The 258,206-nt window shown below is 39.7% G+C and overlaps 3 protein-coding genes and 1 long non-coding RNA gene across 21 annotated transcripts; 2 read left to right on the top strand and 2 right to left on the bottom strand.

The window, feature by feature from the left end:
* The first annotated feature begins 30,875 nt into the window (after positions 1 to 30,875).
* Positions 30,876 to 97,409, top strand: VWA3B (von Willebrand factor A domain containing 3B). 13 transcript variants are annotated; one of them, XM_085557510.1, is made up of 28 exons: positions 30,876 to 31,023; positions 34,581 to 34,665; positions 36,286 to 36,507; positions 38,075 to 38,169; positions 40,494 to 40,744; positions 42,972 to 43,131; positions 55,279 to 55,448; positions 57,313 to 57,437; positions 63,802 to 63,918; positions 65,643 to 65,839; positions 66,450 to 66,604; positions 68,321 to 68,459; positions 69,856 to 69,987; positions 73,061 to 73,159; positions 74,122 to 74,304; positions 75,710 to 75,837; positions 76,935 to 77,041; positions 77,675 to 77,860; positions 78,653 to 78,689; positions 78,770 to 78,929; positions 83,168 to 83,286; positions 86,058 to 86,108; positions 87,307 to 87,526; positions 90,968 to 91,088; positions 91,867 to 91,991; positions 93,156 to 93,293; positions 93,849 to 93,946; positions 96,999 to 97,409. In XM_085557510.1, the coding sequence occupies exons 2-28, from the start codon at positions 34,626 to 34,628 to the stop codon at positions 97,186 to 97,188; spliced, it is 3,765 nt and encodes a 1,254-aa protein (XP_085413636.1). In that variant the 5' UTR covers positions 30,876 to 31,023; positions 34,581 to 34,625; the 3' UTR covers positions 97,189 to 97,409. The 13 variants fall into 13 exon arrangements, with proteins under 13 accessions (XP_085413636.1, XP_085413648.1, XP_085413645.1 ...); XM_085557522.1 differs by lacking the exon at positions 30,876 to 31,023 and adding an exon at positions 32,129 to 32,274 and having other exon boundaries at positions 36,289 to 36,507; XM_085557519.1 differs by lacking the exon at positions 30,876 to 31,023 and adding an exon at positions 32,129 to 32,274 and having other exon boundaries at positions 63,805 to 63,918.
* A 20,189-nt stretch (positions 97,410 to 117,598) lies between these two features.
* On the top strand, positions 117,599 to 146,941 carry CNGA3 (cyclic nucleotide gated channel subunit alpha 3). 3 transcript variants are annotated; one of them, XM_085582678.1, is made up of 9 exons: positions 117,621 to 117,757; positions 125,726 to 125,857; positions 129,467 to 129,583; positions 130,998 to 131,177; positions 132,776 to 132,829; positions 136,539 to 136,670; positions 138,711 to 138,818; positions 139,709 to 139,815; positions 143,011 to 146,941. In XM_085582678.1, the coding sequence occupies exons 2-9, from the start codon at positions 125,757 to 125,759 to the stop codon at positions 144,414 to 144,416; spliced, it is 2,205 nt and encodes a 734-aa protein (XP_085438804.1). In that variant the 5' UTR covers positions 117,621 to 117,757; positions 125,726 to 125,756; the 3' UTR covers positions 144,417 to 146,941. The 3 variants fall into 3 exon arrangements, with proteins under 3 accessions (XP_021402351.1, XP_085438804.1, XP_085438812.1); XM_021546676.4 differs by lacking the exon at positions 132,776 to 132,829 and having other exon boundaries at positions 117,599 to 117,757; XM_085582686.1 differs by lacking the exons at positions 132,776 to 132,829; positions 136,539 to 136,670.
* Positions 146,942 to 147,857: 916 nt separating this feature from the next.
* On the bottom strand, positions 147,858 to 153,323 carry LOC146768753 (uncharacterized). Its single transcript, XR_014956157.1, has 2 exons — positions 151,610 to 153,323; positions 147,858 to 148,318 (listed from the first exon to the last, which is right to left on the bottom strand). It is a non-coding gene; the product is annotated as an uncharacterized LOC146768753 (long non-coding RNA).
* Positions 153,324 to 154,964: 1,641 nt separating this feature from the next.
* Positions 154,965 to 208,421, bottom strand: UBE3A (ubiquitin protein ligase E3A). Of its 4 annotated transcripts, none has more exons than XM_085582655.1 (14): positions 208,281 to 208,421; positions 204,447 to 204,536; positions 198,581 to 198,648; positions 190,216 to 190,336; positions 186,805 to 186,849; positions 176,799 to 177,109; positions 172,452 to 173,707; positions 164,286 to 164,430; positions 160,444 to 160,649; positions 158,134 to 158,298; positions 157,598 to 157,753; positions 157,431 to 157,504; positions 156,816 to 156,959; positions 154,965 to 156,613 (listed from the first exon to the last, which is right to left on the bottom strand). In XM_085582655.1, the coding sequence occupies exons 4-14, from the start codon at positions 190,233 to 190,235 to the stop codon at positions 156,493 to 156,495; spliced, it is 2,643 nt and encodes an 880-aa protein (XP_085438781.1). In that variant the 5' UTR covers positions 190,236 to 190,336; positions 198,581 to 198,648; positions 204,447 to 204,536; positions 208,281 to 208,421; the 3' UTR covers positions 154,965 to 156,492. The 4 variants fall into 4 exon arrangements, with proteins under 4 accessions (XP_085438781.1, XP_021402371.1, XP_021402373.1 ...); XM_021546696.4 differs by lacking the exon at positions 204,447 to 204,536 and adding an exon at positions 190,932 to 191,078 and having other exon boundaries at positions 208,281 to 208,419; XM_021546698.4 differs by lacking the exon at positions 204,447 to 204,536 and having other exon boundaries at positions 208,281 to 208,419.
* Between the last annotated feature and the right edge of the window lie 49,785 nt (positions 208,422 to 258,206).

Genomic DNA, 258,206 nt, shown 5'->3' with positions numbered 1-258,206 from the left:
GGACCGGGAGGTTTTCGTGCCTCAGAGGCGCGGTGAGACCCTGTCCTGGAGCTAGGGCGTGACACCACGCGTCTGCCACTCTTGAGGAAAGACGTGTGCCTATCACTGGGTGACACGCGTGGCAGTAAGGCCTTCGGGAACTCGCAGAGTGAATTTGCAGTGGGGGAGAAGGCGCATTGTTGTACATGTGAGGTTGGTGTCTGTCCAGTGGAGGTTACACTGGGAAAAGGGTCCGTGGAACTAGTGCTGACAGAAGCTGTGATACTGGGTGTGCCATGTGGTGATGCTCCCAGTAAGAGATGTGGGTATCATCTGTCCAGGAATGGTAGTCTCAAAGTCATCTTGGATAAAGTGTTGGAAGCAAAAGTCTGTAGTACGGTCTGTTCATTGAAGAACTGCCTTAGCTTTTTAGAATAAAAACCTGTATGCACCCACGTGCTGTTCTCGACTGCTCATTTCACCACCTGATCAACACGTCACACTGAGTTTGAAGTAGTTGAACACATCATTATCTGTCACAACAATATAACCGATCTTGGTAGTGTAATAGAGTCAGAATCTCTAAGGGACTGACTAACAGCCTAACTAAAAATAGTAACATTTGTTATGGCTCTTACACAGTCATAACATACACTGTTCTTTATTGTTAAAACTCCCTAAAGACACCTTGAAAGTCTGGAAGTGGCTTTGTTGAGCTACGGCATCAACTAAGTTTATTTTCAAGGGAGAAATGGAACATTAGAAGTACTGGGTCAAAACCTTTTCCAGCAATAGTGATTGTTTCCAGAAGACATGAGGAGGGACTAAAGGCTTCTGTGTAATTACTAATCTTTCCAAGTTGCATAGCCTTTTGACTAGTGCATTGAAAATAGCTTCATACAAATCAGTGATTTATGAGCATGAGTCTCTGTTCGTATTTCTCAGAACCACCCAAACCACAGTAAATATAAACCTTGATCACTGCTGTGAGCAAAAGCCCACATGTTCTGTGGGGGTTAGGTATGTACATCAAAGAGCACAATCAAACCTAAGAACTCAGATAAACAGCAGTTAGTGATGCTTTCTTATTACAGTGGACACTGTAGGATTTTGATTTTACCTTCTTAACTGGGCTTCTGCTGTACATGCATTACTCTTCTGGGAAAAAAAAAGTCAGCTTATTTCTATTTCTCTAATTCACTATTGCACAACCAAGCAGACAGACTTTCTCGTAATTCATGCTGTAGAGCGTCCTACCCACTAAAATGAATGGGAGCTCTAACGAAACTAAGATTTAAGCATGGCAAAATATGTCAGGATATAAATGAGAAAAGAACGATGAGTCCTACTGTTATGGTATCTAGGAATCTTCAACCTTTCAGCATTACAATACGGGCAGTTTTTATTTGTTCTAAATACAGAATGTCTTTTGAAAAAGATATTATGAGTAGAAAACAAACAGCTCACAGTACATATTCTCCCTTTCATCTTTGTCCAGAAATCCCACTGTTTTCTGTGCAGGAAAAACCAATACAGTATGGTCCAATGTCTGTAAATAATAAAGCAAAAAAGCATTCCATTAATTTATTTCTGCTTTAATCTGGGGTATATTATTTCATGTGTATTTGAGGCTCTTCAAGTTGCTTCATTTATACATGCAGTACATGTAAATACCAACATTTGGATACTGCAGTGTTGCTTGAGCATGTTGAACAGTTTAGAAAACAATTTCTATACTAGAAAAAGCTTCTTAAAATACACTATGACAAGACGTATTATGGAAGTGTATTTGTGTTAATAAACAGAAATTACATACAAACTTAGGCATTGAAGTTCAACAGCTGATGCATCAGATGAATGTGTTCTCTACAGGAGAACACATCAGAAAGACTTTGAAACCAAGCTGTACTCTGATTCCTGCAGCCACTGTCAGCTTTGCTAGCACAACTGCTAGAATGGGGTGAAGTTAACACCAGAAGAGTGTGGTGGTTATTGCACCCTCAGTGAAAAGTTGTGTACCTCCTATGTTTACGGAGCTGTGGTAGTTTAAAGTATTCCTCCTAAGCACACCAAAGTGCTGGCATTCAATTATCATGTAAGATATCTTTGTTAATAGTTTATAGTCTTATTTTTTGGTTGTTAGTTTTTTTTTTTGTTTTGTTTTGTTTTGTGTTTTTTTTCTTAATTCCTGGGCAAGGAACCAGAAATGCTAAAATACAGATGTGTGGTTTCTGTCACCTTGATATGGAAGCAGAAATTTCTGGGAGAATGTCAGTCTGGTTAGCTAGAAGCTGTAGCCTTTTCAACTGCTGATACTCATTAGAGATTATCTGCTTGACAGACTACAAAAGCAATAATCCATTGTTTGAACCACCTTGTGACTCCTGCAGGGAATTACTTCTTCTGTGGAACATGGATCAAATCCAAGTGATGTTGCACTCAAATAAATGAGAAATTTTTGTGGGGTCAATTTCCGAGGATTCAGAAGCACATAAACTCTCTTAAATCAGCATTGAGGTTTCTGTCATGAATGGGTCTTAGGTTTCTTTTTTTTGCTTTTACCAAATGTTGTATATTGTTAATTGGTAGAAGATAAACCAAGCACAGGAAGAAATGGGGATAGAGGAGGCTGTTGTGTAATCCAATAATCTCTTCTGCTAGTAGAGTTGTACTCCTAGTAGCTTGTTTATTAGTATTTTTCAAATTATTTTTAAATAACTTAAAAATTTCGCCTGGAAATTTTGCACAGGCTCTGCTCTTCACTGCCAAGGTTTTCTGATATCCAGGCTATCCCCACCTCTTTTCATTTATTCCTACTTGTTCCTATATGTATAAGCCCAAGTATTCCCTTTCCATCTTTAAGGTTTGCATTACTTGAGCATTTGCTGGCTGGAGACATATCTCCATCTACCTCTGCTTTAACAAAACTTGATGTATTAAACTCTTTTAACCTTTCTCTACAAAACCACTCTTCCACATAATGCTTGTTGCTGTTCCTCAAATTGCTTCATTCTCCTCCACGTTATGATGGATGACAGAGAAACAATGCTCATACCACTATGAGCCTGCTAGGAAAAAGATGTCCTTTTGGAAATGTTTCAATGAGCTTGAACTGCCAAAATGACTTTGCATCAGTTCAGGACTCTCCATCACTTGACTATGTTTTTGAGTACCCTAGAGCAGGGTTTACTAGCCATTGGATCTGTGGTGTGTCTTTTACTTGCCAGTATTGGACTTGTAGATGCAATATTTTTCTGGCAATACTGCTAGCTGTAGTATTTCTGTTGTGAACTGGGATGTGAACTGTTGCTGTGGATACACACCTGGAAAGATGCATGAAATAAGCATTTGCCTCATTTATTTAACCACCAATTCAGGTTTCCCTACCGGTACATCAGTGTCTTTCAAATGCTCTGTTCTTATCCCTCTCTCCTGTAGTGATCCTAGCACCAGTCAGAGTGGGCTGGGCTGATCCGGGATGACCTAAGTAGTTGTGTCTGGCATGTAGGTTTAATATATAAAAAGGTGAAGGCATGGAGGAGGTGGCTAGGAATTGATGTTGTGTGGCTTTAGTACAGCACCTGTTACTTGACCTAATGCATTTGCAGGCTCCTCATGGCCTATCCCATGCAGTGCTGTGCACTGGGTTGTAGGGAGTTTGGGAGACAGAACACAAATGACTCTATCCCACCTCAAAACCTGACACAGCAGAAAACTTCAGTACCAGGTTATCTTTGTGCATACGAGTGCTGTCAGTGAAGGGAACTGCTCTGGCTGTGTTTTTGTTAGATGCCTTGTTAATATGAGCCAGACTTTCCAGATTCACTCCCCAAGGGTGCAGCAATACAGCCCCATTTGCTGTCAGCAGAGTATTATTGCTTCTCCCAATGTTTAGCAGCCTGGCACAATTTCAGGTGTAGTGGATAGATATTTTGGTGTGATGGCAAGGTGTGTGACATTTATTCCACCCATACTCCACACTGATTCAGCAAAGGAACTTTCTAACACAGTCGTCCTCTCTATTATAGTCTAGTAGAAATCTGATTGCTGACATGGTACCACAGTGTGGTACCTACGAAATCATGCTAGATAGATGCTAACAGTATGGTAAATCCTGTGCACTGAATTTTCTGCCATAAGAGCAGGCATCTTGTGCTAAAACATCCATGACTGCAGAAGTAATCCACTGATGCAATAGAAAAACAGAGAAAGGAGAAAGAAAAAGAAAATAAATGGGCCTGAACAGAATGCTGATAAACCAAATATCTTGTTCAGCCCAAAGATACACAGAACTGCATCCTTAAGTTCCTAAAGCTTTTCTGGGTATTGAAACTTCACCAGAAACCTTTCTTTTAGTAAAATTGGATTCTACCAAAATAGTGATACACTCAACTATGTGCTATATTTTCTGATGAGCACATGCAACAGCACTGCTATGATGTGCCAGTGCTGAAGGGTTTCTGTGCTTGGGTGAAAAGATGTTAGTTCATACCCAGACTGAAGTGCAACACATTTTCATGGAGAGTTTAAAATCAGCCAAAGCACTTGATCATTTATCCAGTTGTCTCCATGCAGATTCAGAAGCTCAGCCACAGATATCTTCATCTGAAATTCATGGCCAGAGTTTATCAGACCCAGATTACCTGCCAATGCTCACGGAACCTATATCATAGGAGGACATTTTTTATGAGGACTGTTGATTTCAATTTGCAAGCTGAACAGAACAATAGATGAAGCATGCAAAGAGGGCACACATCAAATACAGCAGATTCCGGTTGCTGCCTGGGTCCCTCATCCTCAAAGGAGACCAAAGTCAGAGACATCTGTTCATGAAGATTACCTTGCAGGATAAGGTAAGATGACATTTTGATGGTAGTATTTGATTAAATGCCTTAAAAATTGAAAATGGTTCAATCTGGTTTTTACTGCTTTCTGTGCATGTGTTGTGTCTTCTGCTGTGTTTTTAAAGTTTCAATTCTGGAGGAGCTTGAGTTTGATATTGCCTCATTCTCATTGCCCTCTAGACAACACTGAATATTTTCTCCATCCTAACTGAGTCATATGCTCTATAATATGAAGGATAAGTAAGAGGATGTCTGGACTTTCCTGTCCTTTCAGGTAGCCTAGGTTATCATTAGTACTGGCATTCTGTGTAGAGGCTCTCAGATAGGCACTTCTCTTTTGCTCTGCTATTGTCTCATTTCTGTTTCTGGGTTGGATTGTATAAATGATTGCTCTTCATTCTTGTCTGACTTCCCCTCTGCTGCTGTGGGTAAGCATCTCTTTCACTTCTGCATGTTATAATAGAAAAAAACCAAAAAATATGAGACCAAACACTGGGTTAGACTCTCATGGTACAGCCTTGTGTGTTTGAAAAGATTGTCCCTTGTATTCTGTTGCTGTGAACTGATCAACATCACTTTAACATGTCTCCAAGTGCTTATTATCTCATCTCTGACACTGGCAAATAAAGCCTCCCAAGAAGCACTACAGAGATATTTATGGGGGAAGGTTGGCCCCAATACAGACTGTACCAATATGAACATTCAAGGCTCTGTTCCCTCAGCTTCCATGTTTGTGATCTCTTCACCTTCTTTTAAAGTGTGCTGTGCAGTCATTTTTGTGCTATAAGGCTCCAGGGGAAGTAGTGAGGTCTGAGAAGATGAGATGTAGAGCTCATGTCTCTTCCCTTTCACCCTTCAGAGGAGACACCAGCCAGGCCAGACAGAAAAAAAAAAAAAAAAAAAAAAGGGCGGAAAAGGAGAGAAGTGGCATGACACTTGAGTAACAGCATGGGGCTGAGCAAATGGGATATAGCTAGGAATTTGCTGCAGTTCCCAGCGCCACCTCATCCTAACAGGGCTAGCATGTTTCAGTCTACTGCAAAATTTTATCTAGTGTCTATCAAATCCCAGTCTGCATAAGATGAAATTATGAGACAACCCAGTCTTTTGTTATACAACAGAGTACAAAAATATTCAAAAGACAAAGTGCTGCCTTGAATGAGGAGCTGTGGTTGGTTGGAGTGCCAAGGAAGCCTAAGTTGAGGCTCCCACATAACTAGTTACTTTTTTTAAAGAAATGTATTTTTAATAAGAACCTGCTCCTCTTCTTCCAGGTGCTGCATTCCCATCAAGCAACGCAGAAGCTGTCAGTCTTGCCTGTCCAAACTGAGGCATAGATGTCTGGGCACGCAACAGGGTGGAGGTGGAATTTCATCTAACAGAGAGAACTGAGAACCCAGAGAAAACAGAGCATTTTGGAACTGACATTCTCTCTGGAATATTAAAAGACCTCATGCATGCCTCAGGGATTATATCTGTATGGATGTGTGTGAGAGCTGCTTGCCTGCTCTTATACTTTGAGCTACCAGGCTGCACGCGAGCTCTGATATGAAAACTGAAACCGTGACAGTGTGACACTGTGTGTGCATTTACCATAACTGTTCTCTCTGCCGGACTGACTTATCAACACAGCTGTGAGCTCTTGGTTAGTGCAGCTACCTGATATCCAGACCAGTCTGGATAATATCCAGCTGGCTCAGACCATAAGCAACTGCATGCACACCGTGCATGGGCACTTTTGCTTAGCTGCAGTAGACAGTTCCCACAATGGCTATTGCAGCAGTTGTACACAGACACAGAGTGAATTGCTAGTCATTGCAGTGATAATAAACTCTTCCTGTCACAACGACACTCTTAGTATACAATTTCATAGTACATAATCCTTTTTGATTGTTCAAGTCAAATGTAAAAATGGCATTGTATTGAAACCAAAGGAAAAAAAAAATTAAAACCAGAGCAAGCTCTAAACTGACATATTTAAAATTACTTTGAAATGAAATTAAGCTTTTGAAAGACAAATGGGTTTCTTGTGGCTCCAAGAGAAACAGTAAGCAATAAAATCCAGACTTACTTGTGCATAAATTATTTAGGTGGTGAATGGAGAGGAGATGGTCATAGAGGGCTGAGCTGAAGAAAGTACATTTGCAAGTTCATGAAAAGCCCATGTAGGAGAGAGTTCTGCAAAAAAAAAACCAACTGAATAGTATGACTCAACTTGATCCAGATAAGGTTTTCCTGGGGGAATAAAAGACAAAACCTTTGATCTTGGTTGCTGTGATAAAAAATTGAGTAATAAATAATGGTTCTGTTAATGTCTTAATCATAGCTTATACATTATGTTCTCTTGCCAACATTCCTTTGCTTCTTATTGTACTTTGACACAGTGTGGTTGTATGAGTGTATCAAGTAAACTCAGTAGATCTTCCAGAGGAGGCTTGTCTCCTTTATAGCCCACCAAAATTGGATGTGTAAGAAAAGAGGGGCTAGATGAAAAGCAGCCAAGGGAACTTCCTTGCTGGGGATTGTGGAGCCAGTCATTAGCCTGCTTTCCTGGAAATACTAGTAAGAGAAGCATCCCCAGGGAACCTGACAGATGGATCTGGAGAGTAAAACTTCTTGCCTAAGCAACATCTGCTGATGTTGGACGTATCCAGAAAGCCACACCACACTTAAAAATGAAACAATGAATCTGCAAGAAGAAAAAGAGCAAACCAAGATAAATTAGCTGCAATAACCTATATTTTAACCATAGCCCTGCATGAAAAAGTTGCACAGCAGAAGTCATGCCACGTAGAAAGCAAAGATCATTCGGTATCATAATCAAGCCTGAGCCAAATAAGGGCTGGCCATATCCTGAACTTCCAGGTATTAAACTCTCAATCCTGCTCAAAACACTCTAATGCCTTCTAGTTTACCTGCACATTGCTCCTAAAGTATGGGGAAAGCAAAACACTTAAGAATTTTTGTAGGTGAATCTTTGTTAGATTCTTGTCTGGTTTGTGAGTCTTTTGATCTTTTTAAAGCCAGAAAACTGAGATACAGAATGGTTACCCTGATCGAAAAGCAGGAAGAAAGAACACCAATGGTTTGAATAGAAAACATACAAATTGATAAAAAAAAGGTATAAGGAAGCGTATTTTTGAAACTATTATCCCTAATAAAAAAACAACAAAATCTAGTGCTACAGTGATGTTCTTTGAATTTCCCACACCTTTTACTACATTTCACCTAGCATATTGATCTAAAGACTGCGCAGGCTGTCGTACTTTGCTCAAAGATAATAAAGACACAGTATCCTGCTCCAAGATGAAAAAGCTCTGTGTCTGCATGTAGCAGTTTAAGGCTGGTTCCATTAGTGTCAGAAGCACCTCTGTACTGTTTTATTCGCTTTTATAGACACAACTGTCAATAATTACTTGGCCTTCTGTTTAAACAGGAAAACACCTGGGCATTGATAAATGAGTTGGTATCTTAGTAGTGACATGCATAGGAAGCTGTGTAAGTTTCTGGAGGACAAGTGAAAACTAAGTTATTTATAGTTTAACCTTTCATTTCTTTTCATGCTTCATATCTTTGAAACCAGTGTCATTTTTAGCTCAGCAAAATACAGAGGGACCAGTTTCATTTTTGCAAACCTACATATTTAAAGAAGGATGTTTAAACAGTGCTGGCAACTTTGTATTTCTAAATGTTAGTGTTCTGGTTTTCATCTAAATAAAGGAAGCAGGATTTGGAGTCGAAGTATAAATTTGTAAGCACAAAGATACAGTTGGGAAAATATGTGAAGAAAAAAAATGCCAATTAAAAATATCTGTGTTAAAATTGGACTGCAATGACTGCTGCAATATTGCTGTTACCGATGCAGTTGCCATAAAAAGCAGAGTACCAGGGCCAAGTACAGAAGCAAGAGGAATTAACTTTTAGCTACTCCAGCAGGGCAGAGCCCTGTGAATCACACTAGGAAGCCTAGATCAAATCCTCTTATGTAAACATCATACGGAGCTGGCTCAAATCCCCTGCACACCCTAGGAGGACTGCTGATGTGGCATTCTCCAAACACACATTTGCTTTGCGTAATTGTGGGCAGTTGCTCTCGGGTGCAGGAGGCCTAAGTATGAGCTTTTATATCGTCTGCTCAGGAGGAGCAAAAATAAGTGGTGGAAGGCAAACTCTGAACATGGCTGTGGGCTCCCAGGGCCACCCCATACACCTCTTGTTGTCACTGACTTCCCCAGAGACAGGATATCCTCCCCCTACCACACCAATATCTCAGGCCTGGGTCCAAACCCTTGAAGAGCCAGGTGGCCTGTCTCAGTCCCAGGTCCTCCTGGATCTCCAGTCATGTCACTGGTGTCCCCCTGCTTTTCTCAGCAGTTGTCCGCTTCAGGGAGGAATGCTGAGGACCCATCTCCTGTTTCACACCAATGTTTAACTTGCTGAATCAGGACTCCATGTGATGATTCAGACCTGGTTTCTGGTGACTAATGCTGGACACTCCCTTCCTCCTAGGCAGTAGTAGCTCCTTAGTGCTCCCAAAATGTTCAGCCAGGCAGCTAGAGGACTGGAGGCCAGATGTTCTGCTTACTCCCACTGAACAAGTGGTGTCTGTTTTTATACAGCAGTGTCAATTTTTAGTCTGAGCTCATTTTTTTCTTTTCAATCCGTGCAGTTATATGATCAAAAAGTATAATCCCTGTGGACACAGGGATTTTTCTGTAGTTTACAGAACTGATTTTCTTGAAGAAAGTTTGGGTGGGGTACTGTGAAATTTCTGTTGGTGTTCTTTTCACTCAGCTGAGATCAAATGTGAAATAAAGCAAATACCTTAGGATGAACACCTTGTTGTAGGCATGGTTTTATCTGTGTGAAGCTTTCTTCTTCCAGGTCATTTTATCATTCACACATAGAAGTTTAAGACTTAGAGAACCACTCTGAGTAAAAGCTCTGGCACAACTTCCATTATTCTCTTCTTACCCATCAAATACATAAAGTGTGATATTATATAAACATGGCAATTTCCCACAGAGACAAACATACAGCATCACAGCCAGGTGCTCTCTGCAAGTTTTCTCTATTTTGTTCAGCAAGAATATGAAAGCATTATCAGTTTGATAATTGTTGTGATTTCTGTGGTTGAAGGAAGCTCACCAGTCCGCACAGGCTCTGGTGTGAGAATGCCTGAATTCTTGATTCTAGATTATCAGTGAGACAAAAATATTTGTTCTATCAGCCAGGCCCATCCATTCTATGCAATTTGTCTTTTCAAGGTTTCAGTGCAGAATTCAGTAGCATCCTCTGAGAGGTAAGTCTTAACTAATGCTCTAAAACATCTTCAGAGACCTTTTGGCTTGGTCAGCATCTTCCTCCTATGGGTCTTCCTGAATGTGTTCAGTTTTCATCTCTTATATTAAATAATTTCTCATCCTCTGAAATATCTCTGGTATATGCATGAATATGAAAGGTACTCTGCAGACCTTTTGGTAGTTTGTGCTCTGTCTTAATTTGTCAATGTCAATGTAACTAGATGATGCAGAGTCTCAGTCAAAAACAGTAACACATTCATCTCCTGACTGCAGGAAAGTTTGCTGCTATTTTGAATTACCTTTCTTATAGTAATTGCAAAGCTTTGACTCAGTTGTTGATGAAGTGGCTGAGTAGGGCTTTTTTAAATAGTTCCAATATAGGAAGTTCAAGATTATGTGGATATGGTCAGGCCATTTTCCACCACCCAATACCTCCCAGATAACCACTATGGCAAGAAAAAAAAAAAAAAAAAAAAGACAAATTGTGGTATATCACTCGATACTACACCCCAATGCATACTCTGATCCTGGCAAATTTAAGATAAATGGGTTGTATTAGAGCAATAGCTCCTATTCTTTGTCCTCTGTGAATATTTCCCTAATACATAGCAAAAGTGGGATATTTCACAATTCTTTGCCATGCCATGCTGTGAAATGTTTGGCTGTTGTCCTTAGAACCTGGTAATGTCAATCACATTTTTGTTCTTACCTAGAGCTCAATTTTTAATGCCACATGAAGCAGCATCCTGACAAGGAGAAAACCTAATGGCAGAGCTGTAGTTTCAAATACTCCAACAGGTTCATTTAGGCATACTATTACACAATGACCTAGTTTAGAGCTGTCATGGGGTGGCAATTAATCTTTGTCACTCCATACTCATTCTAGAAGCACCTGAAGCCTAAAGAACTGGAACCACATCTCTTCCTGCCAGCTTTCTGTGGAGGGGTTCAGTTCTGCTCCAGAGCACATTTACTCGCTTCAGTAGCCCTGAACACCTTCAGGGTCCCTAGATGAAGGCAAATCTCAGTACAAGAGCAATAAAAATACTAATCACAAAATGTAATCCACTGAGTTTACACAACCCCAAAGTTGATGGGAGATTAATTTATTTTGAAATCTGCATCAGCCAGTCATTAGTAGCTCCCAGTGTTATTCAAGCAGTACATTTCCTTCCCCTATCGACTCATAAGTATTTTCCATGGGTCATATTTTCACCAAATCTCAATTCTTTTCAGCTGTTGACTTCTGCTCAGAGCAGCAGGTACCTGGGTAACTCTTCACACATGCTGCTCTGGTTGTTGGGTGCTGACATCCCTGCAGCTTCTATTTTTCTGGATGAGTTTTTCCTCTATATGGGCAACTCCACCTCCTTTGGCTTTTGTCTGTGCATCATCTACAAATACCGTCTGGCCCAGGAGGCCCCTAAAACAGCTTCTTACACCTGACCCATGGGATGCATATGAATGCATTGCAGTTGGGCCTCTTCCAACTCTTTAGTCATGTCACTAGAAATGTTTCCTTGAAATGCTGCATCTGGTCTAAATGACTAACCCTGAGGCTGGGAATTCACAGCTGATACCTTTAAAAAAACACCCTAAGTTTCTGCCTCAGTGCTTATACAGCTCTGTTGCTAACTATCTTCTGCAGCTAACAAACTATGAGTTGCCTTTGTGCAAACTCTTTTCAAAGTAAATGTTAACACAAAAGACTCTAATAGTCTCCCACTGAGCACACAGTCTCGGAGTATTACTCACTCTAAATTCAATACACAAAGTTCTGCCTCCTTAAAGCTATCTTCTGGCCAGGAGAGGGAAACCCCCAGCAAAGCTTCCTCAATTCAAGTAGCCACCCTGTAGAGGCTGCCCTTTTGCTGCCCTTTTTGCTGTTTAGTCGCAAGTTCCAAGGAGACACATTTCTGCATTTTTCCTTCCTGCACATCAAGAAAAGATTTATAAGACTTTGCTTTGCAAGATGGTCAGCCTACACATGAAAAATTTTGACAAAGACTTTTGGCCTTGACACACTGTCAAGATGCAGTCTTGCTTTCCCTCTCCCTCAGGCCCTCCTACTCAAGGCCAACAAATTTCTCTTTAGAAGGTGCTTTTCCTATTTTGAGCCCACTGCATAAGTCCAAAGTACACCATGGACTCCAGGGGAAGGCCCAGCACGGAGATCAGCAGTGCCCTCCTTTACTGTCTCTGGCCTCAGAGGCAGCAATTACAGTATAAAGCTGCATGGCGTGTTATTAATAAAATACTGCACCATCTTTTGGAGGAAATGCTGTCTGGCCTAATATTTTTAAACTACTTATTCCCTCACTTGTCTAGGAGAGAGTAGGCAGTGGGTGTTGCAACCTGGAGGCAGCTGAGTTGCTAGAAAGGTAATGGCTGAGTTAAAGACCTGCTCAGGTTTTTACAGAGGAAGGCTTAAGTCAAGTCAGGGCAATGATGGGAGACTTACAAGAGTCTTCTAAACTTGAATCTGACCCCTGAACTGTGAGTATCCTGCAGAGTACTGCTTTTAGGTGACCAGGCTTGCTGCTAATACACTTTTCTCGGTAGACAAACAGTAACCAAGGCAGTTTGCCAAACTGCCTTGTCCTCTTTATTAGAATGAAAGAATATTGACTCATACATCTGCCAATTTGTTTGCTGCGTGGTCAAAGATTCATTGGGTGATCTAAGGCACTGATCCAGGTGGGCTACCAATACCTTTGGTATTGGCAATAAAATATTTGTTTAAGTATTTGTCTCAAGTAAAATAGATGTTCTTATGAAGATTAACATTAGAATTGTACTTAATTGTAGTTTTGCTATCTTTTTTTACTTCTTCACAGGAAAGAAAGACCTAGAATAATTTCTTATTGTGGCAGTAAAATTTCATTTTAACTTTCTCAGCTCTTTATTGTAGAATTACTTCCATATAGCATTATGGCTGATGTGTAAAGGTAAACAACATTATTTTATTTTTTCTGTGACTTACTGGACATAAGTCCACATTTATTCAGACTTTGTGGAACACAGTGATGTGTAGGAAAATTATAGTTATCAGGCAAATGAATATTTTAGTTCATTTAATTTATGTTGTTTATCTACCTCTAAAATAAAATGCAGACTTATGGGGCAAAAGTCTTCTCTCATGCCTATGGCTTGTGATCTAAGATTCACAGGCAGTAGACAGACTTTTTATTCCTTTATGTCTATGGGAGAACTAGAGTTATTAATGCTGGTAAAATAACAGCTGCTGAATGTTATTTCCATATGACCTAACAATTATAGCACATGCCATCCCCTGATAACTTAGTTTTTCTCCTTTACAGTCCTCACTGTGATGGTTTCAGATATTCAAATTCTTTATCCTTCTCCCAGTGTATCAGATGACTCTAAACAGTCAGTGTGGTCCAATAGGCCCTTTACAGAAGGCTCTGCTTTTTTTTTTCCCTAATGGGGGAATTGCTTAGTAAGCAGGGCCTTCTGGGCTCATAACTAGAAATACTGGATGCATGTCCTGTCTCTGTGCCTGTCTCCTTGCTGAAGGAAGGCCATTTAAATTCCTTTTTCCATAATTCTGACAGTGAGAGTTACTGAATCTTCATTGCCAAAGATATCTGAGATCTGCCCAGCCCTCTGCTGTACCTCTGAGGCTATGATGCTGAACCTCCTATCCCTGTGATGTGACTTCAGTGCTTTCCTTTTGCAGAGGAGGGAGAAGGGCCTTTGGACACTTCTGATCCCATCACACCCAGTAATCCTTCTACTTACCCAGCATACTGTAAATTTTTATTAACAGTAAAGGCTCTGACAAAAGAGGAACACAGAAGGTTATACAAAAAAAAAAATATGATCCATCTATAAAACTTTATTTTCTAAGTTGATCAAGAGATCAGTTGTCAACTGTTCTTCTTACTCCTTCTTCCAGCTACTAGACACTCCTGCAAATACTATGTAAAACCAATAAGCAATTAAATGCTGTATGTTGCTAAAGAATTGATATATATGCATGTTTCAGTTCTGCAATCTGTTCCTTTCCTATGAATCCAGGCATGGTGAACAAAATCATATATATTAAAAATTTTACTATATTTTAAAAATTCTAGAAGAAATCACTTAAATACAACTATTTGAAGTGGAGCAAATTATGCCAGCGACAACAGGAGATTGACTTTTTCTAGGTATTCATGAAGTTATGCTTTCTGATGGTCTTACTCTGTTAATTTTCCATAACTCAATTGTCCCACTAATATTTGTGCTTGACTGCTGAACAGCTTTTGGTCATCGGCTTCTTTTGACTAAACAGATACAGCTGAAGTTCTCCCACTGACTGAATTCTTTAATTGGAAAAGACTCAAGACAAATATGAGAGACCACCAGATCCCTTCCTGTCATCTGTAAGTAATTTTCAAAGACTACAATGTTGTAGGCATGTCAAATTTTAAGTAATCTCAAGAGGAGGGAGGGAATATCCTAAAGTAAATACCAGGTAGTATATGTTACCTGTCCTGGGAGGCCAGCATGCCAATTGAATCAAAATTATGCTCTTCATTGGAAAACTGCCTGCAGCTTTAATCAGCTTTAGCTGATTTTTTTTTTCAGAGTACCATATTTACCAAGACATAGGGCAACCCTGAATGGAAGATGGCCTCTCACTGTCTGTTTTAGCAGGTAAAAAAATCAATTATCATTGTGTGTTGAAAATTCCCTTAATTATCATTGCAATGCAGACTGAGCCCACCTCTGACAAGCCATTTCTAATGCCTGATGGAGACAGAAGAATTAATGTGGAGCAGGAAATATGCTGGTTGTAAGGGCTGGGCTTGTTCTCAGATGAGACGGTGGTTCCATGCGAAAACAAAAAAAAGTTATCAAATAAAAGTACTTTTTTAAATTTTGGAGGTCATTTACAGGAGAATTTCTGGAGATAAGTGTACAGAAATGACAATAAAGACTTCATCAGTGAAGAGCACGTGGTTTTGTGCCTATAATACATGGATGATGACATGGATAATGACCTGTAGGGCAATAATGTAGTTTATGGGTTTCTACAACATAACCCATACAGTGGTGGACATAATTATATCAGCAATTAAAGTGTACCTTACAAATAGATCCTAGGATCAACAACTGTGGGAAACCACAGCAGATTTGGTATCTAGTTTGGTAACCAAATTGTAAAAGGAGCCATGAGTTGCAGATACTCCTTGGTAGCAGCAGTGCCTTCAGCTGGCATTTCAGGATGCTGTTATAAGCATTACTACCCTTAGAAACCTTTTGAAATGTTCTATAAAATCACAAAAGTAATTACATTTTTGTCCAACCTTATCCAGGAAATGAGGAGACAGTCATGCTTTTTCTATACACAGCCAGACAGATCCCATGCAGAAGAGTTGCCTTCTGTCTTGAAGCGCTGCTTTAATATCTGGGCAACTTGTGATTGCAACATGAATTCAAAAGGTTGGTTAGAAGTCCTAAACATGATTCATTCATCTCAAACTCTACACATACTGAATATTTCAGTACTGGAATTCATTACAGAAATGACTTATTTAATTTAGTTGATTTATGATGTACGCTACAGTTTCTTTGGGAATCAGATTAATGATGAAAAAAAAAATCTAAATGTCCAAGTTTCCAAGGTGAAATTCTTTCTCTTTCCCTTCCCTCATGCCTGGTTTCAAAATCTGGATGAAAAGCCCCCAAGTCATTAAAGGTATAGAGAACCATAGAATCATTACAGTTAGGAAAGACCTCTAAGATCATTGAGCTCAACCATGTTTAGCTAGCAACAGTATTACTGTATGTAATAACAGGTCTGAATAGAAAGACTACTCAATTTTTAAAAATTTTGCAATTCTTCTGACAGATCCTAACTTCCTGGAAAAGTCTGAAGACATCCTGCAGATGTAAGGTCCTGATTGCACTCATAACCATGTGATTGCCTGAATTTATCTGTAGCATTTAGACTTCCAGCTTACAGGAAGTTTGTTGGGGGCCATTCCCAAACATTTCTGTTCACTCAGCCAAGCAGAACATAAGCAGTCCTCTAAAAATAAGAAAGCTGATATAAAATTATTTTGTTTGGACCTGTATCCCAGTATTGCACATAGTTAAAGTGCTCAGAGCCACATGAAAACACAGCTTTGAACCACAGGAGAAAAGTCATGGCTCAAGGATGTATTACACATATGTGAGGACTACGCGGATGACTTGACAGCTTACAGATGCTTGGGAGGAATACGTTTCAGGAAGGCCAGGGCTGTAGATCATTGCCTGGCGTCTCTTCAGCTCTGTAAACTGTTCTCTCCAGGATCAGGTTTCAGAAAGGAATGCCGTCACGGGAGATTTTACCCGATGACTAAAACTGCTGACTTTCCAGTGCGATGTTTAACCTCCCATTCCATGCTCCACGCTTGCTTTATTTACTAATCCAGTCTGTAGCTGTGATGTGGCAGAAGAATGGGGATAAACTATGCCTTGAGAGCATATGTATGAGTGGAGAAAGTACCACCATCTCCCCAGCCATTGTACTTGTATAAGCCCAAAGAACTTGACTTTCTGTCAAATTTTGATTGTGGTGTGAATTGTCACAGTACCCTCTCTTCTGAAACAGCAGGAAAAGCCTCATCTGCAGTCAGGGAGAGAGCATGAACAGGAATTGGACCTCATCTCAGCTGAAAAACTAGCTATAGAATAGAGCATCTCAAGCTGCAATATATCTTCTATTTACATCCTCCATGGTGGGAGGGAGGATCTGGACAGGGTCCACTGCAAAGGCAACAGCTGCAGGGAGGTTTTATAGCCACGTGGTTCTACTAGACATGGCTTCCTGGTATCAGGAGATTGATTTAAGACAATTCCTACAAAATAAATTCTTTTCGTGTATTTCAACAAACCACCAGTCAAGGGTAAAACCTCTAACTGCTCAGAAAGACCAATAACACTTAAAGGATAACAGTTTCTTAATGTCATAGAAATACCAAGTTTCTTAGTACCTGCTTTTTTGTAGCAGCAAAAATATACCTCAAGATAATAAAGTTCGAAATCGGAAACCATGTAAGCATTGCTAGCTTGTGCTGTGGACTTGGTTCAGTTGCTGTCCATGTTCACATGCTCTTTATGAGTGACAAGGTTTTATCCTTAATCCCAGCTAAGTCATGTGAATCCCAGCTAAGTAATGTGATTTTATGAGATTCTTCCTTCTTGTCCTTCCCCTCCTATCAGAGGTTGATGTCAGCAGCCATCATGGAAGAATTTGAAATGGTAGGTTTCCCGAAGCCTAAAAAAAGAGAAAACAAGCCAACCCACCTTTAATGTGTATATTCATACACATACACACCCATACACCACAGGTCTGACTGTATGAGATGGTGTGTGTGAGTGTGCCCTTGTGTATCTCTCTACTTGTGTGGAGGGAGGGTAGGAGAGACACATTTCACCATTTTTGGGAAGGCAAGGATTTCATGTTTGGCAAGGCAGTTCCTGGCAATGCCAACCCTCTAAAAAAAAAAACCCATTAATGAAGGCTTGCAGATACACAGCCAGTTTGGAAAAGCCTCAGCCTGCTACCAGACCAGGCCCTTTAGGAGTCAGAAGACTTATGTCTGGATCTTGCAAGCATTTGATCCACTCAAGATGTTTTTCACGTGGATGGAGGTGGTAGTCAGTAGAGAGCCAGAGCTACTCAGGAAGGAGCAAAAAAGCTCCATCTCTTCAGGCAAGAGATTCCAGCACCCTGATATTGCACCTAGTTTTCTCACTCGTGGTGGTAGTTTGCATCATACTTTGTGAGGTCAGATGCTAAGGATCCAAAAATTACGTTCTTCCTCATGAGTAAGCTTTAGCATGATCGGAATGACTCATCAGGTTAAAGGGTTGTAAGGTCAAGCCGTTTATGAAAATACTCTTTTAAATATTGACTGAGTTTTCTGAGAATGATATTTTGTGTAAAAAAGCATGAAGAATTTAATCTAGTAGGTATTTAATATTTAAGGGGGGTTTTTGGTCAAGATTTGTAGGTCTATAAGCTGTAGACTTTCTTATTTTTTTCTTATTTTTTCTATATGTAAATAAGGTGTAAAGCAAAAAAAAACACCCAAAAACAAAACAAAAAAACCCAAACCAAAACAAAACAAAACCAAACCAAACCAAAAAAAAAAAAAAAAAAAATCCAAACCCAACATAGATGCTAGAAAATACTCAAACTATCCAGTATATTCAGACTTATTTAATTAACTTGTCAGGCTTGGTTTTTACCAAGCTAATTCTGTGGCTATGACAAATTGTATCTTCCAGATCTGATTATTCATTAAACATCTACTGTGAATTTCAGCTTCCCTCATGCTTAAAAAACAGTACATGTATAATGGGATTAAGAATTAAAATATGTTTCTTAATTTGATTTAATTTATGACTTTCAATTACAGATTTTAAATTCTAAAGCTGCTGCAGAACACATCAGTTAACTATACTAAGCTAATTAACAATTATAATAAGGTTTTTTTGTCTGCAGCACATATATTTTCAGACCTGAAAGAAATGACTGGATTTCTTATTACTGATGCTAGCTTAAAAGCTTTGGGTTTTTTTCAGTGGTGGGCACATTTTAATCCATTTTTGGAGTAAATAATGAATGACTGAATATTCATTGCATTTATCAGAGAGATTCAATGATGAAATTAAACGTCATTTTAGAGTATTGTTTTCCAGTGTTTCTTTGAGTCACATAGTGAGGTCATGGGATGAACAGTTCCTTGCTGTACTATAGGATAAAAACTTTGCTGTCCTGTGGTTAGGGAGCAGGATTAGAGTTGAGGTTCTTGGTAGCTTCTGCTCAGAAAACCCAGCCTGGCCCAGCTCACACAGAAAGCTACAGGGAGGTTCCCTCATGTTCCTACAGATTCTGGCTTAAGTGGGTAAGAGCTGTGTTCCAGTTGGTACATTATTTTCTTATGTCTGTTTCTCTGGAAAAAGTGTTTTCATGCTTTCCAACATGAAGAGGACATATATATATATTACATATATATATGTCACATATGAATTTATTTATTTATTTATATATTTTTTTTAAAATAATGAACTATTTTCCATGTTTGACTAATTTTATTTTCTCCATTCAGAGCTATAAGAGAATGGTAAGTACAATCTTAGGTAAAATTTGCATAAGAAATTATTAGCAGCAAGCAGCCAACCACCATTTCATTATACTCACAGGAAACCCCTTCACTTCTCAACAAAACAAAAATGTAAAAATGGGACTCTGTGTGCAAAACCCAACATTATTGCTGCTGACTTCAGCTGTGCTCCTGTCATTTATGACAGTTGTGTAGTTTGCACAGGTCTTCACAGGCTGAGAATATGCAGAGAGAAATGCAACATTTTTTAAAATGCCATTAAAGTAATAAGAAAGAAGCTGGACACAATGTTATAAGTTTAAAAAAGAACACAAGCTTCCCAGTGTCATTCTGACAGATCTTTTAATCTGGAAAGGAAAATAACACCTGGACAAGTTGCCAGAGGTTGCTTTTCCTTCATAAGTAACTTCAAAATACAAATGAAAGACTTTTCTAAGAGATATTTCCTGCTTCAACTACTGGTACTGGGCTGGGAAATGCATTAATTCAAGCAAGTGCAACAGCTTGTGTTAAGAAGACCTCATCAGCTCTAAAATGAACTGAAAATCAATAAATGTTTGTATCTTATGAACCAGTCAGGATTAAGATTTGATGTCAACATGTCAATGGGTTACACTTCTTACAGTCCTTTTATATGTGATTTCTATGAGGATTATTATCTCCTTTCTCTGCATAACACCTTCCTCCATGGCATCTTCTTGTGCATGGAGGAAGCCCCTGAGGCCATCTCGTCTGCTTGTAATATGTTTTCAAGTGTCTTTTCTGCTGTGGTGCCTGCAAGAAAACAGCTGCTGTTTAACAGTTTGAGTGAGGTAGCTGTAAAACAGGAGCTAAAGTAAAAGCAGAGAAACTGTGATACAGAGGGTTTTTACACATTTGTCAATATTCCTCTCTCCCGAACAGTTATGGTGCTGTTCTCTTAGAGTCTGATCTACCAAGGGCAACTTAAGTGCAACACAGAGCACTAAGAAGCTGTAGGAGGTTCTTATAAACATTAATTAAATATTTTAAACCAATTATATGAACATCCAGATCCAATTAACTAAGGCTGATTACATAAGCAGACATTTTGCTGCTGATGGTGTTTCCTCCCTGCTTGGCAAAAATAGCTGGAAAAGGTTTTTTTCTGATTTGTAAAAATACTTTGTGCCACTGCCAGTTTCATAGTAATATGAATCCAGTTTCACAGACTCAGATGGAAAGCTCGGTTGAAGCCATAGTAGGCAACAAGCCCTGACTAGAAGTAAAATAATCCTTAAATGCTAGGTGTTCCTCAGTGACAGATTGAAGGGACTGCACTTAAGGCATTGGCTGGCATTCATGATGATTTCTGCCTTTCAGTTTTTGAGGAAAGAAATGAGTTCTGCAGTTAGGGATGGTTTTAATAGAGAAAGATTCAAAAAACCTTTCTGTATTCTCTGCCTGACTCTGGTGACTCCACGTGTGCAGCTGCCCAAGTCATTTGACTTTGGGCAGAAGATAACACCTGCCTCCTCATGCTGCCATGAGATTAGCCTCACGTTTGTAAAGCACTTTGGCAAGATTAGAAGCTAAGTGTTATTTGGGAGCCCTATGCTCCTGTTTCTGACACCACCCCAATAGCCAGGGCTTCAGCCATGTCTTCTGCAAGCCCATGGCAGAGGATGCAAACAGCCTCCACCATAGCCACTCTTTTGAGGAAGCCACCTTTGTGAGGCTATGCTGTGCTTTAAAATTATGGCTTAATTTGCTCAGCTTGTCTTTGTTAATATGTAGCTGTATATATTTTGATGTCTTCCATTCTCTGGTTATATTGAGGAGGTTTTTCTTTTGAGAAGCAGCTCTGATCAGCGGGAATATGAAAACAGAAGTAGAAGGGCAGAATAGTTTTACACTTACTGTCATTTTTCAGATGTGTTACTGACCTGCCTCTTCTGCTTTGGGAAATGTGAATTGTCCTTCCTCTCTTTTTCTAAGCATCTATGTGTTTGCTTGTGCTTGTGGGAAAAGCAGCAGGGCAATGACCTAATTCAATGTAAATGAAAGGGATTTCCTAGCAAAGGATGGTAATTGGCACAGTACTGCAGGTGTGTGAAAGCACTGAATGATAACTTGGGACTACTGAGAGAGGAAAACCTCTGCTGTAACAGAGCTACAATCACCTCGCACTTTCACTAATTGCCAAGAGCTGGAGCTCTAAAGTGCCATGCTATTTTTTATATAAAATCTATTAAATTGCTACATCATAGCCATTTTCTCCAGCTGTTCCTATCAGCCCTCATTATCACCGTCCCTCAGTAGCCAGTTTCAAACATGAATGCAATTCCTGCAGCCTTCCATACATGAAACTCCAGTGTTAGAGGACACTGTAAAATATAAAAAGGAGAGAATAGCTCAGCATAATATAATGAAATGGGCTGTAGTTCTGGCTGCCCCTCTCAAAATTAAAGGAATTATCTTCCAAACACAATGCCTTGCCTCAAAGCAGACTCTCACATACCTCTCTCACTGACATTCTGTGTCATGGGGATGCTGATGGTCACTCTCGCTTATATTTTCAGCAGTCATCAACTGTGCAGGTTTTCAGAATAGATAATACATATTGTGTTTTTGTAATAGTTCTTCATTCTCAGGTGTGAACATCTTCTAAACATTTATTTTATCTCTTACTAATTCTATCAATCTCTTCCTTTCCCAAAAGGTTCTGACGGTACAGTTATGTGTTCCAAGTATGAATTTCTTCAGTGTGATAGAAATCACAGGACAAAATAAACCAAATAATTGAAACAAAAGATTTTGTTGGAGCATTGAAAAATAATTCTGTTTTTCTTGCTACATGTGCAGATCCATCCAAGCACAGAGGGGGCGAAATATGTTTTTGTCTTGCTCACGGATCCTCATTTGACCCATCAGTTATGACCTCTCAGTTCAATATGTTAAATCAAAGCTAAATTCTGGCTCATCCTGGATTCTGGTTACCAGGATGCTGATAATATTTTTCAAAACCAGATACATTTTGGCAACATTTTGGTGCTGCTTGTTCATAGTTTGTGTCCAAAAGTGGAATGGGATCTGTGTACAGCAGGGAGATTTGTTCTGTTTCTTTGAGACTGCTCTGGGAAGACCTGAAAAGGGAAGACTGATGGAATCTCTGGGAGGACACTTTACCAAGAAGTCAAAAGAGGGAGAGCAGGACTTATTATAGCAGCTTACTGAAGAGCTCCTTATTTGCTTTTTGAGGCAAGAGAATTTTCTATGCTTACCACTGTGGCACTGTGACAATACCAGAAAAAGAAAGGTACTCAGCAGTTGGGTGTACCTGTCCTATACTTATTTAAATACTTGTCAAAGCAAATGATTTCACAAAAAGATTATAAACTGTAAGGACCAACACCCTTTTCCTAGTTACCTGCATATTAGAGCGCATTTGTACTCACTTTTATGGCTAAACTCAAAGCTTTCTTCAGCATTGAGACCCTTTATTTTGCTGACACAGACCACAAAGTGTGGATACAGCGTGCAATGACAGCCTTATATAAATATTCATTGCAAGATCACTTCAAGACAGACAGAATTTAAGAAGAAGAAAATTAATAGAAGAAAAGAAGCCCCAGTATCTCTTGGTAAATAAATATCCTGGTCTTCAGCATAGTCTTTCAGATAGGCTATCTCCTAATTTCCCTCCTGAATAGTGCTTTGGATAGTATTTGAGAAATTATGAAGGATAATGAATAAATTGATGATAAACTTCTAAGAATGAAGAAACAGGACATAAAGTTATTCATTTTATGGATGAGTAACAGCTGAATCACAACAGAGGCTTGAATTGGCAGACCCTCTGAATATCTATTCCAAGTGAAATACCAAAATAAGAAGTCATTTCAAAACAAAAAAATAAACTTGAGGTTGCCCATGGAAGTAGACTTTTTTATATTTTTTTCCCCAGGATAACATTCTGAATGACATATTTGCTTGTCCTTTATAAATTTTCCCCCAACTTCTTTGAACAGCCAGTAGTTTTGGCTCTTTACTATGAAGTGACGTGATAAGCTGAAGAGAAGGAAACAAAAAGTCCTGATTTCCTCAGAGTTTTTGTACTGTTGAGAAGCCAGGACTTGGAAGTCCTGGAAAAACCTTCACATAAGCATCTGTTTTGGAACCTGGAGCTGAGGTATCGTGGGATAATTCATAAAAAGAACACAGACTAATCATGAGGGCCTTGTCATTTAAAGGCTCCAAGTACTTTTTTTCTGCAATAGCTTCTGCTCTTCTCCACATCCCACAGTGCATTCCAAGGCTACTATGATAATTGGAAGTATATTCCTGTGTGTGAAGTGGACTTTAATTAGCACCTAAGGGGCACATTCTGGTGCTGTGACTCACGTGGCATGGATGTCCTTCTGAGTGGCTCCATCACAGCCTGTGGGACTGCTCATGAAGAAAGGTACTTCCTGGCCCAGACAAAGGCTGGCTTGGAAGCTCTGAGCCACCCAGATGGGACAAGAGGCTCCACTGGATCTCCAGCACGCAATGCCATGGCCCGGGGCCCTATAAAACAATAGTTACACTAACACTTCCAATTATTTTGCTCAACTAATAAGCAATGTGAGTGGCTCCAGATTTTAAGTCTGTGAGCAATGTAGAAGCACTGTAAAAATTGGGATTGAAGGCAGCTTTGTAACAAGCTAATAACTTTGACTATTACGTGAGTCATCTGTAAAATGGGCCCTGAGTTACAAAGACACACACCAACTGTGGGGGATATCACGGAAAATTAAAATTAATGTGACATAAAACTATTTCATTTACAATAAAAGTACTGCAGATGGAAGTGATGGGAAAAGTGGGAGGGGCAAAAATCCATGACTAGTATAGTTATATCCATACATCTGCCTCCCAAAGGCAGGTTGCAATTTCAGCTCAGTATCAGCACCTCCTGCCAGCCATGCAGCAAGACAGCTGTGAGCAGACATCCCAGCTCCTGCTCTGTGGAATGAAGCTGGCAGCCATGGTGAAAAGGAATAAAAGGCACTGGTTGAAACAACAAGCCTAGTCGGCAGGATCTTCAATCATGATGTAATCAATCTCTTTTTTTTTTTTTTTTTTTTTTGTTGTTCTTGATGCTATTAATTGCCTTTTCAAAGCCTTTGCAAAATGCACTTTCCTGATGATAATGAAACATCCTTCCAGAATCCATTCTCTGGCTCTTTCCTTATTCTAAACCCACATGCATTGAAAATCCTGACCTGGAGGACCATAGAGCAGATGTCACTGAATACAGTTTCTTTGATGGTTATTACAGAATGATGCAAGTCACTGTCCTTTTCATGGACATCCTGTGATAATCCAGCAGGAAGAACCAGGGCCAAGTTATAAATCACCTGGGCAGTGTCTCAATTGCACTATCTCTGAGAGGCAGGTCCTGCCCATAGTGACACCTTGGGATTAAAATGTCAGCAAGTACTTCATGAAAGTTGTTATCTATTAATTATTTCACATCTCTGTAGAATATTTATGAAACTATGCTGTAAAGAATTATTTAGACTTGAGAATTATTATATTAATTGTGCTTAGACTGTAATTAGAATACACTGAGGTTCTTCTACATCTCTTCTAAATGAGCTCAATGGTAGTCAAATATTTTTAAATCCTTTAGAGTGAGGAAAGAGATGAAGTTATTTAAAAACAAAGTCCTGCCAAAGAGTACACTGAGTAACATGTCCGTCACAAATGTAGTAAGGAAATATATGAAAATATATTTCCTTACTAAAAGGAAAAACTAAAAGGTAAAAAACAGGCCTTAATTGTTTAACATATTTCTTTCCAGTATTATCAAAATACTGTGCAGGATTTTATCAACACCAAATCTATCTAATGTTGTTAAAAGACAGTAAAATGCTTTAAAATATGGCATTAATAGGTTTATTGTCCCCTGTTGAATCTAATGTAAAAAATACTATGTGAAAGTCTAGTTATCTGTCAATGAGACGAAGCCTCTTTTATATCTTGCATTTTGGAAACGACACCACTTTTTTCTAAATGAAATAACTGTCCAATATATAAGCTGCTAGGTAAAGAACTGTCACCTATGATATATTGCTTTTGACCAAACAACCCTTAGCATGAATGAAGGTAATTATTTTGTTGTTGAAAACACAGGTCTTGGTGTAAACACAGTGACTGGGTATAAATATTGCTTTTGGGATTGGTATTTCTAATCCTCTCAGTGATTGTTGTTGGGCTGATGCTACATTTACAAATGGAAACAAATCTTTTTAAACCCCTTTTGTCATCAAGCTTTGCAATCTCAGCTTAAGATTTAGGCAGCATCTTTGAGACTTTGTTTTGGCACGTAACTCCCAGCATGTCGGGTCTGGCAGAGCTTCAAGGCCCTTACACAGCCTCGTCCCATCCTCCCTGCTGCCCTACGGAGGCTTGGCGTGGACGGGAATGGTGGGAGCGCGGTGAACAGCCGAGTTCTCTGCTGCTGCAGCACAGGGAGCTGCGTCTGCAAGCAGGCTCCTCTTGCCAAGGCACAGGAAGGGGTGTCTGCCCGGCCTCCTTGCACAGATCAAAGCCCACTGGTGGGACCACACCTGCCCATCATTCCCACCATTTCTAATACCGGAGAGAATGCAAGCACTCCCTCCTTTGCAGAGGTGGAAACTGGCACACTCAGCATGGGCAGCCAGAGCACACGTGGGTGTGGGGAGATGGCTAACTCATCTCTCCACTGACTTGCCAAGGAGGGCAGGTGACTGGCCCTGATTAATCACCCATGTCATAGATGACTGAAGTCATATAAGGCAAACCCTTTCTTGTAGGCTTAAGTGATCAGCAATTGCCACCTGCAATTCTCACCTCCAGTTATCCCTTTTGATAACACCATGATACTATACTCTGCATGAAAGTAATACTACTTAGCTTAAATAATTTTTCAAGCTGATGGACTGTCCTTTGCTGACAAGCAATGGCTGACAAGCAATCCACATCAACTTTACCTAAACCGGAAAAAGCTGGGTTTGCAGTTTTCCACAATAAAATTCCAACCTGGTCTATACTGAAGCAGTTTACTGATATAGGAGTCTCATTTGTATATTAAAATGTTGAATTTATTGTTACATAACATTATATATCCTGCAGAATGGTAGTGGGACATTTTTGCTTAGCTCCCATTCCTCTATTCCTCCCTCCTGTTGTTCTTGTTATCATCTGTGCCTTCCTGTTGCTCACCATCACACTGTGTCCCCCTGCAGCAGCCATTGCTTTGGGGTCTTGCCCTTATTTTCATTGGCTGGTGCTTCTCTTACCCCATCTTTTCTTTCTGTAGTTTTGGCAGTAATACGACAATATTACACTATTTCTTGTCTTGACTTGATTAGAAATCTTAACATAACCACTTTGATTTGCTGTTGCAGTGAAGATCCCCTGTTAGCTGCTATACAAGATGGGCAATTTCTTATTAAAAAAATGCTTTTAACAATTACTGGTCTTCTTTTCTTTGTAACAAGGATTTCTAGTCAATTACACATTTCTCTATAGAAGGCAGATGATGTGACAGAAATGTACGTAACACCCTGGCACACGCTTAGGAAAATAAAATACAATGGAAGAATTCCTTGTGCATTCATGATGATTTGATTTAAATATGGTTAGTGGGGTCACAGCAGAGGCAGAGTTCAGTGACTGCTCTAGATATTTATAAATAAAACCACCTGACTTTCATCAAGACTGTATCATTATAAATCAATGTCCTTTGAGTTAAATGCAGTCTTTAGATATTATCAAAAAATTGTCTCCAACCTGGCTGGAACCCCAGAGACTCTAAGGTATCTTGATAACTTTGTCACACATGACCTCTCTACCCTTTCACACGTGATACTGCCAGAAAGACTTTGGAGTTTTTGAAGGCAAGTCAATCTGTTGGTTTGCACAAACCACTGCAGCATTTTATCACTGCTGCTCCCTAGTCCTTATGATAAGCCCAACCTTCCCTTACTAGGGGAAATTGTTCATTCTCCATCTTGCCTTGAAAGAATGAACTTTTAGCTTTAGCTTATCCTAGTGTATTCAGCTTGCTAAGCTATTTACTGGCTTTTAAATGTGTTGGCAGAATATTTGTTTGGCTTTTGAACTCTTCTGGTACCAAACAATTGAAGCATCTTCAGCGTAAACTGCCACAGCTGTGCCCCAAACATCTCTCCACATCCAGTGTTTTTATGATGGTGCAAAATGAGTGTCTCAACCCAAAGCAAATTTTAGTAAGGCTTTTACATGCTTTTATTTCAAATACATCATAGAAAATTTCCCCTCCAGTGCAAATTAATCTACTCATGCATTCATTCATTTTCTCACTCCTCCTGTCTCTCCATTTATGCCTCATTATCTTCTTTCATTTCTACCTTGCACTTAACATCCCTACTCCTAAGAATAGAGGAATGGGCAGGACCTTCTTGGTCAGTCTGCCCCCTTTTATATTAGCCTCTATCTTTTAAGCAGCTTATGTTCCACCAATACTCTAGCTTTAAGTCTGTTCCAGATCTTCAATTTTTTCTCACATTTAAGGATTTTGTTTTGTTTTCTAAACTAGAGTTTTAATGTCCACCTTAATCTCCTTCATTTGCATGTTGTACTAGCATGGAAAAAACCCAACAACCTTATTTTCCCACTTTTGCTTTCTGTGCTTCCCGGCTTCTTTACCTGTATTGGTATTACTCATTCCTTGATAAACTACTATGTTTCAATGCCCTGTCCTGGGGATTCACAGACCAAAGGATATTAGCAGGCAGATGTTAGTAGAAGTAGTCAGGGACTTTTTACACATGTTAACTAGAATCATCCTGTTATGGGAAGACAGATAGGAAAATGTCATGGCAAATAATGAGATAAATCCTCACTGGAAATCAGTTCTTTCCAGCCTTCTTAAAAATAACTCCTCAGGTCAAAGACAAGCTCTAAGTAAGAGTGGCTTTAAAAAACGAGAAGAACATCACTGACAATGGACTTGGGGAAGAACAAGAGTTTTGAGCCTCATTCTCCTTTCAGTATAGTATCTCGAGTACTGGCCTGGTGCCTGCTAGCATGCTTTTGATCTTGTGCAAGCAGGCTACATGAAAATAAATTAATGTGATCTAGGTACAGCAATATCACCCCAAGGCAATAAGGAATCAGCACTATTTGTATCTTTCATCCTCCATTCCAGAAGACACGAACACTGGGTGGGTACCTGGGAGTAGTAAACTTTGATTTGCAGTGCCTGTCTTAATAACAAATAACATTAATAACTTAATAACATGGAGCCTTGCAATATTTTCATTATTTTTTAATTTTCAATTTTGACTGATCTGTTATGCACTATTCCAAGAAGCATTGCTTCTTCAGTGAGAAGGTCACCTCCATTAATACCTGGTCATAATACATGTGGTGACTGGAAGACAGAAAGTCATAGGGATGGAAAAGTTCCAGTTTGTAAACACTTCTAGTTAACCATAGATTAAAAAAAAAAAAAAGTAAAAAGAAGAAATTTGAAAAAAAACCCTGAAGAACGGTATATGCATATTCAGCAACTATGCTTCTTTCAAGATTGCACTGGTACATTCAGGAAGTAGCAGTGTATGACTAAGTAGAGGAGACATGCACAGCTCAAAAACATGGGTGGGCTGGTGAGGACAACCACTTGCTGGCTTCTGTTGGAAATGCAACTCTCTTTCCTCAAGGCCTGACACTAGATTTTTAAACATGGGCACTAGACATTTGCAAGTAATGCCCAGCTTTTCATTATCACTATATGGCTAACAGTTTAGTCCTACAGCTATTATAGTTTTTTAGACAGGACCAGTTCTTCTATGGTTGATTTACCTCTGGTTCTTAAATAATCTGAAGAATTTTTTGTTAGAAATTTTTTACAAGACTCTTGAGGGGTGAGAACCACATACACTTGAAAGGAGTATTTTACTGATTTGATGATATTTTTATGCGTTATATATTCTGTGCTGATCATCTGTTTTCAGGTATATACAGGGTTTTTTTTAAGAGAATCACTGTAAGCAATGTATAAGGACAGCATTAACCCGGGTCCAGTCCATCTTGTTTTTGTTCTTTTCCTTATCCCTTGCAACTGATTCCTGTTTCTCTTTGAAAGGGAGTCAACAGGAAGCATGACACTTTGGGGAAGGATGTGTGACAGCATAAAACTTCCTGGTGAAGCTTCATTCTTTGTACTATCATAGCCATAAGCATCAGTGCCATGAGTACCCTTACCTACTGATCCTGTGTACCATGAAAGTCTCTTTCTTAATACATGCGCAGTTAGATTAGAAGTACCACATACACTGCTTTGCATGGATGAAGAAATTTTGCAAGCTTATGTTAAATGTGGTATTAGTTATCTAAAAGAAATAAGTATTATGTTAAAGAGTTGTTTTTTTTTTAATGAAAGACAGAAGAAGAGTGTATTATATCTTTATTTTGGTTGTAAAGGAATCATCATAAAACACAAGCCAACAGTTTCCTGTTCTAGCACCACTACAGAGAAAATGCTGAGAGTGCTGATTTTTATCCATAAGAAAAAGTGATCAAATATATTTACTGACAGGTGAAGTACTCGAGTCAGAACGAAGTCATACTTGCTCATGCAATCTCAGGATGCATGTTACAATGACATCATAACGTTTCCACCCATCAAAATCACTCTGTCATTCAGCCTAAAGGTCAGATGACAGAATGGCTCCAGATTTAATTTTATCATCTCAATTGACAAGAAGTCAATTCCCACTTCCAAGTTACTTGGATCCCCCACCTCCTTTATTATTCAGCCTTGCCTCATTGAGCAGGCAGCATCTGGAGAATACATTCTTCATTTTCACAAGTTACAGAGCTGGCAATGGCCAAGTCAGGGCTTCTACATGAACAATGTTTATGAGATATGCGGAGAGCATTTTATTTTCCTAAGAATTTCACCTAAGAGACAAAAGCCAATTGATTACAAAGCCCGTGGGAGCCAGAAGTAGCTTTGCATTTGTCAGCCTTTGCCCCTGGGCTTGTCAGGCAGTTCTATAAGCCCTGGAGTTCAAAGCATTCTAAGGAATGTTTTCTTGCAACATATTTTGTTTAGCGCAGCCAAGCCTCAAGTGAAGGTTTTTGGCACACTCTGTGCAGGGAAAGTTTCAGCACATATAATCACTTTTTAAAAAAACTTGTTAATTACTACATTTACAGACATTTATGCATGACAATGCATGGAGCTTTTCTGTATAGTGCATAAAGAATTACCTGAGTGAGGAATATTGAGTGATGGTTAAAAAATTCGCTGGAAGCAGCATAACAAATCAAGAGAATGACTAGCTTGATTTTTGGGCATCTACTTACAAATCCATTGCACTTATACTTTTAAGAGAAATTTTTTAAGCCTTCCCCCAAAAATATGCGTCTCTACAGAAGCTTCTGCTATGGCAGTCATGGTGTCTGAAAGGATTCTGAGAACATACAGTTCTACTGTTTTTAATGATATGATGGGAAACTGTTCCATGCCTGAGAAATAAATGCCTTTTGTATACCTCAGGGGAAGAGTTGTGCAAGCCCAAATCATTTGCCATGCCTAGGCTAGTCTTTAAACTCTTGGTATGAGAAACTGGAGCTCCAGAAAGTCATGTTCCCATCCCAACTGCATGCCTTATAAGGAACTTCTCTTGCCTGTCACTGTTCACCAATCCTGGCGAGTTGAAGCCAATGCTTTGGCATGCTGCAGGATGGCCTGTTGATGCATGTTTCCATCTGAACATCAATACATAGGTAAGGCTGATCCATTGATTCTATAAAGTGACAGATCTTTTATTACTCTGTGATTGCATAGTAAATGAGAGCAAAACAGGTAACATGTAAATCTCAGCCCTATCTGTCTCTCAGCTGGAAACTGAACTAACAAACATTTACAGACCAAATACTGCAAATACGTATCTGGGATTCTGGGTTTCTTACATCAACAAGAACTTTTTAATACCAAGTTCAGGTTTATGGTGCACATATTTTAAAATAGTTTTTATTTTGGTTTCTCCAGGAGAGAGGTGAAGGAGATGGGCCTGTTCAGCCTCGAAAAGAGATGACTGAAAGGGGACCTCACTAGTGCATATAATTATCTAAAGGGGGAATGCCAAGAGGAGGGAGCCAGGCGCTTCTCAGTGGTGCCAATCACCAGGACACAAGTCAAGGGCTAGAAACTGATGCACAGGAAGTTCTACCTGAATATGAGGAAGAACTTCTTTACTGTAGGGGTGACCGAGCACTGGAACAGATTGTCCAGAAAGGTTGTGGAGTCTCTCACTGGAGATACTCAAGAACCATCTGGACACAATCCTCTGCAATGTGCTGACCTTGCTTGAGGAAGTTGGACCACATGACCCGCTCTGGTCCCGTCCAACTTGATTGATTCTGTGATTGTGAGAGCACAGCAACTCCCCAGCCACTGTATACTGTTCCTCTGGCTTAAAGAAAGGATACGCGTGGCTGCTCTTGTTATAAATATTGTCAACGGCTTAGCCTAAATTAAGAATTAACGAGACCAGAAGGCTCGAATGCTCTATACATAGATTTCTGTAACTCTCCAAGTTGGCCTGTGTATTTCTGGCTCCCCAAGGAATGAATGCACGGCGTTGTGCAGGCGCCTGTTGAGGATGAATTTATTCCGCATCGGTCTCGCCGCGGCAGCAGCGGCAGGGGAAGGGGCAGGGTGGGGGCAGGGGAAGGGGCAGGGTCAGTGGTCCCGGAGCCGCCCGTGCCCGTGCCGGTGCCGGTGCCGTGCCGGTGCCGGTGCCCGTGCCGGCGCCCGTGCCGGTGCCGGTGCCGGTGCCGTGCCGGTGCCGGTGCCGGTGCCGGTGCCGTGCCGGTGCCGGTGCCGGTGCCGGTGCCCGTGCTGGCCCTCGGGCGGCTCGGCCCTCGCGCTGTCCCTCCCGGCGCGGGGCGCGGCCGGGCCGTGCCGTAGCAACCGGGCGGTGTCCGGGCTCCCGGCGGGCCGGGCAGGCGGCGGTGAGGCCGGGCTGGAGGCAGGTGAGGGCGGCCGGGCGGGCGCCGCCGCGCTGGGGGAGGAGAGGAGCGGCCCCGGTCCCGCCGCAGGTCAGCGTGGCCGGGTCCCGGCGCTGGCGCAGGGCTGGCGCCGAGCCGCGGCCCTTCAGCCCGGAGGCCCGGCTTCCCTTCCCCGCCCGTTGCCGTGCAGTGTTTACAGGGACGCGGCCGGTTGCCTCAGATGGCCGCAGCGCCGGTGAGCGATCTGGCCGGGGCTTACCCTGGTCCTTGTGCCGCTCTTCCCCTCTTCCTCAGGCCCTGCTGTGGCTTGGCTATGACACACCTCTGCCCTTCTTGAAAAGGGACCCCATCAATGTATAAATATCTAAAGGGGGGCGGGTGGGGAGGATGTGTGCCAGGTTCTTCTCAGTGGTGCCAATCACTAGGACAGGAGGCATAGGGCAGAAACTGATGCATAGGGAGTTCCACCTGAATAAGAAGAAGAACTTGACTGTGGGCATGACTGAGCACTGGAACAGAATGTCCAGAAAGGTTTTGGAGTCTCCCTCCTGGAGATATTCAAGAGCATCCTGGACACAATCCTGTGCCTTGTGCTCTCGTGTAACCCTGCTTGAGCAGAAATTGGACCAGATGACCCACTGGGTTTTTTGCTGACCTGACCTATTCTGTGATGCCATGATTCCGTTTCCTCAGTGGGCAGCCACCAGCCTCAGCTCCCTGCACTCCTTTTATCTGTGTTTCAGCGCTTCAGGTGGTGTGGGGCAGCTTCTTGGGCTGTGAGGTGTGTGGGCTTTCCCAAGACATTCCTGCCTGTCAGGAGCAGCCCAGTGGAATGACCTCAGCAAACATTGCCATCCGCACATGTTACACTCCGAGCCAGTGGTGGGTTACGGCATTAGCAGTTTGTTTGAACTGGCCAGAGCAGAAAGGGCAGAGGTGCCCAGATGAACTCTGGCTCACCTTTTGAAAATAACCTGTTTGGATTCAGATCTTGGGTGGAAGGTTACCCCAGCAACCATTGGTTTTGAGCTCACTGTTTCCAAGACTTAAGGTAAAACTCAGTGTTTCCATTGGAAGTTGCTTCATCTGCTTTCAAATGCTCCTTTTCATACAGACCTAGCATTTCATGTCCAGGTGTTGTTCACAAGGAACACAAGGGGGTGGTGCCAGAGGCTAAGGCAAAGGAAAATCTGTTGCCATACCTTTGGGCATCTGGAAAATGAGACAGCGCCTGGGATTCAATCTCTGATGCATGCTAAACTTTGTCTTAGCTATTACCATAAGAGCACTTTTTCTGTAGAAAGAAAAATGGCACCAGCCTTGTGGCTTGCTGTGTCCTTTCACTATAGCATTGTCTGCCCCTGATGCCAAGGCTAGTCAGGAGTTGTGCTGCACAACACCTGGGATGTTAAGGTGCAGAGTCCTGCTTTTTTTAAGTCTTCTCTGATCTTCATGCTGTTCATGTCTTTCTTCATGAGCAGGACAAAGATTGGAATGGTTTGTATGTTTCCATACGGGTATTTAAACACATATAAGAGGAATAAATAGTGTGTTCCATTCTGCAGTAATGAAAGAGGGAGAAGGCTATGTCTTTGGGTTAAATATTTTATCCTTTTTTTGCTTTACTGTGGGAAAACCTGCTTAATAACAACGACTAACAGCTGTCCTGCTAGTGATTCATAAAGTATCTCTCATTCATTCATCTTACTTACTAAAAGAAAAACCAAAGCATTGATGTCTCAAAGCAATACACTCAGCCACTGTATGCTACCTTGCTTTGTCTAGCATTTTGTCTTCTTTTCCTCTCCTGTGTCTTATTCACACTTGGGCTCTATACCAAGTTCACACACATAATTCCTTTTCTTTGTGACTCATCTTGTAGTTTTATAGGCAAAGTTATGAATCTCTGCACAAAATTGCATCTCAGATATTCCCAGGTTTAGTCACAAGTTGAATTATAGCAAAGGTAAGGTATACTGCAAAGTAATAATAGAATATTATACAGCTGGCTGACAGTATGCCAAAGCACCGTGCTCATTTTTTCTAGCATATTGGCTCTTTTTAATGATGATTTGGGGTGAAGGAAGGGAAACAATATTACCGATTTCCTGATTTCCCACTTTTAAGCTTGTGGATCCCTGTCAGATCTGACTTCAGCCTTTCTTGAGATGAGGAGTAGTTATCATTTTTATGTTATTTTTTTGCTTGCGGAAAACCATGATCTCATCATTCTTCAGTTTATTATTGGCTGGGCATGTGGAACTGGTCGCAAGTTCATATTGACCTGTACATGACAATATTTTAATTTTTTAAAACAATGATTCCTCAAGGTTTAAGAATAAAGCAAAGAGGAGCTGCCAGTCAAGAGATCTGTCATGACTGCTAATCCATCTAAGAGACTTGCCTGGAGTGACTGTGAGTATTTCATCACTATTTTTGCATAGATTCTATGTTCTCCTAGAAAACTTCCAGTTTCCTTTGGAACACTGTGGTGTGCATGCTGGCTGTATACAAGCCGTTCTGAAGCTGTGCCACACTTACCTGGGCTGTGTATGAGGTGCTGTGCTGGCCATTATGTATTTTTGGGGCAAGAAACTGGGAATGACTGCTCAAGTGATTATAAACAATGCCTGACTGTATTCAAAGCTCGAGCAGCTGCAAACCTACACCTGCCTCTCTCTAGAGTTAACATCTGTCACTGCTGCTTCTGCACAGAGCAAAGGGGGGCTGGTGAAATGCCAGCCTCTACAGTCATGCCAGCCCATCGTCCTGCTGGTAGGACTGGTGGCTGTGAAAGAACTCGTGCCAGTCCACACTTTATAGAAGCCCTCTGTCACTGAAAGATGATTTCCGAAGATAAGAGTCATTTCCTTTATGTAGTGGTAAATGTGGAACTGTCTATCTAAGGAACCTTTGGAACTGGGTTGGTTGTTACAATACTTGAATTTAGCAGGGAGTTCTGATATATTCCATACTAGGCTGAAGGTTATTTTGGAGGCATTAGAGACAGAAGTACCTTTCTTTGTATTTTGAGTTGGTTTGATATATGTAGTACATTTGCAGGCAGTTTACAGTATGTGGGCAATGGAGGACTGGGACACAGCAGATGATGTTGGTACTGGGGAAATGTAAAGAGATTTCCAAAGTCCACAGAAGGTAAACTTAGATACAGCAAGGGTATTTAATCAACTAGAGCCTGCTTAGCTCATGCAGAGTATTTTGGGAATGAATAGGAAATACCAAAGTCCTCCTAGAACCTCTATGCTGAAGAACAGAGGCATTATTGTTTGTCATTGCTTCCATTTCTGCCTCAGCAGTCTGGGTCTGAGCTGCTGCTGCTGCCAAATGCAAGTAGAACTAACCTAACAAACCATACTGCTGTGCTCAGGTGTGTTCCATGTCTTGTAGAAGTTAAAAGGAGCCGGGACCTTCATGTCCATGATTTCTTGTGCATGCACATGATCCATCACAGCCCAGAGCAGGAAACTGACAGAACAATAATTTAAACTTGAGGCAAATGATGTGACCTGAGGGAATGTTACCGGCCTTGCAGTAAAGTCAGGTTCTTCTGAGGACAATACTATTGCTTATGGGAGTTCAACACAAAATATTTAGGAAATACTTTTTTATTGCATAATGCTTCTAATGTGTATGTAGTGATGGTCTGACAATCTTTGAATGCCTATTGTGTGTTCTGATTTCCAAGACTTAGGAGAGATGTCTTAGGAGTTGGAAGAAGTGCCATTTGGCAAACTGGACTTATATTTCAGGGCTTGAATTTCAACATACAAAAGACATTTAATAAATTGAAAGTGAAGGTATGTGGATGAATAGAAAGATCTAACAGCAAGTAGATGTGTAGGACTGAGATCAGATTTCCAGATTAAGGACATTATTCAGTATAAAAAAAAGAAAACGAGGTGAGCTATACATGACCATGGAATACAGGTAAAGAAAAGAGAAATTAATCTCATTTGGTTTTGAAATTGTTTGGTTAAAATATAAATGTAGTGTTTCCCTCATTTTTCTTTACAGCAGATGGTTTTGATTCAAAGCACAGACAAGATCCTGAAGATTCCCACAAGGTCCACAAGAAGAAATCAAAAGAGAAGAAAAGGAGACTGGCAGTTGGTCAGTGGAGAACAGACGTACAGTCCCTTGTTTCTTCTTCTAAATGGCTTCAGTGTTATGGTCTCAAAAGAAACAAATTGTCTCTGTCCCAGATTTTGTCCCAGATTGGATTCCAGCACAGGAAAGGTATAAGACAAATCAATAATAGGATAATAAATCCCCCAACTTTTGACAGTCTGGAGAACCACACTCATTCTGCATGCCAGTGTATACAGTGGAGATTTTGACATTGTCTCTTATGATAATGGCAGAAATAGAAGTTGTGTCCACAGATGCTGACATTGCCAGTTCAGAGAACTGAGAAATTCTTCCTTTTGATATGAGAAGGACTTAGGGTCTGAGAATGGCTTTCCTTACTCAACTTTACTGTTTCTTTACCCTAGGCTGCAGGTCTCATCCTCACCAATATAGTTGTAGCTTGGAAATAACTGGTGCTGCTGAGACTGTTAATCTTTTTCTTGCAAATAACACATGATAAGATCTCTGTCTCCTTTCAGATGGCAGACATAATGTATGCAATGCCGTAATCTGTGGTCTACTATTGATCATCAGGGTTAGAAAATGTGCTTGGGAATAGGATATTATTTCTGGGTATCCAGCCTTAGGGAAAAAGTTAAATTTAATTAAAATTCAGTCTGATTTTCATGCAAAATTAGACTATAGAAAAATGTTCCTTTGCAGTTATCTGACAGCTGGAGGGAAAGAGTTTGCTAATAATTATTAACCACTGCCATAATGGTGCTTTGCAGAGCATGCTAATATATTCTTTTCTTTGAACAGCTTGCTGCCTAAGAAGTTTGAATTGTAATGTATTGCCATAGTTCTAGGTTGCATAATTTAAGGTTTTGGCTGGCTTGTATCCATGAGGCATTCAAAGATCGCCAGTGCAGTTCCTGATATCTTGTATGCTGCAGATGAAGAGGAAGCTGTTAAGCAGGGTTAAAATTGTTACAGTGTTAGGAGCAGAATGTACTAGCTTGGCAGGGCAGCATGGTGTACAGATAACTGCTTTATGACGCTAACTATTCCCACCCCTAATGTTTTCCTATCAGTGGAGATTCTGGAGAAGATTTCTAGCTACTGAAAAGTGCAGAGTGCAGCCTTTTCCTTAGATGCACTGACTTCTGCACCCATTAAGTTGTGTAAGAGAACAGCATTATCTGTACCAGATTTTGTATTTGGTTTGACAGACAAATATTTGCAAGTCCTGTTGTGAGATTGCCCAAACCTCACAATACTTAAAGTCCTGTGAAGCTTTTTGGCCTATAAGTAATTAGATGTGGGTTTTTTCCTCACTTCTGACTAAACTGGGAGGAAGCAGCAAAAACATGGCTGCTTTATGGGAGGAAAATGAACCAGGAGCCAAAAGGGACTGCAGCCCAGGCAGTGCCCTCACTGAACAGGATGCAGTCCTGCATCAGGGCGAGGTAATTAACCATGTCTAGGGTCCAGCCAGGGAATGCAGCCAAGGACAACAAGAGGTGCAGCCAGAGGTTGAAAGCCTCAGGTCCCCATCATAGATATAACCAGAAAATAAAACAAAAACAGAATATCTCTCAAGTTTCTTAATGCCAGGAGCTCAGTACTGATGCATGTGCCTCACACATGGATGACATACACATCAGCTTTAAAAATACCTGTTTGAAGTAGTCCTGAAGATTAGCAACTTGATATTTTGTAAATTTTACTATAGATTATGTGACCACCTTGGGGAAACCTGTGGCTTCTCGATATGCAGATGGTCTGTTTCCTCAATACAAGAGAGCACAGGATGGCAGCGTGTATAATGTAAGTGTGGCTGACTTGTGATACCTTCCCTATGCACTTAGAAGTTATCACTGTAGCAGAATGATGAGACTGAAATGCTTTCCTGTGACAAAAAATATATTCATTCTTTGTGAGATCTTTATATTTTGATAATTTTTTTCTTCTGTTTTGTCAAACTGTTAGTGATAATTATCAGTGGTAGAAAAGTTAGATATCTTTTTCCCTTTCTAAGTCTTAGTCTCTTGCCTTGGTGCAGCATTGCAGTAAATCTCCAGACATGATTGCAGTTTCTAAGCAACATCTACCCTGTCTTGAAAGAGGGAACCCTTAGAGAGAAGATGCTCAGAACCAGTTTTAAAAAAATTGTAATCAATAAAACAAATGGGGATGCTGAAATAAGGAGACATAATGTGCTGTCATTGCCAATGCAAAGCAGTGCTTTGCTTAGTGCCAGCAGGTCACAAAAGCCTCAGCCTATTCTACAGTGACAACTAGCTGGATCTCTGCCCAGGCTCATGTTCTAAGGAATGTCTTAGCAACAGCTGCTGGCAACCCCATTGTTAAGAGGATGGATTCTGATTGAAGAGATGTGCATGTGAGTGTGGAAGGGAGAGAGTTAATTTATAAAAGATTTTACAAAAGCAAATGGCTTGTCATTTTTTCTGATGACTAGAATCACTTCTGATGGCATCACTTCTGATGCTTAAAAATGGGTAAAGAACCATTTCAGGGAGCCTTTCTCCCTCATTTTATTCCCATTAATTCAGTATGAAATATCTACATAATGTCTTTTAATCTTAGGACATGTTGTGAGCAGCAGGAAAGGCATTTTTGCTACTATATAAAATCTATTCAGATCTCTGTTAGGATATTGAGTACAATGTTGTATAGAATTACTACATGCTTAGAGGAAACCATTCAAACCAGAGTAGGTACTGAGAAGAGCTGGTAGGATGAACTGCAGTGGAGTGATGATCTTATAAGAGGGCTTGGTTGATGCTGAAATGTAAGCCTGAAAGAAGACAGAAGAAGGGTAGTATTATTGCCTTTGAATGCTACAGAAAGGTAAATTACAGGGATAGAGAGAAACTGTAGTTTTCACTGCTAAAAGTCATGATAGCCCAAAAATAAATGGGTATGAATTAATAAAATTAGGCTGGACAGTCAGAGGTTTCCTGGCCCTCAGAGAAATGGAAATCTGCACTTGCTTACTACATGTGAGGGAGTATTCTAAGAAACCTGCTTTATTTTAAGTTGGGTCAATGTAATGCAATAAACTTCTTTGTATGAATTTAACTGTCATAGGAGGAAACTGGATTTCTAAGGGCTCCTTCCCAGGCTGACATTCCTTTGGCAGACTGCCTGAGACTCTGTATCTGGGAGGCACACTACAGGGCCCAAGCTGATATTAAAGAACACAGAAAAATACAAATGAGAGGGAGAAGTGTGCAGACTGACACACAGAATATCTTCTCCCTGAGAAATGTTCTTGTTTAAAAGCATTTGTATTTCCAAAGTTTTGCACTTAGTCCTGGAAAGGAAATTAGTGGTAGAAGGCAACAAGTAAATCAGCTCACATGGGCCAGAGATAATTGGGGAAATCTGTGATGTATTTTTAGATCCACAGGCCATGGTAAATGTGTATACACTTATTCATAGGGAGGATGTGCTGGTTTTAATTTTAGTATTGAATCTAGACTTGACGTTACTGAAAAGATATGGGAGGTTTTAGTTGTTGATTGCAGTTATCTGAACTAAATTTGCCTAAGCACCTACCAGCAAATAGTTAATCTGTAATGCTGGGCATTGTTAGTTGAATAATAATACAAACAAGAAATGTTCAACGTTTTCCTTTCAAATGCTAAAGACAAGATGGAGATTGAAGTGCCCTAGAACCAAACCGTATGCTGCCTTGTATTGCTGTAAAATTTTTTTAAAAACCAGTCAAAGTTCTAGTCTCAGAAGGTACAAAGTTTTTGTGTCCTTGTTTGTTCACCCATCTGCTCTGCAGCCCTTTCTACATCCTAGCCTGTGTTCAGCTCATTCTAATTGCTCCAGTTTTGAGACAGACAAGTCAGACAACCCACTGGCACTGTCCCATACTCACATAAAAAGATTATGAAAAGCAATTAGGACAAAATGCAGTGCCTTTTCTTTATAGCTTAGATGCATTTGTTAAGTATTTTCTCTTGAAACAGTGGAGGGAAAATGGGTTGTTTTTACTGCTACCTTAGCTGGCATATCTGACACTTACAAACTAGCTATGCAGCTGTGCAAAGCTTGGGGCTGCATTTGTATTATTTGTTTTGATGTTCAATTTCCTTCTCTCCCTTATTTGAATAAAGCTGACGGCCAAAAAAGAACTGATTCTTCATTTTGTGGATTGTCTAATTGGAGCTATTGAGCTATATAAGCAGCGAATTGAATGGTTAACCAGTGAGAGCCGGCAGATATTTGGAGTGATTCAAGAACAGTGCATTGTCATTGTGTTGGATTTTGGCACTGCAGCTCCAACTGAATTTGATCTGTGTCGGGATGCACTTTCTATGGTGCTTGTGGAACAGGTGATACAAATTTCCAGATTCAACCTCATTCGGTAAGGAGAATCAGAATCATAGAATAGTTTGGGTTGGAAGGCACTTTCAAAGGTGATTTCATCCAACACCCCTGCAAATGGGCAGGGATGCCTTCCACTACACCAAGTTGCTCAAAGCCACATCCAGCCTGACCTTGAATGTTTCCAGAGATGAGGCATCTCCCACCTCTTGGGGCAACCTGATCACGTGTTTCAGTGCCTCATTGTAAAAAAATTTGTCTAGTCTGAATATAGGTTCTTTTGGTTTAAAACCATCACTCCTTATCATATTGCTACAGGCCCTACTAAATAGACTCTCCCCATTTTTCTTCCAAGTACTGAAAGGCCACAATCAGGTCTCCCCAGGCTGGACAGTAAAGTCCATGTTGGCCCATTGCTGGAGAATAAAAAGGAGTTCCAAGTTGTACATGTTTGGATAAGGTGCTTTCTGTACTGGAAATTTTCATGGTTCATGTTATGCTAATATCTGTAGATTTCCCTCATGGATTCCCACACAGATTTCCCACGTAATTTTTCTGGCAATATAGCCATGCTGATTTTGCCACTTCTGTGTCACAAAAGGCCACTGTTACCCTGAAGAGCAAATAAAGGGTAACAGAACACAAATACTGACACATCTACAAATTCAGAAGGATTTGCAACAGCAGTAATGCCCTTCAGATGTTGCAGTATTAGTAAAACAGTGAAGTTCTATCTGACCACCTATTGCTTTCTTGTGTCTTTAAACATTACAGGTTTCTGCCTTGCAGCTAAATGTGCACTCCCCCAAGTGCCATAGGCACAGGCATAGTCATTTGTATTTCTGTAGATTTCCATGGTCACAGAAATCAGTAGCAGCACAAGGAAACAATAGTAGATTTCCATAACAAAAGAAGATTTCCAAGCATTTGTTCCCTAAGAGGAATAAATTAATTTGCATTTAATTAGAAGAATAGAAGCAGCTATTCAAATTTCACCTAGCTGCAGAAATTCTCGTACATGCATGAGAGTTTGAATGCATAAACTTGGGTTTGGATAGATGAGTGGAAAAAAATGATGCACAAATTAGGTAATAGAATTTTAAAATTGGCTCCACAATGTTAACTTGCAATTACATGGTGATCCTTCATGTTGTTTTATCCAGGCATTGTCTTATAGATGTGATTTAGATGCTCTATCTTAATTCTCTAGATTGTGATACCACTGAGATTTGGAAAGGAGAAAAATAAAATCACAGAATGTTTTGGGTTGAAAGGGATACTATAGACCATCTAGTTCCAACCTCCTGCCATGGGCAGGAACATCTTCCACTAGACCAGGTTTCTCAAAGTCCCATCCGGCCTGGCTTGGAACACTTCCAGGGATGGGGAATTCACAGTTTCTCAGGGCAACCTGTTGCAAAAGTAGATATTTTCCAAAGCAGATAGCTTCCATAGTTTTTGAGAACAGAGAACTTTTTCTTTAAAAATGAACTGCAAAGCCAAGTCAAAATTGGAACAATAATTATGTTCATCAATGTGTTTGTTTTTGCAGGAGGGAAACAAAAGACAATATAGCACATAAATTACTATTTTAAAAGAATTTTGGGAAATATATTTGTCTTTTAGATTTGCAGGAAACTCTTCAAAATAGTTCTTGATGGAATGTCACAGATACTGGAACCAGTTGGTTTTATAGTTCCTTTCTGCCTTTTTATATACATGTACACAGGCAAAAGTGCTGATTGGCTTTGTACTTCTGTTCTTCCATTAAGACTACTGTCATTTATCAATTGAAACAAAAGAAAAGCCTAGAATCACAGATTTTATTTTTGATGGCTAGCTAAAGATCAGCTGTACTACAAAAAAAAAAGTGTCAGTTAAACTGCTCTGACACCAAGATCATGGAGCAAGTTGTGGAACAAGACCTGTGGAATACACTTTTCTTTTGCATGCACATATTTTAAAAACCGGATAGAGTTTTTATACGAAGAGTTATGAATCAGGAACTCTTTTTAAAAATATTTTCTCTCATGATCTTACTTTGGAAACAGTTGTCTCAAAAAAAAAAAAAACAACTTTATAAAATTACAGTAAATGGTTTCAGTTTTTCTCTGCTTCCTTTATTGCAAGTTTAGATTTAGTATCTGTGGTATAATGTAATTCTTATTTAAGAATATAGAAGAATTGTAACAATAGCATAGTTCCAGTCTCTTGTTCTGCCAGCATGATTCCCCCTATTTCTGATTTATAGTTAATCTCATTTTCAGGGCTGCTCAGGATCTTATGAAGTGGCAACAGAAATGTACTCCTGTGTCTGAGCATACTGTAAAGTCTGCAGTTACGTGGCTCTGGAAGCTGGACCATATGACAGCTGTCAGCCACACCAGCTCTGCTGAAGCTCTGCTGGAAGCCATGGGTGATGAAGCGGTAAGCTCATACATCTTTTCAGAAGCCCAAGTAAATCCAAGAGTGTTCAGTGCTAGGTTGGCTGCTGTGATTTGCCCTGATCAATGTTGCAAAGATAAATATTCATGACTGAATTTGGAAAGGATTTTTTTCCCTTCAAGTGTAGCTGCATACTATGCTTAAGGATTGTCTTTTTATGTAAATGTACTGTATTTTGAATGCAGAAATTTGTTTATTTTCTTTTCTAGAGTACTCAGAATAAATAAAATTCAGTCATTAGGGGAAAGAGAAAACATCTTCCCTTACACTTTCTTTGCCATATAAGTTTTTCAGGGCTTCAGGTTTATGAGAAAATAGCAACATTATTGGGGGCAGAGAAACAATTTTTATTTTGTTATGTATCCAACTTTCTTATGAAAAGTTATATTTAAAATTCAAAATAGTGAGTACGGAGATTTATGAAAGTATTAGCTTTTTCATCAGCCAGGTGTAAGCTAGACTTTCTGCCAGGACAGAGACAAAGCATACACAGTTATTCCTGCAGTTAAATGCTGTTCATTTTTAAAAGTACTCTATTGCTTTACTCATTAAAATAGAATCACAAGAAATGAAACATATATGCCATCACTTGAGCTAGTAACTTAAAGCTTTTGTTTTTCTAGAGATATTTTATGACATTTACTTACAATGTATATTCTTTCAGTTCTCTAACACCTGGATTTAAAGGAAAATTTGGCCTACTGTCTGTGGGGTAGAGTCATTGGTTTTCACTGCTATTAACATTCATCCCTGTGCACAAATCCAATCCTAACTCATGTAAATCTCTTTCTGGAACACTGTTTGAGGGAGAAGATAAATTTTGCTTGAGTTACCTTCTGGTTCCCTATGCTTCTGGATTCCCATCCAGATAAGTCCTGATGTATGGAAACTAATATTAAAAATGAGCTAAGGAGCAAACTGTTCACCAGTGAAATTTTTTAAATGACCCCTTCATAATTTTATTATTCATAATTAGAATTTTCAATTTGCAGTATTAATACTTATTTCCTGATGAGTAACTAAAAAATTGTACTTAGATTTCAGTATTGTCTGGATGAAAAAAAGTCTTATTGGACATGGTGGGTCTCTGAATAAACAGAAATTTAAATCTGTCAGACAATAAAACTTGTATTATTATTTTTCCAGATATTGGTGGGCCAATAGGCAATCTAGGGGAGTTAACTGTGGCAGGTGCTCAACATAAAACAAACTTCAATTGCACCTAAACAGAGTCATTATCATTCATAACTGACAGTTCACTTAAGAGGCATGTTCACTGTAGTGCAGATGGGGTTTCTTTAGGATCCATTCAGTCCTAGAGAAAACTTGCTTACTTACTGAGCAGCCATGAATAACTCATTCCCAAGGACTGGCTTCGTCCACAGAAGTTGCTGCAAAACAACAGGGTTTTTTGTTTTTTTGTTTTTTTTTTCCCTAGATATAGCTCTTCTTGTCATTCCTTCAGCTGGTCTTTTCTTCCCATATGTGGTGATTCCTTTGATTTTCTTTCCTTATGGCCTGTAAATCCCAAGCTCAAGATTAGTCTGTCGTAATGTTGCAATCCTTTGAGCTCTACCTGCCACAAATGCATCCACAGTGTCTAGTCTCCTGTTCTGTACAGGTGCCACTCCATGAAGTGTGGATCACTTATCCAAAACACCTCCCCACCAAGATCAAGACTGAGAAGAACGTTCATGCTGTTCTCCTTTCTGTCCTTATATAAAGTTTGTTTGCTTGTTTAAATGTATAAATTACACTTTTCAAAATATGAAGGACTCACTTGAAAGGTTTTAACCTTTTCCCACTAGCCTATGAGGAACATCTCCTTTGTGGTACGTCATTGCTGGGATTGTAGTTAAACAGAGTAAATTATCTGTGGTTCATAATTTTTTAAAATTTTCATGTGGGGGTTTGGCTCTGTTTCAGCTGTGCCCAATAAATGTCAGCATTTTGAAAGTTGCAGAAGCAGGCAGTGATTCCCTTGAAAAAAGTGTGAAAATTTCTATTCTTGTTGAATATCAAGTTTATGAATTAATTGCAGTCTTAGAGAGGACAGAGAGAAGATGTGAATCTGAAGGAAGACAGGGAAAAATGGTTGTGCAAGTATGCACGCATACCTCTGGGCCAGGAGCCTCTTCAACAAAAGCAGTAGGAACATGGTGTTGTCCAAGGACTGGGTCTCATCTGGGAGACCTGTGTGCAGGCTCAGATAGCCCTTTAGCTGGAGGAGGCAGACAGGAAACTTTGTAAAACTGAACTAAAACACAGAAAGGTGCAAAAGTTAATTTTTTCTTTCTGTATACCTTTTTCTAAAGCTAATAAGTATTTTGTTAATCTTGTATAATAAAATCCATTCATTATCTCTTTACCTTTATGTCTTCGTTAGACAAGACAGGAGTCTGTGAAAGAGGGCAAAGCCTCCTGTGCAATGGAGAACGGCAAACCCCCCTCCCTCTGAATTACGAGGATCTTTAAATTAAAAGGCTCTCAGGCAAAGATATGGGAGTGGGAGTAACAATTCTTTACTAGGAGAAAACTAGACAACAATTTAAAAGGAAAATGCAATCGGTACAAACAAAACTAGTGAAAGAAAAAGTCTAGAACCTGAGGAATGCCAGTATCAGGTTTTGCTGGGACAATTGCTTTCCCTTGCAATAGTTGATGAGTTGCAGCTGAAGTGGTGATCTTTAGAAGGGTATAATTTTCCTCTGAAGATCTGGTGGCAGTGGGGGCCGGTCTTCCTCTGCGCCGGGGTTGCCTCTGAGCTCCGCTGCCGTCGCCTCTGCGCGCGCCGGCTGCTTCGCTGCGAGTGCCGCCGAAGAGAGAGCGAGAGGGAGCTGCTTTCCCCGGGAATCCCGCGAAGAGAGAGAGAGCTGCTTCTCTCGGAGTCCCGCAAAGAAGAGGGAGAGCTGCTTCTCTCGGAATCCCGCGAAGAGAGGGAGAGAGCTGCTTCTCTCGGAGTCCCGCGAAGAAGAGGGAGAGAGCTGCTTCTCCCCTCTGGGTGGGACCCCCTTCATTGAATCAGTCGAAGGTGTATACACAAACCATTGTCTCTGAGAGAGATAACAAAAAACCTGTCCAACCGGTTCGCCTTCGACAGATGGCAAATGGAATACAAGCTTATCTTACAACCCAGGACATTATCCACCCCTTATTCTATTTCCATCTGCACACCATGAAATCTTACACCCAGTTCTCTCTTAAGACCAAGTTTCCCTGTGGTACACAGCGGGTCTCCCCATCTTCCTGCATTACCCACCAAGTGTAACCAGGTCCTTGAGCAAAGACAATCCCACGAATGGGTTGGTCTTTGCCTGAGGTGGGATTAATCCAAACAGTTTTCCCTAAAATACCTTTCATATGTACTACAGGGACCTTATCTCCATCTACTGCGTGTAAGGGTTCTGACTGAGCAGGGCCAGCTCGACTGACAGACCCCCGGGTGTTGACCATCCAGGTTGCTTTTGCCAGGTTAATTTCCCAGTTTCTAAATGTTCCCCCACCAAGTGCCTTCAGGGTAGTCTTAAGGAGTCCGTTGCACCGTTCAACTTTGCCGGCAGCTGGAGCATGATAGGGAATATGATATATCCATTCGATACCATGTTCTCTGGCCCAGGTGTTGATAAGGCTGTTCTTGAAATGGGTGCCGTTGTCAGACTCAATTCTCTCAGGGGTGCCGTGTCTCCACAGGACTTGCTTTTCCAAGCCTAAGATGGTGTTCCGGGCAGTGGCATGAGGTACAGGGAAAGTCTCCAGCCATCCAGTGGTGGCTTCCACCATGGTCAGCACGTAGCGCTTGCCTTGGCGTGTCTGGGGCAGTGTGATATAGTCAATCTGCCAGGCCTCCCCATACTTGTACTTGGACCACCGCCCACCATACCATAGGGGCTTCACTCTCTTGGCCTGTTTGATGGCAGCACACGTCTCACAGTCATGGATAACCTGGGAAACACTGTCCATGGTTAGATCCACCCCTCGGTCTCGTGCCCACTTGTAGGTGGCATCTCTGCCCTGATGACCTGAGGCATCATGAGCCCATCGAGCCAGGAACAACTCCCCCTTATGGTGCCAATCTAAGTCTATCTTTGACACCTCTATTTTTGCTGCCTGATCTACCTGCTCGTTGTTTCGGTGCTCCTCATTAGCCCGACTTTTGGGGACATGGGCATCTACATGACGGACTTTCACCGTCAGCTTTTCCACCCGAGAGGCAATGTCTTTCCATATATCAGCAGCCCAGATTGGCTTTCCTCTACGTTGCCAGTTGGCCTTCCTCCACCTTCCCAGCCAGCCCCACAGAGCATTGGCTACCATCCATGAATCAGTATAAAGGTAGAGCTTTGGCCACTTCTCCCTTTCAGCAATGTCCAGAGCCAGCTGAACGGCCTTGAGTTCGGCGAGTTGGCTCGATCCACCTTCTCCTTCGGTAGCTTGTGCAACTTGGCGTGTGGGGCTCCATACGGCTGCTTTCCACTTCCGGTTCATCCCTACAATGCGACAGGAACCATCAGTGAAAAGAGCGTAGCAGGTCTCTTCTGCTGGTAGTTGGTTGTATGGTGGAGCCTCTTCAGCCCTTGTCACTTGTACCTGCTCCTCATCATCAGTGAGACCAAAGTTTTCACCTTCTGGCCAGTTCGTAATTATCTCCAAAATCCCAGGGCGATTCAGGTTTCCAATACGGGCGCGTTGAGTGATGAGGGCAATCCATTTGCTCCATGTTGCGTCAGTGGCATGGTGGGTAGTAGGAACCTTTCCTTTAAACATCCACCCCAGCACCGGTAGTCGGGGTGCCAGGAGGAGTTGTGTTTCTGTGCCAATTACCTCCGAGGCGGCTTGAACTCCTTCAAAGGCAGCCAAGATTTCCTTCTCTGTGGGAGTGTAGTTGGCTTCAGACCCTCTGTAACTTCGGCTCCAGAATCCCAGTGGTCGGCCTCGAGTCTCCCCAGGCACTTTCTGCCAAAGGCTCCAGGACAACCCATGGTTCCCGGCTGCAGAGTAGAGCACATTCTTGACCTCTGGTCCCGTTCTGACTGGGCCAAGGGCTACAGCATGAGCGATCTCCTGCTTGATCTGGGTGAAGGCTTGTTGCTGCTCAGGGCCCCAGTGGAAATCATTCTTCTTTCGGGTAACCAGATAAAGAGGGCTCACAATCTGGCTATACTCAGGAATGTGCATTCTCCAGAAACCTATGGCACCCAGGAAAGCTTGTGTTTCCTTTTTGCTGGTTGGTGGGGACATAGCTGTGATCTTGTTGATGACCTCAGTGGGAATCTGGCGCCGTCCATCTTGCCATTTCACTCCCAGGAACTGGATCTCTCGGGCAGGTCCCTTGACTTTGCTCTTCTTGACGGCAAAGCCAGCTTCTAGTAGTATCTGGATGATCCTCTCACCTTTCTCAAACACTTCTGCCGCTGTGCTCCCCCACACAATGATGTCATCAATGTATTGCAGGTGTTCTGGAGCCTCACCCTTTTCTAGTGTAGCCTGGATCAGTCCATGGCAGATGGTGGGGCTGTGTTTCCACCCCTGGGGCAGTCGGTTCCAGGTGTACTGCACGCCCCTCCAGGTGAAAGCAAACTGAGGCCTGCATTCTGCTGCCAGAGGAATGGAGAAAAACGCATTAGCAATATCAATGGTGGCATACCACTTTGCTGCCTTGGACTCCAGCTCGTACTGGAGTTCCAGCATGTCCGGCACAGCAGCGCTCAGCGGTGGAGTCACTTCATTTAAGCCACGATAGTCCACAGTCAATCTCCATTCTTTGTCAGATTTGCGCACAGGCCAGATGGGGCTGTTGAAGGGTGAGTGGGTTTTGCTGACCACCCCTTGGCTCTCCAGCTCCCGAATCATTTTGTGGATGGGGATCACGGCATCTCGATCCGTCCGATACTGCCGGCGGTGCACTGTCGAGGTCGCAATTGGCACGCGTTGTTCTTCCACCCTTAGGAGTCCTACTGCAGAGGGGTTTTCTGACAGTCCAGGCAAGGTGTTCAATTGCTTAATGTCTTCTGCCTCTACAGCGGCTATTCCAAAAGCCCACCTGAGTCCCTTTGGGTCTTTGTAATATCCGTTCCGGAGGAAGTCTATACCTAGGATACACGGAGCATCTGGGCCAGTCACTATAGGGTGTTTCTTCCACTCCTTCCCAGTCAGGCTCACCTCAGCTTCCACCAGAGTCAATTGTTGTGATCCCCCTGTCACACCAGCAATGGAAACAGGCTCTGCCCCCACATGTCCCGATGGTATCAGAGTACACTGTGCACCAGTATCAACTAAAGCATCATATTTTTGTGGCTCTGATGTGCCAGGCCATCGGATCCACACTGTCCAGAAGATCCGGTTTTCCCGTGCCTCTCCCTGGCTAGAGACAGGGCCCCTCTAACACTGGTTATCATTCCTTCCCTGGGCATACATACTAGAGGTCCCTTCAAGGGGGTCTGACAGATCGTACCCACAAGCTTGGTCACGGGAGGTTGAGGCTACCTTCACTTTGGTGGAACTCCCCCGGTTAGAGTTTCCCTCCTTGAGTTGACGGACCCGTGCTGCCAGGACAGAGGTGGGTTTCCCATCCCACCTCCCCATGTCTTCCCCATGGTCACGCAGGAAGAACCACAGATTAGCCCTTGGGGTGTACCCTCTCTCTCTAGCTGGGGATTGTTGGGTGCTGATTCTGGGGCCTGTGACTCTCACGGGTGCTGTATTAACCTTCCTTATCTCCTCCCTCATCTCCTCTTTAAACTCCTTAATCACAGCTGAGATATGAGCCTGCATTGGGCCATTAATCATACTCTCATAATTCCTAAGTTTGTTGGCAACAGAACCTATTGTCTCCCGGTGGGTGTCAGCATTGATCGTTGCAATGAAGGTGGCGTATTGAGATGGCCCAAGATTTGCCAGACTCTACAGCATTTGTCCCGTACACCTGACCTTGTCAGGATCATTATTGTGTCGTCCATCCCTCCCAAAGAGTACCTCCAATACTGCCACTTCTCTCAGCTGTTGGATCCCTTCCTCGAGGGTCTTCCAGCGCATTCTATGATGGTGCTCTTGCATTCTCTCTCTGTGGATAAACCTCTCCCTGACACTCATTAAGAGCCGCTCCCAGAGAGAAAGGGACCCTGGTTCCCTTACAAAAACCTGATTTATACCCGAGTCCTGGGTCAAGGGTCCCAAGTTCCTTGCCTCACCACCGTCCAGCTGCACGCCTGTACCCATAAGATCCCAAACCCGGAGTAGCCAGGTAGCATAAGCCTCACGCCCTCGTCGCACAATGTCTTTATGCAGATTGCGAAGACTTTCGTACGTCAGGGACTCGGTGATGATAGCAATCTCTGGCTCCCCTGTGGGTTGTGAGGTTCCTCCATTCCTGTCCCTATCTGCAGGGTGCTCTGCTTTCACCTTAGACTTCCTTGTTTCTACCGGGGCCACTGCTGCTGACCGTGACTGCCCTTGTGGTTCAGCTGGAACCTGGACAGTTGTAACATCTGTGGGTTCCACAGCTGTACTATTAGACTGTCCCTCCTCAAGGCAAAGGGCCGGTTTCTCACCAGCTGGGGAAATGCACTCCTTCAGCATCTCTCGTATCTCCTTAACCAGAACCCTCACCCAATCTGGGCGGTTCATTTCTGAGGTGGGCTGTGGGGCAGGGTCAGGCTCTGGAGCAGCAGCATCTCGAGTCTGTGGTGTAGGTGTGAGGGTAGTTATCCAGGTTAATCTTCCCTTATCTCTGAATGCTAAATATAACAGGACTATCAGCAACACCACCCATTGTATGGTATCATTAGCACTTATAAAGGATCTTAACCCTTTGAGAACTGGTGGAACAGACCCAAAAAGATGGTTAAAAGGTTGAGAGAAAGTTTGCCCAGGTGCTATTTCCTCGCAGTAGGTACCGTTATTAAAGTAACCCCAAAAACATACAGTTAACGTGTGATAGCTATGAATCCATGTACCTGCCTTCCAGAGGAAATTAAAGATCCATGAATTCCTCACCCAATTAACCCAGAAGCCAAACTTGATAACAGACACCGTAGCCTTAGTCATAGGACCCATTTTTAGATAAGGGTCTGCAAATGGGAAAAGTATAGCTACGATCACATGCCACCCAAACCAAGGTAAACTAGACCACATGGTGATGCTGAAGATGTTTTTACACACAACAAAACCAAATTACTTAAGAACTGTTAATCCTTTTTCCCTCTCAATGCCCTCGGGCCCCACGTTGGGCGCCAAATTCTGTCTTCGTTAGACAAGACAGGAGTCTGTGAAAGAGGGCAAAGCCTCCTGTGCAATGGAGAACGGCAAACCCCCCTCCCTCTGAATTACGAGGATCTTTAAATTAAAAGGCTCTCAGGCAAAGATATGGGAGTGGGAGTAACAATTCTTTACTAGGAGAAAACTAGACAACAATTTAAAAGGAAAATGCAATCGGTACAAACAAAACTAGTGAAAGAAAAAGTCTAGAACCTGAGGAATGCCAGTATCAGGTTTTGCTGGGACAATTGCTTTCCCTTGCAATAGTTGATGAGTTGCAGCTGAAGTGGTGATCTTTAGAAGGGTATAATTTTCCTCTGAAGATCTGGTGGCAGTGGGGGCCGGTCTTCCTCTGCGCCGGGGTTGCCTCTGAGCTCCGCTGCCGTCGCCTCTGCGCGCGCCGGCTGCTTCGCTGCGAGTGCCGCCGAAGAGAGAGCGAGAGGGAGCTGCTTTCCCCGGGAATCCCGCGAAGAGAGAGAGAGCTGCTTCTCTCGGAGTCCCGCAAAGAAGAGGGAGAGCTGCTTCTCTCGGAATCCCGCGAAGAGAGGGAGAGAGCTGCTTCTCTCGGAGTCCCGCGAAGAAGAGGGAGAGAGCTGCTTCTCCCCTCTGGGTGGGACCCCCTTCATTGAATCAGTCGAAGGTGTATACACAAACCATTGTCTCTGAGAGAGATAACAAAAAACCTGTCCAACCGGTTCGCCTTCGACAGATGGCAAATGGAATACAAGCTTATCTTACAACCCAGGACACTTTAGTATTTGTCTAGAATTATCAGTGATGCTAGGACACTTGGTCCTGCTTGCTCCCAAATAAGTGGAGTCTGTAACTATGGCCCCTGCCTTCCACATGGAGCATCTCACTCCTCTGCAAGATCCAAGAGAAGTTCAAGAAGGCAAGGTGCTGCTTTGTTAGTTTGCCTGACCCAGCCTGAAACTGGGTTGCTGCTTGGGAGAGACATCTTCCAGTGTTGAGGAACATACCAAAAGGTCCATGAGGGAGGATGCTTGAAATGCAGAAATTATTCAGGGAGCTGGAATACAAATCAGTATCCAAGGCAATAGTGGAAATGTATGAGCATGCTTGTAGGTGATACTGAATTTGCTTTACTACTGTAGGTGATACTGAATTTGCATACTGTGTTACTTTACTACATAAAATTATGTGAGTGCACATTTCTTCAGTGCCATCCCAGACTCAAATAGTTCTCTGTTGTGGCACACATCCTGGCATTTATAGCATATAGAATATTCATATTAATATTAATAGAATCATAGAGTCACAGAACGGTTTGGGTTGGAAGGGACCTTAAACACTGCTTAATTCCAAGATTACTGTCATGGGCATGGATACCTTTTACTAGATCAGGTAGCTCAAAGCCAAATTTAATCTGGTCTTGAATACTTCCTGGGATGGGGCATTCCTAATGTCTCTGGACAATTGTTCCTGGTGCCTTACACCTTCATAGTGAATAATTTCTTCCTTGCATCTAATCTAAATCTACCATCCTTCAGTTTAAGGCCATTCTCCCTTCTCCTTGTGAAAAGTCCCTCTCCAGCTTTCATGCAGGCCCCTTCAGGTCCTGGAAGGTGCTATAAAGTCTACCCAGAGCCTTCTCTTCTCTGGCTGAACAGCCCCAACTATCTGTCTGTCTTCATAGGAAAGGCACTCCAGCCTTGTGATCATCTCTGTGGCTCTCCTCTGGACTTGCTCCAGCAAATACATGCCTTCTTATATTGGGGGTCCCAGAGCTGGACACAATGCTCCAGGAAAGGTTTGATGGGTGTGGAGTAGAGAGGTAGACACACTTTCCTTGCCTTGCTGGCCATGCTGATTTTGATGCAGCTTTGGATACAGTTGTATTTCTGGGATGCAAGCGTATATTGCTGGGTAATGTTGAACTTCTCATCAACCAATACCCCCAAGTCCTCTGTACAGCTACTCTCAATCCATTCTCCACCCAGCCTGTGCTTGAGCTTGGGATTGCCCTTACCCAGAAGCAGGACCTTGCACTTGGCCTTGTACTTCATGAGATTCACTTCATTCCTGTCGCAAGGCTGTCCAGGTCCCTCTGGAAGGCATCCCTTCCTTCCAGGGCATCAGACACCATACCGCTTGTGCCAACACAGTGGTGTTGGCAAACTTACTGAAGGTACAGTCAGTCCTACTGTCCTTGTCACCAACAGAGATGTTAAAAAGTGCCAGTCCCCTTACTGACCCCTCAGGAGCACCATGGAGTTCCACTTGGATGTCAAGCTGTTCACTCTGACTCTTGGAAAGCAACATTGAATCAGTTCCTTATCCACAGAGTGTTCCTTCCACCAAATCCATGTTTTTTCAATTTAGAGACAAGGGTGTGGTGCAGAACAGTGTAAAATGCTTGATAGAAGTCCAGGTAGATAAGAAGGTTACCAAATTGTCAGGCATGGTTTGCCCTTAGTGAAGCCATGTTGGCTTCTTATTTTCCCTGTGCCTTAGCATAGTTTTGAGGATGATCCACTCCATAGTGGGCACAGAGGTGAGTGTATTAAAATGTATTTTTCAGTTAAACAATGTTTTATCAGTTATTTATCAGCTGGTATGTACCATGATATAGAACTGATATACTGCATATATTGTCTTGAAAGTTATCATGGGATAGCTGTTTGTTAAATTCATTCTTAATGATGGTGAAAATTCAAGAAACATACTCACCTGAGGATCATTACATGGATAGGTTCAGGTAACATAAAATCCCTCATAATGTAATATTTAAGCAATAACTAAAAGACATTTTTTCGCTTCTCTCACTTCTTGAAATAATATTTTCAGAATCTAAGTGAGTGTGGTTATAGTAAAACTGCCAAGCTCTCTCTGTTTTGGGAAGTATAAAAACTACAAATCATCTGTAAATACCAGCAATAGCATTCAAATAATCACAGAATCACAGAATACGCTAGGTTGGAAAGATCCTACAGGATCATTGAACCCAACTCCTGGCCCTGCACAGGACCATCCCCAAGAATCCTTGAACTCTGTCAGGCTTGGTGCTGTGACCACTGTTCCAGTGCCCACAGTACCACTATCTGTGTAAAAAAATTTTTTTGATATCCAACCTCAACCTTCTCTCACACAGCTTCATGCCATTCCCTCACTGGTCACCATGAAGAAGAAATCAGTGGCTACTCCTCCTCTTCCCCTCATGAGGAAGTTGTAGACTACCATGAGGTCTCCCTTCAGTTTCCTTTTCTTCAGGCTGAACAGACCAGGTGACCTCAGACACTTCTCATACTTGACAGCTTGCTGTCAAGACCCATCTTTGTTGCTCTCTCTCGGATGCTCTCCAATAGTTTAGTGTCTTTCTTATATTGCAGTGACCAAAACTGCACACAATATTCAAAGTGAGGTTGCACTAGTGCAGAACAGAATGGGAAAATCCCCTCCCTTGATTGTCATCTTTCCTAACCTCAGAATACATGCTGCCCGTAAAACTAGGGTATAAAGTTCCTACTTTACAGCCCTGGCAAGGCACCAACATAGCATGTCTCTTGATTAAAGTGGCATATGGCACAGAGCCTTTTTCTCACTAATGATGCAATTGTCTTTCCTTACATCTCTCTTTGGCTTCAGTTAATGTCTGTGGAAAGAGGCTTGCATTGAGCAGAATCAGACCCAGGAAGTGTGGGATAGGTTCTTGTCTCACTTGAGGGAATTTAGTGTGAATTACTAGCATAAATGAGAGGAAGAGCCAAAGGTGTGAAAATCTTATAGCCCAATTAATACATCAGTTTTACTAAATTTTCCCACCAATAATGAGGACAGGACAATGCTTGAATAAGTATCAGAAATTTATGTAAAACAATGTCTTCTAATTACCGTTTTTTTTCTGTTTAATGACAGGTTGAAGCTGTTTATTACTTTGCTGTGGGGGATGTTCCAGTGGACACAAAGCAGCTACTCCTTGAGAAGGTTTCAGATGGCTCCTGTCCAGTCAACACAGTGTCTTTCAATGCCAGGGAAGATGAAACAATTATTTTTCTGAAGGAGTTGAGCCGTTTGACCTCTGGCAGGTATGACAAAGAAGGACAGTAAAGATTTCAGTATTCATGAAATGGTATTGGGACATACCTGAGTATAATCCATGAGGAAAATGAGACAAAGCTGTTCAGTAAGTGATCTGGGGATATGGAAATAGTCTTAAGAGATATGACTAGAAGGCAAGCCCTACTTAAACAGTCCAGCTTTTTTTCTGCTTATGTTCTCACTGGCTTTCAGAAAAGCTATTCTCTTTTTAAGTCCAAAATCATCGGCTATCTGCCTCTGTCTTGAAGTCTGGAAAAAACTGTTCAGGGGAAATGGTCACAACATAAACTTAAGTTTTTGTTGTGTTTCTTTGTACATTATTACAAAGCATTATGTTACTATGCACAAGCAGCAGGAAAAGATCTAGAGTTTTGTTGGGTGAAGTGCCGTAGAGACATGTACTGAAAAGGAGGTGCCTAAATGGGCAGCTCATGGAATAACAGAAAAATGACGGGGTGTTATTCTTCTGGTTGTGTGGAAAAGCAGCTCTGTAATGTGCTCTCTAGCATCCTTTTCATATGGTTGGTGGATATTAATCTATTCCACATGGATCTTTGTCTGCTTTATCCTGGGAATCAGCCATGTGGTGAGAATCAGCCTTCAGTAGAAATGAATAAGATGACTTAAATCTTGATTCTGTTATCAAAATAAGGAAAACAAATGAACAAATACAAAACCCACAAGACCAAACTCATGCTTAACAGCAAGAAGGCAGTAGGAATCAGTAGGTGTTTCTCTGCCTAACGGAAGTCACCATACAGTTACAGACTTGTGAATTTGCTGCTAGCTTTTTTCTGTTTCACTGTTGTTTGTGCAAGAGTGGGAAGCTCTCCAACAGTAGAAATCTCCCAAATGACAGCAGAGCAATTGGTAAGATGGCAGCTGCTTAGCTCTTTTATAGCCATCTGTGTTTAGAAATAGCTTTTAGGAGATGGGAGCGTCTGCCAAAAACAAGAATGGGAAAGTGTTGCGTTTGCTGTGGTCTGATGTGTGTTTAAAATAATTGTGGTCATTTAGAAGCATGGTACCTCTGTGGTACCAGGTACATTGCCAGTCACTATCTCTCATTTTCTTTTGGCAGTGTTTATACCTTCTTTTTTAAAGGAAAGTGAGTGTTTCTTGCATGGTGTAGACAGAGGCACAAAGGGTTGTGGCAGGGAGCTGAGAGGAATTTTTTTTGTTTGATACTATTCTCACTGTCATTTTTTTGCACGAGTCTAACTTTCGTGCAGACTTACAAGGCCTGTTAATAACTTGCTGGTGGATAGTTGCCCAACAACTGTATATAAGTTTAAGTCAGCTTTCCCACAGGAACAGCCAAGTTAATGGGCTTTTCATGCCTTGAACCTGTTTCTAGTGTACTTGTATTTTAGAAATGCATGTTTTTCCTTCTCTGAGAGCTTCCCTGTTTTGACAATGAGGATAAATGAAGTCTGCTTGTCATCCTGATTTGTATGTCCATAATGAAATAAATGTTCCTGCTAGGCTTTCAGCTGGGAGGATAATCTGATGAAAAGGTGTTAGTGTCATCTCAGACATCTCAAATTACATGCCTGCTCAGCCTCTTAAAAGCATTAATTAAAAATAGATTTCCAGGAAATTGAAAAGTAAGGTGCTTTGCAGTTAGTAATATCAAAAAGGAAGAATATTCTACATGAGAAGACTTCAGAAAGTACATAAATGTATATTAAAAGTTTGAAAATAAGAATAATCTTTGTAGTTGAAGCTTTAGATATAATTCTGTAGTTGTGTGCATGAAAAACATCTCTTTAAAAATTGAGAAATATTTATGTATTTTGTGTACTGGTTGAAACTAATTTTGTACTGGTTGAAACTAATTTTGTATTACAGATTCCATGCTTTTGCTGAGAAGAAGAACTGTAGAGATGCTACTGGACCTGCACTAAAATATGAAGAGGATAGAAAAAGATTAACTGCCCTGAACTCTGGAAAAGTAAAAGGGCAAATGCCACAAGGTAGACAATATAAACCCCAAGATTACACTGATATTATCAGAAAGATATCAGAACAGAAATGTAGTTTAGTAATTTGATGAGTGTAAAATCAAAAGAAACCTGTAGGTGTGGGTGGGGTGAGGACAGGACTGCTCTGGAAATGTAAATTCTCTGTGTGGGAAGGAGAGGGCAAGGAAAGGAGAAAAATGAAGAGACTAGAAGATGTGCATGTGAGAATGAAAGATAAGTGGAAAAAAAGAAGATAATTTATTTAGAAATATGAAGAATGGTACTTGTGTGCTTGTGCCAGTGACTTTGTGGAAATGTATGGAGAAATAGTTAAAAGGAAGAGGAATAGTGTGGCAGACCATATGATAAACAGCCAACATAAATATAGGCCAGGTTCATCGTTAATATAAGAGGATTAAATCAACGTGAGGTTTACTTCCTTGTCCCAAGAATTTGTCACAAAGACAGGCAAAAAGCACAGTAAAGTGACCTTAGAGAAAACAGTGCAAAGTGGTGGTGGGAGGCCTGATAGAAAAAATACCAGGAGGAAACAACCAAAATAAACAATTTCATTGGTGGGTGGAGCTGGGCAGAAAGCTCAATGTGTTTCATATTAGTCACAGTGCTACTTCCTCTGAGTAAATCTTAAGTGGGGGACTGGACTGTGGTTTCAGCCAGGGTGGGAGGAGAGGGGCTTGTGATGTGAAGTGAGGCTTTGTGAGTCAAATCTGATGTCTTTCTCAGCAGGTGAGTAAAAAAAAAATTCTTTTAGGCATCAGGAATTGTAAGATGTCTTTATTCTAGTAGCTCAAAACACCTACCCCTACTCTCCCTTTTTGCTGGGGGCATTAGTGTTGCCCCAAAGGTAGAACAATGTTATCCTCACTGTTAGGGAATGTATGGCATAAGGTGGATTTGGTGTCTCATGTAAGGCTGTTTGTCGATCTTGGACTGACTGGCCCATATTTGGGTTGTAATCAAGTTTCTTGCATACTAACCTATCCTTCACTAGGACCATGATTATAACAGCACAAGAGAAAGAACCATTGTGGGGGGACAGAAATAAAGTAGTGAGGTGTCACCTGCTTTTTTGAGTTGTGAAGGGACACTCATGCCTCACCCATGCAGAGTTTAGAAATCAACAGCAGAGTCTACTTCAAAACGCTGTCGTTTCATACTAATGCAGAGCAGTATAATGATTGCCTTCAGACTGGTGTGAGTGCTTTCTTGCTGTACCACATTTGGGGGTGTGCATGAGGGGAGCTGCCTCCCTCTTCCCCTGGGGCAGTCAGCCTGCTTCAATAGATGAGCCTGGAGCTCCTGTATGACTGAAAGTACTTCCTCACCACTGTTTCTAAAGCTGAAAGCTGAATAGCTTTAATCGCTCAAAAGGGCAGTAGTCCCCTTGAAGTGCATTGTCGGTTGGGTCTTATTGCTATTATGGCAGCCAATTGGAGTGTTTCAGTCATATGCAGAATTTTAAGTCGTTTCAGAAAAGAGAACACATTGAAGACATTATTCTGGTCTATGTCTGATTTCTCTTGTTTCAGAGACTCCTTCAAGGGTGTAGTAATAGGGCAATAAAAATAAAAGTGTCGATTACTCACTAATGGTCTCTGAAACTGGTTCTTGGGCATGTGGCATAAACTATGCAAGGAAATAAATAGAGAATGAACCAGACATTTAATCCTTCAAATGTGGTGTTTCTAAAAACTAAAGGGAGGCACAGGAATATTTTGATTATGTTCCATTTTTCACCACAAATGCAACAGCTGGAGGCTGAAACTCATAATGATGTTATATGGACTGGAAAAGCTGTTTTAACGACATCTTATAGTTTCAGGGTATCCACTGAATATCAGCATTTTGCAAATACTGGATATCTTTATGTTTATTCCTTTTCATCTGCTTAACAAAATAAGTCAGAACTATTTAAAATTTTAGATAAGAGCTCAATTCTCCCCTCTTTTGCATCTTGAGCAGACATTTAGAAAGCAAGTGTGATAAACTGACAATTTTTTACACTCTTTTTGAGTGGGTGCTCAAGATCAAAACAGGTGTAACTCATTAAAGAATTAGGGTCCTTATGATGGCAGCCTCAGATTTACTTCTGGCAGAGAAATGCTTTTACATAAAGCCTTATTTCACCAATGTGATTATAGCTCCTCATTCAGCACTAATTTTCCTGTTATCACTTCTGCCTACATTCTTTGTGCAGTTTGTTTATCTGCAAAAATCTGTAGAATGAAGTGATCTTGTTATGTAGTTAAAATTATAAGTGGAAAGGAGGTGACATTTAAGTTGGACCTTGAAGGCATAGAGGGCAAGGAATGGTGGAAGCTGTGGAGAAAAGATGTCTTTCTGGAAAAGGGCACATTTGTGTCATCTGCTTGGAGTAACAGGGCAATAACTGCTACATAATGCTTGAAAAGTAGTGGTGCTTTGAACTAGATCCTAAAATGAATAGAGAGTCCTCAGTGGCTGACACAGAAACAGTAAATTTCTGTGTAGTGGTTTCTCTGTGGTGGAATAGATGAGCTGGCATGTGGAGAGAACATGCAAATGGACTGAAATCAGGATTTTACTGATCTGATAAATCCAAAGTGTCTGACCTCCTTGTGAGCAATATAAGGCTCTGTTCTTAGATGTGCTTGATTTTGCACATTTAGAGAAACTTGATAGGGAATATTTTACATTGTTGTGTGTAAAAAGGAAAGCATAAGAGTGTCATTCTCCTGTATGACATTGAAGTCAATGAATTCTGCACTGTTTATGTACACTGATGTGAGAAAGATTGATCCCTCCCTTTGGAGAGCCAGAATAATGACTGAAGAGTAGCTACGTTGCATGGAAGCTGTCGCAAAGATCATTGCCTCTGCTTTTTTCTTGTGTGAGCTTTGTCTAGTCTTAGCAGCCTAACCTTGGCCTGGCAAATCTCTTTGCTAATATGTAGAGAGTGATGCAGAAGCTGTTCTGTGGTACCACATGGGATACAAAGTTCATTTGCTTTGTCCATTTGCCCAGTGGAAAAGGGGCAGGATTGGGCTGCAGTGAGTTTCAGTGCTCTTTGATCTGGCAGGTATGCAGGTCAAAGCTGTGGACTACCCTCTTATGTTTCTTTGTGCCTTCATTCATCCCCCTCTAAGTGGAGATTTTAAAAATCAATGCTTAAAGGTGTATTGCTGTGTTCTGCTGCCACGTGGAGGCTGAGAAAGGGACTGGCAGTGAAGAAAATCAATTTTCCTATCTTCCCTTGCCAGCAAATTAATTTTCAAAAATATATTATTGCATTATATTTGGATTTTCTTGCTTCCATGGTTTAAGTCAGATATTCAGACAAGTAAAAAATGCTTCTGTTTTCCATTATTTGCTTTTGCTATTGGTATTTGCTTCCTGTTTCAAAGATATTGTAGAGATTTTGGATATATTGTAGGGTTTTTGTTGGGTTACTTTTTGTTTTTTTAAAAGCAGGATTCTTTCATTAGCAATATGGAAATCAAATCGGTTACGGTGACTTGTCAAACTGGATAAGTTTGTTTGTGGATAGGTACATGTGGAAAAGCTGCCTCTTTTGAGATTGTCTGCCAGTTAACTGGGAAATGGAAATGAGGACAGTTATGAGTTTCCATGTACGTGTGCAAGTGTGGTTGTGTTTTTGCTTAGGTCTAACATCTTGCTTCTCAGTTCACGGGTGTCAGCAAAATGCTTCTGCCCCTTGCCACAGGCTCTCCCCGCAACCTTTCTCATCCTCTTCCTCTTTTCTAGGCCCTCCCTTCTCCAGAGCAGAAACACCTTTACCTGCAGGCAGGGCTTTCTGGGAACATTACCCAGGATGAGGTGCTCTGCAGGGTCAGGGTGGCTCTGGGGAGAGCCAAGGGAAGCTGACTGTGCTTGGCACAGGCTGACATGTGCAGCAGGCTGTTCAGGTCAGTCCCCTAGAGTGTGCGCCTGGTGGCCACCCTCCTGCCATTGCAGTGGGATGGGTTTTGAATCAGAACTGGGGCATCCCCAGCGGTCTGGCTCTTACACTGCCACCCAGAGCAGCTGGGAAAGTGTTTCATGGCAAGGGGAGCCAGGAGGGCCCTTTCTCTCCCTGGATAAAATAATTTTTTAAGACAAGATTATTCCTGGGACATGAGTGCCTGAATGTGTACAAGAGGTAGTGGCTTGGAATGGTTGGGAATTGCACACTTCAGAACAGTGACGTTCTTTAGTTGGTGGTCCCTAAAAAATGGCATACCTGAAGTGTGAGCAGAGGGAATTTAAACAAAGTGTTGTGCATGCTTACTTGGTCATTTACCAGAGATGTGCTTTGAGGGGTGGGCCACAGCTAAGAGCCACATCTGGAAGATCTTATGCCTTGCATGTAGGTTTTGATTTTCGGGGTTCCGTTTTGAAAGACAGGCCACTCCCTAGCTCTAGGGGAAAAGAGGCTGAAGCAGAGGTGCTTCTGAGCGTCCTGTGTAGAGAGAGAAAGCTGCTGTGGATATCACTGCTTGCAAGCTTCTCTCCCATTTGAATCCAGGGAAAATGTCAGAAAAAAAGGTTTTAAGCAGCTGGAATTTCACAGGCAGTTCTTGGTGCCTGCATTTGTCCTGTGTAGCAAGTGACATCAAGCACACTTGCTTTGAAAGGGCATGCTGTGCTGCAAGCATAAATGAGGACAAAATATCTTCTCATGTAATACCAATTCAATTAATCTATCCAATGTAACAATGATCCTTTAAAAGTGATGAGTCCAAAGCATCAATTTAAGGGGAAATGAAGCAACACAATGATATAATCATTATTGTTTTAGAGGTAAAGTACACAAATTTCTTTCAATATTTTCAAATGATTAAAAATATTCTAAAATATTTAAAATAGTCATAAAATTAAATCTGTATGACAGTAATTGACAGCTTGTGGAGGGTATCCAGATTTAGTTGGAGACAGCACCACTGAAATTATGTTCTTCACAGCCTTAAACATAGAACTGCGTTTATGTGTGGTGTGATTGCATGTGCTTGCATTTCTGGGGAGAGATTGCTTATGAAATAAAAGTTGAATTATTTCTGAAAAATTTGAGAGAATATTTTTCTTAAGTTTAACAGTTAATGATTACAGACTGAGGGTTTTTTCCTCTCTTTTGTGTTTCATGTTGTGGACTGATCTGCCTTACTGAAGCTTTTTGTGATTTAGGAAATATTGATCTTTGTTCTAATGGCTGCAGCAGTTGTTTTGAAATGCAGGAAGGTCCCAGGAGATGGCAGTGTACAATAGCACAATTCAAAATATTTGTTGGAAACTGAAAGCATTTCACAATTAAAATTGAGTTCTTATTTGTATAATTTATTATTATTATTATCATCATCATAATTTTTTAAATTATTATTATTAATTCCAGAAAGTTTATCAAACAACTGGCAGCTTACTTCAGTAGAAGTTTGCATATCTTAGCTTTCATACAGTGAACCATCACTGTATATTATCTGAACCACTGGATGATAAGATACAGTTGGCCTTGTTCAGCATTTTTATGTACAGTTCATTAATAGGCTGTGATCTTCAATAATTTGTAGTCTGTATTTGTGGTTATGATAGCTGATGATTCAGTTTCTTTTAGATCTTAATGTAATACTGCACACGGTTTCTCTGCATTGTCCAATATTGCAGTTTAAACTGAGCGTAACTTAACACATTTTTAATAGCAATCCTGTTGCTTAGATATACAAGGTGTCTCAATTTTATTTTAAGAAATAAATACTTATTTTAATTATTTTCATCATGGAAGACGTATCTGTTGAAATTAAGAAAACCTTATCTCAATTCCAGCTTTGGATCTTTCTAATTTTTTTGAAAATATAGCCTGATGGTGAAATTTTTTTGTAGCATTTGTTTATGACTGTTGATGATTGTAAGGATGAAAATTAATTTATCTTTACCAAAATTTCATTAGATAGTCATCAGGGAAAGAAAAAATTTAAATAAAATTAATCATGTACTTTAGGAAATGGAAAGACTCAAAATTGCCTTCTCTTTAAAATATCAAAACTGGGCTTACTCTTTGGAACCAAGTTTTGCAATGAAGTTCAGGGGGCAACAAGTGAATTTCATTGTGGATTTTCCTTATTATTTTCCAGGAGTGCTAAAATGTATTTGCTTCCACTGTGGGGACAATCTGTGGACAACTTTGGATGTTAGCTCCAATATACTAAACATTTGTCATATCCCGGAGCTAGGTTTGAGGTCTTTTTTTGAAGTCTATCAGAGAACAGCATTTGTCACTGCAACAGGGCCTCAAGAAAACAAGGTTTTATGGCAAAATCTGGGTATACCAATGACTTTGTTGTGATTGAGGAGTTACATGTGAAATTCTGTTCATTATTTCTTGCAGTAGCTGGTGTCTGTGAAGATGTGTTTTTGATCTGGAAGGAGCTGGAGGAAGCTAGGAGTACAGTGAGACAGGTTCAGGAAATGTTATCAGAGTCTGACCAGTCTGCTTCTCAGGAAGGTATAATTTATGTTTCTTTCAAGACAGCTACTATTATATTAATGATCAACATCTTTTTGTGAACAGTTTTGATTGCACATCAGTTTGGGGATGATTTTCTCCACAATGTCTGTATACAGGGTATAGCACCTATATGTCTATATAGCACTATAATATTATCTAAACTTAGGATTGCTTAAGACTTTCCAATACAAATATCTGTTTACTATGGCCTAAACTTGCTAAACTTTAACAGGTCAGGCTGAAACACACCATTATTAGTTTACCAGTGACTAGGTTTAGAAGTTACCTGGATTTTAGGATATGGAGATTATTTGTTGGGTTTTTTTGTGATTTCTTCCTGTCTGCCTGAAGCAGTAAATCTTCCATTTTTTCTACACAGTACTGGAGAAATACCTTATCCCTCTCCTATCACAGTCTTCTTGGGATAGGCTCCAGCCTGATAGCTAGTTCATTCCATATAAAGGGAAGAAGCAGAGAGGTTGCATTTTTGTCAAGGGTGGAGATCTGAAAACAATTCAGAATAAGTACTCTGAGAACTCCTGTCTTAAGAAACATAGAAGAACACCTACATTTGTTCATTCATCCCATAGTTTCTGCCATTATGTTTGGCCTAGAACATGACTCAATTGTTGTTCTGCGCGTATTTATTTGATTCAACCCTGTTGGAGACAGAAGCGTAGCTGGTTTCTGAAGTTCTGTTCTGGAAGGCTTTAACAAGGGACAGTGAGAAGCTACTCAGTCCTGCAAAAATGGAGATGGTCTATGTAAAGCATGTGGAAGAAAGAAAACAACAGTTTTCTTTTCAAAGTTTTGTGAGCACATTTGTGACACTTGTTGTTCTAAGGACCACAAGCAATCATAAAGCAAAGGTTTCCATACAAACAGGCTCTGATTGTGCACCTGCCCTGATGTTGGCTGATCTCTGTGTGTGTAAGGGAAGTAGATGCCTCCATAGGTTTATTTACAGGCTCAGGGTCTCACTACTGTGGTCATTGTAGCTTCATCTAAACTGAATAGACATTTATACCACCTTGGTCCACCAAAGTTAAAGTGTGACAAAATAATTTCACCCTGCTATGGGACCCACTGCCTTGTCATTTGGTTTATTGGGATAGCGATGAGTCAGTGGAGAATCCTGTATGCCATTATTTTATCTGTATTATCTGTACACTATACTGGTGTCTAGAGTTGTGCAGTGCCCTACCTTAAGATAGTCCTTAGAAAATTTGTGAAACAATATGATATTGTAGTTTGCCTTTTACTCTAAATAGCCATCTCTAAAAAGATTAATGTTAACCAACGATCTTGACTGTATTTTCAATTATATCTTCTGTTGTTTCATTTTATCAAATGAATCTCCTTGAAGTTAGGCATCTTATTCAGGAATACTTTCTGGCATTTTGTAATTCAACTATTAAGAAAATTTGTTTTATATGTTGATCTTCTCACTATTGTCTTTGCTCCCTGTCTTCTGTAGTTTTTTTTTTTTTCTAATTACAAAGGAATTTGTTGCAGCAAGTTTTCTGATAAGAAAAAACCCTACAGCCAGAGTATAGACTATTAAAAATCACTCAGAAATATCTGTTCACTCCAGTGCTATCAGAGCAAGTAGAACAAGTTTGTCATTTTTGATTCCAGTATCAGAGTCTTGATTTGAAAATAGCTTATCCAAAATGAACCATATTTTACAGGAGATTTTGTTTGTTTATTTTCTTTATTAGCAAACAAAGGTGATCATCCCTTATCAAAAGATATAACTGACAAATATTTGACTTCTGAGAAGTGGTTGCAGAAGTATGGCTTGAAAGCTCAGAAGCTCACACTGTACGAGGCACTTGCTGATAGTGTTTTTCGCCATGTAGATGGACCTGTTGACATAAAAACTAAACCAGAAGATGAATGTTCACAAACTGATGCTGTGAGTGTTGTTCATTTTCCCTCATATCCTATGAGTTGTTTGTTTTTTCTTTTAAAGCTTGAAAACTTGGTTGATGGATAAATTGATAATATAGTGTACAGCATTGTTGTTGGTATTATTTGTTAAAATCAGATTATTAATTATTGAGACAGAATAAGAATGTCTCAAAGAGCTTTTTGAGAATGACTGCTTTAAGGACTCGCTGGTTCACATTCTAAAAGGAGCAATGAGAACTGGCTTAAGCAATGCCTTGGTTTTCTTTGTATTTCTGTGGGGCAAAGAATTCTTGTTATGTTTAGAGGATGTGTTCATCTCAGATGCTGCACTGTCCTCTAGTTCCTTAAGAAAATTTGGATTAATTTGTCTTCTATTTGTTTTTCTCAAGCTTTACCATTGACTGTTTGGTGAGCTTCTGTTTTTTGCTAGCTGAGAGAATAAAACCACTTTGTATTGAATCTTTCTAGGAGCAAATTCTGTGAACACTATATCCCATGTTTATTTCTTCTCCTGTTCATGTGCAACAAGCATGCATCTTTGAAGTTTGTTTCCCACATATTAAATGCACTGCAAAATAATATGTTTTCCACATGAAATGTGTTCTTTTTTGGAGGAGACAAAGAGGAAGATAATTCATGCAAGATACTGTGACAAGTTTGTACATACCCTCTGGAAAGATGGATCTGTAGTTCATGTATATGTTACAACAGAAAAGTATAAGCAGTATGAAAAGAAAATGAGGACAGCTCTCAGACAAATGGAAGAAAGGTTTGTGTTCTTTCACATAAAATCCGTTTGATCACTTTACATGAGCATTGAAAAGTTTGACATATACTATCATAATAAGTTGAAGTGGTTGGTAAACTGACAGCAGCAGTACTAAGCCAAAAGTCTATTTTAAATCAGAATCTTTTATGTTAGGTTTCTTAGTAGCCATAGAAGAAAACTGATAAAGAGTTTGAACTTCTTTTCTTCTGAAACACAGGTGTGAAAGTCAGTCAGCCCATTTTTGAATTACTGCTAAACGTGCCAAAAAGTATTGGGACTATAAGGTGGCAGTCAACTTCAAGAATCATGAATAAACTTAGTAAACATTCATCCTGTGTACCTAGGATCCCTTGTGACACCAAGAAGCACAGCTTGGCTTGTGCCTGTACTGAGGGTGGTTGTCTGCCCTTTTTGCAGTTTTGTATTGAAGACAAATTTGAACAATCTAGATTAGAGTCAGGGCATGAGCTATTAAGTAATGCACATGATCAGAAGTTCACTGCCCAAACTAGCTGCCTAATTTACATTTCTGCAGCCATATGGACACTTAGGTTTTGTATGACATCTACAAAATAGTAGGAAGTCTAAGGAAAACATGTTGTAGAACAGAAAAAAATAAATGTTGCCTTCTGGTTTGTGTATTAGGACAACAGGATGCCTCACTGAAAAAAGCATGATGCAAAGCTTCATTTTATTGGTGAATTTTTAATTTTATTGCTCCTTCTCTACCGAAAATATAATAATCTGATTATATTTAGCAAGGTCAAACAGAATTTTGTTATTCCTTCTAGTTTATCTTCATCTTAGTGTATTTAGGATAGCATTTACATACTGTCAAAGGAAAATTTGAGATAAACAGTTTTAGTGAGTATGAATTTTTGAAATCCAAGTCAATATTGCTGTTTTGTTTCATTTGAATGTTAAAAAGTCTTGGTAGACCTCATGAAACACTTTGGGTGAAATAACTAATGACAAAATATCTATCAGTAGCTACTGTAGCAGTATCCTTATATTTCCATGATATAATTTTTCTGAAACCTTCTGTGGAGATGAATATTTTTCCCAGGGCCATGATGCTTGTGTGTTAAATGTCTCTGTTTCAGGGTAGATGAGTATTTTATAACTCTCAAGGGAAATCAGATTTGGACTTGCTGCATCCATTACTGAGGAAATGTGCAGAGCAGTATGTATGCATGCATTTAACTGGCTGGCACATTCCAGTCCCGTTTAAAATGTAAATTGAACTCTGTATTTAAGGCTCAAGGTCCACAAACCATTGAAGCATCTGTGTTATATTAAGGCTTTTCAAAGTGCTTAAGTTCCTTGGAGAAGAGAATTTAGTATAGGCTTAAAGGATTTACTGAAATGAATCTGGAAAATAGCTACAGGGGCCATAGTTATACCACTTGTTACATGTTGCTTTCATGTTGGATTTCTGAGCCCAAACTACTTGATAACTGATACCTGCTGTATTGTTATCTACTGAAATAAAAAACTAATAAAAACCTAATAAAAACCAATAAAAACCTAAAAATGTCTTGTGGTGTAGGGACAGGGAACTGATTCATCAAGGGCTTCTGACAATGACTACTAACAGATGCTTTGGGAAAGAGAATAAGAAGTACAGCAGTGACAAAAAGATCCTACCTTTCAGATTCTGATACACAGAGCTCCAAAGGTTACAGAACAGGTTTTGATACTTTTTTCCTCCCCCAGGATTAAGTGGCTTCAACAAGGAAGCAGAGGGCTTTTTGGGAATGTGTTTGAAGATGATGTCTATATTCTTATTGATACATCCCAGTCTATGAACAACAAGCTGCCACTAGTGAAGGAAAAAATATTTCAGCTAATGCAGGTATCATAAAGGGATGACTCTGAAGGCTGAGGAGCATTTTAGAGTAAACTGATCTTTTCTGGATGGTTGTTACTCTACTTTTTTGTTTATTTTATAAAAAAAGTTTTTCAAAACCAGCAGCTTTATAAAAATATTAAGATTTTTCTTCAAGTGCTCATTTTTTTTTAGTTAGGAATTTATATTTTCCCCTCATTTATACAACTATTTGAAAAAAGTTAGAGAAAATATTAAAAATTAAAAAGGTTTAAGTAGTTCTTTCCGTCAAGCCACCTCCCTTCTAAAAAAAAGATAAACAAAAAACCCCCAAATTGAAAACAAGCTATGCAATGAAACACCTTTTGGCATTTTCATTTTTACTTTTAAGCAGTGTTATCCAATTCCATTGGCTTGTTGTGATTTGTTATGCATGTACTAGATTCAGTTTCATACTCCTACAATAGAGAGTGTAGAATGTTTTGAACTTCCTTGCATCTTACAGCGACTCAGCACTTTGCACAGGAACTGGCAAAGTGCAGGAGTACCTCAAAAGCTGTGAGTGCTGGGAGACACACCTAAGAAAGTATTTTCTTGTCTAGTTTTAGAGGTCTACAATGATGTCACCTAGGCCTACATTAATATTTCAGAGATACGCTTAATTTTAAATTTCTTTAGTCCAAGGAGAAGTAACTGAGATGAAAATTCAGTCTGGCATTGATAGCAATCATTGGTAGGACTAAAAAAATTAAAACTATAGCAGAGAGGTTTTTGAGCTAAGTGCTTAAGTCATAGGACATAATATCTTGTGGTCCTCTAAGCAGATCAGCACTAGAAATATATTAGATACTGTGCCAGAAGGTTTCACAGGAAGCTACACAAAAATAATGATGAAAGGGAGGCAAAGACTTCAGGCTCTGAAAGTTTGTCCTCACTTGCACAAATCTTCCCTAACGTAAAACTTCTGTGCAAAAGTAGCTTCAGCAAATTCTTGATTTTCTCCTGCTGTCTTAGTTCTCCTTTCCAGTGCTCTTGATATGATTCTTGTTCTCCTCCTCTAAATTATATCTTACTTTATTTCTGATTTCAATTTCCTCTGGTAAGCAGGGACAATCTCTTTCCACTGATCATATCTGGTTTCTTCTCTCTCTACACATTTGCTGTTTAAATTGTTTGAGAAGTACGAATATATGGAGACTTACTTTGGGAATTTCAAGCAATCTTAATAGCTGCTGCAAACAATAAATGTCTCTGGTTTTATATGTCTCTCTGGACACCATAACTTTTATATATGTTAAAATAATTTATTGCAATCTTATAATTAATTATATAATAATTAAAATAGTTGCTATTACTCAGTATTTCAGGATACAAGTATTCTTTCTTTTAATAGTAGGTAAAATTCAGATGATGTCTCTTGCAGGAACAACTGAGACACAAGAAGAGATTTAACTTTGTGAAATTTAGTGCCCAAGCAGTGGCATGGCAGGAGAAACTTGTTGAAGTTAATGAGGAAAATTTGCAAGATGCTTGGCTTTGGATAAAAGGGCTTGAGGTAATATGGCAGCTAATTATTACAAAGAGTTTGTAATAAAATGTGTTTGTTTCTTTGTTTTTTCTAAGTTGTGTATGTTTCTCCACTTTCTGTATGGCTAGGGTGATTTTGCATAGACTAAGTCTTTGACTTGATTAAGCTGACAATATAGATGATGGATAAAATTAAGTAGATCTGAATACAATGTGTTTGTTAGATCATAATCCTTTAACAAAGAACATGTTTATGAAATTATATTAATTCAACTTGCAGCTTCCTATGTTTAGTAGCCAAAATGTGAGCATTGGCCAATTTGAATTCCATAGGAATCCTGTAATCACTCAGATCCTGCATTTAAATTTGTCATTCTTGCTCCAAGGCTGCTGCGTGGATGAGAGCTGTTGCTGGCTAACTTACAGCTCAGAGGTGGTACAGAAGATCAAAGCCAGCAAACTGGACTAGCATTTCTAGTCCCTTTTGATGGATAGACAGCCAACTTTAGGTGCCATAGAAACATGAGGACAATCATACTCAGACCAAACATCTGTCTACCCAGTATTTGCTTTCTGACAGTGGCCAAAATCTGAGTGTTTTTCCCTGAAAAAAAGTAGAACTGCTTGTAGTGAGTCACAGTCATCCACCAGATTGTAACTATCAGGAGTTTTAGGACCACTTAATATGAAAACTGTGGACAGCAATGTTATGCACACAGGACTAAAAATCAGTCACGCAAAGTTATAGAGACATCCTACATTATGTTTTCTAGCACAAACGCTCATGTTCATGTAATAAAACTCCTTAGCGTTATGACAACTCTTCTTCAGATTTAATATGAAATTCCTGGGGATGAGGCAATTGGGTAAGCAGCATAATACCTTTGAGACTATAAAGCAAGATCAATAACTTAGTATTCTCAGAAAGCAGTAACAGACCAACACACAGAGAAAAGGAAGTATTAGTGTGGCCTCCCTAAGCAGCTGAACACTGAGCTTATTTAGCCTTATTTTGCTGCCCTCTTTGAGGCTTGAAAACTTGTCTCTGTTTAAGTCATGTATGTTGTACACCATCATGAAAGTTCAATAATACTTTGAACTGCCATATTTTGATACCATCTTGTATATGCATTAGTGAATGGCCTTTCCCATAATTATTCATAAAACTGTGAAATTTTATTTATAAATTTCATTATAAGTTCAAATCTAGGTATCTGAAATGGAATAGGAAATGGGACAAGAACAGGCTACTTTCTTTCAGAGATGACATGTGCTGCTGACCCTTTACCTCTTTTAAGCAGGTATAAGTCTGAGATCAAAAAGCTGGCTTTACAGTGAAGGTGAAATGAACAGAGGATTGCTCTGGAATCTTATTCTGAGTAGATCTGTTGATCCCATTTTATGCTTTTTGATCCCAAGATTATGAATAAGTAAGCTGAGCTATAAGCAGTAAATAACTGCTCCTTAAAAATTCTTTAGATGTGATAACATTTAAAATTTTAGTGGTAGTACTGTTATATAGTTGAAATATGTCATTGTTGTTTAAACACTGATAAAACTGGTGTTTATTTTTAACAGTAGCATCTGAGACACGTAAAATGAACAGCTTTAACCATAAGGTACAGGATTATTTTCTGCACATCATCAGCATCCACCCTATGTTCTGATGATTTAAAAAGAAGTGAAGGAAGCTGTTTTGTTTTAAATCAGTTTGGCCAATTTAAATCAGTTCAGCCAGTTTACACTGTATCACTTGGATAATGAGTGATGTGTCTAAAACTTTAAAATTACTAAAACATCAGGAGTATTAGGTAAATTTAACAACTTTGGCTAGTTCTTTCTTACAAGTTAGTACTGATAAGGATTGCTTGTGAGTCAGAAGATAAGATAATTAAGTAGATGAGCTATTCACATTGCCTGGCCCATACACTCTTATGCAGCCATACAGAGTAACTGTCTGAATGCACCTTTTATTCCATTTCACCTGATTTCCTTTGCCCTGGTGGGAAGGACTGGAAGAAATTTTAACACAGTTCATAGGACTGAAGAAGTAATGCTATCTCTTTGCATACTTTTGCATGTGTGGGTCAATGTTAGATATTTACATTTATCTTCTGTTATATATGTGGATGCTGAATCTCTTCTTACACTGCTACAATCCTCACTGCCCTCCAGAACAGTACTCAGGTGTTATATAAGCATAAAACAGACTCTTATCTTTTTAGGGGTTTTGCTTTGGTTCCATTAAAAGACTAAAATTTGATGAAATGGTTTTTCATACTGGTAAACCTTACATGTACCTTTTGTTTGGAAGGTTTTGTACACAATGTTTGAAAGGTGGATAGTTGAAGATATGAAATGTAGGACTTAGGTTTCTAGGCCATGAAATGCATGTCACTGAATTTAGTGTAAAAAGAAGAAAGGCAGATCATGATCTCTAAGTATGTGAATGACATAGGAAAAGTGCTAATATTAGTGCAATGAAATTTTTAGTGAGCACAACATTAGTTTGCTGGGCATGTTTTGTTGCTATAGCTAACTTTTTTGCACTAAAATATAAATGATACTTACAATAATGTGTGAAGGGGGTAAATGGGAGATAGTCTGGAAAAATATGTTTGTAAAACCAAGAACTCCTTTACCAGTTTTGGTGAAATAAAACTGTGCAATTCTTTTGAGCAACTTTTCAACTGTTAGCTTAAGTAAAATATGTATTTCAAGGGAGTGTGATGAGTTAGGAAGCAGGAGCATCAGTGGTAAAAAGAGAATGAAGAGAATGCATTTTGTGTCTTACATCTTCCTATCTGTTTATAGCTTTAGTGATTGCTTTTACTTGTACAGCTCAGATTGCTGCTGCCAGCATTTTATTTCTGTGTGTTTGCATAAGTACTGAATACCAATCTGGTACCAATTTATTTTACTTTGATACTTGCTTAGCTTTTGTTAGCTACATGGCATAAATGATTTCACCATTTTATTAGTCATTTTGGTTCTATAGTATCCCTTAAATCAGTATACTGTCATTATGAATTTAAGAACAGAGGCAAAAAATTGTTTGTGTTTATAGCTATTTCTTGGTCTTTTTCTCTTTGGTTTCTTAGGTTGGAAGTTCCACAAATACACTCAAAGCTCTCCAGATGGCTCTTGCTGATACTGACACTCAGGCTATTTATCTCTTGACTGATGGGAGACCTGACCAGGTATTTCAAAATGAGAAAACAGAAAATGCAGAAAAGAGATGTCAGCAATTGGAATTATGAGATGGATGTCATGCCTGCAGTGCTGAGTGTTGTGGAGTCTCTTGGATGTTTATTGGCATTGTTTCACAGTTTTTCTAGCTAAGAGCATAAATTAATATTTTACCAAAGAATAATTTGGCTTCATGTACAATTCATATTCTTATTGTTAATATTTTTATTAAGGTCAAAATTAGTGAATAAGTGACTTCTTTTTGTTAATAATGTATTTTATACCTTTTTAACAGTTAAATAAAGGAAATGGCTGATATTACCTTTCAGTATTAAAGTTCAACCAACACAACAATTATATTGCAAACATTGCTTAATTTGTCAAGATTTTTAAGTATTTTGAACAACTGAAATGTTGTCAGAATTTAGAGAACTGAGTCAATAATTTTTTTCTACCAGATCCTTCAGTATTTTTGGAGACGGATGATCTACTTTTTCACCTAATTTTTATTTCTTTATGGGAGGAGGAAACTAGCTTTCCTATTTTCTCAGCCCCTACTTTGTTTCCTAGTATTAACTCAACTCTGAACTAATTTGGTTTCTTCAAAAGATCCACACTCATATACTTCCAAAAATATTTTTATATAAATTCAGTGATATTAAACACTTATGTAGTTTAATTTCCTAAACGCTAATAATTTATTTTAAAACTTCAGAAACAAAGAGTACTGACTATATTACAATTTACATCATGTGCCTTATTGCACTTATCAGTCTTTCAAACTCAGTTTTAAATTAACTTATTTAGCTAATTTCTGATGGAAATAGCAACCTTTATAAAGTGGATGCTTTTAACTGATCTATATCTGTCTCTGAGCAACAGAACTACAGATTAAATTCTTACAAATTCTCCATATTTTGATAAATATGTTTCTAGATGCCACATTTTTAACATAAGTTTTTTTGATTTTCAGCCCCCCCAGATAATTTTGGCTGAAGTCCAACTTCACTGTAAAATTCCCATCCATACTGTATCCTTCAACTATGATGATATAGAAGCCAATAAATTTTTGTATGAACTATCTACTAAAACAGATGGACGGTTTCATTATTACAACATTTATTTGAGTGATCCTGATACTACAGAGTTTATTGTTGTGAGTATCTGAAAATAAATAGATTTGCTGCTTCATGCTACTTTGAAGAACCACATGACTTGCATTACTGGGATTTCATATTACAGTAGATTACTAAAAAAGAGAGGGTTAACCCTAGTCAGATTTGACGTGATATGAAAGCAATAATATGATTGTTCTGCTTGTGACATTTTTCTAGATGACAGTAAAAATGGCTAAATACAAATACAAATATACAAAGTACATTTGTAGTGCTATTGTTGCACACACATTCTCCCTCTCCTGATGCCCCCCGCTTGAAAACTAAAACCTAAAAGTACATGTAGACCATGTTTCTATGGAAGAAACATGTGATCTCTGCTGCTTCAGAAATAAGTTACAGTTTAAAATAAAAATATGTTTTGTATTCTTTTAATAAATAAGAGAATGCAGAGCTGAATTTGGATCATAATGATTCTGTGGATTTTGTTTCAAGTTTGATCTACAGTAGCTGCTTGGAAGAGATCTAGAAGGCGTAAGATGACTAGAGTAGCAGTCATCTATCAAGTGTGACTAAGCAGCTCAACGATCCCCAACAGGAAATTTCTGAATAGACTAACAGAAACCCCCTTTTGAAACATATTCTTGCTTTTAATTAAAATTAACACTCATTGAATTGGTTGCATAGATTTCAGAAATGGTGGTAGTTGAATCATGAGAACAAGCAGTAAGAAGACAGCACTGGGAAACTTGAACTTTACAAACACGAATTAGAAGGAAGATGTGACAATAATCCAGCACTTGAAAAATGTCAGTGTACTGGGCAATTTCACTGATTCTGCTGGTGTGGACTGTGTGACACTGCTCATGTTGAAAAAATGAGGACCAGAGTCTGTGTTGTACATCCACAGACTTGGACATGGGAGCCTGTGGCCCTGTGGCAGCTGTACAGGGATCATTGTTGGAATTTCCTTCCTGTTTCCTCCTCTAGCCTAAATCATTCCTAGTCAGCTCCAGTGTTCACTTGAATAGTATGTTTTTTTGCTTCCCTGGGACTGGGACACTATGGTACAGCTGAGATCTGTGGAATGACAGGCTACTCCCTGTAATGTACATATCTTGTATTTTATTTATTTGCTTACTTGTTTTCTTGCTTGCTTGAAATGAATGGAGCTAGTGACCTCATTACCTTATTCAGAAATACAGCTGTTCATATCTCAAGGGGTAACTGGCTAGTTAGGGAATGCTTGCCATTTTCCTAGAAAGGAAGAATAATTTGAAAGGCTATAAAGCCGAGCACAAGAGTCTACCTGAAAAAGTATACAAATTTTGGAAGCTGTCCTGAGTCATTATTCGGAATTATTATCAGAACTTGCATCATTTCAGTTCAGAAATGAAACATATTTTGTAGTAATTATACTAAAACATTGGATTTTGTTTTTGTTAGAATAAAGACATACATCTTTTGAAAAGAGAAATTGATCAAGGAGAGAAAGATCTAGAGAAAGTGAAGATCTTCCTTGAGAAAAGTCTGATGATGAATTCTTATAGTGAAGAAAATTATCCAGAAAAGAAGTATGTTCCTCATTCTGTTATTATGTTAATAATAGGTTTGAACTAACTCTTATGTTTTTCCTTTTTAAAAGGTGGTTTTAGCTTTCTTACTCTTGGGAAGTATTTTTAACAGCCAAGCTAATGGAAAACAAAAAATCTGGAAAAATTGACTAATACTATGATGCCTGAAACAAAATTATCTTAAATGTACCAATAGTCTCAACATATTTTGAATATTAAATCAAAGAGGGGAAAATATTTTTTTGTCTCCAACACACAGTAAAATTGGTCCCTCTGACCTGGAGAATTAATGAAAAATTATTGCCATCTAAGTAGAGCTGGCTTGAAACCCCATGACTAAATGGCTGCTCATTGAGATATTCTGATTGAAACATAAATTGTGTACAAATATACTTGTGTATTTATTTGTGCAGTGATATTAAAAAACATTAAAAATGCATTAAAAGAAATCAGATTTTATGACAGAAATCTATTTAAAACAGTAAAAGAATTAAAATAAAGTAAAAATTATTAAAAGTGGACAGTGTTGTGTTATGATTTCATGTGTGAAAGGGCAGGTAGGATGTTCAGTATGAAAATATTTCTAGGTGCTCATTTCAGAATTTGCATAGTTTATTTTATGCTGGGACATAGATATATATGTGTGTATATATATATAAAAATATATATGTGTGTGTATATTTATATATATGTGTATATGTATGTATGTGGCAGATATTCTCATTGCTGATGGTAGTTATAACAGAGCATTCTGTTCTTATTACAAATATATGAGACTGTTATCTTAAAAGTAATGAACATATTTAAAATGAATGAAGAAATTACATTTAAATAATTTAAAAACCAAAGAAAATTTTAACCTGCTTTGAACTTTCCTTTGAAATGTGTATTAGTATAACAGAAAAAATATTTTGCACTGTTCGAAGCATTTGAAATCAGTGCTTAAATTGCCAGAAAACTTCAGCTTAGTGTTTTTTAAACGGGTGTTATATATTTGCAGTAATTTTTTGTTGTCACTTACAAGCTGTAATCACAAGCAGACACACTGTCTGTGTCCCTGTTTCTAAACACTTTGAAGAGCTGAGTACTTCTCTTAGGAGTAGGCCATGCTGTGCTTCAGAAGAACCATCAGTGCCATCACATGAGCAAACCAGGCAAAGCACTGCTGCCAGTGCAGCCCAAAGAAAGAAAGCATTACATGCAGGTAAGACTCAAATGAGGTATAATTGTCAGCAGAATGCATTCACTAATTTGAAAATATTCTGTTGCAAATAGCAAAAATCATCCCTCGTTTGGGAACAAATTAATAGTTTGCTGACTTAAGTAATCATAATTTTGAAAATCTAAACTTCTATTCATCTCTGCTTTTCAGCCATCCTACTTATTTGGCCCAAACAGACATAGAAATGTCTGCTCATTTGTGCTTTGTCACAGGTAGTTATTTTAACAGGATGTTTTGAAAGCTCTGTAAACAGTTTTTTGGCAGTAGATATTAAACCCTAATATCTTTTTATTCTAAGTACATAATTGGCAAGAATGAAGAGGTGATATATATAGTACCAATTACAGCATTACTTACACTAATGTTTTTCCTTACTGCACCTGTAATACTACATTTCTCCTGGAAGTGTCCTTTGTATGCAATCTGAAACTAAAGCTGAAGTAAAATAAACCCTCATCTTTGGGGAAAATACAAAGTACAACTTAGTGTTGAAGTAGTTTTCTGTTTGATGTATTGTTTAGGTAGTCCCTTAAAAACTGAATACCAAAGAGGAACTCAAAAATCTCAGATATGTATTTGAGCAGTAAGTTAGCTCTTCCTTTCTTTCCCTTTCAGCACCTACAGATCAAACAAAGACAAGTCTGCTGCAAATCCAGAACTGTGATATGAAATCTAGGGAAGAAAGCCCAGAGGAAGGAGTGTCACCAGAGGAAAAGAGTTTTTCTGTCAGAAAGGGTGTGAAATGTACAACCATTTTCAAAGGCAAGTTGACAGAACAAGAAGCTCCAACTGGGGAAGATGGTAAGGTTTCTCCCATTACATTTGTAACTAATGATACCTCATTTGAGGCAAAACTGTGCAGATCTGCAGTACAAAGGACTGAAACTCAACAGAAATACAGAGTTGGACATGAAGTTGGGTATTGTGACAGTGTCCTTACAGCTGTGGCCAGACTCCTGCCAGTTCCCAAACTAGCTGTTTACAACTAGGTTTTCAATGGGGTTTAGAAATATATCCAGATAGTTAATTTCTTTCAGTAATTAGTCCAACTCTGAACTTTATGATACATCTTCTAAGTCATTCTAAAACCTTACCTATGACACTTGAAAATGTTTGACTTTTTTACATTTCAGCATCTTATGTTTAGTTTTTAATATATATTTTATAGAGATTTTCTTAGTGGTGTACCTTAAATTAACTACTCCTGGCCATCTCATTAGTAGTAGTACTTGGTGTCAAATCTTGATTGGGGAATAAGCTAGTTAATCTTTGGTCTTGGTCAAAAATAAATAAACTGAAGCAAAATTCAGTTTAAAAAAAAAACTGCCTTCCTATTTTATAAATTTCCTCTCTGGCTGATTAGGGCTCATGAGACATATAGTAGCACTGTTACTATTGATCAAGCACCAGGAAGGCGAGGAAAACTAGTTTTCACTGATTAATTTAGCAATTGAAATGTTGTACAGTCATTGTGCATGATGCTGCTTGTAAGTACAAATTTAAAAAATGGTGCTATTATATGGCAACTTATATATGCATACTCTTGTGTGCACAAAACCTCTGAGATAACAAAATGCAAATGTTTTCTCTTAGATCTGAAAATGCAGAATGTGAAAGAGGCATCTAAAAGGTATGTGCATGCATAGGTCTTTTCAAACCTTTCAAATGTATTTCTCCCTTGAGCTACATCTCATAGTCTCTCTTTTCTAGCTCTCTAGATGTCTCTTCTTCAGCTCTTTGGTTAAAGACCCATGGCTTGGCTGCTAGGCGACTCACCATCATGGATGCCTTAGCTCCTACAACTGTCCTTCACAGTACAAAATACATCCCAGTTCTGGACAAGCATGTTGTTTCTAAAGTATTTGATAAGGTAAAACTCCTACACTGTTTGAAAGCTAGAACAAAACTTGACAGTGTTTTCAAAAAGTTTTTTAAAATTAATTTCTATGAATATCATCATAACATTTTCTGGGATTGTAGATTGTTGATGTGTAGTAACTGTGTCATGCATATCTGAATGTTCATTCTTGCATCAGTAAGATTAAACTGATAGTTAATAGTATGTCTTGCATACTTTACCCTTAAGTTCTTTTACAGTTACCAGCTGATGTCAGTGTGCAGCCATTGGGTGATTGGCAGTTTCTTAAGCACCACATCCTCCACTGATACTTATTAGCTCACTGGAGGATGTCTATTATCCCATAAAATCATCTGGAAAAGGGTGCTGGTGCACATTTTGTGGATTTGTGCATTCTCAACTTTTACATGGGACTGCTAAGATATTTTGAAAAGTATTGTCATTCAGTAATTAAAATTAAATTTTGAGAGCTGTAAGACTGTTGTAAGATTGTATACAATTTTTGGGGGAATTTTGTATCATAAAGTTTAAATTGCTATTTCACTTACAGGAAATCCATTTAATGGAAAATTGCTCTAATTTTTCTTGTGTAATGCATCCTACAAAAGTCCTATGAATATGCTGCAGCTCATTTCAATTAATAAAAACTATTTCTTTGAACAATGCTCAAAGAAAAAGCTAAACTTAAAAAAAGAAAAGAAAGAAAGAAAAAGGGATATGTAATAGAATGTGATATAGAACTAAGTAAAAGATTTGTAGAAAATGTACAATTTTACATTTAAAGTATTCATGTTTGTTTCTTAAATTTAGGAATGGGAATTTTTGCTAAAGCATGCAGACTGTAGAAGAAAAACCAATTCCTCTCTTTGGTAGAACCAGTTCCCTCTTTTGGTAAAACCAAGTAAAAATCAAGATCTGTGAGGATTTTTTTTAAGTGTCATTTTTTAAAAATAGAATTAAAATAGATGTCTTTTCATATGAGAACATTTTTAAGGGTACATTTAACATTTCAGATGTAAAATACCCATTTAAAAAAAAATCAGACATTCAATAGTTACAAAACTGTGCAAAACAATCTACCATAAATGTCAAACAAAAGACATTGTGAATTTCACAAAACTCTTACATCTCATTTGTGAGTCACTTCTTTCTCCATCTTCTTCTGAATATACCAAAAAGATCCTCTTTCTTCCATGTTTCTCAATGAACAGCCCTTTGAGTCCTTTACAGACACACCTTGCAAAAAATAAAGCAATCTGTAAAACAGAGACTTTCAAAGACTGTCTTTCTTTGACAGTAGTCTAAACTGTGATTCAGCAAGTATGTGTACAAGAAGTTTTTAATAGCAATTCATAGGAATTCCTGGTAGTCTAGTTCAGGGCTGAATTAAAATCAGTGTTATTTGAATTAACAGGTGCTGTACAGAATCCAAAAAGTGATCCATGGACTTTCTTTAGATTCAGGGATGTAAAGGCAAAATAATAATTTTTGTAATTTCTTCATACCTACTAATCTCCACTAGTTATAATAAGACCCTCAGTTTCTCAAGCAGTGGAGAATTATTGTTCTATGTGTAAAGGAGTGGATTTTTCTGGATCTGAAGCTGAGTATGGAAAAGAAAAAGAAGGTTGGGGGTTGCACACAAGATGAAAGCAGTAGAATTTTTGAGCTACAGAACCCACTTGACCTCAAGCTTCATGCCAGCATATCAAGAAAATAAGGTGAGACTAGACAGTGAGCTTGAATGGGAGACTTTCAGGATCTTGATTATTCCAGTACTTCAGAAGATTTCATTGAAGATAATAAATGTACAGATAATTTTGTATTCTTCCTTCTGAGATCTTAGTTTTCTTGGTTTGGAATGCAGACATCTTTGTTTGGTTTTCAGGGGATAGTATAATTTTTATTTTTGGTCTTTGCCGGCAGTGATGATGAAATAAGTAAGAACAGTTTTCTTACTTTGGAGATGCAGCCAGAAAAGGGTTTCCATGACAACTATTCATTAACAAAAGGCTGACCTGTTGTTTTCAGTTCTGTGCTGTCAGTTTCACCTGATTTATTTCAAGGAGGTTAATTTATTAAACTACCCATCCATATTCACATTCAGAAAAAAATAATGGCTTGGGAGCTTGTCTAAATTTTGATATGTTAATTCTGGGGAAACCTTCCTTGTAGAATCATGTAAATATATGTTACAGGTTGTGGCATCTAAATACAGGTTTGCAAGTCATGAAGTTTTGACTCAGTGCTTTGCTCAAAAAGAATCAGATTTGGCCAACAAAACCATCTTTCTTTGGTCTAAAATAAGAAGTTTTTTATAGGATTATTGTGCTTTGGTTTTGTCTTTAAGATTTTGAAATTTGGGGTTTGAAATAAAAGCCATTTTTAAACAAGTGGATTCTTTTAGTGTGAATGTTAATGAATTTAATTTAGAAAATGGAAAAACATTCTAGTAATAAAAAAATTTCTCTGTGATTTATATCAGCCGAATCTGTCAAATTTCACTTGACTTCCTGAGCAGTTTTCATTGTTCTCAAAGTATGCATAGTATTTCAAGTTTAGTATTTGCTAAAAGCACATTCCATTCTGTTTTTTGCCTTCAAAAGTATAATAATGTGTTTGTGCTTGTCTAGTCCTTCTATTCAATACAAAGTATTTTATAAACTGTATTAAATATTCATGTTGCGAATTATGCTGTTTGTATTTGAAATTACTCTCAGAATTTGTTAGGCTATGTAGATGTGGGCTCCTACATGATGAGGCCCTGCTGAACTTCTGTTACTTTGGATTGAGTAACATCATAGACAACAATGATGGCATGACAGAACTTGAAGAGAGGTCATCACTTCCCTGCCTGTCAGCTTTCAGACTTCACCTGGAAATGACAAGTAGCCAGATATCACTGCTCAGAATTATAGGCAGAGATTTACCTCATCTGTCTCCAGCAAGATGTTTTCACTGACATGTTCCCCTTGTCTTTAGCTTCTAAGTGATTTTAAGATTAATTTCATTTTAGGAGCTTTGATGTGGTCTGGTGCTGATGTGACACAGATTTATTAATCAGAGAGATGCTGTCCTTAGAAAGAGAGGGTGATACAAAGTCACACCACTGCTCCTAAAAAAATGATTTTTGTTGCAATTTGGAATCCAGCTGTGCTGAGATGATTCAAATACAAGTAAAGCATCACTGAAAAATGTTCTCAATTAAATAATTCTTTTAATTGCTATATTTTCTAACTGTTTGTCTTATTCCCCCAACAGGGGTTTTAGTTTAGTGTAAATTGAACCTCATCCATGTTTTTCCTCATCTGTATCCTGATCTCAGACAGGTACTTGGGGGTGATTCCCACTCAATCAGATGTATTGGAGACAGTTTTGGGGAGAGTAACATTCTCTTTCATCTCCAGTTCTTCCTTGGATTATTTTTTTTTTTTGCTGTTGTTTATATTCAGCACCAAGACATTGCTATGTAAAACAGCTTTTTGTTTATGAACTACTGAATAATTTAAGAGGCTGAAAGATGGTGGGACTTTGGCCTGAGAGTTTGGAAGGCATCTTTCTTCCTCTTTTTTCATCCATTTCTACCCTTTTCTCTGCCTTTTGAAGATCTACTCACAGTTGTATTCATTTTTATTTTATAATGAAATTGACTTATGTAGGTTTTGTTTTGGGAGATTTGAAAAATATTGAAGTTCCTGATGCTCATGAAACTGATTAGATTCCTAAGTAGCCAAGACCAGATTCGGTGACCAATGTCCACCTTGTTCACTCTTTGGCGATCAGTTTGATGGTGAGAAATATCTCTCTACAGCTTTCCTACTCTTAATTCCTTGCAAAATAAAGTCCTCCAGAAAAAGAGCATTAAATACATTTAAATATCTACTCTCATACCTGTATGCTACAATTAGATGCTAGAAAGTAGGAGAGTGTTTTAAGGCAATAAAACCTGAAATATTTATACACTAGGCATATTTCCTTCTGACTTATATTAGTAGAGTGAGTTGTTTGACAGTACTGATTTAGTTAGAATTACTTAGTAGTTAGGAATCTTAATTTGTGATTTCTTCATAACAAGATTGTGTGATTTTAGAAGAACTGGCTGGAAACTTTGTCTTAATTCTGATATTTGTGGCGCTTAGATTTTTCTTTCTGCAGCTTCCAGTGTTCCTTCTGGCTGTTCTGAGCCTTGGCATTCAGTCATTCATAAATTTGTATGAGAAATGATATCTGTGCCTTTTGTTGTATGATAGATGTTACCATTGGCCCATGATAGCCGTGACAAGAAGGGGATTGCACTAATTAATCCTTGGGCAGTGAATCTTGACACCTATAAAAAGAAGCTGGAACACGCAATTAAATCCTATGAGAGGCAAGTCTACTCACCAGAAATTTATTATGGTTGCAGTCATGTTTCATTTTTTTTTCTCAGGTACTTGGTATTTCCTCACACATGCTTTGCTCAATACTGATAATTCTACATTTTGACACACTTAATCTACCATCAACATGTAGGAGAAACTTTATTTTCTTAAAAAAAATTAAAGCAGAATGTAAAAACAGATGAAAGGCAAAGAGGTAAATAACAACATGTTGCTCATATTACGTTTTTTCAGTGACAAAAACAAAATTCTTTTACTTTTTGGGAGCAAACCTGAAACTAGTCATCTCTCAGAAGGAATTTGGCCATAAACATACAATGCTAACCAGACTTCTAACTTAAAATTAATCTCCTATATCAATAGGCTGCCACTTAAATTAAGGACCTGCTTTTTGCTGCCAGCTCTCTGTCACCCAACTATACATGCAAGAGTATAACTGAGGTGCCAATAAAAAACTGATAATTTACATTGGGTGTGTTGTTTTTTTTGGTTTTTTTTTGAGATGCATATGTATTGCACTTTTAAATTAAATGTTAGTAAAAGTACAACAGAAGTAAGAGGAAAAAGGCATTAATTCTCTAAACTACTTCTTTCCATGATCCAACTTTGTACATTTTTTTTGGAAATAATACAATTGACTATGGTGTAATTCAGTAATTGTATGAGAGCTTTGACTAGAATTATTTTAATAAATATTTTTAGGCTGTATTCTAATAACATTTACAAATATAATTATTTTATATGACCAAAACCCACTTGATGACAACTATTTAGTCCTTGTTTTTTGATTAATTCGGCAGGGGATCTTTAAGGTTTGAGATTATTTTCCTTGGTAGCTATTGATGATCATACCAGTTCTTTCTAAAGCATGTTACAGCTTTCTTTTTGAATCCTATTATCCTATATAGAACTTTTGTGATAAAATCAAGAATTTTGATTTGAAAATGCTCCTTGCTATGTCTAGTATTAATAGATTTCAGTCTCTTGTTTTCTTTGTTCTGTGACTGAGACACTGTTGTTACCAGGCTGATGAAGAATTCATAGAAATTGATTTGTCACTCATTTTAATATAAGGTTCAAGTAGTGTATTTGTGATGGTGAATTCTGAAAAAAATTCAAGTTTAATATTTTACATTTACTGACTTTGATTTTAAAGGCAATAAAATTGTTTTCTGTTTCATTCTGTCAGTGAATTAAACTCTTAATAGCATTGCCACAGTCTCCCTAAGACTTTGGTGATAAGGATTATTGTTTACTTCTGTTTACCAACAGAGATCAATGAATCAGTTTATTTAGAATAGTAGAACTGAGTTCCTACTTCCATGAAAAAGAGATATAGAAGATGAATATACCTGAACATACTTATAATTGGCAGTGCAAAAAAAGAGATCTTTCTTTTGCTTTTTCTCTAAATGTGAAACAGCAAGCCAGTCAATTTTTTAAAAATCTAGATTTCACAGCCCTTTTCTAGTAATTAAACTTCCAAAAGCTGCAGTTCAACTTTGTAAATAATGGCTGGTCACAAATTTTTTCTGACATATGTAGATGAAACAATACATCAGGGCACCCAGGTTTCAAGCACAGAAGCAAACATGCCAGTGTTTTTCCCATATTCAGATTAAGTTTAGCATCAGATTTAGAGGGAGAAAAGTGGCAAGGGCAGATTTTTTGTGGTCTGACAAAGAGAATATACAGTATTAAAGGAAAAAAAACACTGGAAACTTCATAATGTGTATAGTTTTCTATAGCCAGAAGCTTTTATAACCAACTTAGTTATGGGTGTGCAGATTTAGAAGGATGAAATAGGCATTGGAGTATGCTGAAACTGTATATTGGGAATGAACTAATTAGTTTGTATTCTAAAAATGCTGGGATATATTTTCTGGTAGATAAAATGAATCATCAAGAATTTCATATTCAGAATCTGTTGTTAATGTGTTTTGGTTTTTTTTTTGTACATGCACCAGTAAATCTGGCAAGACTATTTGTAGTCAATCAGGTTACAATCTGAATTTTTTCCTAGCGATGAACTTGTTCTTGTATCCAAAGGAAATCTGGAATTTTTTTTCTAGAATTACACTAATTGGGATGATCTATTTCTATAGCTGAAATGAAACAGTTGAGTGATGGCTTGTTTGAGATATTAAGCTAGATAATCTTATAAGACTTCAAAATTTCTGTCTTAAAAAGCAAAAGCAGAAAGTTTATTGGTGCTTTTAAAAAATCTCAGAACTGCATTCCTTGGGGATAATCACTTCTGTTTTCCTGTCAGTAGTTTTTCTTCATAGCCAGAGTTTAATGAATTAGAAACCTGAATGGCACAACTGAGGGGTAATTTTAGCAGGAAAAAAGTTAGAAATTAGAATTACTACATTCGGACTACATTTCCTGAAAACGTTTAATTGGAGGAGCTGTGCAGCTTAATTGGCATTTAATCAGTTTTGTTATTTGATTTAACTTGCTGGTGCTGAAGACAACCATCCATAGAAAATCCTGGCAGGAAGCAGCAGTGATTGCCATTAAACCTTCTATGACCCTGAAATAGTCATGCTGTTATTTGATGGAAGATGTTGTTTCCCATCTTCTTTTGCAGTTGATAATTTCATAGCTGAGTGATAAGGATACAATTTGATGACACAGTGTGCTTGGAATACAAATCAGTGCAGATATCTTAAGAAACTGTTTTTCTTTGCTAGTTTTGAGATGATCAGCTGTAAAAGGACCTGCATTCCCTCAAAAACTCTTTTCCTTTCTTTAATAGGCGCCTGAACCTAGTTATTTGGAGAGCACTATCTCAGGAGGAAAGAGACAAGTAAGCTATCACTTTTGGTTGTCTCATGTACCTCTGAAAGGCTGTTCATAAATATTTAGTAGTTTTTAAATCACTATTTCTATAATCATCTGTTTTAATTTTCAAATATTTCATAAATATATCTTGTTTTCAAAAATGTATATATGATATGGTGTAATATTAAATTTTGTACCTCCTTTTTGTGGTATTGATTATTTTTAAATGATAGAACTTGCATTCCATTTGAATGTTGTTTCTCTATCCTTGATCAATGTGAGGTGCAGGGCCTTGGGAGGGCAGCATGTCATTGCCTTTGACAGCAAAGTAAATCTTCTCTCATCCCATAAGGAGCTCTCTAGTGGCTGGTTTGTTAAGGTATAATAAGCACCTTGAAAGCATGTGCTGGAACTGTATATCACTCTGGAAGTTCGTACCATGTTAGCCTATTTTTAAATATTGATTTAAAAAATTAATTGCTGTGAAGTTAGCATCTGTTTGTGCCATAGAATAAAGCAAAGATCAATTAATGAAAACTGAATGCACCTGAAATAGATATTCACAGAAAAATGGGAATGAAAACTAGAATGCTTTTAGGAAGACATCAGCTAATTAGTAAAAAAACCTACAGTTCTATCATTAATGAGGAGAACTAAAACCTCATTCTAGTGCAGAGAGGAAATGAAGACTGTTAAACAAAACAGCATGTAATGAATAAAAAAAAAAAAGAAAATAGATGTCTCTTGATAGACAATTAGTTACAGAGTATAGAAATTTGACAGACTATCATCCAAAATGTTTAATTATTGATAACATATGGCCAATTATGCATGTAATGAAAAAAATGTTGTAGCAGTTGCACAGTCTATTGCTAGAGCAGACTATAAATCTCATGCATATATATTAATATTATATGTATAGATACAAATATTGTGCACAGATATTAAAATATTTGGTTTGTTTTTCAGAAATTATGGCTCAGCCACTTGAATTTCTCTGTAGCTGTGTTTCTATAATATATAGTTATATCAGATGTGATTGTTCAACCAAACACAGCAGTATCTGGGTGAAATGCAAGAACTTGTAACATACAGAAGATAAACTGGGCAAATCTGATTCTTTATTCTGCCTTCACAATTTGTGACTCTATCTGTAGAGCACTGATGCAATTAAAATTTTTCCTACTTGTGATTAATAATTTCTTAATTTTTTTTTTTTTAAGATTTAAAGAGGATGGGCCAGTCCAATATATACAGCATAAAGAAACTTTGCTGGAGGCTTTAGAGAATTTGGGATGGCCAATTTCCTATGAAGATGTAAAATTGTTAGAAGATGAGATATTGACAGCATTAACATATCTACAACAAGCCTCTGATCTTCAGGAAACTCTCAAAAAGGAAATTGAGAAAAGCTCAGAATCACACATAAGCAACAATAAAAAGGTAATGGGAAGAGATTTTTTTTCCCCTTAGATATCCCTCTTCACTATGTACCTCTGGAATATTTTCTTCCATGATCTTAGATGATGAAGTAGAATTGTAGCATGATGCTAAATAAAATGGATAGAGGAAAGATGGTAGTTAAGAAGAGAGCAAGCTTCCAGTTACTTTTTTAAATATTGGAGAAGTAGAAGTTCTGAAGCTTCAGAGACAGACACAAAAATTGAGCCTCTTAGAAATAAATCACAGAAAAGGATCTTCTCTGCTGCAATGATAGCAGGAAAGAGTAAGAACAGATATATTAAAGGCAATTTAGATACAAGATTTCTGGTTGGGTTCATATCTGATAAACAGGACTAAAATATCTTCTAATATTGGAGTAATTCACTGTAATCTTCCTTGGTACATTTCTTGTAAAAGAAAATATAGAGAGAAGAGGTGGGATTCAACTTCATTTTTGTACACTAAAATGTAACTGTCTCTAAAATGTGGGTATATGTGAACTGGTGGGCAACATCACACCGTTGTGAACTGAGTCAGTGGCATCTGGAGTGGCATTCTGAAGTGGACACCCACTTTTGGCTAGGCACAGAGGCTTATATTCTCTCTCAATTTCATTAAGACATTCGTCTAGCATTAATACATTAGCCTAGCTACTTTGAAACTACAATTGAAGTTAGTGTTTTTGTTTATATATGTGTGTGTGTTTTCTGTAGTTTTTGAGTTTCTTATTTCCATTAAGACTGCTCACTTGAAAACATTTTAATGTCTTCATAAAATAGATTATCTTGATTCATTTTACATTACTTTGAAAATATTACATTGCTGCTAGAACTATTTTGATTATTGATTTACCTATGCCATATAATGTCCCAATACAAGAGTAGCAGAAACATGTTTATGTTTTATTTGTTGACTGTAATTTTACTGTTGTCTTGGAACAACCAGTATGTGCTCTCAGACATGATGTGATTAACATTGTGCAATCGCTTATCCTCAGTCAACCTGCTTTAGGAGTCTAATCAGAGCAGCATCTTCAGTAATTGCTAATCTGCAACTGAAAGGCTTCAAGAGCGAGAGTCAGAAATGCAGATGTAATTATAATTCTGTTTATGTAGTAGAAAAACAATGGGAAAAATGAAGAAAAATGAGAAGGCTTTAAAAAGTTTTGTTGAAGGTTTTACCAACTGTGATTTTTGCCCACAAAAGGGTATAGAGAAATAAACTGCCAACGGAAATACATTACAGCTAGGAAATAGCTGATATGGCACTGAATGAAAATAGTTATTATGACATCGTAGAAAAATCACAATTATCATGAAATTACTCAACAAAGCAGACTTTCAAATTTCATGATGTTTTTTTCACTAAATCTTAAATAAAACACCTTAGTTTTCAGCTCTTTCTTTTCAGGCTCTTTCATAAAAATGGGCTAGGTCCATGCAGAATGGGCTTGTTTGCACTGGCACCCAGGGAAGAGTGGTGGTTGCTTGATTATGGAGGAGTCAGGGTTATGAGAACCCAAAGTTTGATCCAAGATACAGGAGATCTGTGGGTGTTCTTCATGTCTGTTCTCACTTATAATAGGAAAGTGCAAAGACTATTCTTTTTGAAAAGGAATTTAAAAAATGTAGCAGATATTGGAAGAAGTGAAGAAAGTCTCCTTCACCTGTTGTGGTTTAATGCATTGCCTTCAACAGAAGCAGAGCGAAACATGGTAAAAACCCGTGAGAATCAGATGGGGCTCTTTTGTAATAAAAATCATCAATGCCAGAAATGGCCACTCCAACAGTGTCTGGGTCAGTCCTGCTGAACACCTAAAAGCTGTGTGAGAGAAAAGAAAGATGGATTTGAATTTAGACAGTGCTTCTGAGCCACCTGAATTCTGCACAACTTGGAATCCTCACTGTGGATGCTTGTGTCGTCTTTAGTATTTGGATTAATGTGGAGTGCTGGAAGTTGCCCAAGTTATTAGTCAAGCAATACAAATTAGTTGATAATAAATATTCAGCAGCAGCTGTCCTTTTGGAAGCTGAGGAATTAAGTAAATGCTTTACCCAAATACTTTTTTGTGTCTGTGGAACTGTAGGTCTGCTCTCAAATCAGCCTTTGTTGAGTTACACTTCAAGCAGTCAGCTAAGCACAGTGAAGAGCCCCTGGTTTAGTCTGAGTTTCAAAACCCAAGCTGTTGATATAATTAATATTCTGTAGGGGTAAAGAATAAGCTAGAAAATCCCATATATCTCCAATTTAAAATATCTCCTTGCCTCTTTTGTGTGTTTTGCTTATTTTTAGGACTTTTTATCTAGGTTTTTTGTGATTTTTGAGGAGGAGTTTGAAAAAAAGAGATTGTGATAATTATAGTGAAACTGAGAACAAGCAATTTAGTCAATGTTATTAATATATTTTCCATCATTATTGACTATTAGGGAAAATCAAGTATCAAATCAAATACTTCTTTTAGGAGAAAAATGTCATCAGAAAAAGAAGCAAGTCATACACATCTTAGCAAGCAGGGATTTTATTAAGAGTCTGTGAAGTATGGTCATTTTTCAGAACAATGTGTAGATCTGTGGAAACGTTTCAGGTTTCAAGTTGCATATTTTTATGGCTCAGAAGAGATCGATGCCTGCAAATTTTTCATGAGGTAGGCTAGTAAATATTCTTAAAATTAATGGCGAAACTGATTCATTTAATGTTGAAAATAAATGCCAAAATTTTCATTTAGTGGTGAAACTGATTTATTATAAGCAAATTTTGCACTTGGTTGTAATTTATATTTAGGAACACTATTGTGAGCAGAATGGCAAAAATAATTAGTGCATGAAGAACCCAACCTAGTGCAGCAGAATAAGGGACAGTGGCAGGTCTGGAAGGTGTGGTATAATATTTTGCTAAACTGGAATGTTATAGAATGGCTGAAAATGTCAAATTAATTTTGAATTTATAGTGAATAAACTTTTTTTCCCAGACACTTGAAGACTTGAACATTTTTTGATTTTGTTTTTGATCTTTTAATGATTCATCCCATACAGTGAGGTACTTCTAATGCAAATCAGATTACTGTGAAAACTCTCCTATCTGGACAAAAGAAATGTGTAGAACAAATTTTCTTATTCTGAAAAAAGATCTGATTTTTCCTTACCTCATCCTTTAATAAGAATTGTGCAACTTCGTGACATTTTTTGTAAAAAACAGTAGCCAGAACACGTGAAAATATAGGTATTGTTATGACCATACAGAACAGGATTTTATAGTAAAAACTCTTATATGAGTACTTCCTGTACTTAGAACTATCCTGAAATTTTAAAGTATTTCCAGTTTACTGTGAATTCTGTAAAGATTTCGTAGCATTACATTGCTTCAGTTTTTAAGTAATTCCAAATAATAGATTAAAGCTGACTGCATTAGCTGTTGTAAAGAAATAATTGTGTCAAATTACAGAGACTTGAAGAAGAGAGTGGGAAGGTGAAGTCTAAGACAAGACAAAAATGTCAAATCTTTGTGACTCACAAAGGCCAAAAGCTAATTGCAAGATCTGATATCACAGGATTTTATTATCCAGGTATACATTTTTGTCCACATTTTCAATATTATTTAGTGTTCCTTAATGCTGATAAAACATAAATTGTGGTCAGAATTAACTACTTCTTTCTTAATGACATTTACTATTACATGTACATGTTAATGAAAAATGAGTATATATTTTTTATGTGCACATACATATACATATATATATATATATATACACATTTATATGAAGACATTCATTTTGTAAAGTTGGAGAGCAATGATATGTTTGTCTATGAAAAGTATGGAAGGAAATAATAAGCCAAGCTTTTGTGTGTGTCCAAAAAGATCACTAAATGCTGCAGCCTTTTTGTTGAATTTTAAGCCAGAGTGGTTAGTAGGTAAAACTCAGTTCTATTATTTCACACAAAGAATAGTAAAATATTCTTTCTCTGTATGTGTATGTGTTTATCTTTGTGCTACCTTTACTTGTTTGAGATTTTTTTTCTAATTATATATTTTTAACTGTGGTAGTAGTTTTATTAACTGTCAGTTTTATTATGTTAACCTGATCAGCTTACAAATTTCAGACCTGTGCTTGAAAAAGACTTCATTTCCTTTTTATAGTACTATTAAAACTGGTTTGTAAGGCAGGGGTTTTTAGGTACAAATGTCTCCTTTGCCCTAGCACAGCTTACAGTAGCTGAATGAAAACGAAGAATGTAAAGTATAGACATGGTGATGTGTGGTAGCCTATAGGATTTTTTTACAAAATAATTATGACAAGGGATGAAAGAAAAATAATTTGAATATTTTATTCTGTTGTTTTTCAGGAACTGTGATAAAGAATATTAGTTCTACCGGTGTACTTGTTAATTTCAACAATGGGGAGAGCTGTTATGTCCCTGTCAAGTTCACTATACCTGTGGGAGGTGCTCTTCCATGCCCACATCTGCAGGTGAAAAACTATCTTTTTTTATTATTGCAAATATGCATTTTATATTTAAAATTACGAAATTAATTTTATATCTAGGTAATAAATTATAGATTTTATAAAAAGTCTTTTAAATACATTTATTTTAAAGAGTTTTTCATTATAGTAATATGCTATTTTCAACATTAAGTTTTTAATTTGTTTGAAGCATGTTTTCATTGTAATTCTCTTCCTTTGTTTATTAAAATTATGTGTTCTAAATTAATCTGTATTGTTTTCTTGATAAAACATGAATATTTTTTCAGCCATAGAAGAAAGTTGGGCTATTTATTAGTAGAGTTATTGTTTCCTAGCACATAGATTATAAAGGTAAGAGAACCATTGATACTTAGTGTGATTTACAGCAGGTTTTAACCATTTGGTTTCCAAAGTATGTTTTAAATCCAGCAAATAACCATATACTAATGCAAATAACAGTAGTAAAAAAATTATTATCCCAGTTCAATTTCTGATTTTCTTTAAAATTTACTATCAGCTATCTGTAATCACAGCTGGGTTTTTTTTGGTGATTCTTGTTTTACACACTAAGAAGGTGATGGTTGCATAGAGGATACAGCATGGATCCATCTGTTTTGAATAAAAGAAACATGTTTTTAATTGCATTGCTACATATAAAACTAAAGACACACCTTTTTTTTCAGTTTGAGATAAAGGCAAATCCTGATATAGTAGCTCCTGATAACTCTGTAAGTTCTGTATCCAACTCTAGAGACCTGCAGAATTTTATATAAAATTGTGAATTCTGCATTAGTTTTAAAAACAATTTTGGATAAATAAATTACATCTGGAATTATCTAAAATTCCCAGGGTTATTTTAAAAGCTTGTTGAAAGCCTTAAAATTTGCATAGAATCCAAGGGAATGCAGTTTGTAAGAGTTTCCTCATTCAGTTCAGCTTGCTAGCTAAGCCAAGGTATGTTTAGTAGAGCTCCGTCCTTTATTTTTGTTTTGTGTTCTCTCCCCAATTCAGTGGAAATTGCATGATCATAGCATGCAAGGACAAAGTTCTTTTCTTTCAATGGTCCATATTAAATCATGAATTATGATTAATTTAAAATATCTTAGAAGTTATGTCTTGTAAAGCTCTCAAGTTACATGGCTCTTGCATTGATGATTTCCTGGGGCACAGGTTGGAGACTATGTGTTTGCCAGAATTCGGACATGGGCAGAAAATGCATGTTATGTTCCTGCCATTGTCATAGCAACACCAGAGAGGGTGGAAACAGGTGACAAACTCTACACAGTGCTGCTGTTCAACAACAGGAAGGTAAGTAAACCTAGAAGATGATACTAACTAGACTGTCTGTTTTTGAAGAGGCAATAGAATTTTCCAGGCTAATGAGCTCCCTGTCCCAATCTGAGTCTCCAGCTAACCAGAGTAAATCACATTTCAGAGTGCAATGAACAGCTCATGTAATAAACCTCAATGAAGAAATTCTGTCGGATAATTTATTCGTAAATCATACTCTGTTCTTTCTTCTTTAATACATTTGGTGGCTTTCTCAAGTTCCATGCTTCTAAAATAAGAAACATAGGGAGTTATAACACAGTCAGTATAGTCTGAAATTAATTCCATTATGTTTGTTTGGTTTGTTTTTTGTTTGTAAGCCATTATGATAATTTTACTGCATTTTTCACAGCATGCATTAAAGAAAATTTACTTTGTACTTGAAACTTTCATATTAATTATCTTTATTAGGGGCTGATTACAGTTACATTTAAACAGTTTATTTTTTATGCATATGTATCTTCATTGCTTTTGAGATCATTTGCTTTTGAGATTTCAGTTTAAATTAGATGAATATTGATTGTGTTATTGCAGGAACACTGTATAAGAAGCGAGCTCATTAAAATCAGCCAAACCAAGTATGCCTATTCCTGTCAGTACATAAGAATGATGCAAACAGTGCATTATGAGACGTGAGTATGTTTGAACCTAAAAGTACTAAATTTTAAAAATTTGAATCCTAAATGTTGCACTTTGAGTTCAGCTATGCTGTCAGGTTTCCATTTGTAGTACTCTAACTGCAGCTATTTGACTGGCTACAAATGCAGCTAAGTTTATGTGAGAATTTACTGCCTCATTTTCATTCTGGAAATACTGGTGGGATCTGATGGCTTGAAGCTTAGTCCCAGAAAGTTGTTAAGGGGATTGCTGAAAGGTGAGATGGAGTTTCTATTTGTTGTAGAGCTTATTTTAATTTTAAAATACTTATTGTTATGCAAAGCTGCACATAAATTTGCAAATTTTTTCTAAGATACTTGTTCATATTCTGGGCTTAAAACTGGAGAATGATGGAGAGTGTGTAAGATGAGTATGAGCCCCTACTTAGGTTCTGCAGAATTAATGTGCAGCAAGATATGAAGTATGCACTGAAAATGCAGTGATTCTAAGTGTTTATGGATTATATTTTCATTTTGTATTAAGTTCTAGTTTAATCCAGTTGAAATTGTGACAGCCTTCAGAACACTAACCACCTCAGACAACCTTAGGATGGACAATAAGATCAGAACAATCATCTAGGGATATTTCTCCAGAATACATTCCCAACCTACAATTTGGGATTTAAAATTTCTCTGAAGCAGAATTGGAGTCTCTGTATTAAACAGCCTTGATGGAATTTTCTTCCACGAATTTGTGCAGTTACTTTTTTTGAAACCATGTAAGACTTCATCATCCATAGCTTCTTCCCAGGAGGAGTTGCACAGTTTCACATTTTGTGTGAGACAACATAATTTGGTTTTGAGTCTTTCATTGCCTTGACATCTTCAGGATGAAGGATTTCCTCTTCCATGTAGTATGAGCATTGCTGCAAAGGAATCATATAATCTCCATCTTGGGAAGTTTATTTCCAAGAGGAGACATGAACAAGGAAAATGACAGAATCACAGAATTAGCTTGGTTAGAAAAGACCTTTGAGATCATTGAGTCCAACCTATCTCCCAACACCACCTTGTCAACTATAGTATGGCACTGGGTGCCACATCCATTCTTCTCTTAAACACCTCTAGGGGTAGTGACTCCACCAGCTCCCTGGGCAGCCATTCCAGGGAGTTCTGTAAAGAACTTCTTCCTAATGCCCAGCCTAAACCTCCTGGTGCAGCTTGAGGCTGTGTCCTCTTGCCCTTTCACTGGTTATGTGGGAGAAGAGACTGACACCCACCTGGCTATACCTTCCTTTCTGGTAGTCGTAGAGAGAAATAAATTCCACCATAAAAGGCAATTTTAGATTACAGAATCATGGGATTGGTCAGATTGGAAGGGACCACAGTGGGTCATCTGGTCCAACCTCCCCACTCAAGCAGGGTCATCCCAGAGCACACAGCACAGGATTGCATCCAAATGGTTGAGTATCTCCAATGAGGAGACTGCATACTCTCTCTGGGAAGCCTGCTCCAGTGCTTGGTCACCCACAGATGTTCTTAATTTTCATGGAAATGTTCTGAGTATGATTATAATCATTAAAGATTTAACTAAAAATCAGTTGCAGGCTGATCTATGGCTTCACTGAGAATGATGGAGTGAAAAACTGAGATTCAAGTCCTGTGGTTCCCACATATTTTCTAGTAGTGATCTCAATACAGTTTGAAACTCAATGTTCCACCAGCTTGCAGCCACAGCACACAAACAAATGAACGCCCTCTCTGAGCAGAATTCCAAATCTGGGAATACATCAATGCCTTTTCCCAGGCCACATCATTAATATGACAGTAGCCTCTTCTCACCAAAAAGCAAACCTGAAGACCATGGTTTCCTTCTTAATGCCAACAACCAGTTGAAAAGAGACAGGTATGTAACTGGCTTGAGTGCCAGCAAAATCGGCAGAAGTCTTTCCACTGAGTTGGATTCTATTCTGAGGTACTGTATTAAGAAAAGATGTGATTAAATGCATGAGCAATAAGAATAGTGTCCATTCTACATGCTTTTTTTCATGAATGAGTGCTTTAGTACGAATATTCAATCTCCAAAGAGAATTTATTAGCAAGCTGACTTATTTCTATATACAAATGAGGAGAAAATTTTTGCATTGGCAAACAGAGGAATTCTTTGGAGAATTAACTGAAATGAATGCACTAAATGGAGTTTCCCTTAGAGCCTCTGCTTTTTACAAGGGCATGGAAGTGTGCTTTCCAATGAAATTTGTTCATTATTATATTACTAAAATAAATCCCTGCCTCCTATATCATACTTAGAGGAGGACACTGCAGTATGGATATGCAGAGATCTAATGAGAAAGTGCTGACATTGTTGATAGGAACAATCCAACGGCATAATTTAATTGGAAAGGAATCAAAAAGTCTGAATGCGATATAATATTAGAACCTCAAAAAGAGACAACCTGTTTGTGCTAAGTGCTGGAGTAGTAAGGGAAAGAAAATTAAAAGGCATGTCTCAGGTTCCCATGTTGACAGGAAGTCCTCAGTGTCCATAAATGTATTACAATAGCTTGGCTAACTCCAGCTCTGAGTTCTTTGGGATTGTCTTTAAATGTTTTTGTGGTGTGTATTAGAGGTTATGCTTAATTGACTAATCTTTAGAGGTACTAATATAGCTCTTATGATTTTAGTAATGCTCATGAGACATTAGCATCTATTTGGGGCATTTTCCTGCCATCACTGTCAAAAGAATTATGGCAGAGCAAGCACTCTGCAAATGTAGCCAATAAGTTCCATAAGCAAAGTACAACACTGTGTGATGTGGACCCACACATCAAAAGGGTCCTTTTTGCCCACATCCTTTCTGGGGTCATAAGAGGCAGATAAGATTAAGGGCCAGGGCCCTGTTTTAGGCTATCTTTCACTTATTCTATACATACAAGGGAAACTGAATTGTCAAATGGTCAAAAGTGTGATAAGTCCTTCTCTTGTCAGTACTGTGAGATGTTGAAAAAGGTGAAATCTATATCTTGTAAAAGAGGCTTTATGAGATATTTGCTTTTAGCTTAGTGGATTTCCTTTTCTGGTTTTCCAGCCTGGATGGTGAGACTACAGAGCCCTGCTCTTGCCCAACTGTAGAAGATGAAGAAGAAGAAGCAAAGAAAAGTATAGTAAAAGAAAAGAGGAGGAAAAAGAAAAAGAAGAGGACAACAGCAGACAAAAGACATCCCAGGGAGACAATATCAGACTTGGATAATCTTTTGTCTCCAGAAGTAAAACAGTGAGGAAGAATTTCACTGTCTAGAAGTAAGGAGAAATTTAGAGGTAAAGATGTAGCTCTGGAAAAGCAGAAGTATAAGGAGTTAAGTTTTTGTGATGGGCCTTTAGCTATTCCCCACACAAGGAACAGGTTTCTGTATTTCTGGGTGTTAGCCAAGTTAGCTTTCCCATGTCCTATATGATGAAATTATTTCACCTCCTTTAGAAACTGTTCTTGACACTTTCTGAGCATGTGTTTTCACAGCAATGGCAAGAAATGAATAAAACACATTCCAGCATATGCCACCTTAATTTCCCTAACAGTTGTAGTAGCAGTGAGGATGCAGTAACACCAAACCTTGGTACCTGCTTGTAAGCAGAGTATTTATTCCAGTCCCTCTACTGTTTGTTCTTTGTTAGATTAAGTTATGTCTGTATTGCAGGTATTAAATTATTGCCCCTGTAGCTCAGTGCTTCAGAGGTGAAATTGTTTTTGGTGTATGAGCTGGCTCAGGTAAAGCTGACAGCAGTACCTATACTCCCTGTCACTCTGGAGCAGAGACTGGGCTAGTGTAGGCCTGCCACTACATGTCTGTCAGCTCTTCATTTTCAAGATCCTACTGTCAGTGCAAAGAAAGGGTTTTTATCCATACTTGCTAAGTGTACCTCCTTGTACCATTTTAAATATGTTTTCAACAGCCTCATTATTTATTTACTTTCAAAATGATGGGTTATAAATTCACTCAATCATCATGTTTTCAATCAACTTGATTTGGCCTGTCTGAATGTTCCTTCTGTGTTCTCTCTCATCCTTTAAAAATTGCCTGTAAATTCCATTTACATTGCCTATAGTGGGTATTATGGTGCCCATTATATAATGGGCATTTTAAGAGTGGCCTGATCAGAATTATACAAAAGCAGAGGTGTTGGCTTGTCCAGTGAAAAAACATGGTTTCCAAAGGTGGGGTTGTGTCATTGGAATTACTCAATTATCCCAGACACCTTCTTCTTGGACATTTTGAGATGCAGATACTGAGGAAATGTGGAATAATCCTAATGTAATCAGCAAGCCCTATAACTGATTCCCTGCAGCTTGGAGGAAAGATTACACAAGAACAGTGGTTATCTATGCATTTTAATCCTGCCTAGAATTAGCAAATAATCTCATAGTATTCTAACAAGGTTTCAATGTCGTATTCAGGTTGAACGTGCTGAAGAAGGTACCTTGTCCACTTCTTGTGACACCATAAATATTGAATATGAATATTAATTTTTTTTCTAAAATTAATTTTCATTTACATATCCTTCTGTGTTTTATCAGAAAGGGAAAAGTCAGAGCTGATAAAGATGTTAAGTAACACTATATTGTGATCCTCACATGGTTTCATTAGATACCTCTTTATCCAATCTCTCTACGTGACTGTGTATTTATCCTCTTTGGGTGTAGATAGTTGCCCCATTTTCACACCATGCAAATGTTTCACAGCACTCTGTGTAAATTATATAATTTTGTAAGTTATATCAAATGTGCTACCTGACCCCTGTTATACACATCTTTTTGAACTGTGTTAATACTGGCTTTCATTTTAAAGATTAAGAGAATAAAGAAAACAAATTTGCCTGGCATTTTTTCCCTTCTGCTCAACTTACAATCAAGTATGAACTATTAGTTTACACGTACTGTTTGGCAGTTCAATATGTGTTGAGCACCAGTGAGATTCCCCCATGCAGGTTAATACTTTTCCTTAGAGCCTGTCATATTTGATTACATTGATGTGGGTAGGTGTTAAATAACATGGATGAGGAGTTGGAAGGCCCTGCCATTCTAATGAATTATTCAGTTAGTCTCTGTGGACCAGGTATTAAAAATATCTGATAATATCTAAGGCATCTAACAATGGACTTTCCCTTCATGGAGTTTTTGTAGTGCTGAAATAAGGCTGGATAGTCAAATCTGGAGCCTAAACTGCACAAGTGAGGTAAAACACCCTGTTTTCCTCGTCAGACCTCTGTAACACTCTGAAGTCTCAAATATTGCCTTTCATATGCTGAACACACTGATGTTCATCAGAGTGATCCCTTTCCAGGTTTTCCTAGTAGTTGCTTTCATTACTTCATTATTTCTGGACTGTTTATATCAAAGGCAGATTTTTTTCAAAGTCAGCATCTTAGAGAAGTGTTTTGAATAGCTGTTTTTGTCATTAAATATCTTGTACAGGAACAAGGTTATGGTTTGTTTTTTTTTTTTTAGATTTCTAAAAGCAGTCTGTTAAACAGTTTTTTCTGAAAGATGTATATTCCTCCCATGTATTCTTTTCCTTGTAATATCAAATACCAATAAAATTTGGATATCTTTTAACTTCTGAAAAAGCTCAATAGTCCTGATATGTTTGACTGAAGTAAAGGCATTTTCTTCATATTTATGTAAATGTTTTCACCATATATGTATGTATAATGCACTAAACACATTTAATGCCATCAGCGTTTCTTGCATTTCCTTTACAAAGGTTTGTCTTGTCACTTTTTATGTCCAGATACATACACATACACACACACACACATACACATACATGTATGTATGTGTGTATATATATAAAGTAATCTGACTGGGCTATGTTTTGTAACTATTTGATGTGTTAATCAACACTTCTGCCTATGTTTCTGCTGCCTTCATGTGTATATTCGTCTGTTACATAAGGAAGTAATTTCTCCTAAACTTGAATGAGCATTGCCTGATACCAAGATGGATTTTTGTGCTCCCCAAGTTAATCTGGATTCAGCTACATGGCTCTTATATAGGTGGTTGATGAAAGCTTGTATTCCCATATGTTTCCACAGACTTTTGGGCCCTATATGAATTAAGGGAATTTGGACTATTTGTGATTTGGTTTATGCTCAGCTAAAATATTTATGTCTGTTAAGAGGACTCAACAGCCCATTCCTGTTGGTCCCACTTGCAGAAACAGCATAAACAGAAGTGAGTAAAGATTAAGTAATTGTGTTAGTTATTTAGCATATATTAGCTTCATTATTGTGTTGAAGTGAATTCTGCCTTATTTCTTCCAGAACTACTATATTTGAAACATTATTTTGATGTGTATGCTTACCACTCTTACTGTGTTAGTTATCTCTGTGTGTTTATAAGAGAGAATATGAATGCTTGGCAAACTCCCGCTGTCTGTTGGCTAATGATTCTTCGCCTTGGTAACTCAAATAATACTGTTTGATGTAGCAAGACCATTGATACTTCACCCTGTCCTTGGTTATTGCAATAACTGTTTTATAGGTGCAATAAAATAATGTATCTCTTTCTGTAGAAAAATTCTTCTGTCTTTACATTTTTCTCTGTTCTGTAATGCCTAAAATCAGTGTTCATTCCATATAACTTCCATGTCAATTTTCTAAAATGTGTATCTAGTAAAAAAACAAAAACAGAAAAAAATTGACATGAAGTATAGTATGATAGACAGTACTGCACTGCACTGCTTGATGCATTAGCAGATAATAGCTACCAGAGCCAAAATCTCCTTTTTCATTTATAATGAGATGTGACTTGAAGCAATTATGCTGATAATTACTGTAACTGCCAATATGGGGTAGTTGGGAGACCTTTGAAAATGAACATTTTCCATCCTTTTCTGTGGCAAACATAGTTTGTCTGAATTGGGTTCAAGAGTGGAACAGCTGTGGCACCTGCCATTCTAGTGGATTGGCTGGATTTCCTGCAGTAGGATTTCCCATTTTTAGCACCCATTCATTTTCCAGTCTCATTTTCCGTCTAGTCCATTCAGCATTTGGAGAAGGCTATCATAATAAAGCAGTGTTCCCATCTGTTGGTCATGGCTGGTTTAATGAGCAGTTGATGTCAATTCAGCTATGCCTGCATCTGTTCCTCACTGCAGCTGTCTGGGGTTAAGGGCTCCCCAACAGCGGCCAGATTTAGCTTTTGTCTCTTGGTATGTCAAGACCATGTTACAGCTTGGCCAGAAACATTCTGTCTTCTCTCAGGGCTGCCTGCTCATGGAAAGAGGAAAGTGTGCTAAACTCTCCATCTCTTTCCCCAAAAAGAATGAAACATGAGACAGGCAAAGGGGGAAAAGTGTAGTTTCATTGATTTAGGAGGCATGTTTGGGGGTATCTGAGGGCAGAGATAGAGGACAGTTCAGTCCAGATCCTAAAGGCAAGACCAGAACGGGTTCTTTCAGCATCTTAGGAAGAAACATAGAGAGCCTGTGCACTGACTGAAGACAACAGATTGTGAATTGTGTCTGAGGGGGAACACTCATTTAATAGTGCAGCTTTCACTTTACTCAGGGAAGCAGTATGGCCACAATACCTTTCAGTATTTTAGTCTGACAGTGCTTTTGTACTGCAGACAGACAGGACACAGTCAAGAAATTTCCTGACCTTTACATGTGAACTCTAGATTTCTGTCTCTGAGGGTGCTGAAGAAGAATCAGAATGTTTCTTTGGTGTATGTAAGTGCTGATTGTGCATGTTTATTAGGCAATTTTCAAAGGCACACTTTTGATTTTTAAACTGCAGTTTCAGAGTTTCAGTGGTAGCTATGGATGACAATCACTCCTAAAACTAATCATAGTCAAATCTCGTACTCTGTATGTATTCAATCTCTGCTGTTGCTTCCCTAACCTGTACATCATATACTTATCCTTCTTTATTCTCCTGATTCCTTTCACAGTTTTGTTTTCTACTACACAAGTGGTTTTATATGATCATTGAAAACCAAAGTTTGAAGCAAAATAGAGTATATGCTTTTGTATACTTTGTTTCTTCTTATTTTATTCTCTTTCATTTTTCCTCCAGCTTCTGGTCTTTTATCATTCATTGTAATTGTTATTATTTTGTGCCAGGAGGGTACCTAGTAGTTGGTGGTCTCACTTGATAGCACTAAAAAGTGATTTTTCAGTGACCCTTCAAAAAGAAGGGTCATACCAAGGTCTATGTATCCTATTCCCTATCCCCAGCAGTTCCTGGAAGATAATTCCTGAGTAAGAATAAGATCAAAGATTGGCCTGTGAATACGTCTACAAGCTACAGTCTTATAAATTGAGAATGCTTAAAAATACCTGAAAAACAGACTGGTTTGAACTTGTGAGGAAAAAAGCAAAAAATCTTTATGCAGAACTACTGTTCTCTTAACATAGTCATTGAGTTATTTGTTTCATGATAAATTTCAAGGAGTGTTTGAACTGTGACATCAAAGCTCAGGGTGGGCCAGTGTGTTCTCCCTCTGAAGAGTCCTGGTTCTCTCCTAGCATAATCCCTCTCCATTTCATCATCCTGGTGTTCATTGAGGTGTCAAGCTGCAGTTGTTGAGAGCTTCACCTTCCAGCCCACGGAAGTCTCCCTGATGCTTGCACAGTCCAGCTGTAGTAAATTCTCCAGAGCCAGGTAAAAGCAGCATCCCCAGGGTTGTTGGAGTCAGCATGGAGCAGCGAGGGTGGACAGGACAGCCTCAGCACCACTGCACAGAGCAAAGGAAGCCACAGGAAGGGTGCAGGAGGAAAGAGCATGGGAAGAATGGATGAAGCTGCACATAAGAAAGGTTTTAACACCTGTAACAGTGAAATTTTAGTTCTTTAATAAAAAATAAATGTATGAATTAATATTAAATTAGTTATGAGTTTGCAGACTTACTTTGGAGATATGAAAGCAAAATAGTAGCAGACGGTCAGCTGTGCTGTTGAAGAATATCAATATCAGAAGATAAGTGAATGGACATTTAAAAAATTCTCAAGCTTGACTCTGCAATTTTCAGGTAGATGTGTGCATTTGTCTTTACATCTGAAGTAAAGTGGTGTTGAAAAGATACATTTAACCAAATAGAAATAGGTGGAAAATTTAAATATATACATGTATATATTGTAACCCAGTGGTATATTTATATTGGGTGTATTCCAGCTTTTGTAGTAGCCAGTTTGATCACAGATATTTTTTGTATTCCAGATGCATGATATGTTTATAACTGGGTCTGACTACTAGGATGTAACAATAATATCTCAGGTCTTCTATTTTCCTTTATTACCTCCTCTACGTTTTGATTCTTCTATTTTAAATGCCTTTATCAGATGAAGAATATTCTTAGATTAATATTACATTTGACGTTACATTCTGAGCAAATTAGCAAATATTAAATATTGCTGCATGATTAAACAATGAGGAATAGAGACAAAAATGAGAATAGTCTTGTGCAATCATCTAAGAGACAGTATATTAAAATATATTTCTATAGTCAATGGAGGCAGAGTTTTTGAGGATATATTTACATATCTCTTGAGTGCGTCCTTTAGGCATCTTTCAATTGCCTGCTTTAGGTAGCTAGTTCAGGTGTACACTTGGCCAGGAAAATCCTACACAGTGGCTGTTCAGATATTTCAGGAGAACTCTGATTTCACTGGAGATCAGTTTTGGGAAAATCTTGAGAGTTTCATATAGAGTTTGTGCAGCCAAAATAAACATGAAGCCAGGACAGTTCAGCAGGGATGGGAGAGAGAGTGTGGAAATTTTTGCCTGGCCTGAATTAGGGAAGACTCAAACCCAGGAGAAACTGAAATGGCCTATCCTGGAGGCTGCAGTTTGCATAGCTCATATTTCCTTCTGTTCTTTCCTTCATCATATCCTAGAGCTTTCTCTTGGAGAATGGAGCTGGCACTCACATGGAGCCCCTGCTTACAGGCTGTCACTGAGGGTCTTTTCTACACAATGAAGAGATATCACTATACCACAGCATTCATAATATTTTAGGACAGGGCATCTGGAAAAAAAATACTTTACTGTGGATATGAACATTTCATTTTGTGCAGGAAATGGCACTACCAATGGATGAGAAAGCCCCATACCTGATGGTAGAGAAGATATCCAAATTAAAAGTTTAGATGTCTATTTTATCCCCAAGAATAGCTTTCGGTCACACAGACTTTGGAATCTACCTGCTCACACTTTTTGAGGAAGAAGTGTCTCAATCAAATTAATCATTGACATGATCATCTCACCTATGTCTCTTGTGATTAATGTGTGTTTGAGGCTGAGCAGGTGCAATTCCAATGACATGAAGAAAATGGAGTGAGGGCCAATTTTATATGTAGATACTGTTAAGTATTTGCAGATGGATTATGTGCCATTCCACAGTGACAAAGACTTGGAACCCCTTTCAAAAAAATGGCTGAAGAAACTTAGCTTAGTATTACACTGGCTGCAATACAAACTTGTGAGAAATACAAACAAGGAATGTTAACCAAACACAGGACCAAAACTGTCAGTACAAGTAGTCTGAATGGCTAATTCTTCTGCATAAAGGGTGGCCATCAATCACTGTTGGTTATTTAAACAAGTTAAGTTTAAAATCTGATTCATTGTAGAAATACAGATGGTGATGGATGAGTTTCCTCTTCATTTGTTATTAAAGATCCATTGCACTGTTCCATTCTGGATGTGCAGTCTGACCTCAAGAAGCCCCTGTCATGGGATAACATTTATTAATTTTCCCTGCTGTGGCCACAAGACTTTTTCCTGCCCAAGTTTGGTTAAATGTTCTGTTGCAGCTTTGCAGTAAGCTTGGGAATTGTTAGGACAATTTATTCTTTTCATTCAAACATTCCTGTTAGTGCATTTGCACAAAGTGAGCTCTGTCCTGAGTTCCACACCCTGGTGTAGATGTATAGGAGGTTATGCTTTCATATGCTTGTGTCTTTCCACCATCTTTTTTAAAAAGAGCAGTAGTATTACAATGGTTTGCCAACAAGATGAATTTTCCAGATTTTTTTGATTTACCAGATAGCTGAGCCTGACCAGGAACGCCTAATTGCCTAATTTCAGATTCTGTCAAGGGAGCAATATACAGACCATCAAAAACCCAGGTTGCTGCTTCATCACACCGGCTCACACGAATGTGGCAGACATGGGGTTTGGGTTGCCAAGACTATGCTCAGACTACTTCTTTCTGATTCTTTCCCAGCTACTAACATGGCACTTCTACTTGCTAAAGAAACATAGCTGACACAGAAAAAAACCAACTAAACAAAAGCCCTCAAATAAACAAATATAAAATATTCACCTGCATATGTATTCATCATTCTGGATCAAGCCTTGGACCCAGGGGTTGGGACTCAGCCTCTGGCATTCAGCTCTGCCTGAAAGGCATAAGAGAGAACACCTGTTAGCTGTCCTGTTGGTACCAGCTGTTAGCATGGCAGGAAGCTGAAAAGTGTTTGAGCCTGAATTCCTTTAGAAAGTCACCAGTAACCTCCTACTCAGTTGTGAAAATGGGAAATTGTATCAATGTCCTATATTCTGAGAAAAAAGGGAAGCTTCATGGAAGTTCATATAACAAACTTTGACTCAATCTGCACAGCTATGCAATGGACCATTTCTTCTAGGGCTGCTTCCTTGCTTGCCTGGGGCTTGGCTGATGCATAAATACAGCAATGCTGTGAGAGAGCACATAGCTCCTCTTAATCACACATCCCCATGGCCTTGAGTGCTCCAGGGCCAGCTGTAATCCTCTCCTGTTGATAAAATGAGAGTGCTGGCATCAAAGCTGAGGTTTTCCTCCAGCTGGGAGATACTTCTCCTGGGAAGGGGGAGTGCTCAGCAGAAAAGGATGCAGGTTTATGTTGAGTGCCCTTGAAAACAGAGCAGTTAGTGATCCCAGTCCTCCCCACACTGGCTCTGGAGCCAGGCCAACAGCATTAAGCAAGTGCTGTCCCTGCCCAAGCTATTGAGATATGGTTTGCTGATGCAGCCTTGCTGCTTCTGCACAGACACATCTCAACCCGGTTCAGTGATGCCCAGGTTCCAATTTAACAGCAAACATGCTGAGGAGAAAACTCTGTGAGGGATGATTTCAGCACATTGCAAGCTCAGTCTTACAGGGCTGTAAGAAAAGGTGGGAAACAAACAAATACAAGTACATCTGTGGCCTAAAGTCAACACCAGCTCTTTTTGCCCAGTTCTTCCACTCCAAAAGCTATTAAGGTTGGGGTCTCAGCAATGGCAGTGTCATCCCTTCCTGTGAAAGTTGCCCTATCTCTCAGTCCATAGCAGGTTTAGAAGAGGTAATTGTCCATCTCCAGTGGCATTCTCTGCTCCAGACAGTTTCCCTGTCAGGTAACTCAGAGCTGAGCATTTCAGCCTCCAAGCAGATGCCTCCTTGCTTCTTTTCCACAAGATCTTTCATTGCTTGTGGGTTTTGAGGAGAGGACATTGGGAAATTTGTCACAGGCTTTGACATGTAATGACACCTACCTGCATGCATTGATCTTGAGCTCAGATTTGTGGCTGTAAGCTGAATTTTTGCTACATCAGACAGTGATGAGGAGAATGGAGATCCCTGCACATCTCACCTTTGTTTTATGTGCTATATATGCAGATTTTTTTTGCAAACAGCTCAGTCAGTCCCCTGAGTCAACCAGAAGCCACCTGACAGTGGCTGTTGCAGCACTGGTGCTGCATTGATCAGCCCAGACAGGAAGCCTGCACTGGTTTAAGACCCACTCTACAATACTGGTACTACACAGCTGCTCGTGGGCTCAGAGTTAATGTAGAGCTTGGGTGCTTGTGCTTGGAAACAGAATCTGGGACAGCAGTAAGTAATAAATATTTGGGGATGATGACTTTTCAAGCCCAGCATTCTCTCCAGACAGATCATTGACATGACACCTTCCTTGGAGTGTCCACAGCCGGTGTTGCTGCCCCTGCTGCGCTCTGGGCACTGCTGCAGCCTCTGGCTCTTCGAGCCTTGGAGCTCTGCTCCCCTGCTGCCTGGGACATGTGGGACTGTGCTGGGAACGTGACAGGGGGTCCTGGAGGGAGATGGTCTCCTCACATGCCAGAAATTCATAGAATCACCATCTCCCCATGCTCTTTCTAATACAACATGCTGTGAATCTACTCACTTTTCACAGATGAAATGGAAACCAAAGTCTTTAACCAAGAAATGCGTGAGTAAATTCAGGCAATGCAGTAAATGCAGATGACAAATATAGCAGAATTGATTTTTGTTTTCTTTCTACTATACTTCATGTTTTCAACCTTCTCCACCTGTCTGCAGAGCCTGGTTTTGTACTGAAAGTATTTTCATGCATAGCACATTTGTTTACCACCCACAGATGCTGCCTGTTTATTCTCTTCTGCTGTTTTCATTGATCTAACATGAAAGTCAGCTTGAACTGAAAGAGCTTTGCCCTTGGTAGGTGTGCAAAGTATTAAAAGATATAAATACAAGCATACAAAATACAAGGACTAAGCAAGTTCTTTAGGGATTATTGTTACGGGAAGTCATGGATACTGAATCTGAATTGTCCATAAAAAAGCAAGATGCTCTTGGATTTAACAGATAGCTCATAGAATGGTGGCAGGCTAGACACTAAGGCAGGGTGTGCTATATATGTTATACCTTTAATTATTTGTCTTGGTCCTTTTCTTCCTGAACAGAAGCATATTTTGATATACTGACCATTTTTTACTTACATCTTAATGGGTGACATGGGGTAATTTGCATGTAGATAAATTATAAGAGGTATAGCACCAGAGAAAATTTCTTTCACAAGAAAATTCATGCCAGGATTTACCATCAATCTTTATTTTATGCTTTACAGATGAAGGAAACTCAGACCCTTCCTCAATAAAAAACACTTCAGCCTAACAGCTTTGTATTGAATGCCTAAATATCTTTTGCATGTGAATTTAAGAATATGTTTCCAGACAATTACATTGTGAGTATGCCTGCAGGGCTAGCAGCTGAGTGTTGGCCTGCTTGTTCCCTTAATTAAATATATGGTTAAATGCATTCAGCCACGTTAGCTCTGGCTGGGATGAGCAATGCTGTGCTTGCTGATCCCTTCAGTTCTGCCAGCCCTTGTGGTCAGAGAGCAGCTACACTCTGGCACTGTTTTCAGCCCCAGCACAAAAGCTACACAGACTTCCTTTGTGTGCTAGATGACAAAAATTAATTTTCTGTGCCTCTTCTTTCTCATGATGGAATCTTTAGCTTAGTCCTGGCTGTAAGAAGAGCAGGATATTGTAGGTTTTAACTCCAGAGAGAAATAGGTTACACTGGAAAGTTTCAGGAGATGTGCTTTTTAATTGGCACAAAACAGCAAAGCCCCAATATTTTCCATGGTTGGTGGCAAGTTTGGGAATGCTTTCTCTCATAAATGTGTGCCATTTTGTGCAGGATGTCTGATCCACCAAGAGGAATTTTCCTAATGACAAACTGGCAGCTGACTAATAGCTTGTGGTCCTTTTTTCTCCCTTTTCCAAACCTACCCACTTTGTGTTGCTTTAAGAGATCAATACAATCAAATGACCAGTCTGACCAGTTCTGACCATTGCCTCTACAACTGGGCTGCAAAAGCCTTGAAGTTCACAGTATGCCAAAGCACTGCACACAAAATTCCTTACCTCCCACCAGTGACTAAACTCTTGTTCCTGTATAAATGTGACCTTGTGTGTACGTGGTTTGCAGGTGCTTTGCAGTGGCAAACACTTTTTAACTTCAAAGAAGTCAGGGAGAAGCTGAGAGGACAAGGCCATTCCTGCACAGAAACCAGCAAAGACAGAGCTCAGAATATTTATGCAGTGGCTCTTGCAAAATAGGTAATAATAAATAAAGTTTTATTTTACATTGTATCTACATGCACATCTATTGCTGTTTGGCTTTTTTTTTTTTTTTTTTAATTAGACTATGAACACTTCTACAAGGGCTTTGGACTCCTTACGAGCTGTGTGATGCTGAGGTTGGTGGCACTGCCCTTTTGATCTTCCCAGCAGTGGCCCCAGAGAAGTGTGAGGGCTTGTTACAGGTACGCTGGCACCTATGCATGTGACTTCAGTTAATTCCCCATAATAGTTACCTGGTACTTACAACTGTACAATACTTTTAAAATGTGTCTAATTTGTGATGTTCATGCGGTTTTATGAACTAAAATGTACATCAAAATGTACAAAAAGAGAGTACATCTGAGAGTCAAAATCTAAATGCAAGCACCTGGTGTGTGTCCAGGACACAGATTTAGCATCTAAGTGAATAGAAAGGGAGGAAAGTCCCATGTTTCAGGATTTTACGTGTGATGCTCATAAATGCTGTAGCCACAAATATATTTTCTGAGGCCCTCTAAATAAATTAAGGAATTTTAAAAATCTCTCTATATATTCTTTCTCTTCAGACCCACAGAATTGAAACAAAGAGAAGGAAGTCCAGCTGCTTAAACATCAGTCTAGAGCTATCTGAGATGTCTAAGGGTGTCCAAGACATCTGGTTCAGGCTGGCATATATGACATAATACTTATTAAACACTCATTTTGTCTGGCTGCTAGATGCTGGAGAAAATAATCCACAGCACCTAAAATAGCACTGAGCCCTGTCAGTAAAGTCACTCCTTCTGGTGAGTAGTGCAGGAGAGGCTTAGGTTTGTCCATTAATATCTATTACCATTTATATCTGCCTAATTATGAGAAGGGTGGAAGAAATTGTTTTGACATTAGGAAACTGCAGAAAACAAAGGCAAATCTAGTGATACTGAGACATGCTATTAAAAAAAATAAAATTGAAAACATTTTCTGTGCTGCCATCCAGAAAGTCATCAAAAGAATAATTATCCAGTCTGCAAGCTACATTGAAACATCATTCAAGTCTACTAATTAGTCATGAATGACATAAAAATATGGGGGCAGTCTCTTCTGCCGGGTAACAAATTATAGAATGAGAGGAAATGGCCTCAAACTGTGCCAGGAGAGGTTCAGATTAGATATTAGGAAAAACATCTTCACTGAAAGGATGGTCAAGCACTGAAACAGGCTGCCCAGGTAATACCACCATCCCTGGAGGTATTTAAAAGATGTGTAGGTATGACATTTGGGGACATGGTTTAGTGGTGCCAGGTTAACAGCTGGACTCAATGATCTTAAAGGTCTTTTCTAACCTAAATAATTCTAAAATTCTATGATTTTAAGAGGGGTTTGTTTGTAATTTTTTTTTTTTCCTTTCCTTTGCTCTTGGGGTGAGGTCATGGACAGGTTCTCTAGTGCCATTTACACCAAGACCCAAGGTACTTCCAAGCACCTCATTTTTTCTTGTTGTGAGTTGTATTAAACAGGACACAGTCCACAGAGTTAACTCAAGTTTTCCTTTAAGCTAACACCCTCTACTGTCCACTCCTGCATATTATCCATAAACAAAACATAGCCACAATTAAAGTGATTACTGACTTTGGTGTGGTAGAGTACTTTCTAGAGTATTATCCTAATTTTAGTTTTGTCATTCTTTGAAATGAGTGCAGCTGTGACTTAGTCATCTGGCCTCCCTACATCTTTTAGAAAAAGAAACATGCTGCAATGTTCCTTTTCAATAGTTTTGATGTAGTATACATCTTTATGATTTATTTTTTAAAATAACTGTTATTCCTGCAGTGCCAAGAACAGCCTGATCACAATTTGATGTTTTTGAATGCTGGGGCTTCACTTTAGCAACCAGAAGTTTCTGAAGTTGACTTCTCTCATTTTTATGCTGTATTTTTGACATAGTTATGAAAGTTGAATGGAGTTTCCTTGTGAATGATGATTGCTCACATTTCAAGGTTTTGATTTTTGGGGAAGACAGTCCTCTTCTGTATTTAGAGTCCATGTGAATGAGTTATCTGACTCAGAATTGCCATGCAAACCAGATATCTGCCTTGCTTACCTCTGAATTACAGCCACAGGCCAGTCATCAGCTGTTCCTATACTGATCAGTCCATGTTTTAGGGATAACTTAAATAAAATAGCCCAAGAACGAAATATTATTTGTCACTCAAAGAAGGGTGCTAATGCCAAAAGGACTCTTAGCTCTTCTCTAGAAAAGACAGCTGCATGGCAATGGAAGGGGCAGAAGAAACTGCAGAGCTCTCCTTTCCAGTCTCTCAGTAGCATGACACAAGTGTCTGAAGCTCAGTTATAATCTCCTTATTTCTGTATAAAACACCTAGCACATCATGCTTTCTAACAATTGCCACCTCCCTTGGCAAGAAAAGAGTTTAAGGATAAACTTTAGCAATGCTGCTAAGATCATGAAATTTGTCCTTCAGGGCTATTCTTTATATGTAAGGCAATAAATGGGAATCTAATCTTAATTAATATATTCTGTGAAATCATTCCTTCCCCTCTAACCATTACCAGCATCAAATCAGCCACTATTAGTTGTTCTGTGCATGGGAAGGTGCAAGCACTGTTAAGTCTTATTAGCCACTCAGGATTTTAGCAGTGTTAATCTCATAATTTCTTCTGTTTAATGGCCAGCGTCTGAAGCTTTTCCCAAAAACTCTCTAGGGTCTGTCTCCAGCCCTCAGGAAAACCACTCAGAGTTTCCTCTGTGCTGAAAAGAAGGCACCATTCTGAGAAATATCTTTTCCCAATGGCATCTGTGCTGCATTGTCTCATTTGTCTTTCAAGTGACATCAGAAGATTAGCTGCGATCTCTTTTTAGGCTGCTAATCCAGAGTGATGCATTACAGTTCCTTGATGTCCCTCTGAATACGATATTAATTTGACAAGAAACAGAATAGTGTTCATAGGTGCTACAGAGATACTGGCAAAGACAAAAAAAACCCACAGCTGTAACACCCCCAAGGCAATTCCACAGGTCTGCTTGGGCAAAGAGGCACAATTTGAGGCTGTTGAGGCTGTTTTGTCTTGTCCTGTCACTGGCTGCCTGGGAGGAGAGGCCAATCTCCACCTGGCTACACCATCCTCTCAAGTGGCTGTAGACACCAATAAAGTACTCTCCTGAGCCTCCTCTTCTCCAGGTTAAACATCCCCATCTCCCTCAACTCCTCCTCAAAAGTCCTCCTCCTCATTCCTCACACACAGGCAGCATCAACTATGAAAAACAGTACTTTCAGGTGTGTTGTTAGTTTGCTGAAATAAAACTCCTGTTGGTATGGACCTGGGAGAAGCTGGCTTGGAACCAAGATGATTTCACTGTCTGGGGGAATATCTGCATTCTGGTCAGCTCTGATGGGTTGTGCCAGGCCATGGTAAATTATCATGCTGCAGCCATGTGTGTGTGTGCAAGCCAAAAGGGCACAGATAGCCTGGCACTCACTCTACAAAAGAAGGCATCTCCCCAAAGAGACACAGGGGTCATCCAGCAGGATGTCACCTGTCTCTCCTGCCAGGATTACAGTGAGAGCCAGTAACCTGCTCAGATCAGGTACATCAGCAGAGCAGCACATCAGTCACTGACCCCAGCTCTCAGACAGCTTGTTTATTTAAGCAAAGCCTGTATGCAGAATGTTCCCATTGGCAAAGATTTCCTGAGTCTTTGCCCTTTGTTGTCTGTGGTTGTTTCCATTTCATAAGACAACAGTTCCCACCTGTCCCAGCCAGTGATATTTGTTCCTTAAAAGCATTTCCTTTTTCAGCATTTTGCCTTTGCCTTATCTAACTTGTATGAGCTGGACTGCTCCTGCCCTGCTTTAATCTCTGGTCCACAGAAACCCTAGAGAGACATTTAACAGTGCCAGACAAATGAAGATTCAGCAGAACTCAGCACTCTACTGAAATATTGAACTTTCTGTCACATTTTCAAATGCTTGCTTTTTATGACTACTGTAACATGAGTATTAGTGAGACATATCTTACGCCTTGAGCCTTGTATAAAGCAGATGGAAATAAAGGGTGTTGCTTAAAAAAACTCCAAGGCAAATCACAGAATCATGGAATGGCTCGGGTTGAAAGGGACCTTACAGACCATCTAGTTCCAATCCCTAAAACAAAGTGGATAGGATATTTTTTCTTCTCTTTCCTCAGTTGTTGAGGTAAGTCACTGCTGTCTGCTAAGAGGCATTTGACTACTCAAACTGCTGTTGAAATGAGGGTCAGAACAAGGACACTTGGAGCTGTTAGCAGCTCCCAGCAGCCTTCTTATACACATTTTTAGTTCTTTGATTTCTGTAGTTCCAAGTTTACAATTGGACACAGTGCTTACAGACAGCAGTCAGAGATCTACACTCATCATTTGTCTCCTGTATCTCAGAACAGTCCATCACAGAGCCTGTGCAGGCTGTTGTTAGATCCAAGTAAAGATATTTCTGAGTTTATGAGAGAGACATCTTTAATCTGTGATTACCAGCATTTGGCTGCAGACTTGTCAGCTGGCTTTCGTCAGACTCCTTAGTGAGGCCCAGCAATAGCAGTGACTGCCATCATATAGTGCAGTGGGAAAGGTTTTTAAGCCCTAATTTATATTTCACATAAGTGTCTCTCTTTCCTCTGCTTGCTGCTAATGGACCACCATTATGTGACTGGAAATGTCAATTCATGCTGTTTGCAGGAGCTGGGCTGTCTCCCAGTCAGTGCCTCAGGCCTGACTAGCATTTTGCTGAAATTCCCCTAAGACACGGCAGGATAGTTTTATTTTCATTAAGAGATAGGATTGTCCTGAGAACCATAATAACAAAATAAACACTATTGTGTATACTTATTATCTGCAGCTAGCCACCTGGGGAACACTAACAAGGCTGCATTTGCAAAAAGTGTTTGTTTAAATAGAGGAGCATGAAAATTCACGGGAGGATTGCACAGCTCCCTGCTCTGCAGCCTGCAGCGCTGGCTCACGGAGCCTGTGGCTCCAGGCAGCGTGACTCACACGGGATGCTACGGGAGCTCAGCCAGGCTCGCAGTCAGCAGGAACTTCCACCCCGCTCCCAGGCTGGAGCCAGTGTCCCTGCTTACCGTGTGCTCCGTGTCCCTCGGGGCTCTCTCCTGACAGAGCCCCGTGTGCTCCGTGTCCCTCGGGGCTCTCTCCTGACAGCGCCGGGGCTGGGGCACCCTGAAACGCCGTGTGACGAAACCGCTCCCGCTGAGCAGCGCTGCTGGCACAGCAGGCTCAGGCTCCTCACTGCCCGCGCCCTGCTCGGCTCTGCTGCAAATGCTGTGGCAGGAACACCAAACCAAGTCAGAGGGTTATCATTCATTCTTTGCACAGTTCAGCCTCTAGGGGCTTGCACTGTGATTTTGCTTGAAAAAATGACCGGCTTTAGGTGGATGCTAAGGCTTTTGTGTATGTAACAAGGACCCGACCCTGTTACACCAAAACCTGGGGGATGCTTTTAATTGATTTCAAAGGGACATAGCAGATACTGTACATTCATCATTCATTTTTACTCAATCCAGGTAAAAGCTCATTAATTTTGGTAAAAAAAAAAGAATGCCCCCTTACTGTACCTAACCCCAGTGGTGCAGAGTAAGGCAAAATAAATAGAACTTGTCCACTTATGCTTATGACAACATGGAGATTCCAGTGTAGATTCCTAAACAGGTATGTGTGACCTTTTGCTTTTATTTATCAGGACATCCTTGGCTCTGGTGGGGCTAGTTTATGAAAGCAGCTTGGCTGTGTTCAGTTTTCTAGAGTAATCAGTTCCTCACAGGATCAGGATGTTCAAAAACTGTGATGTGGATTTCACATGCCTCATTTGGATGTTTCTATTTATTCTGTCTTTTGAATCTTTTTCTCTTGCATTTGTGCATGTTAACTTCACAGTTTTGTTCAGTGGAGCTCCAATTCTGCAGGTCCTCTCCGAATCATAACTCACATTGTTCAAATAAGAATGGCTTTCTAAGGCAAATCTAATCAGTGCTTCTCTTGGGAACAAAAGTAAATGAGCTTTTCTAAGGTTGGCAATTCAGTCCAATTATTTCACAGATCTTTGTTCATTTAATTCCTCTGAAGTGGAACAATCAGAAGAAACAGGGCAGAACTACAATACAAACAGGAAATTATGGTTTCTCAATTTGAAGAAAATGAGATTTTATAATACATTCCCCTATTTATTTATTTATGTATTAAGCCTTACTCTTTTGTCATGCATCCCGGCAGCGCTTCACTGCAGAGCACAGAGGTCTTGAGAGAACCGTCAAGTCATGTTAGAGCTCCTCAAAATGGAGCTGTGTAGACAAAGTCACAGGTACTGTAAATAAGCTCAACTCCATTGATTACCTGGGACCTATATCAGTTTAGAGCAACTGAGAACTTGCAGTTTACTGCAGTGAAAGGATGGTTTTTTCACTCCTTGGATAACATAATTGTATAGAATCATAAAATATCCTGAGCTGGAAGGGATGCACAAGGATCACTGAAGTCCAACTGTGCTCGAACTCCAGAACTAAACTTGGAAAGTAAATTTCATGGAAATTATGGATACATTGAAATGAAGCAATATTTGCTCCCTGAATAAGCATAAACTCCCTGATTAAGTTTTAATTTATACTTAACAATTCAGAAAATGGAAAAGGAAACCAGAATTTTTATTCTTGTCATCTTCAATTCCTAGGCAACTGATTTAGAGGTACTGTGAAGATGTATTACAGCTTTAACACACAGTCTATTCGCCAGAATTTCTTGCAGCAGTACCACTGAATTCAATGACAGTGATGCCATTCATTTTTGTTGATTCAGCCTGATCCCCTTACTGTCCATATCTGGGACCTTCTGGAAGTCTCCACAGCTTTTTCCTGTGTGTCATTCACAGACTTCCTTCACATAGCAACCAGAACATAAGGGCAAGATGTACAACCAGACCTTGTCTAAGGAGGAAGCCAGGACCTGCAAGGGGCACGTATCTGCATGGAACACCTGGGAAGTGCAACAGTGCTTGAGCCTTTGGAGGGAGAACAGCAGCCTGGCATTTGGTGCACATATGGCTGGTGAGTTGCGGTCCCAGGGCTTCCAAAATGCTGCCTGGAGCATTCCTAAGGGGTCAGCCCAGCAGGAAAGGACGTGGAAAAGGATGCTCTTCAAATGCTTTCTGCCTTCTGCTTTTCTGCCTAGGGTTTCTACCTTGATCCTTAAAAACCCTGTTACTCTAATGTGACAGCTATAGGAGACAGACACCTTAAGATTCTGACGGGGTTTAAAGAGTTTTAGCCATGGTCTTTTCCTCTCCTCAGTCCTTTTTGCGTGATGTGGTTCATCTTTCTTGATAAGCATAATAATAAGCCGAGCACTTAGAATGCTTTTCTGATGTCCCGTTGTGTTCAATCTAGCTCAATTGACACGCAGCAAAGTGCTGCAGCCTTTCAGTCAGGAATGACATGGCTTCTGCTGACATTTCCCAACTGAAGAATAATTTTATGAATCATACACACTCTTTGTCTCCAGCTCTTCTGAACGCAGTGAAAATCAGAATCAGAACCGAACAGATGGAGTTTGGGGAAGTGTGAAAGCCTTGAGGGAGCATCAGCACAGGAAAATGAGGGTCAGCATCCTCAAGGAGGTCAGGGAGCGAGGGTCAGAGAGCTGAAGAAGAAACCTATTCACAGGTACCGCGAGGAGAGCGCCTCTCATGATGGAGAGGTGCGGGCCCCAGCAGCAGTGCTGGGAGCGGCTGTGGGGCTCCATCCATCCCCTCGAGGTTCCCCTCGGGCAGGACGCGCAGGGACGGCGGAGCCAGAGCCCCGGGAAATCCACTCTCCGACGGCTGCCGAGAGGGACGCGCTCGGAGCTGGCAGCGGCACGTCCCACCCGCCCCGCTGAGCATCCCCGCCGCCTCCGGCCCCTCCGCCGGCGGCAGATGAAGGAGCCGCGGGCGGAGTGTGCAGGGAGGGCGGCGGGGAGGCGGCTCTGCCTGCCGGCCCCGAGCCGTGCTGCCGGGAGCGCCGCCGAGCCCCCCGCTCCGCACGGCTCTGCCGGCGGCGCACCAGGCGGCGGATGGCCGGCGAGCAGGGGTGACGGCCGGCCCGGCACGGCACGGCCCGGCCCCGCCCGGGCACGGCGGCTGCCGCGGGCAGCGGGCCGTGCGGCCGCCCTCACGGCCCCGCCGCTCGTGGCGCCGCCGCCCGGGGCAGCGCATCCCCGCTCCGCCGGCGGCCCCGGGCCGGCCCTGCCCTGCCCGCGCCGCGCTCCCAACTTTCCTCGGCGTGGCACAAAATGTGCCGGGGCGCCGCCGAGCCCCTTTGACGTCCTGATCCTCTCCGAGAACTTAACAGGATCGCAAAGCCCTTCGAGCGGCTTTTCGCGGTGAGCCGGGCTTAGCGCTGGGCTGCGGCCGTAATCCGGGCGCGCCTGCGGAGGGGCGGCCCGGCGGGCCCGCCCTGCCCCGCCGCCCTGCCCCGCCGGGCCCGCCCTGCCCCGCCGCCCCCGCCGGGCCGCCCTGCCCCGCCGCCCCCGCCGGGCCCGCCCTGCCCCGCCGGGCCCGCCCTGCCCCGCCGGGCCCGCCCTGCCCCGCCGCCCTGCCCCGCCGCCCCCGCCGGGCCCGCCCTGCCCCGCCGGGCCCGCCCTGCCCCGCCGCCCCCGCCGGGCCCGCCCTGCCCCGCCGCCCCCGCCCTGCCCCGCCGCCCTGCCCCACCGCCCTGCCCCGCCGCCCCCGCCGGGCCCGCCCTGCCCCGCCGGGCCCGCCCTGCCCCGCCGCCCCCGCCGGGCCGCGCCGGGCCGGGCCGGGCGGGCGGCGCTGCCGCGGCTCCCGGCGCGGCCGGAGCGCTGCGGGCCGGCCCACGGCGCGCTGCCCGCAGGGAGAGCGCCCGGGACCCGCATCCAGGCAGGCGGACCGACGGACGGACGGAGCTCCAGAGTTCGGATGCTGCGGAGGAGAGCGTGGGCAGGTGAGTCTGAAGCAGGAGGCAGTAATAAGCCTTCTGTCACGCCTGTGAGAGTGGCATCATGTCCTGCATCGGACTTCAGTTCCAAGCCTTAGCTCAAGCTCAAAAGCTTGAAATGAAACGTTTGTTTATTTATTTAATTTTAAAGAAAAGCGTTAATTTGATTAATTGATGCAGAGATCTGTGTACTTAAAATTAAATTGGATTCAGGGCACAAATCTGAGCAGACGTGGGGCTGAGGGGACTTAATTCTACTCCTCTTGACTGACAATTTTACTAGCTTGATCCATGTGTCTCTTAACTTTTACACTGTCTGGCGCCTGTGGTGTAAACTGAGGCTGTCAATCCCAGTATAAAAAACGCTAGCAAATACTACAAGCAGTGAAAAGGAGTAATTTTCCAGTGATTCCTGGTGCTTTCCATAAATTGACCTTGGTTCTAGAAATATGGCATCTTTTGCAAAAGTCCTGTACTGTAATCCAGACCGTAGTCTGCCTAAGAATGCAGAAGATACAGTAATAACTATAATCAGTGTCTGTCTGTAATGCAAGGTCCCCTCATATGCCAGGAGGAAAAGTCTAAAAAGATAAGGAAAAGTGACATGAACATTAGTTTCGATCTCTGAAGAAATGATGTTCAATGTAAATGTTGGTACCTGTTGATCTACCTGTTTTAACTATATTTTGTTTTCCAGATTCATAGTTGCTGCATTCAAAGCAAATAGATTGTCATATTTAAAATCTGTAATTTTCATTTTTCCATCTGAGTAAAACTACATCTGGACTTTCAGATGTTACAGATATTGAAATAGCGTAACTGTGTGTCTTCAGTAAGCACAGTCTAGTTTTTTCCTTCTGGTATTTTCATGTTGTTTTCTTTGAGTATGCATGCTAAAACCATCTGATTAGAAAAATACATGTTGCAAATGAAAACGGGACTGTCGGGGTGTTGAATCAGCAAGGGTAATCATTGTAAACAAGTGCTGAATGACTTGAGGGAAGAGCACATCAGCTTTGAAAAATTATACATCGTCCTTCCATATCAGCATGTCTCAGCTTTGCCTTCTGTGTATCCCAGCCTTTGTCATCCAATTTGCGCCCAAGCTCAGTCATTTCGGTTCAGCACGTTGTCCGGCAGCCTTCTCCAACGTTGCCATCTCTTTTCATTAGCATCTCTTAAATCCTCTTCGGTAGGATGCCTCCTTACGGTTTGTGAAACGTGACACGATTTACCCCTCGTGTTTCCCTCCCCCAGCCAAATGGGATGGCTCCGATGGCTCGAATAACGCGGGCAGGGAGTGAATTTAAATGGTAACAGTTACACGTATGCACACATGCAAACATACATGTTTATTTTACAGGCACACGTTCAGGACTGTAAACCTGCTGTTCTCATGCTATGTTCACTTTTAAGAGTTACCTTGATACATGAATGCACTGACAGGAGACTTTGGCAGAACCAGTGAATTTTAGGCAGTGGCTCCAGAAGCCTTGCACAGAGCTTATTTGCTGTATAGAAACATGAATACCTGCACCATATTAACCCATACTGGCAGCAGAAACATGATGTGACTTGCTTGTCCAGTCAGCTGTAATTTTTAATTTGCTGTGTTTAAATTTACAATATTAAATTCAATATTCACAGATAGTTTCTCCTGAAAAGTTTCCAATCTAAAAAAGAATTCATCTGCAGAAAATGGTCTGCAGAAAACTTCAGTAAATTTTAGAAAATTGAACTATATTGCTAATAGTTCATAGTTACAGAAGGGAAACTTGGTCCAAATAATTCAATTTATTTAAATGATTATTTTGGTACTAAAAGGTGCCAGAGACTCAGCCATCAAATAGATCAAAGGTAATCATGTGCATTTCATTGTAAAATTATAAATTATACATACATGAATAATGCAATGCTTTATGAAGTGCATGCACATCTAAAGTACCTGTGAAAGAAAGGTAGAGAGTATTTGACATCCTTGGTTGGTCCTGAGGCTACTGGGCTATGCATATAAATTATGTGCATTCTCAGGAGATGTCAGTGCTCATAGACTGTAGAAAATGTAATATGATGTAGCAGAGAGAAATAAATTGTGAGAAGTGTGCTTTTAAAAGAGGCCCTAGAATTTAAGAATTGTTGATTTAAACTGTAATGAATTTGTGAGGGTAAGTTGGTACTGCTGATTGTTTTTTCAACTCCCTTAGCTTGATCTCATAGCCTTCATGCAAAGCTGATTTCCATATGAGTGTACCAGAGTCCCATGTGCAGGTGAATTTGCAAACCTCCAAAACATTGAAGCAAAGATTATGCCTTGTCTTCAAACCATGTGTTTATTTAAAAGTTCCAGTGCCCAGTCTTTGATGTCTGCTTGTTGCCATTAGTGGTTGCATCATTGGAGCTGCAGCCTGTCACACAGAACACACACAAGATACAAAATGCACAGCTGAGCTACAACTATTAGCAAGTGATATAACAAGGATCATGTAGGCAGAGGTCAAATCCCAGAATAAATCCCAAAGATTTATCAGGGTTGAACCTGAGAGGCTGTGTGAGGATTTGGAACATGTCTTAACTAAAATGATGTTAGTGATCCTATGCAGCTTATCATTACTTCTATAGCAATAAATAAATTGCTGAAAGCTTCAAGAAAACAGCATTTTAAAAATTACAGAAACAGATAGGATGCATTATAAAATCATATGTAAAGTCATCTTTTACTTTGTGGTGGTGATACATATTTCTCCACAAAAAGCTCTTTTTTGAATTCTGCCCTATTTCTGTAGTCCTTCAAACAAATAAGCATTAACAATACTAAATGGTGGTATAAATAGCTCGGTCTGTCATTATTTTTTGATAAACAACTACTTTTACTTTGTATCAGGTGTATTAATTCTTGGTTGGTTAACAATATTGAATTAAGGTAGGTTGGGTTGGCAGATTCTGCCCCAAAAGGGAACTGCTAGAGTAGCCCAAACATGAATTCTCAGTGCTCTTGAGAGGGAGATGATGGTAATTCAAAGATCTTTCACAGATATTTGACAGGCTGCAGAGCTCATTTTGATGGCTTAGTGGATAGCTGTCAACTTCCAAAATTTGTTATAATTTGTTATAATTTGTTATAATTTGTAATATTAAAGTGTGTGTCTGTGTGTTGGGTTTTTTTTTCCTGCTGAGAAGGTGCAAAATTGTCTGAAACCCAGGCCACAAAGCTGCTCAGAAGCCTTGCCTGTGTCCAGATTGCAGTGGGTGGTGAAAACAGATACTCCTGCTGCCATAGGTGTTCTGGAGTGCTGAAAACCCATAAGAAAGCTATTTGTAGCCCATAATTTACTGCTAGCAGGCTCTGGAAAAAGGAAAATTGTTTTTTTCTCGCTTAATTTGAAGCAGGCTTGAAAAGGTTTCTCATTTTTGAGGTGCAGCTGCTCAGCACAATGCAATTTGCTGCAAACAGGTGAATCAATTCAAGAAAGAGGAGAGTTATGGCTGTGAATTGGGTACCACTCCTTTTGGCCTGGAGTTAGAAGTCCAGTTATTCACAATCCCAGTTTGGTTTCAGTCATTTCACATATGTAGCTTCCTTCTTAGTGCCTTGTTCCTACTTACCTGCATTTCTGCATTCCTACTTCAGGGAATCCACTGGATGGCAGAGCTCCTAAAATTTAGACACTGTAGCCTTTGTAGCTCTAGTTTTAGGTCTTTAATGATGTAGTTCTAAAGAGACAAGTAGAACCTGATTTTCAAAATTAGGAAATACTTATATGAATCTGAAATTTTCATATGTTCCTTGAACTCATATTTGTTGCCAAACAAGTGGCTGTTTGGCACAAAAGCTCAGTTGCTATTGAATCCAAAAGGAAGAGGATAAAAGAACCTGACCATTTACATTTCAAGTAGGGAGTGCTATCATAATGTATGTAATTTATTACATTTTTAATAGGTTAACTGCAACCTCCCGTTTCCCAGCCCCTGTGCTGCTGGGTAGGGTAGAGGAGGTGGAGGAGTTTGGAATGTAGGGGTAAAGTTGAATCTGGGGAAAATGAGTGGTAGAGTGTTTTGTTTCCCACCATCCAACTCTATTTTAATTTGCATTAAATTGAGTTTTCCCCAGTTTGAGCCCATTTTGCCTGTGATGACAATTGATATTCCAGTGTCCTTTTTCTTCCTGTTTTTTCTCTTGACCCATGATGAGCTTTCTCATCTTGCTTTCTCCCACTGGGCTGCTGAGGAGGGGAAGTGCAGTAGCCGCTGTCTGGGCATCTGGTAGCCAGCCAAGGCCAACCCACCACTGAGCTCTACTCACTTCTTAAAACTACCTTATGAGAACCAGTGTTTAGTGACATTTTTGGGATTGCAGGTCCCAGATGGCTGGAGCTGTCTGTGTGGCCCTGCAGAAGGTGTTTGTGGAGCCTTCTGACTCTTTAGGACTTTCCTGCTGGTTGACTCCTGTTAAGCTGCTCCATAGTTAATTACTTGCCATATTTTGGATCCAGTGCTGAAATGTCAATCTTCTCCTTAGACTATTAAAAACATTTATCATTAGGGTTCTTAGAGGCTTGGAAGGAACAAATATTTCATCTTCATCAGATAGTTAGTAATTTGTCAGAACTTTATGGACTTTATGCAGTGCCAAACCATTTTGCTTCAGGAGGTCTCAGCACCTGCACTGTACCCAAATTACCTCACTGTTTATTTCTATCAGTCCTGTGTTCAGTCCCTCTCTACCACAGCTGAGCACATGTAACACACTTTCATCCACTCTTCCTAGCTCCTTCCAAGAATATATTAATGTATTTTATTGCTAAATAGTAGAGTTGTATTTCTGTGAAAATGTTCTCCCTTCCTTTCCTCCAGTATAGTGCAGAGTAAGAGCTCAGACCACATTGTATATTAAATGTGAATTTTACAGCTGAAATGATTGTAAGGGATCTGAAATGAGCTGAAATTTTACTTACATACTTTTATTTTATAACTTTTTAGTCTTCACCTTTTAGGGTACGCAGACCTCATTTTCCTTTCTCTCCCTTTTCCAGGTCTTTAATCATTCTTGCCATGCTGTCATTTTGCTTTATCTTTCTGATTAAGAAAAAGACTTGGAGTATTCCAGATAAGTCTGCACTGTTGTTTCATGGAGCAGTTTTAGTGGGTTTTGTGTCATTAACCTGTTCTGTGTGTACATTGCCAGTTGTTGTATCAGCAAGCCTGCCCTGCAGTGAGCACGCTGTTTCACTGAGCTGTACCTATGTCCTAAGTTCATAAATTTGGTTTGGGTTGGAAGGGACCATAAGAACCATGTAGTTCCATCTCCTCTGCCAGCAGACCAGGTTGCTCAAAGCCTTGTCCAACTTGGCCTTGGGCACTTGCAGGGGTGAGGCATTCACACCTTCCCCAGGCAATGTGGTCCAGTGTTTCAACACCATCATAGTGAAGAATTTCTTCCTAATATTTAATCCAAATCTACCCTTTCAGGTTCCCTTTCTGGGGGAATATGGTTCATTTGGAAGCATGTAGGGCAGTATTTTACATGCTTTACACCTGTATTCTTGGGTTTCCATTTGCCTGTGTTGCACATCACTTATCATCAAATTGAGAAATTGCTTAATTGATGTTGGCCACCTGCACTCCTGAGGTTCCCTGCACGCCTTTTGTTTCTCTTGCCTATACAATTTTTTGCCATGCTGAGATCTTACTGTATCTCTACTTCATCTTTCCATCAGTATCATTAACAACAGGTTTTCCTACAGAGCCCTGAGGAATACTATTATTGACTTCTGCAGTGGTGAAGGTGACTGTTTAGTCCTGTTCTTGCTTTCTGTCTTCTTGGTTTTTTAAATCCAAAATAGTGGTGTTTGGCTTTGTATGCTATTACTTTTTTTTTTTTTTCTTTTTTAGTGGCATAGCTTTTGAAAATCTGAATAAGGTTTCCTGTATTCAGTGCTGCACTGGCATACTCAAGCTTTTCAGAAGGTTTGGAATATCTAATTCCAATATCTGCTGAAAGTGTTTGATTTCAGATTAGTAATATTCAGCTTCAGCCATTTCAGTTTTAAATGTAAAGAAATACTGTACTTCATGTTTCTTAACCAGACTTTTGGGAACTGATGCACAAATGCATCTGGAAATCCACGTGCCACACCTACAGCATTTGAAACATAGAAAAGCATTGTTCACTCATCTCCAGTTTCAGAAGCAATGTGTCTTTTCAGTGAGGGAATCCATGGTGTTGGTTGCAAATGATCTACATCACCCCAAGACTTCAGATTGTTTCATTACCTCATGCTTTCATTGTTTTAACAGTTTTATTTTTTTTATCAGTGTTGCTTACTTTGTTGGAGGTTATAAAACCAGGTGACCCTTGTTTTTAAGAGCTGCTGTAGGTAGGCATCAATCCAATTGTGAATCACCAGAACTGATAAGTGCAACTGTTAAATGTTAGTGTTAGTCAAGAAATTCACTCAGTGCTAAATTTGCTCTGAAATTACAACTTCAGAAAAAAGGTTAATGCTTTGTTACTTATGAATAATTCTTCCCACTATCAAGCTTCTAAAACTCTGAGTTATGTTTTTAACATAAATTATCTGCACTTTAGAAGTTAATTCTTCAGAGTGAACATTCCAATCTGAGAGTGGGTTGAAAGAACACAATTTAAAAAATATCAATGTGTAATAAAAATGCCCATTTTTATCCAGTAAAACTTCAGTTAATCAGCATGAACAAGGTTCAGTTTAAGATGAGACACAGACATTGGCTGATTTAAACTAAGGCAAAATTAATGACAAAAAATTTTGAATTTTAAGTGATGCCCAAGGCTGTTTCTAGAGTAATTTCATTATTTCTGGATGAAAATAAATCCACTTTAAAATACATTGAATAATTTAAAAAGCTTCGTATTATTTTCTTTAATTGTCTGGGAATTGATTGGAGGGTAAATCAGGTAACTGGCTTTCAAGAAAGTGGGTGCATAATGTTTTAACCATGGGTAGTGAGCTTTGCTTCAGGAATAATTCAGGTCACAAAGTTTCTGAAAAATCTGTATTTCATTTTGTGTTGAAGGTAGATCTTGTGTGGTCAGTGAGACAGAGGATTACAGGTGAGAAATGGACATGACCTAGTGTGAGGGAGTTGATTGATTCTGAGAGAATTTCATTCTAATCATATTTCAAACAAAAAAGGTTCCTGAATGAAGTTTCTAAACATTTTTTTTTCTCCTTTCTTAAAAAGTCAAATCTTTCACTGAAAGTCTTTCAGTTCTTCATTTGTAAGACACTTGTCTTGAGTCTTAAAATTCATTTTTTATGTAGTAGATGTGATACGAATTTCAAAAGGCATTAAAGATCAAATCTGGAAAGGAATTTAGACAATTTTTTAGAACTTGTAGGAGATGAGCTGCTAAATATCTTAACAGAATGCTTTGAAGCATTGTAATAAAAGCCTCTAGTGTGTGTGTTTAGCGCAGAGTTTTAAAAATATAGAATTATAACATGGCCTACATTAAACTGAGGGATAAATGTAATTATCTGCTTGGTTAATATGGATTTTTGGCATTAAAGTCTTAATGATAAAATAGATAATATTAACACAGGTGAATCAATGTGAAGCGGAATGTGTTGTCCTAGCACATGTATTACCTGGCTTTTTTTGGTTGACTTTCTCACTAAAGTTCTTTTAATGAGATTTTAAATGCAATTTCATTATGGATAATAGGTATGACAGTGTCCGTAGTTCATAAAGCCTAGAGACTAAAAGAATATGGTGTCATGTAACACTTTTTCTTTGGTCATTATGAATCTTTGATAACACTTTTTTTCTGCCTACTGCAAATAAAACAAGAAACACATGTCATATGTATGTGTAAATATCACTGTTCTTCAAATGGTTGAAATTGTTTTTTGCTGTTCCACTGTTTTAATAAAGAACTCTTTTTTGAGTACTGAGCACATTCCTTTTGAAGCCTTCATAATTTTTTTCCCATTTCAGTTTTCATTTAGATGTTGATATGTAAAGCAAAATGGCAAAAATCAACACCCAGCACTCCTACCCTGGTGTACACAGCTTGTCTGTCAGAACTTCTGATGAAGATATTGAAAGGATTGAAAATGGCTATATCAGGTAATATTTTCCTTTCATCACAGTCAAGAGGACAGATTGCTGCATAGTTTGTGGAACTCCTGTAGCTCTGGGAATGGGAGCTAGAAATATGGGAATATTGTGTTGTGATATTGTTGGCCCAGTGCGCTTTACAGACTTTACTGCATCTATCTAAAGTACAGAGGAGACAGACACAGAGAGATTGTCATGGTTTGCACTTTTGGAAGCAGGAGCTGTAACACCTCAGGAAAAAAAGCCCTTTTTCACATCAGTGGGAATTACACTATCTCATTAAAGAGAAACCTCTTTCTCAAGTCACCACATAGCACGCAGGATCTGAGCTTCTGACAGGGTATGTAGGATTTGGTGAAGAAAAAGATACTTTGAGCACCATGCAGTGAGAAGCCTTGGAAATGTTTGGGTTTTTTTAAGCAGCCTCTGCAAATTGCCTAGTTCCTGTATTAGGAAAAATCTGTACTGTATAAAGAGTATCAGCTTTTTTGTACTGGATTTTCAGTGTGTTTCTCTGTAGAGAGGAAATGTAATAGAGGAAATTTACATTCATCTTTCTCTAGTTTTGATAGTTTTAAAGTGTCTGTTTGAAATGTGCCAGTGAGCTTGCACTTACCTATTGCACAATACCAGTCATTCCTCTAGACTGGGCAAAGCCTGCTGGGCCTGCAGAAAGATGCCTGATGATCCATAGCATCTTTGAAGGCTGGAAAATATCTTCTGCTTTTGGTTTGTTATGGCCAACCAGCTCCTCTGTGTGGATCTTGTCAGGCTGGCTCTTGCTGTTCAAATGCACACCCAGACTAGAGCACCCAGAATCTTAATGGGCTGATGGGACTCCCTGCATTATGGGGAGTTTTGGATTGCATGTCCCTAGCAGCTGCTATGGATGCTGTGTTTGAATTGGCCTTTTTTTCTTTTTGCTTTGCTTAATATGTTACCTTCTGTCACATAGATGTACCTACAGCAGTAAAAATGGATCTGATTTGTTCTGCACAGTAAGGCTTGCTCGCTGTTGTTGCACTACCCCATGGCCTCCTTAGGGAGATTTAAGAGCCCTGTCCCTTTCTCTCCATTAACAGTGATGTGTTAGAAAAAGTGAAAACACAGATTGGAATGAACCTCTTCCTTTCCTTTTTTTAATGTCCTATTTAGTGGATGTCAGTGATTGGCAGCTGACAAAATGGAATTGCTGGCTGGGATGTGAGAGTGGGGTTATAAAGGTTTAAATGTAGAATTAAATCTCTGCAGTCATCTGCAACTTCAGAGGCAATGACTTTGACAGCTAGAGGGACTGAAATATTAATTGCACTTCATCATCATGGTGATGGTCTTGGAAGACGCATTTTTTTAAAGGAAAGTTTGATATTAGCAGCATTAATTGCAGGACTTCATAGATGGGTAAGAAGATACAATCTTGTTCTATAAAAGAGATCTCGTAAGATTTTTGGATTTTTGAAATGAGTGCTGCTAAGTATATACAATATCTTTATAATGCCATTATTTTTTTTTAAATTCAGATTGGCTTTAGAATATGTCTGTACCAAAAGAGAGTAACTATCCAGGATTTTAGGTTTTCTGTACCTTGCATCAAAATACACAACTATAGATATTGGAAAAAAAGCACATTTGCTAGAGTAACAGCATTTATTCTTTGCCTTTAACCTTACTCCAGCTCCTATTTGCTATAGTTCAACATAGCAATTAAACACATTACTTAGTTCTTAATAAAGTCAGTGGGTGTTAAATTTATGCTTAATGCTAAGGAGGTGCTTAAGCACTTTTCTGATGTGAAATGAGGTGTTACCAAGAAAAAGCATTCACTGCAACAGTTAAAAGAAAGCTGCTACTGATCTTTAAAATGCTCTGCTCATTTATGCTGCAGTGATTCATGTACCCATATTCTTACACTGTAGTGTGTTATAAAGTTGGTTCATTTTGTTAAAACAAAAATAAAGAAACCCCAAAAAATAACAAATAAATCTCTATTTTTAAAACCCAGCCTCTGTATAGAAACAACTCAAATAGGAGAGGCAGAATATTCGCTTATAGACACACAGGCTGGCCATTTAAAGTTGAAAGTAGGATTCAGCTGTGTCCTGTAGACATCTGGATTTCAGTGTCTTTGTGTGAGCTGTTGCCTACATTCCTGCTGTCCTGAGTGGAGATGTCATCAGTACTGATGGTCAGCAGCACCCAGGGAACTGCTCAGCTTACCCTCAAATTCAGTAACTCTTCAGGCTCCTTTGGCTCTCTTGATTATGAGAGGTATTTAGTTGCCTGAAATAGACATCTAATGCTATTTGAGATACTATAGAGTATTTGAAGTGTTTAGCTGGTGCTAGCAGATGTGAGGAGGGGCCTGTGTGCTCTGGAGAAGTCCAATAAAGTATTCTGAAGTGTTACAAATTGTACCAGACTCTATTCTGAAACAGCTGAATCAAGCCCTGAGATGGCCATTGGCTATAATGGGAATTTAGATACTTCTTAGGTACTGCCATTAAAAATATTAGAATTTATTAAAAGATCACACAAAATGTATATTACTCAGTAAATGGGAATAAAATACTTAAACCAGCCATGGTAGTGCAGTCTAAAACACTAACTAGTCCTGTATCCTTTCTTCAGCAGGTCTGTAGGCAGTTTCTCCAGGAAACACTAAAAAAGATTCTCTCAGCATTCAGCTGAAGAGAGTTCTTGGGCTGAATGTGGGCTCTGAACCTGGTAATCTGTGATGAATGTCTGTTCCATGAGTTTGTTCATTGTCCCTTAGAAGGATGTTAACTTTGACAACCACAATATTCTCAGCACTGGCAACATAAACTGGGTTCTAATTTTTTTTTTCAGTGCTACGTGGCTTGTTATTGGAAGAGAAGTAGAAAACAGTTAACAAGTTGAGAATTCTGGGATCATCAGGATCTATTTTAGCATTGTTCTTTGGGTAGAAATAATAAAGTTTTTATTCTTTGTTTGTTAGTTTCTCAGCTGTGTGTGCACATAAAATTGAGATGTTGATTATCCTTTTGTGGGCATTCAGAATGTTGCTGCCAGCTCCTATGAAGATACTGCAAGTATCATCTAAGTCAAGTGTTTTCTTGGCAATACAGATTAACAGACCCATGTGAGAGTTCTTGTTTCCATTGCAAAGGGGGGGAAAAGTTATTCTTAATGGATGTAGAAAAGTCTTGTAAAAGTGAATACTAAAGACTGAAAAACACAGAGAAGACCAAGGAGTACTATAAAAAAAATCTGGAGTGAACCTTCATAAAGTCCAGCTTCCAATGAACTCAATTTCAAAACTCTATTACTAGAAGACAAGGCTAAAATTTAATCTATTTTTCCTCAAATGTTAATTTTTTAAGTGCTAATAAGTTGTCCTTAGCTTCTGAGCTTGCTGGAATGTATGGCAGAACCTCCAGTGACTTCAGTTCATATTGGATGGTTTCAGAAGAATTAGAGCACAGGCTTAGCAATAAGGTTATCAAATATATGCTGTATTACTAGGGAGAGGACAATTTGCTGGATTGTTTCCTGATGCAGTGGTGGAGAGAGCCAGATGGGGGAATGTCTGGTGAAGGCTGCATGGAATTCCATTAAAAAAAAAATTTGTTTTTGCAGAACCCATTCACTGCGTGAGGATGCATCTTCAGAACTGCAGGGAGTCATTTCTGTGGAGGGAGGACATGTACCTGAGCCCCAGGCGAGCTCCTTCACTGGCAGGGGAGCAATGGCAAGGTAACATACTAACTAATAGAATTTCCAGTATTCAGTTCAATTTGCTGGAAGAGACTGGTTGCAATTTGGAGGCAAAGAAAGAAGAGCTATTGCTTTCCAAAGAAAATGGATGGAGTCTAGCTGAAGAATGTCTATAAGAAGTAACAGAAGTTGCATTTGACCTTGATTCATCACTTATTGCTAATAAAAGTCTCAGAATCTGAGAGAGGATGAATAAGCCTAAAGAAATTTTTCAAATAGAAAAAAATGAATTATTTTTACATAACTATTTGAAAATACACTGAATGCAAGGGAAGTGCATGAATTGAAGCCAGACTGTAAAATAAATGGGTAAGTGTTTGGCTCTGGATGATAGCTGATGCAGTATTTGTTTTCTATCAAATAAAACATGGTTGTCTCCTTTTGGTAGATCGCTCTGGAAAGGGAAGAGACAGGGAGTCTGTGTTTTAAGTGCAAGAATTTCTCTCAGTTTTTAGAATCCAGTTATGTTTATAACAGATTTGGAGCCCTAGTCAGCAAAATTGAAGCTGACCATTGTCTTAAGTTGTTTGTTAGTGAGACTTAAATATAAGCTGAAGTGGAGCTTCAAAACTTTATTTTGTCTGCTTTCTGTCTGAGACTACAGGGTTCTGCCTTCAGATACCATTGTTCCACACAACACAGACCACAGTCACTTTAAGCACAGTGTATTACTATTTAAATGACTAGGGTAATTTAAATAGTATTGTTCACACCTCATCATTTTGGATAGTGGAGAATAAACTCAGATTTTTGGTTTTCAGATAATGACACCACGAGATGTAGATGACAAAGTCTGCAAGAAGTTGAGTTTAGATGAGAAAAGATTATAGGTGTGTGTTTTGTGTAAACATTATGCACATGAATATATGAATTCGTACTGAGAACTTCCTTTTCAATCTTTGTTTATAATTTCTTTACCCTTTTTCAGGATAGATTGAATTACATTTGTGTGTAGCTACAGTTATGTATGCTCTGAATATACAGGGAAGTTTGTGATGTAATGTAAACATGAATGCCTAGCAATTTAAATATTAGGGTAACACAGCATGACTCTTAAATGGAAATTCCCAAGGATCTAAGACAGCTGTTTCTGATGTACTTCACTGAGTATCTCACTTTGAGATGTAAAGACTCAGCAAGAATATTCTGTTGCTCCTACAGTGGGGATACAGTAGAATAGGAACTGATGTGTGAGGTATTTTCCTGATCCACTGCAGAGGGTGATCTATTAAATTGTGGCGAGTGACTGGGTTCACACAGTTACTCCATCAGGTTTAATTTCATCACAGGTGGAGATGTGGAGAAAAATCCTGGGCTGGTGTTTGTGGGGATGTTTTAAGCCACCTCGTGTTTCTGTCTGGTTCAGTGCATTTTGTGTGTGTGTTCCATGCAGGCTGTCCCGGTTTGTCTTATCTGTAAGGTCATGGGCCACAAGACACTCGCAGCGTGAAGACCAAAGGCCTGACTCTTTCCTGGAACGGATCAGGGGCCCTGAGCTCGTAGAGGTGTCCACCAGGCAAAGCAACATCCGCTCCTTCCTGGGCGCCCGTGAGCGGCCCGGGGCAGATAACAGGTAAGAAGAGGTGTTTATACTTCAAGTGAAGATGACTGAGGTTATCATGCTTTCTTGGTAATTAGGATGTAAGTTGTATTTTAAGAAGAGAGTAAGGAGCTTAGCATGGGAGATAAACAGAGTATCTAATGTTGCCCAGGAATCTTCACATAACTGAAGTATTGCACTTTCAACAGACTTTCTCTTTCCTCAAACACAGTGTGATCAAGATCTTGAAGTAAAGGATTTTGATCATGCTGCTTCAGGCAAAATGATGTCTCAGAACTGGAATTTTATCATACATAACTTGATGTTGCTAAACTGCTCTCTACTGAGGAGAATGCAGTTTATATTTCAAGAATCTAAGGTGTTTCTACTTCTGGCTTTTCAGGATCTTAATGTGCATTATCTGCAAGTGTTAGGAAGCTCTAAAGAAGCAGTTGTGCAAAATGTGTAATTGCTTTGTTATATCTACTCAGAAGTCCATCTGATAACATTACAGAACATTTCTGATGCAGAAATGACAAAATCATTTGGATGCTGACTTCACTTATTAACATGTATGTGGTCTTTGGTATGGAAGGCAGATTCAGTCTTAATTTTTTTCCAGTACAATGAAAGAGAAACCTTTATGTGTTTATAGTTCTTTGACGTGATTAATTATTATTACGGTATAAATATATTATATGGTGTTTTAAATTTAACTCCAGCTAAAATGGGAAAATGAAATACCAAGACAAAAGCTGGCTTTCTGTTTGGCATTAGGCTTTGAAGCAGAGACTCTTCTTTTTTTTTTTTTTCATAATTAAAGACTGGTAGGTAAGCAAGTAATTAGTTTCAAAAATCTCAGCAAGCAATTAGATTAAAGCAAAAACCTTTGAAGGTCTGTGCATTACACAGATTACTGTGATTTGTTGTAGTCCCAGCACAGTCTTATTATCTTCACTTGATCTGCTTCTTAGAAATTCATCTTAAGAGCACATTTTATTGAATTAGGCAGACTATTGCCTGATTTCTCAGGTGCCTGGATCAGTAGCAACTGCAGATGGGAAGTAATTAGAGAGAACAACATTGATCATGGGCCAACAAACCTCTGCATAAGGCTATTTGAAATTAATTTAAGGGCACCTATTAATTTAATGGCACTGCCTTCTCAGTTTTATGCTGTTGCTGGTTGACAGTAACTCTCAGTTGTTGGATCATGAAGGCTTAATTCTGCAGCAGTGGATAGGTATGCTCATTACTTATCCACAAGCCTTGACACTGCATCTGTGAAGAGGACTTGAAAGGATTGAAGAAAGCTTAAATTAGTAGCCCAATGAGTACAGGCCTAAAAATAGTGAGGTGCATCTTGCCATGCACTAATACGCCTAAGAACAGGGTTCAGACATCAGATGTGGTCACAAATGTGTATGCCAGGCACATGACAGAAAGGAGCTGGTGCCTGGAAGCAGTTATGCAAAGGGGCTTATCACAACAGTCAAAATTGACCTTGCTAATCTTATCAGTGCATATGTGAGAAGCCCGTGAGTCCGTCTGTCATGTAGGTAGACACGTGTGTGAAATGCCAGCAGCCTTTACTTGCACTCTTTAATGTGTTTTATTTAACTTGCTTGCAGTCACTGGCCCTTGGCCAGGTTCAATGTCAACTTTAGCAACAACACCAATGAAGAGTAAGTACTGTTAACTTCCAAAGACCTTTCTACTACCATCACCTTCTCTTTTTCCCTATCCAGCCTAGTTACACTTGTAGTATGAACTTGTTAGTTCTTGCTAAGCCTTTCCTAAGAGTATCGTTTTATTATAGAGAAAGGTCTCATTTTATTGGTATGAAAAGCATCCTTTGTGCTCCCTGTGAACTTCTTTTTGTCTGAAATTACCCCTTCCTCTCGAGGAGTGAATTTGACTAAGCATTTAGTCCCTACCTTCTGTAGTTCAGCTGGCTGATTGTACTGCATTACCAATTAATGCATTCATTTTTCAGTTTTTAAATGAGATTCATGTGTAAATTTTCTAATAGTGGTTTTCCTCTTTTAACACACTGGTCCCTTTTTGCAAATCAAGTGCCCCAAAAATTCTAGGTTGTCAAATGAAAAGTAGATACAGAAGAGGTTACCAAAATCCATTTATATATCCACCTTTTAAAAATGTGTTTCAGTTCAGCAGGTACTGTTGTTTTAGAGAGAGTGACAGGCACCATAATAAGACGGGTATTGCCACAGAATGTTGGAAAGAAGTTGTCCTTTTGAATTTATTTTATATAATTGATAAGCTATTTCACAGTGTTACACCAAAGAGAAATTTATTAAACAATGTGAAGAGCTCCTCTAATTTAAAATCACCCAACATCAATGTTTGTTGCTTGTCTTAGACCACAGCAATCTGAAGACATATCTGCTCTTTAGTATCTAGCAGCAGATCTGTTTTCATGCATAATAGTTAGTTTCTTTTCATTGCTTTCCAGATGAAACCAAAAAATATAAAAGTAATCAGTACACCTTCTGATTGTATCAGAAATACTTCTAGAAAACTCTTGGCGATTTTTTTCCCCTTCAAATAATTCTATCATAGGATAGTTTAAACTGTACTTTATTATATGATGCTGCAAAACCTTTGTGCATATAGCTGAACAAGAGATCTTCCTGCCCCTAAAGCAACTTTTCAGTTTGGTTTGTGTAACTTTTATTCAAAAGGAAAATCTGTGTGCAGTGGGCAGTGACAGAAATATGCAGACTTTTATTTAGACTGATATAAAAGAAGTGCTATAAGCTTGGAGCCAAGCCTGCTAGATGGAGCCCAAAGGACTGGTTAGGACAGAAATACTTCTGCCTTACTGTGTTTCTGACAATGACTCAGGTACCTTGGGCAAAACTTTCATCCTTTCACTGTTTCATTATTTTTAAATGAAGACAAGACCTGTCTGTCTACCTGCCCGACAGTCTGAAACATACTTGATCTGCAAAGTACTTGACAGATGAGAAATGCAAATATTTGAGTCAAAGACTCAAAGATTGATTCAAAGACTATGACAGTGTTTTTGTAAAGGCTGATGAAGTAGATTTCTAAGCCTACAGCTGCACACAGCTTAGAAACAGCATGGATGCTGCTGCGTTGGGGTCAAAGAGGACAGACACAAACTGTTTTATTAGTTACTGGATTCCAATTTACTCAATGTTACTGGTAAAGAAAAAGAAATGTGGACTTTTCATTATGTTAGAGCCCTAAGTGTGCCATGTCTTGAGGAACTGTACATGATGCTTTCAAGTCTTTGATTATGGCAAACCTTTTCCTCTGAGCGACTTCCAATCAGACTGCAAGTAGATGTGAGTATGATAAATTGGGAGTTACCACAACAGAAAAATAAACAGAGGCAACATGAATGGAAGAAACTCATTTACAAAAGGTACCTGTAGTTGACACATGAGTTTGTAGGAGATCTCAGGTCAGAGAAAAATAAGTGCTGGCATTAGACACTCTGTGAAATAAAATTTTTTCACTTTTTAACAAATAAAACACAAACATAGAAGGGAGTTGGAATTGTCAAAATATTCCCTCCAAAGTTCACCACCACTGAGACCTTTTGACTGATTTTCGATCTCAGCCTACTTTTCCCTGCATAATAAGATTCACAAATGTACATGTGGCCCTGCCCTTTGAAAATTCTGCTTACTGGTAGCTCTTCCATTCTGGTAAGAATGCCAGGCATTTGAAGTATTGAGGAGCTACATTAATGCTAACAACAGCAACTGTGCATTTGCCTTTAGAGTAGACACCAGGCATTGTAATCTGAAATGAAATCTTGACATGTTTTTTAAACAAGAAGGATTTTTGGGGGCAGATTGGAAAATGAAGCAGAAGTTCTGGATAGTCAGTCCAGAGAAATAAATTCTTGAGAAGCAGTTCCCACTGCTATGTAGGAATCAACCTTGGTAAATTAAAATCTGTTTCTTGCATTTGAGATGCAGGTAAAAATAGAAGATCAGTCAAGCCAAAGGTTTTTTTTCTCCTCCAGTTCTCCTCCCTTGTACTGTGTAATTTTGAAGGTGTCAGTAGCGTTGGTCAGTTCGGTAAATATTTCCTTGGATGTGGCAAAGTGTGGGATCTCAGCATTTTTTAGCAAATGAGTCTTGGCTTTTCCAAAGTGCACTGTGATGGTGCATCACTGTAGAAATGTCTAAGTGTAAGAACTGGAATAGGTGCTCATTGCTGATTGGTGAAAGCTGCTACTATTGTAAATTGGTGGCTGTCATCTCTTTGGAGTGCTTCTTTATCCTTGTATCAAGCACTTCCTAGATGTGACTGCCATTCACAGCACAGCCCTTTCTGGCCTGAGCAATATGAGCAGGCGTGCATGGGAAGCACAAGTCCTGTAAGCAGCACTATTACATACTCTGTCCTTGCTGTGGGATGTTGCTGTCATTAAACTCATTTGTCCTTTCCTGACACCAGTGCAAAGGAAGACTCAGACCCAGTCTCAGCAGTTCAGAGGCGAAAACAGAGCTCCCATGGGAGCAGGAATCCATGGATTTCATTCAAACCAGACGTTATGTGTGGGGTGTGTTTTTATCCACATGCTGTAGTGTAAGGAGCACTTAGGCTTTTCTGTCCGAGGGGGACATTTTCTGCTTCAGGGATTAGAAATGTTCAAATAAAAAAGAAGGAGATCTCAGATGATGGATTTTCTCCTTGTGCAAGTGAGCACCATTCTTCACAACACATTATATTATTCTTGACCAAGCATGTAGAAAATCTAGCTTTAAGATTAATTATTGTCAGAATTTCAAGAAAGCTGTTAACTTCCTATAGGTTTGAAAAGTATTTGTGGGCCTGTCTGCCTAAGTGAATGTATTTCAAGACTCCTCTTTTCAGACAAACTGAACAATGGGGCAATTCAGATCCAGAGGTGATTAATTAATTAAAATTTTGCTAGTTTTAAAGAACCATGAGTGGAGATTCATCCTTATTTTTATAATTACTATGAAAGCTTCAGACAGTCATGTTGAGGTTTTGGCTGTGCAAAGAATGTTGACAGTTTGTTAAGCCATTTCATATTCTGTAATCATTTGATAGGTTTCTTTTTAAGTGACTGGTTCTTAAGAGTCAATCAAACTGAAAGCATTTACTTAAAATCAGCCTGGTACGCTGATGTCTGAAAAATGGTCAAGAAGGTATGGGTGACTAATGCAGAGAATCAGCCAGCTGGTTACCTGATGTGATAGTGTGGTGGTGTCAGGGTGAGAGGTCTCAGCCTGAGAATCCTTTTTTCCAGTTGGATCCCTGTCCTACTCTGTCCGGAGTTCAGAATAGTTTCCCAAACCTCCACCCTCTCCCTTAACTGCTCAGTATTGGTAATACTGCTAAGCCTTGTATTATGTTGTACAGCAAAAAGGAAGAAAAGAAAGAGGTTAAAGAGGAGAAAAAAGAGGAAAAGAAAGAGGAAAAGAAAGAGGAAAAGAAAGAGGAAAAGAAAGATGACAAAAAAGATGACAAAAAAGATGATAAAAAAAAGGAAGAGTAAGTATAAAGAATGAATGTGTGATTGTAACGTCTCCTACACTACAAAACATGGTATAACATTTCATTGTAACATTTTACAGTTGTTCTGTAGACTGCATATTCTTAGCCTGTCAAATCTTTGAGAAGTTTTCACCTGCTCAGCAAAGTTCTTGTTTCTTGAAGACCTTTGTGTAGATCTTTCAGAAAAAGCTTCCTATGTCAGTAAAAGGAAATTGAGTTACCTCTGGTCACTTTGAGTTGAAGATCACTTTTCAATTATGACAACACTTTAGGACAGCAGCCTTCTTTGCAGAGCTGCACAGACTTCATTGTTTCAGAATTTCCATAACAATTCAGAGCAGATGAACCAAAAGTTTGGTTCATCTTACCACGTAGAAATGTCTTGCATGAAGAAAATTAAGTTTGCTAATAAGCTTACTTATTTCACTGACTAGTTATTTAATTACTTAATATGGTGCAGTTCATTGCTAGTGATCACTAAAATTTGCTTCTGTTGGTTAGGGGATGGTGTATTTCTCCATCAAAATGAGGTAATTTGAATGCTTTTGACAGAAATGGGTCCCATTCTTGCTTCGTTCCCCTAAAGCTGACCCAAATATAGCATAATTTACTATTACCAGTGATTCAAAGTAACAATGATGGTAGACAAAAAGAGAATGCATTTCACAGTTAAAGAATATGTTACAGTAAATACTGTAGGTTATATATATGTATATGATGGCACCTGCTATATAGACATGAGGGCATTCCAAATGGAATCTGATTGATCTCAAGATCTTTATTAATGCTTTTAATTTTTTTTTCCAATTAACAAAGCCTTTGTTCTAAACACTGTCTTGGCTTTAATTACTAGGTAGTAAAAGCGTGAGCTTTGGAGTAGCCTAGAGTGTTTTAAAACATCTTGTCAAAGAAAATTACTGTTTTAATGTCTACAAGGTAGTATAGTCTGACATATAATGACCATATTTCATGGTCACCAGTTTTGAGGTGGTGACCAGTTTTCTAGAAGAAATAGTTTAAAACCAGTAGTGAACATGGAAAAGTAAATACTTTTTAGATTAAAGCTGCTTCCTTTACTCACATTGCCTGGATGTTCAGCTGACAGCAATGGCAATGCCAGAAATACACACAGATTTGAAATAAATTATTATTACATTTTAATATATTTGCTTTCTTGGAGATTAGGAAAAGCCCCACAAATACATATTCAGGAATTGCCTGGTCACATATTCTGCACACTATTATACAGTCCACAGATCACAGTTTTACTGTTGAAATAATTTTGCAGCTGTGGACCTCAAATCCATTGGTGTATATTTCCTCTGATTACAAACCTAATTGCTCTCTATTCCATATCAACCTTTCTTATGCTGGAGGTGGGCATTTCTGAGCATACCCTGTGCCATTAGCCGTACTGTTGTTCAAATCTTTACATTTCAGGCCTGTATGCTTCCTTTAACATCACTTCCTTGTTGTGAGGCCTAAGGAGCCAGGGCTGTGGATGTGTGAAATTTGCCTTTGACAAAGACATGTTTCAGCTCTAGTCACACACACAGTATGTGCATATGCACACAGAGTTTCTTACTTGTACAGACATGCTTTACTTGTTCAAATGCATGCTTATACAGTCATTTTCATAATAGACTTTTCTAAAAATCAATAAGTAGCCTGCAAAAGAAGGCTCTTTCTCTAGCAATGAAATGTAACCTTCTAATTGGAGCAATAATGAGAAACATTTAACAAGTAAATTTTTTTCAGTGTGGGGCTTAATACAGAAGGCTGTGGGTTTCAGTCTGGGAGATATGAATGTCTGTGTTTTTCTTTCCATGTTTACTTACTTTTTGCAAAGTTGGGTGAACAAAGAAATAGAGCTTGTCAGATGGGATGCCTGGTATCTCATCTGCACTGTCTGTGTGGATACTTTCCCTTCTCAGGCAGCTGCAAGTTCATGGTGAAGTGAGCAGTCTCAAGAAGAGGGAAATCCAGCAGGTTGCTTGCTTACATTTCCAATGTAAATCTGCATGTTTTACTTTCCAGGCAGAAAAAGGAGGTCTTTGTGATAGATCCTTCAAGCAATCTGTACTACAACTGGCTGACTGTAATTGCAGCACCCGTGTTCTATAACTGGTGTATGCTAGTGTGCAGGTATGGATTTAAGTTAATAACACTTTCACATTTCAATCATTATGTTTCCTATGTAAATCACCCTCTTATCTCCATGCAGTATCTTTTGAGTGACTTACCTAGGAGGTTTACAGTTCATAGGCCCTTAGGGGTGTATGATATGTGTACCACTAGGAATAGATTGCCGGTGTTTCTTTTTTTCTCTTTTTGTCTAAAAGCAGGTGGATGTAACTTGCAGTAAGTGTCCTCATGAGCACTGGTGTGGCCTTTGTGTGCCACCTGCCGGCTGGCAGCTGAGCTGTGTCCTGGCCACTGCATCTCTAAGCACTGTCAGGGATGAGGGCTTCTCAGCACCCAAGGGAGAACAGGAAGGAAGGTTGTGGGCAGTGGTGGGGCCTCTTAAATTCATGTAATGCTTTCGGATGCTCGAAGGACAGAAAGATATAACCCAAGTTTTTATTTTCCACGGCAGAATATAGAAATCAGTTTCAGTGAAAGTGATGGAGAGCTGTAGAAATGGTTTCCTTACACTGTGTAAGATGGTAGGGAGAGATGAGGTTGGCTTGCCACTGAGAAACACATCTTTTATTTGGGAATTATCTACATGGGGATGTGTATCCTATGAAATCTGATGCACTTTCAATTGTAGGGATATGTGTAATCCTCCACAAGTGCACTTGTGCGGCATTTATTTGTTTGAGTTTTATTCCTGTCTAGAACACTTTTGAATTCTGAAAGATCCTGGAGTCTGTTTGGACATAACTCTAGTGTGCAGATGTCTGGACATGGAGATATGTTGTAATATTTCTGTTACAGAAATGTGCACTAACATGCTGCTAGGGCATGTAATGCAAGTACTCTGCTTATGCAGTTGGCCTAATTTATTTTTTTTTAAAACTTTCTTTCTTTAGAGCCTGCTTTGATGAGCTACAAATGGACCACATTAAAATGTGGCTGTTCTTGGATTATCTCTCTGATGTTATCTATGTTATTGATATGTTTGTCAGGTTCAGAACAGGTGAGTCTTTCTGGGATTTTACAGTCTTTCAAATACTGCATGTATATAAAGGATGGAAACAAAAATTCCTCTGTGGGGTATGACCACTGTAATATCCTGTGAGACTGCAACAGTGGGGGCTTTCGGAAGATGAAGTGTCTGATCAGCTTGGATTTTTTAAGACCATACATTCCAACACTTGCTCTTCACTTGTCTCTAAATTCAGTTCTGTCAGTAATAGGTGTGCCAGATGCTGAGTGCACAGCCAAGCCACTGTAACAGACTGTGTGGGGAAGGACAATAGGGCACTTGGGGCAGGAAACCAGATGCACCCCACAAGTGCTGCTTTTGTAACCAAGCTGTTCAGCATCCTGGTCAGAAGTGGTTATTGAGTTGGTCAAGTGCTAGACCTGGCACCTGTCTCAGCCTTCAGTCTGTGGTCCTGTGCCTGGAACGGCAGTGTGGCCCCTCTGCCACCATCTGTATTTCCTGCAGCCTCTACGAGGTCCTGGCAGGGTTTCCCACTGCCTGGTGGTGGGATAGGGTTAACCCAGGAACCTCTGCTTAGCTCCTGCTTTCCTAGACAGAAATGTGAGCCCAGAGGATCTGTGAGGGCTGTGCCATGCTATGTATGAAGTGGTTCTCTTCAGCTTCTTGTCCCTGTTTCTGTAATCCAGGCAGGCTGAGATTCCAGCCTTAAAAGTGGTATCTATTTTAAACTGAGCAAGGTCATAATATAGGCCTAAGCAATGACATACAGTGATCTGTGTCACCAAGTTACTGAATAGTCCTCGATGCACTTTGGTGCTTGCACTTTGGTCCATGCCAGAGAGCCCCCAGTGTCTGGGGACAGCTAGGAGGACAGCAGAGGTTGGGTGTTGTTCATGGTGGTGTTTTTGGGGGGGACTGGAAGAGCTTATATGTGAATAGAAGCTGTCACGGTAGCTGGTCTTAGGCCACAAAACATCTTCTGTCTCATTCTCTTCACTGGTATAGACACAGCTTCAATATGTCCCTTGAAAGGGTCCAAAACAACATTGATTTTAAAAATGAGAGTAATTTTAGATCTTTCATTTTAACATCTTATCCATTTTTACCTATTTATTTATTTAAAGTTGTGTTGACAGCTTGATGTTAATTATGACCTATGACAAGTTGTAAACATAATTACAAGATGGGCTAAAAATGCTGTCATGTGGGAAGCACACAACCCATGGCAAGCCAAGTTCTTAAACTTAGCAAGTACCTTGTTCAACAGGAAAGTCAGTTTCAGGTACCAGCCGAAATTACAAGAGTGCTGTGTTTGGGGCAAGATGGGGAGAGGTGTTCATCCTCTTTGTGTAGTTAAAATGTCAATTGTGCCAGCTAAATTTACCTCCTGCAGTTACATCTGTTAATGTAATGGGAAAGAACAGAGCAGAAATTAGGCATGTCTAGGCAAAGCAAATTATAAATTTCCATGGGCTGTCCTGATAATGATTATATGGCTGTTAAAGCCTGACTGGAATTTGAATTTTCAGGCCTGGCTTGCAGCTGCAGAATTGCTGGAGCTGTCTCCCAAATGCTTCAGTAAGGTGTCTGCTGTAGTTCCAGGCACTCTAAGAAAGAAGTTGCTTCTTTTAGGTGGCAAAATCTTTGTCAACTCTCTTAACAGTTCCTCCTGGCACTGCCTTTGCCTGCTGCCTTCTCATGTGAGTCTGCAAGGCCCATCTGTCCTGGGGACAGAGGTCCTGGAAGCCTGTGGGGAAGAGTGAGACTTTCTGCTGTCTGAGGGCAGGGTCTGCCTTTGAACTGAGATCTAAGTAGTCCCACGACTACTCTGATCAGCAGCTTCTCCATGGTGCATTTCTGTCTAGCTGCAGGGCCAGTTGGACTGCACTTCACCTATTTGATGACTGTGCACTGTGAAACAGAAAATATTCTTGTTTAGCATACCCTGTGTTCTAATGCTTTCAAAAGATTTTACTCTAAGACTTTAGTTCCATAAGGGAACAAAAAGCCAAGAGATTTTATCTCCTTTCAGGGGGAAGGTGTTTTCAAAGTTGTTTTTCATAACTGTATATCAGAAATTGATCAGTCTGGCCAGCTTTTCTGTTTAGTTGTAAAACTAGAGGGCATATGTGACCAGCTTTATCAGCAGTGTTCTGGGAGGCAACACTTGTGTGGCAGAGGAACTACTTCCATTTGTAGTCACGTCAGTTTGCAGATCCAAAGCCAGATACACACAAATAGATATGGCATTTACAGATGAACCACACGTTCAGAAATACCATGCTTTGTAGGGCACAAAGAAATGCAGCTTGGTGTTCCTCAGCAGAGGCTTCCCTGAGAAAGCTAAGGGGCTTTGTAGGTTGCTAAGGGGTTACTAAAATGTGATAATCCATGATTCACTGGGAATGTTTTGGTTTTTTCTCAGGGGACATTTTCTCCTGAGTGGCCCAATGGGCTGACAGTTGGATATTTCCATTGCAATTGCAGCAAATATTTTGCAGTGCATAAGTTGTTCCTTGTGGAACATTTTTTATGCCCTCAGAGGCACAAAAGAGTACTGTGGCTGTACTCTGCAGCAAAACTCTCATGGCAGTTTATAGCTATTTGTAAATTTTTAAAATCTAATACTTTTCAAAGTCTTTGGAATGAAGAACTATTGATGTGTGAAAGGCTGCTTAGCAGCTCTCTCACTGGAAACACAAAGTGCAAACCAAGGAAAATCATGTCATTTTTAACATTGGACACAAGAGGAAAAATGGGGTGGGGGTAACTGCATTTCTTTATCTTAAGGATATCTATATTGTCTGGGAAAAGCTTCCAACAATCTATTATACCTACTTATTCTTAGTATTTATTTTAAAATATTCCACTCCTATTTTATACACACTTGCTTAACTTTAGTTATGACTCATGCCAGTGATTCATGAAAAATTAGACACTTGAATATCCCTCTTTTTTTCCCGAAGATACTTAAAAAAGATACAGCTGTCGCAGAAAAGAGTGGAAAGCCTCAGGTAGCACTGTGGTGATAATAGAGTCATTGTTCTTAGTCATTATACATCAGCTTTGAAACTTGATTGAAATATTTAAATATGCCATTAAATGACCTCAATATCTGTAAGCATAACAGTACAATTTTAACATTCTTAGGCCTGAAATGTAAGTTACTCACTACTGTTGATGGTATTTTTATTCTAACAAGTAAAATCTTTTTATTCTCTGAAGGCTTCCTTGAACAAGGCTTGCTAGTTCAGGATGAGAAGAAATTACGAGAACATTACACCAAAACTGTGCAGTTCAAACTAGACGTGCTGTCTCTTGTGCCAACAGACCTGGCATATTTCAAGCTTGGTTTGAACTACCCTGAGCTCCGATTTAACCGCTTGCTGAGGATCGCTCGGCTCTTTGAGTTTTTTGACCGTACCGAGACCAGGACAAATTATCCAAACATGTTCCGTATTGGCAATCTGGTGTTATACATCCTTATCATCATCCACTGGAACGCGTGCATATACTTCGCGATATCGAAGGTGATCGGGTTTGGGACCGACACCTGGGTGTATCCCAACGTGTCTGTTCCGGAGTACGCGCGCCTGTCCAGGAAGTACATTTACAGTCTGTACTGGTCGACGCTCACGCTGACGACCATTGGAGAAACGCCGCCCCCGGTGAAGGACGAGGAGTATCTCTTCGTCGTCATCGACTTCCTGGTGGGCGTGCTCATCTTTGCCACCATTGTTGGTAACGTCGGCTCCATGATTTCCAACATGAATGCTTCCAGGGCAGAGTTCCAGGCCAAAGTGGATTCCATTAAACAGTACATGCAATTTCGAAAAGTGACTAAGGATTTGGAAGCCAGGGTTATTAAGTGGTTTGATTACCTCTGGACCAACAAGAAAACAGTAGATGAGAAGGAAGTTCTCAAAAATCTGCCTGACAAGTTGAAGGCTGAAATTGCCATCAATGTCCATTTGGACACGCTGAGGAAAGTGCGTATATTCCAGGATTGTGAAGCTGGACTTCTCATTGAGCTGGTGCTGAAACTGAAACCTACGGTCTTCAGTCCTGGTGACTACATTTGCAAAAAAGGAGATATTGGAAGAGAAATGTACATTATTAAAGAGGGAAAATTGGCTGTGGTGGCAGATGATGGCATAACCCAATTTGTAGTCCTAAGCGATGGCAGCTACTTTGGTGAAATCAGCATCCTAAACATCAAAGGTAGCAAATCTGGCAACAGGAGGACAGCCAACATTAGGAGTATTGGTTATTCTGATTTGTTCTGCTTGTCTAAGGATGATTTAATGGAAGCCCTCACAGAATATCCAGAAGCCAAAAAGGCTCTGGAAGAGAAAGGACGTCAAATTCTGATGAAAGACAATTTAATAGACGAGGAGGCAGCAAAAGCGGGAGCTGACCCAAAAGACTTGGAAGAAAAAATAGGACGACTTGAAGTAGCTCTGGATACGCTGCAGACTAGGTTTGCGAGGCTCATGGCAGAATACACTGCATCTCAACAAAAGGTGAAACAGAGACTTGCCAGAGTAGAAACCCGAGTGAAAAAATATGGTAGTGGCAGCTTATCAGTTGCAGAAGCAGAGGCTGAAAAACCTGAGGAGAAAAAGCAGTAATGGAGTACTTATATTTCCTCATTTATTGGAGAAAGTTGAAGCACTGAAAGCCATAAATGTATGTAAATATGTGTGTGCATACATAGACATAATTATTTTTATATGAACTCAAGAGAATGGTTTTTAGCATTTTTAACTGAAGCAGTATTTTCTTGTAAATAGAACACTGTCACCTTTTTCTTGGGGGGAGATTTGGTCCAGAACTTGGTATTTTTTTGTACTGAGAGTGGGTTTCTTACAAGTCATGCTCAGAATGTCTGTTGTGTTTGGTACCTGTAGGTCTTGACACATTGTCTCTTCCTGCCCATTGTGCGTTAAGAAGGCATTGTACTTGAAGTAGAATATATTAATTTTTCTCCTTTTTAAGAGCTTAAAAAATGTTTATAGGGTACCCTGCTCTAACTTGCTACTTTAGTAGCTGATTAAATGCTTGGATGGATGTCTGGGTTTCTCAAAATTCTTGTTCTTTCACAGTCTGTGCAAACAGCTGGACGACAGCTAAGCAGTGTCAGGCACCTGGCCATTGCAGTGCACCCTGCATGTGTCTGAAATAGCTGTGTGTTTGGATCCTTTAGTCTGATTCTCTCTAATGAGCTGGGCTCTGCACAAAGGACCGTGCTGACAGAGTAGCAGTGCTCATTCACGTCCCTTCTGGCAGGCTCTGTGACAGCCTTTGGTGCTCTGCAACTGCTTCACCAAGGCAGAGAGTGTGGTATCCTCCTTTCTTGTTTTTTTGGCCCAGTTTCAGCTGCACTGGTAAAACCCTCACTTGGAAGGGAGTCCCCCTGAAGCTCACTGGTGGAAGGGTAATAAGGTTTCACTGAACCTGGGAGGCGAAAAGTGGGTCTTAGTGTGTGCAGCTCCCCTATGTAGTGTGCTGAGTGAACTCCCTGGCAAGTGGGCAGTCCTGAGGGAGGCTACTGAGAAATCCCATGGGCTGGCAGGGCAGGCTGGCACTGCCTGCCAGGCAGCTTGCTCCCACAACAGGTTTTCTGCAAGGCGGGGATAACAAGCCCTGTGTTCCAAAGCCATTCTGGTCACTTACGCCTATGTTTTCTTCCTTTTTATTTCTTCTGAGGATGTCTACTCCGTCCCCTTTGCTGTTTACAGCCATCTTTTCTCCAAAGTAGTTGTCACACTACCATGTTTCTATTAGGGACAATGCAGAAGATGTTAGCTTTCATTTTTTACCATACAGTATTTTGCTGTCATGAAATTTTCCCTATGTTACTTTCATCCTCCTGTATCTCACTGGCTTTTGAAAGGTATGGAGTAGCAGAGGCTGTTCAGCATGTATGGCATGGGATCCTCCAGTGGCATTAGGCATTACTATGGGCAGTGTTCTGACTTTAGTTGTTTTCAGGCCTGACTTATGATAGCATCTGTGACTGATGTCTTGTTGGAAAATTGGTGAGAAACCCACTGAGAAGATGGTGGTTTGACTGGGTGACAGTGGATTGAAAAGAGACAGTTTTGCTAAATGAGTACAACTGCTAAGAGTAAGTCCTTGTCTCCAGGCAAGCAGCTGTTCCCTTCTATTGACACTTCTGAGCCTGGTGAGGGAGACAAATCTGTCAATGATGAAGGAATGAAGCTTTGCCAGCAATACTGGCAAAGGGACAACTGGGTAGTAATGGCCACACTTGGCCCTTGTCTAAACTCCTGTTATGGTTAGTATAAAAGCCAACTGTCCTTACGGATCTTCCCTAGATTGGGCTTAACCTCTATTATCAAAGTATCCACTGATTGTAATAAGTGGTTTGGAAAGTAGTCAAGATCTGTTTGTGGCCAGTGGCACTCAGGAGTTGCTCCATCAGCTGAATCTTGTCCTTATTTTCTTTAAGGGCTTGAGAGAAATGGGGGAGCTCCGAGAGGCTGGTTTTGGCAGGGGTGTAGTGCCCTTGGTCCCACCCAGAGGCAGGCACGGCTGAGGTGCAGCTGGGCTCACTGCAGGGTACCCCTGTGAGCACAGACTGTACCATCACAGGCTGCTCAACTTGCAACTTCCACCTTGTGACAGAGCCGGGTACCACACTCACCTTGGCTGACATTCACTGCTATGTGACTCAAACCCACTGTATCTGGTAGGGGTTTCATGCATATTGACATGTTCTCCATCAATCATCATTCTCTGTAAATACCTAACTGTCTACCTAAATAGCACAGTTGTTCCAGCCCACTAGGTATATGTGAGTAAAACTGTTTAAAGTACTCTTTATACCAAATTTATACCTGTTTAAAAACCCTAAAAAACACAGGACTGCATCTTTACCTGATGGATCAGAACAGCCTAATCTATCAGTTAAATACATGTTTGCTCTTCCCTTTCCATGCCTCTTGAATTGGTTTTCATACACCAGAAAAGAGTATTTTGATGCTATTGGCTTCAGTCACTTTGAAACATATGGCTTCTGGCATGATGAAATCACATCCTTTGGTGTCTTTGATCTCTGTAAGATTTTTTTCTTCTTCTTTAATGTGGCTACAGGATGTACATTAAAATATTTTGAGTAATGTTCAAGCAACTCTGTGTTTTCTCTTACCCATATCGTTCTAGATTTTAGTGTTTCATGACAGACTTTGATCATGTCACCATTACAAGGCCTGGAAAATTGTTAACTGGAGCAGAGATCTGACTAAGTGGGAATGGTGGTCTCCCCTCACAGCAGGGCAGCTGGCACACAGCTTTGGTCCTGGGCCCAGTTTTGACATCATCCTTGTGTTTGCAGATACCACACAGGCACGAGAGTCTGACCATTATGGCACTGCCCAAGGGGTGCCGGGTCCCATGGGGCACAGAGCCTGCCAGGCTCTTCATGGTGCTGCTACCTGTCTCCTGTCTGCCCCTTCCCAGCTCCAGGCAGGGTGGCACAGCAGGGACAGTGGCCTGTCTAGCAGAAATAAACGTGTGCAGCTTTCTGCTACTCGCACGCAGTCACCTTCCAAAAATTGCCTGGCACAGGCGGGGCTGGGCTTGTTCTTCAACCCTGCCACAAGAGAAAGCAGAGCACAGGGCAATGTTTGCAGAGCGTTTGACCACAGGCCCTGACTCTAGAAATAGGTTTAATGGCCACAGCGCTCACTTCACATGGGCCTAAGCAGGTAGCCAGTGGCTGGCACTGCTGCTCCAAACTGCCTGTGCTGAGTGAGACACCAGATGGGCAAAGTCTGAGGTTTGAACATCTCCACATGCAGGAGAGGAGAGGTGGTGGAGTGGCACACCATGCTCTAGCTGCTGCTCAGAGTGAGCTTTTCCAGGGAAAGCGCCTCAAGCCTTCTCAGACCCTGTACCCTGACAGCAAATGATTTCAGCCTTGCTCCTCTCAAGTTCTGTCAGTGCTCTCCCCATCCTTTTACCATCATCCCCTATTATTTTACTTTACAGATTTACAGCAGAAAACTTCCCTGGCAAATTCAATGAACTGGACTTCAGAAGCAGCATTGACAGCAAAACAGCTCATGTATTTGTACAGCTGAGGGTTTGGGTTTCCTTTACAGTGCAGCTTTTTCTTCAGAAACAGCCCAGGGAAGGTACAGTCATGCTTTTAATACTCTTTTCTCCAAGGCGTCGGCTTTAGAGTTTCCTGCCAAATATTTATTAATGTACAATATGAGGGCTTTACTTTACGTTAGAAACCAAAGTGTTCATTGTCCTTGCCCCTGCAAAAGCATTAGTGCTTTCTCTGAGTTGGTTCGTGTGTTGGTGGTTTTGGAAGACACTCTTGTGTCTGTATCACTGCTGACACCAAGGAGGAGACATTCACAGGCCAAACCTAGGCCAGGCTGTCCAGTGAGGTGACACACGTGGACTAAAGGAGAGCTACTCTTCACCTTCAAGATTTGCAAGATGACAGCATTTGCACTTGGCTTCAAGATCCCCCTGCTCTTCTGCTGTTTCCAACCTGGAACAAAAAGAATGGATCAAACCCTGTTCTACATAATTCAGCATTTCCAAAAACACCTTGTGTATCCCTCAAAGCAAAACAAATTATAATCACTAAATGCATCTGGCAAGTGTACAGACAGTTAAAGTGCAAGGTTTCAGTTGTGGCAGCTTTCCTGAGGGAAGCCATCCATCTGGGATTCCCCTCTACTCCCCAGTCCCATTCATAGCCCAGAGTATGAGAAGGGTGCCTGAGGGGGGAAAACCACACAAGCTCTAAGGAACAAGCTCTAGGGCTGAAGATGGTCAGGCCTTTTGTTTCTGAAATGCAGGTTTTGCAATCATTTCCAGCTCACGAGGGCTGAGGCTTGCTGCTGCCAGCTGCTCTTGCAGCTTCACTGCGGCAAATACAGTTCTGCTGTTCTGTGTTCACAATCCTCCCTCTTCCTTCCACACCCTCGGAGCAAAGGGAGGAGGAAAAGCTTGCACTCTTCAAGCAGTTATTTAAGGATGAACACAAGCATTAGCTTTATTCCAGAAGCAGCAGCAGGTCTCACAGATCTCCTTCAGCAGAAGCTGGGAGGTCCCCTGGGTTCCTGCAAGGAGAGTGCAGGTTGCAGTGCCAATGGCTCAGCTTCCATGGGCCGCCTTCCCAAGAGGCTGAGGACACTGGTCAGCTCTAACAGAGATCTCTTATTTGTACAGGTAAATCAGGGGTAGAGTACTAAAACCAGAAGTGTAGAAGCATGGAAGGAATTTACTAATGGATGCTATTCCATTTTTATTTCCTTAGCATTTGTGGTGCCTGGTACCAGCCTTTCTGTAAGAGGGCAACTGAAGAACACTAACAGAAAATCAAGGAAAGCGTGGCTGGTTGTATTGTAGAGCGATGGGCAGCTTGATGAATTTCTTAGCTTTTTGTTTGTTTAGTATGTAATTTCTTTAGCTGTCTAACAAGGAAAAAACCCCACACCATTCTGTTCTTACTGTCAACAGTTACATCCCCTCATTGCCCTGGAAGGGGAACCAGCCCAAAGCAGTCACACCCAAGCAGCCCCTTCAGGTGAGTAGCATGGCAAGAACTCATGGGCACTACTTGCCTTTCCAGATGAGACAGAGAAGCACAAAAACATTTTTTTTTTTTCTTTTGTGTAGCATGCTGCCAGGTCTGAGAAATCAAACCAACTGTGCTGTAAAGATCTACTCTTTTTAGGAGAACCAATTGGCAGTTCCTCATCAAAGTACAAATACTTTACTTGCAGACTAGTGCAGATAATTAATCCAACTTCCTGCAGTGGGATTCCCAATGTTTTCAGATTACTTGTAGATTTAGGCTGTTTAAAGCAAGTCATCAGAGGTCCATTGCTTGGCACAGGAAAGCCTCTCACAGCAGCAGCTTTGGGTATAATCAGTGAAGAAATGATCCAGAGGTGGGAATTTTAAGTTCTGACTCTTGAAAACCCAAAGCCTCATCTCCTTGCAGTAAAAGCTGCCTCTAACCACACTTGCATCAAGGTTAGGAAAAAGGCTCATGTCTAGCAGGACAAAGCTACAGAGCTTTTCCAGCAAAGCAGCTCATGCCTTTCCAAACACAGTGGTGGCCTCCACAGTTCATTTAGCCTGTCAGCCACAGCCAGGCTTCTCATGCATAGTTCAGCCTGAGCACTGACAGCACAGGAGAGGCTCGTGGCTTAAGGCAGATTGACAAAGGAGCTGTCCCAGGCATAAACACTTTCAATTCAGGGCTTCAAGGCTGGCAGTTTCATTGCCATAACCTGACTGCACCAACTGTGAGCACTGACAGCCCAAGAAGGGTAAATGTGGTGAGGAAGAAGAGCAGCAAAAGAGCTATGCAGCACCTCCAGGCAGCTGGTGGCAGTTCAAAACCACAGCCACCCCGGAGCAGGGGTGACAGATGTGCTGGGCAAGGGAGACACCCCAAGCTGCTCAGTTTCTTGCCACCAGGAAAGGGAGGTTGGTACAGAAGGGATGCTGCAATCTGGAGCCAGAGAGAAAAAGCAGACAGGGGAGCCCCTGTAGAGTTTTCTAAACTGATTTACGCTTTGGCGGGCAGAAGGGGCCCAAGCCAGACCAATGGGTGACAGGAATGACTCCAGAAGGGCATGTTCCCCCTCCCCAGCCACGGCCAGTGCTGAGGGCAAACCTGTTGTGCAGCATAGCAGAGCTGCCTACTCCATACAGGGTTTAGTCCTACACAGCTTCACTCTCACTTGGGCAGGGCAAAGGGAAAATTTCAGAGCAAACTCAGGAGGTGCTGAGACCAATTGATGCTGCCATCAGCCACTAGAGTGTAATCATTCTCAGGATCCAAGATTCCCAGAGGAAAGGTAAAAAAAAACAGAGTATGGCTGCTGGAGGCTTCCACCTTGCAGATGTTGGGAAGAAACTGCTGTTTTTACCACCCACAGCTCTGCAGTAGTGATGGATCTTAGGCTGAGACAGCAGGCAAATCATTGCCACCAACTGCCCCAAGGGTCACTGCTGGGCTGCAGCAGTGTCCAAAAGCACTGGCTCCACACCAGCCCTTGTTCTGCAGAAGCCAAGAGCACAAAAGAGAAACCAAGGACTAATCCATCCTCTGAAGGTGGCAACAGAGGGCAGGGGTGGTCCCAGAAAGAGCGTCCCAAACTCAGGAAACCTTTCCTAAGGCTTAAACACTGAGAAATCCTCTTCTCCAAAATCAAAGCTAGCATGCAAACTGTTTGGGATGACAAAACTTCTTGTCCAAGTTGCTGCAGGTCTGGAGCAGGATTGCTTCTGAAAAGCCTGAGGATGTTGTCTGGAACAACTCCTGGCACAGGAGCAATGCTCTTACCCAGGCTGGCTGCTGGCTACTACGGCTTGGGCAGAAAGCTGAGGCTGGGCTCCAGCCCTTACACCAAATGAGCCAGACAAGAATTTTGTTAGAAAGGATATATTCTTGGGGATTTCAGTTTGGGAATAAGACACTCTCCACAGAGATTAAAGTTGTAAAAACACTAGTGCAAGAGGAACCCTTATCAGATGCTCACAAAGAGGTCTGTGTTGTGCTTTTAAAGGAAAGCATCCATTTTTGAGAAATAATGTCATTTGTTTTATTTCAGGTGGCTTGATACAAAATTCATAGTATTCTTCATGCATAGATAAAAATTAAAAATCAGTGTGCATGGCACAAGGGAGATTTTTCTTTTGAGGGTGTTTTGAGAACACCCTTTCATCTAGAAAACATTATTTTGCCAAGTTCCCAATTTTTATTAAAATCAGTTATATTAGGAAACAAAACCCCTTCAATTGTAACAAATTGGCTTACCTGATCTTTATCTCTTGCTGCTCAAACACAGAGCACTTGCAAAGGGAAATATTAAAGCAAAGGTAGCAAGACATGATGTATGGCAGTTCAACCTGGGACAGGGAAGTTCAGCTAGTTGCCATTTCATGGACACTTGAGCACTGTTACTCTCTCTGCTGTCCCATACAGGTCTGGAAGCAGAAGGTTGCAGTGGGAAGACAGTTTTAGAAGATTTTCTCTGTACATGATCCCAGTGGCACAGCAGATCCACCAGAGCCTTTGGTGATTTTAAGAAAGGCTTCATGTCAGCTTTGCAAGTAGCAGTTGAGCCACAAATCTCTGCAGTTTTTATCTTCACTTGACATTAGTCAGTCCAAGCTGTGAGCCAAGGCCACAGGATCAGCAGGATCCCTGCACTTGCAGTTGTATGCAGTTGAGCTGTACTGCCTGTCCTTTGAAGGGCAGAAGTTTAACTCCAGCAACTGGCTGACTTTCACAGTCAGCTCTGGTCTCAGTTTTTAAGTCTCAAAACTATGCACCCAACAAAATAATGTAGGAGTTCCTAATGCAATCTTTTGTCCTAAAATAGAATAATGATTCCCACCCTCCACTTGTATCTCCAGTGCCTTTGTCTCTTAAGACATTTCCCCTCACAGAAATCCCAGCAGGATCTATATTGAGCAAGACATCCATAAACACAAGCACACTAGGCAAACTTCAGCTATTTATCAGAATCACTCCATGATATATCCTACAAATACAGCAGAGCAGAAAAAAACCTACACTTGTATATCTGCAATTAAAACCACTTCCCACACACTTTTTAATTGATTAATGAATAACAACAATACAACTAACAGTTGAAGACATCTTCAGATGGAGCACTAGAGAAAAATACTGTGACATTTCATGGGTTTTCCAAATGAATTCATCTGGGTGAGAAATTACCTAAAGACTAATGCCAGTATCAACTCTTACTTCCAAAGCAGCATCCCTTCCATGATTCAGTATAAATATGAATTTTTAAAAACTAATTTTATTAAGTCCCCAGTGGTCTTAGGAATTTTATGACAATTTAATTGAACTTTCAACTATGAACAAGAACTGTAAGTAACTTAGCACAAACCCTTGTGACTGAGACTAAGCATAATAAACTCAGCTCTTGTTAGGAAAAGCTTGATTTTGAATAGCTTAACTTGAAAGGAATTCCTGCTCCATCTTGCATGCTGATATTATTTTCTGCATAGTAAATAAAGCACAGGTCACACATTCCACCAAATTAATATTCATCATAAAAACTCTTGAGGCAACCAGGAAATTCTTAATCCTCTTGTGAGAATAAAAATTTACGTGGAAGTAAATGGTTACAACAGTGCAACGGAAACACCTTAAAGCTGATGATGTGGGGATTGTCTTCTTCCAGAACATGAGCAGCATGGAAACCTGTGTCCAATTCCCTGCTTCACAGAGCAGAAGCCCAGGCAGGCACCTGGGCAGCTCAAACTGCAGCTTCCTGGAGGCTAAGCCCACTAGGTCCATCCCACCTCTGTGGTGTCAGATGGGACAGGAAGCTCCTGCTTCAGCAGTGAAGCCACTGTTAGATGAGAGGCATGGACTGACTACTGCAACACAGAATTCCTTGGAGCCCTGGGCTCATTTCAGCATTAGCTTTCCTCAGAATGCAGGGTTGGAGGGGGTCCCCTTGGCTGCCACCATCCTGTCTCACGCTGCTGCCTGCCAAATGGAAAACAAGCCCAGTGAGAAGCACAGAACACTATTCCTTAGTTAACCGAACTAGGCTCACTGCTGACAGTTGTTCCTGAAATCTTTTTAGCATGAAGCAAAAGCTTTGATCTTTTCAAAGGTGATGCTGTTTAGGCAGCATTACGTGCTAACATACCCCCAGAGCTAAACAAAACCATTTCTCCCTGCTAATTAAATCTGAAACAGTGCCACATTAAGATGATTCTTTTCAGGGCATTACTTCTCTTGCACTACCACCATTTTTGAAGCATGTGACAGTACAATACACAGAAGCCTGATGGCCTCTTTGCACTGAGGTTGGAAACATTCAGGCAGTCTGTTAGGGTTCAAAAGGAGATACTTGAAGAGGTATGTTTCATTTGTCAAATAAGGCAATGCTGAGATGTCCGAAATATTTTCTTGTCAACATACTGAAGACACCCTGTGAAGAGAACACCACCACACTGGCATCAGACTACTACCTTGGAAGAGGAATTGTCTGTCTCATTGAAGAGAGGTATTTCCATGCCACATAAGTACACTTAAGTCTCCAAGTTTTGTAGACCTTAACTTTGCTAGATACTGTGAAAGACATTCCAGGTGTGCCAGGAGCCCAGAAAAAACCTCCAAACCAAACCCAACTTAAAATAGCATTTTCCCCTTCAAACAGAACAACTTCTGTAGGACAGGAATGCAGCCTGAAGCTATTAGACTTCAAGATTTATTTATTTTAAACCTTATCAACTGGTGCTACTGAACAACTAGTGCACTTACACCAGCCCTAAGAAGATAAGGTTTCAATACAGTGGTATCTGGGGGGAGGCAGTATATATTTACATGACAAATCAGTCAAATATTAAGTACTTATATCTTACCTGAAAATGATTCCTTGAAAAACAACATAGGCTTTTGAAAGCCAATGCCATTATGCATTATGTTAATCTTAATGCTAAAGGAAAACAGAAAGCATATTTACAATGTCAACAATTGAATTAAGAGAACTTTGCATTGCTATTCAGTTATGCTGTCTGCACAGCTTTTAGACCTATATAAAAAACGCCAACATGAATCACATATATCTGTTGTCTGGGGGCAACCACAAACCAACAGCTGAATTAGTGTAAGAAGAGTTACAGGGATAGAGCTTAACACATTAGACTGTGAACATAGTACATACCACACAGCAGCATCATGATGTGTTTGTGCTCGTAGTGAATAACCTTAAGGCACTCAGCAAATGTTCTTACCACCTACAGTAAGAGCTGCTCCAAACTTGAAGGGCTCAGCAGGCACTGTTGTCAACCACTACACTGAGAGGTAGGGTATCTTGTGTTTTCCTCCTTTGGGACATACAAAAAGGTGGACATACAAGAGGGCAGGCCTTAAGGGCCACCTCAGAGATCAAAGGCCAGAAGACAGACAGCATCTTTCCCTCCCCAGCACGTTTCAGTCCCACGTGTCCAGGCCACCTGGCATTGGCTTGGATTTGAGAGGGGAACATCACTACAGTTCACTTGTGGAGACCTTTCTGTACCTGTAACCCTCAAATTATGCAGTACTACAACAATGTCTAATCAAACCATTTAATATCTAATTTATCAAAGTAAGAAACTTCTCTTCTTTTTCACTGAACCATGGTGAAAAAAGGTCATTGTTTTATTCAGCATCATAGTTACATAACAGTTGTCTGTTTCTATTACTAGAAAGAATTTATTAAAATAGTCCTGAAAGACATCTTTTCTTTTTCCAATGATTTCAAAACTAAGCCTTTTAATGCCAATTCCACAGTCACGGGTTTGATCGGTAGTAGCCAGTAATAACAATTGTCAAGGCACAAGCTCAGCTCTGCACACCTGCTGCAGCTTGTATTGGAAAAGAGATATGCCAGTTACATCTGCACTTACAAAATGCAGAATCCCTTCATTGTATATTGCAACAGGAGAAATTAACATTAAACACAGACTAAGAAAGGTAAAGGATTTATTTCTGATATGATTTGTAGAGTTAAATTAAAAACCTACTGAATACTTTATGCAGTAGATTAACATAACCTTAGTACTTACTTTCTAAAAGTTTATTTAATGGTTGGAAGTGTACAACATGAAGTAGGCCTCACGTTTAATATTGTTCAATTTTGCTTATTGTTAGATGAGATTAAAACACAGTAGCCATCCCTTTAGACTATGGTGCAACACTGATCATGTGCCTTGATAGGTAGGAAAAATGATTCATTAAATAAATGATGATGACATAACATATAGGGAAGACTTTGGATTGTCTATTTTAAATGTCAACATAATAGGCAATTAAGAATAGAACTTCATTTTAAGTGCACTTCCACATGCTTTGTTTATAATATAGCAAAAACTTCCTATCTTTTTTCCAGACACTTCACTCCCTATTCTAAAGCTGTTCAGTTGAAAATGCACTTTCCCCAGTAAACTTCTTTTTTTTAAAAAGTAACTAAAATTTCTACCCTTTCATATGCTAAGAAATGTTTCCTAATTAAAAACACAGTTTATTACAAGACATGTGAAGACAACATATAGTGAAATGAATTTTAATTGTTGTGCTGTGACTAAAGTAAAGTTCTCAAGGCTGCAATTTAACATTCCAAGTTCTCCCTTCCATCTTTATTGATTCTTAAGATTTTGCACAGAAACTCTTTGGGGGCTAGAACAGCAGTAATTGCATCACACTGTTTTTCAAGACTTCAAGTTTCAAAAGCAAACTCTTCAAAAAGTACAGTTCTTGATTTGATTAGATACAGGGACAAAAATATAGCACATACTTGAAGGTTACATGGTCTACAAATGATGGCAATATTTTCCTTGGGAGAGTACAGTTTGTTTTCTTGTAAATACTCAAAAAGGCTCAACTTCAAGCAGTAATAAACACAAGCAAAAGTGATTTAACCCTTAAAATAAATATTCAGGAAAACCTCTCTGTACATACAAGTGAAAGAATATGTAACACTTTCACGCTAAAAGAAAAAATAAAGATTTTGTTCATATAAGCAGCTGAAATCTGCTGTTCCAGCCCAATGTCCCCAGTAAAGAAGGGAGGCACAAACACAGGTGACTACTGTAGCTCACTATCTTATGGCCTTTTTGGACAGGGACATCATCACCATCATTTTTTAATCCCTTTTGTTATACTTATTACAGCATGCCAAATCCTTTGGCATATGTGATGGCCTTCAATAATCTTTCTTTAAGCTTTTCTTTGCTTGAGTATTCCGGAAGCAAAAGTACATTAAAGCATGTGTGAGATGTAGGTAACCTGTGGGAGAAAAAAATACAAGAATTCAGATCTTGAAACAGGCAAAAGAAATACATCTCTATTTTACAAGTCCAAAAATAATGAATCTGAAGAAAGTAAAATTTTCTTATAGATTCAGCTTTCAGATTTAACTAGGTTAATAATTTAAAAGCACAGAATTAACTTCCAAGCAAAATGTAGATTTTTTTTTTTTTTTTTTTACCTCTCTGTATCTGGGCCATTTTTGGCTATGATCATCTTTAACTTTCCAAGTCCTCCCACAGGGGCTCTGTCTGTGCCTGTTGTAAACTGTAAGAATAGTCTTTTCTGTTCATCTGTAAATGAATGGACAATTTCCCAGAATTCCCTATCAAAGAAGAAATTAAAAAGTAAATAAACTGTAAATTTTATTTGGTATAAATAAGAATTTCAAAAGTAATTGAGCTTTGAAGGTGTAATAATTCTAATCAGTCTTAACATCAAATTTACAAGTTGCATTCATAAACCAAAACTCTCAGAATGTATTTACCAATAAATGAGATTCAGAAATAGAAATCAGAAATATTACTGAACACTGCAGCTTAACTGTCTTTAAACATTAAATTGGCTGGGTTCTGCAGCTATTTTATTATTCCTATTTCCTAAGGAAATATACTTACTCAACAATGCTTATACCATATCCTCTTCTCTAATGACAATACTTAAGGAAAGTGAAATTACACATAAGACATTTGCATCTCTAGTACTACAAAAATAATAAATCTTACAATATTAAAATCATTAGGAAGAAACAAGTGGATGAAGTGCTTTTTATCTTTACAGAATTAGAAAAAATTACCTAATAATAAGAGAGTCTCTTGTATAGCCACCATCATATTCTGTAGTTTCTTCTAGTGCTTGAAAATCTAAATTCTGTAAGAAGATGATATTTTTAAAGATGACCACTAATTATATACTCAGGATCAAACAAAACTCCACTGTCTAGTGTATATTCAAAATTCTTACCCTACTTCCACAAATAAGTAATTCAATTTCCTCCGGTCTAAATAAATATTTCAAAGGAGATTCATTGGTCACCATGTGGAATCCTCTCCGAAAGGCCTTGAACTGCTTTTCTACTGATTTATTGAGTATATAGTCAGCATACAGATTGACAAATTCCTGCAAGGAAATAAACCCCAAAAAGCTTAGTGCTTCAACACATGCACTTGAAGTACCTCCCCAAAACGTAAGACCCCAAAATACATATAATTCTGTATCTATGCAAATTATCTGAGCTCAGATTTTATTCAGCAACACAAAAGAACAAGTCTCAAATACTGCTCAAACAGATCTAACATCCCACCCAGAAGCTACATGTCCACGCATCAATGCTTTCTTTAAGAGAAGCCTTTTCTGTTCACAACCACACTGTGTGCTATGGAAATTTTAAAAGCCTTTTAAACTTAAAAATTGTGAGACCAAACCTTTGTAGGGTTCTACATAATTCTAAATACAGTATATCAAAGAACTCCAGATTCTCTTTAAAAAGCTGAGTGTACCTTTCTGTTTTCATTTGTAATAGGAATTTTATCACCGTTTTCCTTTAAATCATGCATCATCGGATTGCCAAAGAGGTCCGTGTGAGATATTTGAAACGTTATCATCATATCATCTTCCACACTTCCTTCATACTCCAGTAAGTCTCTCAAACTCTGATACAGAACCTAACAGAATAAGAAATACATGTCTGTCAAAAATAAGCTTTGATAGATTCCACTGACTAATACAAGAAGACATGAAACCACCAGCCTCAAAAAAGGGTTGTTATATTCTATGACACAAGACATCTAAAAATCTCCCATAGCAGTCCAAATAATTATTTATTAAGCTCAGTATCTGTAAAGAGAACCAACAGAAGATATTAAGATAAAAAAGAAACATGGCAATCAGTGATAACTCCCTTAGAAGAGCCTTTTAGTACCTACCAGTCTTCCAAAATGCAATGGTCAAACCTGCAGTTTAAGAGCTTTTAATAGCATCTTCTTAAGTTTTTTGAATCTGTTTTTACTTTAGGCATCCAAAATATGTTATGCTAGTAAGGGGAACATTTATGAGTTAAAAATCAAAGAAACCCCTGTATTTTATGTCAGATAAAATTCAGAAAGTAGGCTTTTATCTTATACTTCTTACTTAAAACTGAAGCCAACTAGGAATTAATCCTGAAGCAACACAGATGGGGCAGTCTTTAACATAAGAAGACGTTTATAAAGAAAAAAAAAAAATCACAAGTTTGATCAGAATTTACCAAGTGGAATCTGAAATTATCTGTACGAGTTTGCTCTATTCAAAGAGGCAACCAGCTTTCCTTTCTGCTATGCCTTAGAAAAAGCCCAAGACTCTCCTGGAAACCAAAGCCTATGCAGCAAAGGTATAATTATTTGGCTGCAATAGAGGCATAGAGGCAAAAGAACATAAAGTGAAGGTGGAAGTGAAAACTGTGTGCAACTGTACTTTCATAGTGAAGTAGAAAAAATAAATTTCACCCCAATGTTTAAGCTGAAACATGAAAGTTAACATGTAAGCCTCAACCTCTCACTGTGTGTGAATTTGTGTTTTTGATTCTTCCACAGAACCTTTAAAATAGACCTTGCACTGAAAAATCACTGGACTTGGAACCATTGATGGTGAGGGCTGGTGAACATCCTATTCTCCATGCTCTACAGCATTAGAAAAAGCATTGGGAGGCTTGACTACTGTGAATTTCGTCTGGGGTTTGAAAAGCTCTGAAGTGTTTAAATCATATGAGAATACAAAGGGTTAAAAAAGGATTACTTAAAAATAAATCAGCATAGGTGTTAGAGGAGAAACGTAAGAGAAGGGGAGAAAAATTAGGAAATGCCCTGACTGCCCTGTTCCATAGAAATACATTCACATTTTTTTAGTCACAAGAAGTTCTGAGTATGTAATAAAAATTAGAGGAAACTCAGGGCACTATTTCTCACCATTATACACAGAAACTGGTCGAATCTGGCATGCTGTTGTACATAGCCATCGAAACCAGACCAGATAATGTATTTTTTGATTAAAAATGCCTCATTTTCAAATATGAAAGCCAAATTCTTTCTAGACAGTATCATTTCACTAATCTTTATTGAAAAGATGAAGATTTTGTACAACTGCTTATAAAAGAGAAATGTCCCATTGTTTGAAACAAAATGAAGCTTGCTAACAACTCTGACCAGCAACATGAGGCGAAGCCACTGGTGATCTCTGATTGCAGGTGGAGCAGGGCCAAGACATCCTGCACACACACCTGTGTGCTCTACCTAATAAAGTACATGTACAGCTCAGTGCTTGTACAGCCACGGGCTGGGAATGGGTGTGTGTAGATGGACAATTCATTAACTATAGGGATATTCATAAATTGCCTCATCTGTCTCTTGCTTTTAGACAAAAGCCAGGAAGAACATCACACCTTTGCACGTTTACTCTTTCTTGCACTTGTTTTTGGTAGAAATCTACTTCTACTAAAAGCTATGAGCAGCCCAATTTTACAAGTCTCTTTGGGAAGAGACAGGCTTGTTCATGCTTCATAATTCTTAGTAACATTTGGGAGTTTATGTAGCAAAAAAATTAAAGCTTTAGTGATACTGAGCCCTATTCATTGATGTTACAATTTTGCCTCCTCCAAACCAAATGTAGCAAGAAGTTTTCTCGCTTATGAATTTATTTTAACAAGCACAGACTCTTAACACAAATCACTGGTTATTTCACTTTCATTTCTGACAGTGGTCTTGTGTTTATTTGAAATATAGATTAACTTATTGCATGGAAAATGCACTGTTTAACTTGAAGAACAAGAAACTTACAGGATGAGAGTCTGCCAGATCACGGAAAGTTCCTTTTTTGCCCATTAGCTTCCTGTAGACAACCATGGGGAAATGTACATCCAGTATACAGTTGTTGTAGATAGCCAGTCCCAGTACTATGCCGATCAGGGTAAATTGACCCTCAGTTTCGAAAGAGGACGGATTAAACCAAAACAGTTTTGTAGACTCATCATATGTGAACATCCCTGTTATCAAAAAAAAAAACCAAAAAAAAAGAGTTGAATTATGGTTACAGTTGAATAAAAATGGCACATAAAACATACCATTATAAACCCATTTGCACTAGCCTTTAAGACACATTAAACTTAACATTATACTGAATTGAATAGCAAAGAGAAACTACTTCGGGTGACTGGAGCTGCTCTAAACACTGTTACTCACATAACCACTAAAGGTGTGCAAGAGAACTGTGATACAATATCCTGCAACACTCAATGAAGCTGCATGTACACAAGCTTTCATTCCTTCCTCTACTGAGGAAGCAGCAGCACACTGATAGCAGTGATGGTGACTGAGAAATACAGCAGTACAAGAAAAGAACACAGCCAAAAACATGTAGATGAAACAATCCTGAAGAACTCTAATTACCAAAAACTGACAGCCTTTCCTCAAAGGCCAGTTCCAGCAAAGGAACAGGACTAGATGACATCCTACTACATAAATAGAAGCTGTGATGATGGAGCAGGGATTGACCATTGCCCATGATTTTAGAGTTTGATGCCCAACAGATTTGTTTGCTTGTTTCAAGGACCATTGTTACTGCAGCTATTAAACACATCTTAACTTGAGAGAAAAATAGACCATGGCCTCAAAGAAGGGGTTGAATTTTAAATGCTTGTCACTGTCTAAAGGGAGTGGTTTTGCTTCTTTCATTCAGTTCACTATTTCAGGAGACCAATTTCCTGCCCAGCTCATGAGCTGAGCAATGAAGACTTCAACAAACAGCTGAACTGGCACATGCCAGAAGCTGCAGGGAGAAAATGTGAAGACATATGACAGGCAGAACTCCTTATCCTTTTGGCTGTAGCAAGACATGAGATAGCTCTTGTTTATGAAACTGGGGTGTACAGGCTATAAATTATTTATATATTATTTATAATATTATTTATATATAAACTAAATCCACACTAAAATCCATTCCTTACCTGACTAGATACTGAAGCAAGATAAATGCAAACCCCATAGACTTAAGGTGAGAGAGAGATCACCCTGGACAGGTACAGTCCCAATCACCTGTTGCTTGTACAGGTGTCACGATTTTCTGGCAGAGCCTAAGAAAAACTGCCGCAGTCTCCTTCTTCTCAACATACTATGTCAGATCCATGTGAAGAATATAACTACATTTGCCACAAGGATTTATCTTGTCAGCTCTTAAAAAATATGCTTGTTTACAACCTATGCAGATGTACAAACTGATTTCAAAGCCACGTGAACACAAAATTACTCTAAAGACTGAAAATACCATCTTCAGCCAAGAGATAAAAACTCTTTCCTCATTCCATGTAAGGCAATAAACTGCAAGCTCATTCAGACTCTGGCTATTCCCCAGAATGGATTATGTATCTAAGTAAGTGACTAGGGATGGGTCAGCCATTAGGGGAGTACACAAATAACAGGCTGACCCATTAGATAAGGCACATGGAAATCAGAAATGGATGAGCAACTCAGGCATATATAGGCCAAACATATAGAATCCTGTATGCCATTTTCTGAACTGACTGAAGTAACTTCTGGATTACTGGTATGTAAAGCAGTGACTTGGGCTTTTTGGAATATGATGGAAAAGTAAACTGTCAAAACAAACAACTCCAGCAAATGTCTAATAATGAACCATCAACAGTTTACTCAGATACACTTCTGGAAACACTTTAAGGTGTATACAGTATTTTACTCCCTTACCAAAATTAAGATTACAGTACATTAAAATCATAATGAAACACCGGAAAAAAGTGGAATCTGCAAGAAGGGGAAACAATTGCACTTCAAGTTACATGAAGTTATCATTTCTTCCCCTTTACCATGGAATACCTTTGCCAGTATTTCTTCTGAGTTATTCCCTCCTTTGAGTAAAACTTTAAGGCAGTTTAATATCGAAATACTCAAAAAGTCAAAGAAACTATAATAACAATATACAGCTCTTGAAATATACCTATTGAAGAACAGACATTTTAAATTCCACTTAAAGGATCTCCTTTGTTTTCTCGGGTAAAGAAAGCATTTATAAATCAACAAAAGTCATATGTAGTATATCTAGTGCATACATGAACTGCTATAATGCAATGCATATATATACATATATGCATATGCACATACACATATATATACATATATTACACACACACACACTGAATGCAAGCTACATTTTCTGCTTTTACACATTTATGCCAAAAGCCACTAAAAAGCTTTCTCCCCCTCCAGAGTTACTATGAATACAAAATATGTACATACTTTTTAACATTTTTAATACAGAAGTAAAACTTAAAACATGCCTGTACATCTAATATACTACTATCTTTAAATGCAGGAAGTAGATACACACTGCTTGGATCTTAGCTTAAGCACACTTTAGTATTACTAAAAGAGTATTTCAATACACCCACACAACTTCTGTTTAAATAAACTCAAGTTGAAAATGTATTTACTTTGCATTGAAAATAAAATTTCATCAATCGAAGTATTAGGAGTTATTTATTTTGCCATACTTCAAAGTAAGTTAACTCAGATTCCAAATCTCTCTAAGTTAATAGCATTTTTCAGAGTGAGTAAGACTTATCTATGGTTCTGTACCACTTGTTATAAGAACTGGCTTGCATATGGTGAAGAGCAAGTGCCAAGGTTCAGATTATTGTTACTGATTCTGGGTACTTGATACTGATACCCCCTTTCTAATCCAGTCAAAATAGATTTCTGTGTATTTTCATCAATTTTCTAAGCTACAAAACTAAGAACAACAGCTTTATCTTTTAAGATAGTCCAGTGAAACCAAATTAACAGCCATGAGCCATTAGGCTTCTTTAATGGAAGCCATTACAGGAAATACAATGTAACATCATACTTCACATAAAATGAAAAATTAGTATAGGAACCTGGCAAGTCTCATTTCTAGTCTAAAAGTATTCTTATAATTTTATAACATTTTCATATTTTCAGAGTAGCAGAAAAGCTGCACACTAAAAGAACCATGTCCTTGCATACATGATTGGTGCAGGGAGCAAAGGAAAAAAGAATATGATGGAAGTATGACTGCTGAAACACAAATGTAAAGTTTTGGCTATAATATATCAAATTACTTTTGGTTTTTTAACTACAATCAAATTTGACACTGCTGTGACACTTTGGATCTGCAGAACTGAGACTATCAGATTTATTAAGCTGGAGGAAGTGGAGGAAGTAACTAAAAAACTCCCATAGTCCTACTCTTGCTTTATTGCAGAAGCTCCTCCTCTTTGGTTTGATTATCAATTCCAGAAGCTAATCACAAAGCAAAGTGAGGAGAAATGTGAGAGAACAAACAAAGGAACCCTGCAAAGAAACCCTGTACTACTGATTTGTATCCAAACAAGTACGGGTGGTTCTCATTCATGAACTATACACACTTACTCCTTCCATCATTTCTCCTTTGGGAGGATGACTGCTGACAACATAGTGAGCCTCAATGTGCAGCAAATACTCTCCTGACCACCAGTGAATCTGGAAAGCTTCAGAGAGAAGCAGCAGTGGATTTAGAAAGCATAAAAATAGAACAATCCAGTCTGGAAGATCATCCAGGCCAACCTTTTGTGTGAAAAATCTGTTAATCAGTAAATTATTAGAACACATACCAATATCTGGATTGAAGATTTCTTCCACAACCAGTTGAAAAAATTCTTTGGAAACACCTCCTTCATCTACCCCTTGCTCTCCTTCAAATTCAACATACAATTGCTTCTTCAAGTCTGCAGGATTTTCCATGGCAATCATCTCTAGCTATTGAGTGAAGAGATAGAAATATTTCATTAGTAAATCTGTTTACTAGCATAGTTTAGTATCAAATAATTAAACTAAAAGCATTCTCCAAATTTAAGAAGAAAGCAAGCACAAATCACAACAGTAAAATAAGAGAAATCAATAGTAACTCTAAACCACTCTAAACATGTTTTACAATCTGGGGATTAACAGCAAGAAACTTACCACAGAACTGATCTGTCAGCCCATTAAAGCTCACTGGCTGTTAGCATTCTCCATTTCTATTCTTTTAAGCACTTATTTAAAACAAGTTATCATTGTGTTGCACCCAATTCAGAGAAAAAGGAAGAAAACAAGATGTATTACTGGGATAATTAAATTCATCTGACAATGAAGATTTTGCAATATGATCTACATGTTTGACAATAAACAGCTTTGTGAAGGGATACACAGCTTTTCAGAGGGGGAGACAGAAAACAAGCCTTTGATGAGTAGTTGCATCTCTCAAACAAAGAGCTGAGGAAAAAAACCTAAAAACAAAAAAGACACTAGTATTACAGTCAACTCCCTCTTCTTGATCCTAACGAAGTCTCAAAACTCTCTTGCTCTTATTTCTTCAGTGCCTTTAAACAGATCTACTGCACTACTGATATGAAAATGAAAATTCAGTTAAGACCAAATAAAAGTCTGACATTTTACAAGGGTTTCAAGTCTATATAAAGGCCATTAGAGGCCACAGAATCACAAAATAGTTTGGATTGGAAGGGACCTGGAAAGATCATCTAGTTCCAACCCTTCTTCTATGGGCTGGGACACATTCCAGTAAACCATCTTACTCAAAGCTCCATCTAGCATGGCCTTAAATAGTTCCAGGGATGGGACATTACCAACTTTCCTGGGCAACCTGCTGCAGTGCCTTACCAGCTTCACAGCAAAGACGCTCTTCTGAATATCTAATCTAAACCTCTCCTCTATCATATCAGGTTATTTGCCATTGTCCCATCACTACATGCCCTTGCTGGAAGTTTCTAGAAGGTCTCCCAGGAGCCTTCTCTTTGGCTGAGCAACCCCAGCTCTCTCAGCCTGTCTTTATAGGTGAGTTGCTCCAGCCCTCTGATCATTTTTGCATCCCTTCTCTGGACTCAACCCAACAGGTCCACATCCTTCTTATGCTGGGGACCTAGAGCTGGATGCAGCACTCCAGGGGGGAGTCTCACAAGGGCAGAGTAGAAGGGGACAGTCACCTCCCTTGACCTGCTGGCCATGCTGCTTTTGATGCAGCCCAGGGTATGGTTGGATTTCTGGGCTGAGAGTGCACATTGCCAGGTCCTTCACTTGCTTACACCAAAAATTTTCTGTAAATCAAAAGTTAAGCAAGGATATTTTGCAGCTGATAAGAAATATGCTACTTAAGAGCATAAACACACTGGTTACACATATGCAGCACAATTAGACTAAACATACCTATGCAGGAAAGAAAACTCAGCAGCAGTAAATTAAGGCACAGGTGGACCTGTATACTCCTCTACCAAGACCATATTACTTGTAAGATTTGCCTCTGATGTGGGTTAGTGCAGATTGTACTTACCAGCAGGTGTCTTTTACATGCTAAACCTTTTTATTTCACTTCCCTACCTTATCCACACTCTTTACAGCCCAGACTTTTACTACAGAAGTGTAAAGTAAAAAAGGAACAGAACAGAGAAGGTAAATGCAGCAGCAATGACACTATCAAGTCACAAAATCACACCACTGGCAAGACACATTTTCTTCTGCTGACTGCCAAGCCAGCCAGACATGAGCCAAGCAGTGCAGCAGGGCAGGATGTGACAGAGTTAGGGGGTTATCATAATGGGTTTGAACACTTTGAAGCACCCCATACAAAAGGAGCATGTGGAGAAAAAAATTGCACTAACTGCTATTGAAAACTAAATTTGGAAAGAGAGGGAGTGTAACTTCATAGCATATCAATCTTAGTTAAAAAACACAAAGGCAAGCCATGAAGACCCCCATAATGACATCAAGAGATTAGTCTATATTTCAATCAGCAAGCCAGAACATTTTCAGAAAAACTTAGGTATGTACCACCTAAGCCACCTGTACAAAAAATTAATTTCCTAGGACAACAATGGAACTTAATCCATGTTCTAAGTAAAATTTCCAACTTTTGAAAAACAGAGAAATAGCATTTATTTTAAAACTGTAAATACAAGTTAAATGTTCAAGCTGGACAGACAGAAATTCTCTTATTTGGATCCCTTCCCCGTATAACTGACAGCAAGAAAGCTGTGGGTTTTTCCTCCCCAGTCATGACTTTATTTGCTTTGTAGTCTTTACCATCAGTAATTTATTATATTGCATAATTTATGAATTTTCATGAGTTCTGAGAAAGCATATGTTGTGTCTGCATTTCTTCTGGGACAGCAACCCTATGTAATAGTGTGAAGACTATTGTGTCATGGAAATGCACTAAGGGAAGTGTTCATATTTATACATATAGAGCAGTTAAAGAAATTTCAAAATTTTTTTTTTGGCTGACAAAAATAACCTTAAAAAAAAAAGGAAGGAAACAGTCTTAGCTGAGCAATGCTGGCTAGACCGATTAGAATAGTGCACTGGATGTCTGCAAGGGAGTCAGATAAAGGATTACCCAAAATCCAGTATTTTGAGCAAAGCCTGATGCTCCTTGAAGTAGATTCTATAAGCAGGAAAATGCTGCTAAGCTGCTCAACTCAAAGTTGTGAGTTTAGCTGCTCCTCTGAATATCTGTGTCAACACTGATGCTTCACAATAAAAACTGAATGCAGTGGGCAACAGCAGCAAACACAGCTGTAAGGAGGCACTGAAATTAAGCAGAACTGCAGTAGCTTTTCTATAGCAGGGAAGTATGAACTTCAGTTATGCTGTCTGGTTCTTGGGTTTTTTTGGGCCTTTCTTTGTTTTTAATAATCATAGCTACCTCAATTGTGTCAACATAGATGCTGCTAGACAAACACAACCCAGCTGTGTGAATTACCAAAGTTTTACAAGTTGTTTTCTGTCATGATGGCTTGACTGGCCATATAATTGAAATAATCATTGCGTTTTCCAGGGACTTCCTAAAAAGCAAGGACTTCCTAAAATTCCTAAAAATGCCTAAAGCAGCAGAAGAATGCATGAATTGAAAAGCTCAAAGCTGAGTGAGAACGTCATAAAGAATATCTGTATTTTGCTTGCTGAAACACACCAATGTACCACAACTTAAGACACTGGGTGATTTTACTTTGTTTACAGAATAACACTGCTTTCCTGAAAGACAGGAATGTTCACTGAATGACAGAAATAAGACAACATTGAAAAGCTTAACGTAACACCAGAGTTTGGTGTCCTGCTTAAAATTGATAGCAACTGAACTAATTTCTATTCAGTTAAAAACAATCACAAACCACCTTAAGTTTTATCATAATGCAGAAGTTCTCTTTAAGGCAGAGGCAGGAATACTTTTCCATACTAGATAGCAAAAATGATAGAACACAACTAATTCAAGCTTGAAAGTACCAGTGACATATCATGACATAAGTTAGTCAACACATTTTTCTAAAAACCAGCATGGAAAGTAATAGTTACAGTGACAAAGCAGCCTTTGCTCCAGCTGTACTTTACAGTTTATGCACACATCAACAGTCACATGCCCTGCATCCAACCAATGCATATCAGGACATTTTCACCTGAACACACAAAACTTGGTCTGAAACAACAAAAAAATCTTGTGAAGTACTTTGCTGCTAATACAGGAGAGAATTTGCCTACTGAGTTCAGGTGTCACAGAAGAGTTTTGGTCATCAATACACTCAGCAGAGACATTAACAAGCAAGAAGGAGGTGCTGCCACTAGCTGTCTGCATTCCATGTGAAATTTGTCAGTGAGCTTCTAATCTGCAAGCCAAGTACAAGACTATTCTGCTGAAGGAATCAACCATGTTTTCACTTGAACAAGTTGTGTGTCATAATTTACACCCTTTAAATTACTGCTACCTGAGAAGAAAGCCACATTTAACCTGGGCCATGGGGGTGGGGGAAGAGTAAATTCAGAAGAAGGGGATGAAAGAAATAGCTCTTAGGGAATGAAAAGGCAGAAGAGAGGATTACTACCACACTCACACAACATGACTCAGCAGTACAGCTAACTTATTAACCTGCTACACAGAAAAAAGCATGTTAACTGCCTTCAGGAACTGCAAACTGAGCTGCCAACTCCAAAATACAAGAATTCCTTAAAAAAAGTGGAGACTATAGCGTTAAAAATTCTAACATTCCACCCTTGTACCCAGGTGACTTTTCAGACTAACATACATACAGATAAGTATACAATAAATATATACTACAAAGAAAGATGTTTCATTAAATAATTTTCAATAAAAAAGGAAAAAAAGTCTCTGAGGCAAATTTCATACATGCAAAGAAACTGAACAAGGAATTTGTAAATAAAATTTTTCCTTAGATGTATGCGTTTTAGGGAACCAAGATTCTCTCAATAAGCAACTTTAAACAAGATAACGCCTTAAAGGTATTCAAAAAGTACTGCCTCAAATTCTTAATAAAAGGAAAAAAAGTCCTATGTTGTTAATAGTAACAAAAACAAATAATTACCAGTGTTCATATTTGCTTTATTGAAGTCCAAAAAGCAAGAATATATACATATTGAATAATAAAAGCTAAAATATTAAGTACTGATAGGAGATAAACAGCTTGGTAATGACTTTATCAGCTCAACTGATTAGCAACAAGACAGTATTTAGTGTGTTTGCAAGAAATTGCAAAGGATGATCAATATATTTGTTTGAAAAATATTCAATATCAATAAGGAAAATATGAGTAAGACTATCTCAACCTCATTTTAGTCAATATTCTTGAAAATGCTTCTATCAGGAAGTTATCAGTTATTCCATAGATACTCAAAAAAGTCTTCACTGACTTTTCAGTGAAGACAGAGGTCTAATGACATAAGTAGTAGCTAAAATTTTTAAAAGTCTGAAAATATTCAAACCTCTGATGTAAAAAAAATATGAAATTCGAGGGTAAATATGTTGGTACTCATAATTAAATTCCTGTATATTAAGCATGTTCAGAAACATTTTGTCATTGAACAGATCTAAGAACATGCTTTCACTAATGAAGATTATTATCTTTGAAAGATCTTTTCAGTATTTTTCAGTGAGACTCTTCCTAAGTTCAATACTGTACATCCAAATCTGCAGCCATCCCTGATGCAAAGTCATCCAGTGCAGCTTTCACTTAGATTTCATGCTGTCAGTACTGCTACAGAAGCTCATGATACCCATCTTAGATTCCCATCAGAGACAGAGCAAACTGTTTTAAGGCTTAGGACATGAGACTGAAGAGCTTCCTCCAGAGCTATTTCAGATCAAGTAGGAAATAATTGTGAAAATCACTAAAATTGCTTCCCAGCCAGTTACAAAGAGTACCAGCAACAACAGCATGCAATTCTTGAACAGATCAGGCACTCTTTGACAAAAGACAACAGTGTGGAACAGTATCTCCCCTAACTTCCCAGCTACCAGCACAATTGCAGCTTAGAGATTTCCTGAAGTCTGCGTGTGGCTCACACCAAAATGCCTGTAATGTCCATTAGCTTTTGATAGATCTTTCTTTCAATAAGAGTTCTACATCCTGGGCAAAGACACCCACCATTTTAAAGTACACAGTATGGAAAACAAAATGTTACTTTGCACATGTTAAGTCTGATTCCTGATAATAAAACTAGGGGTTACCAGTTGTATTTCTCATTCAGCTTCTCCATCCATCTTTTATGTCCTCTCCATCATTGTTTTTACCCTTAAGGGGATTTTACAGTTTCTTTGAAGAAACTCAGAGCTTTTCAAATGTATTTCTATTTGATCCTTTCTGATATTAAAACTAGAAGGGACACATGAAAGAGAATAGGCATACTGTGGCCAATGGCAACATTAGAGCATTCTGATCACTAACGCTTCCCGGGGAATATTTAAAATATATTCACTGAGCAATGACACTTTGTACCATCAGTTAAGACACACCAGTAGTTAAAAGGTGGATTCTGCTCCCACTTGATACAGTACAACAAAATTTTCTCTAAGTCCACATCATCCCACAACAGCTGCCTTGTAATGTGTCTTTGAAATAGCACATACTTCCTTCCTCCACTTTGGATGGCACGTCTGAGTTCATCTCCATTTCACTGAATATAATCTATTTTCCACTTCTGAAAAATGCCTGGGCTGCACTTGTTCTTTTTGGCTACTACTACAGTTTAGTTTTAGAACAATTTTATCTTTTCCCTTTATTTTCTGTCCCAAATAAACAGCTTAAAATCCTTACTTTCCTTGTGGCTCTGACAGTCAGGTCACCATAATTTAGTATGCTCTGACAGCTTAAATTAACAGCCATAGAAGGATCCATGGCAACTGCCCAGGCATGTAACTGAGGCTGCTAGGCTGACCAAGTGCATAATAATTTAGATTAGTATATTTGAGCTTAATCTCATTTAAATTTCCTAAACTTCCTACAGGCCAAGAATGGGCACAGCAGTGACTGCTGTGGCCCTGCTGCAACTTGATGTTGCCCACAAGCTTTTTAACTTAAACATAATTTTTTTGTCCTCAAAGATTTCAACTTCTACAACAAGCAGTATGTAAAATAATGCCTTTTCTCATATTTATGGATTTTCTCTCTTATCAGATAAAGAGGAAGGTTTGCTTTTGCTCTGCTGGAATTGACATTGATAAGAACATCTAAAATTAGCTTTTATGCTCTTTTACCTCTTCCTTTCCTAAGGGAAAGAATTATCCCTCCCTTTTTTCCAGTATTGATGTGTCCAAAGCTGAACATTCAAGGAATAAACTCCATTAACAGTAATATGGCAAAATGTAACTGGACACTACCATAAGTCTGTAGATAGTGAAATCTCAAAGAGTATTCTAAATAATAAAAAAAAGGTACACAATATTTTTACATTTATTTGCCTAATACAAAACACACAAAAGCCATTTCTGCACTGCAATTTCATTTTTTCTTTTGGTACTGAAGGCAAATGTTTCCCTGACAAGTAATAATATCAGCAATTCCCATGAAACAGCTAACCGAGCTGGAAATTCCTAGGCATACAGAAAAATCAAGGTAGGAGGTAATTTAGGGTTTTCACAATTGACTTTCACTGACAGTTAGTCATCAAATTTAACTAGAAGTAACAGCTGGGCTGAGAGGCAAAAAATTTCCCCAAAACCTCTCTAGCTCTTCAGTGACAAGTTTTAAAGTCATGGGTATATTTAAAAATTTACAAACCTTGTGCTTTAATAACAGAACACAGGAAAATGAGTGTTTGAAAATTACCAGCCTTAACAGCAACAACAAAAAAGTCCTAAAATTAAAGAACATATTAAGGTTCCTATACAGACCTATTTACCATAGAATACTTTATATCATGTATGATTCCCTTCTTCCAAAAATGCATGAAGAAATGGCATTAAGTTTTAATTAAAGACAGCATATTCAGAAACAGGCTGCTCTCACACTTCTCTGCTATTAACAGGTCTGTCTTCCTTTCTCAGTCATATTAGTATTTGCACCAAATTAAAATAATGCTTTATTTCTAGAAAGTTGTATGTCCACAAGAAGAGTACACAACTAAAATGTCTTAAATTCTAACTTCCATCTGAAAATCCCTACCCTCAGAAGACGATCCAGAACAGTGCAGAGGACAAAGAAACAGAAATTGATTACACTCTCACCATCAAGATCTGTGCAGGATCTGATAATGGGGAGTAAGAGCTATCTGACACTTCAAAACATCTAAATCTGCAACCACTCTGAGCAGAAATAATTCTGCTGAACATAGAAATCTTCAGCATCATGCTTAGAACTCAAACAATAAAGCTATTTGAGATTCTTCTAAAGGACATGTAGTATATGTGCACTCACACAGAGTCCTTTTCAGTATTCCAAGCCCAAGTAGTTTGCACGAGTCAGAGCCAACAAACCCACGGGCCATGTTGCTGCGGGACTTACCCGGACAAGCGCATCATCGATGATGTGATCACGCCTCACTTTCAGCCGCAAGTAGGGGTTGAGCTGCTGCCCTTGAACTAAGCTGTAGAGCACAGTTATGCGTCTTTCACTGTACATCCGGATCCTATTGTCATAATACAATCCCAGGTTCTTGGTAACAGCATTCAATATGAAGGGACAGGTCATAAATGAGAATTTATTCTCTGTTTCTACTTTGAAGAATGTGTAGTCTTTGTCCATTTCTAAAACATCATTCAGTGGTTCATTAATAAATTCTTCAAAAGGGATAAGTGGTTTTCTGCAATCTATAGTTTTAACACCAAGTTCAGTTTCCAGTGGGTCTACTCGAGGACCTTTCTTATTTCTTCTTTCCTCACCCAACAGCTCTTGAAGAGTTAGTTCACTTGATTCTGGGATGGGTTCTTCATCTTCCTCTTCGTTATGATCTGTATCCACATCCCCCCCTACTACATTTGCATAGTAAACCATTTTCAAGCACTTTGAAGCAGCAACAACAGCATCATCATCATTCACTAGGTTACGACTATTGAACTCGTTGCTTATGACTTTGTAAGTAATAAGCTGCTGAAATGTTTCCATCATTCTCCGAATTTGATCTGCTCTGTACTTAGACCACAATCTGACCAGTTTTGCTTGAGCTGCAAGGGGTAGTTTGCTCATTGCTTTGCAAAACAATGGTAGGGCCATTTCCAGATATTCTGGGCTATGAAGATTGCCGTTCTCCATAACGATAATAAACAAATTCAGATAGTTAGGATCCCGAGAGTACACATTATGGTAAGTCAAGTCACATTCCACATTAGGTGACAAGTACACAAGTGCATTTAAAAAGGCAGTTTCTATTTTTTCATTAGAAAGTAACCTATCATAGACCCGTCTGACTGCTTCAATATCTACAGACACTTCATCTGGGCCTAGTTTTTGGAGGTTATTATCTCCCTGTGTGTTATCGCCTATTCTTGATGATGAAGATGATGATGCACCAGAATCCTCTTCCATAGCAGCAGCCGAACAGGCAGCTTTTTCCTTTTCATCTTCATCTTTGTCTTCATCCTTTCCTTGAAGAGACTTGAGCTCCTCCTTGGTGTGCTGCTTGGTTTTTCGGAAACTCTGCACTAGTGCTTCAGCACTTGAAAACACTCTCCCAATCACCCGGATTAAAGGGGAATAATCTTCTTTTTCTCGACATAGTTCAAGAATTTCATATATCTTGTCTTCTGTTAGGAAAGTCACATCTATAAAAAGATAAATATATTAGTTTTATTAAGATAGAAATTAAAAAGATAATATGCATCTGGTTTGCCCTACCTAAGAAACCTGTGTGTCATATCATCATTAAAACTGCAAAAAAACAGTGTCAGTGCTGGATAAATTCAAGATATACTTTATAATTTCATTAGCATGAAAAATCACAATTTAATTCACTGCCTTAGTAAAATATTTTCTTAATGGATGTCAGTCAGAGAACATGCACAATACTGAAACTGTTTTGCAGTCGATTAACTACATTAGGTAGTTAACAGTACTGTATTGTCTAAACAAGTGCCATCAGTAAGAGGTTTAAACTTTAAAAGACTCAATGAATAAGGCTGTGACAATACAGTCTTCTGGTAAATCTGCATAGTTAGTGTGCAAGTCATTAAACTAAACAAACTAGACTGTATCAACCTCTTTTTTTCAAACCAGATCTTGAAGAAAAGACTCAATCACTTGTTTTATTGCATGTTAATGGGAATATAAGATTTCTTATTTCTCTTTTTAATGCTTTCTGCAACTGTTTTTAAACTAAATTGATGCCTGAAAACCCTCTCAAACCCCTCAATATATGATCTGAAATTTATGCTGCCTTCTAAATTACACATACAGAGAGGCATGTAGATTATCTCTTTGTACATTAGGCCTCAGTAAGATAAGCAACTTGGGTACACTAATCAACATGTTATTCAGAGGAACAAGATGGTTTACACACATCATCTGCTCCAAATACCTGTCTGTTCTCCCTCTCCCCAAACTCCTGACAAAATAAGTCATTCGAAGGGTCTTTTTGTTATTTGAAATCTTCCTTTCTCTTTAAAAAAAAAAAGAAAGAAAACATTATTTATAGCTTTCTGTGTTACTTCTCAAACAGAACCCACAGATACTTTCATATCAGGTGATGATTTACAGTAGGATTACTGTAAACATGATCAGATTCTGAAAAGATATTCTAGTTTAAGCAGATTCTTCTGAACTGACACATAATTTAGAACTAAAACAGAATCTGTTTAATAGCATCTCTAGAGAAAACATCTCAAAACTATATTCACCAACCATGCTAGAACTACCCACCTCTGCAGAAAGAAGTGTATAATTTTAATAAAACATTTAATAAAGATGTTGTACATGAAAATATTTTGAAAGGTGATTACCTACACGGATACTCATACCAAGAAGTTATTAAATTAAAAATACATACTAGATGATGCAAAGACAGACAACGTATTGACTTTTACAGAACTCCAAGCCACTCTTAGAGCACATTTAACACAGGAAAGGTTAGGCTTGTATCTAAGCTTAGATTGAGTTCCAATCTGAAGATGCTGAAAAATCTCAAAACTAAATGTTTTCAGCTCTACTGAAAACATTCTGAAAAGATTCAAGCTTAGCACAATATCTATTTTTATCTGCTGCAGTGCATGCACAGGAAGTAAAACTTGTCTTAAAAGAAGTCCTCAAAATGAGGACCACTGTCTCAAGTTCATTGACTCTGGACCACAGACATTATTCATAGTATAAAAATTATCAGCACACATCGACAATTTAACAATATAAAGAATTATGGATTTCCATACTTAAACAGGAATTCTTCATTCACAATTTTAAAGGTTTTAGTATTTCAGGAACTCCAGAAAAGTAATTTAATTGTTTCTGAAGCATATTTCAGTTTATTTAGAACTTTCAATCTTATGCCAAGTGTACAAGCAAGCTACACATGCTTTTCCTTGGCTTTGCTAAACTTTGCTGCAGATTTTCCAGTAACTGTTGTAGCAGAGTGACCTTAAAAATTCAGAGTGATAGATTCCTTAGACATCACACAATTTCAAAGGTAACTAAACCTCAGATGAGCTTTAAGAATGCATTAAAGGCCTCTGTCTATACAGCTACACAGAAAGGTCAATATGTGTGATGCTCCAAGAGAGGAAGTCTGAGTCACTGATGTAGCCAACAGACCATCTCTGGAGGTAGGTTCAGAAGACTCTTAGGTACCTGCCTTGGGGAGAGGGGATGGTTAGACAGAATAAGGAAAACTCTGTATCTAAAAAGCTCCATTAATAATAAAAAAAACAAAACAAAACAAAACAAAAAAAACAACCAAGAGAAAAAACTCCTAACAGACTTAATGTGCCTCTTGTTCATCTAACACTCTATTTCCTTCCCTTTCCCCTTCCCCTTCCTAGTGTTTGCCTCTCTGCTTATTCAGATTGTAATTAATTTGGGTGCAAATTTATTCTTGCATCAGATAAAGAAGAAACTGATGCTGCTATTGAATGGAACATCTTGGGTTGCTTATAACACAGTACTATATTTTATTACTAATTCTGTAGGGTTTTTTATATCTTTGCTGTAAGCAATTTCACCTTCTTTAGTTAAAATACATGAATCTGGACTTGTGTTTATACCACTTTTTGCCACAATAATTAAAGGTGGTCTACTCAAAGGCTAAATGGCTTTAAAAACCATTTGGCCTGGTTTCTGGATGTGTTCACATCATGGGTTAAGGTGACAACTAACATTATTCTATTAGTATGTATTTACTATTACAGATTGTTTGAAAAGCTAAACATAAGTTACAAAGCATATATACAGAGCAGTATTTCATTTTACACTTAAAAATGCTTAAAAATAACTGTGCTCAAACATTTTTTATGTATTAGTGAATGCCTATCACTCACTGTGTAATTTTTTATCTGTTAAGTTTCTTAACATAGAATGCGAAAATAGTTAAAGTATAATTTTTATAATTTATTAGCTGCAAAGTAATTTTGAAACTACCAAAACTAAAACAGTCATACAACAGCACTTAAAGCTTTTCCATATTTGCAAAAATCATTATTCTTGTAAGACAATAAATGCCTGTTAATTTTAACAGAGATGTGGTCAAAATCCAGATATGGAAAATCAGTGTTGAGCATTAATCCATCAGTTTTTCTGAATCCATAGTAAAATACTCAATTGTCTAATACTGTATTTTACTGAAGTCAGCAGAACACCACCAGAGTGAATTATGTTGGCTTGGACTCCTGCATATGAAATGTGTTTGATTTTAGAAAATTGTAAGAATCTTACCTTTAAAGTCATCTCTTGGGCCTTGCATTTCCTTCTTGTTCATTTTTCTGTCAGTGCAGGAATTGTTATGGGCACCTTTGGAATTGTTTTCTAGGTAAGCTGAGCTCGTTCCTTTCTTGGAGGGATGAGGATCACAGAGTTTTGCATTAATCTTATAAAGCTCGAGGGCCTTAATGGCTGCTGCATTGTTATCCATACGGAGAAAAGTTGGACAGGAAGCACAAAATTCATTCGTGCAGGCTTCATTTCCACAGCCCTCGGTTAACTGGTGGTAGTAGCGCTCTATTAGATGCTTTGCAGCTGCTCGCTTCCTGTAGCAAACATCCAAACAGTAAGTACAAGGATTAGTGGAGCTTTCATGTACAAAGCTCATTCAATAGCATCAGCAAGACAGAGATTAGTCAGGCACTGAAACACAAAATTTCTGTCAGAGAGAACACACCAGAAGATTTTTTTAAAATGCAGGATTCTCATCTTGACAAATGCAAATATATTTAACACACAATTTAATTTGTGGGTCCTATGTAAGTAAAAGATAAATCCTGTTTATGCAGTTTTCAGCTTTATGTGGTAGTGCTACAGTGGAGACAATCTTGTACAGTTCTGAACAATCTCCACTGTTGCTAAAAAAAGAGAGCAGTTTGGATGCAAATCAAGGCTGCAACTGAAACAAAACTGGATGTTGTACAGGTGTTGAATCTAATATATAGTACTGAGGCATGGTTACCATTGACAGATGAAAGAGGCATGAAACACAAACAATTCAGACATTTACTTAGCAATACTATCAATACTATACTATTTTACCCATTTTAACAAGATTCCAGATGACTAAATTATCATAGTCAGTCTATTTAAATCTGTTCAAAATAATATTCCTTGGTTAATTTAACTGATGCTAAACCACAATTACAGATCAGCTCATGCTTGGATATATTTCTCCTCAGCCTAAATAAATTATATGGTTGTCTAAATAAAATTTAAAAATCACCCCCAAAAGTGCTATCTGCCAAATCCTTCTGTTTCTCCTGTCATTATAAGCGCCAAGTACGTATTCTGAAAAATCACAGATCAATCGCTGTACAAATCTAGAGCTCAGTACTATATATATATGCACAAAAGAAAATGTAACTGCCTTATTAATAAGGTCACAGGCTTCTACAGAAACATGCAAATAATAAAGAAATCACTGGAAAGCTGCAGGTAACCAGGACAGAAGCAGCTGCATGCAGCATCAAGAGCAACATGTTTGACCACATTTCAGGAAAAAATCCCCAAACCTTGACTGCATTTAAGATAATAAGTTATTAATGAAAATTATCAACTAAGAAAGATTTCAAACATTCTGACTAGGTTTAACATACAGGCTTTTTTCAGAACTTTAGTGATACAATATTACTAAGATTAGAACATCAAAAATTGTGATATTAACTTAAAATTGCCTTTCCTGATGTCAATGTATGCACAGCTTCTGCATAGAACAAGTACTTCAGAACTGAAGTGCTAGACCCACTGGTACTACTCAGCACTTGATGCACCTCACTGTTAATAATGGCTGGTTAAATAGCAGTTTCAATGAAGTTACTTCAAAAGGGAAAATGTTCTGAAAGTGACTACTGAGGTCTATATTACTCAGCAATAAGACCTCTGCTTCTTTCTTTTCACCTGTCAAGATCTCATCATCCTAGAGAAGAAAATACATCTTACAAGGAAAACAATTACTTTGATGTCTGCCTGAGCCCTCAAATGCCTGAGTATGTTTCAAGGAAAAGAAAACAAACAAAAAAGAAACTGAGGAGAAAGGTTTCTGTGGCACTTTGAGATGGATGTGGAAAGAAAAAGCAGCATGAGCAATACCATTAAAACCATTACTGTGTAACAGGGAAGAGCTCTATTCTAAGCTAAGGGAAGTGTTCTAGTCTCTCACATTTTTGCATGTAGACTTACAAAAATCTGCCTCTCTCCATGCACATCTAAAAATAAGTGGCTTTTTTTAATCTTGTCTTTCATACTTCAGCCATTAGTATAGAGGCATCAAGAAAAATCACCCAAATCCCCTCAAAAGCAACAGCGTTTTAATACAACTTGGAATAGTAAATTATTTCAGAGACAAATCCAAAAATTCATGTTTTGGCCATTCCTCACCTTCAAGCATTCCAGACCTTCAGATGTAGAGTGTGAAATATTGTAATTTGTAAGCAGGTTAAGTATTTATATATGTAAAAGCTGAATTTTTACACCTGAGCTGTGGCCATCAGCATACACACCTTTCCAGCTCACACATCTAGTTTGAATAAAGTTATATAATGTATAAACACTTATACATTAACAACACATTTTATCATCTTAAAAAAAACCCAAACTCCACTTTAATCAGGGCATGTCTGACATGCCAGTAGATAAAGCTGAGCTTAGACTTGCCTCTAACAGTTAACTTCTGACAGACTCAAATTTTTTTTGCTCTTAGTTTTTAGCTACCAATTACTTCTCAAACTTTGCCATGCCTACAATAAGTCTGTGTGTACAAACACTTATTTTGACTTGTGGGTGGAGACTCTGACTCAAGTCCTCTGAAACTCAATGAGAAACAGAAGGTCTGACTGAAGGTTGTGTTTTTAATTTTTTTTTAAACAAGTGTGGAAGCAAACAATATGATGTACAACAGCACTAGAATACAGCAGTATTAGAATTTCATAGAATATCCTTAGTTGGAAGTGACCCCCAATGATCATCCAAAGTTCAACTTCTGGCCCTGCACAGAATCATCACCAAGAAGCACACAATGTGCCTAACAAACACTTCTTGAACTCGGGCCTGGTGCTGTGACCATTTCCTTGGGGAGCCTGTTCCAGTGCCCAACTACCTTCTGAGTGAAGAACTTCCTAGTATCTAACCTAAACCTTCACTGACACAGTTTCTTGCCATTCCCTCAGATCCTGTCACCACAGAGAAGAGATCAGTGTCTGCCCCCTGCTTCCCCTCATCAGGAAGCTGCAGACCACGATGAGGTCTCCCCTCAGTGTCCCTCTCCAGGCTGAACAGCCCAAGTGGACTCAGCCACTCCCCATATGGCTTCTCCTCAAGGCCCCTTCACCATTTCTGTAGCCCTTTCTTCAGATGCTCTCTAACAGCTTTGTATCTTTCTCATATTGCAATATCCAAAACTGCACACAATATTCAAGGTGAGGCTGCCCCAGTGCAGAACAGAGTAGGACAATCCTCTCCCTTGCCCAGGTGGTGATGCTGTGCCTGATGCACTCCAGAGCATGGCTGGCCCTCCTGCCTGGCAGGGCACTGCTGGCTCATGTTCAATTTGCCACTGACCAGGACCCCCTGGGGGTCTTTCTGTGATGCAGGTCCCAGGAACACTTGTATTTGTTGAACTTCATGTCATTGGTGGTTTAAGTCTCTAATTTGATGAGGTCTCTCTGCACAACCAGGCTACCTTCCAGGGAGTCAAAACACCTCTCACTTAGTATCACTAGCAAACCTACTCAGTATACCTTCGAGACCTGCGTCCAAGTAATTTATGAAGATGTTGAGGAGGGGCAAGGCTGGAGCCCTGTTGATCTCCACTAGTGACAGGTCACCAGTCTGATGTCATCCCATTTACTGAAAACCTGTGTGCCTGGCCTGTGAGCCAGTTGTCCACCCCTCACATGATGTATTTATCCACCTGTGTTCTGGACATTTTATTCAGAAGGATACTGTGAGAGACAGTATTGAAAGCTTTATGGAAATCCAAAAAGATTCCATCAACTGGCTTCCCTTGCTCAATTAGATGGGTTACCTTGTCATAAAAAGAAAATAGGTTTGACATGAACCAACTGGCTATGACTGATGTCTGTGGCATCCTTCAGGTGTTTTTCAGTAGCTCCCAGAATAATCTTGTCTGTAATTTTACCAGGCACTGATGTGAGACTGACAGTCCTGTAGTTTTCAGGGTCATTCTTCCTCCCCTTCTTGAATATTTGACCGACGTTGGCCAGTGTCCAGTTGACTGAGATGGCTCCAGATTCCCAAGATCATTGAAAAATCTTTGAGAGAGGCCTTGCAGTGACATCAGCTATCTCTTTGAGTATTCTTATAAGAGTTCCATAAGTCCCCATAAACTTACAGGGATCCAGCTGAATCCTCCCCCCTCTCCCTGGCTGCTACTCTACAGACTTTTCACATTACCTCAGACAAAAGATTTAGGTAAGTAAATAAAATACATAAATTTATGTATGTAAGTGAGGATACAGACCTCAGAAGGTAGAATAGAATTTACCAAGCCTTCACAAGAGCTACCCTTACTGAGGTTCATCAATAAAAGGACTTACAACAGAAAATGCTGTCCTGAGTAAGTCATTATGTGATTTTTAGACACTCCATACCATATTCCCGCTGGTGTACTTCAGGTATTATCACTGTTCATTGCCAAAAGCTCATGTTTCCTATTTCAACATTATTCATCAAAAGAACTTGCATTCTCTGTACTGTCCAAAAGTGAAACTCTTTCTACATTCCCCTGCTCATGTAGTATGCTGAAAACTGAAGCTCTTGGCCTGAGGCATTAAAATGGGTTCATCAAGCAAAGAAACATAAAACCACTCTCTATTCTTAGCTCATGCTATACTCATGAAGACCGCAGCTCTTTTTAAGTTCTATAAAGGGATCTGGTCAAGAGCAACTAGTCCCTTAGAAAACTCAAGGCCTAGTTCACGTCCATGAGCTGTGTGTACAGTTACTACTGTAGCTCGGGCTGTAGTGACTGACTTGCATATACATTTTCAAATACTCATTATTGTTGCACATCCAACTGTGAAACTGTACCGGTGTGGCTGAAGTTGTAAACATTTCACAGGCATATTCTTATGACTGAAGGATAACTTCCCACTCAGTGGGCCTTGTATAACCTCCTCAAGCAATATGCACTGCTTCAGTGAGGAAGAGAGGCACCTAAAATAGACACCCAATTTCTTTCGTTGAAGTCCAACAATTTCACAAGCACAGCTTTCTGTTCAAAATGAAATTAGCATTCACTGACTTAGTTTGTAGTAGCTACAGAAAAAAATAATTGCTTTTAGGCTTTCTCTATGTTCTTTAGCTAATAAAAAGTCAGATAATAAGTACTTTGCATTTGTAGTTTAAATGGTGCTAAAATTGTGGAGTATCACAAGAAACATGAACAACCAAGCCAAAGGTGAACTGGGCTGCATTTTCTGTAGTAATTTTTGAATGCCTAAAACTTGTAAAAAACAGGGATTGAGTGTATGGGTTCAAAAGTTCCTATGAAACAGAACGTAATTTGCATTTCTCAAATACCTTAAACTAAATACAGGAGAAATACCATGTAAAGGATTCTCTTGCAACAGAGAAAATCAGAAGTATAAACATTAAAGGAATTTTTAAAATATTTGAAGTGTGTAATAATTTAAAGTTCACCTACAAAACATTTACATTCAAGTTTACATTTACATTCAAAATGTGCCTGAAATTTAAAATATCTGCATAACTGCATCATTTTTGCTTGTAAGTTTACATAAATTTTAGAAATACACATGGATGTTTCATACTTGTCTGGAAATGCCAGCACGAAATAACACATTTCTGAATGGTTTTTGCTTAGGACACAATAACTGTTATATTATTATTTCAAATAAATCTCACGTCGGACAGGAGTGTTGATCTGCTGGAGGGCAGAAAGGGATCTGGATAGGATCTGGATAGGCCAAGGCCAACAGCATGAAGTTCAACAAGGTGAAGTGTCAGTACAACAACCTTGTGCAGTGCTACAGGCTAGAGCAGAATGGCTGGATAGCTGCCCAGTGGAAAAGGACCTGGGTGTGTTGGTCCACAGCTGCTGAACATGAGCCAGTGTGTGCCCAGGCAGCCAAGAAGGCCAATGGTGACCTGGCCTGTATCAGAAATAGTGTGGCCAGCAGGATAAGGCTGTGATCTCCTTGTTCTTGGACCTTGAATCCCATCTCCGGTTTTGGGCCACTCACTGCAAGGAAGACATTGAGATGCTGGAGTGTGTTCAGAATAGCATAATGAAGCTGGTGAAGAGTCTGGAGCACAAGTCTCAGGAAGACCAGTTGAGGGAGCTAGAGGTGTTCAGTCAGGACAAAAGGAGCATGAAAAGTGACCCAATCACTTTCTACAACCACCTGAAAGGAGGGCGCAGCCAGGTGAGGGTTGGTCTCTTTTCCCAGGCAACCAGTGAGAGAACAAGAGGAAAATGGCATCAAGCTCTACCAGGGGAAGTTCAGGCTGGACATCAGAAAAAAATTCTTCACTGAAAGGGCTGTCAAGCTTTGGAATGGGCAGCCCATAGAGATGGTGGAGTCACCATCCCTGCCTGGAATTGTTCAAGAAACAAGTGGACATGGTGCTTAGTGCAATGGTCTAGTTGATAAGGTGGTAATTGGTCAAGGGTTGGACTCCATAATCTTGAAGTTCTTTTCCAGCCTTGATGATTCGATGATTGCTCCAAGATAGCTGGTTTTATTAAATGGAAATCTACAACAGCTATAATGGCTACTAGGAACTTAGAAGTGCCTAAATGTTCATAAGCATTTTCTTAACAGAAAAAAAAAAAAAAAAGCAAGCATTAATATGTTTTGAAACCCAGGAAACAGCTTTTTTAGTACTAATTGCAAAACAACTTTCAACAGATGTGTTTACAGAGGCATAAAGAGATACACCTGTAGCAGTTATAATACTACACTATGGAAGTGTATGGAAGATAACCAGCATATCAAAAACCGTTAAAGAAGGTGTTGCAGATGGTCATCTTTGTGAAGTTAAATGTTGCTTTGTGCAAGTTTCAGCTTCAAACCTTGCACACTGGTTTTCCTGCTTCTGTTTAGTTAAGAGTCAGATGAGCAGTGCTAGAAAAGACAGGCTTCCAGTAATAGCACTGCCCACACAGAGCCTTTTCAAGAGCCCTGCACACCAAACTGCCAAACAGTCCACCCACAGCTGGAGCCCAGCCCTTTGTTCCAGCAGTGCTGTAACACCTTTTGCCTGCCTCAGCCTCTGGCATCACAGCAAATGTGCATCTGGCAAATGTGCATGTGTATGGAGCTCACACTTTCCAAACTCCATTCTTTCCAGTGTGGTGGACCCCAATAGCAAGGGTGGATTGTGAGCTCTGCTTGGACCATACTTAACCCAAGGGACCTCCCTTCCCACTGTATTCTAGATCCAGAATGCCTCTGGGAACATCATGTGCTGACAAAAGCATGGCACTTCCTCAGAAAGGGCCACTCTGAGAACCCTGTCCTGGCTATATGGAGCAACACAGGAAGACAGAAAGGGAGCAAAGAACACAGTCAGCAACTATCTGGCAATTTTGTCTTGGAAAAACTGCCTTGCTACAGTCATATTAAAAAAAACAGAGAAGAGTTTCAAAATTGTCAAGAATCCCATCCTCAAAAGCAGAGAGAAGGAAAGATGAATGCACAGAAAGCCGTGTGAAGACAGCCATACCTTTGCCTTGATAAAAAAAGCTAAGAAAAACAGAGTGAAAACACATGAACATGTAAGAAGTTATTGTTAAACAATCAAGTTATGTGATTTAGTGCTAAAGAGGCTTTAGGAAAGCAATACTAATCAAAGCTGAAAGTCAATGGAGATGTGTGACAGGAGCAGTCAGAAAATGCTTACCTTATAAATTCTAAGATAAATGACTCCTAACTTTGAGCTAGCACCAAGATGTTCATCACATGGAGACCCAGAATTTGAAAAGGCTGGGATAAGCAAGACTTACATATAGAAGATTTTGCTGTGTAAGAATCTGAATATTTTCTTTAAATTTCTTTTTATTCACACAGGTGAAACATATGACTATGCTCTTAGATGAAGCTTTGCAATTCAAAACATGGAAATAAAGTAATTATATCAGTCAACCAGAGCAAAACCAACCATTCATTGTGCAAACAAAAAACCACTTGCTTTAGTCCCTGCATTTACTAACAAATTTTGGGCATGTAAATAACACAGTAACTATTTTAGCAACACAAGAGGCTTGTAGGTCACAACTCTACCACTTAACCTGCCATTCCACCTTATGTGGCAAGAGCTGCTATGCAGGATTGCAAAAATTCTCTGTAGTAGGTATAGTACACATCACATTGTGATACAGTTTAAAGAACATTTAGTTTTGCAAATATACTGTATAACTACTAGTCAAATATGTGAATTCCTACAGCTTGACTGGTTCACATTTATTTTAGACAGATAGCTAAAATTTATGAAGTCAGGGCCACTCTGATCACTGGTCTACATAAAAAATAAAATGTATTCAGCTATAACACATAAAGGCTTACTTCTGTAAATTTTTTAATGTTTGGTTGTAAGGAGAAGAATTGTCAAACTTCTAGAAGGATAAAAGCTTTACTGTCTTTTCCTTCTGATTTATGCTAGGTTCTTTAAGTCTTTGTTTCACACCAGTCTAGGTGAGTGCTGCTGATACATCTTTGCTTAAAATGCATAAAAACCAGTAATCTAAATGGTAACATCCAGAGTGGACTACAGCCAGCCTGCAGTATTATTTCCTCTGTTTGGCTAGGCCAGGGAACTAAAGGAACAATAAATCACAATGCAGCATAGACCACTACTGGACCAGGAATAAGAGACCATGGCAGGGCTTTTGCCCTGTGACCTCTAATGCAGCAACACTCAGAGTCCATGCACCAACAGAAGAGTCACCTTTCAGGCCAGGGTCCCTGCAACCTCCACTGCATTCCTAAGAAAGCAGCTGGACAGCACTTCTGTAGCAGATGGTATGAATGAGGGAAAAGAAATCTGTCATACCAAGAGAACTGCTTCTCCTAGTGCAAGAAAAGGCTTCACTCCAGTGAATTGCTAATAACACATCAGAAAAGCTCTGTTTCCTCCTCCTCATTTTTTAGGTTCACAGCCCAACGTACTGTGGAGCTCTCCACAGTTTTGCTCCTCCTTAAGTCGTGCAGCTACAGCAGAAAAGTCCTTGAGCAATTCACACTATGTCACTAGCCTGCAAAACATCCTGAAAATGGCACCCAGCCCATGGCATGTACAACACTAGACCGCTTGGGGGGAAGGCGTGAAGTAGACAGTTTAAGGTCAGAAGAGAAGTTTGTGGCAGAAGAGAAATGAACCCAGATCATTTGAAGCTTCAGACAACATACCAATTACTGGGCTACATTCCCTCTATTATTTTGGAACTTGTGCTGTTATCCAGAAGAGCAGTTTGTGGTTTCCCTGTTTGAGTACTATGACAGGACAGTTTGAATAGCTAGAAAAGAATTTTGTTTGCTAACTCACAGAAGAATAAAGTCTCAAAAAACATTTTTGTTTTCAAATGGTCCTCCAAATTCCTGCAACCCCTTTGAATATTGAATTGAAATTAATGTTTCAGTCCACCACAATCTTGATTTTAGTTTATCTTGGCTTCTAACCTAATGAAGACAGACAAAAAGTTTCAGACCTGTCACCAAGATGTTCTGTGAATACTGTTTAGTGAAAGAGAGCTAGCTTTCTGTTTCTAGAAGTAACTGGCATATAAATTTACCAAATCAAGTCAAAATTTCTTTTTCTTAGTTCAACAATCTATCTGCCACAAGATATACCAGCAGGTATTGTGCCTTAGTACTGAAATGTCTTCAAACGCATGTAAGATGTTAGTGAATGACAGGTAGAAATTATATCCCTTCTGTCAAGTCTGAATGTAGGCTATAAGCTTTCTGACACTGTATTATGCTACCATCTACTGGTTCACGTTAAATTAAACCTCCGAACCTTCCCTCCAACTCATTCACACCCTACGAAAAAAACCCCAAAAAACCAAAAACCAAAAAAAAACAGTTTCTGCAGAGACTTAAAATTGCAAAGTATTAATTTGAAATTTTTTAAGGTAATATCACAGTTCTACTCAGCTTTTGTCTTCTTTTCACTAAGCAGATGCAAGAGTGACTGTTATATATGTTCAGAACATTTTTAATCAAGATAAACCAAACTCATTCAGTCATTTACTTACATTCGGCTAGTTTCAATGTTCTCAGAGTGCGGTTCTCCTGGTGATCTGCAAAACCAGACAGAAAACCTTAAGCACTGCTTGTTCTTTTTAGTCATTACAATATGAAGTTATGAAAGATAGAATGTGATAAGTGTATTATTGCCACTAAAAGCATCAACTTTTTGATACTTGCAGATTTAATTTATCAAACTCTAGAATACAGTTTATTACATAAAACATGATAGTATAACAAAGCCAAATTTCCCTAAGAAGGAGAGCACTTTTTCCCCACGCTTACGCAACAGGAGCCATTAGGGAAGAGATCTGCAGAAAGTACTTCCGCATTCAGGCTGCACAGTGCTCCAGTTCTGGGCTAATTCTTCATAACCACTTCTGTAACCAAAATGTGTACTCAAAGATTATCAGTGATCAACTGCAACCAACAAATTCTCTACAGAACTGGATTCTAAGAAGTAGCAGTGCAGAAACTGGGTCCAAAAGGATATCAAAACAAACCTTGCATCTCTCTCCACCTGAACTCAGGGAGCTAATCTCACAGACAGCTTTCTGTTTTCTTCAATCCAGCCAAGACATCAGCCAGCAATATTCAGAATTGTTATTGCCTAGCACAAGCAGCACCTGTGTTTAGCTTGGCAACTCCATTGACTTAATTTGCAGACTAATTCAAGGGGTATAGCTCCACACTAACTTAAAGTAGACTAAATTATAGTTATTTAGCTTCTCCTTATTTCTATCTTCCTTAAGAGAGCACTAATTCAACTGCTAACTTTTTTTCAGACAGCATTTAGTATTTTTTTTCTCTCTTTGAGGTAGAACTTCCCCCTAGCCAGTGAGTTTGTCTAGATAAACCAGAAGATAAAGCAGTACAAATGCAGCAGTTTTGATTCCCATCATCTTAGGATGCCTTGAAATCAGACCTTATGGAACCTTTGCTTGGGAACAACCTCTGGTACAGTTGACCAGAACTGCCATGCTGGAATACTTTGCAAGGAGTGGAAACAAAGCACAACCACTACAGTAAAACTCTGCAGCTTAGATGAACAAAAATGTCTTTCATGACAGCTCTCTAAAAACAGAAGTGAGCTAAAATCTGCAAACAGAACTAACTTTTTAGGTTTCACCAGAGTCTGCTGGGACACTTCAGTTAGGACAGCTAAGCAGACTTTCCCATAGCTTTACAGGGGAAAAAAAAAATCTTTATTTATAGGAATGCAATTTCTAAATTTCTCTATTTATTATATAGCTATCTATAATGTTCTAAATGCTATTGGAAATCTCTACATGTAACCTGATACATTCCTTTTTTCCTGTTTCATTGTGCAATTTTACTGAATGGTCTCTGCTATTAAAGCTTGGACTGCTTTCCAAACTCTCTACTAAAATTTTAGTTCCTTTTCTGAAACACCAGTTCTTAACTTTCTGGATTCTACTAAACAGACCCAGTGCCTAGAAGGCATTTCTGGAAGATAACTCATAATTCCAAGGTTAGATGGATACTGTGTGGTGACAGATGATGCAGAACAGGAAATTATTTGTTTGTACTTCACTAACTTATAAAATTTAACAGACACTAGGGACAGAATTCTGAACTTCCTATCCAATTAACATTATACTCATACTTAAAATGTAAACCTTTTAGCTGGAAAATAACAAAAACTGCCCAGTCTTAAAATTTGGCCTCTATTTATTACCTCCAAATTATGCTTCCTTTACTCATTAAATTCAGGATTGACAAGGCAGTTGCTGACAAAAATAATGCTCACAGTAAAACAAATAAGAATTTCCCTTTAACTTCAGTGACCAAAGCAAGCCTCTAAATGCTTAGTGAGAAGAATCTCAATTTTTTTTCCCCACTCATTCACCTGAGCACATAACTGTTAGAAGCTGGAATAGTAGAAAGACACATGTTTATATTCATACTGGTTAGCTCCTCTATTTACTTCCATGACTTCAAAAAATGGTAGCAAAATGTCTGGACATTTAGGGCTTTGCTTTCTTAATTCTAGTATTGGGGCATACAACACACTGAGGCTTTGGGAAATAGTAGTGCTTTTAGTTGCTATGAAAATGCAAAGGAAATAGTGGTGTTAAAAGAAAAACATCAAGAATACTGAAAGCCTTTCAGCCCTTAAAATAAACAGCAGTATGAAGAATTATAGAAAAAGAGCAGACTGGCATCTAAACTCTGTGTTTAAGAAAAGCAGCCTGGTGATCTGCAGTACAGACATGAAAACAGCTAGCAGTATATCCAAAATCTTTTCCTATTCTCACTATTTGTGAGAATATTATTAGGGATATAAAGAGACAATACAGTTCAGTATATGTTACTTGGAAAAAAAAAAAGGTTGCATCTATAAGGTAAACAATGTAAGAAAAAAATACCATCTAGCTGGGTCAAAAAAGGTTGGGTCCTCTAAGGTAGGTGTTCTGCAGAACACAGGGTGAAAATTCCTTCAGCTTACTGTTTTCTAAAACATGAACAGACCTACTATAACTATGATTTGCAGAACTACTAATGGATGTATTAACTCGATTTTAAAAGGTTTCAAATGACAACATAAGCACCTAATAAAATGAGCTTTCAATACTCAGTAAAATGAAGTGGAAGATCAATCTAATTACAGGAATTGTATTTGTTTGCTGAGAAGATATTTATTTTGCAATACCCAATTCTTTACAAACAAGATACCTTGTTATTTCCTGTGAGCAGGCAACAGTATTGAAAAAGAACTATATAGTATGGCAAGACATCCTTTCATCATGCTTAAAATCTGAAACAAGAGTTCTGTTCAGAGAAAATCTCAGAGCAAATGCTCTTAAAAATTTCAGCTTTGAATTAGATTGTAGATACTGATCACAAGACACCAGCTAATCTGAATACTGCAGTATGAGCTCACAAATTCAAATGGTGGCTCATTTCCAGTATCACAGGGAGCAACTTCTCCATTCTACAAGCCACTCCTTTTACCTCCAGTGTACCTCTCTAGATGAGAAAAGTAATGGATGGTATGCAAGCTTACACACACTTTAACATCATCAAGTCTCCCAGATAAGTACTTCAAAACAAAAACTGAACACATGCTTGGATAAGTATGCTAAACAATTTACACAGAAATTCAGTATGACAGTAAAAACTACCAGGGACTTTTAAGTGATAGTATTGTTCTTAAGAAGGATATCATGGAGCACCACAGTGCTTGCTTGTATTTTAAAAAGCAGGCAAGGACAAACTAAGCGAGCTTTGAAATCAGTGTCAGCAATAGTGTAAGTCAACTTTGCCAGGTGACTTAAACAAACAATGTAACAATATTATTTATAAAACTAGCTTCAAGCCATAGAAATGAAATACCTTAAAATAAACATTATGGTACAAAAACTCCTGAGAAACAACCTGATATGCTTTATGCTTACCTTTTACAAGCTGTGGCCATTCGGTGACATCAGGGTGATCACAATTTTGAGTCACTGATATAAACTGAGTTGTCGCACCACTCCTGTATCACACGCTGGGCTAAGCATAAGCTTAACAATTCTAAACAAGTAAAAATAATGTAGTTAAAAGTTCTTAAAAATACTCAGCCAATTCTCTAAATAAAAAAAAAAAAAGAAAAATATTGATGCTAAGCATTGTTTTATCAGCAAGATTAAGACTTACATTCATTTTTTGCATGGCATTTTAGTTTCTAGAGTAACTCGCTACAGTACAATCAACTGGTAAACTTGAAAATTCAGCGACTTATTTTTAGACTTTCTAAAATACCAAAAGCCATACACATCTCTTGGACCAGTGCAAAACACCCAATATCAAGACAAGCATTCAAGGATCTGGAAGCGTGTGCATAAATATGAACCATAATTTCTAACTACAATAAAATTCTAGTAGATGTGTTGCTGCTACAACTCGATTAACATTGTTTCTTAGCAAGGCTCTGTTCCCAGGGGAGCAACAAGTAACCAGAACTTTGTTGTGTGCCTCTCCCCAGAAAGAAGTAAGCTATAGCTTATATATACGTTAAAGTTTCAGAGGAGCAACCTTTGCCCTCTATGGCAAATCTTTTAGGTTCTTTGCTCCATTTGTATCATGTGTCCTCTCTCCTCTCCCTTAAATTTTCAAAAGTATATTTTACCTGTCAATTGTTTCCCGTGATCTGGCTCCACTGGTATAAATTGAAGGGTTGGTCCTTTACTTTGTCACGCAGGTGGCAGCCAATGATCACTCAGCAATACTCGTGCCCAGAGCGCCCTGGGACCACCCCAGCTGATTACTTCCATGGCTGAAAAGGAACCAGTTAGTCTCTTACCTACTGCTGTTATCTACTCTAAACTAAAGTTAACGGATAAAATATTTCCAAACATAATCCTCATCACTCAATTCATCCCATCTCTCTCCCGCCCAAGCTCCTAAGTGCCCTGGAGAAAGCCAGAAAAGAAAAAAGGCCTCTGAAGGAGAATCAGATGACAAATAGCATTTGCTTTCTGCTAATAAAAAGTTTTGATAAAAATTGCAATGTTAATGTTGTATTTAATAAATAAAAAGTCATCTAACTTTCTCTTAAAGCAGTAGCTATGGAGACAGACCTCTGTATAGTATCCTGAGAAGTTTATTCCTGTGATAACCCTGATGAAACCCCACATTTGCAAGTTTGCCATGCAGCAAAAGCCTCACACAGAATGAAGGTGCACAAAGCTATTGAGGGCACAACCGCAGCTCTCTGCAACACCTGCAGACATAACAATCTGGTGCAAATACTAAGAGAGCACATCAGACAGCTTTAAATATTTATTAAAAAACATTTATTTCTTTACTGCACCTTTTGTGCTTCAGCCCAACCTATTACAAGAGTATTGCAGTAAGATCTTAGCAAGGCTCAGGATTTTCTAAAGTTTGTCAGAAAAGCTGCCCAGTTTTGCCAGTCTGCTACAATTTGACATTCTGCCACAAACTCTGCACAGAACAAAATTTGTCTTACTTTCAGAATGATGCTCATTAGTTTTATCATTCATTGAGGTAGGTAAAATGCCATCTGTTGATTTTAACATCAGTAATACTTAAGTGTTCTCACTGTAGCACAAGTGCAGTTGACACAAGTAAAAAAGTAGGCTACCAAAAATCTCCAAAACAAAACAGAGGTTCCCCAGTACTTATGTTTCATAGGTGTAAATCGTCAAAGTTTAACTGAGTCAATGCTAGGAACACAGAACATTGATTAAAAGTCAGTTGGAAAGGTTCCTCATCTGTCAACATTACAGAACAGGGTAAAGACTTTCCATTAATGTTTGCTGACCATCAGCTGTACTAAAAGGCAACAACCCAAGATGTTGATGCAGAATGAAGAAGCTGTAAAACACTGCTCTGCTTATGACATTCTGTTTAAGACCTGAAAACGTCCACTTTCAGGCAAGCCTTAGTTTTGAGGAAACAGATGCCTTTTTTAACACTGCTTCTAGCACTTTGCCCAAGTAACTTTTAGTACTCTGGTCAGAGGATTGTGGTATCATCTCTAAATCCTCATTGGTTGGGAAATCTGCATTCTGACTATTGGAAGTATCAGCTCATGTTCTGGAGTGTGTCTGACCAATGACTCCCTACCTAGATTTGGTCCTATATCACCCAGACTGTTGACAAAAACTTATTACAGTAGTCTTTCATTCAAATGGAAGCATGCTGGAACACCAGGTTGCCATCAACCTTAGTAAAACAAATTTTCCTGAGGCTGTTTCATATGAGAAGTCATGAACACAACTGACAACAGTGAAGGAGCACATGAAGTGCTGGTGTTGGATTCAAACACCACTAGATTTTGGAATGTTAAAAGATATACTTTAAGTTGGCAGCAGCTCCACAGTCATAATCAAGACAAGCTTGTGCCAAGGCCTGATACAGAACCAGATCTGTTAGTCTCATTTACCACACTACCGAACATAGTATCTACAGCAGTTGATGGGAAGCAGTGTCTGAACTGCCACAAATCTCACTGAGCTGAAGTTAACTCATCTAAGTTTTGTTGTGTATCTACAAACTTGTATCTACAAATTGAATTTGTCATGGGTCAGAGCTTTGAGTCAGGTAGTTTCAGCATTTCTGATTTGTTGCACCATACCTTAAAACCAGACTTAATGTACTGTGGTCTAAAATTGTCATGCTTCTATTCAGCAGTCTAGATGCAAAAAACCTTAATGAATAATTTTTCTCTTTTATCTCCTTCTCATCCTACCTTCCCCACCTATCTTGCTGCCACTCCTGTGGGACAGAATATGACTGGCAAGGATTCCCTAACACAGATGAAGGAATTAATTTTTCTAAAACCTTACTCACTAATGCATCAGCAGAGTAGTGTCTGCTGGCAAAGTGACCAGTACATTGAAACACAAGGTGGGTGGTGAAGGAGACAGCCATCAAAGATTTATTCTGAATATATTTCAAAGGACATTCTGAGTGCTTGATACAAACAAGGCAAAATAACCTCCAACCTGGTTAAGAGTTGAAAGATACTACATGATTAGGAAAGGAAAACCATACTGATGAATACACTAAGATCCTCAAAAACAGTATTATGAACTGTGAATTGGTCTAATCAATCTGTCACAGGAGTTTCTCTACAAAAAAATCTCCTCTGTAACTACCTTAAAGAAGATAGAAAGAGTAATCTCAAAACAGATATTTATTCACATTACTCAAACAAGTTTCTCTGGTCCTCATGTTATGATCAGCATGGCCTATAGTTTAGGCTTTTACAGACACCCTGAGCAGCTGAAGATATGAAAGGAAATTTGTGCCTATGGAGTATGTCCAAAAAACCCAAGACGGCTGCCAGGCTCTTTGGGACCGGCAGGCTCCAGTACAGGCACATCTCTGTCTGCCTAGTGACTATTTAGTAGTAGTAGCGTCAACTAGGGCTGCAACTACACCTATTACAGTCAGCAAGACATTGAGACATGTCTTCAAACCATCTATCTGAAAAACATTGTGATTTGAACTAGCTCTCATCAAAAAAGAATGGGATAAATAATGTTTATGCAGTGATTTGGAATGATTTGGAACACCACCTATTTCTCCAAGATGGCACAGGTCAGTACTTTCTTAAAAGAATGTTCCTATCAACTCAAGGAGTTAAACAATGAATCAAAGAACAAGATGTCAGAAAGCAAGTTCAGAAGCATCAAAAGGGGCTAAAAGCAACTTTGTTGCATAGTTTGATCAAAGAACTCAGCACATTTCCTTAAACCCTTAAAGTCTACAAGCATGAGGCAAGAAGAGGTCTCCAGCTTCAACATACAAAACCTAAAGCCACAACCTGGAGATTGTAAATATTTATTTTTCAGCAACCAAAAAAAAAAAACAAAAAAAAGGCAAATAACTTCCAGCCAAAAATCAAAAATCACTTATTTGAACATTGTTACATACATAGATTCCCTAAACCTGCTATTTATTATCCCTGAGTTATTTGTTGGTCACTTTCTGTGAGAGCAATGCAATCTGTCAGTCAACACACATCTGAGGCCTGGAAGATCCCTCAGAGGATGAACACTTTCCTTATTTAAACTATAACTTCTGACTGACTTATTGAAAGAGTGGCACTTGTAAGAATTTAAGTTTCCTTTACAAAGGAATTTTAACTATCTATCCAAGTAATCTTAGATCCAAATTTAAGATTCTCTTTTTGATTTATGATGAAAGTAGGGGTGATTCACTGTACAATGAAGTGCCATGATCTACCTTTACCTTTCAATACCAGAATTTTAGTTGCTTAATTAAATATAACCATCTGTCTCAAGAATATACCTCTAAAGACAGTTTTTGAAGGTCTTCTGAAGAGTCCCTCTGAATGCCCCAAGAATGAATTTTAGATATTTCCAGAATGACTTTGAGTACTACAAGGAAACAATCTATACAGTAAAAACTGACACCTAATAGGAGAGTTGTCCTTTTATAACTTGAGATTGAGGCAAATGTCCTGGAGAATATTCACCAAATCCCTAAATTCAATCTTAATTGTCATATACAGGGAAAAAAAAAAAAAAGGTAATGCAATAGGCATGTTTGAGCCTATATTTATTCATAAAGTTGGAACTACAAATTACTTTTTTTGCCTGTATGCTGCTTCCAATGCACAAAACATAAAAATAGAAGTTTTTTTCATCTAATTAGTAGGCAAAATTATTACTGATTCTACAGTAAAATAAAACAGCCACTAAAACAACCCGATCATATAAATCCTAAAGGAGCCCAAAAAAAAGCCCCAGCCAAACATTGATCTCTATATGATTTTCTTTCCCACTGCCTGGTAAACCAAGCAATTTGACTAGTAAAAGCAAATCCAGAATCATATTAGTTAGTAAACCAAAATAATTGGGTTCTATCCTGGAAAATGCCAACCTAAAGTGACTAAAGCAGTCACAACTAATGTACAAATCTACACATGCTCCCATGTATTACAAAAAGAATGACAGATATGGCTCATCAAGGGTCCCTGGAAGAGTGTCTGTTCATCTGCACAAAGTACTTCACACATCTTCCAAACTTAAACCCAGTTCTCCAATTATTCAATATTCTTCAAAAGTGTTCCAGAAGAGATAGAAAAGAACCACAAAGACATCACGAAAATAGAAGAAAATGCCTTGTGATTAGACAATGGAAAGAGTTCAAAGTTAATCAAGCCTATCAATATAGATACTGGAAGAAACTAAGTCTTATCACAGCACAAAAAGAATACATAAAAATCTTTGAACTGAAAGAATGTATATAAAATCCCTATTAATAGAAACTGAAGGCCCATAAATTCAAATTAGAGCACGAACACAAGCATGCAGGATAATGAGAACAATTAACACTAGAATAAATCATTTGGGATGGGAATCTGAATTTGTTACTATCTTCAAAATAAAGTTAGTGCTACTCCAGAATTTACATTTCAGTAAAATCACAAGTTACTGAGTTTCATAAAGGTAGAATTTTGTGTATCTCAATACAAAGAGATCAATCACAGATTTATCAATCCTGTAGTATCTGTACACTTACTTTTCCTTGATGTCAATACTCCCCACTGTACAGGTTTTGGCTGGAATAGAGTTAATTTTCTTCATAGGAGCTAGTGTGGGTTGTATTTTGAATTTGTGTTAACACAGGGATGTTTTTGTTATTGCTGTTTTTGTTACAGCTTTCATAGAGTCAAGGCCTTTTTTGCTCCTCACCCCACCAGGGAGGAGGTTGGGGGTGCACAGGGAGTGAGGAGGATTCACAGCTGGGACAGGTGACCCCAGCTGACCATAAAAGCATTCCATATTATAAGGCATCATGCTCAGCGTATAAAGCTGGGGAAAGAAGAAAAAAGGGGGAATGTTCGGAGTTACGACCTTTGTCTTCCCAAGTCACTGTTACATATATGGAGCTGGCTTTTCTGGAAAGGACAGAACATGTGCCTGTCCATGAGAAGTGGTGAATGAATTCCTTGTTTTGCTTTGCTTCATGCACAGCTTTTGCTTTACCTATTAAATTATCTTTATCTCAACCCACGAGTTTTCTCACTTTTACTCCTCCAATTCTCTTCCACATCCCACTGTGTGGGTAGGTGAGAGAGTAGCTGTTTGGTGTTTAGTTGCCAGCTGGGGTTAACTATGATATCCATAAATCACAGAGTAACAGAAAAATATCTAATGTTTCTTCCATTCCCTCCCCTCAGGCCAAAAGCTAGAGGCCTGCATATTATTCCCATTTTCTATAGCAACTCCTGCAACTTTGGATTTTGCCTTTGTATCTGGTTTTGGTTTAATATTTCAGTGAGATCATATACATATTTTGTTCACCTTTGTAAAAGCAGGAAAGATCCAAAATTATCTTTAGCTTTTGTGTTTTACACTTGGACCACAGTTGATTTTTTTCTTCCACTACACACACATCTAATTTTTTTTTTTTTTTGCAGAACCATTTGTTTCTATTTGTGTTATATTATACCTGTTACTTCAGGCTCCCTCCAAAATGATACACAGCCATGAACAAAATGCCCTTTCTACATCAGCAGGTGAAATCCAATCACCTATTTAAATGTCTTTTACTAACTTTTTTATTGGCTATTCATCATTTAAGTTATTTTGCAGTCAGGTAAGTTTTACAGCTTCACTTCAGCTTAACTGCTTAAACTTTTATTCTGTCTGTCCTTTTGCTTATTCTCTCTTTTGATTTCTTTTGCCACCCATCTTTCTGTTCACCAAGTTCTTCAGCATGTTTGTTTAAATATAATTGATATTAAAACAAAGCAACCATGCAATTCTGTACTATGACATTCAGCTTTTCTGATGTTCCATTAGTATTTATTACTGGCAATTTGTGGGGGATTAGAGTGGAATTCTTCATCAATTTATGAAGCACATAGCATTACAAAGACTCTATGCATACATACAGTGGCAAGCAGTTAAACATCCAGAAGAAAAGCAGCCAGCAGGCATAATGGCAATAAAGAAACAATGGCTTAGGTTTGAAGAAGAGCCATCATACACAGAACTGGTATTGACACTGGAGAGCAAGAAGCAGGTGGGTGGTCCCAGTGGTGCTGTGGGTGCAAAAATGAATATACACTACCTTCCAGATGCCTGCTAGAGTAAAGGACCAATCTATACAATTCTCTCAGGAACATCTGGATTGTGACAATGTAACATTGTAGCTTTTTGAGAGACTTATAATTTTTAATTAGTACACACTACCGCTAAAGTTTCAGCTTAGAATTAACAGTTTTATCAGAGCCTGTCTACAGCTTCCTATGAAACAGAACTTAAAAAGACATCAAACAAGTGTTCTGCAAATTTGAGATTTCTAAATTTTAAGTATATTTCTAAGTTAATTATCTTGAAAATAAAAATTCAGACATAAACCCATGGCACAGAAAACTCAGATCAGCTTCCTCACAATTTAAGTGGTTAAAAGAGAAAGTACCACATGGCTTAGAAACTGTTATTGAAATAACTACATACAATCTTGTCTATGCATTAACAGACCTACTTAATATGGTAGAAAAATTAACTTAATTGTCGTTTTTCTCAATGTAGTGATGCTGAAAGTTTCAAAAATTCTCAATGTACCAAGTTGCAGAACTACAGAACTTAAAAAGACACTACAAAGTAGTGCAGTAATACCAGGTATTACTAGAGAACTACACCAGAATTAAGTTAGGAAATGGTAATCAAAATAACTACAAATTCAACTTCCAGCCCTGCCACAATACACGTACATACTTTTAAGCTGGCTGGACATTTAAGAGCCTAGACAAAAAAGAGATACCATGTGCCATGGGTTCATGTTAGTTCTAAACTAAAGATTGTATTTCTCTATTTCCCAGCATTCCTATTTGTAAACTTGACTTACAGTGATGATTGCATAAATTTTCTGCAAGTTCTGAGCTTACTTTTCAAGTTATAGCCTCACTATAAATATGCTCAGTAGTGAATTTAAAAAAACCATACAGCTTGCAGAAACACACCAGTTCTTATCCAGTCCATGGAGAAATAAATGGATGGTAGCAGGATGATGATGAGCTTGTTAAATCAAAAGGGAATTCACCAATGTTATATCATCAGTACTTATTTTCCCCAAGAAAAATCAAATAAGCTATTTTCTAGTATATTATGACTAAGTAATAGATATCATAGTTAAAAAAGGGAAAAATTGGTGTGTGTTTCTTCCTGAATTAATTTTCAACTTTTTAAATCTCTGTGAAGAAAAGTATAATTACTTGCTATTACAATTATTAGCATACAAACAATGTAAGTGGAAATATAAACATACCATATCTTTCCAGAGCTGCAGAATCTTGTTCTTTCAAATTCTAAAATGGACTTCTACAGTTCTTGTACCTATAATGCAAAACATTTGAATTCAGTTCTTGCACTATGCACTAATTTGAAGCTCAACACAACTCCAAAACAATACATTCAAAAGTGCCTATTTGATTAGTCACAAATCTGCAACTAAAGAAAACACAGAATCATAGAATACTTCTAGTCAGAAAGGACCTACAAGGACCATCATACCAAATTACCCAGTCTTCACAGGACTACCTAAAACTGAACCATATAAAACTAAATCACACCTCTCACAGAAAAGCACAAGAGAAAATAATTATTATGTTACATGAGCTGCAAAAGCATGAAGTTCATCACATAGTGGTCCCTATTCTTTCCCCTGTAGTGATGCAATAGAGTTTTACAATTCCATTCATCCAGTTCATTACAAATATCAATTTCCTTTCTCCTTCCTGCCCTTTATTTTGTCCTTTTTTTTTTTTTTTTTTTTAATTTTCTTTAAGAACTGGCATTTCTACTAAGAAAAAAATAAACACACACTCAGGAGAAGTCACAGAACCAAATCTTTGTGCATAAAACTGCTGGAGTTCAGTATGCTTTTCTATAAATTCATTTTCAGAGAAGTCAAAATTAACAAGAGACTAAAACACACTTGAAATATTTTCAACAAACACCTAAAAGTACAACCAGCCTCGAGGGAAAAGATGACAGAAACAGACATATGCATATACCTAAAGAAAGACAGGGGTTGTGGATTCCCCATCACTGAAGGTGTTCAAAACCAAGCTGAATGGGGCTCTCAATAACCTAGTCTAGTGAAGGGTGTCTCTGCCCACGGATGAGGTTTGTAGTTAGATTTTTTTCTTTAAGGTTCCCTACCAACCCAAACTATTCCTTGATCCTATGAAATCTACTAATTATTTTCCAAAAAAGTTAGTAATTTGGCACAGAATATCACATTTTCAGCACTGTGAAGATTTAATATATAATTTCTTGGCTTAAAACTATTATGAACAAACAAATCCAATGCAGCTGATTTAGGCTGATCTCCAATATAGATCAGGGTTCCCACATAGGAAACCTCAATCTGGTTACCTTAGTAGTACATTCAGTTTTGTTTTAGAAGATGTCAAACCAGTGAGAAATCATTTGGTGTCAAGGGCCAAATTTGTTACCAGGGAACTGTAATGGGGTGATTCTGGACCAGTTTTGTCACTAAAGCTCCAAGCACTATCAATCTGAGCACATTCTTTTGCATTAAAAAAAAAAAAAAAGTTTTATCGAGTAGCCTTTTTTGTGAAAAGAACTGCTATTTCAACAAACAAGTCTACCAATTATGTAGTTTTCTGTACACTTAGGATTACTGTGTTAATGATACGTAACTGTGTCAATAAAACTTTGCTACCATTCAGAAAAAAAAACAGAAGAAAAACTCATCTGAACAACATGAGAAAGTAACTGATGATTTTCCTATTTGCAAGTAGCACTTCCACTCCATAGCCACAGCAGAAATCCAAAATACCTTATATTTTACTAAAGAATAATTCTTCATTCACTGTGGTGTCATTAGACAAACTCAGAAGTATTCTGACAAATGCAACAAATATTTTCACACCTTGTGTTGCAGGACTTCCAGAGTCAATCTATACATTTGTACAGACATAGAGCACTGTCATCTGTATAAAATTCTCTCATTCTCCTCCAAGATACAGAAGCACAAATTTTCAGTATGCACAGAGTAGGAGGAGAGCACCAAGTACAGCTTGAAAAAGTATTGCAAATACATCTACCCGGGTTCTTATGATTATTGCCCAGCAACAGAGACAAAAAAAAAAAGGTTCCCAAAAGAACTGAAGCTATGGAGTAGCTTAGGACCATACAACTGATAGAGGAAACAAGACCACAACAGAGGAGATGTAGACAGGTTATTTGCATAATAATACACAGCAACAGAAGAGCACATTCAACAACACAAAACTGAAGTTCCTGGACTTCCAGTTCTTCTCCTTTAATCTCTTCCTAACAGCAGAACATAGTTCAGCAGTCAACTAAGTCTAAAGTCTACATTTGCTCAAAGACTACATAACACAAAAGGAAATAAGGCTCTGTGATACTTGTCTAAAAGGAATGAAAATTATTTTATGAAGTCAGATGTAATTCAACATTCACCTTCAGTATACTTAATTAGCACTAAGATACTTCTGCCTAAAAAAATGAAAATGACAATATAACTAAAAGCTTGGTCAACCTTACTGCTTCCACTCCACACTAAAAAAAAAAAAAAAACAAAACCCAAAAAAAACCCCTTGATTGATCATGTGACCAGAGCCAAAAAATCTGCTTGTTTACAACCACATCATACATTTTCAGTAAGGAGACTTCAAGGCACACTGAATTGTATTAACACAGACAGTAAAGCACTGAACTAACCGCCCTGTCACATAAGGAATTCCAAAATATTTAAGAAGTTAATTGTAAAGTACAAAAAATATTTTGCAACTCTTATGTCTGGCCCGATAAAAAATATAATGAAATTATCTCTATCAGGTGCTTAGATTATGTTTTCCATTTGTGGTTTTGAGTTGTTCTGTTTGTCTGGTTTTATCCAGTAACTGTAATACAACAGGAACAGAATAAAAAATTCTGAGAGCACTACCCTAAAGAAATAATACCCAGTATTACAGATTTTCTGACACAATTTCAAATATTCAAGTTAAATTGAGAACAATTTTCTTCCTCAACTAACATTCTTAAGAGTAACCAAAATCACATTCGCCAAGTAAAAAACGAGTATTCACAAACATCCTTCTTTCAATCAGATATTCAGGTTATAGGAATCATGCAAATGGAGTATTTTTCACAACCTTACTATGGAAAGGGCTCAACCTTTGCAAGCAAGAAATACCAATGTTTCACAGAAGTGATACACTCAGGAGCTCCCTTGTCCTTGAAATCTGATGGGCTTTGCAGGTTGTGCAGACTCTTAACTATGTATTTCTCTTGGCTACAATAAGCAAATTTTGCTACACGAGCTGAAACACAAGGTGTTGCTACTCAGCCCAGTGTATCCTAGTGTACCTTAGACTTTCTAAAAATAAACCTGGGTGTACACACATAGTAAAACACAATATTCATCACCAAGACTTTGGACATGAGATTTCACTATGAAAAAATAAGCAGTCATTACCTGAATATAACTATACAAATGAAAATGAAAGATTGTATTGGAAACAGAAAATTTGAGGTAGTAACAGACCTCTTTAGTATTATCTAGCTTTGCAGAAGTTTTTGATTCCTTTTAAGAAAATGGCAAATACCACATTGTAAAATAAAAATATTTAAAGTATTAGTTAGCTCAAATATACAACTAATCATAAAGCAAAACTCATCTACAACTATGATAGACATTCTTGAAGTATTTTGACCTATGTCCCATTTGAGAAGTTGAGTTCCTTTAAGAGCCACTCCACCAGCCGCTAACAGCCCAAGCTTGCTGAACTGCAGCTGCTCCAGCCTGGGTCCCAGGGAGCATACCAGAGCAGGAGTACACAAGTAGTGCCAGAGCCTGGCTGCCTGAACAAGCCTGGCATCTCTCAGTGCCTTGCAAGCTTGGCAACACAAGATAGATCACTCTTGTGCCTCCCTGGCACAAAGCTCCTAAGGGCAAGGAAGAGCGTGTCTGCCATCCAGGTCTCCTCATTTTATTGATTTCTTAGGTGTAATGATTATCAGGGAAGTATTAAAAAGTGCTAAAAGCAGTCTGCCAAAGGAAGCAAAGAGCATGGTCTTCTCTGTGGAGAGATGAATTAGCTTCACACCTAGAACTCTATCTTGGTCAGAAGTCCTGTCACAGTAATCAAACAACACCAGAATGAAATGCAAACTATGTGGACTAATCATTGCCAGACCATTATGCAACAAACCCAAACAGAGGTTCTGTGACTTTCTGCTTGTGATCCTACCAGGCCACCAAGATCAAATTTCCTTTGGGTTTCAAACCACTCTTTAGTTTTTGATACTTAAATTTTGTCTTTAGTTGTTTAGGCCACAGCTTTGACATTCTGTCACACAAGCAAGGAAAATGAAGGCACATGGAGGGCAGGGAGATCTGAGACCGCCAGCATGGCTTCACCAAGGGCAAGTCCTGTGGACCAACCTAATGAGCCAGCTGCAGTGAGCGTTGAGTGAGGGTCTGACTGTGTTGCCTAAAGGTTATCTCAACTTGCTTTTCCACAGGAGAGGCTTGTGGGGGACAGATTTTAGGCAGCAGCAACCACTACTCCAACACCCACATTTTTAGCCTCCTATGACAGAGCGACTGAATCAATGGGCATGGGAACAGCTACTGATGTCATCTATTTGAACTTCTGAGGCCTTTGAAATGGTCCCCCACAACACCCTTCAACCTAAATTGGAGAGATAATGGATGGACTCTTTGGTGGATGAGGAATTGGTTGAATGGTTGCATACAGAGGGTAATGGTCAATGACTTAATGTTCAGATAGACATCAATGACAAGAGGTGTCCCTCAGGGGTCCATACTGAGAGCAGTTCATCAGTGATAGACAGTGGGACCTAATGTACCCTCAGGAAACCTGCAAACAATACTAATCTATGTGGTGTGACTGATATGCCTGAGGAATGGAATGCCACCCAGAGGGACCTGGACAAAACTGACAGGTGGGCTCATGAGAACCTCACCCAGTGAGTCCAAGTGCAAGGTCCTGAACCTGGGCTAACAACACCTGGTATCAATACAGGTCAGGGAATGAGGAAATTGGCAACAGAAGTAATTACAGAAGAACTTGGAGATCCTGGCTGTTGGAAGGACAGTTCTGTCCCAACAATATGTGCCTGCAGTCCAGAATGTATCCTTGGCTGCATCAAGAGCAGCATGGCCAGCAGGCCAAGGGAGGCCAGTCTGCCGTTCTACTCCTCTGAGACCCCACCTGCAGTGCTGCATCCAGCTCTGGAGTCCTCAGCACATGACAGGCACAGACCTGTTGGAGAAAGTCCAGAGTAGGGCCACAAAAATTACCAGAGGGCTGAAGCAACCCTCCTATGAAGAAAGGCCAAGAGAGTTAGTGTTGTTCCATCTGGAGAAGAGAAGAATCTGAAGAGACCTGATTGCTTTTATTTAATACTGAAGAGGAGCTTACAAGACAGAGGACAAACTTTTTACCAAGGGCTTCCTTGAGAGGATAAGAGGTAATGGCTTTTAACTAAAAGAGAGTAGATTAAGACGATATCAGAAAGTAATTTTTACAATGAGGGTGATAAAACACTGGAACAGATTGCCCAGGGATAGGAGATGCCCCATCCCTGGAAATATACATGGTTAAGCTGGACAGGGCTCTGAGCAACCTGATCTATTTGAAAATGTCCCTGCTTATTGCAGAGGAATTTGGACTAGATGACATTTAAAGATCCTTTCCAACCCAAACTATTCCAAGCGTGTGGAAAAAAAAAGTAACGCACTCCATATCAAGCAGTCAAGTAGTACATCAAATAAACGTTGTCCTATATCCACCACCACCACTGTAATCCACCTCTGAGTGACAGTCCCACTTCCGTCATACTACATAAAAATATGACTCTCAGAAGCAAGTTATGTTAGTACACAGAGCATGTTTTTAGTGTTATTTGAATGGATGCAAACAGCAATGCTTTTCAATGAAAAGTACTGGGACAGCTACATAGTGTGAATGCCCTTTTCAAACCAATAGACCAAAAAAAAAAGAATTCAAAGCTCTGTTTTGCTAACTAGAAGTTTCTCTAAAAAAACCCATATATACTTCTGTTCCAAGGAAATGCAAGTAGCTTCAAAAGAAGCAGATCACCCCTCTTACCTAAGACAGTGAAGTGAGGGTCCAGAAGGAAGCCACCCATTTAGTTGCACTCAGCAGAACAACTGCAGCTTCTCCTAATTCTTCACCACTCTGTAAAACATGGGTAAAGAACCATGCAGGATGGTAACGGAAAGAGTATCGGTAAAGACTGACTTCCACCCCCTTCCTCCATTCAGCAGTTTGCATAATACAGGGAAGCAGGCTCAACCTATTAAAGTAAGTAAGAAGTAGTTAATGCTTCCTTTAAGAGATTCATTCATAAGAGTATTTGTTAGACAAAACTATGATAATATTTAATTCATAATGTAATTTTGCACCCAGCAAGTTATTGTCAATAAGCTCTATCCCTCCTAACCACAGGAAGGTGCAGCTATTCAAAAATAGCAATTTAAAGTGCTATTTAGTCAGATGTTACATTGCCAAACCTGAATCCTGAATCTCAACAATATTTGATTTTCATATTTTTCCTATGAGGTTACTTTCCTGAAGAAATGTGTCACCAGCTGCTGTAGTTACTGAAGTGTTGCTTCGTTGCAAAATGTTACCTTTAGACCGTATTGCTGACTTTCTGCTAACCAACCAGATATGTTACACACATTACTATTCCTATGAATCAGCTTTTTTTCAAACTTTAATTCATGGGCAACACAGCCTTATGAAGCTATCAGGCAGTGCCTGCTAATACAAGAAGTTAAAGAGTAAATGTTAAGGTCAAAGCATTTAAGGTGACAAAATTCACTTCAAACATGAGATTTGCTCACTGCTGTTGTCTCTGGGAACCAGCTATTTAGCACAGCTTATAGAACTTCTGTGAGGGGGTAATTTTTTTTATTTTTTTTTTAGAAAGTAAACAACATACTCTAGATTTTTTCATTACAGACCCTGATAGCAAATGTATTACTCCCCTCTTTCCAGGTACAAATCAGAATTTCATTAGTAACAGAAAACCTTTTAATACCACCTCTCTAAAAAATTCACAGGTGCCTTAAATACACAGGATACTTCAGAAAAATTGTAAAACACACACCTCCTTTGTTTAAAAATCAATATCAATTCATTAATTAGAGTGAAGACTTGGCCCACACTACCAGAAAGGAAGATTGATGCTGGAAATGAGATCTATGCCTACACACTTTATGAATTATATTCCTTTTTCCCTCAACTATATGTTCTATTTTTAAAAATTGGTGGCTTTCATCTTCAGGTGTATGAGTACACTGGTGTGGGGAGGGAGAAAGACATTTCCTGAGTTTAAAAGAAGATGAATTCTCTCTGGACAGCCACTAAGTAGACTAAAACAAAAAGTAAGAGGAGAAAAAAAAATCTTTCCCGCACAGCAAAAATTAGGAAGATGCATATTTACAGAAACATAAAAACTGAACTGATTCCAGGGTAAGTGCCATATCATGTACAATGCTAATTACTGTTTATAGAAAATGTTGTATGTTTAAACATGTTCACAATTAAACACATTTATAACTTAAAACTCAACTCTGGTTAAGCAGAGCCTGTGAATTCTGAGAACTAACGAAGAATATGTCAACAAAGGACATAATCATAGTGAAACAAGCATGATTTTATCCTGCGCATGCTGGGTCATGGTGGTACACATGACACTTTTAAATTTCAAAAGAGAAGTTAAATGATATGAAAAAGAACCAGGCTTATTTTCTCAAATTGATTAAAACAATTGGGGAAAATTTCCAGGTGCTCTAACATAGACTCCAACAAGCAGAACATCCCTATATGTATTCAAAATAAAATACAAAAAAAAAAAAATACAAATACAAAACAAAAATACAAAAAACACAGTTTTCAATCCCATTCACAAAAGAACCACCATTCCCATGTTTTTAAACAGCAGCAGCAATTTAAAAAAAAAGGAAAAGACCAGAAGTCTTGTTTGTTATTTAAAAAAAAGCATCAAACCCACACAACTTTAGAGTTCTTAAGAGGACTTGGACTGAGAAATCTCAGGCTTTAAAACACACAACTCTTCAAGCCTGACTTTTTTTGCTAAGTCACAGAACCATACCCTGAAATAAACCTGAACAAATCAAACACTCATTTTGGCATCTAACTTGGTGCTTTTGTTACTATATTCTTGGAAGATTCTCAGGACACTCCAATGAGGAGAAATAGCAAACACCTCTGATAAACAAAATGATCTTCTTAATTCCAGCAGAAAAGATGCTACATTAAATAGTAAACACTTAAGAGTGCAATGGAAGGTATTTGTAAAAGAGAGATAAAGCACCTGTAACATTGTACAGAAATAATTTCAATTAAAAGTATCAGCTCTGTAAATGTAACTAGTGGACTATGTTTTCTTTCACTATTTTTCTGTACTGAGTTGACAGAATGATACTATACTACAAGCTGCATCTGTTTTAAAAGACAAGCACATCTGATAGTTTTCTCTCACATCCATATCAATTTAGCAATACAGATTTCCTATTTTCAATTCAACACACTCAGTTAAACTGAGTTTTGCTGTATTTTCAAATTTCTAAAAAGTACCTTAAACTGTTTCCACAATGAAAGGGCACAGCTATTCAGAGCCAACATCTAAACCAAGCAGTTTGTGAGAACTGCAAGTCTATTTCCAACAGTTTTCATTCTTATCAAGTGGTACACCTCTCACTATCTCCAACACTTCCCTCTCCCCCCATCATAAGTGTCTAACACAGTACAACTCAGAGCGTGGCTTCTTCCTTAGCAGGTAATCTCTCTAACTGGATGCTATTTGCATGAATTAGGAACTTAATCTTATCTTTTAGACCTCTCCCTTTCAAACCAGTCAGCTAGTCAAAAGAAAAAGAGAAAGAAGATAAATTGACAGTACAATCATAAAGGTCTTACTTTGTCAAGAAATCAAAGCTAAAATCGGGTACAATTTTCTACTGAGAAACTTTCTGCTAGACATGCAAGAGGCATGGCAAAACCACTCTGAGAAGCAAAATTCTCACAGGGCTTCAAGTTTGCAGACTCTTACTGAAGCAGGTATCTTTTCATACAGACAGAGGGCCCATCCCTGAAGTGATGTGTAAGAAACATGCTTAGTCCCAGAATTAGACCAACACATTACATAGAAGGAAACATAAACATATATTTCATTAACTGGAGAAAAAAAGAAAAGGAATAACTACATGTGTATAAATTACAGGTTCTTGTCACTTAAAGGAGAATTGTGATACATGTTTCGTTTCTTAAGCAGTAGCAACTTCTGAATGACCATAACACATCACCTCAGACATCTGATTTACAAATCAATAGTCAAGTGTAACATCCCTTAACAGAAATACTGTAGATATGCTTAAAAACTGAAGCCCAGAAAGTGCTGCAGTCAGGAGCGACAGATCACATACATCAAGGCAGCCTGCTCACAGGTTCAGATCCAACTCTTCAGACTGGACAGAAGGCAACACGAGCAAAGTGATCAGACCCACTTTGTCAAGCAGGCCTTGGCCACTAGTTAAGAGACCCTCGCACTACTTGCCATTCCGGCGGCCAGCCGCGCCGACAGCACCGAGCAGTCCCATGCCCACAGCTGCCCCAGAGAGTAGTCACCGAACCGGGAAACTGAGGCAGCGGCAGGCTGGGTTCACCCAAGGTCGCCCAGCGAGCCCGGTCTCCCGGGGGGGCGGGAGAAGCTCGGAGCTCCCGGGGCGGCCCCGCACCCGTGTGTGTCACGGCGCGGAAGGACGGGACCCCGGGGCTGCCGCCTTCCCCTCCCGGCGCGGGGAAGCTGGCAGGGCCGCCTCCCTCCCCTTCAGGGCCAGCGTGCGCCGGGCGCCATTCCCGCTCCCGGCCCTGCGCAGCGCTCACACCGACCTGGCTACCTCGGCTGCTGCTCCCGGGCGCTCCCGCCGCCGCTGCCGCCCGGGCTCATGCGGGGGCCGCGCCGCACTCGGGGCCGGGCCGCGGACGAGAAGGAGGCGCCGCCGCTGCTGCTGCCGGGGCCGCCGGAGCCGCGGCCTGGCGGGGCGGGGAAGGCGAGGCGGGCGGACGGGCCGGGCCGGGCGGGCGCGGCTGCTGCTCCTGCTGCTCCTGCTGTTCCTGCTGCTGCCGTGCCGGCCGGGCCGCGCTCAGCGCGAGCCCCGCGCCTCCATCTTGGGACAGCGCGGATGTCGGCGCGGCGCAGGCTCGGGGCGCGCGGGGGGGCGCGCGGGAAGGAGGGAGGGAGAGAAGGAGGGAGGACCGGCCGTGTCCCGGCGTGCAGCGCGGGCGGGGGCGAGGCGCGGCGGCGGCGCGCTACCCACCGCGGGCAACCATAGAGAGCTGCCGGGCCGCGCCTTCCGGCCGTGTGCCCTCGCGGCGGCGCCTGCGCGCCCGCGTGCGCGAAGCGGGGGCCGCCATGTTGGAAGTGGGCAACGCGGAGCCGTGGGGTGGGGGCGCAGCCAGGCGAGCGCGCGGGGCGGGGCTCGGGGGTGCGCGTGCGCAGGGCGCGGGGCTGAGGCGCGGGTGGGGCGGTGTGAGGGAACGGGGGAGTGCGTGTCGGCTGCGGCTGTGCGCGCACATGTACGTACACACACACATACGTGTACGCAAACATCTGCAAATGCAAACACGTACACGCGGGTGCACACGCACTGACACAGGCACGCAGGCACACACAGGTGCCCAGCCGCACACACGGCCCTGGAGGCCGGCGGGCAGACCAGGGGCTGGTGGCACAGCAAGGGACCATCGCTGCCCTGGGCAGAGTGGCCGCCACCAGCTTTGAGTCCCTCGGCAGGTCCCCGCTGAGCTCCACCGGAGTCCCGCCTGTCCGGCAGGCCCCACGGCATCCCGGCCGGGGTTTATCGGGTTTAATCTGGGCAGGGAGCCGTGGCCGGCCGGCGGAGGGGAGCGGTGGAAGGGCCGGTGGGTGACCTCTGGAGGGGAACCCGTGCTGGAGCCGTGAGTCAGCCAAAGCACGAGAGGCCAGGCAGTGCCAGGCCTGGCCAGCCCTGCCGTGTCTGGCCCCTCCCAGCAAGGGAGGAAGGAGGGGGAGACCGAGAGCGGGGTGACCCATAGGCGGCAAAGCGTAGGGGCAGCCTTGCTGTCCCCGCCTGCCGCGCTGGGCAGAGAGCCACCGCGGTGTACGTTTAGGTCATCAAATGCCTGGTGGTGTTCAAAGCTAGCACCCTGCGGGGCACACAGGGCAGGGCTGGCTGGTGGGGCTGGAAGGGTCAGGGACCCGGCCCGGGGATGCAGCCTGAAGAGTGAGCAACACACCCCCGGTCCTGTGCAGCCCTGCCTGACAGCTGGCTCTCCCCTCTGCCCCAGGCATAATTTTTCCGCGTCCTTTTGGGTCTGTTTCCCCTACCTACACCCAGGCCTATGCGTTGAAAGTACACTTTTCAGTGTACTTTTCCAATGTCAAAAAGCACGAGTAAAAGCTATGTTTTGGCGGGTGAATGTTAAAAGCAGTTTGATAAAATAATTTTAAAACTGAGCAATGCATGCAAAATTTTACTTTTTTTGGGCATTGACTTTTTAAAGCTTTAAATATATGGAGCTACAAGCATAGAAGGGGGGAAGGAATAAGTAAAAAATAAAAGGAAAATTTACTCTTTTCTACATTATCCCTTAATAAAGGCAGTTAAATAGATGTGCTTCTATCCTGGTAGAGATTATGCTTTTTCATTTTCTTTTGTTTTGAAAAGCAAAGACTAGACATGTGAGTAGTTCTCAAATGTTAGAATAGGCTGTTAAAACCATAAACACAAATTCTCAAAAATATGATCCTAAAGCCATATTCCGGGCTAGGAAATAGGTGTTTAAGAGGACATGTCTTCTTGGGCACAATTTTGCAAGACATACTGTGTTTGTTGCAGGGTAATAGCTGGTAAGAGCAGTGCACTCAAATGGCATTATTACAAACCAGTGCAGAGAGTCCTGGTGCTTGCAGAGGACATGCTAGGCAGATGTATCATTGAAATATTAGGACTGAATGAAGTATTCTTATACTTCAGTGTGGTCTGAAAGCAGGGTACATTGCTGTGTTCAGATGGACATTGGTAATCATCTAAAAATAATCATTGGCATGAACACAGCTTTCTGCATCTGGAGGCTCCCTCCCACACAGTAGCAAAACCTGCCAACTTTCATATATTAAAATTTCAGACTCAGGTCAAAGTTTATTGTGCCATGATTTTTTCTGTTACCTCAGAAGCAGTAATATTGAAAAAACTGCATCTGAAAAATGCACTGTCTTGCTTCTTTTCCATTGCTCTGTTGCAGAGCCTATGTGTCCAGTCGTTATCTCCTGCTTAGCTGTAAGGATGCTGTAGGGCAGCATGTCACAACCTAAGTCCAAGTAAACGTCTGCTCTCTTTTTACCTACAGAACCTTCTCTTCTCAGCTCAGGCTGGTCAGGCATTATATGCTTTTGGTATATCTGCTGACTGTTCCCAGACTGGAAGTTCTTGATCTTACTGTGTCTGGAAATAATCTCCCAGACTTTCAGGTGAAGCTGCTCAGCTGTATCCTCCTTGATCTCCGTACCTCAGATCTCCTTGCCTGCAGCCCTTGGGGACCTCTCACAGACACTGTGATTATTGAGAGATGATAGAAGGTGGCCTCACAGTGACATTGGCCAGCTCTGTGTCATCACTTGCCATCTGATCCCATGAGCTTACATATGTTCAGTTTACCTAAGTAGTCTTTAACTTCATGCTCCTCATCCAAGAACAGCATCTCTCTTCCTTAAGCTTTGCTACTCTCCATAAGGATCTGGGAGCTCCAAGATTACAGCATGCCAGCAGTAATGGCACTGATATATACTTTTCTGTATACCATGCTGCTGGTGCTTTTTTCCATTTAGGAGCAGTACCATAATTTCCTTAGTCCTCTTTTTGCCGCTGACGTACCTACTGATGCTCTTACATGTCCATTACATCCCTCATCTGTTTCAACTCCAGTTTAACTCTGGCCTTCACAATTTTATTTCTGCATACTGAGATGATAGTCCTAAAGACCTTCCTGGAATTTATGGCAGTTGATCATTACATGGGAGCTGTCTCCATAACTTTTATCCAGACATTGGATCATCATCTTGTTTCCTTATGTATGTATATCCTTCAGTATGAAAGATAGGACACAATTAATTTATATAATGATGGTGTTTTTAAACCCTTAGTGTTTCCAAAGAGTAGCTTTGGTAGGTTGTTTGGATTTTTTGGCCATCAGAGACCTTCAGTTGCATTTTTTTTCCATGGATTGCAATCCTGAGAACTTGTCCCATGTTAGAAATGAGCAGTTCATAACTCATCTCTGTTTTGAGGTAATATAGTTTAGATGTGTCACGTTTTCTTCTGAAGAAACCAATGCAATTATGAGGAAGGGGCAGATGATAATGGATGGAGGAAATGTTCAGGACGGAATGAGCTGCTGTGGGTGCTGGTGGTTATTTATTGCACTGGCTAGATGCAGAGGTAGGGGAAGGAGACTTTTCTTGAAAGGATGCAAGTGTAGAAAGACTCACCTTCTGTTTTGAGATGTGGGAAAAATCACATTGGCAGTGAACAGGTGAAGAATGATACATTAAGGAATATACCCCAAATTAATTGCAGTATAGCAGTGTTGTACGGGTGGCCAAGCTGCATGACAGATTTTGTTTTGATTCTACCGGGGGCAAGTTGTCATTTTGGGGAAAATACTTTAGGTTTTGTAGCATGTACTTGGGGCTTCTTTTTTTTCTTTGAGATAGTGTGACTAGCAGTAGACTAATTGTGGCCATTGATGTACCTAAGTTGCTTGTGTTACAATGAGGATGATTGTACTTTCCTGCCTCATTTGTGTTACATATTCTGAAGTGGTGAGATACTAGGGTACAGAAATGCTTTTGGTGTCACAAGTGCTTTCGGCTACTTTACATTGGTATAGCCAGCTGCTGGAAAGCAACTGGATCTGCCCAGCTGAGCAGGCTCTGAATTTGTAAAAATGTGACTGGAACTCCCAGTGGAAAGGCCACCACTCCCTCCCTGTTCCTTGCTAATCCCTGCAACTCTAGGGCCTGGTATGGACTGCAGCTGAAGAGAACAAATGGTTTGACTTTTCTTTGCAGTGATCCCTTCACAGAGCAGGCTCTGTGAAGTAGGCTCTTCTTCAATTACATTATTGAAGTAATGCTTGGTAAAAAAGTAAAAATCAACTATTATGGCTAATAACTTGGTCATGAAGTGGAAGTCCTGCAGAAAATCTAGTTTTAACATCTGAATATTTGGAAACTAACAGTTTTTTTAACTGCTGAAGGGAACAAATACAACTTGTCTCATAGATAAGTTGTATGGAATAGGCAGTGGCTCCCAGCTAAAAATAGAATCCCAAGCCCCATCCACAATTTACTTATGATGTTGGAGGAATGCCATCATGAACCATGTCTGCTGCATATTATTACAGTAATGTTGATATCTCACTTCAGAACTTTGTAGCAAATTGTTTCCTGTCTTTGTAAACACACACAGAGTGCTGTGTGTGTTCTGTTCTCATTTAATTTGAAAACCTCAATATAAATGGTTTGATAATACTTTTTTTGGCATTCATTTCAAATAGCTATGTGAGTGAAAATTAGATAGTGAAGCTCTGTAAGTGTAACCCCTTAGGAGACAGGGGTGTGCTGAAGCATACAGAGACTTTGTGAGTCAAGCCAAATGCTTCAGCATCCCTTTGCAGATAAAAAGATAAGGGATGGGAAAAGGTCATCAGTGATGGAATGAAATACTGAAGTTTTGAGTTAGGGCTTAGTCCGGGCAACTGGAAAATTCAAGAAATCCCCTTTATGCAGGCATTTGTGAATGACTATGCATACTTCTGAGTCCTGAAAAGCATACTTGTTCTCCCTCTTCTCCACACAGATGATTTGGTTAAGCTGTGATGTGAAGGATCATGTCATCTCGAAGTGGCTCCTGTTTCTGAAGACTTGTCTTAATTGAGTGAGGTTGTTTCAGTTCCTCCCTGTAAGCTGAGGGAGGTTTCACAATTCATTTGCTGAAAGAAGCTTGTCAGGGAGAGTCTTGTTTCCCTGAATGCTTTGCCCAGCCCAGTGGCCTCTGGAAGGAAATAGGGTAAAAGGAGAAGCAGTTCACATGCTCCTCTTTTTCTCCAAATCCAATGTACCATCTTTCTGCAAGCCTTGCACTTAGGTCATCCAGTCTTCTTGTAGACAGAGCAGAACACAGGCATTTCAGTTCTTTCTCAGGGGGTAAGAGGTTTGTGGTTTGCTGCAGGTTTTCATCAAATTTCCGTTGGTCACCTGTGCACATGAACTGGAAATTCTCCTTTTTTGGCCATTCTATGGTTTTTGGTGGGGCTTTTTAGCCTTTTGTTGCTGTGCTGTATTGCATATTTTTCTACATTCACAGTCTGGCCCTGGTTCCTGACATATCTATTTTCAGAAAGAAGTCTTGAGCAGTTGTAGCTATGAAAGATGCTTAGGTGCAATGCTTTTGTTTACTCAGAGATTTTGTGGGGACACCTTTGTATGTTTTGCAGCACTCAACACAGCTGAAGCTGCCTTACATTACATGGCTGTGCAGGTTTGGGCTAGGCATTGTTTTGGTTGTAGAAGAGGAGTCTGACTGACAGCTGTTTTCCTGACCACATGCCTACATTTTTTTCCCAATATATATATAGAAGCCTTATTTGCTGAGCAGGGAAAAATGGCTTTGTGCAATTAATGTGACATGCTTAATAATGCTTGGAAGGATGCAGGCAACTGCATTTATAAACGTGCCATCGCTAAAAAAAAAAAAAAAAAAAAAAAATCTGACAAGCAATCCCAGTGCAAGCATGTGTTTTTCTAAAAAAGGGACCGTGTAGTGCCTAGTTGTAATGTTGCTTTTGAGACAAAGCACTCTATTTTTCCAAGAGGACTTGTGTCATGCCAGAAACTCACTTTATCCTTGGGTTATCCTACACAGACAAATTCAATTTATGACTTTTTTTTTCTTTTTTGGAGTTTTAATGTCATTATTACTTTCCCATTTAAACAGCTCATTCTTTGAATACTGAGTGTGATTTTGTTATTAGCACTGCAGTAGCACCTTGGTGAAATTGGGTTCAATCAGCTCTCCATATTTTTTCCAGTCAATAAATGATTTTTAAAAGGTCATCATGACATAACTGAAAAGCTGAAGGCTCAGGTAATTAGCATCAATATTCAGTTTTCTCCACCCAGTATTTTATAAGCTGCTTTACTATTACTGTTGTCTGGGGAGGTTTTAATTTGGAAAGGGCATTCACAAGGGGTGTCTGCATGAAGATGAAACCTTATTTAGCTTGAGAAGAAATAGCAACAGCCACAGCTCCAACATCTCTTATCTTAGGTGCAAGAGGATGTTAGAAGACAAGCTTGTCTCTCCTCCTTTCTTCAGTAGCAGTACTCATTTTACTGTAGATGTTGCCACTGCAGATCACACCAGCTACAGCCACATATCAAATTCAACCTCCTGTAGCTATAAGAACCTACTCTAAAGGTAGAATGCGCAACTCACAGCATTTCTTCAGCAGTGTATACACATCAGATGCTTGGCTGGCTGCCCCTTTCAAGAAAAGAAGAGAGATGGGGAAGAAGATGGAGAGCTGAAGCTGCTTCATGTGCCTAATCACAGTGAATTGCCTGGGTTTAGTATCAGGTGGAAGTTTAATTCCTGTATTTTGTGTCTTGTTCCCTATCTTACTTCCAAGGAACATCAGAGGAGGAGGAAGAAGAGCAAGGACTTAGGAGGCATTGATCATTGAAGAGTGTAGCTGGGGAGAAGAGGATGAAAATGTTAATTTATTATCAAAGAGGGTATGAACTGTGTTTGAACCCCGAGGTTAAAAGTAGTGTATCCTGAGACATCACACTAGAGTGTGTTGGAAGCTGAATCTGACCTGTGTGAACTTGGCATGTGACCCTGTCACACCTCTTAACCCCAGAACTAGAACTTAGTCTAGAGTGGTAATACCCATATTGCAGAAGAGATCACCCAGACTATTTTGTACCCAGCAAAAGCATTCAATAAGTGTTTGATCTGGCAGAGCATTGAACATCTATCCCATTCATACTGATCCAACAACTGTCCAAACATAGATCTATGGTAAGGGCTCTTGTTTGCATTTATTCTTTTGCTTTCTGTTTTGATTTTTAAATTTTGAGTTTTGAATTTTGTAAGATGAGAAAATAAAACTTTCTGTCTGGGATGATAAAGAAATACAATTATTTTCACTGAGAAGGTAAAATCCTATGTGACAGAGGAAAGTCGGCTTGAAATATGCGTGAGTTTTTCCCTGAATAAGCACTGAAATGTTTCGCCTTTGGGATGGACATAGACCTTGGAGTTTTACCAAGGTGCTTCAGAGATCCCTGCTCCCACTGCTTTTCTCTTTCAAATGTGTTGACTGGAGCTGTCTGGATGCAGGACACATTTGAACTAAAAATAAATATCTTTAAAACAGGATCCTCATTCTCCGGTCTCTCTGAAAGTCTGCTAAGATGTGATACAGTTTTTGGCGCTGATTTTCTAGGCTGGTTTTTAATCTGTGTAAACTATTAAATGTTGATTTTATTTTATTTACATGGAAAAGACCAAGCTTGTGAATAAATTATTGTTATTAAAGATCTGATAAGCTTTTTAGTACTAGTTATTTCCTAACCTTCAGTAGTCATTTATTGCAGGTACTTAAAAATTAAACCAGCTACTTCACTTTGTTTGGAGACATTGAAGAAGAAATACAGAATTCTTTATGCACAAGGGAATCAGATTCAAACAGATACAATGAATGTTAATTGTGACTTCTTGTCATGTTTTCTTTTGTAAGCCTAAAAGTTCCTTGACAGCCTTGCAATTGTGGAAAGAAATATTTTTAAAAGCCACAGAGCAGATGTGATTCTGTGCCCTGGAAGGCTGAACTGACACCACTTTTGCAGAAGGGAACAATGGGGGAGTGCTTCTATGATTCTTCACAAGCAACATCTGATTTAAGAAGTATCCCTCACCATTGCAGAGAGGATATTGACGATTAATATAATCTCATGTTTCCAAATTGGTCAAAATTGATGTCATTGCAGACTTAAAGGCTTAGTAAAGCTGGATGAGCACTCACAAGGCAAGGTGGGTTTTACATTAAAAAATGTAGGTTCTGTAACAGTGGACATCACAGCATGGTCTGCTGGGTTGCAGTTCCTTTCATTTTCTGTATGAACAAGACTGGATATTTGTCTGTTATTTAGGGTTTCTTACCTGTACTGACCATGAAGGAGGTGAAAATGAAGTTAATTTTCAACTAGTGTGCTGTTGGACGCAAAGCATCTTTGAAACTCAGTCACAAACTCCTGTGTTGGAATGGAGAATTCTCCTTCAAAGCACAGATTACCCTCTCTAGTTTGGAGTGAACAGCTGAAAATTGCTGAAGTATCTGTCCCTTGGAATGAATGGAAGTGTGGCAAGATGCATTGTGTAGGATGGGAAAGTTATCTTTTATTAAAATATCCACACTGAACTGATGTTACTAAGACTTGCATGTAACATTCCAGAAGGAATACCCTTCAGTTTCCAATTTTGGTTAATTCCATGCTTACAAATACTCTTATGCTCTTCACTCTTAAACTATATTAATGAGGCCCTAAATATAGTAAGAAGCACCCCACTACTTTCTTTTTTCTTATCCATAAAAATACTTCTACTGAACTCAAAAACAAGAAAATCTTTTCCCCAAGAGTGGATACTGGCTTGATTTCCCTGTCAAAGCTGCAGATTTTTCAAAAGCTTGTTTGTAGGGTCCTTAGCTAAGAGTTATATAGCACAAGAAGTGCTTGCAATAATTTATGAACTGGAATTAAAATTGTAGTGTTATTTCTAATACTATAATTCTTGTAATGCTGGAAGTAGTATTTTCATACAGCATGTCATATGCCTTATTACTAATTAAGATATAACTAGCTATCATGCCTACATAATCTTTCTTTTTTTTCCTTTTTTATTGTCTTTCAGAAAAATTATGCCAAATCTGTGAACTAAAGGTAGATGAAAATAATATCAAAATTAGTGCAAAACACTTGGGGTTAGATATGTGCTCTGAAGTTTAACACTAAGTGAAGTTCTGATCCACATTTTTATTGTGATCAAATGGGATACATTATAATACAATATAATACATGGGATACATCAGATATGGGATACATAAGGAACAATGGCTTTCTTCTTCATGTTGAACTTTCCTTATGTACTGGTTTTGTCTGGGGTAGAGTTAATTTTCTTCACAGTGGCTGATATGGGGCTATATTTTCAACTGGTACTAAACATAGAGTTTTTAATATGTTTTTTGTAATATGTTTTTTGTTTTATGTTTTTTTGTAATATGTTAAGATATTATTGGTGAGCAGAGCTTACACAAAGGCAAGGTCTTTCCTGCTTTTCCTACTGCCAGGCTGGTGTGAAGCTTGGGAGTCCATGGGAAATTTAGGAAAGACATAGTTGTGACAGATGACCCAAACTCACCAAAGGCATATTACACACTATACTACATCCTTCCCTGTATGTGAAATGGAGGGAAGAAGAAGAAACAGAAAGACTTTTGGATTGATGCCATATGTCTTCCCAAATCACCATTGTGCATGATGGACCCCTGCTGTCCTGGAGATGGCTGAACACCTGCCTGCCTGTGGGAATCAGTGAACTAATTTCTCCTTTTGTTTTGCTTCCATGCATGACTTTTGCTTTCCCTATTAAACTGTCTTTATCTCCGCCTCTGAGGTTTCTGGCTTTTACGCTTCTGATTCTCTCCCCAGTCCTGCTGGTGGGGGAGTGAGTGAGTAGCTGTGTAGGGTTTGGCTGCTGGCTGGGGTTAAACCAAGACACCATAGAAGAAGAAAAGACCTGTCATGCTGTCCCACAGAGGACATCATGAGATGTGATCAGAGACACAGAGGGCATGTGTGCCTTATCTTCCTTGTGCAGACACACGTTTACGGTGAGTGAGAACTGGAGAGGCCACCTCACAGACTGACACCCATTAACAATTCCTTTCTGCTCATATTTCAGTTTTCATATTTTCAGTTTTATCATGTAGATTCTACATCAGTGGTTATCATTGTCTAGTCTGCTGTTTTACAATTTCTATTTTTTTTTCACCATTTGGGGATGACAGTGTTTGAAAAGATGTGTGATATTGTTAGCTTTGTGAAAATGTTTTCAGTCAAGGCAGCATAGATAAAAGGGCAGCAGGGAAAGCATCAGGGAGGGATGTCTTTGCTCTGTGGGTGCTGACAGAAGTTGATTATTGAAAGAGAGTTGTTCCCTGGACATTTGTGCCAGGTTCTGGTAGCTGAAAATAGTGATGATAGCTGTAGGGCTGTCTATGAAGAACTAAATTTTATCTGCAGATAAAGCAATTATAAAGGTACTGTATGTACTACTATTTTTTACCTATTTACAAAAATAATGTGAGAGGCTTTGGACAGCCTCAGATCTGTAAGCATCAGGGTCCACAAGCTGATGAATTGCTAGGTTGAAAATGCCTGGTACTGGATTTGGACCAGAGAACTGGATTTGGAAGCCAGTGGAGTTTATGCAGCATTGGAGTTGTGTGGCCCCAGGGGACAAACCTGGATGTGCAGCTGCCTGACATCTGAGTTAAGCACAGAGTAACAGCACTTGGGGAATTGTAGCAAAGTCCACACCTCCAAGAGGGGCTTCTAATACCTCAGCCAACTGGACAGGAAGAAGCATCCCTGACTACTGCTGCTAGCAATTGCATTGCAACAATGTGGGATCCGAGCAGGAGATTTTACATTTGGGGTTCAGATTCCTGAGGTAGTGCAAAATGACCCCCTCACATTTTCTGCACTGGGTAACAGATGAGTCATTCTCTCTACAGAATTATGCACTGACTAGGGATGGAATTTTTCAGTACTGACCTAATAATTTTCTCATTGGTGTTATGCAGAACAGAAGTGGGCCAAAGCTAACCTTTTAGTACAGCTATTTAAGTAAATGGTGCAAGTAACACCTCCTGTGTGAAACTTGCAGGAAGTCCCAGGGTGTCTAGGTGGATGTCTGAGACACTCTGAGGGGGTGTCACAGAAAAGGAGTTTGCTTCTCAGCTCTCCTGGCTTTTGTTCTCAAAGATTTATAACAGGTTTTGTCAGGATAAACCAAGTGGCTTTTCCCGACTGCATCCTGTGGGTCTGTGGTGCCCAAACTGAATGGCCTTTAACATTAGTCTTTAAATCTTCTAATGTAGTGATTAAACATGACAGGGATTAAGTCCCTGCCCAATAGAAGCTCACCTGGGTGCGTTGTTGGTTAGATGCAAAGCACAAAGCCAAATGCTCTTAAGCACCCAAGCATAAGATGGTTTGCAAACGTAGCAAGATCCATCATGTCTTGTGATTAGGAAGCATTTCTTCTTTTTTGAAGATAGAGTGGAATGAAAAGGTGGCAAAAAGAAAGCCTTTCAGAGCAAAAGAAATAGATTGTGAACAAAGGTTGAAACAAATATTGAAAGGTTTTATCCTAAGTGTTTTTAAAATATATGTATATAGTACAGGTTAGATATATTTGTGAGGTACCTACTGTAATGGAAAAAGAACTTAAAATTTCATAATTTCCTCAAGTATGCAGGCAAGAGACTAAATTACTCATTTAAAGCAAATCAAATGGAGTTTGACACACAAACCATTAACTAATAAAAACATTCTTCTGGCTGCCAAGTCACGTAAAAATCTCTCAGGAAATGTCAGACAGAAAGTATATGTGTGAGCCACAGAGCCTTTAATTATGCCAATGCATGTTATATTTATTCTTTCAGGCTTTTTGGTTCAGTATTTTTTATTTTCTCCTCATTGATTTATGTGGATTTTATGGTTAACACACAGTTCATGTGTGATTTAAACCTTGTTCTGGAGACAAAGTCCTTTGTTTCCTTATTGGCCTTTTCTTATGATGCTAATTACTGTAGCAACTGAGTGCTTCCCATAGATTTGTTTTCATAACATCTCAAAATGTTGAGGGGGTAGCATTACTGTACTTTACAGATTAACAACAGAAAGTTTGAGGTAAAAAAATGAAGTAAGTTTATTCATTTATAGAAAGAAAGTGCTGTTTCAAGAAAATTAAATTGTCCATTGATGAGTTTTGTTTTTAGCTAGAAGCCATCCTGGGAAGTGATTGTCTCACTCTGGAAGTGTGATGATTTTTTTTCCTCCAGAAGAATAAAATAAAAATATTTTCCTTCCATGTGCTTGAATTTCACAGGAACATGTTTGTGTTGCACTGGCTCCAAATATTTAATTTTAAATCTCTTCTTCTAAAACAATGTGAACTCGGACAGTGGAGCAGAGTCCTTGGCAGGTTATGTCTCCTAATGCAGGGTCTCTGTACAGGGGTTACATGATGCTATGTGCTGCAGCAGACGGAAACACGATTGTAAGCCTGAGTTTCTAAAGAGCAAAGAAAACATGTAGATGTATCATACTATTGATCTGTGTGGACATGCTAACAGCCAGGACAAAAATGTCAATTTCCCTACAGAACAATTTCCCTGTGGTAGGTGTGCAATGAAGAAGGTGGGAGACAGCAGATGCCAGCTGCCCTTTGTGGGTTGCCTGGGGGCTCTTAGGAGATCTGAGATGCTTTGTCAGAAACTTTCATAGACATTTCTGGACAGAAAATTAAAAAAAAGAGACCCTCAATGCCCCTCAGCTCCTAAAGCCTTTTCTTTAATTTTTCTACTTTGTCTTTGCATGCTGATTTGCACCTCTTGCTCTCTTCTGATGCCACATGCTTGCCTTTCTCTGCATCCCTGGTTCTCCCCAGCCTTCTGTGCTTCTTGTACCATGTTTTATTTATGCATCACTCTTCCTACTGCCTTGCTGAACACCAGCCCCTGCTTTGCCCTTTCACGCTTTCACTACTCAGCCAGTTTTCCAGTTTTCCAGTTCCACTTCTCCAAATGTTGTTTTCCTCATTGTCTTGACAGTGTCCAAACCCATATTCCCCATTTTATCCTCCTGATCATCTTTGCTTTTTCCTGGTCCAGTTGCTGGTCCTCATCTGCCCCCTGTCACTGCCAAACCCTGCAGACTGATGATTCCATCCACTCCAGGTCTGAATTTGGGTGTCATTTACATGGTGCTTGGATGGAATATTGCTATTTAGTTTCAGCCACTGCTCAGTCTGAAGTGTCCCAGAGTCATGGAAGGTATAAGGGAGCTCCGGGTGCAAGGGAGCAGATTTAGCATGTGAACAACACTATCAGTCACTTTGAGGAGACCTTTCTGAGACCAGAGGGGCTGTGGACTTCAGAAAGGCTACTCATGGACAAGCAAGATGTGTAAAACAGGACCCTTTGGCAGGTCTGGGGAGGATGTGAAGGGCAGAGGGGGTTTTTTTTGTGTGTTTTTTTTTGTTTTGTTTTGTTTTGTTTTGTTTTGTTTTGTTTTGTTTTGTTTTTTTTTTTAATGCACAGTGGCATGATCCAGCTAGGATTTTGTGAGGAAGAGCAAAGGGTGCTCTGACCCTTCACAAAATCACATTGCATGAACTACTCCTAGAGGGAAGCTGCCCCCACAATGGGGAGAGATTTTTCAACAGAGGAGATTATTTGCAGCAAGGTGTGCAAAGCAGTCTTCCAGTTTAACTGCTGCCTAACTCCAATTTTCAGATTGTTCAAGGAGGGCTGGAGAAATGGGGAAATGGTGCATAAACTGAGGACAAAAAATACTGAAACTGAAAAATGACACAAGGCAAGACATCATCCATAAGGCAAAGAATCCACAGATTCCTCAGAATCCAAAGTGGTTTGTACTTACTGCTGGACTTATTTGTACCTTACTTCTGAAAACAGTTCATCTGTATGGGTAGCACAGCTGAGTTAAGATTAAGGAAATAAAGACTTTGCCCAAAGGTATTCTCCATCCCAGCAAATTAACTGAAAATATAAAACATATGGGGCAATCTGATTTTTAACAATGCTTAAAAAAAATATAGGGAAAACACTTTCACTGTGTATTTTAGAATTTCAAGGACAGCAGAAAATGACTGGCATGAATAAGCTGTATCTGGAGAGCTGATGCAATCCTTATCAGTAGGGAGTTATTTAACACATCTGGGCAGAGTTCCTGCTGGTGGTGTCTGTCAGACATCTTTGCAGTGTAATAGGCAATATGTGGATGTTTTAGGGTCCCTGCTCTAGGTTCCTCTGTTAGAGCCTGTCAGTTCTGCTTCTGACAGACTTTGGAGCTGGGCTGTCCTATCAATCACACACGTTTGATTCTTGGACCCCCAGAAAGTACAGATAGAAACAACAGAAGCCTTTATGATAGCATAATTTGGGGTATTTTCCTATAATTTGTATTTCTTTTGAGCTGCAAGGCTCATGAAAGAGGATTTAGGTACCCTTGCATTGAGTTTCACAGGCAAAATAATCATGAGCATTGACAGTAAAAGTGTATGTGTAATACCCTTTGTGGAGAGAAGTAGGAGTTGAAGACAGCAGATGCCTTGAACATTGCCATGATGATGGTCACTGTGGTAAGCAGAGGTCCTAGGAAGCCTGTTTCAGCTAAAATAAACCACTGCAGCTTTCCTCTCACAGCTGACCAGAGATTTACACATTTTGCACTCAGATTAGGATCCTCCCAAAGCTCTTGCAGCCTCTTCTGAACTCCTGCACACACATAATCCCTGGTTTCTGCTGCTGTCCAGGCAGCCCAAAAATAATTTATATCTGTATGTTTTCAAATATCATTGCTGCTAAGGGGAAATCCCTGCTGTTTCCTCCTCCTCTGTCCCTTTGCTTCTCTCCCCCTTGCCAGTGAGGATTAGTCTTGACTGCAGCTGACTTTGCTGTCTCATTTCCTGCTTGGGGTGCCAAGCATTCCACAGTGATACAGCAGTTTTTCCTCTGTTCCCTCCATCTCTCCTGGCTGTCCCACTCATTCAAAGCTACAAGGCTGATGATTTTGCCTGGTTCAGGGATGTGATAAAGCTCTGAACTTTTTGCTGGGGGCTGGCTTGCTACAATGGGTATGAAAAGTGCAGCAAGGTGAGGGAGCAAGTGAGAGGCCACAGGATTTTCAGGATTTTCACTTTACAGGAATTAACCAATTCAGAGTTTACTAATATTTTGCATTGGTAAAACAATACAGCCTCTTTTTTTTTTTTTTTTTTTTTTTTGGGGAGTGGCGGGGTAAGGAAATCATTATGAAAAAGTTGTAAGTCATATATCCATGCATGAATGTGTGCACACATGCTTGTTTGGATTCAGAACTGGAACTGATAGCAACTAACGCTGAAAAAAATGCAAGAACTTTTTTTAAATTTCTGTCAGACTTTTTCATGAGCTTAAAGCATTGTCACAGGACTTGACTGGTTGCTGATTTTCAGAAGTTCAATGAATCTCACTGTGGTCTCTTTGAAATTTCTATGAGTTTTAATAAGTACAAGTTATTAAGATAGTGAATAGAACCTAAAAGAGTTAGTTTTTCTCTTGATTTTGAAATATGGTGATTTATTATTATTGTTGTCATTCTTGCTGCCAGTCTAAGGTGTAGAGACTAAATTTCAATATCTTTGAAGACACTCCTGGAAATCAAATGAGAAAGAATTCTGGGTGGCTCACATTCAGCTCTGCTTGGTACATTATGATTTTCCCTGTTCCTATTTTCATTCTGATTGTCAAAAGTAGTTTTTAATTTCTCCAAATCACTCTGTAAATTTACATTCTGGCTTAGCTGGCCTATTTTTCTATTTCAGAAAAGACAAATTGAGTTGGCTTGAAATTACTTTCCTCCAGATGAAAGGAGTTTCACTCAAGTATTGGTTTACAAAATGCACAGTTCCCTAGCTGCCAAGCTGGATTTATTGACACAGATGCAAAGTTGTCCAGCTGAAGTTGTTACTACTTGTAAAGGTTTGAGTAGGAAGGAAAGCTATTCCCTTCCCCCCACCTCCACTCCCTGCCCTATGTGACCTGTACATCCAAGGCCAGGTCCAAGTCTGTGGGTGCAGTGTCTGCAGGGCAGGCCTAAGGATGAGCAGCAGCAGAAGGGATCTTTGCTCTTTTTTTCAGGTTTCGTACACATGCTCATTCTCTGCCACAATCACTTTGGTCTTCACTGGGTAAGTTTTTAACTCAAGCTGCCTGTCTCAACTGGACTTCAGTAAAGCTAGGAAAGCACATTATCTGTTTACAGGGAAAGGGATGCGGAACCAGGCAATATGAGAGCACCTGATGCCAGTGAAGAGGCTGAAGGTACCAGACTTACTAAGTCGTTTTCTTTTCTATTTATACTTTACCCTGCTGTTGTCTTCAGGGGAGTTTGAGTTGTAGATGATTGTGTAGACAAGATTGTAATTTATGTATCATTGATGTTCATCATCTGTTCAAAGTTTTATACATTCTAAGCTGCTTAAAGTCTTTTGGCTTTACTTCCCCCCCACCCCACCCCACTGAAATACTTGTACCTATCTCTGACTTGAGAAGATCTATGCAGACTGAGAACCTGATTGTGAAAGGTCTGTGAATAAGTATTTCTACTGGTTAATATTCATGCCTGATGCTGGAGAGCGTCTGGATTAAAATGCTCTCTGGATTAAAATGCTAACCCTTCTAAACTCTGGTTCAAAGCTTATATTGATTATGGCAAAACCTCGTCATCTTTCTGATCATTATCTGTGTACTGGAACAGTCCCTCTATACAAAAATTAAAAATCAAAGAGCAGATCAGATTGATGGTGTTCTCAGTCATATTTCTTTCTGTCAGTGTGTGTCGAGGGACTGAAGGAAAGAGGTGTCTAAATTTTCCCAGGCTGTTCTTGGCTGGTTTTCCCTGCTGCTCTGCCTGGCTCTCCTCTCTGGCTGAGAGTGGAGGATGAATTCTCGTGCAGAAATGGGGAAAATCTCACAGCGAGTGCACAGCCCTCAAAAAAAGTAGCTTGTCCTATATAGAAGAAAGAACTTCTAGCAAGTAATGTTCTATTCCCTTCTTTAAAGGAAAGGAATACTACTTGCAAATAACTGATTTTATATGTCATGGAATTTCAAGTCACTAAGCAAAAAGAAACACATATAATGCATGGATAGAGGTGTCAAGGGAGTTTTTTCATCTGGACTTTTGGAAAATGCTACCCACTGCTTGTATAAAAGCTTATGTTATGTTCACCTCTTCAAGCAGGGTGGCTGCATAATTCGCCATGCTGCCTGGGGAGGATGCTGCATTAGATCATGTGAGAAAAGTCAAGTTAAAATAGCACAACAATAAAAACCATGGAGCAGAACTGGTGCTTGAAACAGCCGTTGACTTAGACAAAGTAATAGCAATTGCATTTCAGAACCTCTTCTGCTTGTGAAGAGACAAAACATCTCTGAACAGATGCTGAAACAAGGAAGAGGGTGGCACATTTCTGAAATACTGAGTATTGTGTGTGTGTGTTATACTATCTCTCTCTGCTCAAAAAATCTTTGTTTGTAGGTTAGGTGTTTGGCCCACCCAGAGTTCCTGAACAGGCAGCAGAGAGAGATGGACTCCTGGCTGGAATCTCCAAAAGTGGTGAAATATCCCTGTTTGTTCATGTAATCCCTGAGAGCAGCACACTGGGCCTTACTGAAAATTTTAACATGGAGCTGATAGAAGTGGAATATGGCAGCTATGCCAAAATTGGTCCCATTTTTCTATTTCATATCTTTAAAAAAAAATAGACCCAAAAAACATTTAGTTTTAGCCAAGTCATTAAGAAAAAAAAAAAAGAAATTAATGTATCTGTTCTTACAGTCTGTTTCAACGATAGCAAAACCACAGGAAAGCTGTCAATTAATTGAGTGTAAGTTAGTATGTGTGAGACCAGTTAGCAAAACACAGGGTATTTTGTTCCTCTCTAGAGCAAAGACACCATCTCCAGTCTTCACTTGACACAGCGGCTTGTGTCAGTTTATTAAGCTCTCTTTGTCCTAGGGTGACTTTATGATGCTTGTATCCCAAATAGTGTGTTCTGTTTCTGCTGGATGTTAGCTCTGTACCTTTAAGACTGGTTCCTAGAGCCAAGCGGGGAGGAGAAGCGTGCAGTTTGTTGCAGAAACTGCACTTGGCTCCCCTGCATTCCTTCTCATGGACTGTGGTGTCTGCAACACGGACAGTGCGACAGAGCTCTCCTTTGCTCTTAGGTTTTTTTTAGTTAGCTGAGGCCAGAAGTTTTTTGGAACTGTTCAACTATTCTTCATTCTGGGAACACCAGGACTATGGTCCGGGGGCCCCACAAGATGCACTGCGGCCAGGACACCGGACACAAACCCCAGAAAGAAAACCTGAGCCCTGGAAAAACTGGGTGAGCCAAGCTTCATCCCACAAAAAAGACCCTCTCTCTGAACTGACCATCCCTTCAGAACAACAAAAAGTTCCATTATTTAGTTATTCTTTTTTTCCTCCTGTTTTTGAGTACTTTGCTTGTTAAACAGTTTTTCCACTTCTCTTGAAAAAAGTTTATATCTCCCAAACCAATTAGGAAAAGGGCTTCTTAAATTTGCTTTCTAGAGGGATCCCACTCGGAAGTTTCCTCCCAAATTTGCCCTAAATCAAGACATTCCTGAAGACCATTTTGCCCAGAGCTTGTCTGTTTTCCCCTACTGGTTTTCAAGTGTGAGGATTATTCTCTCAAAGTCTGGATGTTTGGGAACTGAGCTGAACTGTGGGTCTGGTTTTAATTTTTGTACTCCTGCAAACTCTGTCTCTTTTTGTCTCCCTGTGGCCACATTTAGTGTCTTCCAGATTTTTCCGGTTTGCTGGTACAGTAGAACAGGACCTGTTGCTCCCTAACCAGCCACTCCTGCATCTGCTCCAACATCCTGTCTGGGACAGTGGAAAGTGCCAGCTTTGGCAGTGAAAGGTCTGAGAAATTCTAGAACATGATAGGTAAATAGAATTTCCATAGTGAGGAAAAAGTTTGCTCTTGCCCACCCTCAAAGATCACTTTATGTCCTGCAGCCTACACTGGAAGATAGCCTATATTAAAATAAAATTACATCTTTACTTTTAGCACTTGACATATTTTTTTTTCCCTCCATGAAAGTTTCCATTCCTTTTTAATTCATAAAAATTAACTCCTGGTCTCAGTTGTCTCTGGGAAAGAGCAGCATCAAACAGTTGCTGTGGGATTGTTCTTCATCCTTTGTCTTTCATTTTCAGCAGATGCCATTCTGCTCCTTTATTTTTGGGAAATGATGGACAGAACCCACTTTCTTTGGTGCCATTCATTAATCTTGAACACGTTTAACTTTTTCCTTCTCTGAAGCAAGCAGGTTTGATTTTATTATTAATCTAGAAGATTTTTGTATCTCTAATTGTTTTCATTGTAATTTCTAAACTCATTTCATGTCTCTATTGTCCTTCTCAAGGTGTCCAGAACTGATCATGATGTGCTCAGTTTGGGTAATAAAAAGTATTTTCTGTATTGTCTCTCTGTTCCATTCTTTTCCCTTCCTAACTATTCCTCTTTTTAGCACTATAAGACATCTCTGACAAAATGCCAGTGACACCCAAGTGTTTTTCTTACTCGTCACAGTTAAATTTAGAAACCAGAAGATGTAGTTTATATTCTTCCTCTCAAAAAGCACCATCTTCTGTTTGAAAATGCTGCATTCATTTGTGATGGCATCTTGCTTTACTGGTATCTCACCCAAGTTCCTTTCTTGATTTACTTAAATTTTTTGCCTTCCACCATCTTCACTCTCCCATTTCCTTGCTAATTTTCAAACTTCCTCTGCAAAAGATCTTTTGCACTTAACTGTCCAAGACTGTTTTGTATCCACATTTTATTCCTCTCCATTCCCAGAGCCTGAGTTTATAACAAGATAACTTGAGTAATCTTCTACATCTAGTATTGTACATATTTAAAATACTTTTAATACAGGTCAGATCAAGGCATTACCATGGTTTATTAGTGGGTCTAAAAAAAGCTTAGCTTGTATATTCTGTATTTATGGCAAAACCACTTCATCAACTAGGATAAATCACTCCAGTTCACTCAGAAACACAGGTCCCCATCAGCTCATCAGTCCAACAGGCTGCAAAAGGCCATGGGGCAGCAAAGAGTAATAATTAATGGCAAATTTGTGAGCTTTTTGTTTTTCTCCCTGAGACATACTGACCTAAAAAAAAAAGGAGAACAGTGTAGCTGGATATTTAATGATTACACCAGCTATCAGAGAGGCATATTGGCAGGTGAAAAAAAGATTACAAACTTTATTTTTAAATAAAAATGCTTACTCAGGAATTGATAAATATTTTCTCATTACTGAAAAATAGTATTGGTTCAAAAAATCTCATTATGTATTTTAAAAATAATCTGAAAAACCTCCCCACAAATGCCTGTTTCTTCTTTCTCAATTGCCATTTTCTGACTTGAGGACTGTTTCCAGGGCAACATAACAAACTAAAGGAAGTACATGAGAGAATTCCCTCTTCTATTTTAGGTGAGAGTTATGTCCCTCCATTATTGCTAAGGAAATGAGGAGTATTTTGCATTGAAAAGTACTTATCATGCATCTCTGCCCGAAGTACGCAGAGCCTGTGGAGTCTGTTTTGTACCTGATATTTGCCAAGAGATGGAGCTGCAGAGTAAGGCACCTCCCAAGCCTGACTCTGTAAATCAGGAGAAATATAATAAAGCCCTTGGCAGCAAAAACCTGTAGCTTCTCATACTGATGCCTGTTACTCTTCCCCAAGTGGCAACAAGGCTTGTGTTGGGCACTTAGCCAACTCTGCTCAATCTATTCCAATTTATTTCATTAAGCTGTGGCTCAGAAAAGCCAAGAAACAAGCTATATTAATCTTGCTGGGTATCCTGGCCCCTACTCAGATAATGCTATAGAAAATGCTCAGCAGCCCCACAGTTGAGCAGTAACAGGATGAAAACAGCTGCTCTTTTGGACTTGACTTAAAACCTCTGCTCCCTACAAACACTCCTGTGAAATGCTGATTTGCTGTATTGCTGTTACTCAGCTGATAATTTTCTGGGGCTACCTTCACAACTGAGGCATTATGCAAAACCTGTTCAAGTTTCTAGGCACCTGCAGTATGAGACAGAAGACAGCAAAAGGATCCCCAAACTGCCAGAGACCCGAGTTTGTCAATCTACGAAGTGTCCCTCCCCATATGGATTTACAGGCTTAGCTCTGGAGATCTGTAAACCTGTGTTAGTATTGAGCAAAGCCAAGTATTTTTGGAGCAGAGCTCGGGTTCAGCACTGGGTTAATGCAGTGATCTGGCATGACTGAGCCAGCTGCCATCCATGCCATGCTCCTGTCCTTCCTGTCCCAGCACTCTGGCAGGTAGAACAAGTCCAGGGTTGTTTGTACCTGCCCATAATATCCCAGAATTGCCTGGAGCTACTCCAGGATTAGGTACAGCATGGAGAGCCTTCTGAACTAATCAGGCTCTCACCTCTCCCAGCCCCAGGAGATTCTCAGAGTAGACATTCCTGCAAACCAAGTCACTCCAGGTTGTGGGTCTCCCCAACATCTGCCACACCAGTTCTCACAGGAAAAAAAAAAGAGCTGTGAAAGGGCAAGGATTGACTTACTCAAGTACCTTCTTGCAACCATGAGCAGTCAGGGCTGCTTGATTTCTTTGTTTTCAAATCTGTGTTCTGCTTCATTTGCTTAATTCAAAATCCTTGTGTCTACTGATTCTTTTGGTGAGAACCAGGACATTAACATGGGATTAATTCTGTCTCTGTTGTGCTCCCAGGTGAGGGAGGAAGGGAGAGAGGGAGGTGAGTGAAGAGAGGTCAGTCTACCTCTGCCTTTGGATTGCAGTGCAAACCTTGGGGCTGTGCCAACCAGTTTTGAGCCCTTCTTCTAATGAAGATTTCATAGATTTCATCCTTTGTGTTATGTAAATAAGACAGAGACTCAAAACTAAATTGATTAGAAGAAAAGTCACTTGTATATTTGCCAGACAGGGTTGAGAACAGTATTTTTTTTGTCCCTGTTTTTTCATGGAAAAAGGCTGACTTGAGTTATAAGCATAATTTGGGTTATAAGCATAACTCCACCAGGAAACCTGTGGCTGGGAATGCTGATCAGACTGAGGGGTTCAAATACTTTTTGGGATAAGGGTTCGACAACCCGTGTCTAGTTGGTATTTCCCTTTGGGTGTCCAAGACAGCTCTTTGCTTACTAATTTCTGTTCTTTTCCTTAATTTTGGGCTATGACTGGCCCCAGCTGTCAGATATTCAGAAAATTTTGCATAGTAGCCCCAAGGTTGCTTTGGAGTTTTAAACTGCACAGAGTTGGCGAAATATTTTCTAATCTGATTTCCCAGGGAGAAGTCTGTTTGTCAATCAGTCTGTTGTTTTACAGTAGGGAAGGGAAGAAAATCCAAAAATAGTATGGCAGAGAGTATTCATACTTTCAAGTGAGGGTTGTCTGGTCAAAATACGTGTACATTTCAGGCATGTGTAGATCCAAAATAGCATAACACACACTGTGCCTTGCTGTGGTGTCAAAAGAGAAGATTTTGAGTTGTGGGAAAAAAAACAATCTACCTGGCTTCAGATGTGAACTTTTTCAAATACCTGTGGGATTTTAATGTGGTAAATAAATTATGGTACAATGACTTCCAGGTCCATACACTCCACTGGAGCAGTGACTCCCAGTTTTCATAGCCATGTCTCTGAGCCCAACAATTCCCTATGGAGCACACACTGGACTGCTGGGAGTGCTAGCTTGGGCACTGGGCTGTGGTTCACGTAAAATATGTTTGTTCCTCACCTCTGAATACTCACATTACTACTTAGAAACTGTAGCTGTAGGTAAGCCCTGGTAACTCACTGAACCTCTGTGCCTCAGCCTCTCTGCACCTCTCTGGTAAGTAGAAACACCAGTAATGGATAAATGTAATATGTTTTATCATAGCTTAAAGATATTCTGCTTTTTATGCGCGAGCAATGCTTTCCTACTGTCTCCCACTGTCTCTGGTTTAGAGATGTGGTTACTGACAGAGGAGTGGGAAAGCAATTCCACATGGAGCTCAACAAATTCACCAGAAAGCTCTTCAGAGGTTTTGGAGAGATGCCAGTATATTTATGTACATATATCAGCTGGTTACAATACAGCTTGTTGGGAGCTTTTGCTCTGAAAGACCTGAGGCAATTTGGTCATGCCTCCTGTGCATATTTATCTTGGTTTTCAGGGAGTAGTTTCATGCACTGGAGAGCAGACAAACCACATGCATGGAGCTAGGCTGTGTTTGAAAAAGCCAATTGAGAACAATATTTTTGCACTGCACAGGTAGTTGATGTTTTAAATGATGAAATTGCATGCACATGCTTTGTTTATTAAAGATAAAGCATTTCTTTTAAAGTGCTATAATTAAATAACCCTCTCTTGTTGGTGCAACTCTATTTTCTACATTGTAAAGCCACATTTCTCCAGCACAGAATTTGTGCCAGCATTCAGTTGCCCTCTGAGGTCATGAGGACATTGCTCTGCTCCACCTTAGCCAGGAGCTCATTGTATTTGGTGCTCAAAACCTTCCAGTTTTCAACAGAAGATGTAGGCTTTGGTGGTTACTTCCGGAGTTAATTATTGAGACCAGACAAAACCTTTAAACACTATTTAAACAGCAGCTTTTTTCAGTCTCTAGCTGAAGTTCTATGCTATAATGATGCTAGGTACTTTAAGAGTGTGTCAGGTAAAGCAGACTTCTCTTGGACATTCCAGTTTTGCTCCTCTGGTAAGCCATGGTGTAGCAGTGACTCAGACTTTAGGACTTTTAAAAGTCATGGGACACCAAGGACTGTTTGAGCCTCTACTTCTTCCTGCACTTACCTGTTTGTAGAACAATGATTCAGTGTCAGTTATAATGGGATCATAATGGGATGAGTATACAACACCTTATTTTAAAACTAACTTATGTGTGTATTGTTAGTTGATATACATAACATTGAAGAGTGTGAAAAGAAAACCATCACATTTGGGCTTTTTAGATGAAAATACTGATGGAGGAACTTGGAGTAACTGGACAATAGATGGCATTGGTCCATGTGCTTCCCTTTAGCTCGATAGGTGCTTGGTTTGGCTTTTTGGGCATTCCTTTGGGATAACATGAATAACATTTTCTAGGGTGATGTTTAAGAGTAGATTGGCCTTTGAGAGACTTGGGATGAATGTAATAGTTTTTGGAAAATTTGTGTCCAGCTTTGATATTCTCACGTGTTGAAATTAGCAGCTTCAAAGACCAGCAGGGGTTGCTTTTTTCTCAGACCTCTTTCTTAACCTTACTGCAATGTGGTTCCAGACTTATCATAGTATATGTGTCCCACAGAGCTCTCTTTATTTACGAGGAGGGGTGGGCTGTGCAACATATCTCCTAGTGTTACCAGTGCCAGGTAGTGGAAAAGAAAGGTAAAGCCTTTTCACTTTCGGAGCTGTCAGTCCTGGTATTTTTCACAAGCAGCACATCCAACATTTCACAAGCAGCACAGTCTTTGTTGGTGCTCAAGCTCTTCCCTCTGAGCCTCCTGCACTGTACTGATATGGGAACAGGCTGACAGACTTTACATCAAGAGCAGCGTCACAGCACTTCATCCTAACAATTTAAGGTGTTCAGTTCAGAATATCTGGAAAATTTCTGTGCTGCTTTCCTTACCTCTCTGGACCTTCATATTCAAATCTGTTTTTCTTCCCACAGAGATGACAGATTATTTCCTTTCCTTCTGGAGCATTCCCTTCTGGAGCACTCTCTCCATTGGAACATACAGTTCTGTGGAGAGGTATAGGCAATGCCTGGTTATTTTTGATAGATACTTTAGCAATGCCAAGTGCTTGCAATTCCTGGACCATTAGACTGCTGGAAAGTGTAGTTCCAGAGGAAATCTGCTTAGTTTCCTACCAGCTCACAAGCTCAGTCTTCTGGCCAGTGGTCCAGAGGCAGCCCTGCCTTCCTGACAGCTTTTGATTTGTATATTCCTATAAAGTCAAAAAGTGTGTCTGAGGCTGCCTGGCAGGAATTGGAGGACTCTGCAGGTTGTGACCATTAACTGGGCATCTGAGCTACACCTGTGGTTCATAAGGGTTGTGGCATGTGCTTGAGAACTGCTCTGTGGTTTCCCACACTTATTGCTGCTTGGCTGGGTTATCCTGGCTGCTGCCATGGGTTTTTTGGTAGTGATTACCAGCTGCAGATACTGGGCACTGTGAGGAGAGCAGCATATGCCAAGGATCCTTCCTGCCAAGCACTCTGAACATGGCAACCCTAATTTTGGGAGTTGAGGAGTTTGCCACACACAGGGGAGAGCTGAGTTCTGTCTTTTGTCCTCAGTGTCAGGGCACAGCCCATTTTACTAGTCCAGACAAACCAGGAGATGACTGCTGAGAGATCAGTCGTGCCCTGGCTACTCCAGGGCAGGATGCTCCCACAGCAGTATGAAAGGCTGCGTAAAACAGTCAGCCAAGGCTGAAGCCAGCCCTTGGCACAGCTGGATATCATGTGCTGCTCTCTGCCTCTGTGACTGTTGTTGCTGCTGCTATTACTGCCATTGATATTGTGATGAGGATGATGAAGTGAGACTTTCTGGGCTTCCTACCTTCAAAGTGATTTGAAGGCTCTTCTCTAACCTACCACAGCAACACTTTATTGCCAGGAAATTGCAGGTGCAAGGTTCATGCCTTGAGCGGAGGAATAAAAGCCTGCAGGAGCACATGGAGGTAAAGGATGGGCTGGGGTCATACTGGATGGTGGTGATGGGCAGACAGATGCAAAGCTGGTGTCACCACTGTCACACTGCCCAGTGGGACCTGCTCCTGGAGCCTGCTGTCACCCAAAGCTGAGGGCAAAAGCTACTTATCCAGAGCAGAAGATCATTGAAGACCAGGGCTTAACAAGGAATTTTGTGTTATTTGAGAACAGACATACCATAATAGTTTGAACTAGCAATTACGAAGCCCCAGCTGTGAAACTTCTTATGGGCTGCCACTCAGGGGTGCATCACTGTGCCGTCTGTCCCCAGCACTTGTCCCAAGTGTTCCAAGTGTCTCTCAAAGACTGATAGCTGGCCTGACATGCCTTTCAGCAACTCCTCTGTGAGTATCAGTAAACAGGGACAGTAGCAAGCAGATGTTTCCCAGTTTCCACCCCTAGACTGAGGGGTGTTGTGTATCTGAGTATTTTCTCTTCCTGCAGGATGTCAAAAATGGCAGGCTGCAGCCCAGCAGCATTTGTGAAAGCTCACAGTGAGTCCTTTTAATTCACTGTGCAGGAAACATGTGAAAATTCCCTTTCCCCAAAAGAATATAACAGTTTTCAAATAATTGGAAAATATAAATAAATTATTTATTTTACTTTAAGGGATGAAGAAACAAAGTTTGGGAATATAACAGAGTCATCTGGGTTCAGTGAACCAAAACTTCAGAGATGTTATTTTAGGATGACTAGTTTTACAGTCCTGGTGGAATTTCTCATTTTAATTAAAACCAGTGAGTTTTCAGAGCATATTACATGCATCTTAAATAAAAACTATTCTGGGAGTTTGCAAAACTAAATCTGAAGTAGTTCTCCTTAAGTGTCAATAACTGATCCATTCAAAAGAGGCATAAACCTTTCCACTGTGAACCTTAAGCAACACCCTTGCTAATCTTCTTTTAATTGATGGCAAACACAGTTCTTTTGTTTTACACATGAGAACTTTCCAGTTGGTGCCATGCTGAATGACTAGGCCTTAAGGTGAAAAAAAGAATTCAGGCCTGAAAATGCTGAACTGCTTCCTAGGATATTGTTATCATTCTGATATAATTACAATTTACAAATAAAAATTCATGGGTAGAACAACTGCTTCTTCCTTGCCATTGTGATCCCACATATATCCTCTATTTTAAACCTGTGCTAATGCATCTGAGCACAGAAGGAGTCAGCAACATGTACTTTTATGACTCACACCCCTGATGTTTCTACTTGAGCCAAACCCATGAACTATGTCATGGCTAGCTTCATTTCCATACTTGAAGAACTGGAGCTCATGGGAGCCAATTATGAATAACATTGCTGAATGTCCTGGTCTTCTTTGCTGCTTAAGTGATACACTTGTTCCTCTGGATTGTCTAAAAAAGGATCAAAACATGTTTTTAAAACATGTTGAATATGTTAGCAAAAAAGTTTTAATGTTTACACCAGGCAGAAATACCTGAACATAGTGTCAGTTTAATTGGTTGACTTGGGAGTCTGGTGTCAAAAATACTTCCTCAAGAAAAGCTCAGGGTCTAAGTATTGTAATGCAAATATATTTTTTAAAGATCTTAAAAGTTTTTCTTAGTTTTTAAAGGGACAATAACTTATTTTGTGATTCATAAAAATAATGTTTCTTGAAAGACACGGTAAAAACACCCACACTGTTGTTAAAAGAGTCATATTAGTTGCATTAATTGCAAAACTGATAAGAAGTCATGGAACTTGCAATGAGTTATACCCAAACAGGAATAGACGTATCAAGGTAACCCCTCTTATGGAACTCCAGGGTGAAAAAGGGAATGACAGGTGACATATTTTTGTTATATTTTACTCAAAGATGGAATTTATTTTTCTACTGTCAGTGCATGATTAAAAGTTTTAAAAAGGGTTTATCCTAGAATCAGCTGTAGTCAAAGAAGCAGGAATTGCTTTACTGAAAGTGAAGTAGTTGGCTTAATTACCAAAAAGCATGACATAATGAATAGACTGAATTTCCCATCTCTAACCCCTTGAAAGTGCACTTGAAGTGTAATCTTCCTGCATTTTGATTTTTTTCAGGGTTTTTTTTAGAAGTAATCACTGACAGCTAAGAAGTGGCAAGCTCTTAGCGTGTATATTTCTAGTTATTGTGAGTTTTTATTGAGTGTGAATAAAAAAACCAATATTCTTAAGGAATGTTTGCTGGTTGTTTCTCACTCCTTTCCCAGCTGTGGTAAGGACATGTATTAATTATATCCAGGTATGATACCTCCAGAGCTGGAAAGCCATGAGAACACACAGCATATGTGGCTGTGCTTGGACACCTGAGTGGGAGAGGAGGAAGAGAGAAGCTAACAGCCCATGTTGTTTCATTGCACACAGATAGCCACAACTCACACTTACACATATGCTCTTGCCTTTAGCTTGGTAGTGGTTTTCCCTGTGCAGCTCCGTGCCACGCTGCATCACACAGCATGAAAGCTGTTGAAAAGCCTATAGGCTGTTACAACAGGAATGTTTCTCCACCTAAGCACCATCTGCTCACGAGCACTGGAAGTTGAACCCACCAGTTGAACTGTTTGGAGGCAGCTGAAACACGATGCAGAAACATGATCAGAGAGGACTGCTCCATGGTTTTGCTTCTTCCTGGTCCTCTGGTGAAACCATGCCATCCTCCTGGCCTAAGGAAAACAGGAGCCAGTCTTTTGTTGGTTGTTTTTATAAAAAATGTTTAGTCTTCTTTGAAGTTGCTATAGTTTAAGAAGCTTGGATGATGAAAGCAGAAGAACTTTACTTTGAAGAAGAGAAGAAAGCTGGCTCAGTCAGACCTTTGTATTTCCTTATGAAGGGAGGCTGCAGAAGAGAGGAGAGGGAGAAAGTGAATTTGTTAGTGCAAAAGCCAGGCTTGACGTTATGCCTTACCCTTACTTACCTTGTTTCACTTTTTCCAGTTTCTCAGGCAGGCTTACCATTCCTAACAGCAGCTGTTGCAGGAGGAGTAGGTCACTGCAAGAGTTCATCTCATTTCCTAACTTCTCCTTGTGGGAAGGATTACAAGGCTGTATTTAAAGACTGCAGTGCCGAGTGCAGGACACCGAGAGGCAGTGCTGAGGCAGATTGCAGAGATTGCAGAAGCACCATGCCTATGCTCTGCCTGTGACAGCTGGGTTTGCTGGGAAGCTTTTTTTTTTTTTTTTTTTTTTTTTTTTTTTTTTTTTTCTCTATTTTCAAGGGTTTTTTTTGCATTGTTTATTTTGGCGATCTGGGAGAATGCAATGCCTTGGGAGCAATGAAGGTGCCATGGCAGGACTCACGTTTAAGCCACTATTAGGGACAATACTCAAGGGACAAGGTATTCTTAGTGCAGTGAGCTAAGGAGACCTGGAGTCAATGCAGATAGCGCTGACAAATTTAAAACAAGTTTTGAGCCTCATGTCAACCAGGCAGTCTCCTGAGTGCGTGTTATCAGTAGGGTAACTCTGAAATTTTCAGTAGAGAGCAAGTCTGTTACAACCCCAGCACATTTTACTTCTAGTCCTACTTTCTGGACTTCAAACATACTGAAGCTGTGCTGGAAGTTAGATGTAATTGGGATTCTGCAGATAGCATAGCTGCCTCACATAAATCCTTAGAGGTTTTTTTCTTTCACAACATAGCCTGGAAAGGCTGGTCAGGGTGTCCTCAGCAGGAGCTGCTAATTAAGACAGAAGAGTGGAGAGACATTTAATCCCTGTTTCACACCCTATTTCAGAGGTGCAGCATTTTACCCTTCAACTTCACTTTCCTCATGATGTTGCTTTGGGTTTTCCTCTTGTCCCTGATCAGAGGAGGCTGTTTATTGCTTTTGTGTCTCTCTGGCCCTTTGCTGAAGTTACTTAAGTAACTTATGTGCATTAAGGAGTAAAGACCTGCCATTTCTTACTCTCTGGTCACCAGCTTACATTTCTCAGTCTTTATAAATTTGATACAATTAAATGAAAAAGCAGAACACCTCTTGTTTCAATATAAGAAAGAGAGTTGACCCTGTCTAGCTTGATGGGAAAAGGTTGGAAACATGAAGAAGGTATAAAATGTATTGGCATAAAGAGAAGAAAGACTCCTCAGCCTATTTTTTGAACCTCACTCTTTTGGTGCTAACTTCAAGATTTTGACTGCTTTGCAGAAGTGCTGTTGCCAATATGCTAAATTTGAATGCACACCCAAACACATGCATATATGTGCAGCTCTTTGGGGCTCAGTTACTCAGCCTCCTTCTTGGTGCAGGTTTGTTTAGCAATCATTCTGCCTGCTTTAAACTCCAGCTTTTGCCTAGCAGATGCATGGTGATTGCTTCACAGCAAGAGAAGTTAGTCCTGCCTGTGCAGAAACATGTATTTTCTGGTGCTGTCTTAAGTGCTTTGTTCAGTTGTCTTTTGTTTGTGGGTTTCCATCAGATCCCCCCCTGTATCAGTGCATGAGTCTGAAAGGGCTTCCTGACACCCGCTGTGTCATCTCAGCTCCATGGTCTAAATCGAGCAAGGCTGTGGCTCTGGCTGTCCCAGCTTTCCTTCTCAGTGCTGTGAGCTGAGTGTTGACTCTTCTGAGTAAACTGGTGATTCATATGAAAATGCTCAGCTATGTGGGAAGAGTCACAGAGCAGTAATATGGAAATGAAGGTTTCTTTTTCCAAAGAATCTTTTGCAAGATTTTACTTTTGAAAATAATTTTTTTCCCTTCTTCAGATAAAAAAAAAGAAAGTCAGATGTGTTTATTATTTTTTCCCTAGCTTAAAAATTATAGTTTCATGTGTAATTTCAGGTAAAAATCCCCCTGCCATGTTAGAAAATAGAAAAAAAAAGCTTTAAGACTGGCCCCTGTTTCAGTATTTCTTTCCCTCACAATCTCTTTTCCCCAGTGTCTCTCCCCTTCATCTTTCTGTCTCTCTCAAATTTGGGGAGAGAGTCTCTCAAATTCTCCACTTGCTTTTCATCTGTTTCCTCCTGGCTCTGAACACTTCACCCCACCTTGTGGTGTTTTCCTCACTGCAGATGTTTCTCAGTAGCTTCTCTGAGGATATTTCTCACCTTTTTTGAGACATCTCCATGTCTTTCAATAGGTCAGGTTGTGATAAACAAAGCAAGAGTTTAGGTTGTGTTATGATATCTTCAAATCAGAAGACATTTGGGCTGCAGTGGGCAGTCATTCAGAGCTACCTTCCTCAGAAAACTCCTGCTTAAAATTCTTGCTTTGTCTGTATCCTCCCCAAGGCCAGAGCCTCACAAGCAACACCCTATGAAAAGCATGGGAAGGAGCTGGATACCAGCATGGAGATAGAGCATAATTCTGGATGGGCTTGTAGCCACATACCTCTTTCTTTGGGCACTTGGGAAATTAAAGGGAAAACTAGAAAATAGAGCTCTTGCAAAATCACCTAACCACCACCTTACAGTCAGAGGGCTGCTGACCTTAATGAAGGCATCTGAATCCTACTTTTATGCATTTTAATGTCTTAATGTTTTTGAGAAGTATATTTCTAATGCCTCAAAAAAGCTGGGAAAGTGCACAGCTTGCTGCATGGCAGACCCAGTGCTTCACTCAGAGTGTTGGATTGTATTTTTCCTAATGTAATTTTTTTTTTTTTTTTTTTTTTTAATGGGAGGCAAATTGTAATACTGTGCCATTTATACAGGACATCAGAGATGTGCTGCACTCTGGCTGAAAAGACACCCCAATGCCTGGAGTAACTCAGTCCTCACTGTCAGCTTTTGCTGGCAACTCTGCCATGGAATTTCACTTTTAGATAAGTCCTGCTGTAAATATAATGAAAGGGGAGGCAGTGGGGGAGTCAGAGTAGCACAGGTGGCAGAGACATGAAGAACCACAGGGCACAGAGAGACTTGTGGACAGAAGTTCCTGCCACTCAGCCACTGTGTGCCATGACCCCATGCCCCATTGCACACACATGTGCAACCTCAGCACTTGGAAAAGCAATAAGAAAATGGATTCAATCCTGGTGAATTTTATCGACTGCTCCTTAGTACAGTCACACTGGTAATTTTTGTATAGGCTTAATTGTTCCTATCTGGAATTAATGGTAATGAGCCCTGTGGGCAGTGGAAAAGCCCTGTCTGCCCCTGCTGGCAGAGGGAAGGAGGGGAGGGAGGGATGCAGGAGGTACAGGGGATGGAGATGTGCAGGGATGCTGGACGCCCCGAGAATACAGTCCACCTCTCAGGGATTTTTCCCAGCAGATGTCACTGTTCACCCACCAAATAAAAACACTTCAGTCAGTAAAGGACCTTTGGAAAAAGCTACTGCAGGCTATTACTTAAAAATGAAATACACTGCCTCAGAGGAACATTTCCACTCGGGGATGAGAGTGAGAGCAGTTTATTTTTATAAAGATGGCATGGGATGGAAGTTCTCTGTAAACCTGGAGGGGAGCTGTGCCTGCAGCAACCCCCTGGCCCGGCACTGCCATACCTGGCACACAGCTTTAAGGTGGGTAAGGCAGGGTGGATGGGAACCTCTGAGGGTGGAGGAGGAAAGCTTTAGCTGCTCTCACTAATGTTCCTGCACTGCAGGGTTTAGTAGGATTTAATAATGACTAACAATTTAGCGATTTAATCATGACATAATTTTGTGGTATTAAATCATGACTAGCCCTACCCACGCTTTATTTATTCAATATGTAGGTCCTTAGGATGTTATATAGATAAAAAATTAATATTCAATATTGGAAGAGCTGAGCTATCTTTCCCTCAGTACGTAAATTAGCCATGAGCAATTTGAAACTAGGAATTTTACAGTAGAAGAAACTTACATTCTTATTCTCTTTTAAAGATTTTTAGGGATACACCTCAGTACTCTTCAGGAGAGAGGCTCTAGGAGGGCTTTGTTTTCCATGCAGTATGACAGAGCTGCTCCTGGCACGCAAGCAAAGTATCACTGCAGAGATATGCAGATACAAGGATAAGGAAGCTCAGACACCCGAGTGACAGACGAGCAGAAATGCTGCACTGCACACAGGAGACCAGGGAAGCTGAGATCTTGCTGGCCTAATGATGGGGCTGTAAATGGGATAATGGGCACGTTCAACGAGGGACATCAGAAATGTCCACAGTGGTATAGCTGCAAATCTCATCATTGGTGATTTTGCATTTTAAAACAGGAGGGAAGGCATGCATCAAGAGAAAAGCAGAGAAAAGCAATCATCTTACTGCTGGGACATCATTAGCCTGGAGCATGCTGACACTGATAGTGGCATGCAGCACAGAGCAGCAAAGGGCAAAACTGTGTGCTATACACTGCTTATCTCAGGGCCTCTGTGTACAGTGTACTCCTGGTGCTACAAAATCCCTGGAAGAAGTGCTTCTCCACCTGAAAATGTGTTCATTTTTTTTCCATTTCAAAATCCTATATTTTCCTGCCAGCCTAAGGTCCCTTGTCTGCTCACCCCACTGACACACTTGTGCTTTCATAAGAACAGCAGACTCCAGTCAGGAAGAAGTTTAGACTCTTTTCCCCATTGTCCTACTCGAAATCTGATGCTGTATCCCTCCTCTCATCTGAATTTCCAAACTGGATTATTCATAATCCTTTAAACGTGTGCCAGCATTGTCTTTTGAGGTGAGGAGCTCCTCTGCCCCCCAGCAGGCATTTCTAGGAAAGCAATTGCATCCCTCTCTGTCTCTCCTCTGCAGGATAAACAACCCGGGCTCTCTGGGTCTCTGCTTGTTGGGCTGGCTGCACAGTACTGGCCCTCCTAGCAGGCCCACATGGGATCTGGGCATTTAATGTTCCTCCTTGTGAGGGAGGTGAGCAGAAGTGGACAGTTGTGCTGTGTGAGCCCCACTTGTGCTCTATAAATTTGATTTACCAAGCATTTTTCATTTCTTTAAAGAGCTCATGATGGAAAAGTTTGAGCTGTCAGTGATGTCTGAAAGCAAGTGTCTGTATTCAGAGTGAAAGCTATTGCTAAGGCACTCCCTGAGGTTGCTCCAAACATGATTTCCTTGAGGAATCTCACCAGTGATTTCCTGTTAGTTCAAGAGTTCTTCATGTGGGGCTGCTTCAGTCTCATCTCCAGATAGTTCTTCATCTGCTTGGCATCTTCTGACAGCAAACTTGATTTCCAGCATTATGAAACAGCAGTGAAGGTGACTCTGTGTGGCAGATGAGATATGCAACACATGCCATGGGTGGGCTCAACCACTGCTGCTGTTTTCATTGTTCATGAAGCCTCAATAGAAAAACAATTGTTTTAAGCAACAGGGTCATTGAGTACCCAAACCCTGTAATGAATGTGTTCAATCATGGGGCTGGGTTCCTGACATGGTCTCTGACCTCCCCTCTAACTCATGAGGAGTTTCCATCAACTTTGGCAGGATTGGGAAGAGTTCATTACAGAAAACGTTGGAGGCAGATAATTTTGGGCTCAAGGAGGAGATGTCTGTGAGTTACTGATGAAAAAGAAGAAACCAAAGCAGGGCAGTAGGCCAGAGCTGGGTCTCTGCAATGTGGCAGAAGAAGGAGCAGATTATGCCTCAGGCACTTTTGGGGTCCAGGGTGACTCCCCTCCCACATGTGCCTGTCTGGATTTGGGACCAGCTGTGTCGAGGAGCAAGGAGCACAAGTCAGCTACCTGGCTGAACCACTTCAAAGCTCTTTTTCTCAGACAGTGGGTGAGTATTTTGCTAAGGCTGTAGAGTGATAAGGCACTCCCTCATCTGAGTCTTACCCTGCCTGAAATCAGATTGCCTCACTTGCCGCCTCTCGGCTCAGCCAAGAACCATTATAAATTGGCCCTCATGAAATGCAAAATGCTTGTCTGGCAGAGTTAAAGAAGACATATTCCATTCCCTGGGTTTTGCTGTGACTGAATAACACTGCAGTGAATGGATAAGACCCTGGAGAGCACCATGTTTGGGAGAGGAATTTATCAGTGTCTGAGGTGTAAATTAAATGCAGCGCAGACCTGGAGTCAGTGAAGAGGGGAAGCTCAGTGTCTGCACATCATGCTGGTGCAGCGTGTGCTCCTCTGACAGCACCAGGAAGAGTTTGGTTCACCCAAAATAGAGCATTGCAAGCATGGGCATGAGCAGATTGGGTCTAAATAGCAGACTAAAGACACAGCATGAGCATCAGTTCTAGAGCTCAGCAGTATGTAGTTGTGTGCACATGGACTCCCAGCTGTAAACCAGATATCCAAATCTTCTTCTGCTCAGTCCAAGGGCTTGATTCAGGCCTCTCAATACAGGTAGTGGGACCAGTGGGAAACCCAGGTCCTTCTGGAGTGGCAGCTGAAGACATCTCAAGTGGCTCTGGCTGGCAGTGGCACTAACCCCTAACTCATATTTAGGCACCTGGGTGGAAGAATCTCACTCAGCGTGTAATCAAAATACAATGAAAAAAGGCCACTGCTGCATATTAAAAAAAAATTTGTAGATACCAACTCAATTAAAGCAAGTGGTGGTGGGCTGACTTGCTGCAGCCTCTGTTGGTGTGTTAAGCTGGAAACAACCTGTCAGCACTGCTTGAGGCTCCTGTGCATCCTGAGGATGACTCCAGGAAAAGGTTTTGGGATAGCAAACTGTGCAAAAATTGTATATAAGCTGTTCTTTATAGAAAGTTTGTGCTTTGCTAAAGTATACTATTTCATGAAAAATGCCACCTCCTCACAGTAAGATGCAGATTTTTGTTGTCAAAAGGCAGGTTATAGAAAATGAGCATAGAGGCAGGGTACAAGGATTTCTTCATGTAGGATGCTGGGCTGTCTTGTGGGATGGATCATCTTAGCTAACTACTCACACCATAGCAGTAGCAGGAAAATGAGGCTCCTGAATCAGTGCTGTTGTGAAACACAGTGATACAGCCAAACTTTCAGAGGAAAGTTCATATTTTGTCTGAAAGTTGGTAATTTCCATGGAAATACTCATGAAATCTCTTCAGTTATTTACATTTTGGTGAAAATAGTTTGCTTTCTGACCATCCCTAGGGAGGACCATCCCGGGAGAGCCAAGGACTCCAGCTGAGGGGTGTTCAGCAAGGCAGAAGGCAGAAACAGCAGTGTTCCAGATGGCAGCAGTCATCAACATCCAGCTTGGAGTTACAGGAGAGGTTTATGAATATCAGGCAGAAGGGGAAGCCCAGAGACTGCCCTCACAGGGCAGGCAAGAAAGCATCTTTTCATAGGTGGCTCTAAGCAGAGCGAAAATATACTAATGATGGGAGAAATGCCTTTGAGAGAGAGGTTTGGTAATGTGAATTACAGGGTTCACAAAGAAACTTTCTTCCACAGTACACACATTTCTTTAAAAGCTACAGATGTGAAGGAGACTGAGAAAAGTCAAGGCAAAGCTACCAGGTGAAACAAAAACCAGCTGTACTCCTCCTGCTATTCCTCTGTAGGCTCATTAATAGGACTTATCTCCTGTTTTTTACCACCCTTCTTGATGGAGTATCTATGAAGCACAGCAGAGACTGCTACTGCTCGGTCCTGAGGAAATTGGCCAAAATGTTCAGAAGCTGCTGAGAAAAAAATGGACATACAGGAAAACTCTCTGATCACATTAGGATTGTTTCCTTCAGCGCACAGGCTAAGAGCACACATGAATTGATGGCCCTGTTGAGCCTTCCACTGGACTTGCATGGAGCACAACTTGTGTGGTCCATGCTAAGAAGTCCAACAAGGTCACAGCCTCTCAAGGCGATAGTTTAAAAGTCTCTTTTACAAAGAATGTGGAGAGGCAGAGAAAGGGCGTGCATTGTTCATGGGCAGACGGAGGGAGTTAATCTCTCTTGTTCTCCTGCTGTGACCATGGCATCACAGTACAAGAAGTATTTTTGGTGTGTGATACTCAGTTTCACAAACATGTGAATCCATAAATGGACCAAAAGAATCAGAAAGAGAAGCTTACCTAAAATACTTCAAAATGCACCGGGTTGTTACTAGTGACACAAGTCTTGCCCAGCACTTAACAGCTGCAGATAGTAACAGCTGCATAATCTCAGTAATTATGCAAACAACATTCTCTAAACTCAATTTAACTTCCCCCATCCTTTCCCTCAGCTAGAAACTTGGTGCTAATAAAGAGGCCTATCTGTGTTTATTTAAAGAAAAGGGAGATGTTGACAGCATCACTTCAACCAAATGAAGAAAACAGAACTGAAGACGGAGCCTTATATCCTTCCTTGATGCTGTTAAAGGACTGCAGTAAAAATCTGGGTTGATTTACTGAAAATGTGGGATTCATTAATTTTCCCATTCAGAAGAATCCACACTCACATACAGTTATTCACCACTCCATGTGAAGAATTTGATTTTAAAACACAAAAGTTGCTAAACTCAATGCATGGCAGTAGAAAAAGTGGGAGTATGACACAAGTGCAACAAATTTGCCTGGAATCCACCTTCTTCCACAGAGTGGGGAAAACCTCCCCTTTCACTTTAGGCTCTAGAACATAATTCTTGTATCAATATGCACATATAGCTCAGATAAGAATGTTTATGGCAGAAAACCTAGGCTTAGTCTAATGCTTATGGTACTATTGAACCAAAAGGCTAAGCTGTTCTATGTAACTCCTCTTCCATACGAAGCTTACTGATGGTCCTGCTTGTGAGAAGCATCTTCCTTGATGTGGGAAGTACCAGACCTGAGTACAAACTTTAAGATAGAAAACTTAATTTTTCAAATTAATTTTTTAACATCTTAAATAGTCCATATGGCAAAGATGTTCATGTAATTATTTCTGCAGCTTGGATAAACCCCAGCAGAACTCTGTGATGTGTAAGAAACTGTAAATATTGTACATGATCCAAAAAAGCTGCCCTGCATCTCTTTAGAGAGCAGAAATTTCTGTCTTCTGTCTTGCTAGGTTTTGACTACCCACTGACTGTGAGCACTCCTCCTGCAGTCATGTGTGCAGCTGGAGGGATGGTAGGAAAATGTGGTTTGTATCTTCCTCTCCCAACAGTCCCATGCCCTAGGAGGAGTTGTGTCAGAGAGGGCCTGCAGAGGGGAGTCTCTCCAGCATTTAACACCAGCAACAGAAAGGGAGGTTCCAGATGGTGGCCTTTGGGCACCTTGTCCCTGGGCTGCTGCATCACAGCTTGCAGCACGTGCAAAAAAGGCACAGCTCATCCTGAGCATTGTATATGTGGAGTGCTATCTGCATTTTACTGGTAGAAGGGAAAAGTCCACACTAGGTAATTCTCACCCTGCACACCCGAAAATAATGTAGGCATTACTCAATGAGAGTGGCAAATTGCAGCTTCTTGATTTTTGTGTCCACAGCTTGAGCCCGGTGCTTTCCACCAGACTATCCCTGCCTTGGTTTTTATTGGCTTTTGGGTTTTCTTTTGTCCACACAAGTGTAAGATTTCTCCTTTGCTTAGGACGGACTCTAAGCTCTCTGAATGGGTCTGCCTGATCCCGTCCCTCTTAACCACTCTGTGCTTTGTCCTCCAGACTCTTTTACAATTGAGCAGAGTGGTAAAAAAAACCCAAAAAACAAAAAACAAACAAACAACAACAAAAAAAAACCAAACAAACCCCCCCCCCCCAAAAAAAAAAAAAAAACAACAAAATAAACCCCAAACCACTCAGAGGTCCTTGTTGTCAAGCACTCTATAAATCTATGTGATGATATTTTCATTTACTTTTTATTTACTAGTTTAAAATGCCACCTTCTGTGATTTATGTCTTGCAGTGTTCACCAGCAGCCTTTAAATATATCATAGCAATGATTTATCAACAATTTTCAACAATTCCCTATTGGAAGTGAGGTTTTGTGTGAAAAATTAGGAATTACAGCACTCTCTCTCACATCAGCCAATAGCTTTTGACTAATAAATTTTGCACCCAGACATTTACCACTTCTTCAGTTTGCAAATTATGATCATGATTCGTAATGGTGTAGTGTTAATAATAATTAGGAAAAAAAAAAGAAGATGGCTTTCCAGAGTATGACTGAATAGGGCTGAGTGCTTTGTTCCAGTATCCATGACTTTGTCAGCTATTACCAGGCAGTGAATGAACATTAATTCAGCTTTGAGAGGACCACAAAAGATACATGATTAGGATGAATTTTAATTATTAGCTTCCAGTGTGTGTGAATGTTGTAGCAATGCAGTGTGCCCTCGGTGCAGTGCCCTCAATTTGAGTGACTGCTTTGCCTCTGCCCATCCATGTGTAATTTCTCTGCTCCACACGGAGCCCAGTATTAGCCAAGTTCAAAGGAGAGTAGCGATAATTTATGACTCTTATGCTTTCACTTGTTAGTCATCAATACTAAATTAGGTCCAAGAGAAAAAACGCTCAGAGGATTGGCTCCAGCTATGCATGCCATAAAATTAGAGTGCCAGAGTGAGACAGACTCCATGGGCAGGTCTGCTGCCCTGCTGGACCATTTCCATCATCGATGGAGAGTGACAGGCAAACCCAAAGGGAAATCAGCCAACATGAAGTTTGAATGGCTTTCAGAAGTGCCTCTCTGGTGGTTGCAGTGGGACCTGGGCGTGCTGTGGCTCAGCATGATGGTGCTAACTGAGGTGAAACCATGCCTTGCTCACCCTGTTCATCCTTCCTTTTCCCTTCTTGTTGGTACTCCACCTAGCTTCAGCTAGACATTGCTATTTAGAAACTAGAGCCAGACTTTGCTAAGTTTACACTAAGACCAAACTCCCCAGTGCTTACTACACCTAAAAGGAGATTTTCTTTTTCTCTCTATCCATGGAAAGGTACTGGCTTTTGTCCCACCTACAGCTTCCCCATACAAAATCATGTCTGAGCATGCAGAGCAGAGTTAGTGCTCCTGAGGTCTCATTGAGAGACAATGCCCAGCATCCGATGGCCGTTAAAGCTCATCCAGCTCTGCAGGGACTTGTGGTTCCAGAGAATCACGAAAAAGGAATCAGAGACAGTCTGCAGGGTTTAAGCCTTTTCATATCCTTTCTCCAGTTGAACATCCTTTGCAAAATTAAAGAATCATCATCTCATAATTCTTGTTGCATATGGAAATTACATGAAAAGAATCCACCTGTTTTTTGAATATATTACATGAGCCTAGAAAAACCGTAATCCCAGAGACAAATAAAAGATTTTTTAAACTTCCATGCATGCATGAAAGAGGATGTATAAATCCAAGTTATGGAGCTTGTTCTTTGCTGCAAGTGAACTACCTGGTGCTGGAAGTGTAGCCACCTATGAAGTTGTATTAGTTGTCTGTAGTAGGCTTGTCTATAGAAGAGGCAGGTTTTGGTTTGTTCAGTTGTTTTGTTGGGTGGAGTATTTTCCCTTTTTCTTTCATAATATAGACATTTAGAGTCTTTTAGGGTCTGGCTGGGATGCAGTTAGCTTCCTTCATACCAACCTCTGTGGTGCTGGGCTTTGCATTTGTGGCTAAAACAGTACTGAGAAGACACCAGTGTTCTGGCTGCTGCTGATCAGTGACTGCACAGCATCAAGGCTGTCTTGCTGATCCTCTCACCCCAAAAAAGACAAGGCTGGGAGTCGGCAGGAGGCTGGAAGAGAGAAATGGCCGAAGGAATATCCTTTTATCACTGAGTACTACATGATGTTGTACTCAGTGATTAAAGCAGAGATAAAGAGAAGAAAGACAAGACATCATGGTTGTGATGTTTGTATTCCCAAGCAATTGCTATATGTAATGAGGCCCTGCTTCCCAGGAAGTACCTGCTGATGGGAAAGAGGGAATTAATTTTTGTTTTCGTTTTGCTTCCCTGCACAGCTTTTGGTCTTTTTACTCAACCCATGAGCTTATTTTTTCCCCCTATTCTGCTGAGGAGAGGGAGTGAAAGTGTCTGGGTGGGTGTCTGGCAGCCAGCCAAAGTGAACCCACCACATCCTACCAGCACATCATTCTGCCAACAACTTCATAAGCCTCCAGCCTTTGTGTGACTTCACAGTTGGATGTTTGAGATTTTAATTTTTGTATTGCCAGTGACAAATTGAAAGGTTAAGTTTGCTGTGAGCTGTGCTGAGCCAGAGAGGGGACCATCGTGACAGTTAAAGTAGGATAAGCCTTAAAATGGTATACGGCAGGGAAAGCGAAAACAAAGGCAAATGATGTTTGTGATTAAAAAATCAGGGCACCAATTCAGAATAACTTTTTCTCTTTTTTAACCAATGTTAGGTACTCTCCATACCTGTGCCAGACCCCCAGCTGAAGCTGCACAACTCGAGGGCTCTCGGCTTGCCCAGCTGTCCATGCCAGAATTTGGACAGCTGGTGGGTGCCACTGTGTCAGCATTATCCTCGACCAAAACATACACTCCTTACACAAACACCAGAAATCAGAGGAGATCCTCCAGGAGGGGACTGAGGAACAGAGCCTCAAGCTGGGGTTTTAATGACCATCCATGAATAGCCTGAGAAACAAGATCATTAAACCTATTGTTGCAGGGATTTGCTGTTACTTTTTTTTTTTTTCCTTTCTTAGTTTTCACAGAATTTCAGTGACTCACCTGAAAATTTTCCTCCTCCAGCATCACTTCTGTCTGACATCAAAAAGCTGATTTTCCTTGTCCCTTTCCAGGCCAAGACCAGAGGTAGCTGGAATTGGGTGGGTGAACTTGTATTTGTCAGGTTTTCCTGTTGGGCATTTCAGATGTTACGACAAAGAACAACCAGTAGCACAGTAATAGATACCATTCTTTTAAGTTACTTGTACAGACAGCAAGCCATCCTTACACACTGATCTAACTAATAACATTGTTTAGGTATCTCAAGATACCCCCAGGTGCCTTTTGGGATTTATTAAAGTTCCTGAACAGGATGAGATCATAGGTGCCCTACATCCAGACTACTGCTTCAATGGGCTGCACTCCAGGAGCAGATCCTACAGGATCCAGGGGAGCCAGAGGAGCTGACGACCATCACTGCTTAGCTGAGAGCAGCACCTGGCTGTTCAGCACTGCAGGCAGAAGCCACACATTCAGGCAGATGGCTGAGAGCAGTGTGGGTTGGAGGCCCTGCCCTTAGCATGGGAACCTGTGTTTTCTGTGTCCTTATTTCAGTGCTGTAGGTTTGGGGGTCCTGTCTGCCTCAAACACCCACCAAAACCCAGTCTGGCCGCACAACTTCGGGCAAGGGATTCAGTGCAATGCAAGGCAAGGCACTTCTGCTCTCTTCATTTTAATGAACTTTATGCATTTTAAGCTTTTAAGCAACGAGTGTCTGAAACACACACAGCAGTGTCATGTAGGTAGAAGGTGTGGTTTACAGTAACTCAGTTACTCCCATAGTCATAATGATCATAGAACCATAGAACTGTAGAATGGTTTGTTTGGAAAGAATCTTAAAGATCATATTGTTGCAACCCCTGCCATAGGCAGGAACACTTTCTTCTAGACCAGGTTGCTAACCCCACCATCCAGCCTGCATTTAACACTTCCAGGGATGGGACAACCATAAGTTGACTGGGAAATCTGGTCCAGTGCCTCACCACCCTTGAAGTGAAGGATTTCTTTCTAATATCTAATCTAAAGCTGCCTCTTTTAGTTTGATTATGCACTGTCAAACTTAGTGGTAAGCTGGGCTTCTACAGCTTCTAAAGTCTAAATGCTCAGGTGCTTATCTGGATTGCTTAAGCTGGGAAAAAAGAATTCCTATGTTAACTGCAGTATCTTATTTCAACTGAGATTTTCATAATTTCTTTTGGACTCTGCAGTTTTACCTGTCATTGTATCTGATAAATCTGACTCTGCTAAACTGCAGAGGTTATAAGCCTGTAAAACAGTGTGGCCTCAGCAAAAGCACATTAGTGAAGTCTGGGAGAACTGGATGTTTCAGAAACAAAATGGAATTTTACTGTGTATGCTAAAAATAATGTAAGTGCATTGGCTGGGACAAGGACTCCCAGATAAGCTGAAGCAGCAAAGCAGAAATCCTTCATTTGGTGATCAGAGACACAGAAGGATTTGCAGGGAAACTTCTGGTGAGGGTAGTTGCTGGTAGTGACTTCTCTGGCACCAAAGCTCCCTGAACTTTACTGAAGTTTCACAGCCTTTAACTAAACTTCCCATAGGCAGAGCATCCCACAGGATGGCCTAAAGCCTTCGCCTCTCTGCTTCTCATCATCCTTCTCATCATAAACTCTTTCATTTTGTCCCCTTGGGTTCACCAGCTTTCAACTGAGAGACCTCAGGATCAATTTGCCAGCGGTGCAAAGCCAACGTGTGCCAGCCCAGCTCAGTGCTGATCCCCTCTGTGAGAGCAGGCTCCTTCTGTTCTCATTCTGTTCTCATTCTGTAGTACGCAGCCTTGGGTTTTCCTAGAGTCACTTGGGGTAGGTACTCCTGTGGCTGTGGCTCTGCTTATGTGGGGGTGTGTGAGTGTCCATCTTGCTCTTGCAGTTTCCAGGGAAGCAGAAGCCATGCTAAAGCCCACCAAAGTGATGCTTTGGGAGTGTGAAATTAGTGCCTGTGCTGCAGGCTCTGGGGAGCAGCACAAGAGCTTGCAGGCACAAAGGCAGCTTGGGCAGTACAAGGGCTGTGTGTGCTGGAGAGAAACAGACCTGGGATTGCTTTGTCCTTTGTATCTTTTTTCAGCAAAATGTGCTGTGCTGTATTCCTATGAAGCTCCTGTAGAGAGGGTGTATGTGGTATTACCTGGCAGGCTTTTACAAATTTACTCTCTGTGGCTCAGAGGTTTTCCTCAGTAAGTAGCTGCAGACAGACCATCATGTTAATAGTCTTTGGTGGTGTTTCATGAACTGTTCTAATACCCTTTTGAAATGATTACCATTTCTTCACTTTGCATTATCCTGTGCCACTGAGTTCAGTGATACAATTATGTGCTGGGTGAAAAAGTTCTTCATAATCTTTGTTTTAAACCTGCTACCAGATCATGCCACTCTTCCCAGAAAAGCAGCAAGCAGGGAACAACTTTCCATATTTGTTTTAGCAGCAGTGTGTTGACTTTGGAGGCCTGTGCTATGTACCCTTTCAATCATATAATTTCCAAGTGAACTCCTTGTCTCTTTAATCATTGTTTCCTTTGGAAGTCATACCATCCTGCTGCCTACCAGCACTGCTTCCAACTGTATTGTATTCCTTTTGAAATGGCACAACCAGAGTGATACTCAGTATTCCATGAGTATATACTCTAGGGATTTTTACAATGGCATGATAGTATTGTCTGGGTTTTTTTGCTACTAATTCCTTCAGTGCCTTTTTAACCACTGCTGAACATGGAGTTACTGCCATAGAAGTAACATGGTTTCAAGATTTCTTTCCTGATTGATTAAACCTGCTTCAGACTCCATTAGATACAGTTTAAGGTTTTGGGTTTTTTCCCCAGGTACATTTTTTGCAGTTACATATATTGAAATTTGCCTGCCATTATCCCCACGTTGTGTAATCCCTCTGCAGCTCTGCAGCATCAGCTTGTCTCCAGCTTTTCTCCACAGTTGGGCCTGGTTGCTCTGAACCACTCTGCATCCCCTGTGAACTTGTCACTTCACTTATTCCCCTTTTCCTTTCCAGTTCATACAAGGATATGCTATTTAATATAGGTTTCTCAAATCCTCACCAGATCCTACTGTGAAATTCACTTCACGGTGAACTTGCACCACACCTGTGTCCATTGTGTTATTTCTTCTCACTAGTGTGAGAAGAGTGTGTTCTCACATGTATCCTGACAACTCAGATGCTTAATAGTCTTTGGTGAGGAGCTTATTCAAAGCTTTTTAAACATCAAAATGTGTACACCTCCAAGATACCATCCATTTTCTTGCATACTAATGTCTCATTTCTTTGGTTTGAAGTGAGTATTTCTCATTTTATGTGAACACTAAAATGATTTTCCTGCATGTCTGTATAGGGTTTGAGGACTGTTACTTGTCTATAAATGCCAGAGAAGATAATTGGCAAAGAGTAGCTGCAGCTATGTCTATTTACTGAGTTTAAGTTAGCTCACATCAGCTGGCTTTGAATTTAGTTGGTTATAACATTGCTGTTTATTTGATTGAGAGAGACACTTCTTCATTGTTTGATAACGTGTGCTTGATGAAGAGATCAGGCCAAGGATAGTTCCAGTCCGTCCAGGTCATATTACTGCTGAACAATTCACTTAGTGACAAAGACTGCACCCAGAGAAGTGGTACCTAGACCTTGAACTCTCCATCTGTCAAACCAGAAGAATAATCACGTCCAGTCCATGCCAAAGATGCCATTATCAGCAGAAAATACACTTTTTTTTTTTTTTTTTAAAGGGCAGATTGCAGGTTTTGGCAAACCTTGTAACAAAAGACAATTGTAGAAATATTTCAGTTTTGTCTTTGTCATGCATGCATAAGGTAATTTAGAGTTCACATTAAAGACTATATTTTCATCTCCATGTCTTACAATGGTATTTGCTTTGGAAGTACCTCTGTGCTTTACCTATGAAACACAAATAACCTTTGGTATGACAAGAACCAGCCATGAAAGCAATTGTGGATGACTGCTATTATAAAAACTCACATAATAAAGCTAGTTATGAAAAGAGGAAGAAGACAAAATGTTAATACTTATCACAATATCCATGCATAAATTTCATCATTGTTTCCTCAAGATGTTGCAACAGACACACAGCCTGAAGCAAAAAACATGAGATTTAACTTTGGCTGTTGAAAACTTTGTAAAGATACTTGTAGAAGTAAAAGAAGGGAAAAAAAGTGACTTTTAAATCTCTTTACTGGACATGGAGCACCAACTGGTGTCTAGTTCCAGACAGGCAACAAATAGGGAGGTTTCACAGTGAAGATGAAAGCAAGCTTTGAACATCTTGGCTGGGGCTGGCATGAAGGAATGATCTCCATGTTTCCAGAGAGAGAGCAGGTAGGTGATTGAGCAAGAGGAATCAGAAATAATCTCACCAAAAATAAAAAGAACATGATTATTGTTTGACCTAGAACAAAAAAAAAAAAAAAGGGTAGACACTAGCTGCTGTGGAGGTGGATCTCTATTGTTAAACACGCCCTTGTCAGGAAACTTACTTTATCTTTTAGAATGTCATTCTATGACTGCCCATCAATTTAAAGTAAACATTTTATTCTCCAATCCTGATTTGTGCTAAACCTGATCCTGAGTGACTTGGCTGGCAGCAGATGACTCCTCTGGAGGTCTAATGCAGGCAAACCCAGGGACCAGGAGCCCTAAATAACCACCCAGACCTTTGTGCATTGCTCCAGAACAAGGGTTGATCCTACTGCCATTGAAGTAGAATGGGTCTGGGTAAAAAGATGAAATTGGTGAGCTGGAGAAAGAAGGAATATGTCTTACAAGGACAAACTATGAAGTTCTGTGCTAAGGAGGAAGATGCTTCAACCTAACAGGGAGTTAGTAATGCAACAACAGAATCTCATGGATTTCAAGATTGTCATCTGGTCAAAAGCCTTTTGCATGCTGATTTCTAGAACATTTAAAAACAGAATACCCAAGACAGATTTCTGAGTCTCAAGAACAAGAAAAAAAATCTTTCTATATCTGCAGTAAGAATATAAAAAATAATGTAAACTACCAGCAAACCTCTCCTTCTCTTGAGAATTTTAATAATGGAGAAACTTGATGTTTATATTAGTTCACTTTTACATGTACTTTGGGCCAACAGGCATTGCCTATATGAAGTAAGTAATTGCCAGCTGAGTTAAAATTTTAGTCTGGGGCAGTGTAGTGGGTTGACACTTGGCTGAATTCCAGGCACTCACCAAAGCTGCTCTCTCACTCTCTCCACGGCTGGGCAGAGAAGAGAAAATAAAAGGATCAGGAGTTGAGATAAGGACTGTAGGAGTGTTGGTTGGTAGGACAGTCGGGACAGACAGAGACGAGAGATCTCTTAGGCCAGGTCTTGGAACTTGCAGTTCATTGCAAAGGGCGTGGGTGCAGGGGCCCTGTTTGGAGCTGCCAGCCACAGCTCGGAGCAGGCCCAAAAAACAGACCCAAAAGAGCAAGAGGGCAAGAGAGGCCAGAGAGAGAAGTTCTGTTACAATACAATAAATCTTCTTCTGTGCTGAATATTCTAATTTTCATTAACCAATCTAGTACAAGATACAAATTCTACAGTGTTTACATACAGCCCATAAGAGTTATAACATTACCATACTGTGTTACATTTTGGACCCCTTCTGCCAAGCTAGTAGGGTCTGCTTTGACCCTTGGACCTGTCTGCAAGCAGAAGGTATTGTTTAATCAAAAGGGAATCACCTTCAGCCAGCCATACTATTGTTTTCAGTTGTTCAGTAATGAAGGCTTGGTATCCCAAAGCTTGTTTTCATTTCAATCTCACTTATAGTTTCCATATTCTCAAAATCTTTTGCCAGGCAATCATACTTATAAGGCTTTCCTGTTTCATCTTCCCCAACAAGGACCATGAAAGATCACTCACCAAATACTGTCATGGCAAGAACAACCTCAGCTTGAGGATATTTATTAAATTTATTACTGACAAAATCAGAATAGGATAATGAGAAGTAAAACAAATCTTAAGAACATCTTTCTCCCACCCATCCCTCCTTCCTGGGCTCCATCTCCTCCCCCCAGCAGTGCAGGGAGATGGGAAGTGGAGGTTACAGACAGTTCATCACATGTTGTTTCTTCCACTGCTCAGGGAGAGGAGTCCTTCTCCTGCTCCACTGTGGGCTCCCTCCCACAGGAGACAGCTCTTCAGTAACTTCTCCAATGTGAATCTATCCCACAGACAACAGTTCTCCCTGAACTGCTCCAGTGAGGGTCTGTTCCACACAGTGCAGTCCTTCAGGAACAGCCTGCTCCAGCGTGGGTCCCCCACAGGACTGGTCACAAGTCCTGCCAGGAAACCTCCAGCATGGGCTCCTCTCTTCATAGGTTCACAGGTCCCTGCCAGGACTCTGCTCCAGCATGGGTTTCCTATGGGTTCACAGCCTTCTTTCAGGCATCCTCCTGATCCAGGGTGTGTCTCCTCCATGGGCTGCATGTGGGTCTCTTCATCCCCCATGGATCTGCACGTGCTGCAGGGGCACAACTGCTTCACCAGGGTCTGCACCACAGCCTGCAGAGGAATCCTGGCTCTGGCACATGGAGCACCTCCTTGCCTCCTTCTCCACTGACCTTATGTCTGCAGAGCTGTTCCTCTCACATGTTCTCATTCTGCTCTTTTCTGGTCCCAATTACGTCTGCACAATATTTTTTTTTCCTTTTTAAATGCATTATCAAATAGGCATTACTATCCTTCCTGATGGGCTCAGCCTTGGCCAGTGGTGGGTCCATCCTGGAGCTGGCTGCCATGGGCTCTTCTGGACATGGGGGAAGCTTTCAGCAGCTTCTGAGAGAAGTCATCCCTGTAGACCCTCCCACCAAAACCTGGCCATGCAACCCTAATTTAGTTCATGGTGGAATTTTGTACTTGTCAGCTGCAAAATGCACCACTCTTATTGACAGGGTCAACCTTCACCTGTACTTGTTCATGGGATTCTTGCTGCTCTTCATGTTTAAAGATGACTTTTATCATTGGGATATGTTTATTTCAAAGCATTTGAAGAGATTGGTTTCATGGAGATTAGCATCATTATTGCAATAGTGCTTATTTTACTAATCTCTATTATGCAACTGTTCATTCTTGATTATTAATAAGCATTTCCTTTTGATAGAAACACTTCCACAGCAACCAATTATAGTGCTTTGTGCAAACAGAGGATTATGAATTCCAGTGGGGAATAAACAACAAGTGCAGTGGAATTTTAAAAACAAAGAGCTTGTTTTCATGCAAATGCCTCAGTGCTAAAAAATGGGGAAAATTATATGCTGGAGAAGCAGAAGTTCCTTCCAATTAGAATGTTTTTCAACAATCTCCCCAAAATGCCTAAATTAAGAACTTAGCACTTGCTGGAGCAGTACATCTCATCTGGTATTCTCTCTCCAGCAGCAGCCAATGTCAGAAATGTGTAATCACATTTTCCTGAAAAGACTCACTGGATGTCATAGCTGGTCCAATCTGCCTAATTAGGCAGGACTACAGCCATTTCTAAGCAGAGCTTTTTACTGAGCAGATCCAGCTGAAAGAGGATACCCTGACTTTGTGATTTGTTTCCTGGCTCTAATACCACCTATCTTGGGCAGTGAAGCTGAAGAAAATGGGGTCTCTGCTCTGCAAGTACTTTTGTGTATGATTAATGCTGTACCCTTGATGAGAGTTTTTGTATCTAATGGTAAGCAGAGGACAAGGAATTTGAAGAACCTGGTACACATTTGCTCTTTGCTCTTCAAATGGTGGTCTATCTGTGGGAGGTGAGCTTTGCAGTTTATTTTAAACAGCTGATAATACTTAGGCTTAAACCAGAATACCATATATTACACACATCTAACTATTAAGATTAGAATAAGATACATGACAAAAATATTTTAAAACTGCTTATTTAATTTTGGTTTTATCAAGCAGAAGATTTCCTCTGTGTTCATGGCTTCCATTTACCATTTATAGCTCCACAGTGTGATTTTTTTTTCCGCTAACAAATACAGCCTTGTACCCCTTATCTACCATAAAGATTGCTTCAAATAAAATTTACCTTCTGCCTGTGAAAACAATTCCAAGGGTAAATAGCAATTTGCTAGTGTGTGCTTTAAATAAGCTTTATTTTGTTGATGTCGTATGTGATTATTTGGAAAAGAGATTTTATTCCCTAAGAATTGGCTTGTGCTGTGAGGGAACTTGATCACTTGACAAAAGCAGACATACAGTTACTCATGATAGAAAGAAAAAAAGAGTATAAATGTCTCATGGGCCTGTTTCAAAGACACAGACAGCAAAATCGGAGAGCCTCCATCCTACAAAGGTCAGCCGTGCTCCTGATGCCTGGAGAGCAAACAAACACTTCTCTCCTGAGATGAATTTCCCTCAGTTTCAAAAAACAGGGTGGTGAGGCAAAGCAAGGCTGGCACAGCATATAATGAGTTCTTCTTTGAGTTGGATGTGTGGATTTCCAGTGTGGTGTAAAGAGAATGACTCAAAAAAAAAAAAAAAAAAAAAAAAAAGACCAAAAGCCTTGCTCTGGCAGGAGTTGTATGTTATGGGCTCTATGGGGTGCTTGTACAAGGTACCAGGAGGGATAATCTCTGAGCCAGTCCCACAAG

Source organism: Lonchura striata, chromosome 1, assembly GCF_050655825.1.
Source record: "Lonchura striata isolate lonStrDom1 chromosome 1, ASM5065582v1, whole genome shotgun sequence".
Classification (NCBI taxonomy): Eukaryota; Metazoa; Chordata; class Aves; order Passeriformes; family Estrildidae; genus Lonchura; species Lonchura striata.
This window is presented reverse-complemented; position numbering and strand designations above follow the sequence as displayed.

What these genes read in the sequence shown, in the direction of transcription:
- VWA3B (XM_085557510.1), top strand. Translation starts at nt 34,626, where the DNA reads ATGACTGCTAATCCATCTAAGAGACTTGCCTGGAGTGACT. An exon ending in TGGATTCCAGCACAGGAAAG is followed by an intron (nt 36,508 to 38,074) that starts GTATAAGACAAA and finishes ATTTTACTATAG; the next exon opens with ATTATGTGACCACCTTGGGG. An exon ending in CACAGGATTTTATTATCCAG is followed by an intron (nt 91,089 to 91,866) that starts GTATACATTTTT and finishes GTTGTTTTTCAG; the next exon opens with GAACTGTGATAAAGAATATT.
- CNGA3 (XM_085582678.1), top strand. Translation starts at nt 125,757, where the DNA reads ATGGCAAAAATCAACACCCAGCACTCCTACCCTGGTGTACACAGCTTG. An exon ending in ATTGAAAATGGCTATATCAG is followed by an intron (nt 125,858 to 129,466) that starts GTAATATTTTCC and finishes TTGTTTTTGCAG; the next exon opens with AACCCATTCACTGCGTGAGG. An exon ending in TGGTGTATGCTAGTGTGCAG is followed by an intron (nt 138,819 to 139,708) that starts GTATGGATTTAA and finishes TTCTTTCTTTAG; the next exon opens with AGCCTGCTTTGATGAGCTAC.
- UBE3A (XM_085582655.1), bottom strand. Translation starts at nt 190,235, where the DNA reads ATGGCCACAGCTTGTAAAAG. An exon ending in AGAGACTCTCTTATTATTAG is followed by an intron (nt 156,960 to 157,430) that starts GTAATTTTTTCT and finishes CTTCTTTGATAG; the next exon opens with GGAATTCTGGGAAATTGTCC. An exon ending in AATGGCCCAGATACAGAGAG is followed by an intron (nt 156,614 to 156,815) that starts GTAAAAAAAAAA and finishes TTTCTCCCACAG; the next exon opens with GTTACCTACATCTCACACAT.